The sequence below is a fragment of the Dermacentor andersoni genome, chromosome 11 (genome assembly GCF_023375885.2).
Source record: "Dermacentor andersoni chromosome 11, qqDerAnde1_hic_scaffold, whole genome shotgun sequence".
Taxonomy (NCBI): Eukaryota; Metazoa; Arthropoda; class Arachnida; order Ixodida; family Ixodidae; genus Dermacentor; species Dermacentor andersoni.
In genome coordinates, this window is record NC_092824.1 from 20,597,341 (window position 1) to 20,885,698 (window position 288,358).

General features: G+C 48.2%; 1 protein-coding gene across 5 annotated transcripts; it reads right to left on the reverse strand.

Moving 5' to 3' along the window:
• Positions 1 to 46,310: 46,310 nt before the first annotated feature.
• fne (found in neurons) lies at positions 46,311 to 234,848 on the reverse strand. 5 transcript variants are annotated; one of them, XM_050167352.2, is made up of 6 exons: positions 234,138 to 234,848; positions 133,820 to 134,050; positions 90,796 to 90,819; positions 87,960 to 88,063; positions 68,575 to 68,960; positions 46,311 to 64,037 (listed from the first exon to the last, which is right to left on the reverse strand). In XM_050167352.2, the coding sequence occupies exons 1-6, from the start codon at positions 234,193 to 234,195 to the stop codon at positions 63,713 to 63,715; spliced, it is 1,128 nt and encodes a 375-aa protein (XP_050023309.1). In that variant the 5' UTR covers positions 234,196 to 234,848; the 3' UTR covers positions 46,311 to 63,712. The 5 variants fall into 5 exon arrangements, with proteins under 5 accessions (XP_050023309.1, XP_050023311.1, XP_054920712.1 ...); XM_050167354.3 differs by lacking the exon at positions 234,138 to 234,848 and adding an exon at positions 184,650 to 186,589; XM_055064737.1 differs by lacking the exon at positions 234,138 to 234,848 and adding an exon at positions 139,620 to 139,796 and having other exon boundaries at positions 90,796 to 90,816.
• Positions 234,849 to 288,358: the final 53,510 nt, after the last annotated feature.

Genomic DNA, 288,358 nt, shown 5'->3' on the forward strand with positions numbered 1-288,358 from the left:
CACGGAGATTCTATAGAAAAAAGAATGTATCGGTGTTTTCTTTAAGTTTTAGGGTGGTTCCTTTACTAAAAGGCCCTAAACAAGATGCTCCTTCGGATAGTTTTCACCGAATTGACACATAAGAAAGGCCGATAATAACGGATAATAATTTATCCGGATGTTTGGGACGTGTGAGACAAAATTAAGTTAATCGTAACATTGGAAAGTTTTGTCGTCATTAGGTCTGAAAACTACTTTGGTCGCTCATTGCCCGATCACATGGGACTCCTCTTCATATTCCTGTAATATTTATGTTACACGTCCGTCGGGCGTGTAAATATCCGGCAGCTTCAAATACTGAGCCACGTTATGACGTGCTCCACCAGAAAGCGAGAGAGCATCGCTATTTCACGCTTCTTTTTCTCTCTCTCTCTCTCTTTCTCTCTCTCTCTTCTGAATCACATCTTTCCTCTTCAATGCAGCGTATGCATTACGCCTTGGAACTTGGCCTGAAACCTGGCAATAGAAGAAACAGGCGCACGATAAATTAGCGGCGTATTGACACTCGCGAGCTTCCGCTCCCCCTTACGATTCACGCCAAGGTCCTCGCTCACGAGAACGAAAGAGAAAAAAGGAAAGAGAACAGACTAAACTAAATGGCCGATACGCCTTGAGTACGCCACTGCGGGGATCCCTCTACGCAGGGGCAACGTTGAAAGGAACGAGCGTGGAGAAATAGTACATACCCGACCACATCAGACTAGCCTCCCTTCCCACCCTCTCCGCTCAGAACTCCAACCAAGCCCGGAGCCGTGACGAAGCACGTGAAACAAAGCTCCGGCTTCAGGGGGCGCCTCGCACGTGCTAATTAGAGCAAGCGTGGGTTCACCCGCTCCCTACATTTTCTCCTCGCTTGCCTGCGGGGGGTACCGTATGTTCGCGTTGCCTCATCAGGCTCTCCCTCGGCTGGCGGGCACGCACGCCGTCGCAGGCACAAGCACATATACATGTACTAGGACTAGCTTGGAGAACGTAGTGGTTTCTACGCACACACACGCGCACAAACGCGGTGTGCGGGCTTGCGCAGAGGAGGAGGCGGCGAATACAAGCGCGAAACGCTTGAGGGGGATGGCGAGGTGGTGAGAGAAATGGTGTTGGCTCCGAGGTGGCCGCTACAAAACTGGATTAGGGGCCGCGCTCGAGACCGTAATTAGATTCGCAAATAATTAATTTACTGGCGCCTTACCGAGCTGTTTTCGGGGCGTCCGGTAGCAACTGGTACCTTCCATTTGACTCCGTTCTGCAGTTTCTTTGTATTTCTTCTTCTCGTTTTGCATCGGAACGTTCTAGTTCTTCTCTGTCATCAACCACATTTTTTTCTGTTTACGTACTTACGCGTCTACGTTCGGGGTAGGTAGCAGAAAAAGAAGAAGCCAGTGTTCGTGAGCACATTAGAAAACAGCAGAATTGCAGAACTGACACGACGAGTAACTCCAGGAGCTTTGCCTGGCAATTTCAATATTGAAAGCGAATGACTCAAATAAACCACAATCAGCTCCCGTTAATTCCGGAAGCCGGCCCGTCAGCATAAAGGATTCTATTCGGTATATTCGGCTCGTCAGGCAGCAGCAAACAAGGCAGCACCGCCGAGGCACAGCAAGGTCGACCAACTGGCGCCGATCCACGTGATGGGGACGTGACTTTGTAGACTGCCAACAATTTCCCAACGATATAGAAGGTGTCCCAGCTATCATGCACCAAGAGTTAAAAATGTGTGGATCCCACGTAGCTGGACAGAACCAAGGTAATATTGTTTGCCGTCGCTTGGAAATACTAATTAGCAATCACATGATTAGTCTTAAATAATTAATCAACTACTCGAATATATTATATAGATGAAATGCGTTAATGGCAAAACTGTAGAGCAACATAAAAGACTGCCCGTACAGCTTTCTGTTCCTCAAGACGAGCTGCATAAGCTTGTTCGCCCGAGGATGAAAGCAGCCCGCGAGGACATGCAAAACAGCCTCACGACTGGCCGGTCGAGGCACTTTGCGTGTATTGCGCGCATTTGCGGGTATTCTACCATCATGATCTCCTCTATATCGAATTCCCACAAAAACAAAAAAAGGGAAGTAGTAGTTCTCCTCCGCTATCCTGCATGGAAGCAATGGCGTACAGGAACAGAAAGGCCAACGGATAGAAAAGAAAACAAAATAAACTGCGTACGCGACTCATTGGTATATGGGTATATAGCAACGGTAGAAGGCACCGCTTTCAAGTCTATCGTGTAAACCCACGGACTTCAGAACGTAGCAAGTGCCAGATATCTACGTAGTTCCCGTAGTTCTTCTGCAAGAACTTGCCCGGGACATCAGATAGCGGACGATTATTCAGTCTAGTAAAGACTGTAGCTGCATGGCGCGTTGTTATGCGAGCCTGGATAACATGTTCGCGCCAGCGGACACAGACGAAGTGTAGCCGTAGACACAACGATGCGCTAACTTCAACAGCTTATTGGCGGACAATTCATATATGTGTGCACCATGCGCAACTGCGCCACTTCCTGACCCAGTTCTCATAGCGCTCCTACCAAAAAGGGATGTCTCTTTGTGAAGCAGGTCGACAGACGCAGCACTAACTCAAGTTTCGCCATTCCGCCTCATTACTTGTGCTTCTATAACTTCACCCACGTGCTAATACTTGTGTAAGGCAAGAATAACGCAATCATTAGACAAATGTGCAGAGCCGCACTCTTTACGTTGAACAGAAACATGACCGTCACGACAATTCCTTACGTTAAACTTATGCTTTCTTAAGCGATCACTTAGGCACCGTCCCTTCTGTTCTATGTATTCCCTACCGCATGATAATTACAGTTTATGCACAACTGCCTCCACACAATCAACGAGACTGCTTCAATGCGCCGCCTAACAACCAGGCACAGTTTAGCGGCAAGGGCTTGTTTACCAACACACTTTTCTCAGTTTATCAGATGCTGCATAGGAAAGCACACTGTCTTAAGAGGATTGCTAATCGGCTAAAAGCAAGAGTACTTTTTCAGCGGGAGAAACGTGACGAGGGAGGGGGGGATCCATGCGCATTGTAACGTTCAGCTATACGTTGTGCTTAGCTGGGCACAATTTTAAGCGCCCGTCCTTTATAGTTGCTTTTGCGATTGGGAGTCTGGCAGCGTGACAGAGATAAAATAGCGAGACGGCAGCTATCAGCGAGTTCTGGAGATCTCACCCAGAAGTTGACTTTTTCGGTGATTCTAACTGCTCTTTTCACGCTCTATCACTCCTACGACAGCGCGAACTCTTCGAAACTAAGAGCAGGTCAGTATGCCTAAGCTGGAAATTTGCGCCTCAGTGCAGAACCGTGAAACACGTGCAGATATAATACTTTGTAATACGACATGAATGCACGGTCGACGGAATAGCCAAACCAGCTCTCGCTGCGATGGTAAAGCCGCCTTGCTACCGAAATCATACACGCTGGTCTTCGAGGGCACAGAAAGGCGTCGCGAGCAGCAAGCTGCGGCGCCAATTAGTGCGGCGTGACATGGCGCCGTTGAGGCACGACATGCTCATTCAGCAAAATGAATCGGTGATTAGGCCTGTCTTCTACAGAATCTACCTTTCAACTTGGCGATTACGCTGATGCGCCCTTGCGCGTCGAAAGCGGCAGGTGCGAGCTGTGTGCTCGTTCACGGCGAAGTTCACTGGCCACCGATAAAGTGTCGCCTTCCGTTCGTGTACGCAATGTGTGTGTGTGTGTTTTTTCGGTTCTATCCAGCAGTAGCGAGAAAATTTGGCAGCTACAACTCCAGATGCGCGCTAAGTAGTGCAAAGCATCGCATCCTGGCAGTAGAAGGACCTTCACGAACATCGGTAATTTTGTGAAGCGATGTGTACTCCGCAGGTTACGAACGTCAAATATTCGACGTGGAATTATTACAGGCAATGATTACGCATAATTTCACAATTTGAAATATTCGACGGATTTACTCATTGTCCATCGGTTCACAGATTGTTGCTTAAACCGTTTTTTTCACCGGTGACGTGACATCGCTGGCTTTCAGTGGTATGGCCACCCCTCATCGCGAGCAAGCCTAATGCGCGTCATTGCTGTTGTCAATGCGTATTCTTGTGGATACGCATTGCGCTATGCCTAGATGCGCTATGCCTAGAATCGCGCATCGGGCGTGTCAGGCGATAAGTGATTGGACATTGTTTCATCTTCGCTCTACTTGGTCTCAGTTGAGCGCCAAGGTTGAGCGCAACCTCGGCGTTTGGTAACAGCTTTGCGATCCCAATGACAGTGCTTGGCCATTGTTTCAGGTGATGTGCTGGACTACAATGTCTTCAGGATCGGCCCACGAAAACGGTCAGATATCCAGCAGGAAAAACCGGTCTATACTCGACAAAAATATTGTGCATTTAAAGAAATTCACCGACAATTACGATGCTCCCTGATTCGAAATTTGAGCGCAGAGCTATACGTGTTTCCATTTCGCGTGTTAATATTTTGTATTACCATTATATGGGCACACAGTTTCGAGGATATGATAGGAATAATTTTATTAAAATACCGGCAACCGACGGTTTAAAGTGTCGTGACGTTGGCCAAGCGTCGACCCGGGGTTATGCCCTACTCTGCACTACCCTAGTTCGGCCCGTTTGTGGTGGGTCATGAGGCTTGTGCCTTTCGAGCGCACCCCGGGCCTGCTGGGCGACCCATAGTTGAGTGTCCTTGTCTATAGACTGCACTGCACTTTCAAATTCGGGTGGGTATGTCCTGGAGGTAGCTTCGGTCGGGAACTTGGCACAGTCCCACATGATGTGCCATTGGTCCGCCGGACCCACTGCACAAACACCGCACACACCACTCGGATAGAGTTCTGAGTGAAGCCCGTGTAGCACTGCCGGGGCGATAAGTGACCCGGTCTCCATCAGCCTTAGGATGACGGCCTCCTCCCGACTGAGTGCCGGGTCCCCGGGGAGGCGGCATTGTCCGTCGAGCTAAGCGGTAACACTTGGTAACTTCGCCATAGCTGGTCACTCGGTCCTTGGTTTCGAACAACCACACGGAACGGTCACTCTCAGGGGGCGCGAAATGTAAGCGCTCGCGCCGCCGTATGGGCCGTCTCGTTGTGGTTCAGTGAGGATGCAAACTCGTCGGCGTGCGCCGGGCACCACTTGATACGGATGGCGCTGCCGCGGTCTTGGAGCTGGAGCTTGCCGATGATGGCGGCCACCGGCGCACATACTCGCCCCTTGGCCAAGTTACGCACGGCGTTCCTTGAGTCGCTGAGTACGGTGCGACACTCGGCGTCGGAGATCACTAGAATGACGGCAACCTCCTCGGCGTCTGTGGCGTCCGTGTACCGCACGCTCGCTGCCGTTGTCGTGGTGCCGGTTTACATAAAGAAGAGAACGCTGTGAGTAGCGTAGCTGGAACGGACAATCTGTCTCGCGCGGCACATAGCAAACGGATTGAAGAGCGGCGCCACTCCCTCGTCGCATCGGGCGCCGCGGAAAAAGGCAGCGTGTGGGCGACGCGTGGGCGTGATCCACAGCAGCCGCGGCATATAGACTTCCACTCATGCAGCGCTTTATTTCCACACAGGCGACGCGCACTGCTCTGGCGCCATATCGTAGCCGTCGCCGCTGCACAACCCGTCTTTTGCTGCACTACGCTAGTCTTCTAACGCTTTCGTTCCACCAATGATGAGAGCGGCCCTTCGTCACGCGGAAACCGGGCTACCAGTGTCAGCGGCAACAACACCCAAGATGACGTCACACCGAGCCTTACTCTTAGCCTCTCGCCATTGCCTTTTACAGGAGCAGTGATCCCTGTCACAAGCGCTGGCACCGCGGAATGAACTCAGCCGCTGACGCCGCCGACGAGCGTAACCATGAGGTGACCCACCTCACGGCACCGTCTCCCCCTAGCTCGGAGGGGGGAATAAGATCGCCCACGCGGCTGGGAATGCCGTGGCTGCTGGCAACTCAGCGCATGCGCAGGTCGTTTCTACTCCACTCCTCCTTCACTTTCCTCCTCACGCTCTCTTCTTTGATATCTCGCCGCTCTCCGCGTTCGCTTTCATCTTTCGCTGTGCTCGTTCGCTCGGTTACGAGGTACGACGCCGAAGCAAGCCGATGCTAACCCAGGAAGAGGCCCCAAAAATCTGCACTTTAAAAAAAAGCGAACATTCAGGTGAATGTGACTTGGAGTCACCTATAATGTAAAGCTATTCCAATCTGTTTTTATTCCAACCTGCTGACATCAGACTTGCGTAACCGCCGTAGCAGGGACCGGACAGAGACCCGCAGTGTTGGCTGAAAAGTGCAATCAAATGCTCTCCTCGTTTACAGGAGGTCCCATTTGTTGGCTTTAAAAGTGAATAAAATTGCCTACATGGAGCGATTTTCTTATCTAGTTTGCGGACAAGACACGAGGAGCAAGCTCAAGTGGAGATTGTTTCAATCAGGCCGAGCCAGCGCAGTGAAAACAGATAATCATATGAGGGGGGTGGTGCCGGCGTCTACGACTGGTCCGCTTACCCTCGCTTAGCTTGCGGTGGCTCGTCAAAATTCGCGGTGGCGTGCAATGGACGGCTACGAGTGCCGTTAAAACGTATTCTTAACAAAGAAGAGTGGGCAGAGTGATGTCATATACGTGCCAAAAGGGATCGATAACGTTAGTGCTATTCAAAACGTTTTATTATGCGCAAATAAATACATTCTCTCCGACAAATGCGAATTGCATGTGCCTGAACAATCAGTGGGCAGCCATATTTTATTAAATATGTGATAATAAATAAATTAATTAATTATTTGTGCCTGAAATGCCCCTTGTGCGAGGTTTCATATAAGGGGTGGGTATTACAATTCTGCCAAGTGTTCGATAAATGACTTGAAGTTGCTAAGATTGGAGTGGTGCGCAGCGTCGGCGGGCAGATGATTCCAGTCGTTCACTGCTCAAATGAAAAATGAGTTGAGATGCGCAGTAGTGCACGCAGGTGGTGGGTATACAGTTTTAGAATGACGGTTGCGGAGCGAAAGGCGGAGAGCAGGTATGATAATTGAGCGTGCAAGAGGGCAGTGGTAAAACTTATGGCAGAGGGACAGGCGCGCCATTTTTCTTCGTGACTCAAGTCTAGGAAGATCATCTATGTTTTAGTTCAGTAACGCTCGAATAGTGAGAATTATTTGAAAAAATCAATCTAATAGCGCGGTTTGAAGAGCTTTCTGTAGGCTAACCTGATGCTGTCCCAAACTGCGCATGCGTATTAGAACTTGGAATACGAACGTTTGGTACGTTAGCAGTTTTACGTTAGAAGGCAGGAACTTAAGGCTACGCCGGACGTAGCCAAAGACGCGGTTAGCAACGTTTGTTATACTTGCTATATGATGCGACCAGCTGAGATCGTGAGATACTGTGACTCCTAGGTACTTGTACGTTGACGCTGAAGATAATTCAGCGCCTAAATTATGCGATTTCACGCGCCGAAACCACTTTCTGATTATGAAGCATGCCGTAGTGGGGAACTCCGGAAATTTCGACCACCTGGGATTCTTTAACGTGCACCTAAATCTAAGTACACTGGTGTTTTCGCATTTCGCCCCCATCGACATGCAGCCGCTGTGGCCGGGATGCAATCCCGCGACCTCGTGCTTAGCAGCCCACCACCATAGCCACTAACCAACCATAGCGGGTAATTCGCAGCCTAAAACGACCCACTTATATGCTTCGTAATGAACGAGAATAAAGGGGGTAAACCGAGGGGCCCAATTTTTTATTGATCATATCATAAGAAGCCAACAAGACAACAAAGACACCAAGGAGAACATACGGGACATTACGTGTACTTAATAATTGAATTAAAGAAATGATAAATTTATGGCAATGAAAGTGGATGAAATAATAACTTGCCGCAGGTGGGGAACGATCTCACGTCTTCGCATTACGCGTGCTATGCTCTAACCAATTGAACTACCGCGCCACCGTCTCCCGATTTACTTTCTTGGGCGGCTATTTAATATATCACTACTAGAACTAACCTTGGGAGCATTAGCCACCGCCACCACTCAGAAACCTTGGCGTCGGATGTGGAATAAGTACAATTAATTTCCCTTATATTCTCCTTAGTGTCCTTGTTTGTTGGCTTCTTATTATATGGTTCGTAGGAAGCTCAGCAGTGGAAGGAGATCTGCGAAGTTTTCTTGACATTTAAAGAAATTAACCAAGTTTTACACCACTTTTCAACCATTTGTAAATCAGTTTGAAGGGAAATCTTATCATGGAAAGTATGGATACAACGGTAGATGAAACAATCGTCTTCGAAAAGGTGAATACAGGAGGAGATGTTAATAGGTAGGTCAGTGATATAAATAATAACCACTAATGGAGCCTCCGGCAATTCAGAAAAAAATTCCGTTTTGTTCGGCATATCAACACATCTCTAACGCGTACACGTCGCTTTGGCGCGTTGAACTCTCGCGGTTTTGGGAAGTCGCTGACAAGCGAAGGTGCCGCGATCCAAAATCTTTTGGCCAATAGCCCGGGGCGCTAAATGGTTGCGCACTGGAGTGCTGTGCCGAGGTAACGGTTCCAAACCATCCATAGGAAACACTTGCGTCACTGAGTATGTAACGATCCGTACATACGTGCCGCTCTTCAACGAACCTCTTTCACGCCTACGTGGGTTACTGTAGACGCGGGACTGGTTGGGCACCGCTGTTCGAAGAAACTCATTGACGCCTACTGGGTATGTGCCACTCGTGTGAACCCCTTTGATGCCAACTGGTGTTCCTTGGTGTCTGTCATCAGGTATGTGTCGCACTTTGATGAACGTCTTTGACGCCAACTTGGGTAACTGGGGCATGTGCCGCTGGAAACGTGCCGCTCTACAGTGACGCAATAAGATTCTTTAAATTTATCCAATGCTCAGCGCAATCGAACGCACGTCACAAGGGCTTCTCGTGGACAGCAACCCGACGCACAAGCAGGTCGCCCCACAAATGCACTGGGTGTGTTCCACTCAATGAACGCCTTCACGTGCCCACAAAGAAGCGCGAGAAAGGGAGCCCCAGTTGCCGCACGAAGCGTTTCTCATCGTTCGTATGCACCCGAACGCCATTCATTTCGGAGGCCAAGCAAGGGCTTTTTTTTTAATTAGGAGGCTCTTTACGTGCCAAAACATCTTTCTGATTATGAGTGACCCCGTAGTCGGGGACTCCGGAAATTTCGACCACCTGGGCTTCCTTAACGTGCACCTAAATATAAGTACCACGGGTGTTTTCGCATTTCGCCCTCATCGCAATGCGGCCGCCGTGGCCGGGATTCGATCCCGCGACCTCGTGCTCAGCAGCCCAACACCATAGCCACTGAGCAACCTCGGCGCGTCACGCAAGGGCTTTGTGACGGCACGGATAGGCGGGGCCGATTGTTCTTAGGGAAGCGCAAGAGAGGAGTCTCTCTGCAGTACGCGCCTCTGCATAACTCGTTTCGACGGTGGCCCTATGTTTCATGTTGATTCGATGCTAACGAATTACCGTCCACATGTCATCGTGAGATGGACTCTGTCGCAATTTGAACATTTTGCACTTCATAGCACTAACTAGGGAATCGCCCCAAGGTTCATCCTACCGTATTGACTTTCTTTCTTTGTCTCCAGCAGGTCGCAACAAAAGATTGCAACTTTCAGAATTCACACGCGCAGCACAAGGCTAAGCACCTAAGTTGAACCATTTTTGACAGTTTCTTAAAATTCGTAACTGAAGAGGATATGCTCACCGCTTCTTTAATCGCTGTGAATGACCACAACACACAGCTATAGAAAGAAATCTTTTCCCATCTAAATGTTGCGATTCCATTATACAAAGCACACCGCTGGCCTTTCCGGAAGCCAGGAAAGAGCTTTATGAATGACGCGATGTACATCTTCGTTTAGAATATATCTTGAACTTTGCTTATAAAGGATGCGTGTACACAGAGCAATTATGTATGTTATTTTGTCATTTTTTCCTTTAGAATTATTTCCTGGCACTTGAGAGGTTGCCCTTGTGGTAGCGCTGTTAGGGCATGTTTTACTATGCCATCTGAAAGATAAGCTATGGAAGGTTGACTCATTCTACGCTGCGCATATTTCATCTCCATTAGAGGCTTTAGATTGATCCGAGCCACACGTATATGCCCGATGCGCAAATGATTGGTCAATCCGGGCAATTGTTCCATGTAACTTCACATAGGCATGATGGCATGATGTACATAGTTGACGCTAAGTAAAAAAAAAAGAGCTTTTTTACGTACCAGAAGCACGATCTGATTATCAGGCACGCCGTAGTGGGGGACTCAAAAAATTTGTACCATCTAGTGTTCTTTCGCGTGCACCTAAATCTAAGCACACGGGTGTTTTCTCATTTCACCTCCACCGAAATGCGGCGGCCGTGGCCGGGATTCAATCCCGCGACTTCGTGCTCAGCAGCCCAGCACCACAGCCACTGTGCAACCACGGTGGGTTTGCCGCTAAATAGTGCGCGGTTAATTGGAGCAGGGCCACGTCAGCAACCGTCAGTGAAGCGAAGCGTAGTAAATGTTTGCGGCCAAACAGTTGAGAATGGAGAAGATCAACTACGTACGAAAGGCAGAATACAGCAATACGCACAGGCTTCAAGAATCCCTCACCACAGAGCTTTGCCACACTTTGCACAGAAGTCTGGTGTAATGCACTGTTTCCTGGCAACTTCTGTAATGATGAGTAGATGGCAGTTGTAGCCGTAGCCAGGGGTCCAGCTTATGTAGTCGGCAATTGAAAGCACTTGGGAAACTCCAAAAAGCTTGCGTCTTTTTGCGTGCAAGCCGACGGAGTTCCCTGGCAGCGTGAGCCGTCACCAAAGGCATTCGACGCGTCTGGGTGTAGCATTTTCGTGCGGTGAAGCAAACTTTCTCTTCCACTTATGGCTGGGAGTGGCGTTAGCGAACACTTACTCCTATCGCGTGGGAATGGCCGATAGCCCGACGTGCAACTCCTGTAGGTGCGAGGAAACCATCGAGCGCCTTTGTGTGTCTGTCCTCGTTACGATGGCCAACGCCTGTATCTCCGGACAACATTTAACCGATTGGACTCGCGAGCGTTCTCTTAGTCAACGATACTCGGACCGTGGTGACAAAAAGCGATTCGTCACTAGTACAGTACTTGAAGTGCACAGGTTTGGAAGAGCGTTTACAGAGCCCCTGTGTTTCATTCCATTTGCACTCATTGCTCACTTTCTTCCTCTTTTCTTCTGTCTGTTCCCGCTTTTCCTTACCCCAAGTGAACAGTAGCAAACCGGGCGGTAGTCTGGTTGGCCTCCCGGTCTTACCATTTCTTGCTTTTTCTGTTTCGTTCTGTAATGAGGATGGCATCATTTCTCTCTCTTGGCAATGAGGACGGGATGATAGGTCACTTGTTACTGTTAAGCTTACGTTTCGCTATCATAAGAAAAAATGGTTTTGGGTATTTTCCTTTCGCAGAGTTGGTTTAGACAATGTAAGTCCTCTTATCCTTTCTTGTGAAGGCTCCATTTGTAAATTTAGCCAAAGGGATTCTCGTGCCACCTTTCATGATTTGATTAACGATTCCAAGCATTTGCTCGCTGAAATTTATTTATTTCATTTTCATTTTCTTATTAATTTATGCTATCCCGGTTCATTTCCATCTCGTACTTGCAGCTTGTAATTAATCCATCTTAACATAATGTGCGCGAAAAGGACGCGGACGATCAAGGAAACGACAAACACAGGCGCTGTCTTTGTCCCTCAGTTTTTAGTTGAGCGGGACAATGCCAACTCGCCAAGCTCTCAGTCTTGGTGAAGTGCAATTCACGCTTTTTTCTAGTCTTCATTCTTGAGTAACGCTAACACTTACCACGTGAAAAGAAATTTTTACGCACATTTCGCTATGTGAAGCGCGTTCCTGGCAAATCCACTTTAATTTTGGGAGCCAGGCTACGAAATTATGAACAACAGGGTCAGGAGAATGCGGCTGCATGCACACGCACATGAGCTGAGAAATAAGCATAGACATTTCGACGCCTACATTGACGGCATCGCACATCAATGTGTTTGGTTGAGCGTACCCTCACATTTCAATCTGGAATCAGTGAGTGGTCAAGAATGTATCGACAAATGCTCCTCAAAAAGAAAAAAATATAATAACTGGCATTACCTTCCTGCAAATCGCGGCCGCTCGTTGCTTTACTCAAATCGCCTGCACGTTTGCCTTCGTTTACCTTCCGGTATACGCAATCGTCGCAAAGCGCTAGTGCCCGCATGAATCGCTATTTGCCACTGCATGAAATGGCCTCTTTGTCTCTCTTTCTTCACGCCTGTGTCTACAGCAGGGATGCATAACATGGAGCCCGGGAGCGGTGTTTCGCCAGACCTTGGTGGAGTTGGTACGTTTGACGCTTGCTGGTACTACAATCACAGCATTTGAAAGGATGAAAGAAAATTTGTAGGATGAAAGAAATTACAACCTTCAAGCCAAGCGTCATGCACGGCATTAAATGTTAGTGGTGTGTAGCGCATTAGGAAAGAAAAAAGAAAACGACTAAGGGGTGGGAGCGAAGAATTTCTCACTGCGACAAAAAAAAGCAAAGGTGAGTGACTTCCGAACACATTGATCAGGTTACTAATGCCGACGTCGTAATAGATGTGCACCGCACATTATCTCGAAGCGCGCAGTTTACCAATGTTTATCAATGCGCCTGCGAACCTTTCCTGTTGTTTTGGTGCTTCAGCAATTCTGTTTTTCGATAAGAAATATTGACTTTTACGACAGCACATCGGGAGTAAGTGTTAATCAGTATATACCATGTGTAATGAAGAAATTAACTTATTCACATTTAGCAGCGTTGGCACCAGCGGCAGAGTTCAATCATTTTTTGTTACTAGACCAATGCAAATCACTTGCCACACTTAAGCGACGTATTTCAAGGAGCTGGTAATGAAGTGAACAAGGCTTGACACCCTCCTAGCTAGTCTCACAATGTTGGCGGCTTCCGCATATGGCCGGACATGACTTTTTCTCGTCCCTTTTAAGCTTGAAGGCGGCAGCGTGTTCTGCCTATCTCGGAGAGAAGACTCAAATAAATGGCGTCTTTTTCAACAATTTGTAGCGCGACAAATGTATCTTCATTTGAACGTTAACATTCATGCACGTGGACAAACAACCACAGCATACAATGTTCAGAACACGTGGCGAAACTTTGACAGGATTCTTAGAGCTTTTCGATTCATTAGAATATGCGAGAAACCATCGTCTCGAAGCCATTTCTCGGCGAAAACTGCAATTACACAACACAGCTAGAACTAATTGGCCTTGAGTGTTCGCAGGGTCTAAAAGCCGTGCGCCCTGAGCCGCTCCTTCTTCGGATTTATAGAGAAACTTGCTGATAGCACACAGCAATACAAAGCGATGCCGTTAAACTGGCGTATTTCTACCGAATCACTTAATTCAGCTCATGCAATTTCTCGACGACATTTTTGAACAAGAACTACCTGCGACCTTTTCGACGACTTGTAATTCCAAGACCTGCTGAGGACGACAACGAGTGTTATGACACCGAACACAGCTCTCGGCGGCCGAATTCGCAGACAGTTGCTTGCTTGCTATGAAAAGGTGCAATTTTTCTCACTGAAGTCCGGCCCGTGTGGCTCTCAGACAATTCACTTATGGCTGCAATTAGGGGTGGGAAGGGGGTGAGGATGAGTTGTCCACTCCTCGTCTAAACCATGCTGGCCCGTGAGCACCCACGGTATCTTAAGAAGAGAGCCTCACCAACATACGTGAGCATTTGTGCGTGCGTGTGTGCGTCATGTGTGCGCATGCGTGGGTGCGTGTGGTGTTGGCTTTATTTATTACAAATTATCTTGTAATTATTTTTTTATTTTGAATTTCCTTGATTATAAAGCTTGCTTTATTGGCTTGTTCCACCTATTCAGTGGTTCCCTCTTTCCAGTCCAGCAATTTGACTCATGTCTGCCTTACATTCGAAGCAGGGTTTGGGTACGGGCTAATGGTATTCCATTGCAAACGTGACTAAGAGCACATACACAGAGAAGAGGAAAGAAAGAACGACGAAGGCAACCGCTGTCTTCGTACCTCCTGCTGCGCAGCGTGTACCAGTTGCTTAAATTTCCAAAGTGTTAGTGGAAGTGCGTCCAATTTCTTCTCTGTGATTTAGCGATCTGCGTTATTTGCTTAACATCCATTTCTAAGAGTTCTGCTGCTATTGGTTCACCTTTTGCATTAGTATGTCTAACAAATTTTGAGGTTAAACGTTTATGATCGTTACCCAGGCTATCTTTTCCATGTTCACCTGTTGCCGTTTTTCTTTTTTTTTTTCTAGTCCTTCGCAGACCGCTTTTGAGACTAAGGCGTGGTCAATACATGACTGCCGGTTTCTGCAATGCCACGGTACCTGTCCATTACACTTATTCTCGCTATTAACTACTATATGGTTTCGTTCACTGCGCAGGTTCAGGACTTGAAAACCGTTGTAATCAGTATATTCATATTACTACTTCCCATCGGTATTCCCATCTATACATTCACATCTCCTACTAATATCACCTGGCTCGATTTCTTGAACTCATTATTATCGCTTCTACTGCAACCAGCAAATTCTTTTTTTTTTTTTAGAGCGGAGCTCTTAGGTGCCAGTTCCAGCGGCATGAATCGGCGTTGTCCATCGTAACCAAGCAAATGAGCACTGCGCAACATGAAAGCGAACGCCGAGCGCAACATGAGATAAAAGAGGCGATGGCGGAGACAGGGAGGGAGGAGGAAATAGAAAAGTAGAAGGCAGGGAGGTTAACCAGAATAACGCCCGGTTGGCTACCCTACACCGGGGGAATGGGAAAGGGGAAAAGAAAGCTCACAGGGAGAGAGAGCAGGGAAGGAAAGAAGGAAATTGCGGCGAGTTCGCTGACGTGTGTGGTCTTACAAAAATCGCGTTAATAGTCAAAGACGGTCGCACAAACGCGTCGTCCTTAAGAAACACAAAAGCGCCTTCACCGCTGTATGGGCCGACGGGCGATGGGGGCGGTGTTCTAGCAGCACCTGCACAGAAAGCGGCCGATTGTCCAGTTTTTGGAAAGCTTTGGCAAGTTCTTGTCTCTCTGAGGCATATCTTGGACAGTGGCACAGCAGGTGGTCGATGTTTTCTTCGGTGCCACAGACTTCGCATGCTGCACTGTCAGTCACTCCAATTAATGTAGAGTATGCTTTTGTGAAGGCCACTCCTAACCAAAGGCGGCAGAGAGCAGCGTTATCGGCGGAATCATTGCCACTGATTCCACAGTGACCAGGTACCCATTGAAAAACGACCTCGTGACCTTTTTGTTGGACATCATGGTAAAGTTTCACGACTTGGTATGTCAATTGGTCATGACATCCATGTCGGAGAACTGACTGCGTGCACTGTAATGCCGGTTTTGAATCGCAGAACACAGCCCATTTTCTAGGTCTTTCAGAATCAATTAATTCCAGTGCTCGACGCAGGGCCGTTAGTTCTGTCGCCGTTGAGGTCGTGACATGCGATGTCTTGAACCGCAGTGTAATTCCTCGCGTTCGTATAACCACGGCACCAGAAGAACTGCACGACGTAGTCGATCCATCGGTATAGACGTGCACGTGGTTGCTGTACGTTTCATGCAGAAGTAAGCTCAGCAGTTTTAGAGCAGGGGCCGGTAGATCTGTCTTCTTCTGTAGTCCCGGAATCATTAGATGTGCTTGTGGACGGCTCAAACACCACGGAGGAAACGCTGGCTTGGCCGCAGGTGCGTACCCTGAAGTAAACGACGCACGATGTGCACTGACAGTACCGCTAAATGTCGAGCAGGGCCTTGAAGCAGTGAGGCTCGCCAAGTGGTAGGAAGGGGTCCTAGCATAATGCCTGAGATGCATACGCATTGTCTCAACGGTAATGTGCGTCGTGATTGGGTAATCCTGCGCAAGGGCAATGGTTTCAGCCGTTGATGCACTGCGTGGTAAGCCAAGACATATCTTGAGGGCTTGGGCTTGAATACTCTGAATCGTACGCAGGTAAGTCTTGCAGGTGTTGGATATTGCAGGCAGGCTGTATCGCAGGAATCCAACGAACAACGCTATGTACAGCTGTAACATAGCTTGTATAGATACTCCCCAACTTTTTCCTGCAAGGAACCTGAACAGGTGACAGATAGCAGTCAGCCGCTTTTTCACGTAATTGACGTGCGGAGTCCAAGACAGGTCTCTGTCAATTACGACTCCCAAGAATCTATGATTTCTGCTGTATGGTATGGGTTGTCCGTTAATAGATACGCCGTTACCAGACATTGGCTTCCTCGTGAATGCCACCATTGCGCACTTTTCGCATGAAATTTCAAGTCCTTGCTCACGAAGGTAGCAAGTTGTCATTGTGGCTGCCTTCTGAAGCCGAGCGCGAAGCTGAAGTCGTGTCACAGCTGATGCCCAAATGCAGATGTCGTCCGCATAGATGGAAAGTCGTACCGTGCTTGGCAGGTTGTAAACTAATCTACTGAGGGTGAGATTGAAAAGAGTCGGGCTAAGCACTCCTCCTTGAGGGACTCCTCGGCTACCGTAATGCTCGGATGTTGGGCCATTTTCTGTGTGCACGTAGAATGGTCTCCTACGTAAGTAGTTGCACACCCACATATCTTACCACCAAGTCCGACGGCTTCTAACGTGCTAAGGATGGCTTCATGGGTGACATTATCATAAGCTCCTTTAACGTCAAGAAACAGAGCAGCAGATAGTCGCTTGCAGGCCTTTTGGTGTTGCACAAAGGTTATCAAGTCAACTGCACTGTCTGTTGACGAATGGCCCCGTGTAAATCCGGCCATAGAATCTGGATAAATTTCATAGTACTGTTAAATAGACGTGTTAAATCATTATTTCCATTGTTTTTCCGACACAGCTGGCAAGTGCGATCGGATGGTATGAGGAAATGTCCAAAGGCGACCTGCCAGCTTTGAGAAGTGGAATGAGGCGAGTTGACTTCCACTCTTGCGGAACTGTACCCGTCTGCCAGGAGTCGTTGTACAGGAGCAAGAGTGCCTTCCGAGCTTGGTCTCCTAGGTTACACAGGGCACGGTATGTAATGCCGTCAGGTCCTGGCACTGAAGAACGCCTGCACAAAGCCAGCGCAGCGTCTAGTTCTTCCATAGAAAAAGGGCATTCCATGCGGGGATCACGTGAGAACAGTGGGTGGTCGAGCGTTCCCGTACCCGTTCCATCGGAATTTGCCTCGACAGCAATCTTTCTGCAGAAATATTCAGCGACGTCAATATCTCTACATTGTAGATAAAGTGCCAGAGATTTAAACGGGTGGTGCTGACCAAAGGTTGTGCGAAGGCCACGAACAGTCCTCCATATAAGCGACAAAGGTTTTCGCGGATCCAGGGACTCGCAAAAGGATGCCCATTGTCGCGAAGCCAGCTTCTTCATGTGACGCTGTATTTTCTTTTGTGTTCGTCTAGCCAATCTCAAGTCATGATTGGACTTCGTGCGTCTGTATCTTCGCTCCGCACGACGGCGAATTGCTCGAAGTTTTGCTAGTTCGATGTCGAAATCGGTGCGGGAAGAACTCCTCGAAAGCAAATGCGTGGTCGTTTGTATGGCATCCTTTATCGCGCCCTGTAGGTTACAGGAGGTGCCGTCACGACAACAGTCTTCCATTATTATTTTGTATTTAGGCCAATTGGTGCACTGGACGGTTCTGGAGGACTTGGAGCTAGTCAAACCTTCGATCTTCAAATAGGTTGGGATGTGGTCGCTACCCCGTGTTTCTAAATCCGAAAACCAGTGCACTCTTCTCGAAAGCGAACGTGACACGAAGGTTAAGTCCAAGCAGCTGCTATACGCTGATCCACGCAGATAAGTAGGGCTTCCATCATTTGACAAGCAAAATTCGCGTTCAGAGGCAAAGGACACCAACATTCTGCCTCTAGAGTTAACTTTGGAGCTTCCCCATAGGTAATGGTGGGCGTTAAAGTCACCAGTGAGCACCCACGGCTGTGGAGTCGATGTTAAAATTCCCCGTAGGCGCTCACAATCTAGACGGCTTGCTGGAGATAAATAGGCTCCAAGAATTGTGAACGTGAGCTTTTTCTTGTTCACTGTTGAGCAAACGTATTGATTTGCTTCGTCAGGAGGCACTGGGTGATGTACATAGGTCAAGTCACGGCGTATAAACACAACAACCTTGCTGCACTCTCCGTGGGTAGGGGACATAAAGCACTCATGCACGGACAGTCTGATGGGAGCTGACAGGTTGGACTCGCAAATCACGATAATGGGAAACTGGTGCGTAAAGACAAACTGTCTAAAGTCGGACATGCGTGACCTAAGCCCTCTGGCGTTCCACTGAAAGACAGATGCATTCTTGACTTCCTCTTGAAACGACGGCATCTCTCGGGCCCTAGTTTTACCCTAGAGCCGCAAGCACCGGACTCAAAGTGTCCAGCACCTGCAGTGCACTCTGTGCCGACGGAGTTTTCATGCTGCTCAGTAGAATGTGCATGGCGTCCATAAGTGACTTCAGCATCATTATGACTTGGCGATCCTCAGTCGTCGGCCCATCCGCGGTGCGTGAGGTCAATGAGGGCGGCGCAATTTGATGTGACTCCGAGGCAGGTTGTGCTCGTGGAAGTGTAGGCCACTCTTCAGGAGGTAAGAGTGTTGACCCAGTCTTCGTTTTCGCACTGTCGGTCTTTGTGGAAGTTGGCGTTGATACGGCAGCCGCTTTGCCGGAAGATGATGTATATCTTTCAGTAGACGTAACTCTTCGTGCTGCTCTTCGATGCCGATGTCGTCGTCGCCTGAGAGTAGCAGCAGCCTCTCTGTGTGTTGAGTGGTCCCGTACCATACGTTTCAGTACTGCTCGCTCGTTCCTCACCCGCGGGCAATCATTCGATTAGGCCTCATGAGTACCATGGCAGTTAGGGCACTTTAACACAGTTGCGCGGCAGGCATCTGCTGAATGAGATTCGGCGCAACGTGGGCACACGAGGTTATTACGACAGACACCTTTTACGTGCCCCATCTTGCAGCATTTGTAGCATTGCAGGGGCTTCGGTACGTATGGGCGGACTGGATGGCGGAGGTGGCCAACTTTGACGTGTGAGGGAAGGCTGTCTCAATCAAACCACAGCTTCAGGCAACGGGTGTTGCCAAGTCTTGTGATGTGCGTGATGAGAGTGCCTTCTGTAGTTGGCTTTATTAATATCGGTAAGTCGTCGGTTGGTATAGAAATATCGACATCATAAATGACGCCGATAGTGCCACTGCAGCCAGTAGGTATCATGGATCGCACTTGCACTTTGTCGATCTCCGTTACGTGCCGCAGGCTTTGCAGTGCACTACGGTGTAGAACATCTACTGCAAGGACATTCTTCCGTGCGTTTATTCTCACCTCCTTTATCTCGTTTGGCGCGATTCCCTCAAGAAACGAAGAAAGGACTTGCCTGTTTAGGAGTCGCAGATTTGACACTGGGTCCACAGGCATGAAGAGCATAGTGTACGGCCAGTGCTGTGGTGTTGTCTTCACGGCGCGAATAGGAAAGCAGAGGAGGTGGCTACAGTGAAAGCGGAGGACGAGAGTATGGTGAAAAGGTGAGGAGAAAGGCAGAGTGCCACGCAACACTGCGAGATGCCGCCGTAGCATTTGCAGTCTGATTGTATGCGCGACGCGAATCGTGTAGTGTTTTGTCGAATCCGAGCGGGCACCGGCGAATTACCCAGGAACCTTCGACGAGTCATGTAAAAAAAGCCGACGCGCATGACCCGTGGATCACATTTCGATTATTGCCGACTCTGCTCGTCACTATCGTTGTGCTTAAATGTTTTTGTTTTCCATCGCTTCGCTCCATTTGCAACCTCCCGCACGAGACAGATTGTCCGCGCCAGCCAATAGATGGCGAATTGAAAACACGTATAGAGCGGCGCTCAAATTTTGCATTACGGAGTAGTGTAATCGTCCGTGACTTTTTTATCTCTGCTATCCCTAGCTGTTCATAGCTAAGCTATTCCAAGCCACGTCATTTTTCTTTCCCATGAGCCGCTAATGAATAAATGTTCCCTACATGTAGCTTTTATTCTTTGCCACTTCATACTCCGCCTAATTAGCATGCCTACGCGTCCGCCTTTACTTGACCCAGTCATTCTGTTGCACCTTTCCCATACAAAATTTTCAATAACGGGCGGCTGCTACAAATATTGTAGATGCGTGCAGGTCAAGGCGTACACGCCTTGACCTGCACTTTATCATTGCTTCGTCAGTGAGCTAGCTTTAAATTTCCAGCCATATTTTCCTGCTTTTGACCACCATGCATGTTTATGTAAGAAGTTTGATTTCCTTATTTATTTATTTATTCATTCTACCTTAAACGTTCCTAAACGGGATATTACATGAGGGACGCGCAGATATTGAAAAAACGGCGTGTCAGGTTAGGTAGTGTGACTTGAAAGATGTTCTTCAATGGAAGCTTTGAAACTAGAAATGTCAGGAATGAGGGCGATGTCACAAAGAAGGGTATTTCATCCACGGGCTGTGTAGAAAAAAAGCAACATAGATATGTAGTTGAATGGGCGCGTAGTAGATACACAGCGTTGGGATCCGTGTTGATACATATTCTTTAAGGGAATTTTCTTAAATTCTTGTATTTTAATTGTTTTCCTTGGTGGTGTGTCTCTATAATAAATACCTAATCTACCTTGCTGACTGCCTGAGGCCCGCCTAGAAAATCTGCCGCCCGTGCTGCCAATCGACGTGCTATTGCTGTTGCTACACCATTGCTCAAATGTATCCTCTCACGCACAAAAGCGCCTTTGTGGCCTTCTCGGCGCACTTCTCGATAGATGACAATGCCTGGAAAAGTCCTTGCCGTCCAAATAAATGTCCATGTTGAATGCAAGCACTGCCTTTTCAAGTCCATACCCATGGGTTTCAACCTCTGGCACTGCGCACATTGCGATTTCCACTTCCCTTAAAACATTCAGCAGATCGCTAAAGCCTTTGGCTATTTGCTTCGCGATCCCTTCGCCCGTCCGTGCAGTACGTCGAGCACTGCACCCATTATCACCGCTAGGTGCCCCTCCTCCGTCTTGTCCCATATTTGCCGCTTGACATTCGCAATGACTTCCGTAACCGGTTTCTGGGATGCGCCTAATCTGGAGTGGCTCGCCTGCGCCTACTCCCTCTGTTATCACCGGGTCTACTTTAAGCATATTTCAATCCCCAGCAAAGACAACTCGACACTTTTCCTCCTCCTCGCCGCCTAAAGCTGTACCTGAGGCTGTGATGCCCTTCCCCGCTGTCTCGTCCTCACCCTTCGTTTTGATATCGTCTTCCGAGGCTGGCACGTCAGTGGTAGCCCAGAGCTTCGTGTCCGCCACTGCTTTCAGTCTTGGCGGTTCCGGATTCCTTACTTGCTCTGGCTTCGGAGCCAGCTGCGTTTGCGGTGCTAGCGTCGAAGCGCTGACCCTTGCTTTGCGGTATGGCGGCCCCCAAATTCAATTCTACGTTGACTAGCTTATTGTCGCTTTACCAACTATATACGCACCCGAGCCGAAATTTTCCCTTCGCCGTCGCCGTGAGGTTCCGTATATATTTAGGTATATGTAAGCTGTATGCCATGCCATGCTATATGGCATGCGGTATATGCAGGTTAAATTGCCATACTGCTCTATCACTAAAGTCGTTCACACCAGGTCTATGCTCTTGACAAAGTTATTCCTCACAATTTTGAGGATGGCACCAAACATAATAATGACAGCACATGATTTTCTCTTAAATCGTCTCAGGCTATTAAGTTATAGATGTGCCAACAATATCAGAGCTGAAATTTGAAGGTCATGTAACTGCACTGGGGCGGCAAACTACACAATCTATCCGGGCTCGGCCTCCAAAAGAGGTTTGAAACGTACTCGATGCGGAAAAGCACCCTAGCACAACACCTCGTTTTTACTTAGTCAGCTTACGCTTACTTCAATTCAAACGGCCACTACTGCTACGAGTCTTACACTTTGTGTAATTGTTCTAACACGTTGCTATCGCATTCCTTGCCTTGCCCTTATAGGGAAGCTGTGATATTTTTCTACCACATTCCTCCGCTTCTGCCAGCTCTTGAGTTCTTTTTATAGACTCCTAACACTCTTAGCTGGCTTATCCGTCTCCTGCTCTAGGTGGACTCGTCGCGACCCTAGCCCACACATCCTACAGATGTGTGGTTAAGGTGCTGCCCTATTTGCATCGCGTAGTGATTCGGTCCGCGTTGCTTCCAGCGCGTATGAACGCTCGCACTCAAAGCAACGCACGTCTGGGTTCCTCCTACCATAGCGTTTCATACAATACTTACTAGCGGGAACTGTGGTGCTAGTGTCTACGGGAGCTGCAAACATAACGGTTCTACCAGCAGGGGAATTATGCGATGTACATAGATGTGCCTAAACTTCGTCCTTTTGGCTTCAAACGGCATTGCGACTTTGTAAACTCGTTATTTGCGACAATGTACTTCGTAATAAATAATTAAATAAACATCACTAAATTTATCCGACGGCAGGATCCGAACACAGGAACTCTAGCAAAGAAGCCTGATATTGAAACATCTAAGCCATGGACGAATGTATAGACAAGTGCATGAAAGGCTATTATGAATTTATCGCGGGCATGCCAGTACCTTGACACGCTTGGCGCGTTTCAATTTGGCCACCTGGACAAGCTCAATCGTTGCCATTATTAGCAATTGCGCGTATTCCTGGTGTTTTCTGCACTTCAAAGAGTATAGCTCGCGCTGAAATTTACGACAATATGATTTCTATAGCGCAATATACAAAGCCACAAGAACGCCTGAATTCACAAACACGACGATCAGACAAACCCATGTACTTTCCATCATTCCAACGACAAAACAACGACTGCAGCGCCAGAGTTCCCTCTAGTATATTGTAGGAAACTCTATACCTCCTACTACCGGCCATTATCTTCTACTAAGAAGGCGTCACCTTCCACTCCAACTTCCTACTATATTCGAACTGCCTCTTCTCCTCCCTCTTCTCTATAGTTCCATCTACGTCTTCTCTGGACCCGCGCTTAGTAGAAAGGAAAGTGCTGCAGTTTCTGTAATGTTTTTGAGGGATGTCACAGATCATTATAGCTGTCAAGAGGCTAATGTGGTATCGCCCTGGGAGCTCTAGAGGGCGTTGTGCGAATTGGATGCGGTGGGTTCTTAACGAGTTTCTCGCATCGCTTTCCTTTCTGATTCGCACGTGTCAAGCATACACACGCTCTAAACCACCCCCCGACGCGGTGTACCAGACAGCAACAGCCACAGCAGCGGCAGCAGCAGCAGTGGAAAGTCGAAGGTAGGGGCACAGAAAGCTTCGTATTAAAATCGTTCGTAGAATTGTGCGGCTGCGCATGCTCCCAATACAAATTTTAGCAGAGCAGTGTTACACCACAACAGTAGCAGACCCTGTATCACTTTTTGGCAGCCTCCAAGTGTTCTCCAGGTAGAAAGACATGCGCAGGTACGTTCAACTACAAGCTGGCAAGGGTGGACAGGTTGGGTCAGTTGGTATTGCATAGTGTTTTCATCAATTAACGAATCTCATAAAGAGTGAGGTAAACGACGAACACAATGAGGCAGAAGATTAGCACCCGTATACGTCTCTTGTTTTGTCATGTTCGTCATTTTGCTTCACTCTTTGGGATGAATTCAGGAAAATGTTAACTACAGGCTATAAAGAAAAGCCACACGGCTCCAGCAACACCATCATCCTTTCCCAGGGAAAGAAAGTCTCATAGCTGTAATACCAGATTGAGGACATACAGGAAAACTTATTATTTCATATGTGAGCGCGAAGTATTATAAAAATATGTAAGCTCGAAGTATTATAAAAAGAACGCCGATATATGGTACTTTCAACGCCTGTTCAAACCAATATAAAGCTTTTATATTGCAATATCCTTCATCTTTCAACATATTGTGGTGAGGCGTTAAATAGATTAAAAGCGTTATAGCACGATTTATAAAGAGCCTAATTTAGAGGGATGGCCACGATGGCTTAACGCACGCTACGTCCCGGTGATTGTCGGCTTCTTCATTAGTCCAAGGAGGTGGCTTGTAACATTGAACTTCCCCGATGGGCGGAGCTCCGACAAGGTGCTGCGCAGATAATTACATAAGGAGGAGGCGGTAGAAAAGTACGGTTCATACCTGTGCACATGCTCGACGTCACAAGATGGCAGGGTAAAGAACTGTCCAGTGATGCGATATGATATTTAAGGTCACTAAGTGGCCGTAAAGCCTTCTAAAGTCCGTTGCAACGCGACAAAAGCGTTTCAGAAAGGCCTACACGACGAGATGGAATCCAGAGAAGTGCAAGATATCCTGAAGAAAAGCAAAGATGTCGGTGGCTGCGGTCATAGCGGTCCTTTTGAAATAATTGCGAGTCGGACGGTCACTCATGAGCGATGCGACATGCCAGATGTGCTCGAGCGCCAGCATCACGGGCAAGCGCTACTACCTGCTCTGGTACAACATATATGTTGTACAAGAGCAGGTAGTAGCTTGTGGAAAAGCAGTGATGTGTGGCGGCCAAACAGTAGGTAAAATGGCGAAAAACCGGCGGTGCCGTTGCTGGATGAGTTGTACACCCACGAGGTGTATAAGAAAGCGCTATCCCACTCATGACGATCGTCAGAAACTTACATAGCCAGCATATCGGCTAAGGTGCAGTGCAGTTTCTCGATGCGCCCGTTGGTCTTCGAGTGGTATGCAGTAGTGATCTCGTGCTGCACAGAGCAATAACGAAGGAAGACATCGACAACGTTGCCCAACAAGTAGCGGCCTCGATCAGTGAGCAATTGCAAATGGTTATGATGATGGAGGGTAACGTCATGAAGCAAGAAATCGACGACGTCATTGGCGCAATTAGTTGGCAAAGCTCGCGTAATAGATACCGCGTGGCGTAGTTGGTCGCAACGGGGACCCACTTGTTACTGAGGTAGACGTAGGGAACGGGCCAAGGAAATCAATACCGATGCGGTAGAATGGCTCGTTGGGAATGTCAATGGGCTGCAGGAGGCCTGCAGGCAACGCCGAGAGTCATTTACGTCGCTGACAATGGGCACACGCAGCTACGTAGCGTCGAACAGATCTCTACAGACCAGGCCAGAAATACCGGTGCCGCACACGGTCGTAGGTGCGCAATATTCCAAGATGGCCAGCGGTTGAGGCATCGTAGAGTTCTTGGAGAACAATATGCCGAGGTTCATTGAGGAGAACATGCATAAGCTCTTAGCCGTCAGGTGTGGTACCAAGACGGTAAAGAATATCGTTGTGAAGCTCAAACAAATGGAGCGATGGGCCCGGCAGACGATAATGGAGGTGGCCGATTATAGACCATAGCGTGTCGTCGCTTTTCTCTTCAGCGCGAATGTTGGCAAGATCTGAAGTAGCCATGACAAGGTCATCGGTATCACGCTCGGTGTCGTCGGGAGGGTCGACAGGGTAGCGTGATACAGTCATCAACTTAACACAGAAAATTGGGCTAGCTGGTGTTGATGCATTTGCTGAGACATAGCTACTAGCGCTAACAAGAGTAATAGTAAATAGTTGGGACAGGACAGAGCGCTAGCACTGTGTCCTGTCCTAACATTTTTCTTAGTTTTGTTGGCGCTAGTAACTATGTCTCAGCAAATGAAACAGTCATCATCTTGGTGCATCCGGCCAAACTTGTATAGAGCGTCAAGGGTGTACCGTTGTGGCCGTAATGCCCCGCGAACAAGCCTTTCTGTAGGATCCTTCAATGAGGAGAGCCAGCAAAGTACGTGGTCGTCTGGGATGACCGAAAACGAGCGACCATACCTTGGCGTGCAATTATGACACAGCCCAGACTAAAGCGAGGCATTCGCGAGAGTTATCGAGAGATTCCGCTCCGACGAAGAGAAATGGCGGCTGGCGTATAGGTAAAGACACGTTCCCCGTCGTTCTCGCGTTGAGCAAGGACAGCACATATGTTGACTTGACGTTATTTGACTTGCAGTGCCGACTTTGTACTTACTCGCTCCTGCCTGGATCCCCAAGAGGCAGTTGGCAGTATAATAAATAAATAAATAAATAAATAAATAAATAAATAAATAAATAAATAAATAAATAAATAAATAAATAAATAAATAAATGTGGAAACTAGCATCAGCGTGAACTTTTGTAAGGGCTGACGGGTCAAAATGCGCCAGAATGGACGTTGATGTAATTAAACTCACCAGGGAGGTGAGTGCGGGAGGGAGTGCGGAAAGAAAAGAGACGTCTTTCTTGAGTAGGTCAGTAAGTGGCCGGGCAATGTTGGCAAAATTCCTGACAAAGCGGTGGCAGTAATAGCATAGGCCGACAAAGCTCCTGACATCTCTGGCTGACCGAACAACAGGAAAGTCATGGACGGCACACACCTTGTCAGGGTCAGGATGGACACCACTAGTGCTAACAAGGTGACCGAGAACGGTAATGTGACTTCTAGCGAAACGACACTTGGAGGAGTTTAACTGCAGGCGAGCGCAGCGAACCGCATCGAGAATGGCTGACAGGTGGGTCAGGTTGTTCGCGAAAGCAGGTGATAAGATTATCACATCATCTAGATAGCAAAGCAGACCACTTTAGGCCCTTGGAGAGAACCTATTATAGGCTCGAAGGTTGCGCGTTCATTACACAATCGAACAGGCATAACATTGAGCAGGTAAGGTCCATCTGGTGGGGACTCGCGGTCCATGGCATCAATTAACGGTAATTTGTCAGTATCCGAAGCACAAGTCGATGGAAGAAAAGTACGTGTTTCCGTAGAAGCAGTCCAAGGCTTTATCGATGCGGGGCATCGGGTATACGTCATTGCGCGTGTTGTTGTTCGAGTGTCGGTAGCCAACACAAAAGCGCCAGTTGCCGTCTTCTTTTTGTATAGATCCACAGGGGGTGTCCAGAGATTGGAAGAAGGTTTGATAAGGCCTTTTGTGAGCCGTTTGTCAACTTGGCCTTGGATCAAACGACGCTCGGCACAGGGAGGCACAATAGGGATGGTGGCAGATAGGGCTCGCTTCCCCCGTTTCATTTCGATGCTGGACAACAGACGTTTGACTGAGAGAGCAATTGCCAAAGTCGAAAATGTCATGGTACGACTCCAGGAGACTGTGAAGGTCGGCAGCTTGAGCACGCGAAAGGTCAGCGAGGACGATTGCTACAAAATCATCGAGTAGCGAACTAGTTGTGGTGCAAATCAAAGATGAACTGGAGGCACTGGTGGGATGCAACGAACAAATATCGCAGCCGTCGGCCGCAGTGGTGGCGATGAGCGACATACCTGCAGGAATTAGTTTAGGAAAGAATCAAAAGTTTAAAATGGGAATAGAGATGCGATCTCCGGTTGCAGTCACGAGTAACTTAGGCACGGCGATGTTTTTAGCCAGCAGAACGTCTGTTATCGAGGATAGCACGTCATTGCCATCAGCCACGGCAAGGCTGGAGATTGTGGAGATATTGACACGTGTACTTATCTTCATCGGGCGACCACGTTTCGATGCCTAACAAATCTTATCGCACAGCGCGGGACGCGCTTACATGTATCCGAAGTTTCTGGAAAATTATCGGTGCTTCTATCCGCAGTCTGTTGTCGCCCAACCTTGTGTTATCTGATTTATTCGCCTAACGCGAATGCTGTAGAACTTTGTGGAAGGCACGCGGGTCCTAACGATTAGTCTGGAACATTCGACGATTCTGTATAAAAGCCGACGCGCTTGACCCGCTGATCAGATTTTCGACGATCGCCGAGCGTGTTCGCCGCTATCGTTGTGCTATAAGTGTAGCCTGTTTTGTGGGCACAGGTTCGCCCAATAAAAGTTTGTTTTGTCGTTCACAGTATTGCTACTGTGTTATTCAACGTCACCACCACGTGACATCTGGTGGAGGTGCTTTTCGTTCATGTACCGGACGCCCCCGACAAGCCGTGATCCAAGCCCGGACCGCAAAGAGAACACCAACGTAGTCCCGGAGCATCGAGAAAGCCGCCGTCTTCAACAGCTGCCCCCGGAGCACGGACTTCTACCTGAGAAAACCAAGAAGATTGTGGACAAGGCAACCCCAATGGCAGCCCCAGCGTCCCCCATCGTGCTGCAGCAGCCCAGGGAACCTCCGACGTTCCGCGGATCAACATTCGAGGACCCGGAAACCTGGCTCGAAACGTATGAGAGGGTCGCTAAGTTTAACAGTTGGGACAGCGACGACAAGCTGCGGCATGTCTATTTCGCATTGGAAGACGCCGCCAGGACGTGGTTCGAGAATCGGGAAGCCACCTTAACGACGTGGGACCTTTTCCGAAGCGGCTTCTTGCACACGTTTACAAGCGTCGTGCGAAAAGAGCGAGCCCAAGCTCTACTAGAAACCAGAGTGCAGCTGCCAAACGAGACGATCGCGATCTTCACGGAGGAGATGGCCCGTCTTTTCCGGCACGCCGACCCGGAAATGTCGGAGGAGAAAAAAGTTCGCTTCCTGATGCGCGGCGTCAAGCAAGACCTTTTCGCCGGACTTATTCGTAACCCACCGAAGACTGTGGCTGAGTTTTCTGCAGAGGCATCGACGATCGAGAAAACTCTGGAGATGCGCACCCGGCAATATAACCGCCAGGGGCACACGCCGCAGTATGCCATCCAAGGACTGGGTCCGGACGACCTTCAAGAGACCATCAGGGCCATTGTGCGCGAAGAACTGCGCAAGGTCCTGCCTTCGTCGCAGCCTCAAGTAGCTTCGATCGCTGACATCGTGAAAGATGAGGTTCAGCGATCGCTTGGGGTTCCTGAGGTGCAACCTCAATTACCGCAGCCCCAGCCAGAAACGATGACCTACGCCGCCGTCGCACGCCGTCAAGGTCCCCCTCCGCGACCACGCCAGGGCCCTGCAACGACGCCATTGCGTCGTCCGCCGCCGCCAGCACGCCCACCCGTCGCCCAGCGCACCTACGCGAGGAAGACGGACATTTGGCGAGCCCCCGACCACCGTCCGCTCTGCTATCACTGCGGAGAAGCCGGCCATGTGTATCGCCGATGCCCATACCGGGAGATGGGACTGCGAGGTTTCGCCGTCAATGCTCCGCGCCCGCAGCGAGGTGAACGCCCTCGCGATATCGCCGACTACCTCGCCGCTACTCAGTGGAGCTCTCGACGACCGTCGCGTTCGCCATCACCAGGCCGCTACCTGTCGCCGCAGCGCCGACCATACACTGGCCCATCCCGGGGCCGGTCAGCGAGCCCGTATCCGGAAAACTAAAAGCAGCAACCGATGGAGGTGCGGTTGCTGTTCGTCGAACTGACGAAGATCCTCCGCCGCCAACGAAGACGACGAAGAAACCATCTCGACGACCTAATGACGACACGCCGCCGTCCCGACGAAGTCAGGAAGCCAAGACTACACCGACGAAAGACGACTTGACGACGCGACGTTCCAGCTTCAGTTCCACACGACGCAGCCTTGATCCGACGCCGAGACCTAACTGTAACGCAAGACAAAGGACCACCGACCTCGACGTGCTTCTCGACGGCCACGCAGTCACCGCCTTAGTAGACACAGGAGCCGATTACTCCGTCATGAGTGGACCCATCGCCGCCCAGTTGAGGAAAGTTAAGACTGCATGGGAAGGCCCTCAAATTCGCACCGCTGGAGGACACCTGATTACGCCGACTGGGATCTGCACGGCAAGAATTACCGTTCATGACCGGACTTACCCTGCCACCTTCGTTGTCCTCCAACAGTGTTCACGAGACGTCATTCTCGGCATGGACTTCCTGAATCAACATGGCGCAGTCATCGACCTGAAGTCGAAGTCGATAACCCTGTCACAAGATCAATCGATACCGCCGGAGAGCTGTCGTAGTCACCACACCTTGAGTGTGCTCGAAGATCAAGTGAGCATCCCGCCGCGCGCCAGCATTATTATTTCCGTCGGCACTGAAACACCCGCTGACATAGAAGGCGTCATCGAGGGCGACCAACATCTACTGCTCGACCGTGAAATTTGCGTCGCAAGAGGGATCGCTCGACTCCACGGCGGGCAAGTGGAAGTTATGCTAACCAACTTCAGCCAAGAGTTCAAGCACATCAACAAGGGCACGACAATCGCATACATCGAGGAAATTGTGGAAACCAGCAATGCCTTTGTCCTCTCGGATTCAGCCGCATCTACCCCGATGAGCATTGTCCCCGAACCAGACTTCGACGTGAATCCAAGTCTTCCTATGAGTAAGCAGCAACAGATCAGAAGTCTTCTCCGACGATACAAAGACTGCTTTTCGACGTCATCGAGGATTCGACAAACACCAGTTGCAAAGCATCGCATAATAACCGAAGAGAGCGCTCGACCACTCCGCCAGAGCCCTTACCGAGTTTCGACGCGAGAACGTGAAGCTATTAGGCAACAAGTCGACGAAATGCTGCGCGACGACATCATCCAGCCGTCGAAAAGCCCGTGGGCCTCTCCTGTAGTCCTGGTAAAGAAAAAGGACGGAACCCTACGCTTCTGCGTCGATTATCGTCGACTGAACAAGATCACGAAGAAGGATGTGTACCCCCTTCCACGGATAGACGACGCATTGGATCAGCTCTGCAACGCTAAATACTTCTCGTCGATGGACTTCAAGTCTGGCTACTGGCAAATAGAAGTCGACGAGAGAGATCGCGAAAAGACTGCCTTCATCACGCCAGACGGCCTCTACGAGTTCAAGGTCATGCCATTCGGACTGTGCTCGGCGCCTGCAACGTTTCAGCGCGTCATGGACACCGTGTTAGCCGGACTGAAGTGGCAGACGTGCCTTGTTTACCTGGATGACGTCGTTGTCTTCGCCGGAAATTTCGACGATCACCTTAGGCGGCTTGCAACAGTGTTAGAAGCCATCAAGTCATCAGGGCTCACTCTGAAGCCGGAAAAGTGCCGCTTCGCTTACGATGAGCTTTTGTTCCTAGGCCACGTGATCAGCAAATCAGGAGTACGCCCCGACCCACAGAAGACAGCTGCCATCGAAAAGTTCCCGCAGCCAACCGACAAGAAGGCAGTGCGCAGATTCCTTGGCATGTGTGCCTACTATAGGCGCTTTGTCAAGGACTTCTCACGCATCGCGGAGCCGCTAACACATCTAACCAAATGTGATGTCGCGTTCAAGTGGGAAACGCCGCAGGCCAAGGCATTTCAAGAACTCAAACGACGCATGCAGTCGCCGCCGGTACTTGCACACTTCGACGAGGACGCCGATACCGAAATCCACACTGACGCCAGTAGCCTAGGCCTCGGTGCCGTCCTAGTCCAGAGGAAAGAAGGACTTGAAAGGGTGATATCGTATGCTAGCCGGTCGCTGTCAAAAGCGGAAAGCAACTATTCTACGACTGAAAAGGAATGCCTCGCCATCATTTGGGCTATAGCTAAATTCCGCCCTTACCTCTATGGCAGGCCATTCAAAGTCGTCAGTGACCATCATGCATTGTGTTGGCTAGCTAACTTAAAGGACCCTTCAGGACGGCTGGCGCGGTGGAGCCTCAGACTACAAGAATATGACGTCACGGTAATATACAAGTCCGGAAGAAAACACTCCGACGCCGACTGCCTATCGCGCGCCCCCATCGATCCCCCGCCGCAAGACGACGAGGACGACGACGCCTTCCTTGGGATAATAAGCGTGGAAGACTTCACTAAACAGCAACGAGCAGACCCGGAGCTAAAAGGCCTCGTCGAGTATTTGGAAGGAAACACCGACGTTGTCCCTAGGGCATTTAGGCGCGGGTTGTCGTCGTTCACGCTACAAAACAACCTGCTCGTGAAGAAGAACTTCTCACCAGTCCGCGCCAGCTACCTTCTTGTTGTACCGTCAGCGCTGCGTCCAGAAATACTGCACGCCCTACACGACGATCCAACCGCTGGGCATCTCGGATTCTCCCGGACGCTGTCGAGAATACAGGAAAGGTATTACTGGCCGCGTCTGACCGCCGACGTCGCCCGTTACGTCAAGACATGCCGAGACTGTCAACGACGCAAGACACCACCGACAAGGCCAGCAGGATTACTACAGCCGATCGAACCTCCTCGCCGGCCATTCCAGCAGATTGGGATGGATTTGTTGGGGCCGTTTCCGATATCAACATCCGGGAATAAGTGGATCGTAGTGGCGACGGACTATCTCACCCGCTTTGCTGAAACTAAAGCTCTACCGAAAGGCAGCGCAGCCGAAGTGGCGAAATTTTTCGTCGAGAACATCCTGCTGCGACATGGTGCCCCAGAAGTCCTCATCACCGACAGAGGAACGGCTTTTACAGCAGAGCTCACCCAAGCCATTCTGCAATACAGCCAGACAAGCCACAGGAGGACAACTGCCTACCATCCGCAGACGAATGGTCTCACAGAGCGCCTGAACAAGACCCTCGCCGACATGCTAGCAATGTACGTCGACGTCGAACACAAGACGTGGGACGCGATCCTGCCGTACGTAACCTTTGCGTACAACACGGCGGTGCAAGAAACAACACAGATCACGCCGTTTAAGCTGGTTTACGGCAGGAATCCGACGACGACGCTTGACGCCATGCTGCCGCACGTAACTGACGAAGAGAATGTTGACGTCGCTAGCTACCTCCAGCGCGCCGAAGAAGCCCGACAGCTCGCCCGCCTGCGAATCAAGAGCCAGCAGAGGACCGACAGCCGACACTACAACCTCCGACGACGCTTCGTCGAGTACCAGCCTGGCGACCGTGTTTGGGTTTGGACCCCTATACGCCGACGAGGACTGAGCGAGAAGCTCTTGCGTCGCTATTTCGGACCGTACAAGATCATCCGACGTATTGGCGCACTGGACTATGAGGTCGTGCCAGACGGCATTTCGCTGTCACAGCGGCGCCGCTCACGACCTGAAATTGTCCACGTTGTGCGACTCAAGCCGTACCACCAGCGTTGACGAACTTTGGGACTTCGCGTAACTGCCCTTTGGTCTTGATTTCTTTTCGTTGTTTTGTTACTTATGTTTGATAAGTGTCATTTTGTGTTTCGCTCTCTTACATTTGTAGCATCGGGACGATGCTTTTTAAGAGGGGGGTATTGACACGTGTACTTATCTTTATCGGGCGACCACGTTTCGATGCCTAACAAATCTTATCGCACAGCGCGGGACGCGCTTACATGTATCCGAAGTTTCTGGAAAATTATCGGTGCTTCTATCCGCAGTCTGTTGTCGCCCAACCTTGTGTTATCTGATTTATTCGCCTAACGCGAATGCTGTAGAACTTTGTGGAAGGCACGCGGGTCCTAACGATTAGTCTGGAACATTCGACGATTCTGTATAAAAGCCGACGCGCTTGACCCGCTGATCAGATTTTCGACGATCGCCGAGCGTGTTCGCCGCTATCGTTGTGCTATAAGTGTAGCCTGTTTTGTGGGCACAGGTTCGCCCAATAAAAGTTTGTTTTGTCGTTCACAGTATTGCTACTGTGTTATTCAACGTCACCACCACGTGACAATATATGCGGCGGCTTGCTGAGGGAGGAGGGGGGCTGAGGGTGGAGTAGCATGCGTGCGTACTCGATAACGTACTCGAGAGAGCTGAGACGGGACGAAGACGGTGTTGGAACATCGACTAGGTGACGTAATTCGCGCTGCAGGAGGCCAGTCGCACAGTCCATTAGAGTAGAATAAGTTGTTGGAAAGTTCATAGCAAGTATAACATCCTAAGGACATTCGTCATGAACGGCAAACAAACAGAAGTTGGGTGAGCGGAGATGGTGAGGCGGGCGGTGCACATGATAAGGACGGCGGGAGTTCCTCGACAGGCCACTCTTACAACGTGAGACAGAGCAGGTGTGAGCACGTTCTTTAGACGAAGGCGAATACTAGAGCTCATGACAAGAATATGAGCCCTGGTGTCGACAACTGCACAGATGGTCACGCCATGAACGTCTGCGTCCAGCGCTTCGAGTCGGCAGAGTAACCACCGGGTTTGAGGGCGGAGTCGTTGATTCAGCGTTACCTACGAGCGCTCCATCGTCTAGTTTTGCGCAGCCAAGGAGCCATGGTTGCCCGGCAACGCCACGCGGCAAGGTTGTGGGGAGCGCGAGGACGGAGGGCGGAAAGATCGCGAACGCGACTGATGACTTCTCGATTACGGCGAGCCGCTGGACCATGTTATGGCAGCGTTAGGATGATATGTGCGTTTCGCAGACAGTGACTCAAAATGGCTGGGCTTAAGGCGGCGAGCATGGGCAAAGGATGGAGTACATCGCGGGGACTACCAACGATTGTTACAGTAGCGAGCGACGTGACCGAAGCGGCGGCCGTTAAACCAGATAGGCCGATCCTCTTTAGTTCTACAATCAGAGCGGTTCGGAGATCGTGGAGGGAACCGTGGGTAACGAGGAAACGATGTCGAGGCCCCAGAAGCGGACCTAGGACTGAAAACAGCGCAAGAACTGTGAAACCTGAGATTCGCGAGTTCGCTTCGCACGAAGACTTCGACGAGTGAAACCGCTGGTGTGTTTGAATCACCAGCGTTATAGCTGGAAAAGAGCCTAGCTGGAGCCGCCGCTTCGATTTCACGGCGGACAATCCTGGTCAATTCGGCCGAAGGCCGCGAATAGTGAGATGGGGCCATTTTTCACACGAAGCTGTAACGGTGGTGCTGGGAAGCAGGGCGAATGGTCGTTCAATGCGGCAGCGCTTGACCTGCTCGAAGCGCTGGCACTCCTCTATCACGTTGTCAACGGTAGCACAATTTCCCCACATAAGCAGATTGAATGCATGGTGCGCTCTCCCCTTCAGGACGTGGGCAACTTTGCCGGACTCTCGCATGTCGCTGTAAGCTTTACGGCAAAGCGCCAGTAAATCCTGTATGTACGACAGTTATGAAGACTTCGTGGATCTTTGGGCTCGAGTTGACAGCTGTTTCTTCGCAGCGATTTTTTGACTCGAGGCCTTACAAAACAGGCCGTGGAGCTTTTCCTTAAATGTATTCCGGCTTCCAAATTTGTCCTCATGATTGTCATACCACAACTTATCCATTCCAATTAGATAAAAGACCACATTGGTCAGCATAATTAATTGTCAGGTCCCAGTGTGTATGATCGCTCACTCTCCCTTATTGTACCTGCTGTGGTTGCTCAGTGGCTATGGTGTTGGGCTGCTAAGCACAAGGTCGCGGGATCGAATCCCGGCTACGGCGCCTGCATTTCGATGGGGGCGAAATGCGAAAACACGCGTGTACTTAGATTCAGGTGCACGTTAAAGAACCCGAGGCGGTCGAAATTTCCGGAGTCCTCCACTAGGGCGTGCCTCATAATCAGAAAGTAGTTTTGGCACGTAAAACCCCGTAATTTAATTTTTTTGTCTTATTGCGTCAGCCACATCTCAACGTCAATGTCATCGATGCCGTTGAACGTTCCAGTGTCTCGAGGGTAGACTAACACAATCGTGGTTTGTGGTGCAGAAGCAGATTCCAGCTCGTCTGTCATTGTGGTAGCACAGCAGCGCCAACCGCTTCGGAGCTTCGTATTCTGAGGAGAATACCCCGCACCCCCAACAACGTGTGACGGGGCGTCAAATAGATGAAGAGTAAAGCACGATTTATAAACCGACTATGTAAAGAGATGGCCAAGATGACTGAACAAGCGCAACGTTCCGGTGATGAACGTCTTCTCCTTCAGTCAAAGGAGGTGGTTCGTAACAACATGAAAGACATCAGGGCTGAAGTGATGTGCGAAAGACTTGTACCGTGGATATCAAGTCACCTACCGCAAAAGTAAGACTATAGATTCTTAAAACAATTCTTAGTGGACAATAAGTTAGATCACCAATTGGAATAAGCAGACATGTAGATTTATGCGTGAAGTGACGTACTTGTATGCTGTACTGTGGACTTGTTCATTCAGCTGCGTGTTTGCACCTATCCTCCATTCACTAAGGGAAGAAATCTTGTGCCAGTGAATTGGGACAGCAATGAGCCTATATTTATTGGTTCGTGACATGGACAGACGATAAACAAACTCTGCGTTGAGGCGCTGAATTTATTATTAATCTTATTGTCATTCTTATTTATTTATTTATTTATTTATTTATTTATTTATTTATTTCGCACACAAGTGGAGAACCCGAGGTATTTTCTATCTCATACTCTCCAAAGCAACCCATGTACAGCCAAACATAATAGACAGAGAATAGTTTCTCGCATGTGCCAGTGCCAATGTGCCTCTTAGTTTCTTCTTTCGTTGTACATAAAGTGAGTTGCCTATAACATATGCATACGTCTTTTTCGCCCAGTTCAAGAACACACGGTGGAGAATTTACATGGTATAATTTAATACCTGGCCTACTTTCTAGAAGCAACACGAAGTCGAATACGAAGATACAATTTCTACTCATCGCGGAAAGTTCGCACAGAATGATGAGCTTTGACAAGAGGCAACGAACAAATGTTTTCGCTTTGTAATCAAAGAAACCAGCAACTGACCTTTCCTGGGAAAGCTTCCGTGGCATGCTTGTAACCGCCATGACTGATGAGTGTCGTAAAATGTGCCGTTCGTCCTGTTGGCGCGCGCATTTGGTCCACAGAAGCAGCCCGGGACCGAAAACACAACCAGCTTTTAACGAACGTTGGAGGTTTTCACCTGACCATGCGCTTAACGAGATGTTCCAGGTGATGACGGTGACACAATGAACGACGCATTCATACACAGTACACATGCACACAACGTGCACAAACACAGAGCGTAACGAGTAACTAAAATGTCTGGTCGAGGCCTGTGTCTCTAAAGCCTTGCCTCTGAAGCATGCGCGTAAAGCATCGGATGAACTGGAAAGACAATGACTTGGCTTAGGGTTTGTAAGTAGTCTGCTCTTAGCGAGAGACGAAACATTTTTGCTGTGTTTTGTATTTAGTGCGCCCTGCATGCGTGTTTTATTTTCGGTTCCTGCGGGTCCGTTCTGTTGCTTCTGGTGCACTCCATCTATTATCGTTTCTTTACTTCAGTCACTGTGGCTTTTCATCTTGTTCTTTCTTTCCTCTTTACTTGTTTACTATCTACAATTTATATTTCTATCTCGTGTTGCCCCAAGCCTAGGCAAGCGTTGTGCCCCCTCAATGGAAATTGTCAGCTCACTTCTTCACTACTTTCCTCGCTGTACACTGTGTGCTCGTATGTGGATTTTCATATAAAATATAATAATAATGTTTATTACTTTTATTATTATGTTATAAAAATCGGCAGGGACACTAAAGACTACTTGCGTGTGGGAATGAGCAAGCATTATAGCCCCGTTGGTGAAATTTTCCTAATTTACACACTCATGACATGGTGCCACCGCCTCCCCATTGAGTGCACCGTCACGTGCCCAATGACGCACGCACTAGGTCACAAATTTAGTCAGCCAGAACCGTGGAGCGGCCGTGGCGGCGGGGAAGCGTGCTCGTCTGGCACCCCGGAGACCTGGGTTCATTTCTCACCCAGACAGAAATGTATCAAGTTTTCTTCTCAAATCCACAAATTTACTTTGTCTACAGGGTCGTCCCTGAGAAATTTGACGCCATTCCGACCACCCTATAGAGCGCAGCGCTTTGGGCCTGATTTCGCGTTGAGCATAGGCGTGCCTCCACGTCCCTCGTAAACGAACGAACGAGCACAGCCAGCGAAAGATGAAAGAGCGAACTTGGAGCGTATCGGGGGATAAAAAGTGGAAATAGCGAAGAGAGCGCGAGGAGGAAAGAGGAGGCTACAGGGAATGCATGAGGCGGAGGAGGAGAGTATGGCGAAAGGGCGAGGAGGAAAGCAGAGTGCCGCACGAGAATACGAGATGCCGCCATAGTATTTGTAATCTGATTGTATACGCCACGGTAATTATGTAGTAGTTTCTGGAAGCCACACGGGCAACAACGATGTCAACGATTACACTAGATTGTTCGACGAGTCTGTATAAAAGCCGACGCACTTGACCCGCAGATCAGATTTTTTTACAATCGCCGACTATGCACACCACCATCACTGTGCTTGAGTGTTACTTGTTTTGAAGGGACGAGTACGCCGAATAAAGAGCTAAATTGTTAACTCACAGTTTCGACACTGTGTCGTTCTTCACATAGAGTTTCCTACAATATACTAGAGGGAACTCTGGCGCTGCAGTCCTTGGCCCACCATGGGGAAGATTGGAAGTACAGATTTGTCCGCTCTTCGTGCTTGTGGAGTGAGACGTACTTGTGATTTTATTATGCTTTATATGCCTTCATTGTCGTACATTTCTGAGCAAGCTATACTATTCGAAGTGCACAAGACGCTGCGTACACAAACAATCGCAACGGTTGAGCTTGTCGAGGTTGCCAAATTGAAAAGCGTCGAGGGTCTCAAGGCCCTGGCATTCCCACGATAAATTCATATGGGCGTTTCACATAGGTTGTCCATGCATGCGTCCGTGGCGTATTGGTTTTAATATCAGACTTCTGTGCTGGAGGTCATGTGGACGGACAATTTTAATATTGTTTTTTTAATTCTTTATTACGCAGTACATTGTTGAAAATGAAGAACTTGACCAAGCGACGAAGGCGCTTGAAACAAGAAGGACGAAGTTTAGGCAAATCCATGTACTTCCCATAATTCCCATGCTAGGTCAACCGCTCCCATTGCAGCTCCCGTACACATAGCGTCAGGGTTCCCTCTCAAGTAATTAGTGCATGAAACTCTATGGTTCTTCACTGTCACTACAACGCGACCATTTAATCATAATACGAAATAGTGTCAGCCAGTCTTTTCTGAACAATGAACGACGCAAACGGTGGAAGTGTTTCGCCGGCCGCAGCTGCTAAACGAGGTGCCCGAGCAGAGGCTCGGCGTGACCGCCGAGAGTCTCTTTCAGACTCAAATTATTTGCCCCGTTATGTCGCTAATCCAAACACCTTAGCAGCTGTGGTCGAAATTTGCCGCAGAGAGTATCATAATCGTCGGCGAAATTTTTTGACGTGCTTTTAGTTTTTCTGCCGTCCGCCATTTTTGGCACCATCTTTCGGTCACGCCGCCGACGCCACCACCGCAATTTCCTGTAATGGCGCATATAATGCTCTCGCATTATTACAATAATAATATTAATGTAATAACAATATTACAAAATTATTAACTTGCTAAGTTTCCCAGCGCCCGACGACGGGACCAGAATAAATCGACGCTCACAGCGCCGAAGTAAGAACGTGAGCTTTTCAACGCGAGGCTTCCTTTCTGAAGTTTCGCTCACTTGGGTGACAACGCCTGCTGCTGCTGCTGCCTTGCCTAATGGTTCACACTCATGACAGCACTGACATAACGTACTGGCTTACATGTAGCCCCGTCTGTACTACCATACCCATGTACCTATTGGAGGCTAAGTTGTATAGGCATTTGCGCAGCGAAGCAACAGTCGGTAACTAAATATCCTCACCGCAACAAACTAACCACTTCAAGCGCATCAGCCATTTATAAAAGCGGAGCTTTTTTTATGCCTTCTTTCCGTCCACCGCGACTACGGTGTTGGGCGGCTGAGCTCGAGGTCGTGCGTTTGACGCCAATCGCGGCAGCCACACTTCGACGAGTGTGAAACGCAATAAAAAGGGGGAAGAAACACTCGTGAAGTAACATTTAGACGCACGTTAAGGAACCCCAGGTGGCCAAAATTAATTGGTAGTCCCCCAATACGGCGTGCCTCATATTCGGATCACTGTTTGGCAGATTTTGGCAAACGCAGATTAGATCTAAACTCGAGCATGTGTCTGCTGCCTGGGATCCGGGCTTACGTAGCCTTGCAGATACAATAGAATCTGTTCAGAATCGTTCAGCTCGCTTTATTTTATCAAACTATTCCCGTACTGTCAATGTTTCATTGATGAAATCTAATCTTGGGCTTCCTAGCTTGCTCTTAAGAAGAAAATATCACGTCGTTGCCTCTTTCATAAAATCTTTTTCTTGAACCAGTCATTGAAACGTGAACCATCGTATTTGTCATCCCGCAGGGATCATCAGTATAAGGTCGCCATTCCTTTTTGCCATCCTAACACCTTTCCAGCACCACGGCAAGCATTGAAGATGCACAGTTATTCAAGGCCGCCGTCGTTGAGCACGTCTAAGAATAACCTGCACTGCTATTTGTTAATTCCGTTTCCTGTTGTACAATAGTGTTGCTTACGGTATTGTCAGTGAAGGCCTCTGTTATGGATCTCTGTTAGAATAACCTGCTCAGTTTGCTATTTTATTTCATGTATAACAATGTTGCTTCCTTTATTACAATTGTAGGAACACAGTTTACCTACCCCCTATCTAATACCTTTTGGGCACTGAGGGTATTCCAAGAAATAAATAAATAATTTCCAGAACAAACCATCTTTTTTTGGTGAAAACTGGCGGAATGTGAACTGCAATGTGTACTGCAGCTTTCATGTTCCTGACCTAAATAAAAGTGTTGCGTATAATTACTGAACTTTATTTTCGTTATTTTCCTGTGTCATACGAGGCTTGTGGTTGGCTTCACCGACATCCTTACTCAAGTGGCCAAGACACTTTGTTTATAATTGACGAAATCATTGGGCGCATTAAGGGTATTGCGTAGGCAATGTTCAAAGTGTGTGAGTTGTGCACGGCGTCTGCTATAAATTACATATTCAAGTGCTTCTGAACGTTAAGAGTCTGTTTTACGAGGGGCGCAATGTATCACCCGCTGGCATGGCGCAACTGCCAACGCCACCGCCGTCAAATTTAACGAGCGTTGGGGGAAAGCTGTGGCAAATGTCTGTGCGAAGATGCATGCATGTGTAGTAAGTACAAGCTTTGCGAACATTTCATTAGTAAGTGTTCGAAATGGTCACACGGCTGTTTTCAGAGACCTCTACTAATGTCGCGAGAGGGGTCTGCGTTATATAAAGTTGATATTTGATCAAATGGAGGGCATCTAAAGTGCGGTGTGTTGCGAAATTTTAAGATTTCTGACTTAATTAAGAGCGTTACAAATAAATATTGAACACTCGCCTTTTCTCAGGGGGGGGGGGGGGGGTGCGCCGTATAGAGAAGGGGATTTCGCCCAATGTCCTAGGTGAACTAAAGAAGCAAATCATATTGACCGCAAAAAAGACGGGGACAGAGGAAGAAAACACATAAACAGCACGGGCGGTAATTTAGTTCCAGAGTTCTTCTGGAACTAAAGAAGGTCCCTTGTCGTTTTTTTTTTATTATTTTTGTTGAAGTAAGGGCTAGGTAATGCGTGATGTCGAGGCAAAGTTCAATGTGGGCGGGCTATTAGTGGCCTTTGCAATGAAGCACTTAGACAAGCGCTGCGGAGCATTGTAGGTGTGTTTTACGAACACTGCAGAATTTGTCCCGCTGCTTGGCAGAAGTATGAATACAACGAAGATAAAATTTAGCCAATAAGAGGTGAATGTTCTGGCGATGTAAAAAGTGTAAAGATGAGTAACTTAGCAAAATTTTCTTAACAAGCGATCGACATCGTTATATGCGGCCAAGCTTTCGAATGGTCGTAAGAGTTTTAATGTATTCAATTTATTCTACAGCAATTGAAATTTTTATTGCAGCTACTCGAAATAAACATCGCTGGAAATTGGGTTGTCGTTCTGCGAGGTCGCAGAAGTACGATGTCTTTTTTTTTCCTATTTATTCTGGCTCAGTAGCTCGACGTTTGTCGGTGAATCATCACTGTCTCCATGGCCCAACCCCATCCCTGCACCATGGGTCGATGCACGTCCCTCGGGAAACGAATTTCTCCCGATGCCAAGTTGCCATATTTGTCTTTCTCTCACGCCTGACGAGAAGCCACCATTTCTGCAGGAAGCGTTCCGGTGCATAGTTGCGAAACCTAGCGAGGTAAAAAAATCCGCTGGCAATGCTAACACGACGAAAACCTGGCGCCGCCACGGCGCCGAAGATTCCCCGTGTCTGCCGCATAATTGGTTAAAAGCTACAAGTTGGCTTCAAGGAACTTGAAAGCGCACACTTACGTGATGTCCCGGACTAACGAGTGCTCTCTGGGTGCTTGCAGCCGCATTTTGCATAACTGCCTTCGAATACCTTCAGATGACTGGCGTCGCCACACTATCCAGACAGGAATAAAAAGCCAGACGATCGTTTGGTTTCGTAAGCGGGACATGTTGGGGTTTATGCATTAATATTACACTGCTTATATCAAAAGCTCAGTGGACGTCGTTTGCTCAAAACACAAAATGCCCTTGTGACACTCGACTAAAAACTTTATACAAACACATAATTTAGTTTAAGAATATTCGCACTTGGTGAAACAGCTAGTAAGGCATTCAGGCATTCAAGGGATACTTGCGTCATACTTCTGTCTCTCGTCCCTTCTCGTGCGCTAAAAACGTAAAAGTTAAAATACACTAAAAGTTGATAAATAAACATTACTAATACGTTAGTTAAGGGGAAAATAAAAAATAGCCTGAGTAACTCTATGGCAGTGCTAATATTATGCATTTGGTTCAACTCGCGTCCGTTCATTTTAAAACATTGGCTCAAGTTTTGTCGGAAAACCCGTGTAGAAAGAAAGCGCTGGCGTGGGCTCCATATCCAATGCGCACGCGCTACTTCGTCTACGCTGCCGCCGCGCGAATCACGAGTTCCCGTGTTCACGCTTTCTTTCTGAACAATGAGCGACGCAACCGGTGGAAATCCCTTCTTTGCCGCTGCTTCGAAAAGAACTGCCCGAGCAGAAGCTCAGTGCCGATGCCGCTGGCTGTCGTTCAGAATGAATCAAGTTCTGGTACTCACCTGATTGCTTTCTTGCTTCCGTCTTCACTAGCTCTTGCTGTTTCAGATAGCTCTCTCCCACTCCCTTGCATAAATTCGGCGCATTCTAATGAAGCTTCAGTTGGTAGTCCGCCCTTGTGCTTGTCAGTTGCTTCGTCCACGTTTAACCTTCGCGCTGTACACCTCACCATTCCGGATAACCAACTTGCCGAATCAGCCACCCTGCTAAGTTACATTGGCGGCGTTTATTTGGGACGTCATTACCAATGATATCATTTCGTTTGCTTCTTATTGTGATTGTAAACACTTACTGCGCCACCGTGCTCACCAGCAGCTATTCGCGGCACATATGTGCGTGACGTTGTGGGATGAATCCGCTCATTGAAGATAACTGAAGTAATCTGCAGGGCATTCTGGTTCACAGAAACTAAGCCACTTCTGACTACGGAACAAAAGCCTTCTGCAGAAATATATTCGCACAAAAACTGCGATTATTTTCCTTCAACTTGTTGACTGATAAAGGGAAAATCAGACATCCACCCATTCGTAGCAATTGCTACAAAGGAAAGGAAGGAAGGTCGGGTGGATGTCTGGTTTTCCCTTTATCAATTACTTCTCTCCACCTTGCGGGTTTCCGCAGAACTACTACGTCAAACTTGTTGACTGTTTCTACCACTACTGGTCCCAATGCTGTCGAATAAAAATTTACTTTGGCGGCATTATTTTTTTCTCTCTTAACGATTACGAAAGAAGTACAGGTGCCGAACAGATCAATAGTTTTCCATCGTTCAAATTAATTTCCTCAATTTTACAGAATGTGGGCCCCGTGTGCGAAATTTCCATATAGGAAAGCCAGGTATGACGGCATCACTGATTTGATGTCTGTCATATTTAAAGCACCTTTGCTCCCACTTTAAATGTGTGCTGGTTCTAAAACATTGTCAAGAAGAATGAAACAGCCTAACCTGCTATATGATGAGACATTGATACCGTCAGCAAGAACCCAGACCTTTTCCTGGCCCGCAGTATTATTAAAACCCTTAAACATACCATTGAAAGTTGCACCACAAGTCTAATCACAAGTTCTTCATGTTGTTTACAACACATTTAAAAAAAACATTGTTTTCATCAGTGCTATTGCGTGTGATGCAATATCTTAACATGCACAAAATGGGTTACTGCATATGTCATGAATATATACGATTGCAATAAAATTAGGCAGATTGGCACGCGCCGTTGCTTTACTTTTTGGCGTTGCTCGTTATCGGGTGACTATGAGCGTTACCAAGTTGTCGCTCGGCTGCTGACGCAGCTACAGTATCGGAAATTTCTCGAACGTTAGCGTGAATTCCATTGTACTTGCACGTTTGATAAATTAAGTTGAATATATTTGCTTCGCCCCTGTATTATGTTCATGACGCTTTCCTATGATAGGATCACCCAGGATCGTCAAGCTGATCAACCCATTTTGTGTGTATACGAGACTGTGCCATACATCTGCTCCGCATTGGGCATGTTGTTACTCTATCTTCGGAAACATTTTTAGCGTCAGCAGACGAAGACGGAAGGAAGATGTTGACAACGCAATGCGCTATACGTATGCGTTTTTTTTTTGTGTAAATATGTCTCGCATGTATCTTTTACTAGAATAATTCACTTTCGGTAGTATTTAGCCGAGATACAGTTAGTGTCTAGGTGTGGAGATGTGAAAGGTTACCCTGAAGATTGAAATTGTCAAAGCAAATGCTTGATCTTTTATAGGAATGTTGCTGTATTAGCAGCAGGAGCTCAGCCAAGCTGCGACAGGGCAGCTCTTGCATTCATGTCTTACGCATAAAGCGAAAACAGGGATCGATTGATTGATTGCTGGAGTGTTTGAATAATTAATACGAAAGCACAGTAAGGCGTGTATGATAAGATTGTGTGCGTCATGGTTTCGTAGTTTCGTACTACATTCTCGATGGTACTCAAGCACCAGTGATTACTCCCGAATGTACGGCGAGTCGCGTATGAACAGATGACGCATTCGACCGGTGAGTTCCATTCCACGATAATACGACTGTGCTCGCTGCTATCGCTGTTGAGTGCTAATCGTCCTCAAATAAAGAGAGTAATCAAAAATTTTATTTCTAACTCACACATTTGGCAGTATTTTCATCGTTTGCTTCAACACCGTGAATCATTCTAAAAAAATATACCATTACTCAGATTTGGGCAGCTGCCATTACCTCCGACGAGAATTTCAAAGATGGATGTCCAGAGATTCCATGTCCTGGCAAAAAGAGCAGTTTCTTCTCTTGACTGATATATGCGAACGTGCCGCCAGTCGGTCTGAAGCGGTTTGAAGTTATTGTACCACAACTTCTGAAATTTCACGCGAACCTCTCTCTAGTGATTTACGTGCATTCCGCACTTGCTTTTGGTGCTTGAGGCATCCATTTGTTTTACCATACTTTTGTTGCGATTTCAAAACAAATACCTCCATCTATACTTGACGACACACAAACTTCATTTTAATATTTGTCGTTACAGAACGCACAAATCACCTTCTCGGATCAGCTTTGGCTCTAGGCCAAGGTTATAAACTATCTCCAAGTGATGAATGTGCTTAATGAGCGTAGTAGAGATTGAAACGAGCGTTTCACGCTTTCGCGCCGCTGCAATGGCCTTAAATCCCAACACTAAAAAATTCGCCACACTTCAGCGCAGTTTCAGGAGTAAATAAGCGAAACGTCCGATGCCAAATCAAAGTTCCTTCGAAAGTGAAATATGTAGGGAACGTTTTTTGTACAACTCGCATGTTTAGCTAATTAAAAATACCATCCTCAGATACCTAAACCTCTTTCTGCTACACAGATGTAATAAAGCTTCGCATTCATAACACCGAAAGGCACTATCACTGAGTGCAACACTGCACATCTCCATAAAGATAGCCATTTTTTGCAAGCACCAAAATTACGTGATCAAGGCTTATATAGGTATAAGAGCGTGTGTATGATTTCTACAAAGTTTCACTTGGCAGTAAGCAATTGTGCGCACTTTACTTTTCATTACCGATGTTCTTTTTCTATTTGTTTCGTTTTTTCATCCGCCATTTAGAAATATGAATCGAAACCAACTGGTGCAATTGTTTACTGTATGGTAGAGGGTTCGAGAACTTTCGCGCAATTTGCTGTCTATATTTTAAATTATGTCTTCTCTGATCACATGTACCCTCTCACACTACTTTTGTGCAGTGCAACGCCACACATACCACAACATGACTGAACGCTTGGCATTTAAAGCAAATTTACGGATTTTAGCGTCTGAAAACCACGTGCGGGATAAAAAAGACGTTACAGTGGTGCGTTTGCGATGGTGACTGCGCTCGGCGTTTGGAATAAAAAAAATACAGGCATTGTCGTACTCCCGCTTCAAGGTCGTTCGATTCGTCGCCAGAAAGTGCGTCAGGGTCGTAACGCACCGACGGCGAATAAAATGAGACAGAGCAATCGCGATGAGCACTCTTTTTCCAAGAGATTGGAAATTTATTAACATGGAAAAGTACAAATATTGCAGTACAGTCAGAACTATATGCCGGGAATAACATCTTTTTTTTTATATCGATTATGTAGATAATCTCTGTTTAGAGCTCTTGGTTTAGTTAGCACTTTATTATTTCATTGCAGTTTCGTATCAATTTTGAATGTCGGAATCACAATATCACGACGCCATTCTTAAACGCGAATCTCTGTCGCCGGTTAACAAAATTTCCCACAGAGTGCGTTATGTTGCAAATTTTCTTTGTTGTTGTTGTTGTTCCAATGACTGTGCGACGCCGGTTGCGTTGCAAACGTGTTGGGAACGCTCCTTTCCTTGAACGCCGCGCTACGCCAACGTCATGAAAATTTATTGCATCGCCAGCTTCACCCTATCACGTCTGACAGAGCGGTCGTCCCGCTTTTCGAGTGGCGATAAGGTGGTGCGAGATTCACAATATTCGCAGAACTCCGAAATGTTCCGAATCGCAGAGGCCCGCCCTTTTTTTTCCTTCTAGATTTCATGAATTTCCAAAGTCGGACCAACAAAACAGCCAATGTCGTTCGCCGACATTTTCGAATATAATGAAACAAGGACACGAGCCCGTTCCCAGCACGTGAAGAAAAGAAAAAAAGAAAAGTCGGGTGAAACACCGGTTCCACTGTATAATTTTTGGCCTACACATTTTTATTTTTTCCTATAAAAGCTGCTTACAGGAGAGTTTTTATAGACGAGTATTTTTTTAACACTCGCATGCATATCGGCACTTTCAATACACAACCAATGTTTCCAGTCAGTGTGTACTTGTGTTTTCTCTTTTGTTTTTCTTTTCTCGCTTCACGTCGTAAAAGCGACATAAAAGGCGAATGAAAAGTCCATTCCGACAAGACGACACCACTAAGTGAAAGAGTCAGAGACAGCAAACAACGAACACAGCGTTACGATTTCCAGAAATATATAGGTATACCACGAAATAAGAGACGACCATAAAACCCAGTCGCATACAAGTAGGCTTCCTCTCTCGGTATGTTTTTTTATTTTATATAGAAACAGTAAAGACGACAGTAATCACAAATATTAAGTTAGCTTCCCCTATTTTAGATCAGCACTTCACGTTTAACGATTTCGTTCCGTTCCTGATTTTTTTTCTTCGTCGGACTGTGTAAACAACTCCCACAGCACATCTCGTGTCGAGTGTTTAAACGTTGCTTCTGGTTGCGTTTAATCTTTTTTTTTTCTTCCCTATTCCCTTGATTCAGAGCACCGCTACTGGCCGCCATCTTGGCTCCAGAGTGTTACCAACGCCTCACGCTGTTTGCCGTTTGTACTTGCCGACCGCCAGAGTGCGACAGAAATGTAAAACAGAAAGATCCGGCCGCCCATTTCCGGCCGTCGTCAACGTACCCGGGCCGTTGCACACTTCTCAAAGAGGGGAAAGGGTAGGGCCAACAAACGAACGCGAAATTTACCTCTCCACCGCCGGGTGGCGCTCCAAGCGGTGTGTTCGTACGTCCCGCGATACCTAAGTTGAGCGCGCAGTGTTGGGTGACCCACTCACTATAGTCTCTAGAGTCAATCTGCCACTACCTACCACTTTATTTATCCCAGAAATGCGGTTTTTTCTGCTCGTCAGATTCGTTCATAGGACGTGAGTTTGGCGAATGACTTTGAGGGATACGCGACGTTCTAAAGGCCACATACGGTTCATTGCAAAATTTGATCAATTTTATTTGCCCATGTTACCGCACGTTAAGTAAGATCTGCAGTCAAACTGGTTGCGCGCTTTAACTTCCAAAAATACTTCAATTCGCAAATGAATCGCCAAATTTTTGGATTCCAGTTTTATTTGTCTGAGGTTATCTGCCGTAACCCAGCGCACCTTACGCAAACATTTTCACAACCCTCTCTCCACGAAATGCCGTCGCCGCAGCTGGGATCGAACTCTCGACTTCCAGGCTGTGCAGACGAACGCTATCGTGGCTGAATCACTGTGGCACATAGTCAAAAAAGTGTTCAGGCATAGGAACATTTTGGCTAGTTGGTTTTATAAACGTACTGCAACAACATCGTTCAAGCGAGGAGGACGACAGTAAGTGAGCAAAAATGAAGTGGCCATATGGACACTGCAGGACTGCACGTTGTCTTGTCGGCTGGCCTTGTTTCCACATATTGGCTCGCTACTGGTGTCATCGAGCTTGCGTATTAATGCGTCGCTTTCAAATCTAAATATTCAGTTGAAAGTTAGCGCATCCTCCTCTTACTCATAGTCCGCGTCGCTTAAGCGCTATGGTTCAAGACGCAGTGGTCACCCTTGTGGGAAAGAGGATGCGAAGCAACGTGAAGTAAGGGATCGGACAGGCGCGAGCGTCACTCGCAACTAAGTTTTGCCCTGTGCTGTTCATTACCTCGTACCGTTTTGCGCCCTAATTCACCACAAAGAGTGTGAACCAACGAGCCCAGCAGCAAGTAGTGATAAGTGTTCACCCTGTAGCCAGAGACGCGGTGCCAAAACACGCTACACGCTCTGCCCCATTTCGCAGTGCCCCGTCGACCAGTCACCGAACAGACGACAGGCACGGGGCCCGGCGAATGCGGTGGGGAATGTCTGTGCAAGCCACTCGGCCAGGCTCGGTCGGTGACGACGAACGGAATGCGGCGTCGGGCGAAAAGCGGACAAATCGGACGCAGCTCCGGCGGCCATATTTTGTTTGTTTGTGTCTCTTCACACCTAAGTTGGTGGCTCCCTGCGGAGAGATCTAGCGCACAAGTACGGGGAGGAATGTGGCAAACGTCAAACCGCACGACGAATTGGTGACATCAACCGCAGTAACCAAAATCTGCTAGGCCTAGGCGAGTGCTTGCGCATGCGCCACCGCGGGGCCCGAATCGCTCGCCGAACGTGGACGGTCGGAACGAGGAACGAAAGCAACAAGTGCACACGGCGCACGACGCTGCTGCCAAAAATATGTGCCTCTAAACTTTCATGTTGGAAGGCCTTTGCTGAAATGAAGAGGCTACTTTCTCGTGCTGTTGCATTCCCCGAACCACGTATGCCTTCAACGTGTAGGCCACGCCACTGATATGCGGCAGAGGCCGTCCGGTTATTTACAAAGTGGCATCACTTTCACCAATTTCCGTTAGGGGTCAGTACGTCCACCCCTAGACACGTTATCTTCGCTGTTTGCGAGTGTCTCAAGGCTTCAAAGTATGGGCCGCACATTTGCCTAGAGTGAAAAGGTACGTTGATTTCTGCGTGCCTACAGCTTTTCTCTGCAATAACTTTGTTGTACGGGGGTAGTGTGTATAATTTAATAGTGATACAGCACAGATTTGCACAATGGCTAGTAGGCCTATAAGTCTTACAGCTCGTGCGCGCATGCGCAATGCACTCTCTGGCCTGCGCTCTGAGTGCTTGGAATCATGACGAAAGCACAACGAAGATTGTAACCGAGCCTAAAAACGTGGCCAATTGCATTTAGTTTACAGCAATTCGTTTCTTTTTTTCACACTTTCCTTCGTGGGTTAAGCTTAAGGCTCGCGAGCCCCGGCTTCAGAAACCGTAGGTCTTCCTTTTTTTCCTACTCCTTGGCAGGAAACAAAGTCTACACAAACGTTTCTTCCGCTGGAAGTCACGCCCCACCAGGAAGTGGCAACCCACGTCGGCAATGAAGAAATGGGAAACCCAGCAATCCAACTAACTACTACTAAACATTGAATAAACAGTATTACAAGCAAAAAGTCTCAGAGGCATTGATCGTCAACCTTAACGTAAAAGTATAAAAGGTAGAAAAATAAGATAATCGCGGTGCCGTACGAAAAAAATTCAGATAACGAGACCTGCAGATCGTGACCACACGGGTAACAACCCTACCTTGCCGTCATCATAGTCAATGATCTAACCAAACTTTTACGTTGCGGTAATGTAGAACATACGGACTTACCTAGGTCACTGTGGCAAAGTAAATTTCAAAACGTAACATAAATAAATGTCGGCTGCAAAGTAGAAAAACATAATCTTGGATAGAAATGGTAGGAAAAATTACATCGCATAGTCGTCACAAGAAAGCTCTTTCTTATCGGAGAAACCGAGAAATGGGTCCGAAAAAACAGCGTAAGAACACCAAAGCCGTAAAATAATGTAACGTGTGACGAAGACGAAACAATGCCTCATTGTGGTTAGCGTAACTTCAACGAACACAGAGTCTTACGAGAGTATACCATCGTTTAAATAAGCATAGTGGACATCGAAAAGATAGTAGAGATTACTTTCGACACACGACTAAAAAGCATACATATAATTCTAGATGCGAAGTTTATGAGACGCTAGCGGCTTTGCACAAAGGTCAAAAGCCTGGAGGAAAGGGAAGCAGGGATAAAGATATAGAGCAAAAAGTTTTGAGAGTGGTAGGAGGGAGGTTGGGGCTGACGCAGAAAGAAGATGGCAAACTTGTGCTCGAAGAAACCTTAAAATAGTTCGAGACCCTCTTTTTCTATATAATTTTACGTTCAGCGCAACATAAAATATTATTTTGCCATGTTTTCATTTTCTTTTTTCGTAGAGAGCATTTCAGTTTGTCACTAAAACACCCATAATCTCCTCGCCCCCCAAAAAAGGAAAGAAGGAGTCATCGCCTTCGAACCACGAATTGCGGTTTGCAGAACTTTCAGTTCCTCAAGCACGCGGCATTTGCCTGCAAGTCCGAGAACGAGAGAAGATGTTCATGCATCGAAAACTGCGCAGGATCAGTTACTCGCAACCACGGGAAACCATGCGACGGATTTAACGCGGAGAACTGCAAAGTTGGCTTGTGCATAAATCTCTTTTTGTTGTTGTTGCGTTGGGATAATGAAACCATTAGATTATCGGCCGTGCTCACAGACCTTAATCGCTAGCGCTCATTCGAGGATGGGCTGAACAAGCGCTTTACGAAACCTTAGCCACTGCGTAGCTGGAGCCCTCAAATGCGAAATTCACCCCGCGCCTGACGTTACACGAAAATAACGCCTGCCTTTTAAATTCCTCGCGTCAACATTTCCGATGCAGCCGATGATAAAACCATCGCTTCTCCGCTCAGCCAATGTGCAAAAATGCAAAAAGGCACTTGCGGCAGTGCTTGCACTCGGAACGCAATCAGTGTACGGCTTCCCCACGTGTCGTGATTCCAGAAGGCGATGCGGAAACCGGAAAGGTTCGGAATAAAAGAACGGCACTACGCAAGCAGACGTCGAAATAGACAGACGAACAGGCAAACCTGACCAGTATACGGTGAGCGGAGAAGTAACTCTATAAGGGGCTTAATTATACGTAACACCTGGTGAAGTCGTGCGCGCGCGAAAGAGACCCAGACGACCATGACACCGCACCGGCCGGTCGCTGGATCTGCGCAACCGGAAGCGACCTCGCACGTCACCTTGAGCATGCGGAGCACTTCCGGGCAGCAGCGCACACGACTTCACGCAGACGGACAAAGCTTCGCCACTAAAATATTCATATACTGCACGACGGGGCACAAGGGGACGGGGGAGTTCCGTAAAACGGACAAAGAGGACGCCGGTTGCGAACGGTGTACGGGGCCATTGAATACAAAAAGACACCTACGCTTAATATAATAGTCGCTTAGCGTACGCACTGTCACAATGAGAGGAAATAGGTGGAAAAAGGGCGGCTTCAGCAGCGTGGAGAACTTCCTCTTCTCTTACGAGTGTGTATGTTGTGTGTAAATAGACTTAACTTGTCCACACAGTTTTACACGCGGTACGCAATAAAAACCACCGGCCTGAACGCCTTCGTCTCTCTTGCCCCCTCAGGTATATATAAACTTTGTGTATGCGTGTATATGTATATATATATATTTATATATCTATATATATCTGTCGGTGTATGTCGACCCCAACTGCAACACTTTCTTACATTCCGGCGTGTCATTCTTCTTACGCGGGCACTAGGAGAATCCGCTGAGCTTCCGCGAGGCGGTCTCCGCCCCCCTTTGTGTTTCACCTTCAAGCTTGGCTCAGGACTTGCCGTTAAACCATGCTCGGCCTCTCTCGATCTGCGTGCTTTCCAGGTAAAGAAACAAAGGTAATACGAAACTTGTCCCGAGATTGCGAAAATGGCGGTCGTGCAGTGCTCCCTCTGGAGGTACCATGAAGTGTTCGTGTCTGCGAGCTAACGCAACGCGGGAGAGTCGCGACGGACTGCAAGCAAAGAGCGACGCAAAAATAGAGTACGATCTTGCCTACGACGCCTCAGTGATGACGCAGAAAGCAGCAACTGGGACAAGAGCGACAGCTGCCTACGCCGAGTGTGCAAGTGTGTTTGGATGTTGTGACTGCGCTTTGTTGATACGACGAAGCCCTCCCCGAGTAAAAAGGATGAGATGCGCGTTCCCGCTCGTTCTTAAGTCTTTCGCCGACAAGAGCTTCCTGAATTGAGCGCCATCGTTCTTGACGTAAACGCTTACGTCAGCGATATCCGTTCCCAGAGGTCTAGCTTGTATAAACCAGTGTCCCGCGCCGATTACCTCACTGCTCGTAGCACTTCCCGCTTCCAAGAAGATGGGTTTTGTGTTTCAGAATGGAAGGGCAGAACGACCCGACGTGACGTGAGCACAGGCACCAGTGACGTCATTCCTCCGAGGAACTTAGTCTGTATAACCCTTCAAGGGTACGTTTCGTAGGTGGCATACGCCACCCAGGTGGCCATCTGCGTCGCACGTCATTTCATGTGTGTCGCGTGCCCGATGCCTCCACGCTTGCTGCCGAAATCAAGAAAGCGGCCCCGCAGAAAACACACGTTCAGGCATGTTCGCAACGCAGCACGAAGATGTCTAAGGACCTCCAAGTTACGAATATGCAACGAGTTCTCGAGACTTTTGTCACCACACATGAAAGAGCTGCAATGCGAAGAAACTCAATGCTCACTGAACCTCACTGAAAAAAGCCTGTGTTTTCCTTTTAATGTCGTCATAGAGATATTCACACGAGACACGGCGGACAGGTTGCAAGGGATATAGAAACGTATTTCTCGTCTTTTTATTTGTACAGCGCGTTCAGTAACGCGTGAGCGTGGTAGCAAGTGCTGCAGATGTACTCCCGCCTGGAGCCGTCCCTGCATTCACCCAAACAAGAATAGGGCTGCTAGGGCACGAAGCCTTCGGGACCGAGTGAGCAAAAAACACATCTTTTTTTTTTTTCCTTCTCGCGCACCCGACCGCGGTGCCGCGTAGTGTTTGGTTTAGGAAACTGCGCTTGTATAGACTCTCATCCTCGTTCTAGTGACTGTCATTTTTCAAGTGGCGCCGCCTCGTAGCACGGCGTAAAAAAAAAGCACCCGCCAACACCGAACGCGGAATTCTTTAGTATACACATATACTATTGCACATGCCTTGCGTGTAGCGCGTTCGTGTTTTATCCCCACAAATCACGTCACCGCGTGCTCTGGGTAGCAAAATACCGTGACACCCCGTTCCATCCCCGAGGCCGATTTTGCCACGCTACGAACGGAGGAAGAGTTCTTCGAGCAGACGGCACTGTTGGCGCACGCGGCATTGCCGCACCGAACGCCTAGAGAATGGGCACCGTCGTCTGCTCGCCCGTCGCGCAGACGACACATTTGTCAAATGTGTCGTTCCAAGGGCATGGGAAACAGGGGTCGGAGCGGCAAAGAACGTTTCGTTGTTCATAAATACTATTTGTATATATTACACTTTTTCGAAGATATATATCAGTATTTACGCGGGGTAAGATTGCCCTTTCGTGTATCTCGTCCGTGCTAGATTTATAAAAAACTTGCCGTGCCGAACAGTTCCGTCACAGTCGGTGTGTAGGGGGCAGTGTTTTGCCGCGACCTGTTTTGTCTAACGTGATCACTGTGTCAGGCCGGAAAGAACTTTCCAGAGGCTTCGCCATCTTGAAACCTAGTGACTTTGGAATGTCTGTGAAGTACAGAGAGAACCGTCGTACAAGGCGGATCTGGAATGATGGATGCTGCCTGGCAAGCGGAAGCAAAATTATCGTTGCATGCTAAAAACGCTGCATGCTGAGAAACACAGCCAATGCAGAGCCGTTGCAGACGACCAGCTGCATTTTGTGTAGTGCGGTTACATTTCTTGTCTTTTTGCTAGCACTTCCTGATAGGGTACGAACTTTGGCGAGATATTTCAATTCTGTCAGCAAAAAATACGGTCTGAATATTTTCGTGCTCGCACTTAAGGAGTGCCTTGCTTCTTTAACATTATAAAAACTTGACTGTGTTAGCTATTGCACCTTCATTTATTCCAGAGTACTCGACAATTTAACAAATATGTTCCTGTATAAGGCTGGGGAATGTCATCAGATAACATGTATACCTGAGTGCTCAGCGTAGTACGCTCACATTTATTATAACGGGAATGTCCAACTGATATACCTACGGAATACCAGCTTTTTTAAGCTCGCTTATCGCCTAGAATGACAAAGTATTAAATGCCAGAGAATTCTCTAGAGGAATGTGTCTAACTTAGGTAGACCGCTGAACTTGGACTGTATGGTGAAACTTCGGGCGCAAAAAAAAAAAAAAAAGAAAAGGAAAACTGCAGCTCCCATATCAGTGAGAAGCCAGGACAAGTCAGGTTACCATTCACTGTACTACCTAAGCCTCAAACGTCTGTGCTAAGAGACACGGCACCTCTCTTAATAAATACACCGAGGTGCCATCGGCAACAGCACTTCACCAACAGAAATTTCACAATAAATACCCTATGTACAATAACATCCAAACCGCACTAAGAGATCATGTCGCGATCACAGACGACAAATCAATAAAACACCAATATCCAGAGGGCGGAAATATTGAAAGCAAAATAGTCTTGCTTGCATACACTCCTTTCAGTCGTATAGCTGCACTCGAAGGACTTCGAAGCGACGCTTACACATTCATTCTTTTTTTTTTTTGTAGCAGGGCTGGGTGATGCCTCCATTAATCATTCCATTGGAAAAACCAGTGGTTTCAATGCTATTAGCTGTTAGGCCAGCTTAAGCCGCAAAAGTGACGTCATCCGAATGACGCAGGTATTCTTGAAACAGCCAAAACACTTATTCCTAAACTTAGTCTAAACCCGTCTGCTACCCCATCCAATAAAAACACATGCCGCTGCAGCCCAATATTCAGTGTTACATACGCCAAAACTGCATCAAGATCTGATCATGCGCATCAATTCTAGCTGAGCTAGAAAAGCGACATATACACAAGAGACCAAGTACAGGTCATGTAATCCGCTGTATTACGGAGCCTAATGTTTCATGCCACGTGCATTCAAAGCAATTTCTTCGCCCTACTGCACGTTTAGTAGATCAATGCAAGCAATTGATTATTCGAACAATCGAGACAACAAACGGGGGCAATTACAGCGGGCAAATATGTCAGACTGACACCCAGCCCTGCTAGACAACGATGATAAAACTACACTATTAGAAAATAAACGCCTGGCCGCTGTGATTGACGAGTTTCAATGCACAGAGACGTAGATTGGCGAGAGAGAGTGAGAGAAAGAGCAGTGTAGAGGAACCAGGGCATTTTTACCCGGATTTTAAGCTCCTGGGTGCAGAGTTCTATCGCGATTCTCTGAGGAGAGCTTAGCAGCAGTTACAACACAAGCCACCACTGCGGTGGTCAGAACATCGTATTGTAATTTAGCAGCACGTGTTTGTGTCTACAGTTTCTTCTTGACCTTAACTGTACTCGCAAGTTCTTATTTTGCAATGCTAATTTGTCATTCAGCAAGAGCCATTTCCTATTGTTCCGACGGCGGAGGTTAGGCCATTTTCAGAAGACTGCAAAAATAATTGGCGGGGATGACAAAAACAATTCCGAGCGGTCAGTGTTGCTGCCTAGTAGATATTTTAGTGGCACACGTAATGTGCATGGCCGTAGTGCAACTATTCGCTGAAAACTACGCGATAAAATAAGCAACAGTGGCGTAGTTGTCAAATTTACGAGCTTCACAGATCAGAAATATTAGGGCGCCAATCAGCAAAACGGTCCACAAGAAATAGGAGTGTCTCTTGCCAAAGGTATTCCGCTATACCACAGAAAATCATGTCCTACCAACGATTTGCAAGTAGTTTTAAAGACTGGAGCATCAAGTTATCTCCTAGCGGTCGCAGTATGGAATTAATCCCAGTTCTTTTCACGGATTCTTCTCAACTGTCGAATTCGGGGCATTCCTTGCTGTGTTTGGTTCACGTAAATTATCGGCCACTCTAACTACCCCAACGAAAGAAGAAAAACGCTGTTAGAACTTGTATCTGTCCATAGTTACGAATCACGTTGCAGCAACCTTGGTGCAGGCAACGTGCTGGGCACGATAATGACTTAAGTGGTTTCACTGACGTGACTGCATTGACTCACAGCGCTATAAGCGTCCCAAGAACAATTCAGTGGCGTAGCACCTTTGAATTCCTGTTGGCGCTTAGGCGCGACATGCTACTTTAGCACCTGCGGAGAAGCAGCGCTATCACGCCTTCTAAACAATTACGATTTTCTAACGACTGCAACAGCCGATAAACTTGAGTACAGCCAGCAGAGGCACTACTTTCTCTGTGCCAAATCTTCTCTAGGGTTCGTATAACTAAGGACATAACGGGTTTTACATGTGGATTATTCCACTTGAAAACCCAGGAACTTTCTTGGGCACCTAAGAACCGCGTTATGAAGAATATTTCGCGTAAACTTGATCCCAAACACCATTTTTCAGCATTCTCACACAGCTAGCCCTTGAAGAGACGCGAAGAGACGCAAATGCCGCTCTAAACAAGTCCGCCAAATTTATCTTCATTCGAGCACCAAGCTGGGCGACGTATCACCTTCAAAGTTCTCGAGGTGATGTGGTAAACAGAAAATAGGTACAAACACAAAATATGAAAGAAAACAAAAAGTAAAACAAACGCATGCAAACAAACTCAAAGAAACAAAAGAAAACCATTAGTCAGTTTAAAAAATGGGACACACTTTTAATACATATTCTTGATCTTTCTGACAGACAATATGCGAACATTGAAAGCGGAATGGCAGACAGTATTGTATTGTTGCATTGGACAAAGTAGTACATTTTCATAAAGAACTGTTTTCATGCTTCAAACGGGTGCATGTGGAAACTCAGGGTCAGAACATAGGCAAACGCAAGGCCAAAAGCAAATGAACAAATCAAAACAAACCCAAACCAAGGATTTGACGAAACAAGCGTTCTTGTTCGCAATGAGGTCAGTCTTTGACAGCAAAACAAGCAGGCAGGGATAATGTGCAACTCAAGCAAATGATGAAACAAAGTAAGGTTTCTTGACCAAACTTTCAGAGAAAACAGCAAAAGATGAAACTCACAATGTGCTTGTAACGTAAAAAGACACACGAACTTCTTCACACACAAAGCAATGTGAAATTAAGCAAAATAAAAATAAATGTATGCACGTGAGACGCGACTAGCTTGGTGCCAACTTAAATATATGAATGTACATATAGCTTGAATCTAAACAAGCAGTACAATCAAATGAAAGGAAAAAAAGACAAATACGACCAAACTTCGCGTACACAGTGAATTGTATACATTGTTTCTCGTCATGTGAACGAGTACGTTTGCTTCTTCTCAACCAACGTGTCAATGGCAACGTTGAACTCAATGTCGAGTTGAGTTTCTAAAACTTGGCAGATTTTCATTGCGCTGCCGAGAATGTAAAAAAGTAGTTTCGAGTAAATGCGATCTCGGACACCGCAGCCACAGCCACAGGAAGCAGTCAAGATTTCTCTGTGAAACCGAGCTACTGCATTATCGCCTCCTTCCTCTCTGTGACTCGGTTCTGATCTGTAGTGCTCGATCCGGATGCTAGAAACACGACCGTCTGAAGATCATGAGTAAAAGTGCGTTTTAAAATGTGATTAATTGGAAGATAATTTCACTCATCTTAAATGCCTGAAATATGCACAAAAAGAAAATGCGATGCGGCCAAGGAGGCGCACACACTTTTGTTCCGAGGAGCCCCTGACATGGAAACCCCCCCTTTTTTTCCGTATCATTTAAATTGTGAAACATTAAATCAGTATTCGTTTGTTTTTTCTCTGCATGCGTGTGCTTGATAGTTTCCGTGCAACTTTTTTTTTGCGTTATGGTCATGCGCTCTCATTTTGGAGCACTTTCCTAGTTTTTCCATTGGTCCGTGCAAGTCGGTGACGTCAATCGGGTGTCGCGTCTGTGAATGAATGCCCCCTCAACTTCTTTCTTTCACTCACTCTCGCGCTGCATAGGTTCAAGACTGGGATGGACTCAGCCAAGAGGACAGATTGTTCTTCCCCTTCCTTCCCCACCCCTTAAAGAAACACGCCCCGAAATGATACAGAATATGTGCACACCTATACAGTGACGCAAGCGAGTAAATGAAAAGCATCTCGACACTCACTCAAGATGTTATCACACCGGGTAATATTTAAGTCGCAAAGCCGCGACCAACTCTTACAGCACATAACACACGACACAAAGCATAACTGCGCACTTTCAAAGCAGCAAGAGAGTTCTAAACGACGAACAGGGGGTAACGCACACATTTCTCCATAAACGCTATTAAAACCATCACAGGGTGGCATGCACATTGTCAAGGGTGCTGAATATCTAATAAATAACCAGACACACAAATATTTTTGCAATCTCGTGCGCTGGAACATCAAGTGTCGCACAAAATATGTTCAGGAACAATCATACAGATGCGAAACATGAATATTCAGCACAATTTTTTCTACATCTTTAACAGGAGTGACATTCGAACATCATTTCGCAAGGTGTGTTGGTGCGTATTACCGTACATTGTGCTGATGCATTAGGCGGTGTTTAATTACAACAGACTGCGATGTCCAAGCTACATAAGATGGATCGACAACGTTCGGGACCGTATTCATTTGCGTTAAGAACATCGACCGGCTTCGAAGAGGAAAAACCCCGCTTGGCGATTGTGGGTGACAATTACAAAAACTGACCTTGCGAGACAGACTCGCCCTTCCAAAGCGGAGCTATGAAACACACGTGATAGAGGAGAAGTGCTTTGCACACGAACAATTAGACGTACAACGTTCTGACCAAAGTGTACAAAGATTCGAACACACGTGCGAGTGACAAAGACCTGAGATCAGCACTGTACGCTTCTTGCGGGCCATTTTCACATGACAAATCGATGGATGCATGACTTTTTTTTTTCTGTCTTGGTGAGTCAGCGAGAGGACTAGAGTTTCACTCAATACGGCGGCGGCGACAGCTGCCTGCGGCCCTTCGACAACGAAGATAAGATAAAGTACTATGTCACAATTTGTGCGAGTGCTTGCGCTAGTTTGGTCAAATGGTTTACGAGGTATAACAAAGCGTTTGTTTAAACCGGCACTCCATCGCAGTCATGGCCTAATCCTACACTGCCCCAAGTTTTTTGTAAGCTACTGCAAAATATTCCCCTGCATCAAATAACAAATATCGTTTCACTACTTAAACTAATAACTCTCAGGACTCGTCTTCCAGTAGCAAGTCTTTTTATACGAAACGTAAATTTTTAAGTGTGTGAGCGACAGGTGTATAGAACAATCGATACTAGATCTAAGCTGGCTAGTTCTCCAATTACACCTTGTGTATTATGCACACCACCCCTAGTTTCATGACAATACAGTTCGCGCGGTAATTTAGCTATCCTCATCCGATAGATAGCGGCGCAAGCGACTCGCACAAATCTCAAAAAGTGGTGCGCATCGCAAGGAGCATCCTCAGCGATATTGAACAGCGAATTGAAGGCATATTCTTATGAGCCCTTTGGTTACGGCAAGAGGTAGTGATTACGGTGATCACGCATGTTGTGATTTTCTTTTCTTTTACAAATCTCTCTTATATGGGCGCTATCGCCAAACTTTCCTTCCGACGGATATGGCGAGCAAGCATTATCTTTAGAAACAAAACAATCGTCTAGCTTAATTTATGGTTCACTGTGTATCCGGTAGCTCCTCGCGATAAACACGTTCTGCGTTGCTCTGCATAGCAACGTGACGGAAGACAGTGACGTAGCGTACACGAAATGGCTTGTGCGCTGCAGATAACACTGGACAAGTGACACACTATACCTACAGATAACCGGGCAGCCTCGTCTCCGAAGCTTCGTGCGATAGAAAAGTGTGCGATAAGTTAGTGCGCAAAAAAAGAAATTTACAATTGGAAAGAAATGACGATCCACGGGCAACATATACTTTTTTTCCACTTACAAGTTCCACGCACACTCTACAATGTGTACAACATAGTACAACGCCAAATGCACACTACGTATAATTACACTTTCACAGGCAACCCTTCACTGTCCTAACCTCAAACTGAGTTGAAGCGTTTCGTGCAAGAATATGTTACAGGAAGAGTTGGCAGAGAAAATTAATGCCTACTGCTTAAGTACGAACGCCTAAGAGCTCAATATGAACAAAGAATAAATATTGGATATAATGAATAAATGACTTAGTTTACTACCAAAATAAATCAACGCGTCTTAAAAACTTCCAGAGCCATAATTTACAACCCCGCTCGGTACATATTTTTCAATACTACCGCAGAACCTATCCATTGAATTATCGCTCAAGTTACGATGCAGAGAAAGCCAATAAGAATAAAAATATCCATATCAATTTGTATCAAACTTTCAATTTACGCGTTTAAAAAAATGTATTTGCTCAAAACTTGAACGTTTTCCACACGTTGTTCACGTTTCCCTAATAAAAAAAAAAAAAGGCTCCGCATTTCAGTCCACACGCCGACAGGTCATGCGACTGACCTATTAAGTACTTTGGCCGCAGGAGGACTAGTGGACGAGCAAAGCTCTGTAGCAGACGGCGTTTTCACTTGCTTTGCAGAGGACCCCGCAAGCCGACGACATTGCTCCATGCGCGCCAGACGACTGGTTCTCAACGTCCCAACGGAGAGGACGAAATGCTTTAATAAATAAATGTTTTGTTTTTCATAAATAGTTCAATAAATAGATAAATAGACACATTAAGTACACTACACAATGACTGACTAGTCTCTTCTTTTCCGGTGCAAGTAGTCGCAATTTAACCAACTTAGGCGAAGCTGCTAACTGCTCAGCAGAGAGAACTGTTCTGTTCAGCTTTGTGTCGTTCTTTCTTTTTTTCTTCAAATTCAGGAAAGCTGGGACTACATGCGTTTGCAGCAAATAATAAATTAGAAGTTCCACTTTTTTCAGTACCTACCGGCACTATCGTTTGTATGTTAATTACTGTGCGCTTAACCGCAAGCAAGCTAATTATTTCTCGCATCGTCCGTCTGTGCCTCGTTACCAACATTGTCCACAACTAAGTTGTCGAATGTAGGTTTCCTATACTTCTGCACAATATCCCCCCAGAAAAACCAAGCCATCTCCGAGAAACGAGAGATGTCCATCCCTCACTTTCTTTCTCTACAAAGCCTTATGACACTCGTAAAATAAGAAGTTTCACATATGCCAAGGCAACGAGTAAAAAATCGCTCGAACAGCCTAAGAGCTTGCGCAGGCGAAAAATGAAGGTGTCACGGATGCATTTCTCGTGTCATTTTTTTTCTCGTTTTGCAACTCTGTTATTACGACTTGGGCTGCCGTCGATACAACGGCGCAGTAGTGTAGCATCATAGGCTAGCGACTCCGCACGTCGTTTCTGTTTGGGGGTGTGTTTGTGTGTCACGCACGAACACGGGCACCTACGTTTTCGCGTTAAGCACGCCTTTCCTTTCTCCCCAACCTAAGAACCACCTTCAATAACCAGTGACCGGAGGGAAACGCTAAATGATAAATCAGCCTGGAAACTTGAAGTTATGCAAAACACCTTAAAGCTTTCCTTAAAAGGTTCAGGTTAACATGATGTGCAGCGTCCCTTTCAAGTACGCAAACACAATGGCGATTGACATCCAACGAAGCACTTACAGCAGATTGCCTTTCCTGCACTTTTTTCCTTTTTTTTTTTCATTCTGACGTGGAAATCCAAAGTGCATCCCCATTCCGACATTCCCAAAATTCCTGCTCAGCGATGCACTTTAGAAAACCTTCGCAAAATCAGGAGTCAATGGCGATCGTGCGCGTGTGCAATGACGTAATTTCACGCAGCTTCTCTCATGTAGCAGCGACCTGACCTATCGACAAGCAATGTAAGATCACGAAGTTGGTCCTAATTCTACGACCGGATTATCAAGAGTCCGAGAAATGAACTCAATTAAAGGCGTCAACATAGCACGATGCCATCTCTTCGAAGCGATTTGCGCGCGAACTTACTAAACACGCGGTCTCTATCCATCTGGAAGTTGAGAGAGTCAGCAGAAGCACGGGGGAATTCTTTTCCCTTCTCTTCGACAAACAATCGGCGTATCGCGTTCGTAGGGCCCTAGCGTTCTGGTATTTCAGCTCCAGTTTCCCGTTTCTTGCTTCCCGTCTCCCAGCGTCAAACGTCATCAGCGCTTTTTAAAGAGTCATTCGGTGAAGGGCTGACGAGAAGGGTTCTCCGGTCTCAGTGTCGGTCTGTGCCGCTGTCTGGGTGAGCGAAATGTGTCGTGTGTGTGTGTGTGTCCAAGGTATGTAGTTTCCACCTGTGTATTCTGTACCAGATTCACTGAATGGATGCTTTCCGGGTTCCTAAAGAACATCGTACTCGTCCGTATTCCGCTGTTTTGTTTAGACTAAGGTTGGGGGAGGGGAGATAGGTAATAAAAGGGGGAGTGGGTAAATCTTGTGTCTGCGTGACCATCCGGTACAACATTGTGGCCCGTAAGGCCGTCAGGGCTGAAGGGTGTTTGTGAAAGCCAATGATTTCGCGAGCGATTCGAACCCTCGTACGGTCTTTCCGAGGACAAACCCAAATGGAGCGCTCAGTCTGCTTACCGATAAAAGCTTCATTGGTGAATTTCCTTTTCCGGCATAAAATGTTGCTCCTTAATTCAAAAAATCAATCACGAAGTGAATTGTTGAGAAGCATGGCGCAGCAAAATGACTAATCTTTTTTTTTCCAGTATGGAAGTCGGGAAACTTGCGTCCATTACTTTGTCCTCGCTCAGCCAATGCCAAATGACGACAGCAGCGCAAAAAGAAATTGACACGCTTTCGCACGATCACTCGTGCTTGGGCTTCAGTGCACATGCGATTACTTAACACTTATTCCATCTTTAGACCCTAATCATAACAGCGTATGCGTCCTTCAGAAGAACCTCACGGTTGCCTACCCAGATATCAATCTGTCTTCAGCAAGACGCACACATGCACCGGATGGTGGAGGAAACAGAAAAGTGTGTGTGTGTGCGCGCAAGTGTATGTGTGTGTGTGTGTGTGTAAGTGTGTGTGTCTGCACGTGTGTGTAGACGAGCGTTTAAGACTTGCACTTGTTGGTCTTGAAGGAGACCTGGAGCACGCGGTTGCCGAGCGTGTAGCCGTTCAGGCTCTGGATGGCGACCAGCGCCTCGTCGTAGTTGGTCATGGTGACAAAGCCGAAGCCCTTGCACTTGTTGGTCTGGAGGTCTCGGATGACCTTGACGCTCTGCACGGCCCCAAACGGGCCGAACAGCTGCCACAGCAGGTTCTCCTCCGTGTCCGGCGCCAGATTGTACACGAAGATGCACCAGCCGGAGCCGTTCATGGCCGAGCCGGCCAGCAGCGGGTTGGCCAGCAGGTCACCCGCCAGCGGAGAGTACCGGCTGCGGAACGAAGGAGAGAAAGAGGTCCTCGGGGTCATCCCCGAAACAGGTCCCTCCCTCGAGGAGGCACTCTCGTGCACGATTAAGCGACTAAAAGTAGAAAATGCGCGCTATACATCGGAAGAAAGTCGTTGACGAAAAGAGACGACGATTCGGCCACCAGCACGGGAGCCGGCTTTCACACATACAGAGCTCTTCAAGCTATTCGCTCAAGTGAGCCTCAACATGTGGACATTTGCCACATTTTATCCCGACCAGACGGCGCTTTTGTTGAAACTCCCGCTTTTTAATTAAGCAACATTAACAAATTACACGACTAGATTAAAGATGCACATCCGAGCCCGACGTTTCCTTTTGCCAACAGCAGGGCGAGCAGGACAAATTCCGTCGTGCGTGCTGCAATAAGGCAGGGAAAGGTTGTCACGTGGGACTTGGCGCGGATAACGTGGAGATCGGGAGCGCATGCGTGTTCTCCGTGGCTACGTCGTGTCGAAGCCCACTACTGCCTGCCGCTTGGGGGTCGCCCCCTTCGGACACTGCTGGTTGGGCGGAAAAGACAACGCAAGGGAGCCACGGGCGGCACACGGTCTACAGCAGAACCCTTGCCATAAAAGAAAAAGTAGGTGGGACGCACTGCACAAGAACACTGGTACAACAAGGAATAAATGTTCGTCATGCACAAAAAAAAAAAGATAATGCCACTGTCACAGCACTTACTGTCAGTCGTATTTGAGCGCCAGGCAACTGGCTCCTTTCACCGATGGAGATGCTTTGTTGTACGCATGCCTGCTTAACCTCGAAGAGCTATAACGCTAAATGGTCGCTGAAAATGCTCCTGCGCAAGCTACGTCATCAGCGCTACCGAAAACCTTGCTGTCATGCTTGCGGCACAAATTTAATTGGGAAACCTCTGCATTTCGGGTTTCAAAGCGCATTAAAAACGAATGTGCCACAATTTTGCACCAGCTTGCAGCCAATTTTTTGAAGAATGATGCGATCATTGTCCCGAGCTAGTACACTAGACCGTTTATTGCTCTCCTCACTGGTAATAAGCAAACAACGTTGCATGTAGCTGGAAATGATCAAAACTTGGCGTGACAACACAGAGCTGCAACTCCGGTGGCCAAGGATTTCCATGTCGTAATGAGAAGCGAAGTCGCATTTAGGGTGTGCGAAACAAGCCTGATGTCCTCGTCGCGGTGCCCAATGCTGAAACCGTGGTAACGCATTTCTCCACCTCTAAGCTTTTGACAAATAGCTTACAAAATGCGCACCCTTGGTACACCATCGTAATGCACGTGCAGAGGCTTCGGCAAATACAGGCATCCTTGCTTTCTTTCGGCATGATGTACAAAGAAATATTTTACAAAGTATTTCTTGCAGTGCAGCGCCTACATCGAAAACTGGTGAACGCCGTTAGTGCTTCCTGTGACAAAGCGCCTAATGTTAATTAAATTATCGGGCTTAACGACAGAAAACTACGGCGCGGATTATGAGTATTATCTGGAGGGCAACGAAATACTATAAACCACTAGGTTTTCTTTTTTCCTATATACTTTCTATCGCAAACGATAAACGTACGTGAGCGATCTTCCATTGAGCCCCGTCGTAACGAGGCTACCGCGTCTGGGGAACGAACCCGTCACGTCTCACTTCGCAGCACGGCGCCGCACCTAGAGAACCACCGTGGAGGGCCGGCAAGGTACGTTAGATGGGGCACTTTGCACTTTGGCAGCGCAGAGACACTGCCACATTGCCTGTAACGCACGCTTAGCAGAAGCTGCGTAAATACGTTGGCATATTGAGAGTAACGAACAGGCCCAAAGCCCCAATTAGGAGCCTCCGATTGCGCCCGAACTGCACCTGCTCCAAAACAAAAAAAAATGGCTCGATGCTTCTCTGTAGAATCCAGCGGCTAGCCCGCCCGTCAAGCAATCGCCATTCCCTCGTCACTCGCCTAAATGCAAAGAGGCCGCCAGTGCTTATGAGGCCATCAACTTCCGCTTCCTTCGCGCGAAAATTGGCGACTGCACCCGCGTGGCCACTCGCGCAAGAGCCAGTTTTCCATCCCGAAATTCCCCGACCCCAATCCCTATACGGTTCAGTGGTTTCCCCGAGAGCCGCTCAGAACGCGGATGCGACTTTCCAAGTACGCGACTACGACACCACAGCACAGCCCTTCCCCATAAACTACGCTCGCAGCCCACAACACCAAAAACAAACTTCCCAAACAAGAATCAAAACAAGCACCACCGACGAGTACTACCCCATCGCGACCAACGCGCGGTGACCCAATCCACCTGACTGTAGCCTCTCCTCGCCGACCCCGGGAGGCTTAGCGCATGCAGAGAGCCACCGCGACAGCGTGTAGACGACCCTCGCCGCCCAAAGGCGGGAGGCGAGCGCGCAGAAATGACCCGACTAAAGACCCGAGGCTGCTCGCGTCGACGAAGCGCGAAGACGTAATGCGGGCCACTGGCGAGCGAGGTTGGTGCGCGCCCCCGCAGGGCCGGCACAGCTCGGGAGAGCGCCGCCAGGATGAGCGGCGGTGCTTTGCTCGTCGCTCTCGTTTACGACGCCGATATTAACCTTGATGAGCGTCACAGCGAGATAGAGAGAGAGAGAGCGGCGAAGGGATCACTGCGAAGGATGTGCCGCTGCTCATCGTCCTTCCGCTGTCGCGAGGAAGCCATCAGGCGAAATTTGCAGCGAGTGGTTCAGCACCCGCGCGTCTCATCGAATACATTAGGCCCACTGAAGGCTCACTCGCAACACACACCGGAAGCGCGTTGTGTATGCTGTGCGCAGAATGCCAGAAGGAACGGCAGATTTGCGATTTAAGTTAGAAGTTTTCCTGGTTCGTACGTTGATACACAGCTACGGGGGAATTAATCGCAACTGTTATACAGCAAATAGCAGAGGGTGGTGCAACAACCGAGTTTTGTAGGGTTCGCTATCCGAACAGAGATTAGGTATACCATTTCACATGGGGGCAAAGCGAGTGCCACCAGCGTAATGAAATAAAACGCCCTGCAGTGTCCAACCGCTGTTGCAAAACGCGCTGACTGGTTAATTCGATAAATTTCCACGTATTAGGTGAATAATTCGCCACAACCTCGTCGCGCACCTTATGGCTAACGAAAGCCGCGTTTGCAACGAGACTGCTACGTGCGACAGGCCCAGCGAGTTTCCCGTGCGTGTGCATCGGCAGTCGCAAGGCGAATACGGGACAACTACTCCCGAAATGGTAGCGACAGCCCCAGAAAAGCCGGGATAACGCAGGCCAACTCTACACGCGACTCGGAAATCGCGATCGGGGCCTCAATTATGGAGGCCGAAGAAAATTGTCGGGGAGGAGGGAAAAGTGAGAACGCGAAGACGACGGTGCATTCCCCTCCTTCCTGCCTCCCCCCCCCCCACCTCGGGATTCGCAGCGAAATGGGACCATGGCCCGAGCTAGGCCTGCGCCCACCGCAATTAGCGTCATTAGAAGGCAATCAAACGCGGACCCTTCCCCTCCCGCCAGGCCGCCCTCCGATGGGCGCTCGCGATCTTCCGTTTTCGCGCATAGAGCTTTTCCCGATGCCGCTGTCCCGACAGCCCGGCCTATTACTTCCCTGCGGGATGTAGCGCCCTAAAGACGACGCCACGTTCCGTTCAAATTAGCACCTCGATATCGCTTCGACAGGACTGCGGACTCTTCACGAGATGCCCTCTGCGTCGTAGCTTGCTGATTAACGTTCCGGGTGTCTGGATTTTGACTTTGCTGCGAGTCCTCGAATCTGTCTTTGCTGCATGCAAAGTTTAAACCGCTGCTCAGTTTGCATACCTTTTCCGGAATACACATGCCCTTTAATAACGATATTTTACCCATGGACGCCAGCCACAAGCAGCAGTAAACTACGATCAGCGGAGACTTACTTATAGAGAGCGATTACTTCAGCGACTTTGTTGCCGATTTCACCTGGTTCGGCAACTACATAAAAAAGTTGCGCAAAGCAAGTACGGCTCTGGCATAAGGCGCTGCCGAAAGAGGGTGGCACAAGTAAAGTCCAATTTCGTTTGCTTTTTGCGCGCATTATTTTCTTGCAACTCAGCGTCAATCGCCCCATTTTTCGACACCATTCGCAAACGGAACTTATGTTTCGTAAAACATGGCGCCATTAGCATTCGTTGAATCGTAGAGCGAGCTTCAACTAGGGAGCTCTACGAAACATGTGGGAGAGTTGACAGTATGCCTATTCTACGCGGTTGGAAGATCGCTGCTTCGAGAGATGACCACGACGGTACCCGGTGTCAAGAGGGAAGCAAACGCTACTCTTTCAGCTCTAGTCCACTTTGTTCTCCAGGAGGTTTTAAAATGCTATAGCGCTCGATGCCACAAGTGCGCTAATGGCTCGTTCAAATCTGAATCGCTTGCCATTGGCGCCAGGATTCCGCTACACTGCGAGCAGCTGTCGCCTTTGCAACACGTTGGAGCAGCTACCAAGCGGGCGAACGCCGCCCTGCGAACCGACTGTGCGCATGCGCGCCTCACCTGAAGCGGTTAGCCGGGTGGTGTATGGGCCCCGGGAAGCGTCGCTGCGGCGACAGGTAGGCGGCCAGCGGCGCGATCGCCTTGGCGTTGTTGCTCGGGTTGTTGGCGAACTTGACGGTGATGGGCTCCGTGGCGCCCCCGTCGGCCGGCACGCTGTTGTGCAGGTGCTTGATGGCGCGCTCGGCCTCCACGCGCTGGTCGAAGCGCACGAAGCCGACGCCCTTGGACAGACCGGTGATGTTGTCGCAGAGGATGCGCGAAGTGATGATGCGGCCATAGGGAGAGAAGAGCCCTTCCAAATCCTGCTGAGTCATGGACTTGGGCAGTCCGCTGACGTACAGGTTGGCACCCTTAATAGCCTCACTACTAGGGCGGGCATACGACACCTGCGCGCAGAGACAATGAAAGAAAGAGAGAGAGAGAGAGAGAGAAAGTCATTATACACCTGTCTACTGTTATTCTGAAACGCTTTAATTATGCCGGGACAGAACACTTGGGTCCAAAACGCTCCATATCTCATGTGGTTCAATAGACTGTACAAAAAAAGAAGGTTATACCATATCATTGCACCACCTATGGAGTACCGCTGTTCAGCGGAGCACGTTCATTATCTAAAATCAAACGAATGATATATTGGACTGCCCGATGCGAAAAACGCACAGGCCGCCTGCTGTGAACTCACAGGTACATAAATGAATCGACGGGCATCCATTTCCAAGATTTCTCGACTGTGCCTTTTATTTTCAATTTTTTTGGGGGGCAGATCTGTCCACTGCAGTTTCAGACGGAATTTTAATTATCCACCTAGACTTTTCTGCTGATTCGTCGGTGGCAGAACGAGAGAATGCGTTGTCACTCACGGTGGAAAATTTGAACAAGACACGCGCCACGAAGGAAACGGGAAAAGCAAAAAATTATGAACCGCGCCTGTCCCACTCTTTCGTTTTCCTATTTGCGTTGCTTTTGTGCGCTCTGTTGCCCGAGATTTGATAGCGAGTTTCAACGCGGTGAAGTTAAATCTGGTGAAGAGGCATTCACGCGTGAGGTCCCCGGCGAAGTTAAGAGTGGTTCTATTAATAACGTTACACGCCGACATGCGCCGGAGAGTGGGGAGGAAAAAAAAATAAAGCATCATTTCTCGCGTTATCCAGGTCGGACGGCTAAAGTTATTTTGAAGCACCGGCAGACACCAAGAAAGCTAGCCGTTCTCGAGAAGCGCCGTCATTATGCTCGCCATCTCTCGCACGCACGAAAAACAGGACGCGTGAAAAAAAGAATGAAAGAAAGAAAAAAATACGCAGGCGAACACCGAGAGTACCTCGACGCGGCAAAAGAATCTCATTAGTCCGCCGCTGCTTACCCCGAGATGGCAGAGAACGGGAGAATAACATGCCCACGTGAATAACAACCGTACAGAAAAAAAAGAAAGGAAGTAGATCCGGTGTAACCCGACTCATACCGACGACAGAAAAATCCACACAGGTTGTCGGGCACGAGAAGATTGCTGGCACCGGAAGGCGCCTATGCCGCGAGCGGTCCATTTTTTTTTTCTTCAACATAAAAATAACTGAAAAAGAAAGAGTTAAAAACAAAACTAGTTTCACGAGAACTGGCGACGAAGTGATGAGAAGGTACAAAACTGGATTACTCGGAAAAAAAACGTGACATTAAGAAAGCAAAGGAGCAAACACAAGCGAAAAGGAAGCACAACGATGACGTAACGACGACGAAGGCGAAGTGAACTCGGGCGACGGCGAAACGGGTTCAAATTTTTAATCTTCCTCCGAAAACTAGAGAGGGGCGTGGGGGTGAAGAGAAGAAAAAAAAGACAAACAAAGTGTCGCGTTAAGCTCTAGCGAGCAAACGAAGCGGGAGAAGTAAGAGAACGTGGCCACGCAAGCGCGTTAGCGAAACAAGCTCTGTAATGACATCGGGCTACATATTGGCTTTGCAGTTATTAGCCGAGCGCGGCCACATCCGGCAGTTTTTTTTTTTCTTTCCTTTTCTTTTTTTCATGGAACACGCTGGCGGTAAACTTTATTAGGCTTCAGAGGTATTAAATTCCCGTATTCGCTTTTCGCTTAGGAACCACGTGAACTGAGATAACCGAATTGATTTTCCCCTTCCCGCAGGGGCCATTTCGTGTTATTTCTGTGAAAACACTGCCCAAACATTACAGTGCACACGACAAGGACACTCGAAGAAAGAAACAAGTACGCTACTGCGCTCTAGTTCGAACAGATTTATTGCAGAAAGTAACGGCCTTCTTAAAGCGCCCTAGCTCTCCCGCAACTCACTCTCCTAGTGACCAAGCACACCATCCCGCCTGCGCTTGCAAGAACGCAATTTCCTTAAGCGGTAAATTAGCCGACGCGAGAGTGCCACATAACCATTCTGCCTTTCTGATGATGTCCGCTGAAGTTATTTCGCGAGCCGCCTAGTTTTATGGCGCGCGTGTGCAAAGCAATCTGCCAAGAAAGGCGCGCAAACTACGTGTCACTTACTGCGTCCCTGTCGCACGCGCATTTTCCTTTTCTGTCTTCTGAGACACATTTGGCAAAATTATTCGAAGCCGTAGCAGCGTCAGGCGAGGCGGCCTCGACACAGCAGCGTGCGACGTAAGACGGTTCCACGTTGCATTGTCCCTCTCCTGTTCATGTTTCCTGGAGCTTGCATCGCATCATGTCAAACGAACAAGTCCGACGCAGTAGTCAGGGCAGAGAGCTGAACTAGTTGGTGAGTAGTTTCCCATATTCACATAAGAGAACGGAGGAAAACAAACAATCTGATCGAGACGTGGCAGGTCCTGAGCAACCACAGTTGATGTTCAGCGCCCAGCATGTCTCCTTCACGTCGTACGCTTCCGTTTTTACAGTATTGTAAAGAAGCGAAGCCCAACGCACTGATTAGCAGCCTTCGCTCGATTATCTGTTTTTGTTCTTTTCTATCACTATAATAAAGGCTTTGAACCCCTATGCTCTGTTTTACTACCTTCACGGTGCTTTCCCGCCAACACTAATTAATGCTCCCTGAATCCGCCTGCACCTCGCCGGTCACCCCAAAAATATATTCACTGTTCCATGTCAGTTATAGGTACGTTCGTATTCCCAAAATAACGAAAATTAATAGCTCAAAAGCGAATCGAAAGTGCGTGCGTGCGCCTATCACCCAAGTATGCGTATCCCTTTTCCTTTCTGTCTACCACGACTGCCGAACTGAAATGTTTTCCACCATAGCGCCACGGTCCACGCCCCTCGAACCATTTAAAGAAAGCTCCGCTCCTCCGCAAGATGTTCCTCGTGAAAAGCACGAAACGCCGAAACAGCTACGACGTTCTCCTTTGACCGCCGCAGCCGCGCCAGGGACAAGGCGGCGGTCCGCGAAAAGTCCCTAAAGGGATTATGAGAACACCCAATCTGCGCCCGCGGGAGAACGAAGCCCGCAGCGGCGACAACATCGTGCGCCGTGCGACGACATCCACGCCGTGCGCCTCCGCCATCAAGCAGCGACGACGATGCCGCTACGAAACAATGCTCCCGCTCACACCCGAAACACATACACAAGAACGGGCACCGTGCAGGCAGGGTAGCAACGACGAAGGCCGGGAGACCCAGGGCGCACAACGAGGCGAGGCATCAACGCAGCGTCCCCAGGGAACAACCGCGAAGAAGACATTAGAGGGCGGAGGAAAAGGGAGGCAAACGGGAGGTGAAAGGGTGGGAGCGAGGGTGAGAGGCCGAGAAACAATCGGGCGAAGCCGGCCCGGGCAGCCTGCGCGCGAACCCACGAGACGGCCGCCCAGGCCATCTCCTCTCAGCCCGTTAAAAACTACCCGGCGACGGTGCCGCAACGTTCCTTTTCTCCCCATTTTTTTTTTCTTCCCCGGGGAGGAAGTTCACTTCTGCCACGGACCGGAAGGAAGGAAGGAAGGAAGCAGCGACACGGCGAGCTGGAACAAGAGGAGGTTATCCTCTTTTTCTGGCCTCCCATCTTTCTTTTTTCTTTTAGGGACACGCACGACCATCATCTATACGGTGCCCGGCTAACGTTCCCCATTGTTCCGCTCAAAAGCAACGGGGAAAAGGGGGAAAAAGCCCACTCGGCTGGAAGGAATGGGGTACCGCGACGAAAACGGTTCGAGAACTCGCTTCGCATTTTATATACAGTGCAGAGGCCGAAAGTGTGCGCCGAGTGTGCTTGTGGAGGGAGAAGGGCAGACGAGGGAATGGAAGGCGAGAAATCGAAAAAGTGCGAAACCATGCCACGCCGCTTGGCAAGATTTTTTTTTTCTTTATTGGTAGCTCGGATGTTCTCGGACAGTCCTCGAAAGCGATGGCTCATGATGGTCCGCCTCAACGGGTCCTGGGCATTTTTCTTTAAGCTGTACTCGCCGAAAGCAACCGTAACCCGACTCCACGTCAACAAAGGCTGACGCCGTCGGAGCCTTACTCTGCAACCTCAGCGCTCCTGCTTTGCCCGTATATCTCGACCAGACGAAACTAGTGCGCGTTTAATGACTATGCTATTGTTTTGAAAGCATTCAAAACATCGCCTACAAAACAGACAAAAAAAAAGGTTACAAAGAAAACGTGGAAGGGCTGCGCGTCTCTCCTCTCTTCTGTCCCCTGGTTTGGTTCACAGAGTTCCGAATGCTTTCAAAATGAAATTTAACCAACTTGCTTCTCTTGACATGCCGCTTTTGCACGTTTCCACTCTCACTGAGAATGAATACCACTTTGTCTGATACCGGCGCTCTAAACAAAAGACCCAGACGCGGAACGAACTGAGCCTTCTTTCCGTTAAGCAAACAAATGCTAAAGGGCCAGGTTCGAGAAACTCGAGGAACATCAGTACTTCAAGTTTCCCAAAGACACTGTGAGCTTTTATATATGTAAAAAGACGCTGCTTGCGGTGTACCTCTACTGCCTGATGAACTTTTCTTTAAAAAGAAACGACCATAGAAATGTTCTTTTTATCTGGAATCCCAATTATCTTACATATAACTGAATTCTGGAATATCACGGTAAAAAACACGATTTGATTAGCGTTCGTCTGTTCATCTATTCCCATGTTTGTTTTTCCCTTTTTCGCGCTTCAAGTCAAGTACCAATTCTCACAAACACGCCAAAATTTCATCTATTTACAGTTTATACTTCTGTGCATACATGCCACATTATACTAGTCCCACAACAATAACCTCTATTTGTCTTGCTTGCATTTCCTTTCTTGAAAACCATGCGCTCGCTCTTTTCATGCGAAGAACACTACGCTATTTTTTTTTTGTCACACTTAGTACAGGTTCGTGTGGACGAGTGTAATGCCGAGCAGAGGCCATGACTTCGTGTGCTGCACTTGGCTGGCGGGGCTGTAGCCAATCAGAGCAGACTGCGCGTCGTCTTCTGCATCAGCAGACGAAAAGCGCCTGGCTCCGCACTTTGCCCGACTTTGCACTTACTAGCTGCGCATGTGCCCTTGCCTGAAACTAAACGTCAATGTACGCGTTTGCTTTCGTAAACAAACCTAGACAAACTGAAGCGAGATACATCGCCAATCCGTATAATACAGCGCGGAGTCTCAACCAGTACGCACCATCCGTGAGTAAGATAACTGTCTTTTTAGAAGATTAACTCACCTTCCTCTGTGATACATGGCCACGCCAGCACTTCGCTACCGTCGTTGCAGCGAACATTCACTATCGTCGCTATATCAGCGCCGACAGTCCCTGACAAAATGGCGTCACGTGTTTGCAACGCCGGCCTGCTTTTTTGTCCTCTGCTGCCAACACTCATCGAAACCACAGTGCAGAAAGTGTAGCTTTCATGCTACACTACGGCTCGAAAAAAAGGCTTCGTGTAGGTGGGCGGAGCTACACTTTCCTACAGCAAGAAAAAGGAAGCGACTTCCTGCACTAGCTACACTCTTGTAGCCAGTGTAGGTAAAAAAAAAAAAAAAAGCCCTACTACGTCACTGATAACGCGCTTGCCGTTCGTGGCCTGCAAGTACGGGGTACACAACGTCAAAGAAAGGAAATGCGTCCACGATAGACGACGGTTATTGTTGTGGGACAACGATACGGCCCGAAAGCGCGTAAATAATTTTTAATGTGCAAGCCCCTCAGAAATTTCCTAATCCAATCAGACTAACCCATCCCGCAAAAGGCTATCTTCTTGTCGGACAATATCGCGACACCATTAACAGAACACCCAATGAACTTGAGCTGTTCACGCAATCTACTGCTCTTCAGAGGCCATTGACTATAGACATCGTAACATTTTCAATTCTCTCTATATATGAGCACAACTACACACGAGACAGCACTGGTCGCGACCGGCGGACGCCATGTGTTAAAAAAAACGGAGGCCGACCACCCGGCAACTGCCAGCTTTCTTTTTCCGCCAGCGGTCGCATCAGGCAATCACAGCAGCCAGCACCTCAACGCAGTGTTTCTGCATCTCCCTATTTCGACTGACGACCAACGTCCTGCCTAGTTCCGCTTCCGATGATCTCCTTCCGGTCTCTTATCTTTCTCAGTTTCCCAGTTTCCTCGCCGCTAACGATACAATCTAAGCTTGCCGCTCGTTCTGGACATTGGTTTTTCCTTCCTGTGCATCGCTGCAATCCTTACGCCTTTTTCATATTTTTGTCTTACCTTCCAGCCTCATCTGTCCTGACAGAGAAACGATTCTCGCACGAATGATACCGACCTTCACAAACGCAGTGGTGGCAGACTCGTTGCTGAAAACAGCTGCGAGGGAGCACAAATGTCGCTGTCGACTTGATGTGCCAGGCATTGACTGAGTATCGTATAGGTATATGTATCATATATAGGTATATGTATCGTATATATCATTATAGGTAGACCAATATCGCTTTATGGACTGGACGCGCAATGCGTAACGCCCGCGAAGTTCCTCCTACGTTACGTCGTCTTCTCTTGGTGCTTGTCTAGGACAGTGTGTCCGAACATGAAAGTCGAGGAAAAACTTTGCAGCCTATGGGCCTCTATGCGACGCTTCTCTGCAGACACTGCCAAAGCAGCGTGCACTGAGCTTATGAAAGCTCTGATTCATAACGACTTCCTTGCTAAATCTTACAACATCGGAAAATTTTAGTTTTCCTTTGATTTCCGAAAAAGACATTTGTTAAGAATTTTGTCCTCTTCTTTTTTTCTCGACATCGCTGAGCAATATAGGTATTGGCGAAGCCTTCTCTAATACCTACACACTGGGCATGTGTGCCATATATGGAGAAAGAAAACAACCATCGCAGCATCGATGTTCCGACTTGTTCGACGAACAAAAGCTTTTATGCGTAGCATATTGCAATCACTCAGTTCAGCCCTTGGGCGCGGCCGCGCAGCCACCATTGGGGGTATGAGCCATCATAGTGGCTCATACCCCTACACTAGAGTTTTATGCGTTGCATATTGCAATCACTCAGTTCAGCCCTTGGGCGCGGCCGGGCAGCCACCATTGACCTTTAGCGCAACCACGTGACGTGACGTCACGACAGCCGGAGGAAAAGCTGGGCCCCAACTCGCGCGGTCGCGCGCGGCCGCGGCCACCACCTGACTCCCGCTCCTCGCGCTAGGGGCGCTGCGCCGGCGCGTGACGTCACGGACCGCGCCATATGCAACGCGCGCAATATGCAACGCATTCTTGGCTTAATTATGCTAAGCCTGGCCATTTTTTTCAAAATTAACTATAATGAGAAAAGTGGCGGGACCGTGCTGACATGTGCACGGGAGATTGCTAACAATTGGTGTCTTTAAGATGGCATCATAGTTCATTCACTACTTAATAGCGTTATAGTTAATGCTCGTTCTTTCTAATGTTGTTTATATTTTATTTATTTTTTACGCAACGGCACTAGCAATATTGGATGTTGTTGTATTAAGATAAAAGAAAATAAAGAAAAAAAAAGTTTTATAAATAACACAGGAAAAAATCAGAACTCTTGGGTGACCAAGGATGCTGTACGTGGTCACTATGTCTATAAATAAATTGCATCGTTATGTTTCCTGCGATATCTCTGGCGCTAGACTGAGTAACGTATAATGCAAGGTGCAATAAAAGGGAACCACGACTGTCTGACAATGTTAAAGAAGCCTAAACCAATCAGCTATGAACACGCCTTCAACCAAGCCACTTCCCATAAGACTCCGCAACATAATCCAACTGTCCCATACACCAATATTCCCATTAGAGAGCCATAATACACATCGACGGTCAAGCGTTCGAACAGAACTCAGGCATACATGCAATTCACATGCGGTCGTTTGCGCCCTAAAGGAAACTGGCTCAGACGATGGCGCCAGTTTTGTCCCTGTAGGCAGTACTTTGAGAAATCCTCTGACGGAAGACACTCTCCGGCGCAGGGACTGCCGGCCTAAGTCACCAGAGTATCCAAAGTGATTTACGCATACTTGTTGATCACACCAACCACTTCAGCACCGACAGAAAAGAAACGCGGCGCACAGGAATAGCTAATTTCATGGGAATGCTGGAGTGTTGTTACACATATTCTTTGCAAAAGGTTTCGAAAGAGACCTGCGCGCGTGACAAGACTACCCGTGGAACCGTACACTGATATCGAAACGAGAGGTGTGAACACGGCTCCAAAATTTACAAAAAAGAAAGGAAATTAACAGCTTTCGGTCAAACCACTACCCTGACTATGGAAGAACTAACTTTTGTACCCATACCGACTCGTTAGCCGCTAAAGAAGAGGACCGCAGTGAATCGCGTAGCAAATGAAGAGCACGGCCTTCCAGACACAAGCAAGCCTCTATATAACAGCGATAACCACCCGACGGGCCACACCAAAACGCGCCACTTGGTGCAGGATTGCACTTGTATTTATAACCTTTCGCTCCCTCATTCGCGAAACTTTTGACCAACCCCTTCGAACGTTTTTTTCCCTTGGGAAAGACGACGACATATATCATCAACTTCACATCCAAGCCTCGAGCGAAACGCTTCTCGAACCGTCCACACGCTCGCACTCCTCGAGCGGCCCAATAAAGAAACCATACCGGGCTCTCGAGCTTCCCGCTCACGTTGAGGCGAGCGCAGTGTGCAAGGGGCCCTTTCATACACCGAGCTTCGGCCCAGCGGGGAAAACCGATAAGAAGCATCTTCCATCAATAGCGCGGCCTCGCCGACGCGACGACGGCAGCTCGCCCCCGTGGAGAGCTACGCCCGCGGGGTCCCGCGAGGCCGGCATTGTGTCGCACCCGGAATCATCCGTTATCTTTGGCCAAGGAGCCCGCCCGAGCGCCGAATGAATGAAGGAACGCTCCGTTTCGCCCGGTTTCGCTTCGTCCGAGGCGACACTCCGGCAACCGTTTCCCCCGCCCGCTGATGCTTGCTGCTCGACCAATTATGCGCCCAGTCCTCCCTGCCTAGGACACTGGAAAGGCGAAACCCTAGGAAAATACAAGAAACAACGAAGTGCGCTCCGAAAAGTGACAGTGCTAGTTATAATTATATTTTCCATTGTTTCTAACAGAGCTGCTTTAAGGCATAGAATAAACTAAAGAAAATATAAATGCAAATGCAATCCTGCAATACGCAGCGACTCCTGCACAGATTTTATTACAGCCATCTTGACTCCACTTGATGAAGTCAGCATGCCGGTCACTCAGGAGGCGAGACCGTCTGAGCAAGGGCTCCCGGATATGTAAAGTGCCTGGGCAAGTCCGCAGCAGGTGGCGCACATCCGTGTCTTCTGACAAGGTCGTACGGTTGGGGTAGGTGGCGCCAATCAAGGTTCGGACAAGTCTGCAGCTTAATGAGCCTCACGCTGATTCAGACACGCCGCATCTTGTATAGTGCGCACGATTTGATATCGACTGTCTCCTCTTTCACTTCCACCTCCCAAGATGCAGGGTAGCCTACTGAAGAGAGCCAACGTCCCTGGCCACTGCTTCCAGCTCTCTCTGTATACGGATCACTGCCGAGTTATATCAGCCAACTGGCACCACACAATCACTTGGTCTGAACGATATAGCGAGCATCACCAGCTGGTGGCTTAACAGGACGGTACACGGCATGATTGCTGACATTAAGGCGACGCCTATAGCGAATGCACCACGCAAGTCGCGACTTTTAAGGCTACCGTTCGCTAACAGCCCACCGCACTACATGCGTATGAATACTTCTTTCAGCCCGAAGGAGTTGCTGTCCGCTTAATGAATCCATTGTACGGCGGTATATACAGCATGAGTGACCCATGTCATAACGCTATATTTCAGTACTGCGCACTGCTGCAGCGAACTTATAATACAGTTGATACAGATCAGTACTCCTTTTAGAGCGCAGCTTTTAGGCGCCCTTTCCTGCGTTGAGCGTCGGCGTGCCTCGGCATCGCACGTAAGCGAGCGAACAAGCACAGCAAAGGATGAAAGAGCGAACACGGAGTGCAGCGGGTGATGAAAGACGGCGATAGCGAAGACAGCGCGAAAAGGACGCGGGAGGAGGAGGGCACAGCGGAATCACGAGGCGGAAAGCGGACGAAGGGGATATGGCGAAAACGTGATAAGAAGAGCATAGTACCGCGCAAGACGGGCACTGCGGCGACGATGGCTACGAGATGGCGCCAGAGTAGCGCGCGTCGTCTGTATGGAAACAAAGCGCTGCATGAGCGGATGTCTCTCTGCTGCGACTGCTGTGAATCGTTCCCATGCGTCACCCACGAGCCCCCTCTCGCGATCTCGTGATTGGCGACGCAGTTGCGCCACACATCGCTCCGTCTGCAAGTGCCGCACGAAACAGACTGTCCGCGCAAGCCAATATATGGCGAAATGAAAGGACGCATACATGGGCGCTAAAATTTCGCATTAGGGAGTATCGTAATCGTTGGTTATTTTTCTGCCTACCTCCTCATCCAGTTCACCGCTTAGCAGTGTACAGGGTGTTTCACTTGAGCCAACGTTTAAAAATATGCAAAAGCTATGTAGCTGGACAGAGCGGAGGTCATGTCTGCCATCGCATGGATACGCTAAGAATAGTTTTTGAACTCAGCCTAACTACATAATTAGTCTTAATTATTATTCAACTTCACAAATATAGTTAGACAAAAAGTGTCAATGACTAAATTGCAGAGCAACATAAGAAACGTACCTCCGACACAACTTTCAGCAGCAAGTAGTGAGCAAGAGAAAGCTGTAAGGGGAGTTTTTCATGTTGCTCTACAATTTTGCCACGGACACTCTTAATCTAATTATAATAATTGAGAAATGTGTTAAGTAATTAACACTAACTATCTAATTAGGTGAAATGCAAACATTCTGAGTATGTCCAAGCGACGGCAAACAACATTACCTTGGTTCAGTCCAGCTACGTGGCATTTGCATGTTTTTGAAGTTTGGCGTATTGTTAAAGTTACGTGAAACACCCTATAGTGACGAAGAGAGTCCCACTTTTTGTAAGGCTGGCAGTCCAAGCCCAGTCTACGCAAAATTTGATAACCTGCTATTTCTATTTTTCAACAAGGACAACAACAGCGTTGAAATATGTCAGCAGTTACAAACACCGATGGTTGTTTTTGTGCATTCGGTGTAATTCTCTAATAACGACGTCGATAAAGTATTTCTAAGAGCATGCCAGATCCCGCTATCACCAGAATACAAGAAAAGCTCTGTGGGGGCAAGTCAAGAGCTGAAAAGTGTTTAGTAATTTAGCGGTACAGTCAAATCAAGACGTCAAAAGATCTCTTCACGAGCAAGCAAGCTGTATGTGCTTCCTTAACCTTTACTGCAAATTATCGCGCGCCTATAATGAAAGTCCGTGTACTAAAATTTGCACCTCCAGAACAAATACTAGTAATACGAGTAATGTGCGGTGCACTAGCTCTGTTATAGGTAAGACCTGTAGAAATGTTAACCAAGCTGATCGCTGCACCACAGAATGAATTTTGTCGCCTAGATAAACGATGCAATAACTTACTAGGATCAAACATCATTGCAGCTTTGATGCCAGAGGAAGCGAAGAGACAAGTGACGCGACGTCGGAGCGTTCCGAATGCGCGACACTCATCAACATCGGCCCACGGATTCGCCGGTCTGGTGTTATTGAACTGGTGCGCCCTAATGGATCAACCTGACGCATGAGCGCAGGACATAGAGGGGGAAGGGCAACTAAAACCGCATAAGGAGACGACACAACCGAATGCGAGCAATCAGTCTCAGCCCACCGACGTTGAGTGCGTAGTTTCGCTGCACAAGGACCACAAGCAGTTACAGGCTAGGGAGCAACGGTACGAAAGGAGAAACAACGAAAACGGGTAAGGACGAGTTAAGGGCAGAGAGAAGCGATCAGGGAAAAGCAAGAAGGTTAAATAGGCTAGCACCGATTGGTTACCCTTTACTAGAGTAAGGGAGACGAGGAGAAAGAGGGAAAGGTGTTCACGGGGCGCACGTACAGACGCGCCGAAGCGTTCGTTCGTCAGTCCGTCGCAAGCGGAGCATCCTTCAACACCGGGATTAGGGCGGAGTTGGGGAGAGAGCCGGGGAGGGGAGGCGTGGCGCACACAAGGCGCCACGTGCTCGAACCTCGAACGGACGGGACGACCGGAGCTCACGAGGCGGCGCGATGACACGAGGCAGAGCGGCGGCGTTGCGTACGTGTAGCTTCAGAAACGACGACGACGTCAGGAACCGAAATGAGGCGGGAAGGAGAGGATTCTCTCTTTCCCACACCGAAAAAAAAGTAAAGAACGGACACAGATAGCGGGACGGGAAGCAGGGGGACAAAGAGGAAGAAACGGCAGCAGCACCCCACGGGAGAAACGCCGTAGGAAGAACAAGCGAAAGCCAGAAAAGATAACTGTATGTGAGGTGCTGAAGAGAAAGAGGGATGCCAAGTGTGGGGAGGAGGGGAAAATAGAAAGAGCCCCCACACGGAAAGGAGCGCGGAGGAGAGAGAGAAAGGTTTCCATGGAGACGCATCGATTAGAGAATGAACGACCCTGGGCCCGAACGCCAGGCGCGCCCGCGCTGTCGGCAAAGCAAGGAAGAAATGCGCGGCTCGTCGCGCGTCTTTTCGATGTTCCCGGCGACGGCGGGTCTCGGTGTCTGGGCTCGCTTTCACATTTCTTTTTTCCCCGTCGCCCATAGGATCCCGCCGCTCTCCCTCGTAACCCTTCCGTGCCTATTATAACTGCATTGTGCCTTCACTCAATTTCGTCGACTTCACAGACTTTTCATTTACTTCCTTGCTTTCGCTAGACTATTCCCTTCCGCCCTTTTTTTTAAGTCGGGCGATGACGATCCCTTTTGGTCCTGCGAGGAAACATACAATCGTTTCCTTTTCTTCCTGGCGACATATACTAATAAGATACTCAACTATTTATTTCGCTGTCGACCTTTGCCTTTCTACTCTCTAAGATGCATGTGCACGAAGGAATGTGAAAAAGTGGCGGCAAAATTCGCTCTGCAGCACAAAAGAATAATGGGACCGTCCTCTATGGCGCAGCTGACATGTATATTCTTGATCTGAGCGAGGTCTTCGCATAAAGGCAAATTTGGAGAATGGTCTACCCGGGCTGCCAAAGGAGCACGACGATGCTTGACTAAAAAATGTGTCGTCAAATGTTCTCGGGATCCCTGAAGCTGGTCGGGGAAGCAGAAGTATAAATTTCCTTTTTCAATATACTGTGCAGTCGATACAGTGTTTCCTATTCCAATTGTCCCAAATATATTGTGTCGTATCTTGCTGGTGACTTTTTCATTAAGATTCCCTTTTATATAAAATGTTATTCTCCGTCGCACAACACGCCCTGCGTCTAGCCGGTTCTTATTTTTCTTTCTTTTTATTGTTGTCGCACATTGCACAGCAAAGTAGCCTCGTTTAATCACACTGCAGGCGCGCAGCGAATAGTACTGTACATTCTGGCTCCTATGCTGGCACCAGCGATTACTCTGCTTTGTACCTGTGACACAAGTGAATAGCAGACGGGCTTGACCCCTCAGTTAGGTTCAATGACCGACCATTTCGCTCGTCGTTGTGGTTGTGACTTGAATGTTGCAAGTTTTTCCCGGCACCAGTTCACCCGATAGACTTATACTGTTAACTAGCCGTTTTGTCACTTTTTGATTCTTCACAGTCACTAAAAAGTGACACTTTAACTTCCCAGCGGAACAGGATTTCGCAGGCAGTGTCGGCAACACGCTTTGAGGGCGTTTGCCTCTTATTTGTTCATGCAAAAATGCTTTTTCACGCAAACTGAACCTTTATAACACCGTCACGCTACAACTAAAAGACGGAGGCTTCTGTCCGATCTTCATACATTGTGAGTCCTCCTGGAAATATTGCGTTTTGCTCTCCCATAACTAACTTAACACTAAAACGAAACAATGGGCTTAGGCAGGCCACGTAATGCGTGGGGCAGATAACTGATGGCCCACCAGAGTTACAGGATGGGTGCCACGGGTAGGGAAGCGCAGTCGAGGACGGCAGAAAACTTGGCGGGGAATGAAATTAGGAAATGTGATGCAGGCAAAACATAAAATCAGCTGACGCAAGGCAGGTGTGAGTGGAGGTCACTGGGAGGGGCATTCATCTTGCAATGTATGTACAGAGGCTGATGATGAAATAACGCGTAGCAGAAAAGAACTATCTGTACCTGACGGGGGAAGAATCTAAATAAATAGATAAATACGCTGCCGACGTCAGTGCGGCAACTCTATTACCTTTGAGCGTACCCTCGCGCCGTTATTTGGTAGCTCGCTCTTAGTTTCGCGGTTCGGTAGTAAAAGAGCAGTGAAAGGAAGAAATATAATATCCCCAACACAACCAGAGCAAATGTAAGTCTTCCTGAAGATCTCTATAGACTGTCCTAATTCGTTGGATTATGTTTCGGCCCTTCTTTTTTTTTTCTGGTCGCTCTATCTGATACGATGCTTGAACTAACTCCTGCAGTAATGCACACGTGGTGGGGTCAGCTTGAACCACAGCAAAACTGCAAATGGTCGAAGTGCGCTAATGGACAGCCGGTTAGAGTACTGAGAGTTACCCAGCATAAGCAATAACAACAACAGCGCCAACCAAGGATCCAGAATGCCGGGTACAAATGGTGCCTTAATGGAGACTGAAATGATTCTAAGGGACCAGACAACACAATGCTGGCGCCCCTACGCGAGCGAACGACAAACAAACTAAAAAGCTGCTTTTCTGTTCCACTCAGTCCACCATTCACAAAAGATAGAAAGATGGAACGCATCTAAGAAATATGGCTCCACATAAAGTAGAGGCACGCAGTACATAAACCGTAGTTTCCTATACAAGAATTGATAGAGGCAGCTCGAACACTGCAGTCATTGAGATAGCATGAATACGCACAATTTTCTCATCTGCGTGCTCGTGGCTCCAAACGTTCTAAAGTATTTATTACGCTTTAGTTTTTCTAAATTTCCGAGCAATCAGTTTGCGATGTTAAAAAATGCAGGGAAATAACTATCTACACCCACGCGTAATCATTGCTAATTGTGGCATTTATAGCGATACATTTAGTTGAAAGTCAATAGTTCGCAAAGTCGTTTCAAGCCAGAGGTAGCAAGTTTAGACAAATCATGTACTGCCCATCATTTCTGTGCTGACTTCCATAGTTGCCATATTTTCCACGTGGTGCCATTTGCTAACATAGTTGACCATAGTTGCCATTTGCTGCCAAAATGCCTTATGCAGCAAAATGCTGCCATAGTTGTCATTGGCTGCCTCACGCCATCTTATGCTGTTATATGCTGCCGTAGTTGCCATAGCTGCCTTACGCTGCCGTACTTGCCATTTCCTGCAACATTTTCCATATACTGACACAGTTGCCGAAGCTGCCATGTGCTTTCATAACTGCCATACGTTGGCATGTGCCATTTGGTGCCATAGTTGTGAGAGAATTGAATTTGGGATTTTACGTGCCAAAACCCCTTTCTGATTATGAGGCACGCCGTAGTAGATGACTCCGGAAATTTCGATCACTTGGGGTTTTTTAACGTGCACCTAAATCTAAGTACACGGGTGTCTTCGCACTTCGCCCCCATCGAAATGCGGCCGCCGTGGCCGGGATTCGATCCCGCGACCTCGTGCTCAGCAGCCAAACACCATGGCCACTGAGCAAGCACGGCGGGTAGTTGTGAGAGCTACCATGGGCTTTGATAACTGCCATATGTTGACATCTGCCACTTGGTTCCCGAGATGCCATAGCTACTTTTATGCTATCATGCCCTGCCATAGCTGCCACTTGCCGCCATAGTTGCCACAGCTTCCTTATGATTTCATATGCTGCAGTGGTTGCCATATGCTGCCATATCTGCTTTATGCCTACATAGTTGACTATAGCTGCCATAGCGGCTCGACGGGGTAATTGACAGGGGACGTCTCGCGCACGACGCGCTAGGAACCGTGGTACTTGGCGACGAGTTTAGAGGAAAGACCGGGAGTGGTCCAAGGTATTTCGAGCCACTGAAAGATTCCGTCTCATATGCGCAGGTGGGTGGGTCGCTATCGCGACGGAACTTTTTCTGTCATTTGCCTTCAGGCGTGAAAGAGCGAGCGAGCGAGCGAGCTGACGGCATTCCTCGGCGTAACTGGAAGCCTCAGATACTCGCTCCTGTATCACTCGCCACGGACTTCGAGTCAATGACGGCGGAGGGCTTGGAACGGCATTAAGTAGAGACAGCTACCGAGCGACTTCGGCACGAATGAACTCCTTGATCTCGTAGAGCAGGAGGCCGTGGTCGGGCACTGCGTTAAACTCGAAATTGAGGCATCCTGGGTGGAAGAACACCGGTTCAGGAGACGTTGACAGCGGACTTCGTCATAACTCCGACAAAGGTCAGCGACTTCTACGAGGGTTTGAGGGTTTTTTTGATAGGAGCATATGAAAGGCGTTGTCTTCAATGCCATTCAACATATCACGAATATTATCGGATTTGGTCATTGCTGCATTGACGCAGTTACAAAGGTCGATGACGTCTTCTGTGTATTTGCTTAAGTTCTCATCGCGCTGTTGGGAACGGCATGTTAGCGCCCTTCAGCAGGAAGCTTTCGCACCGCGGGGTAACCGAAATCTTTCGTGAATCATGCCTTGAAGTCGGCTCTGGTGCAAAGGTCAGATTTGTGGTTGCGGGAGACCACACATTCGCGACGACCGTGAGGGAGAAGACCGTGATGTTCAATTTATGAGTATCGCCTCATTTGTTGTGGCCACACGCGTTCGTAGGATGAGAGCCAATCTTAGATTCGTTTTCGTCAAAGCCGTTGGAAATTGCTGGATGCCGTTGACGCAGTGACCCTCAACATTCTAAGGTGGGCGAGTCCGGAGGTGGTGTCTGGCTTGCATCGTCAGGAATGATGGCCGGCAATTTCCGAGCGGGGATTTCCAGGGTTGGAGAAATGCCTTCACGAAATATGAAAAGCTGTTGAAATGCACATTCAAAATGTTAAACAGGCAAGCCTCTTAGTCGATCTTTGCAAGAGACATTGACGATGCCCCTGTCTTCCTCGCTACGGCTATAAGCTACCATCCCTCCTGTCTCTACGGCACTTCACCATTGACCGACCGTGAAAAGACGAGTTCGTTTATTTAATATATGTCGCGACATCCCACAGAAAGCACCGTGGCGTAAAATTTACGTACACCAGAACTACTAGATGGCGCTATTTATCTTTCCGGTCTTACTAAAACAGCCAATCAGGGTGCGCCGAATGCCGAAGGCGCAGCCAAGGCGATACTATCACTGAAAGTGATCGTCGCAGAATACGTCCCCAAGATCGTACTGCATCCGTTCCGCTCTGAAATGTAGATTGTGCCTTTGTGCCTCCTCGACGACGACCACGTGGCCACACGTCGCCTGCAGCTGCCACCGGAACTTAGCTACTATAGCTTCGCTGCAAAAGCAGCGATGGACGTGGTGTGCAATATTCCCGTTAACGGACGTACAGACAAAAATCCGTACGAGCAGGGAAGCTGCAGCCCAGAAAGGGAACGCAAAGCTCATGATTCCCAAATTGGGAATACCAGGCAATGGGGGAACACGAAACTTGAATAAGATGGGCAGAAGTACCAGAGAGGGAACTTTAAGGATTAAGCAGAGGGAATAGGGAAGAACGCATACGGGGAGACGGTCTGATCCCATCAAGTGAGCCGCGGTGACAAACGGCCGGCCGCTGGCTTAAGCCACGGGCTCGCCCGCAGCCAAGCGCCAGTGTAATGGCGCGGGGAAAAGAATGGAGCTTCTCAAGGATGGAAGGCAAGGACGGACTGCCGTCACAAAAAGGAACAGGGAATTGGGCAAGAGAGAAAGCGATAAAGGAAAGAAAGGCGCCCGTTCCCTCAACGGCGAATGTGTCGCACTCGAACCTAGGTCGTCGGCGCGTGCGCGCTTTTGTCCCGACTGGGCGGCCCATTAGGTATTAAGCTGGGCGTTTTCCGACTGTCCGTTGTTCCGTACACTTCGCGCGCGAAATGACCCAAGGATTGCCGTCCACACATACACAGGCCAACGGCGGCGGGCGACTCCTCAAGAACGGCACTCGGCGAGCACTTGCGCAAGGGCTCCAAAGCTCGCCGACTGCGCTATTACCCCAGCTATTCGGCGCTTCGGCTCCTATCGCCTCGCGCCACTCACGAGCAGACTGCGAGAAGAAAAGGCGGTCACTGCGAATTTCGCAATGAAACCGCAGATTTTCGCAGCTCTCAAGGCGCGTCCACGCGGTTCATTTTTCCGACGCTTCTATTTTAGTTGCCCTTGTTGCAGTTCCGCCGCTTCGAAGAGGCTATCCGAGTTTTACACTCGTTTTTTCAGAACGTTCCTGTGCGAAATAGTCCAGCTGAAATGAATGGCAGCGCCACCAGTCGGCAGGAATGATAACTCCGCTGCAATGGCCAAATTTTGGTGATGATCATCATGATGATGGTGATGATGATATTCTAGCCATTTACGCATGCTTTCATATCATTTATTCATTTTTTCCCTCGGGGCTTTGCACTATTACGGAGGGGAGCCGGCGCCAGTGCGCCAGTGCCCTTTTTTTAAACCAAAATAGCAGTGCTTCCGGTCTCCAACTACCCTGCGACGGGATGTATGTTCGGATTGGTCACGTTTTCTCCGGCTCTAAACTCGAACGGGCTACGCATCGCTGCACTCAAAGAAATCGGTAGGAACCAAGTGATTGTAGCATTACGAAACATTCAGTAGGTTAGAAGCTTTCTTTTCAGCTCACTTTCTTTTCTCGGTGGGACCATTTAGGCGGGCCGCACTGCTTTCTAACCTACGGCCTGCACACAAAATGCGCGATGCTTGCGTAGAACGAATGTCAGGTTGGGCGCAACAGATACAAAAAGCAAAATGGCTCATACAGACACGAATCCTTCCAGCGCCAGCTCACCTTTATGGTCTTGTTCTGTAATCGCAGTCCGTTCAGCGTGTTGATTGCTTTCTCGGCGTCCTCCGGACGGACGTAGTTCACGAAGCCATAGCCGAGGCTTTGACCTGTGAATGCAAAGAGCGCACAACGTAAGTCCGACGAAAACATATGAGACCCAGAGTCGCAAGATGTCAACAGCACACGCTAGAACCAGTGCTGAAGATTTGGAAACGAGATACAATCACATTCAAAGCGAAACTGGTACAGTGTGGAGCTGCGACTCTTTGCAAGGAACTGACACGTACGGTTACGATTTCCTCGAATTCATGTGACACCAGACTTCACAATTTCTGATCAGCCGCTTCTTGCGGCTTTAAAACATGTACACGACATTCGGATGGTGACAGACGAATGCGAACTTGAGGAATCCAAGGCTTCCTATGCGGCCGAGTAGTCAGACAGGTGAGTCATGGTATATAGACCACAGGTGTCATAAAAGACTCTAGCCACACAAACGCGACTGAGTGGACTCGGGATAGTTCAGGTGTCGCTTGTGCGCGTACCACGGACATACAGCGCAGATCAGTGTTAAGGGAAACACATCAATGCGCGTCGCTCATTTTCCTGGTGCAATCGCTACACAACATATGCCGCGCAGTCGGACGATCTTACACTTGCCAGAGGGCGAAATTCGCACATGCTGCGAGCTGATGAGTTTTCTTGAACATCGGACTACACTGTACGTGATCTCGCTTGTTAGCGCCGCTTCAAGTGCAAGGTGACAAATTGTCACAAGAAAGACGCAAATAAGCTTGGCGATGCTTTTGTGTATGCGGCAACAACGCACAGTAACGCAGTACCGGAAGTACTCCGTGAATGGCGGTTGTTGTCTCCAGGACTTCCGTGCACAGAATGACCATTCTTTATTTTTCTTGCGCAGATAGACATATGACAGAAAATAGGCTTCAGACAACGTGGCATAGACGATTGCAATCACGAAATATAACTTCTTAACGTAAGTAAAACACCTGCTGAGCGCCAGTACTTGGGGCAGATATGACAATAGCCTTTACACAAGAAGCCTCACAAACCCGCGCGCACATTACGTACAGCAGAAAAATATATATATATCATAATGAGGTTCTCGAGATGCAGCCTATGGAAGTGCGAAAGAAAGCCCGAACATGGCTGTGAAAACGAGGAAGTGCATATGTGTCCTCAATTGTCGGTACCTGGGTGCACAGCCTTCCCCTATTTCAGTCTAGCAAGTTTATTTTTGGGCGTTGAGACGGGCGCAACATCGTCAAGCGCACGCTGCAAGTTTCCACGGTCACTTGACGAAGAAGGCACGAGGGAAATTCGAATTCAACGCGCCACCCTTTTTCGCCCTAGATTACCATGACAGCAGCAGCTAAAGATTTGCATTGAAGCAAGAAATTGCACCCAGACAGCCAACAAAGCATATTACATTTACAATTCAGAAATATAGCAAAATATAAACAAGGATTACAAAATGGAACAATTTCGTAGAGAAGCTTCTTTTGGGGCTGCAACGCGCAAAAAAAAGAAAATGAAAAAATAAGCGGATCTCCGATAAAAGCAGGCACTGACAATGTATCACCTAACTCAGTACATCAGCGGTTTTTGGCATTTCCATTAGGTCGCGTAGTCTGACGTAAGAATGCACTGATGACATGCAGGACAACGACCTCAAGTCCGGCCATCTTGGCATCTAACACATATTTTAGTGCGGCATACCACACGGGCTGCATCCCCTGAAACTGTACACCTAAAGGACCTGACATTCAGCGCTTGAGCGCTTTCACTGCTACCACCTTGGCAACCTAAACAAAAATTAGAGACAGCACCTCTCAACAGTAACGCGTGCACCAGGCGGTGCTTAAACCACCTTCCTTTCCTTTTCTTTTTCTTTTTACATCGAAGCCAGTTAATGCGACTAGAAGCTCTCGAAAACATTACATTGCATTGCAGGTTGCTTCAATCTCCATCATACTTTCAACTTTCGTTTGCGGCAAACACCGCCCAAAATCGTATGCTCGCGGATGTACACACGTCATCACACGGTTGAGTGTCGGGTTTCACAGGGCTTACTCAATAAAGCCTAGCGGTAAAGGAAGCTTTGCGCGCGCCAGTGAAATATACTGGCATCTATTAATCGCAACCTCTGCAGCTGCAACGAACGCAGCCACAACGTCAGCCGATGGACGTGTCCTAAACGAAAGCAAACAAAATTGACAGATTCCTGCGCAACTCACTTCCACGCGTTCGTTTGGAATGGACAGGCCACCTTTTTTAATGCGCAGGTATTCACGGGAGATATATTTCCCGGATGCCTAAGGAACAACTTAAAATTAAATCATTAGATTTAAAGTTTTAAAAATGAACAGTGCGTAACAAAATTATCGGAGACACCGTAGCGAAAAAAAAAAAGAGATGCCGGCTTATGTTCGACCAGCATGGTTTCCTCAACATGCGCCCAAGGATAGCCGCACTGTTTTTCCTTTCTTTTCCTACGACGGGGTGTGGCTGGCGGGGGTGGGCAGTCAAACTCGCAACCCCGAGCGCTCAGCTTAAAAACGCCGCGGGCACGGAGTTACCGCTGGAGCTAGTACCATGAAACAATACAAAATCGGAGGCTTATGCGGCTAAAACACATCGCAGAGAAAGCTATCACAAAAATACGCTGTCCAGAACGGCCTGAAAGAAAAATAGCAGCAGCAGCAAACACAGCAAAGGTTGGCGCTGTAACGAAACACAAATCAAAACAAGAAGCTGTACGATTTAAAGCTAAAAACCGAGAAAGCAAATGCTAAAAACAAAAGAAGGGACTACATACGGATCGGTGGTGAGGTGCCTTCTTCTAGAGAAACCGGAACCAAGGCAGAAGCGAATCACCGAATCGGGACGGGTTTTGGGAATCGACGGGGGATCCGGGTTCGTTGGGCGGGTTGGGAGGGGAAGGGCCAGTCGCCGTGCACGGCGGTAGCGTCCAGTTACGTCAAAGCGGTGTTGGTGAAGTGGGAGAAGAAGGGGGAGATTAAACGAGGCGGAAAAGTGAAGGCGGGCAAAGGGACGCAGGTGCGTTTTTGCCGCGGTGCGGAAGCATTAAGAAGCGTGCGAGACACAGCCCCCGTTATTTGGTGCGAACGGTGGCGAAGTGGGGTTTGTCCGAAGGAAAGATCGTGCCATGGTGGTAGGGGAAGGTTTTGAAGTCAAGCAGGCATGACGTACGAGAATGGTGCGTGAAAGAGGAAAATAATTACAATTAGAATATTCGAAAGTTTTTTTTCACGAAGCAGCGCGAAGTGTGTTAATACGGCATGCGGGTTAAGATGGAAGTGATAAAAAAGGAGGGGAAGGGAAGACAAATGGGGACGGCGTTCCCGAAAACAAATAGGATTATTTAGCGTTATAGCGTTTCGGAATGGGGAGAAAGGAGTTGGGGAATGGGAGAAAAAAAGAAGAAAATAGAACGAATTAGAAAGCAAAAAAACACTCACCAAAACTTAATATACACTTCAGCAATGCACACAACATAAAAGAAAGAAAGAAAAAGAATAAGATTTTTAATAACACAGTAAACACAAATCACAAACACCAGCACTGATTCTTTCTTGCATAAATTAACCCTTCTGCAGATATGGTTCGAGACGCTCATTAGGGAACCACGCATTTAATCGAGCGCATAACCTCATCCATAGACATGAAGGGCTGCGGGAATATTAAGCGTCAGGGCGGCTCTGAAAATGAATTATTAATAAACCCCGCCCGCAATTCGCAGCGCTATCGCTGAGTATGTGCCCCCGTCACAGTGAAGAAATAGCCTCTCGGGACATCACATAGGGTTAGCATAAATTAAAACGAGTTTTAATACACGACACTAGACAATTGCATAAGTTATGATGACACTAAATCTTAAGCTGCCCTCCGGCCAGGCCATGTGTTTTAACAACTATAAATAAAGTCTTCTCTTAATTCATTATTAAGCAAAACACAGGCTGGCAAGGCCGCTCGGAGCTTATTACCGCTGTTCGTAAAGACGCTTATGAAACATCCAGTTCCCACATACCCGTAAAAGATTATACTGAAGTACGCACTGCTAAAAGACAGAAAACAACATATTTGCAAATGACAAAAGCGGGAACTTAAAGCAAAACGCAAACCTCCACAAGCGACTTCTTTTAGAGACAAATACGAGAGTTCACACTGTCCAGAATACAGTTCAGTTTTGCTCTTTCAAATACTTTTATGGGGCAAATGAAATTTTCGCTGCCACGGTGCATCAGAATAAAAGAAGAGGCTATCACAGTGTCCCGGGAATAAATTCCCCGAGCGAGCTCGTGCTTACGTCATGCGATGTGTGCATGACCTCACAGCAGCGGTTTCTTTATTACGGAGATATAATTTGCAAATATATATATGGCTCAACTTATTGCGCAGTAGTGACCCTCTGTTGAACAAATGAAATCGGTACCTAGAACAGTGGTATATGTTAAAGCACCGTGCGTGTCGCGTAAGACTAAACCATGATGACTGCGAATATCACTGCCGTAAGCACTACATCTCAGTAAAATGACTGAATGATTGGTGCTGTTAAACACTTTCTCATTTTCCTCTACATTTATTAGAAAACTCCCGCTTTATGTCTGCTTACTTCTGCGTTACTCTTATTCTGAAGAAGTGGCTGATTAAGCTCGAGTTACGCAATTTTTTTTATTCAGCAAATGACAACAAATCGACATCAATCAAATAAAGACAGACCCCAATCGAAAATTCGGCACACTTTCTTGCCATGTCATGAAAGCCACATTTGCGGCGATAAAAAACGCACCTCAAGCTAGACGTTCCTTTGTGTGTAAACGCACGCATTTCCGCAAAACGAAAGGTTTTTTTCTCGCTTTCATTTCGTTCAGAAAGGAAACGAACTTGTTGCGAGGATCAACCGCAGCGCGACGGGCACCACAATGGCGGCGTTTCGCTGACTCGCCCCAATTAGGGGGCGGTACTGGGGGGGGGGGCACAGTCATCGCTAGGGATCAGGCGGCAGGCCGAGCGAAGTCGCACCTGTGACGGCTCGCTGAGTAAGCGCGGGGCGACAGTCGCCACACAACTCGCAACAAGCCGGAGGCAGCGTAATATAATTACCGCCGCCTCGTCGTCGGAAAACTCGGCGTTGCCAGCGGCGGAGAAGCAGGAGGAAAAGGCAACTGTCGGCCGTTCGCAAAAGCTGCACTCAGCTATACAACCAGTGTACTCGTATTGCTAGTTATTGTGATTCTGCTTTCTTTGGTTAAATGATGTTGCAGCTTGTGTTTCTCGAGGAGTGCAATGTGCGTTTTAGAGTATTTCCGCTCACATCTAAGTGACCAATTTTAAGAGTCCTACCGAACTGTCAAGTATAATTGTAACTGTGTGTATACAGGCTTTCCGAGCTATCAAGAACTGAGCTATAAAAAAAGGAAGGGTCATCACACGCGTATCTGACAGTGAGGTATGGCGTAGTTTGGTCACTCAAGACTAATTTTGACCCCCCGGCGACCTTTACGGAGCACCTAATTCACGGCACTCGAAGGCTCTTGCATTCAGCTCCTATCGGAATGCAGCCACGCCGGCAAAAATCGCACCCACGACCTCTAGCAGAACAGCGCCACGCCTTAGCCATTGGGGTACCGCGGAGGATAGCAGCCATCGAGTGCACAGATTGCGCCTTTATTGTTTCTTTTTTTCAGGAGTGCAGCAGGCGTGCTAACTCTCAAGATGTGGCTTCCTTTGGCACACAACACCTCCAGCGCTCCCGAACGAGTGACTAATCTAAGTTTACTTCGAAGCGCAGTCACATAGTGTTAATCATAATCGTTCGTAGCACACAGCCGTAATGCACAGGAAATTGAGTGGTGCCCTCCACTGAGGCTGTTCCCTGTGCCATTTATACCTATACTAGAACAAGCGTCACCGCACAAAGAGCAGCGCCGAGGCGAAATGGCTCCCCGTATGCTTGACATTTCCCTCGTGAGCCTGAAACCATTTAGGGATCGAAGTCATATCGGGAGAACGCTTTGCTAAGGACGACGCTCATCGCGGCAGTCATCGCAAAGTCGAACGGCTTCGAATTAAGCGAAGCCACATCTCTCAGCGTCAGGGCTGGAACAGCCTCGTTGCTCGAAGAAATCGAGCGATGCGGCGTCCCGTGCTCATAAGAGCGTCTCTCCCTGTCTTCCCCACAATTGTCGGCCCCGACAGCTTTCGGGACGGCACGTCTCTCACGCGGCATACAGGGGGACGGAGTGGCTCGCGCTGGCCGTTTCGAGCGGCGAGGCAGTTTTTTAATTAAGGCTCCAAAGTGCAAGCCGAGACGAGGAGCCACCGTGCCGGACCGTAATGAGACCGTGCCCACGAGCGTAGGCGAAAAAAAAAAAACTGTCAGGAATTCCACCGACCAAGCTTCCGCATAATGGCGCGCGTTGCGCAAACCTGCTGACCCGGCCCGTTTCCTCGCGGGTGCCAGCAGCCGCGGACACTTTATCTGCCGCACAGCGGCGGGGTTTTCGTTGGGCGGCGGGCCCGCGCCCGGGTTGCCGCCAAATGGAGACAAATTGCTTCGCTAATAACGGAGCCGGGCGGCTACAGCGAGGCCCCCGAAGCACAGGGACTGCAGAGGAGCGGCCTCACGTGCGCGACCGGTGCAGATTGCGCTGTATACTTCCATTCAGACATACAAACCTTAGTTGCCCCAAGTCAGAACAAAAACAAGCGGACGCGTGAATCCGAAGCGCTGACAAACGGCGAGAAAAAAGGGACCAGGATTACGCGGTAGCGGCGCTTCGGTTGCGGTGTCGCAAAGCGATAGTCCAACAACACTTTGAAAAAACTTGCAACACGTTATCACAGACCTTGTCCCCCCACAAACAATAATCGTGATCTTGCGGTAACCCGCTAAGGTTGCTCAGTGGCTACGGCGTTGTGCTATTGAGCACGAAGACGCGGGCTCTAAACCTGGCCGCAGCTGCCGCATACTTTCTGGGGAGATACGCGGGAACGCCCGTGCACCGTGCATTGGGCGCACGTTAAAGGGACCCTGGACCAATTTTTATCGCTGCGGAGAAAGGCATTTGAAGAGAAAATGTGCTACGTCAGAAACACTTAGCCACAAAAAGTAGTTCAATGCGTTCAGCAGAAGGAGAGTTATTGGCAATCAAATACGGCCTCCGCTGTGCTCCCGTTGCTGCTTCAATGCCTTGCACTGCGAAGGCCACGGCGCACTGCAGCGTGGCCACAACGCTCCGCCTTCTAAATGTCACCGTGGCGAGAAGTTCACATTTCATTTCGGATGGCCATGACATCTGCCTTCGGTGCCTACGACGCGCTAAACATAAGCGAGACGCGGTTGCCCGCGTCGAACGGCAGTGCGCTAAGCCAGCGGACTCGTGGCGGCACAGCGCGGCGGCCGCGGTATCCAACATGTAACCGACCGCAGCTCGACGTCAGTTATCGGCGAATAGCAGACGTCTAAGGGAATGACGAAACACTGCGTCAGATCATAAAATACGGTGTCTAAAAGAGAGTGAGGAAAGGGAATTCTGTTGAAAAGAGAGCGCTTCCAGAGAAAGGTGACTTCGCGATCCGCATGCGAGCTCCACGCACCGCGCACGACAACAAAACTTGGCCGAGATGTTAACAGTGGCGCATGCTACCCGCGGAATATGTTATTTGAGCACGCCCGAAGGCGGTTCGCGGACTCTTTAAGGATCCCCACGTGGTCAACATTAATACGGAGCCCACTATAGTGCGTTGTCCCTCATAACCCACCGCGCGATTGCGGGACGTTGGTATCTACAATTTTATCTTACTCGCATTTCTGGAAGCACCGAACGCACCGCTTTCGGTGCTTTCTGGTCACGAACGCATGCGCCTACCAGCCTGACATGCCTGGCATCGCGTTACCAGTGAGGAAAGCAGCAAACGCAGAGTGTTAAATAAAGAAAGTGAACGAAAGAGTGCTGAGGAGGAGTAGGAGAAAATATTGCAAAATTTATTTTAAGAAGCATTAAAACACAAGTAGGTGTATTTCTGCATGTGCGGGGAGGCGCCCTCAGTCCGGGGCTCCTGCGGCTCTTGCTGTCTCCCGGGCCCGGCGAACCATTTCCTTGCCGATCACGAGGGCCCGAGATAGTCAGCACGGCCTCCCACTGCTCGGGAGGCCGTGCTGACTAAGTTCTTGCTTCACATCGCGCACGTTCACACATCAATAATTCGGGTGTATAAGTAGCGAAGCACGCTTGGGCACAACACTTCTTTGCAAGAACTGCCTGCGATAGACGCATGAAAAAAAATTGAGGTGGGCACGTATAAATCAAGCGTATTATTTAAACAGCGTGGAAATGCTGTACAGATTTGCTCGATACGCTATATATATGAGCTACGACCGCATCATAGCCACGCGAGGGATCTATCGAGATTGAATTTCCGGCGATGCGTGCTTACGATTGCGCGATGTTGGAAGAAGCCGTTTCGGGAATCGGAAAAGCATTATTAATTTCGCCGTCGTAAAAGGGGACCGCTGGTTTGCGAAGACTTACGCTGCGGTCATCCCGGAAGCCATAGGAAGAGCCAAAATGCGAGGGAATAAAAACGGGCAAGAAGTCAATTGGTAATGTAAAGAAAGAAAGAAAGAAAGAAGACAGACAGAACGACAGAACGACAGACAGACGGTAGAATGCTCTTTATTTCTAATATTAAACGAAGAAGATGGTGTTAGCAAAAAGCTAAATTCCAAGTACACACCGTCGTCTTCCTGTATGAACGTCACAGGTGCGGTTGCTTTCGAGTTGCACCCTTTCTGACGGGAGATTCGTTCTCACTAGAAAATAAATATGTCGGGTATTACGACCCGAAACCACCGCATCATGATGAGGCAAGCCGTAGTGGGGGACCACCTGGGGTTCGTTACCATCGCCTAAATCGAAGTACACGTGCGTTCTTGCATTGCGCGCCTATTTTAACGCGACCGCCGCGGCCAGGATCACATCCGCGACTTCGAGATACGCAGGCGCAAAGCCGTGGCAACTAGGCTTATGCTTTTTTTTTTCTTCTTTTTTGGTTTCTTGGTTCATTATGATGACTACACTGCCTTGTTGAACGAAAAAAAAAAAATGTCTTGCAAGTGCTTTTATTTTTATGTATGCTGTACCTGAATGTACACTTGCTTTTCTTGTAAGCCTCCCCCCCCCCCCTATGTAATACCCTCCTTCGAGGGCCTTTAGGGGTATTGTAAATAAATAAATAAATACTACAATGGGTGTGCTTAATAGAAACCGCCATTCTTCCTCGACTGGCTTTGGTTGAAATGCTATCTCGACTTGGCTCGTGACGGCTGTTCCTGTTAATGCAGTTGGTAAGTTGGCGTACTTTACGTATGCTGAAGTCCATGCTGAACCATGTGGTTCACTATTATAAAACGTCAGTTCGCAATTATCGCCTGAAAAACTTGTAATGCGATTACCCGTTAACCCGTCGACAGTGCCATCAGTTCCAAATTGCACTATTTTTCTTTCCCTGTGTAGCAGCTAGCCACCTTGCTTGTGGCACTTGCTGTTCATGAATTGACTCGTGGGTACGTCTGGCGAATTAGGCCTCGTTATAGTCAGTCGATGTAAATACGTTAGTAATGGTCAGAATAGACTCATTAGAGGCATCTGAAGGACGCCTTTGGAACGGCCGTAATGAGCGATCCCAATCATTGCATTCATGCAGATTTCCTTTTCATCAAGCAGCTTTCAAGTTAAACTCAACAGGGGCTTTTCTGCGAAAGCGCGCGAGAGAAAACACGGGTACGCGCCACATGTTCAAGGCAACAACAAGACAGAGAAAAACTGACGCCTGGACCAGCAACCAAGACGCATCAATCGCCGTGCAAACGAGCCTGCCTGAATGCCGACACTATGCGAGCGAATGAACCGGTGAAATGAAACTTACGAAACATCAAAGCGCTGACGAGCGCCGACCGCATCGGTACGACGTACACACAAACAGATTGCATAAAGGACGCACTTCGCGCGGCTCTCTTGACCGAGATGGTGCCCAGTATTTCCACACGTCTCTGTTCACGCTTTCTCCAGACGCGTTCTCCCTTTCCTTTTTATCGAAGCGTTTCCTTTGGCACGGCCCGCCTTTCCCGGCGTTTCTGCCGACGCAGCGAAGACTGAAGAGCTGGTGGCTCTATATTGCGCTCACGGCTGGCGTCTCGTTAACCCCATCGACAGATTTCCTGGCGAGTGCGACGAGGAAAAGAAAAACGGGCTCGAGGGGCTCGAAGCTCGAACATAGCAGCTGCGCTTCATCAGGGCTCGGCAGACGCTGCGCAAAGCAGATTCGACAGAGCGCGCGGAAAATGCAGAGGGCAAGAAAAAAGAGTGATCGTTGCCGGGCTCTCTTGTTAGGAGTTCGGTGGAAGTTTCTTGCCTTCGCTTGCGAGCGTCTTTGGTCCTACGTTGAATCTGCTGCCCGGCAGAGAACAAGGCCTAGCTGCTGCGGTATAACGCAACCTCCGGAAGGTTGTGTCTGCTTCTTGACACATCGACCTAACGCTTCGTATTTGACTGCCACAACGAGAACGCGCGCCACGAGACAATAACTCCCGAAGCCTTCGATTGAGTCGGGAAACTACGTGCACTGGTAGAGAGCAAATCAGTCAACGGAAGTTCGCAAGGTGGGAAAATTTTCATCGATCGAGAAAAAATGACATCTCTGCCGAGAGCATCGTTAAGCTACAAAGAAAGTACGCTTCCCAGTCAAACAAGGTCATTATTTTAAAGGGACCAAACGCTGTAAAAGAAACACTGTCACATGGAATACTTCTTGCATGTATAGTTATAAATTCAAAGGCACACGATTTCATTACTGTCGTGCATTGTTTACCTTCAATATTCGCCTTCATTTGAAGAAACGAATGCAAACGCAATCTTTGGACTGCTCCACTCTTATAAACCGGCCACAGAAAGATTGCGTCACACTACCATGCAATTACACTTAATTGACGTTCTGATCAATTGTTTCCAGTTCGTGTTTAAATTTGTACCGATGGTACAACGTTTAAGGCAAGTTCACGCGGCCCTCAGGGCCACGTTTCGCGATTACAGTGGTGGAACAGCCATTACGCCTTTTAGCGCAGAGCCTTGCGCAGGCAAAAAGACGATATGGCGCGGCCGCAAGCGCTTTTGGCGCAGGGTCCAATGCACGTGTGTTTTCCATATACCAGGCAAAGTTTAACTGATATAGTCAATATATTGTGTAGACGGGTTTGTGCGAGCCTCACTCTGCAAGCGCAGTCACGAAAGGACGCGACGCTCCCTACTCGGATGCCAGGAACTATCGGCCCAACAAGCCCTAGTTCGGCGGACCTACGTAGCGGTCAAGACCAACGGGGTCCCGGAATGAGAGACTCCGCCCAGTATTGCAAGGGGCACGACCAACTAGAGGTCTCTCCCCGAGCACCTCTCTGTATATATATATATATATATATATATATATATATATATATAGCCCAATAAATGCTTTTCACCACCACCACCTCCACACCGCGACGCAAAAGGCGCAGGATGGCGCAAAGGCCCGTTCTCGGCGCACTTTGGCGCAATTGCCGCAGCTGTTTTACCAATGCGCTTAGTTTGATACGATTTAGCGAACGGCGGCTAGTGATTCAACGCTGAACGAGATTGTAGGCAACAAATTGCTGCCGTCTCTGGAACATGGACGGTGCGCTCTCTAGTTGTGCGTTAGGGGGGCATCCGGAGTTCAGGCGGATGACGGTGGCGTTGAAAGAGAATGCGGGCAACTTAATGCTCACAGAAAAAAAAAAAACTATACAAAAGTAATGAACAAAATGTTATCAGCGCCCTGTAAAGGCTCACAGCAACGACTTGCGGAGTTAATAAATGTAACGGCAAAATCAGCGCATCGGATAACGAAAATCGGCGGCTGCAAAACTTTTTAGAGCGAATAGACCCGTAAGCGCTCATGCAAGACTCGGGGCCCGCAGTGCGGTACGTGCCAGAGGCGTCATCTGGTATTGCGCTAAGATAATTTCAGATGCACGAAACAACAAGGGCTCGTAATCACTTTATCTGCAGCGCTGACGTGTTGAAAAAAAACGGTAGTTCCATCACGAAGCTTCCAACAGCTACCGAGCAGCAGCAGACACCCACGTAAAGCTATGCGTACCGTCACCTGTCTATAAGGAGCACACAAATCGGACGAATTCTCGTAGAACGCTTCCCCGCGCTCAAGCAGTGGAAAATGGACTGCTAGCGAAAGAACCAAGAACAATCAAGGTGGAAACTGCGTTGACACTACTGCGACGGAGAAACGCAAGGCACGAGCAACTGACGATCTTAGAAGAACGAGTGGAACCGATAGCAACACCGTACCGATCTTCCATTCTCCTAAGAAGAAATTAAGTTTGAGGGCTTCCGAGCCAACACCACTATCTGATTGTGAGGCATGCCCTAGCGCGTTCCCCAAATTAATACTGACCACCTTGAGTTCATCAGCGCGCACCCAATGCACTGCACACGGGCGTGTTTGCATTTCGCCCACATAGAAACACGTAGAAAAATGTTGACGAAAAGTGCGTGCGCCATTTATTAAGACAGACCAGTCGCCCAGGTGCACAACATTATAAAAGAAGCTTTCACACTCTGGGGCTGCTTTCCGGATAGTAATCGTCAATTGTGTTGAATACACGGCACTCGCTACCTTCCTGTCAAGAGTACTATGTCACGCTGACAACGCGCATGCCTTTCGTGACCAGCATATGTACGAACGCTGGAGAGAAACATCATAACTTCAGGCGGACAAGGAATCGGGTTCGCTCAAAACATTTTTCTCTACGGGAACAAATTCCCCACCCTCTTATTAGCCGAGGAAACAAAGGGAACGAGAAACTTGCTGTTTTTAGAAGAAATTTCGAGAGCAAAGCTTGACCGCGATGACGCCAATGCAACTTGGCGCGTTTCGCAGCAGCCCACTAAAGCCCTGTCTTTGTGTGTTTTCAACCGAGGTGTTATCATTGTTTGTCCATAACCTGGTTGATCTGTACATGATGATATATCTGTGCAGCCGCGAGCAAACTAAGAAAAACACGGCTTCACGCGCAACCGGCACGAATACTTATGTTAAGATAACGACGTTAGCTGTCCTCCACTTCTCATTCCTTCCTGGCTTACCCAACCTGGGCTGCCCGTTAAGCCGAAATATATTATCATAAACCGGTAACCATGCAGATCTAGCGTAAATAGTTCACGGCAATGATTGGAATTTAGGTAAGACGTCAAAAATAGAAGATGAGATGCCATGCATTTTGTCGCCGTTTTAAATGAGGACGGGCTTTGTTGCAGCAACATGCGAATTGCGTATAGGTACAGCGAAACAGACAACAGATTTCTTTTATGGGCAATTTCACTGTACTGCATGGCAAGAGGGTATATTGCGTTCACCGTGTTAACGAATGTAATAAACGGCAGGCGCCGACAAGGTGCTCAAATACCTCATCTATTTCATTTTAATTCCCAAGCTAACAGCATTCCCACGGAAACAGACACGCAAAGGAGTTTCAATGAACATATATTGCGCCTCCTTCGTGGTGTTACCATAAACGCAAATGCACCGCGATGAAATCCAGTCGCACAGGCAGCAATGAAGAATTAAGCAGTAAGCTTTGTTGACGAAAAATGCGCAAGCAGGCACAGAGCAGTCAGGGGCGGGCGCCTATATCAAAAGACCAACTGACCCAGCAGCCCCTAAACGAATATCGACGTTAATATAACCGCAAGCATGACGGAAAAAATCATATAAACCGTGCCACGAGCTATTGTTTCAGCTCGAAAGAAAAATGAAGAGAAAGCAAACTAGGGAATAAATAACTGGAACCAGAAGGCACTGTAAATATATATTATACGACATGCGCTCCTTAAAGAAGTCTAAGGCCAATGCGCAGCCATCTTGGCCAGAAAAGCAAGACCTCAAGTCAAATACTCAATCCCTCCAGCAAAGGGGCACATTTCGCTAAGCGATGAGCAATTCTATTCATGCCAAACCTCTCTGTCGACCAACAACGCCGCTCGAGAAACCGAAACAAGTTTTCGCCGCGTTCCCCCATTCGCACGCTGGCACGGCATCAATATATTTACAATTCTAACATCCTCGGCTTTTCCTTGAGCCCAACCTATTCGAGCGAAACTCCTCCAACAAACGCGCTGCCCGATCTCTCTCAGCGAGACGCCAACGCTTCGAAAACCCGCACATCCCTAAGAATGATCGAATCGGCGACTTTCGAAACGGCACGCAGACGGTAAGTCCCTGCGCACCGAGCGCAGTTGTGGGAAGTAAACACAACGTGAGAGAGCATCTCGTCTCCGCGGTGCCGCGAAAGCAACCGGCACGCAGGGAGCACCAACAGCAGCCTTGGTACATCGCCCAGTCTGCACATTCAGCCAGCGTAGCTACACAGGCGCGCAGTCGAGGAAGGACTGGCGCGTGGCGGAGACAGCTGCGGACACCAAGAGGGAGACATAAGGAAGCAGCATCCAAAGAAGAACGGGGAGGTGGCGGCAAGACTTCGGGAAGACGGCGAGGAAGGTCGGCGGGGAAGAACTCGCGCAGCAAAACTCGATTGAAGGATTGCAGCCAGCGAGCCGGTAGAAGTTCCCGCGAGCGACTCGGCAAAGGCCCTTCTATTTACCCTCTCCTGTTCTCGCCTCAGGTGGAGAACTAGAGAGAGAGATGGAGGAGTAGCACTAGAAGCAGCAGTAAAACTGCGTTGGGCATTCATTTTTAATGGTGGAGACAGGAGCGCGGAGCAGCCCGGGCACGAGAGCCCGATGATTAACGCGTATACCTCAACGGCCGTAGTAACCCCCCGCATCCGAGGAACGCTCCTTCTTCGTGGGTCCGCCTAGCGTGCCGTCGTTTATGGATGAGGACACAAATCCTCCAAGAGGCGAGCCAGCGTCGGAGGCTTCCGCCAAAGTGGCTTTAGCCGCTCCCTATCCGCCGACTTCATCTTGCTCATCTCTCTTCGCCCTTCTCGCGACAGTGAAAGCGACAAAACAAAAGTTTGCCGAGCCACCGTTGGCGACGACCGATATTGATGCGAACGTCACTTTCAGGGAGGAAAGTCGGTGAAAGCTATAATTCTACCGGCTTACAACACTGTCAGGTGTTTCACCCGAGGAGCAGCCACGTCGCCTGGCATGCGTACAGCAGAAAGTTCATATTTAAAACGGCACCGCCACGAATGGCAAGGCTAAACATAAGAAATCGGCGGTAAGGGTACCGCGCTTGAGATATCAGTGACAGTGCACCTCCGTCTATATTGTGTAGCTTCTGAACGTCGCACACAGATTAATGTAGTTTTCGGCAATGGTGTACATATACTGGCAGGACTTGTAACCACACCACGCCATGGATAATACTACCGCGTCTTTTATTATTCACATAGAAATACAGCCCTACCGTATAGCAGGATATCGCTAAAGTATTGCGGAAATGTTGATCACCCCCACCGAAGAGTCAATAATTGAACGAGGGGATGATTTATTGACAAATATGTCGTCGCGTGAGCGATGCCGGCACAAAAATGACTGTCGCCGGCAGTAATAGTTGACATAGCGAAATGTTCAACGCGTTGTTCGTAGAGAAACCAGCAACGGGAGCATCCTCCTCGTAAACGCAAGATCAATGCACAATAGACGCAAATAGCCGGCGTCTACCTCAAAGCAGCGCCGAAAAGCCACGCTTATAATAATAGGAAGCTTTCGAATTTGCGTACCTGAAGCGCCACGTCCTGGTTGAGTTCGTTTGTACCCCTTTTGCTCTCTTTGGTATGCCTTCGTGGTATACATTATAACTTCCTAATTTGTGTGTGTGTCTGTGGTTGTGCGTGTGTTTAGAGTGAGTGAGTGAGTGAGTGAGTGAGTGAGTGAGTGAGTGAGTGAGTGAGTGAGTGAGTGAGCGAGTGAGCGAGTGAGCGAGTGAGTGAGCGAGCGAGTGAGTGAGCAAGTGAGTGATTGAGCGAGTGAGCGAGAGAGTGAGTGAGCGAGTGAGCGAGAGAGTGAGTGAGCGAGTGAGCAAGTGAGTGATTGAGCGAGTGAGCGAGAGAGTGAGTGGACGAGTGAGCGAGAGAGTGAGTGAGTGAGTTAGTGAATGAGCAAGCGAGCAAGTGACCGAGCAAGTGAGCGAGCGAGTGAGCAAGTGAGTGATTGAGCGAGTGAGCGAGAGAGTGAGTGAGCGAGTGAGCGAGAAAGTGAGTGAGTGAGCAAGCAAGCGAGTGATTGAGTGAGTGAGTGAGTGAGTGAGTGAGTGAGTGAGTGAGTGAGTGAGTGAGTGAGTGAGTGAGTGAGTGAGCGAGCGAGTGAGTGAGCGAGCGAGCGAGCGATTGATTGAGGGAGTGAGTGAGTGAGGGAGGGAGCGAGCGTGTGAGTGAGTGAGCGAGCGAGTGAGTGAACGAGTGTGCCAGTGAGCTTGTGCACGCACATCTGTGACCCGCTCAGCATCGGAACCAAATGCGAGCGTCCGCGCGAAGGAAACGTGTTCCAGTCTGTGCACGGTTCAGGGTGGAAGACAGCGCGGCAGCAACACAAGTCGCGGCAAACTTCCGCCAAGTCTCTGTTTTTGCCCCTGCGCTGAAAAGGCAGACCTCGCGCAGAAGTTCCCGAAAACAGCGTCTCGCCCAAAACGGTGCCGGCAATTCGATCTTTTTCCACTCGAAGAACTTTGTGCATGGCGAGCGCATCGCTTCGCGACGAACAACAATAATACAGGAAAGCAACGCCGGGTACTTCCCAGTGACAGCAAGAACCTGCAGCGCCGCGAGCAGTTTTACGATGTGCCCTCGCAAGAAGAGAAAAAAGAAAGAAATAAGGAAGAGGACCAAAGCAGCGCCAACAAAACAATGCACCCAACCTGTAGGCAACGAAAATTCGAGGCCGCACTCGTTGCTGCCCCCCCTCCCCCCTTGTTCCCGCCCCGAGCGTAGAGATCTCGAGCAGACGCCTGGCGGCAAACAGACCAGCCTAGTTTGCATATTCCTTTGCCAGAAATAAAGTAAAGAGCAGTCCGAGGCCCGGAGCCTTTTGCTATTCGCGAAGACCACGCACACTGGGCCCGCCTTCGCCATAGTTTGAGGAGACGATTGCTTTTCTCTTTGTTCCATTCTTTCTTCTTTTTCATCTTCACGCACTCTTTTCCTGAGACCGACATATCGCTGCTTGCAGGGCGGCGTAAAAATGCGGAAGAAATTGCGCTCCGCGCCAGGCTTGCACCGAGAATATCTTGAGAAGGCGAACGGCTGCCGCCATATCTTTGTCGTGGCCTGTTTCTTCTACGTCTTAACTTGATCTTTCTTGCCATTTTGCTTCCTCGCTTTAAGATGCGAGAACAGTGATACCGTGGCTAAGAAGAAAAAAGCGAGAAAAAAAGTTTGCACCATCTGTTTACCACTGCACACAGCCACAAGCCAGGGAACGTTTTGAATTTCAGCTTACGCATATAGGCGGCTGAATTAATGTCCTCGCAACGAAGTGCGGACCTTGTTCGAGCCTCGCTTCTAGCGACCCTTGTGATTACGTGCTTAAACGAAATCGCACTAAACGAGAGAGACTAAAAATATGTAAACGACGGTTCTTGTGTTTAAAACAGAAAATACAGCAAACAAATTTACCTCTAGCGGCTATGAAAACGAAAATTTTCTTAATGGTAACTTCAACAAAATGGAGATTCACAGAAGTAAGGGGCCGCGTACTTACCTTTATTAGGTGTCGTGTAATCTATATGCTACTGCACGTTAGGACTATATCCTATACTATTATCACTATAATTACTTATACAACTATACCTCATAAATGCGTTAGTCGTGGCCCGCGTCTGCCCTTAATTTTTATGCTCCAGACGAATAGCATCAAATCTCGCCCACAAACTTTAAATGACGAGTCGTTTCAACGGGGGTAAGTCGACACCTTAAAATTCATTTGAGAGGTTTTCACAAGCACGCGTACCTTGAATGAGGTATTTGTCTCAATAAGCAAGTAAACACGTGTTGTTGTTGATTTCTTTTTCTTGTAATTTACATTAGCGAGTACGCAGATCCTCAGTACACATTGTTCCCTACTTTTACGCCTGGTTTACCCTCGTTTAACGCCACAAAGGCGAACGTAAAATTTTTGATACGATAAGCTTTACATCTCATAATTCCTGCTATAAAATGTATATTTATGAGCGGTAAATCTAACGCATATCGCATGCTACGTTTCTGATACGCAGTAGCAATGGTTCGCTACTGAATATCTCAAGAAATCAGTACATCTTTATTTATTACAGAATTCACCTCAAGTAAGATTTCAGTGCTTTTTTTGTCCGACATTTGGTATAGATTGTGCAGGTTTTTCTTTTTGTCAGACACTTTTCTTTGGTCATGTCCACTTCCTGCACTCAGCCCCCCCCCCCCCCCCCCCTTCCCAAGAACTGACCCCAACAACCCTATTCTCGCTGGTATCAAGGAAGGGAGCGCCGCCCAGAAAAGCAGACCCGGCAAATCCGATTTTAGGACTCGCCGCTCGCTCCGTCTCCTCGACTGAACCTGCCGAGCGACGCGAGGATTACGTATCCGATTTTCGTGTCACACTCCCATCTCTCGAATCCTCCCGCGTGCCTCGACATTTCGTTTTTCTGCTCTCTTTCTGCCACCCACGCGCCCTCCCCACCCCCACACTTTTTTTTTCTTACGGTTTTTTTCTCCGAGAACGAGGCTACAGCACAACAGAGATAAGCGAGCAGACGGCAACAGCAGCAAAACGGCCGTCTGCTAAACTGCCCGGCTGACATCGGCAGCACGTCCTTCGTTTTACCATCTCTGGACCAGCGTTGATACAAACAATATGCCAGAAAAATGACAGAAATAAACGTTAGTAGAGAGTAAGATAAAGTTATGAATAGAGAGCGAACGGTTGCATCGAACACTGTAGTTGAGATGGAGATGCAGTAATGTCGCTGGGCCTGACACGTAATGCGTAGGGCGGATAACCGGTGGTCAACTAGCGTTACAGAACAGGTGCAACGAGGAGGCAAGCGCAGGAGAGGACGACAGAGATATAGGCTGCGTGACGAAATGTTGAAATTTGAAGGAATATGACGCAGATAGCTGGCACAAGCCAGGGGTAGTTAGACATGGCTAGGACAGGCCTTCGTTCTGGCCTGTCGCACAATCGAAAACACTTTCGAGGAAGAACAGACTATTTGTGGCGACGATTCGTTCGCAACAGTGGCGGACATCACAAAATTGTGGTGTTTTTAACACGCCTTCTGTAGTTCACTTCACAGTTCTATTCGGCGTGCGTGTCGCAGCTGTGGAATTAAAGCCAGGTTACTGCTCTAGGCACGCCCAAATCAAAAACTTTTGAGGCTAGCCAAAGTTTCGAGGTATTGAGTTCGCAATCTCGCGCTTGAATTAAGCGAAGTCCCAGTTATATTTTTTTAATTCCTTCCAGTCAAGCTATGCGAAACGTAGACATACATTACGGTACAAATATTATGGGGTCGAGGTCTCAAAACTTGTGATGGATTATAAGCTTTTCCGAATTCTGATGTAAATAACACCTTCCAGCTTCAATTCGCGCGCTATTAAAACATGTACCCCAAGCTTTCTTTCTTTAACTTAGTTAAAAAAAATAAGGAATAAGACACCACGTTGAGAACTAGACAACTTATCAAGCCCGCCACTGCTATAAATGTTGTTGAAGGGAAAAGGCATTTTGGCCTTGTTTAGGTATATTTCATTTTTGCAAGTAACCTTCGTTGAACCACACTTAAATAAGACGATAGATTTCTGTTTTCCGGTTCAGAACATGTTTCCGACAGACACGCACAAAGGGAGGAAAGACAAACACTCCTGTCTGTTCTTTTTAATTTTCCTCAGATTCTAGTCTATCAGTTAGCGCTCAATGTTTTTAACGTTATCAAAATAAAATAAATCAAAGCGCGCTGACGCCACATATCGGAAAAAGTGTGGCGTCAGTTGGATGGATTATGCTCTTCTGCCATTTCCGACAGCATTGGTGACGACGCTCCCCAGTCACTGCGCCAGTAAAGTGCGCACTGTGCATCGCTTACTTGCATGCGGCGAAGCGCGCATACCAGGCGAACACTACCTGCGTTTAATTATATGTTTGGACCTGCAAGGCTCCAGTATCACTTCATACTGTTTTGCGGGAGCCGAGATATCTGCGACCAAGTAGATCACTCTCCTCATAGAACACTTTTGATGTCCCGCGGAAAACAGTAATTTGACGGAAGTTTACCAGCTCACGCGTTCTATATGCTTGCACCTAGGAAAATACGCATTATTAATCAGCCGAGGTCATGCGTGCTGCACAGTATCCCGCAGCACAACCATCAGCATCTATGCGATAGATTAGACCTTAGGCTGCCACATAAATGCGCTACATCACGCTGCCATGCAAGGCGTTTAAACTTCCGGTGTCGAAGCTCGCAACCTGACCTGCTTACCACTATTCCTCTGTAGTGAATATTTTTCAATCTATTTCCGTGTCATGTGTTGCAAAATATCGACAGTGATTTCTGAAGAGACGTGTGCTCGCCTGTACGAATAGCAAATGGAGCAGCGCTCCAAACGAGGTTCGTTGTCGACAATACGTTCAAAACAATTTTACGAGTTTCCTAAACCCAGCTTTTGATAACTTCCCCTAAGCCCTCGTTTGAAGCATGATGAAACTTCAATTGATAAAGTTATCCTAAAGACATTTTATTCTACTGTGCCCTTCCGTTTTGTAACCATGTTCCTGTTGACGTCTAAACATACGATTTTATTGTCCTTTTACGTTCATGTGCCTTCCCAGCTATTTCGTCGCTGTTCAGGCAAGCTAGACGGGGAGAATCTAGTGCCTCCTAACCTTCGTTATCCGTATGCGTATGAGCACTCACGCCATAACAATGACGCCAACGTGGAGAGCACAGCTGGCGGCGACGTTTTATGACGGCGTTTACAACCGGATCTAACAGAAGTATAGGCGCAATGACAGACTGTGTTATTAATGTCTGGCGTAATTACGTTAGCACCTACATGATCAATCATGTCACGTCAACCTTACCCCTTGGATGAGAACTTTCAACGAAAAACTATCGTTTAACCCTAAAAAAGTAAAAGAAAAAGATTCAAAAGCACAATTTACGCCCTTAAAGGCTCATCTTGTTTCTAGAGACCAACCATCATCAATTTTGCGTACCCTTCCTTTGTTTAATACTCTGCGCTCTTAGGTTTCGCGTAAGGAACACTATGCCAGGACGATAGGCGCTCGCCCTTCACGATGTCAAAATACCGGTAGTGCAGCGTTAAACGAAAGGGACGCGAGATGACCACTGCTGTTGGTACACAGGAAGAGGCCCGAACGGTGAACGTTGCGCTTGAACGTAGCTTCGCAAGGTGCAGCCACGATCTCTGCTGTTGGTCCACTCTACCCGTCCACAGCATTCCGAAAAGAGGTAGTTGCGCCGTTTTAGGAAGAAAGCCTAGAAATTAACGATCCTCCCTCATTCGGGCCATAGCCTCTCAGACACAAGGACTCGCCTATCCTGCCCGTTCTCGAGCGCGCGCGGTGCTTCCCCAATGTGGCGAACGCACACCATCCCTGTTCCCTACACTTTCCCGCACACCCCGTTTCTTCTCTCTGCCCTAGATCACCGCGCGCGCCTCATTACCCGGCTCCTCTCCCCAGAATTCTAAACGTGGGAACGACCGATAGCAGTAGAGGGAGCGAAAATGCAGCGTCAACTTCGCGGTGAAACAGCGCACTCAGGCAGGGCGGGGGGGCGGGGGGGGGGGGGGTGCATGCAAATCTCGACTTTCCGAGAGGACGGCGCAGGGGGGGTCCACGCCTCTCGCGAACCGCGCAAGCGCAACGACGGTGCTCCGCCATCAAGGTATACAAGCGCCCTGCACAGTCGCCTTTATACTTGAGAAGATCCTCGCTCAGTCGGTGTTTACCAAAGGACACGTTTGGCACCGGAAGGCGCAACACAGACAACGTCGAAAGCGGAAACATAGCGCCCGTGTCGTCGTTTTGTTGCATGCCTGCTTTTGTTGCATGCCTGCTCGTAGCAGTAAACGTGTCCTTCAGTAAACAACGCCGCACTTACCCCGAACACGCCTTTTTGATTACCCCGCCTACGGCGCAGCAGATTTCTGCTTGGAACACGCCGACTGTAGACAACAGCTTAATGCACCTTCCTTCCGAGGCACTTGCTGTTGCTTCTCGCGGGCCGTGTTTGTTAACCTAACGGCGCTACAGATGTGTCCTCATTGTTCGGGCATTGCCTCACGGCGGCTGTACGCGCAGTAGCGAGCGCAAGCGACCGAGCCGTAAGCGCGCCTTCATTTCTCTATCCACTGCTCGTAGCTGTTCCCACTGTCGCCGTCTTCCTTTCATTATAACCGGTGGTACAGCGAGGGGGTCTCCGTTTTTATATTGTCAAACTTTTACTGCACCCTACTTAACGAATGTCGTGGTCGACTGCCCACTCCTCCGACCCTGGAGCACGCTTTCGTGAAAAAGACAGCGATCTTCTCGGCTGTCCTTAGAAAAGCTCTAGCGAGACCGCGGGCAAGAGGAGGTGAGGGAGGCGAGAGAAATATGTCCGTGAATTCGCTAAGGCGATGCGCGCTGTCCTCCGCGATCCGTATCCGTGCTCGGGTACGCACGCACGCGTGCACAGACACGCGCGCGTTACACTTTCAACCCGGGGCGCGTGCCACGGGATCCGGCGAGCGTTCTGGCATGCGAAGCGCCGCATTTGCATTATTCATACGCGGAAAACTGCCGCCAAGGCAGCGGTGCCACCCCGCCGTTCAGACCGCGACGGTTCTTTCAGCGCGGTTCAAAACGCGCGACACGGCGGGGGCAGGGTTGAGAGGCCCTTTGTTGCCGCCAGACGGCGAGCGCAGATTGTCACCCGAATGTGGGCGGCGGTTTTCCGCTGGCGATAGAGGACACCGCGCCACAGAAGGCTAGAGACGGGGCATTGAGAAATCGCCGAGAGATGCGATTTCGGAATGCGAACTTCATTGTTATGCATATTTTCAACTCCCAACTACAGGCACCGAATCAATCGTCGCAGGCGCCATGCTCCTCATTATTCAGTTCAAATACCCTTCGAGCTAAAATTTTACAGGAAATATTACTTTAAAGCAGAGATGCGCAAGAAACATGCACTTGCTTTACGCTTTCGCAACTTCCATCAGAAAATGCGAGCTTTCTAGAAAGCCACACTGACAAGCTCAGTTTTCAAATAACCGTACCTCACTCTTGCGCAAGCTCAAGCAGTGCGAGAGTAAGATGGCATACACGCGCGTCCCCATCGCCGCACACGCAAAACGACTCGATTTACACGGATGCACTCTACTAACAGGTAACAATTTACAAGACTCAGAGTGTTGCTTAAGATAGCAAATTAAAGGCGCGCCGCTATCACTCTCTTATTTTTTAGGTCATTTTAGTTAGCAGAAAGAAGTTAAATGATAGTGGGGGTGCTACGCTGAATGCACTGAGAGTAAGCCATACAACTACATGAAACGCTACTTGCTGCAGTAAGAATGAATTCCCGCCTGGTGTCGTGGCTAACGCGCTATAGTAAAATAGTAAATTTAACACAACTTACGATAATCGACCAGGCGTCAGTCACCCGTTTATTCCGGACGCAAAGTTCAGACGAAGAACGTCGTGACGGGACCGAAACTGCATGCACCGCACTGCTTTTGCCGATCACCTGACTCATGTACAATGCAAATGAAGTACGTTGCCAAACAATAATTGCGGCACAGAGTAGGCACGAGGCTCAAGAAAACACAGGAATCCGGCCATATTACTGCACCGCTAGCATCAAGGCTTGTAATCTACCATGCTCACATTTCTTTCTTTCTTTTTTCCTCAGCTCAGACAAATTTGAATCCCATTTCTGCTTTATTACGAATCAAGCTGTTCCTAGGACAACCTCAGCGACCTTGTCACAACACGCCTCAGCGATCACCTCACACGGCGACCGGAACATCGGCATTCCAGGATAACAACGCGCCACTCAATGTTGGACAGATGAATCGACCCAGGTTGTTTGCTGCAGTTAGAGCAATTGTCATAGCTCTACCTCAGGCGAACAACCTTCCAGAGGTAACGGCACTGTTGTCTATGGAGGCATTAATGAGTCAGGTCTCCACATCAGTGCTACCGGATGGTAATCCCGAATAGTCGTTACGAAACTGTCGTAATATTTCAGTGGAACGCTAATAACATTCGATCTAAATCTGATGATTTTCGGAAGTTAGTTGCACAGTACAACTTCCCTGTACTGAGCATACAAGAATCTGGAGTACGTGATTGCTTTCGTCTTGCTAATTACGTATGTATAGATCCTCAGGTCCAGCTGGAATCAGTAGAGCAATGCTCTGCGTTCGAAAAGATTTGCCCTCTCAGCTCGTTCAATCAAGCAGTTCCCAGTTTCCTTAGTATGTAGCCTGCAACGTATACCTTGCTAAAATGTGCGTAACAGTCGTAAGCATATACCTGCAACCATCAAGGCGTATCACGATTGATACATTGGTAAATACATTTAGCATCACCAGATCAAAGATTATCATATGTTGGGACTTTAACACGCGCAACGTAACATGGGTGAGCAGTCACTGTGATGCCCGTGGGAATATCGTTCAAATGCGCCGCGGACAAAATGCAACCTCTCAGTATTGAACGATGGATCTGCAACATTTAGACGAGGATAACGCTATGCCAGTTGCACAGACGTAACACTGCGTTCTGATGATCTTGCTAGCGATGCTGGGTGGACCACAGACGCAGAAACACGCGGAAGCAATCACTTCCTAATTCTTAAATCACATCCACAATTGAAAAGTACCGCGAAACGAAAATACGCGAATAAACTTCCAGCTCGTTCCTTAACATTTGTCCTGTCGAGTGGATTGTGAAGCTGACGTAGAGAAACTCGCATCAGTGATACAAGAAACAATGAAAATGTGTACGAAACAAGTGCCCACTCCTGATGAGCACACATCATTCGATGGAGAATATGAACATTTGAGAGCTGTAACAGGAAGAGCAGAAAGGGCTAATCGCCGGAGTGCAAATGTAGAAGCGTATAGAAATTCGCAGAAAATCCACTCAGTCATGCGCAGACGACTACAAAAATTAGAGGGGAAAATGGCGTGAATATTGCGATACGTTGTCTCCAATAACACCTCTTGCACGAGTATGGATGATTACTCATGCATTAAGCGGCCCTGTTGTTCAAACACAAGCATTTCGCTCTCTCGCAATAGTCAAGAATACTTCAGAATTATTGACTGCTGAGGCATTCTGCAAAGCGTTAACTAGAACAAGCGTATCTATTACTTATGCTGAGTTTCAATGTTCAGCTAAAATGGCAAAACAAAAAAGTTCCTGGGTGTTTCCAGTCACAGAATGCACAATTACACTATGAATTCTCTATGATTGAGCTAAAATGTGCGCTTGCATCTCGTAAGACAAAGACTGCTGCAGGTCCAGATTCTATTATGTATTATTAGTATGTTGCAAGACATAAGACCTAATGGTCGACAGGCACTTTTGGCGTTACTCAATGACTCGTGGATAAAGAAGTGTGTCCCTGTCTCTAGGAAAACAGCACGTGCGATACCTATATTGAAGTCTGGTAAAGCTCCCCTTTCCCTTAAGTCTTTTCATCCTGTGTGCCTGACGAGCCGTTTATGCAAGGTCATGGAGAAAATGGTTGACACTAGGCTACAATGGTGGCGTGGGCAAACAGAAGCAGTTCCCGATCGCGTGACAGGATTTTGAAGGCGGCAATACTCCACGGATGCAATTTTGGATATTGTTACCCATGTTGAACGTGAACGAGCTAGAAGAAATGTCACAATAGCGGTCTTTTGTTAGACATTAAACAAGCCTTGGGCACAGTCAGCCATGCTCAAGGGCACTACGGGGGATATTGAACTTCTTGAATGGCAGATCAATATTTATTCAAAGAAGCGAAGGAAAGAAGTTCCTCTCAATCTTATTCAAAGTGTCCCATAACACACTGTCTTAAGTCCGTTTCTCTTCAATTGTGCGATGTCAGATTTACCGTGGAGATTTATACCTGCCCTACACTACTCAATATATGCGGATCATGTTTGTATATTGGCCTCTGGTTTAAGTAGCAGGCTTGTTCAGTCAACTCTGCAGGAAGGCCTAAACATTGTAGACAAATTCTTAAAGGAAAGAGGTATGCAAAAGCCTTACAGTACACCGTTCACCAGAGGATATCTAAAGGATTTTCAGCTCTGCCTCGAGGGACATTAGGCATTGTGAAACAACAAAAATTTCTGGGGATTATACTAGACAGCCAACTTTCTTGGAGTTCTCACATTAAAGCCCTCGAAGAACGAATAAACTTAATAACAAATGTTCTTCGCCATGTAGCAGGCACTACGTGAGTATGGTAGGTTTCATTCCTACTAAAAGTACATAAACCACATATCAAGCAAAATATATCATTCTTTCTCTGTTTTGCATGGAATCTCCCGTTCATATAAAGAGAGAGAACGGTTATAGGTGGAAGCCTTAGAGCACGCTTAAGCGCACCTCGAGCAGCCTCAAGTTCCTTAGTTATTGCATAGGCACGTCATCCTCCATTTCCTATTATGAGGACGGTTTAAACCTATCGACACTACTTTCGCGTTTCAGCGCAGCAAAATGCACCCACAAGCAATTGCAATACTTGGGAGAGGCAGGTCGAACATCAATACGGCAATTCAAGTGCACAAAAATCTACCATATCACAAATTTTGGTTCTCATATCTCCTAAACTCTACGACGAATCGTCGCACCAAAAATCGAACTTTCGGTTTCGAACATCGCAAACGACATAAGTTTACGCTAGCAGCACAACAACTAGCGTTAAAGCAGACATACTTGCGATACCCTGGCTATATTCAAGTGTATACAGAGGGTTCTTGCTTAACGAATTCTTCTGCAGCTGCCTTTATCATTTCAGAATGTAACCAAATACAGACGATTGAACAATCTTGCACGCGATAATCAAAAACAGCACAGCTTCTATGCATTATTGTCTTTGCTGCAATACATAAATTCAATGCAAAAAGGGGAACAATGGGGCATCCTTTGCGACTCGGAAGCAGCTTTGTCTTCACTTCATTGCGGCACCAGCAATCGCAACGCATGGCGTTAGTTTACGAGACACTAAAGGAACGCTCATAAGGAAAGCTTTTAAGCGGGGCATAGGCTTGTCCGAAAGCACCAGTGCAGTGAGATTAATGCAGCTGGGCATGCATAACACCTTAAGAGAATTGATTGAACCTCAGCAGATAGCCCAGTTGGAAAGACTAGCCAGCAGCCGGACTGCAAGTATACTCGACAAATTACGAATAAGTTACCGTAAGCAGCAAGAACCCAAGGTTGCCTTGGCCAGAGAGATCAGGAGCAGGATTAAAATCCCAAGTTTACCGAAACAAATGCACCCGGAACTCCATCAGAACAGGAGAACGAGCAACGCTAAAGCTCTACTCAAACAATATGGCAATGACTAGGAAGCAGTACTCGTGGACGCCGTGGAATATTCAAATCACCAAGCGTTGACAGGACCAGCACTTAATACAAAGCAAGAACGTCTACACACATTCTCTATCAAAACCACGGTACCTGAGGTTGCGGAGGAGGCTGCCATGGCTCTGGCTATCGTTTCTCCCAAATATAGATACATTGTTAGCAACTCTCAATCAGCTGTACGAAATTACGCCAGCGGACGGATATGAGTTGAAGCTGCCAGAATTACATATAGTAAAGCCAAACTCATATCATCTGAGGAATTTCGTGATAAGGAAATCATCTGGTTCCCAGCCCATACAGAGTGCGAATGCACTGGCACCCCCAACCTTAACGAGTCCGCCCATCGTGTTGCGCGATGACTCATTAACTGCGCCCGATTATGGTGGTAGGGGAGGGAAACCGGTTCAGGGAAACCGGTTCGGGAAAACCGGTTCGAGGAAACCGGTTCGAGGAACTCCATCGCGGCGACTGCGCTCAGTGAGCGTTCGCTGTACGTATTCGGTGAAGAGATAGTGTCTCTATACAACTCTGTGCTTTCTCTTTGCCCAAGAATATAATTTTGACACTAAGAATGCCCAGAAGGGCTCCCGCGTGGTGTTTCTATTTAGCGCTGACAACCAAACCTATGAGGAGCGCGTCGCGTTGACCCTCATACTTGCAAGCGGGACGCTTCCCACAGATGGCGACTCCGTAAGCCCTCGCCGCCTATACTCTGGGAGTGTGAAATAGTTCAGAGGAGAATGGCAGTTCCGCCGGATGAACTAGGGACGCGGTAGAGGGCCGCACTGACTAGCTGAGATCTGCAGGACCAACTTTGGAGCATCCAGCAAACCGGGGAAGCTACCAAGAGACAGGGCCTTTCTGCTGCCCCAGGCTCGTTCTTGACCCAGGCCATCAATTTGCAGGATATTCAATACAGTTGTCATATACACTAAACGAACTCGCAAAAGCAAGTGAAGGGAATTGCACAATAATGTTCCAATGGATATTTGGCCGCTGCAATATCCCTGGAAAGGTTGTAGCAGACAAGGCAGCTGGAGAAGCGCATGAATAAAAGCCCGCATGGTCTCCCTATAGCGCAAGGCCAATTGCGGTACATACTCAGACATATCTCAGCCCGTGGTTACAGACCTACACGGTTTGATCAGAACTCGAAACCTTCAGATTTATTTCACAATGACCCACCGGTTCAATTTAAAATCCCGCCCACATTAGATGCAACCAGAGCCTTCGAAATGCTCATTCACCGTCTGCAGCTCGGTACTGCGCACACAAAGCACTTTTTTCATAAAAGTTCGAGAGCTGATAGACCGGAATGCACTTGCAGCCACACGGAAGGGGATGTACAGCATCTTCTAGCAGAATGTCCGCCACACAACACACACAGGCAACGCTGTCACGTGATTTAGTGACATTAGACGGGAGTCTCTCCAACCTCAGCTCGTTGGCCAACATACTCATTGCAAAGACGAGCGTCACTCGTCCTTCACAGATTTATAGATGCCAGGAATAATTTCAAACTACTACGTAGTGTTTAAACGCGACAAGCTCATTCTATGGGATTTTTTACCCAGGTTTTGGTCAATTGAATGCCTGGATTCATGTACCTTCCTTTGAATCTAATCCCTGTTTTCTTATGTGCACTGATTTTAGTGTAGCTACGTCAGCGTACTTAGTGTTTACTTTTGTGCACTTATGTGACAGGAATTTGTGTTGGTGTGCTTCTGAGTTGACTTTCAGTTTTAGTGTGGCATTAGTAACCTCATGTGAGTGGACGTTGCGTTTTGATCAGTGGAGTTGGCCTTCAGTCTTAGTGTCGAGTTATGTACTGATGTGACTCGACTCTGTGTTACGATTTGGAGTTGACTATTCGTTTAAATGAGTTTAAGTTTATATATATATATATATATATATATATATATATATATATATATATATATATATGCGCGAAAAGGAGTAGCCGGCGCCAACTAAAGACAACACTTCCTAAGTACCATATAATAGTAAAAAAACAAACTGTTCATCCTAAATACTGTTGTGAGTTGCAGCTTTCCAAGCTTCATAAAAGAAGGTGTCCTTCCCAGCAGAGCCCATTCATCATACTGCCGCGAACAGTAACTTACTGTAAGCAAAAAAAAAGCACGTTACCGACTCTAGTACATTTATCGCTCGCGCAATCCCCCCGTTCTATCCATATGACCCCTGGGCAAGAAAAAAATTAAGAAAAATATCGGACACGTCATCAACAGAAGCACGAAGAACACATGGAACCTACAACGTGAGCAGAACGGAACAGCAGGTGCCCCGCAAAATCGAACCATGCCCGCGGGGAGAGGCCCCCCGCCATGTTTAGCGAAATAGGGCGCAGAGAAAAGAATCAGGAAGGAGAAAAAAAGTAAATAAACTTAAGCGCAAGAGGCAAACGCGCCTCTCGACAATTTCTTCGCCGTCAACGTCACTCGACACACGCTCTGCGCACGCATCAGGCTGCCGCCAAGTTTTGTTGACAGAAGGCGAAGGGAAAAGAAAGAAGGAAAGAGGGAGCTTTCCCGCAGTGCCCCGAGGGCAGCCTGACACCGCTCCCTACGTGGGAAGGGTGCTGCGGGAAAGCGGGATAGAATAGGAAAGAGGCAGGACCGACTGATGCAGCACCTCATGGGGGGGGGGACGTTGGGGAAAGAGGGACTAGGAAGGACTAGGATAACCCGAAGGCACGGCGAAAAGCGACGAGAAACGATGCAGAGGTGCAGCGAAACAATTGATAGGGAAAAAAAAACATACGGGACGGCGAGCAGGCAATGAATCCCCACCACGAGGTGGTGTGCGATAGCCGAAAAGAAAATACAAATGCTCGCCGAGGCCTAAAAGGAACCAGAGGAAACTGGAAGTAACGAAACACAAAAGGGTAAAAGAGCGGAAGTGGGGGTGTTGCGCGAGACGCCACCCACTGAGCTCATCTCCAGAAGCTTCAGCGCATCCGACAGCCTTATTTTGGTTGTTCACTACTCACTCCACCCCGAGGATGCCAGATCCATGTTAAAGCGGTGAAGGGCATCGAGGTGCGCTGGGAAGAACTACACATAACAGCGAAAGAAAGGAACACATTTGCTTCTATGCTGTATAAGGTACTGCGTTTTACAGTGTGGGGGACGTGCGGAAGGAGGGCTACCCTATCCGCCTGCTCTTTTTCCCTCAAGGAAAGGAGGTGTGATCCGGCGTGACAGCTCAGCGTCTCGGGCTTTATGCAACGTGCGATATCGAGAGATCTTTATTGTGTGACACATGGGGTCGTACTCACGAAAGTTACCTTACGTAAGAGAGAAGGGAGAAATTTCATTGACACTAAAGCCGGACGCTTGGCCAGTGAAGCGTCTTTCTCGGCCTCCTACGCCCCACTGTCTTGCGTAGGAGTTCCCTGATTGGATTATTTCGGTATACTGCCACTGAGGATAGAGATGGTGCCACAACAGGAAGATCACCGAGGTTGTCGTCTATAGCAGATGGCACTTGTATACGATATAGGTTTTCCAAATACAGGACGCTGGTCCGGCGCCGCTTACCATGGTTAGCGTTGGCTTGGTTCCATGAACTTTTCGCGGCACAGATTTAGCACAGAGGCTTAAGTACTGAAGAAAAGGCGATGATGGCCGGTGCTGATGTTATGACCACCTGGGCAACTCATCATGCTTGAAAATGGGACAATACGTCGGGTATTCAGAAATGCATCTTAACTTGAACAAGCCCATGCTTCAGTATATATGAACGTGCCCAGAAACCCCATTGCGTTTACTTCAGCGCGTTCACAATAGACGTCATTTAGATCAAGTCACGTATAGACTTCAACTTAAGATTAATTTTTGGATACGCGGATCGCAGCACCGTCCGCACAATCTCACAACTTCACTCACTCACTCACTCAGCTCGACTCACTCGTTAACTCACTCCGTGTACTCAGCTCACCCATCACCCACTTCGCTCTGCCAGACCAACCACGCGGTGCGCACCGGTCACACTCCGACCGTCACCTCCACGAAATCCCGAATTCCGCTCTCTTTCAGGATCGCCTTGTCCGTGCCCGCGAATCACCATTCCTAGCCTAAAGCGCATTTCGAGGCTATATGGGACACGGAATAAGCAATGCCAGCAGCACCAGACACAGAGCGAGAACCTCGGGATCCAAGCTGAGGATGGAAGATCGGGGGCGCGAAAAGCGCTCGATCAGATCGTTGCGCAAGTTGGTCGTAAACAACCGCGTAGGGGGAGATAGCGCGGCTGGCGAAGAAAGACCACCCGCCAGATGGAGCAGGGAGGGAGTTAGTAGGAGGGAAACGCCGTGTGCCAGGTCGGGAGTGGGATCGCGCGCGACCGAGAAAGGAAACGTAAAACAACATGGCCCTGCGCGCCAGGTCGGGCGTATATGAAACGAACGCCGGAAGGCAAGAAGAAGCACCAGAAGCCGTCGCTCTAGCGTGGGAGGCAAGCGAACGCCGGGGCCAGCGCAGTATACCGCATATACTCGAGTAAGCGCCGCAATCTTCGTAAGAGCCGCAAACACATGTTGCACTAAACAAAATAAAACAGAAAACGATAGGAATACTGTCAAGGATCGTTGGGATCTTCAATATTGCGTAATTTGTCAAATTTTTCCCGACTTCTTGTAAATCAAGAGAGAGAGAGAGAGAGAGAGAGAGAGGAAAGGGGAAAGGCAGGGAGGTTAAATCAAAATTTCACTGGCAGTCAATGGCACGGGAGCTTAGGGCAAAAACAAAACGTGGTGGCTTACAGCTTGCCAATTTGCTATGTCAGGCCGTAAAATTCAACAAATACTACATGGTCATCTGCAACTCAGTGGCGATGCACTGTACAATTTAATGGAATCACATGTGTCAGGATATTTCGGCCATCCGAACAAACTGACACGACTCAAAGCCAGCAAAACGACGGCACCAATTGTCGATTGCGCAGCTACGCCATAACCAGTGTATGTACTAATCTCCGTTGTTGAGAGCAATCGTGGTGAAGATTGATTTTTTTTTTTTATGTACAAAGAATCCTAATACTTCAAGATTTCCCATTTCTTTCCCTGAGAGCAGACACCCTCTTATCTGCATATGGATTCCCAGATCGGCCATCGCTGCGGAAAGCTTCGAAGTCCGGAGCATATCTATCGCCTTGAGTTGGCACGAAAGACGACCGCATCCACGAGTGTACTGCTGAATTGAGTCGGAGAAGGGGCAACAGCGTCGAGAACCAGACGGACACCAGGTGCTAGGCGGATGCATGAAAAATAAAGGCGCTACCAAAAAAGCGGCGCTCGCTCGTTTCGTATAAAGATATTGAGGCGATCACACGTGGCCGGAAAAACAAAAACTGCTCCAATATCGCCCGCCTCCGTGTAAGGGCCGCAGCTCGTCAAGATTGCGAATAAAATAAAACGCCACCCTTACGCTAGCGGATGCGGTATAAACGTGAGAGCGCAAAATATAGATAGGGGGAACGCGGTGGGCGGCCAGTTCGGACCGGAAGGGAAGCGCGAAAGAAATGAAAGATTGGACACAAAAAGAAGGGAGCGGCCTCGAATGGGGGCTACACCTATATACCGGCGCTGTGAAGAGAGCGAGGATAGCCAGGCCCGCTGGGGCGGCGAAATCGATTGGGGCCTCCTCCCGAAATACGTGAGACACTGCGATACAGTTACGCGAGAAGGATAAAGAAGCAGAAGAAAACAAAAGTGGGAGAAGTGGGTTGAAGGGGAGTGGGGAAAGAAGTTCAAACGCACACGTGCGTGCTTGCTTGCGTGCGTGCGTGCGTGCGTGCGTGCGTGCGTGCGTGTGAGCGTGCGTGCGTGTGAGCGTGCGTGCGTGCGTGCGTGCGTGTGAGCGAGCCAGCGAGCCAGCTACTGCGTGCCAGCCGGCCGAGTTGCTATATACCGCCTCCCACCCGAACTACGCCATAGTGACGCCGATGCCTCAACGACGACAAAGCTGCCACACTTTTCATGCGCGGCGATTCGCCGCCCTATCTCGAAAACTTTTCGTGTATTAAACGTTTCGATTTTTTTTTTTTACCAAGTCAAACGCTTTGAAAAGCGAAGCCGCAAACAACGCACGAACGAGGGAAAAGTTTGCGAAACACGAGAGAGAAAAAAATGGGAAAAGAACAATAGAGGAAACGCTCGACTACAACAATCACGAAGTGCAATCAAAACTCCGCAGACGCAAAACGCGCAGTAGAAGTCTTCCCGCATGCCGCGGTTTCTGTCACTGCTCTATGTACCTCAGGGAAGCAATAGAGCATAGTTTGGATTCATTAATTCGTAGAGTTTGTTTATTCGTTCCAGACATCCCAAACCCACACTGGGGCTACGAGGCACGTTGTAGTGGTGGGCTCCAGATTAATTTTGAACATCCGGGGTTGCATTAGGTTAGGTCGGGCGTTAAGACTAGAAAATTTGCGGCAACAGGTTACACTCCCAGACAATTTTCCTACTAGGTTCCTTGGTACATGGTCATTTGTAACAAAGTCAATGCACGACATCAAAACTGAAATCTGCGCTAATCTGTACAGATTGATCGCGATGCCATAGGTGCCAAGCCGAATACGGCAACTAATAAATAAATCCCAACTCGCCACAAGCTAGAGATTAAAATGCGTCAATACAATACAATTTTGTAAGATGATTATCGGGAATAAAATGAATCGCTAATACGCCAGGATAATGCTAAATGGCAAAAAAAAAAGGAAGACAGACATTCTGCTCACGCAAGATAGGCGTAATCAGAGATGGCTACGGAAGACGCCTTCGGCCTACAGCAGACATGAGTTACTGCTTACCATTTGTACACATTCGCAAGAAAAAATAGTGGAGCCTCACCTGGTTTCCTAAAAGATGTTCGTCGTCAGCCTATTAGGTGTTCTTTGCCATAAGGAGCTGGGATTAAACATTACTGCACTACTACCTTTTGGAGCCTTGGCACTTGAATATTACCACATGCATATTTGTTCCCTGCATTTGATTTCTCTTTTCTGTTCAAGCGAAATAAAACGACCATGCTGATTAGTTGTAGATTCACTCTGCTGCTCTGTTCAATATCCATGTCGCTGAAATCAATTATTTAATTTTTTCATTAGTGCGGTCTCACATCACACCATTATTATTTTTTTCATCATTTTGTTTCAGGTAGTCTGACTGCTTACTTATGAGCTATTGTTTCTTTCCGGGCTTTTGTGTTTTTTCGTTCCTCCTCTTGGAATAAGTATTTCGATTACGGTACGTCTCGCCGCCCGATTATTGACCTATCCCTTCAAACGGTACGCGCAAGAAATGATGATGACAATCATAACCATTCCTGTTCTGCTACCACTCGTCACACCAATGTTTCCATCTTGCTCCGAATTTCTCTGTCTTGTTAGCAAGGTAACAAGTGCTCCACCAATGCATCTGCTTTGTTATACCCAAATCAAATGGTACTTTTGATTGTCACGTAAACATACGCAATAACGCAGAATTCGATATGATATGCACATATACCTCCCCCCCCCTCCACCCACCCTCCCCTCATTCATACGCCGCCTAATTTTGCGCGTAGAAAATTGGCTTCACACACGCACTGTGAATTTTGAGGCAGTCGAGGCGCTTGCTGTTGCCAGGGTGGCGAACCCGCGAACGTTGGAGCACGAGGTAGCTGGTTCTCGTGCCTAAATGCGGCAGTCACGTTTAGACGGGGGCGAAATGCAGTAACGCTCGCATATTTAGGCTTAAGTTCCCGTGAATAATTCCAGGCATTCAAAATTGATCCGTAGCCCGCCAGCAGAGAATCTCTCGAAGCCCTATAGCGTTTCTTTAAAACGCTAAACCAGAAGAATCAAACCCCGCCCCTTATACTCATCAATCCCCATTCCGAGGGATGAACCCTCGCTTATGCTTGAACGCGCCATACATAAATAAAATAATTATGAGGTTTTACGTGCCAAAACTCGATATTTGGGCACGCCGTAGGACTGTTGAAGTTTAGACCACCTCGGGTTCTTTAACGTGCCATGGAGCGCGTAAATAATAAATTGTGATTGATTAATTGATTGATTCATTGATTGATTGATTGATTGATTGATTGATTCGATTTGATTTAAATCAGACATGTTGGCTAGCATTCGATCGCAGGACTATTGCCCAAAAATAAGTTGCTCACCGATTAAAGGATCGCAACACGATCTGATATGAAAACGTTATGGTAATAAATCAGCTCTCGCAAACGAGCTTACTTCATGTAGGACAAACGGCAAGTCTTAACGAAAAGGGCTGGAGCAAAACGACCCGTTCGGTAATTTCTGTGAATGCACACACGTCAGTCAATCGAATCATTCCTATAATACAAATACAGAAAAAACTTGGTATGTTAATACTCGACACGCTCTTTGCACTCTTCGTGCTTTTCACTGTACACAATATTAATTATCGCATTATCGTACACGTCAGCTTCTTTCACGTGCTCTGTCCAGGACCAACTGAGCAAAAGCGCCTGTCCCCCCCCCCCCCCCCGCCTTTGTCTTAAAAGTGGCGGTGGAGGTGATACACAGCCCATATTGGTGTCTGATGTTCAACAAATGACAGTCCTCGAAAGCGATCCCCGTATGTGGCCCCCCGTGTGCTCCTCTCTGCCGTCTGATAAGCTCCTGCAAATACGCCGTGTTCAAATCAAACAACGCGCCCGCCGGCGAACCAGCCGCGACAAGCAAGCTGCAGACCCCGCTCGTCTGCACGCGGCAGGAGCGGCATCTTGCTTCCGCGGGGCCAGCGGACGCGTCACGACACATCGATCCCTGCGCCGTCATCGCCGTTGTCGCCGGCAATCGACCCAGCAACGACGGGCCGGACACCGCGCAGGCACACCGGCGGCAGTCGCGTACGTCGCACTGTACGCCGTACTCCTTCCTCTCTCACGCGTGGGAGCGACAAACAAAAAAAGCAAACAACAGAAACAAAAAACACACACACATTTTTCGTGCCGACGAGAATTACCGGGAGTGGGGGGGGGGGGGGGGAGAAGGGGTCGTAGAGGGGCGTGAGGCCTGGGAAATTGGCAACACAGTCTGACACTAGAGGTCTTTGTGAATGATGCGAGTTTTTCGCGTTGTCCTGTTTTTCACTATGCCCGCTCCGTCCACCGCAACATCAAAAAGGTGCTGATGGTTTGCCTGAGGGGGATCCTGGATAGGGCGGCCCTGACGCGCAATTTAACCCGCGAGTGGAAGGGCTACAACAAGGTCGCCGCCACCTAGCTGCCCCGACAGTACGACCATGGCGCAAGACTGAGATAAGTACGATCTTCACGGCCTAGTCGCATTAACGCGAATGCCTGACAGCCGGCAATGAGCGGCGGAAAGGATAAGTGCCTTGCCAGTACATATTTCCCTTTTTTTTTTAAACTTTCTTGCGGTATGGCATGTTTATTTCCTCGTTTTTTGCCGTTCTGGTCTTAGCGATGCCGTAGATCATGCGCCTATAACAGCCACCCCAGCTCGGCACGCTAATTACCTACTTAAATCCTGACATCCGCCGACCCCCCCCCCCCCCCTCCAGACCTCATCGTAACGAAATTACCATTTCCCTCCCTAATCAGCCTCCCTAACCCGGAAAACTCAACCTTCTACCACAGCCAAAACGCGGCACAGTCTCTCGGGAAAGAAAACGAAAGAAGCGCGCACGCGCGAATTTGGCCCTATATTTTCGATTACGGTACCAGCAGGGTCTGCACCACTACGCTCCCGCACAAAAATGGCACACCGCTTCCGCGTTACCACGGCACCGCTTCCGCACAAACTGCCTTACTCGATGCGCTCACCGTTTGCCAACCGCCCAATCGATAGAGCGGCAGCACGGACTTCCACAGCGCCCCCCCCCTTCCCCCCACCCCCCCCCCACCTCCACACCCACCCCCGTTGCCAGTTCGTTTTGCTCCGTATCGCCATGACTACAGGCACAGCAAACCACGAACGACAAACGCTATACCCGCCACGGAAATGCGGCCACTCCATCATTACCAAGAAAAAGAGAGGGGGGCACGAGTAAGAAGAGAGGAGGAGGAAGCCAGTGCCTCTCCTCCACCACCGGCGAGTCCTCAAAGTGTAATCGCTAGACTCCAGACAGTGGTAAATTTGCTTCAGTTGCACTCTTACCGAAACAGACGCACCAGCTACACTTCACCGCTCGACACGTGGGCACTGCTTCCAGTTTAGCGACCTTGCCGCTAGATTTAGGGACTTGTCTGTTTAGCGACAAATGTTTCTTTTTCGGAACCGGCTAAAAATTGGTACCATTTTAGCGACTTCGAAGTTAGGAAAGCTTATTCCAAAGAAAGTGGCTTTCTAAGAAGCGTCTCATTATTCGAGAGCTGCAAGTTAGCATGCCCAAATTGCCTTGTCGGCATGTGGGCTCTGTGACACTGGTGAGGCAACTGTAGTCTTCACATCCGCGGTGCTCACGACGTATTTGTGCATCAGAGCACGGTGGTTTTAACCAGCTTGGAATTGTGCTGACAAAAGACATTATTTCTTTATTTCTCACAGAACCGACTTTAATGAGATTTAATGCTGCAAGTTCGGCAATTTCACTTGAAATGTTCAATCAGTGAACATTCGCTACTGTACCAGAGAAATATTTGCAAATATTTGCAATAAAATGTATGGCGACATTTAGAACGCAGCAGATGCATATTCAGACATATATAACACATCTAATATCCTCCTGCGGTCTACCATCTCTCTAAATACCGCTACATTGACTTCTTCGGCAAAGAAGCACACCACAGAGTCAAGGTGCCCGCCTGCCTTTCATCGGCTTCTCTCTTTCTTGGGGCAGCCTACGAAGACTTAGTTCTGTTGCAGAGCGACACTAGGTTGCAGCGATTCCAAGAAAGACAGCGCAGCGCATTTGTGCACCAATCAGAAAGGGGTGAAATAGGCACCTGGGGCGTTCCAGGCACAATAGGTGACGTCTTAATTCTGACTGCCATGACGTGTTTCGGGCTCCGCAATCATTTCCGGTGCACCATGATCGTCAACAGCTTATTTTTATGTCCACTGCCCCCGAACGAAGGGCCTCTCCCAGCGATCTCCTATTACCCCTGCCTTGCGCTAGCTGATTCCAACTTGCGCGTGCGAATTTCCTAACTTCATTACCTCACCTAATTTTTTGCCGCACTCGACAAAGCTTCCGCTCCCTTGGTACATATTCGGTAACACTAATGGCTCTACGCATTACGTGGCCTGCCCAGCTCCTATTTCTCTCTCTCCCTCTCTCTATCTCTCTCTCTCTCTCTCTCTCTTAATGCCAACTTCCGGCGCATGCAATCCGCTTAAGCATAGCCTTCAACGTTTGTGTAGGTAATTCAAAAGGAATCGTCCCTGGGATGTGGATTTGGACACCACCAATTTACAGCGAGTTCGAAAACGTTTCGTAACCATTTCTTCGGAGTTTAAGCGGTTTCGCGGCACATGGGTTCCGAGGTAATACACTGGAACGGTGTGCTCGAGTAATAAAAACATAGGACATGCGCCGCTGATGTACGCGTGAGAGCGTTACAAATAGCAGCGCCTTCACCTACGATTGCTGCGGCGAGTGTTTCCTTTTTAACGAAAGTGGACCCACCTCGTTCTGATACGCAGTACCAGAGAACCGCCGGCATGGCCATGAGTTGTGCTTGCTAACACTTCCAAGCTGCCTATCCAGTACACGTACACAAATACGCAAGAAAGGGGGACGAGAAGAACGACACCGCCACGGTGGGTGAATGGTGCAGCGCCGGGCGTCATAATGCGGTAAGAGCATGTGAGTTCGGCTCCAGACTGCGGCAAAATTTTTTTCGTTCGCTATCGTTTCCCTTTTGGTCATCATTTCTACATTTACGAATACCAATCAGAAAGTCATCGGCGCTATTCTTTAATAGCGAAAATAAGGTAGATACAGGCAACTGCAATTATACGCAGTGTTCTTGGTACATCGTATTATTTTCCACATAGTCTCCACACCGGTTCATTCATCTGTCTCATCGCAGCACTATATTGGAGATGCCCCTGTGCCACGTTGTCGTCAGGCACTGACGCCCGCGGCCTCCCCGAACGCTCATTGTCAAGCAAGTCTTCACGGCCTTTTGTGAACTCAAAACTGTACCATCTCACACTTGCCAAAGCGAGACACCTTTCCATCTGCCTTCAGGATTTCGATGGGAGTTCGTCCATTGCTCCACAGAGAACCAATCACGATTCGTTGCTCGTACACCGTGGACGTACGAAGCACAACCGCCATCTTCAACAACTGACAGCAGCGCCGTGCCGCGGACCTAGCGGAAGATAATGCCGGGCCAGTCCAGGAAAGGTCCACCGCTTGGAATGGATATGTTGACTTCGCATTTACAGCCATAATTTGGCTAAGAATAAGAGGAGCAACGACTTATTGAGTCACCCTCGTAGATCTGGAACAGAACGGCTATAATTGCCACTCAGCTTTTCTCAAGTTCACTGTCTTTTGGCTCCGTGTGGTAGTAACTAAAGATGCCACTCGGTTGCCTTCCAATCTTCTGTTCGCAATACCAACAAGCAAGCAAGCGCGATCCAGGTAGTCGCGGCACATGAACAATTTGACGCGTCCTCAACCCTCGACAGAACACGTAATCGAAAATCGGCTAGGCATCCTTGCCCAGCATTCATCGCAAAACGGGTCGTTTACACCTTCAGCTATCTCAAGGAACCAGAAGCCGCGAGTAAACACGGTCCCTTAGAACACAGCGGAGAAATGCGAACCACCGCATCATGGCTTGTGAACAACACCCCGAGACAAGAGGATACTGCAAAAACGGGCCTACCCAAACGCGTTGTCACACATACGTACACACGATTATACATGAATGAAAGAGAAAAAAGCAGACCGAGGGGCTCGATCTTTGTTAATCGCGACCGTATACAGTCAACTCGAAATAAAGGAAAGCATCGACGTCACCTCGAACACCCTGTGTAAAACGCCATCAGTAGTTGTCTACCTGTCTTGCTCTCTGACTCTAATCTCCCTCTATGTATCCTTGTTAATCTATCACTTTACCTCCCGCATACAAGATATTAGATTATCTCTTCACCTGAACCGACACCACGGAGACCCAGAGCAGACCTCACAACTCTCCGCGTGCATTCTGGGGCTTGCGGCTGACACAACGGCCCCTCTGGGCTTCCATGCAGGCCCAGCAGGACGCAAGGCGAGCGACATTCCATAGAACGCGGCACTTTAGGTGACCCAGCGCCTCACGTTCTACGGTGACTGACCGCGTCAGCACACGCCATGTCCGCCAAAGGAGCAGGGCCCAAAGAAGCATGACTCGATTAATGTGGCCAACTGGGCGTGTTGGTACATATTTGAAAAAGCGGCAGCGCAAAACAAGCCACGGACGCATACAAGACGCTATCAGCACTCGTCCTTCGTCCTTGTCTCCGTCTGCACCTTCTTGCGCTGCCGTCTTTTCAAGCCTAACTCCCTCTTTTTAGTGCGAAAGCATTATATGATTCACGAAACGGAAAATCTGGCGGCGTCCCTAGAGATGGTACAAAAAATCATGGGAGGCGCGCACCACCTTGACGCTGGGCTGCTTGAATCACCACCAGATGGCGCTCACCTTCGCGCATCTATGGCCCCTCTGGCCTTCCACGCAGGAGCGAGGAGAAAGTTAATATCAACATATAATGGTTTCCAGCAAGTACGGACGACTTGGTAAGTACGGACGAGTTCCAGTAAGTACGGACGACTTCCAGCGAGTACGGACGACTTCCAGCAAGTACGGACGTACTTGCTGGAAACCATTATACGTTCACCATGCACCAACTAGCCCAGCAAACTACTCTATTAATATCAACAAGGGACTGAGGCAGGGGTGCCCTTTATCCCCGCTGTTGTTTATGATGTACATGGTAAGGATGGAGAGGGCGCTAAAAGGAAGTAATATCGGGTTTATACTCTCATACAAACAGGGAGGTACAGTAGTAGAGCAGCAGCTTGCAAGTTTATCTTATGCGGACGACATTGTATTGCTAGCTAACAAGCAAAGTGATTTGCAAAATCTGGCTAACATCCGTGGGCAGGAAGGAAACAATTTAGGTTTGAAATTTAGTGTTAGAAAATCAGGCGTTATGGTATTTAATTAACTTATCGGGTTTAACGTGCCAAAACCACTTTCTGATTATGAGGCACGCCGTAGTGGAGGACTCCGGAAATTTCGACCACCTGGGGATCTTTAACGTGCACCTAAATTTAAGTACACGGGTGTTTTCGCATTTCGCCCCCATCGAAATGCGGCCGCCGTGGCCGGGATTCGATCCCGCGACCTCGTGCTCAGCAGCCCAACACCATAGCCACTGAGAAACCACGGCGGGTGCGTTATGGTATTCAATGAAAACAGTGAATAGACAGTGGAGATACAGGGCCACGAAATACCTCGGGCAACAGAATATAAATACCTTGGTGTATGGGCAAACGAGGGCAATAGATATATGGAAATACAGGAAAAAAACAATAACAGTGAAGGGGAAGAGAAATGCAGCCATAATGAAGCACAAAGCCCTATGGGGATACATAAGGTATACGAGGTCCTCCGAGGTATGTGGAAAGGTGTAATGGTTCCAGGACTTACATTTGGAAATGCGGTTGTTTGCTTTAAATCAGGGGTACAATCAGGACTCGATGGGAACCAAAGGTCAGTTTGTCGCCTCGCCCTGGGCGCTCACGGGAAGACTACAAATGAAGCTGTGCAGGGTGATATGGGCTGGACCAGTTTTGAAGTGAGGGAAGCTCGCAGTAAAATTGAGTATAATGAACGGCTGAGGAATACGGAAGAAAGTAAATGGGCTGGGAGAGAGTTCAGGTATCTGTACAGGAGAAACATTGATTCACAGTGGAGGAAAAGAACTAGGAAGCTTACCAGCAAGTATGCGGCCTGTAGGGAGGGCAATACAGCAACAAAGAAGGTCAAGCGGAAAGCCAGAGAGGCTGAAATAATCTCATGGGTGGCGGCAATGGAAAAGAAACCTTACATGAGTAACTACTTAAGAGGTAAAAACGAAATCAGGAAAGGAACAATTTATGATAACTCAAAGGGAAGCTCATTACTTTTCGAAGCGAGATCGGGATGCCTTAGAACACGCGCATATAAAGCGAGATATAAGGAAGAAAAAGCATGTGCTTGGTGCGGTAATGCTAGGGAGACCATGGAGCATGTTTTATTAGAATGTGAAGACCCAGCGGTCGATTTAGGCACCACTGGCCTCCTTGAATCCCTTGGGTTCAGCGAGAGCAGTGGAAAAGTAAACATGTCCGGAGTAGGGATTATTAAGAGGCGATTGGAGGATTGGTGGAAGTAGAGAAACGACAAAAAAAGGAGACGTACAAAAGCACAGTTCGCAATAGGGGATCAGAAAATTTGGTTGTGGGTGTTCGTAGTGTTTTTTTTTTTTCTTTTTTCATTGCTTAACCTAGGTAGGACATTAGACAGTATAATAGCAGGAGCTTGGTGGCGCAACCCACCACCCCGTTCTAAAGGGGATGCTCATAACATCCATCCATCCATCTATACATCCATCCATCCATGTAATTGTCGGCGCCGGCCCCGCGGGGGATAGAAAAAACGACCTAGGAAGCTCGCCTTCAGGCATAGCCTTTGCCACAAGCGCTTTCTCGTAAAGATTTCGTTTGCATAAGCTGCAGTCGCCGACAAGCGGCAACTCTATGGACAGTTCATACAAAGCGCCACGCGTCGTGGCACTGCCAGTCGGTGCGGTAATTTCGGTGAGCTCTATCGTGCGCTCCTATGAAGGAATCTTTGATATCGACTTCTCAGTCAGTAGCTGCGCCCGGCTTTTTTTTACTTCCACGCAAGTGCGCCAACGAGCCCGAGGCGTCATCGGAGAGACGTTGAAATGCTGTCGCATTGATCCACGCAGGGATAGTTAAGTGTCCTTGATTTGTCCTATTAACACAGGTTCCTTTTAACAAAGAATGAATCTATCTGTCAGATATCCATCTTTTTTTGATCCCGATGTATATACCATGTACCTTTATCTCTCCATAGATAGCTTTATCTCCAAAACTTTATTTCCATATGCACCGCTATGTGTTGCTCCCCCTGTATCTATGCATCGCTTCCTATCTCTCTGTCTCTATCTGTCGTTATATACAGCCTCCTCTATCTGCCGCTCTCTACCTCCCTCCGGCTACCTCGCAAGACGGCTCGGTCAACCACGGCCGAACTTTTGGCATGACGTCAGCAGATACTGAAGATGAAGGTGCCCGCTCGAGAACTGACAAGAAAAAAAAAAAAGGGACGCCGCGTCAGAGAGGTTGCAAGTGGCGCTCTCTACCGCGCCGCCATCACGCGCACCGCCGTGCGACAGGACAGTGTTTCCAATTTCCGTACGGAGACGACGACGACGAGGGGACGGGGCCGCCGCCCATCGAGGAGCTGTCGCGATGCGCGAGGAAAAAAAACAGAATGGGAGCACTGGGGCGTTCTATGGCCGGAGGAATATGCTCGGCGCTGCTGCGCGCGCACGAGTCACCAGCGCGCAGCCGCGGCGAGCATATTTCGTCTTCCCGTCGGCTCTTATTGCGCCGTCGCCGCCGCCGACGGCACGAAAGGAACGCCCGCGAGATGCCGCGGAACAAACATATATATATATATATATATATATATATATATATATATATATATATATATATATATATATATATATACAGAGAGAGAGAGAGAGAGAGAGAGAGAGAGAGAGAGTCCGAGCATGCGGAGATTGAAAAATGGCGAAGGAAATAAGGAGCCATTCCGTTCGAGAGAGTACTTTCGAGCGCGACGCAGTCGCCGAGCCCACTGCCAGGAAATGGGATTCGGATGACCAACGAACGCGAACGGTGGAGCGCAGACGGCTATACGGACGAGAACGCCGGGCGACTTTTAGGGTACACTGCATCGCGCAAGATTTGGTAGCTGTAGCGCATGGCTGAGGCCCGCCTGCGTGGGTGGAACGCATTCCGGGAGTTACAGATGCGAAAAACAGTATACGGCCGGCGCCACCTCCTAATGCTGCGGTAAGGCAAAACGCGTCGGTTGCATTCTGGTCGCCTACTGGGGTAAATGTACCGCTAGCGACGTGGTAATCACCAAGAGATTCTATATTTACTGTCGTTTCATTTTTTTTTTTTTTGACACAACGCGTGTCTTCAAAACACGTGTCTACATTTTGTCTTTCTTTTCTCTCGTTATTTAGGGTATGCCATTCTTTCAGTGACACAGCTATGGGTATACACGTGCGCCTATAGTCGCAGCCAACTACGTTTCATAGGCTGCCTATGTTCCGGAAAGTTGTGCTTAGGAATCGCAAAAAAAAGAAGAAGGTGTGCTTGCAGCTCGAAAGATAGTATGCAACTCTAACCTCGTATCACTCGAGTCATCAACTTCGTATGACCCTGCAGCCACTTCGCCTGTACCCATGTAGTGCGTAACAGTAAGCGCCGGACAATCGGTGTTGAGTAACGAGCGACCGCCCGCCGCCTGTTTAGTCTCAAAAGCTACTTAACAAGGACCGTGGGTTGAGGGCGTAGCTTACAGGCTTCATAACGTTTACGTCATGTCATTATAGGACATCGTTAACCAGCTTACAGGGCTGAAATCAAGCACTGAACTAACGACTACGTTCAGGCCCTCTCGAACGGTGAAACAACAAAAAAGCTGCTTCCACTAAAAGCCAGAAAATATTTCGCAGTTCACTTCGGTCGAGTCAGCTTAAAGGTCAACTGCAACGAAATTTTGGAGCACGCAAGAACTTTTGAGAACTAGCGCGGCGCTTGGGCATGACTTCCTCCGACATGGACTGGTGACCACGGCACGCTGACACACTCTGAGGTCATGCTCTGGTATTTTCTCCTTAAGCGTTAGCTACCACATTCCCGCATCGCCTGTTAAGGGTCCTAGTTAAAGTGAATTAATAAAAACTTACGCATATTACCAACCCTGCCGATCTGTCAAAATAGCTACTCATCTATACAGCACTTTAGAGGGAGCCAAATTTCGTTGCAGCTGGCCCTCTAAGTCGACCCCCCGAAGTTATCGTCACCAGAAAGAGCAAAAATAAATGTCGGGGCTGGGGAAGAAGGCGACTTACCGGTGACTTTGTCCCGGATGAGCTTGCAGGACTCGACCTCTCCGATGGAGGAGAAGAGCGATCGGATCTCCTCCTGCGTCATGGTCTGCGGCAGGTAGTTGACGATCAAGTTGGTCTTGGAGTCCTCGGCCGAGCCCTGCTGTTGCTGCTGCGCCGACGAGCCGTGCAGCGTCCCATTCTGCTGCGAAGACTGCACCGACGGACCGGTGTCCATGCCATTCATTTGGGAAGCTGCAAGTGGAAGCAGAGAGAGAGAGAGACCACAGTCAGGAAAAGGTCGAGTCGACATGTCAAGCACTAGAAACTGATCATCATCGTCGGCTGTCGAGTAGTACCATGTCTCAAATAAAGTTGACCTAACCCGATACCAAAACATTTCCAAGCATCATCACTCCTCGATTCAAACACGTTGGCGGGCCAGTTGGTTCGCATCCATGATAGAGCGTGTAAGCGCGACTACGTCCTCGTTCTACGTCCTCATTCAGCCGCGCTTATACACACTATCTTGGATCGTCACTCTCACCTATTCCTCTACAGCTCTCGAGTACACTTCAATTCTCTTGGAACGTTGCACAAGTCAGTGATAACACTTCAATTATTGTTTCTGCGCAGTGCATTACTGGTCCCGGTCCAGCTCGTCGAGATAATGTCAGCCGAGCACAATGTCACCTGTGATATCCCAAACCGGACTGCATGCTCGTTATTTTATCGCTGGACGTCCACATTGAGGTTCCTTGTACCACCGCTCGCTTCGTGATCCATAGCTGACTTTCCAACGCGTAAGCGCACAGTTGCGGGCCGATATGTCGAAGCTGGCAGAACATCGTCCTAAGGCTCTACAAAGACCACGTGTCGCACAGGTTTAGTGGACTTGTGATTACGTCCAAGCTTGTGGTCATCTGTCCGTAACTACGCACTTTGGATGGGACAGGTACCATACTAAGGTTTTTTGTCAATTGCGTGATTTTTCGCTCATATTTCTTGCACGATGCTCCACCTCAGTTTTCGTTTCTTATCTACATAGGCCTTTACGCTGCCATGTACGTGTGAAACTGCACGCCTGTAGAGTTCTTTTCTTTTTTCGAGTTAATGCCGCTGTGGCTTATGTACTCATGCCGTATACTGCTGTCGTAGAAGAAACCCGATGGCAGCTTTTTAATACCAGAGACATATTTTCCTGAATGTATAATATACTAGGAGTCGTGCAGTAGCAATAACTCAGCTTCTTTGAAGAACGAAATCACATCAGCATTGACGGAACCGCAACAAGATGGCGTTCGCAAAACAAAAGAAAAAGAAAAGAAAATAGGCGCCGCCGTGCGGCTCTTACCAGTGACCGCAATCACAGACCACCCTGCACAAAATAGCCCCTCGTATAGCAAGGCTCGCAATTCGGCAGATCGAACAGAGCCAGGGGCAGTAACCGCGGATAAGACGCGGGACGAACAAGACCACCGCATAAAAAAAAAAGCCACGCGCACTGCTCATTCACTCAGGGTATACCACCACTGCCGCGAGCCTATGTAACTGCAACCGCGGAGAAACGAACACCAAAACCGCAAGACGGCAGTCTGTTCCATTCACCGCGATGTATATTTGACGGCGCTTCCGCGCCGCGATGCTGTTGCCTCTGCTGCCACTGCGCCTTCATTCCCCCAAACAGCCCCGGAGAGAGAGGCCGCGGTAACAGCGGAAAAAAGAAGGGAAACGGGGATAAGCGAAGGACCGGCTCCAGCCGCGTCAACAAAAGAAAAGGCAAAGCGAACAGAGAGGATAGTTGCACCCCCCTCGTCGACCCGGGCGCGTGCGGCGGCCAAGGTCTGGGCTCGGACGCCGGCGGATTACCGCCGCCATCATCATTACCGCCGCAGGCGCAGCCATCGCCGAGCTCTCGCTCGAATGGCCGGTGTGGCCACGCGGCCGGCCTGCTTTACGAATGTCGGCGTCGCGCGAGGGCAGACAAGACTTTCTATATATATACACACCCGTCGGGATTGCCGAAGGCGCCAACCGTTCCTTATACGACGAAAGAAGGCATTGCCAGCCGGTGGCAGCGTTCGGCTAATCCTGTAACCGAGGCGCACGCGACGGCGCCACACTGTAAACGCCCGTTTTTCAGGACGCGGCGATTTCGCGTACCGCGGTTTTCTCGGCTGCGATTTCCGCGAGTGCGAAATTCTCAATGCCGCCTTGCAAGCAACGATCGAGGCGGCTGCGATTTCTGCGTTTGCGAGCACCGAAGTGGAAGACTCAATTATTTTTCCCATCAATCCGGCTGGGTGAAAGCAGCCATTTTTTCTTCGCTTTTGTAGTTTGACCGGAGCACATACACCTCTTTTAGAATACATGTGCGTTCGATTAGCGATGATTTTCAATAGCCGGGGTACAGAAGCAGCAGCAAACATGGAACAGCAGAGGCCGACAAGCGCAGTGACTTTACCGCTGGCATTACACTTGCCGATTTTGCTTGCGTCAGGAACAGGTCTAATGGCATCTTCGGCTGGTCGTTACTGAGCGCTGTAGAGCACTCTCGCGAGCGGCGTTGTCTTCGGCTGGTTTAAAGGCGGTGCGCGTCCAGCGTTCGGCTGAACCTTCTCGATCTTTCGCCTCCATCTTCGAGCGCTCTGAGGCGCTCCGAGCCCTGTCGTCGGAGCACTCGTCGAGATTGAAGCGTTTGCCGCAACGTCTTCACAACGCAGCGTCGCTGCTGTTGGCGAAAGTCCGCCGTAACCTTGGCAACCTAGGCCACTACATGCTCGCGTCTCGACGAACGCTCGTCCCACCGGAGCTTTGGATAGGCGAAACATCGGACGTCCGCAGTAGTCACGTGGTTTCGCATCTGCCAATTCCTCCTCCGAGAGCGAGTCGCACGTTCGGCTTGCGAGCTTGTCCTCAACCTCCGAGTTCGGGGAACGCTGGATCTGCCCGACTCTGCTTAGGGGGATGGAGGCGACCAGATAAAGATACCACAAATACTTTTGCTCGGACCAAGTACGCATTGGGTGCCCTTTCACCATCAGGCTTCCAAGGTATTTCCCAAAGTGAAGAGCGAAACTCCGTTAAGATATTGTTTGTAGTTACTCAATATCCCTGCTGAGGATCATCCCCAGCATTCCCACTGCGAGTTTGGGGAACCTCAACCGCAAGCATTGAAAAGAATATGCAAAGCTATGTTATGTGGCGTCTTGCTCTGCCACAAGAAGGCGCCACAGATAAGACTACATTAATTTTTTAGGAAGCAATTTCCGTAATATTCCGCCGCCTGTACACTTTTAGAAGTTTGTTTTTTTCTTCGTACACTATGACACCGCATTGGTAAAGCCATATAACGAGCACAGGTTCGCCAACTTTACGTAACATTCGGTAAGAATTGGCCGGTATGTCATTGTTAGGCGAGAATATGATGTACGCTGTACCAAGTGAAGTACTGTACAACGTAATATGGCTCTGTGCCACGTGACGGAAGTCGATCTGACAACGGGTGTTCAAGATGATCCAATGGCTGCTTATACAAAAGCATTCGAAAACTCAATGCAGAAACTCGCCGATGCCTCCTTGTCAGACCGTCCTCGGCGCTATGGTTGCGTGGCGCCCTCTATGTATCGTGCGCTGACTCCGATGAGTGCTAGCACGAGGCAGCGGCTTCGAAATTGCGCGCGCCGACGCAAGATCGACATAGCTTTCGCAAGTGAGAAGTGGATAGAGACGAAGGAGAAAAAACAACACGTGCAACCATAAAAATTTATGTTCCTTGACTAATTTGTACATAAGGACCCCTCATCTCGAAAGCAGTTCTAACCTTCACTGTCACTTCCGTGTCTTCTGAAGTGGGGGGAACACAACTTCTTTTGACTAGCCTTCTGCGCCGCAGGTGGCTTCACTGAAGGAATCCAGACGACTGCAGCGAAGCCAAACTGAAGGTCTATGCGCAGGAGAAACGCATTTGCGGGGCTGCATTTTATAATCGCGTTTTTCTTTGTTTTTTTTACTCCCTTTTGTTATCAGCTTTGGTGCCTTTTTTCAGTGGCCTAGCCCTACGAAGCTCCGTCGCTATCACCTTGAGTGGACAATCGGCGTGCCGAACGGTACGAAAGAAACGGAACTCGATATACAGAATCCCTACAACACAATCCTTCGAGAGGTCATCACGCTTGAATCTTTTTTCCTTTTGTTTTTCGTTTCCCTTTTTCTTTGTCGCGCAGCAGCCATTCAACCGTGATTCTACACCGTTGCTGATACAAACAGCCCTCGCTCACAGCTTTGGTACGGCGCCGCTCTGACCATTACAAACCGAGAAGCCACCAGAGTGGGTGCTTATATCTTACTATAACAGCGCGGAGCTTGCAGCAAAAAAAGCACAAAGGATATTAGACGCGCAAGACGAGCGCTTTAACGCAGAAAGTGGGACACAGGCCGAGCGGGCCCTCATTGTCATTTAGGCAAGGAAAGGCAAGCGATGCTAGTAAAACGCGCGTCGAATCTGTCTGTGCGTACTCATGCGCAGACAGCGCGACTCCACGAGGCGTCGAAAGCTCCCGAAACATTCGCGCGGTCACGTAGCGGTCCACTTGCCGCGATACATAAAAAGAATACACCACCAATTAAGTGAACTATTGCTGGGCATGGCGATACCGACGGTGCGTCTCATACGTCGTGTGGAGGTTCGCGAAACTTGTACCAGCTGCGTTCGCAGCAAGACATATCGCGGTGTCCTTTCTTGTGACATCGTTCCTCAGTTAAGTAAGAAAATACTGAAAAAAGTATACTTAAATATAATCAAGATTATTACAGTGCTGTTAACAGGTTTATTTATTTATTTATTTATTTATTTATTTATTTATTTCCACGAAGACTTGCCTCAAGGCATATTGGTTCGTGTGCAATAATTCTGTGCTGTGAGACCTGTGTTCTGTATTAATTGGAACAGCGTTTTGTGGCATTCGAAACGGAAATAGGCAATGAAAATACCCAAAAGCGAAGTGACCTAAAAGAACGTATTATTATATCGCTGTTTACATAACACGTTGCTTTAGATCCCTTTATTCTCCGTCGTTTTATTTTTGCAATTTTTTTCCTGAGCAGGCACTCGCGGCAGTCTCACGCACTGTCTCACGCGAGAGGGCGAGAGCACGAGAGTTGACTGCGAAACACGTGGAATGGAACATTTTGAAGACCGAAGAATTTGCGAAGCTTCTACAGCGTCGCACGTGAAGTACGAAAGAGTATAGGGGAAAACACTAAGCCAAATAGGAAGCGTGATCAGAACATTGAGTAGCCATTGTCGCTCGCTTCGAACTTGATTTCTACGTTACATGCGAAACACCTGGATGCTTAGTATTACCTTTAACCATATCGCAAGGTTTCACACTTCGGGCGATACCGCGGTACGACAGGCGCCTGCGAAGACCCATTTTAAGTTCATATCGGCACGCGCTTATACACAACGGTAAACTGCTGACGGTCACTAAATCCGTGGACGAAATTTTTCAGCAAGCATTTCTCTACGGGCAAGACGACAATCGTTCTACAAACGGACGAGAAACATCAGATACTATGAAAGCAGCCAACAAACAAGCGTCCTCACAAATTAATATTCCCGATATGTCCATAGTGACAGCCGCGAGCATCTGGTCCCTCTATCGTTCCTTTCATACGATACCAACACAAGCCACGGCAGAAGTATGGTTATGAAGGCGACGCAACCGCCGCGGCGGCGTCTCCGGTGCAAAGGAGCGCCGTTTCTTACTCTACTGAAATTAAACAGAGACAGTTTCGCCAACGAGTCGCCACTCGTACTCACGTTGGGCAACATTCCACGCTAAAGTTCGCGTAGGCATTTTCGACGCCAGCGAAGGAAGAAAACGGGGAGTTCGGTTCGCCTCCGACGACGACGACGACGACAGCTTCGCGCGCGGAGCCGACGCGTACATTTGCAGCAGGAACATGGCGTCTCCAAGTCATCCGCGCCGTCCGCGACGAAGAACGCGTCTGCTGCTGTCGTCTGTCCGCGCGCTCGCAACGGCCTGAAGAGAAACTGATTCGGCCGCTGCCGCATTCTCGAAGTCAGTTTCATCGCAAAAACAGCTCTAATAACAACACACATGTCTAAGTATAGACTCATTCATTCGCGATGCTTTTATACGGCGAGTACAATGGATGCTTTGTAGGTCCGGTAGTACTGGTTAGCCGGCAGCAACGTTACTAGACGCGGTATCTAGTAAGGTGAAAGTGCGGTGCAGAAATGAGGCAACGTACCGCACTGAGACGCTGGTTAGCGCCCTGGAAAAAAAAGGAAGGATCGCCTTTCGGGGTTCGTTTATGCTGCGTGCAGGCGGTATTACAACCAAGGGTAAATATTATGGCAAGTGACCAAATATCGAACGCTACTTTCATTGTCAAGTTTCTGCTCGCGAACAAGCTTTACCCACAGCGAGAAAGCAGGTGTCAGCTCGCCTGCTTCTTCGCACACACAATGAGCTGCTGCACCCGACCAATGTGCAGATTCCATCGCTTCGTGTCGATGCTTTAGCGTCCTCTTGAGGAAAATTGTAGACCATAGTGAAAAATTCCAGATCCAGCTTTCTTTTGCTGAATACGTGCAACATAAATGTTTGTAGCGAAAGCATTGTATGCCCCACTACATGAAAGTTTGTCGTAGTTGGAGGCGTGACTAATGATGGTACCATAAATGGCCGACTTCGCGAAGAGTAAGAACACGTGACAATATGCTCGGATTAACGCCAAGTTTTTCCCGGAGGTTCCTGTAAACAAATTAATTTAGTGGCTACGAAAATAACACTTGACAAATGTCGGTGTGGTTCGGTATTGGACCTTCCCGGACGCCACGGCGGCTCCAGGGTTCTCGTCGACTATTTGCCCAGTTCGTGCGTCATTGCACACGTGAGAGCGCAGCCAATGGGGAGGAGGTGGCGCCACGTCATGAGTGCACAAAATGAGTATAAAATGTGTGTATAAAATTAGTGTAAGAAATAAGCGTATAACAACAGTAATCATTAAAATAAAAAAGCAGTAAGGTCGAACTGAACGGCTCTGAGTGGTCCTTCAAAAAACCATTCGCGAGCAAGCGGGCGCGTTGGGACGCTCGGCGCGTTTTGATTTTGCCTCACCGAGACGAAGTTAGAACGCAGGCGAGAGTTTGCGAAGACAACGAACGCACGGAGAAAAACATTTTTCCGGAGGTTCTAGAATGCTTCCGCATTCTTGCGCGTAAGCAGTCTTGAGCGTCTCTGCAAGACAAAAAGTGTCATTGTATCATTGACACTTTTGCTCTTGATATTTGAGCAGCGTAATAATTATTAATAACTAACTATATAATTAGGCGAAATACAATAAGTGGTCCGACTTGCTGGACACGACCGGAAACATCATCTTGGTCCTGTTGAAGCTGCGAGGCGCTCGCACATTTTTTTAAATTGTTGCACAAATTACGCGGAACACCTACTAAGCTGCTGGAACACCAACTATTCGTTAACATTATTCGTTAATGTTATTAGGCACGTAAGTGCTGGAAGCGCATGCAGGCTTCGGACCCACCGTGATCTCGACGAGACTACACATACGCGCTGATGTATTCTTTTTTTTTTCTTTTTCTTTTTTTGCCTAGGCATGTTCTTTTATACCATGCGATGTGCTGTGGTCAGTGTCTCGTGAATCGTTGCTCGCGCCGCAAAGTGCAAGGACACGAATGCCAGGAGTGCGGTTGGAAGGTCCGCAGAATTGTCATCGCAGTAACTGCACTCCTGCTGCAACATCGTCTGCCCACTCCTGGTGCACGCCTGCGTGTCCTTCTGCTGCAGAAACGCTCCCAGCGTTCACCGTCTCTGCGTGAGCTCTCACTGAACTCGCCAGGCTTCTAGAGAGTGACGTCACAAAGACGCGGCGCACGCCTCTGCCGTCAAATTGCGAGCAGGCAAAAAAAAAATTTTAAAATTCTCGGAGAACTTCAGTGGCTTCGATTGTTGAAGCCCTGTGCCATTGTCGAACCTAACAGAGGAGTAATCGATTGAGCCGATGAAAAACGGCGCTAAGAACCTGGTCATTCTGCACGAATCACTCGCGCACAAACTGCCTGGTCTCATACTGAGTGTTCACGCTTCCTCAAACGGCTTGGAATCGGATAACCTGCAAAATTTGGTCAGCAAAACAAGTCTGGCGTGCAGCTTTCCACGCATACCCAGTAACTGTTTGCGAAGAGCAACGGTGATCCACTGCCTTGTCCCTTCTTTCCCTCTGTTGTTCTTTAATTATATTTCTATTATTTTACTGTTATTTCATTTGCGTGAGGACCCTAAGACTCGCGCAACAAAATCCGATTTAACAAAATCTGGCACTTATCTAACAGCTTTGTGCGTTGAAAACCCCGAAGTTACAAAATCAAGCGTCTCGTTCGAGTTCAACTACTAACGCAATATGTGCGTAAATTATTCGGAATATACAGGACACGCCTGGTCGCTGTTCACGTGAAAGAAGACACTGACCTGCTAGGCTTCCCCTATCTCACGAAGGGTCTGATGACCCGTTCCATGGACTAGCTATCTATGAAAGAATAAATATGCTTACGTAGACAAAACTAAGATCGTCACGAACTTTTCTTCTGAAGAATTTATTCTTTTGCATGAACAGCTGGCAGTACTGCTCTCTGAGAAACTTGCATATGAGTATTCATCCGTTGTTACCCACTCTAGCGACGGCTCCTGCTGGAGCCGGCAGTATATTTGTAAAATAAATGTCTAAGCAAGCTCTCCAAGCATTTTTCACTCAACCAAGCTCTCGACTGAAAGAAAAAAAATTCCAGGGTCGCATCGACTTCGATAAATCAAGGTTTAACTGTACTCCTCTAAACACCTAACTTGTGCAGGTATACAGGAGAGGGGATAACAAGGTTTCACCGCACTCCCGTTACCTTATCATCACTTTAGCTCGCGCTATGTGAGGCAATCGCCTCTTCGGCGGGGAGCTGCGCATTCGCTTTGAATCCGCAAAACGGTCCCAAACTGGAATTTGCGTGGTCGTAGAGGCAGCACACCAGAAAAGTTGGGGAGCGAACGAAAGCATTCGTCGCCGGCCCCGATCACGTGCACGTGCGCACGTAGGAGGCGCAAGAGCGCGGATTCTCAACTTCCGCGTTCCGCGCCCTCCGGTTCACGCGACACGTGCTCATCCTTCATTGAGGGAGAGGGAGAAAATGAACCAGAAAGTGCGCACCGAACAAGAAGGAAACAAAAAACAGACGCTAACATACGCGCCCATGGGGCAGAAAGCTTCGAAGACACCACGAGCAGGTCGCGGGGTTGAGTATTTGCAGAAGGATCGCCGAGCGCGCAAGAAAAAGCGAGGAAGGGTTCCCTTGGGAGTCGTGGTCGGCGCTGGGTAAATAAGCAGACGAAAATTGCGAGAGAGCGCCAAAGCAGATGACGGGAGCGGTGGAGCAGACGACGCTTGGCCGCCGGCTCCCTGGAGGCAGAACCCTTCAACTCTGCGGCAGTCGCGAAATGTCCCACGTTTAAAAACCTCTGTGCAATGGAGCGAATGCTACAAGGGCGGAGCTCCTGCACGCGTGTTACTACGTCAAGTAGCGTTACGGTGCTTTCGTCCTTCAGGAGCTGATACTCGGAATCAGCGTAGCTTCCCTGTGCGATGGTTTCGCATTTGGCCGAAACGCGGAAGAGAAAAGGGGGCAAAAGTTCTAATTTGACACCGAGTGACGTATTTGACATTCGCGTTTTCAATTCCCCATACCAAGATAACGCGAACAAGACTTTGCAAGCATACCGTGAGAGCGTCTAACAATTGCGTGTGTTTTGTACACATGGGCTCTTTTTTTTCTTTTTTTTTTTTTTTTTTTTTTTGCCGCAGGAAGTTGTCCGCGACTATTACTGGCGCATAGCATGGAGGTCTGTCCATACATGCGGACTCTCCGAACAACAAAGCTAATTATAATATTCCAGTTTCTCCGGTGCAACGATATTAAGCATACGCACGAATTGTGAGCGAAGCCAACTGATTGTGGCTAAGCAGAATTTTCTTATCTGGCTAGTTGGGTGATACCTAAAGCTCGCCTTCGTGTTAACGGTACAAGATTACTTTTTGCAGTCAGATTAACTGTATTTAAAATCAGCATAATTTATTTCTTTTACATAAAGCTCAATAGAGTGAGCAAAGCTTTTTAAATCGCCGAAGCTTTCTTTGGCTCTTTGTCGACTTCGCGATCGTTCTTTGTCCTTCTAGCCACCTGCTGAAGTTTCTCATTGGATGAGACACGTGGAAAGGAATATAGGGCGTGAGGACGGAGTCGCGTAGCGAAGTGAGTGAAGTGTTTAAAACATAGCTTTAGGTGCCCTCTTCGACTGTGGTTTTGTTCCTTAGCACATCCTGTAATTGTGATCGGCATACGCATTAAATATTCTACCCAAACTTTTTATTTATTTATTTATTTATTTATTTATTTATTAGTCTTTCAAAGATCATATACAAGATACAAACGCCTTTAGAGGCAGACGCCAGAGGCTGGTAGTGGGTCCGTTAGGTAATTACTAGTCAGAAGCGGGCAACCTCAACAGGGATGCAATGCCAACAAGGACACAAACATTAGCAACAAAGTTCTGCAATAACAACTCTAAATAATAATGAAAAAGAAGAGCACAATAACCAAGCGCAACAAAGAAAGAAGTATTCTAATAAAGAGTGGCAAACAGAAAAAGAAATAGTAATGTCATGATAATAAAGCTAAGCTCATGTAGAAGTCCTTTATTAAAAACTTAAGACTGCAGGAAATTTTCACACACAGCCTGTTACGTATCAACACCACAAAGGGGTTAATTAGACGTTTGCCACGAGGCAAACCACCAACCATCAATCAGCGCCTGTCCAGACGTCAACGCACCGTTGACACCGATTGCTGACGGGTCCACAAAAGTCCACTACCACTGCTTGACGGCCTGAACTAATGATGAAAAGGCCAGCACCAAATGCTACCGAAGAACGAAGACAACCTTGGATTCGCAGGTTGCTATCCTGTCACATATTCCCTACCATCGGGCTTCGGATGCGGGTAATCGAGTAATCCCATCTCGAGCATGTTATCTTTAATGTCCGGTTTTGAAAAACAGCAAAGGAATGAAGTTATACCTGTCGTGAGTTCAACCCCATGATTCAATGCACTACGCTAAGTGATAGTATGTGAATGCGAAATACTAGATACGTAACACACTGGGACAAAATACGTTAAAACCTGAGAGAATATACGCTTCACTCTCGAATGCACACCATTGCCTTAGTGTATGTAAAACTTACATGCCTGGTTACATCATCATTTCAATAGAAATCGGTTGACACAGGAGAGGGGTAATTCGAGATCGCAGGGAGAGACCTTCGTCCTGGAGTGGACATAATATAGGCTGATGATGATGAGGATAACCCAGCTTTGTATACAGCTGCAGCAAAGATAAATTCCAAAAGAAAACCGCGAAAAGCGACTATCAAGCGGCCCTTTCCGCATCTCTCTTATTTCCGTAATCGCCTCCTTCTTTTTGTGGTGTGTGTGTGTTTCTGCATGCTCGGTAGCCTTCATTATTTTTGCGAGAAATGCATTTCGAGCCAACTGGCAAAAGATGCCTCTAGAGGACAACAAATACCCAAGTATTTCACATTCGCTACTGAAAAAAAAAAAAAACAACAACATGGCAGCAAAAATAAACGTCCCGCAGCCCTGACGGCCCAAGGCCAGGTTCACGGCACGCCGAAAAACTGCCGGCCACAGAAAAGTGAAAAAGAAAATGCGATAAAAACAAAAAATGTATTTTCAAATCTTTTTGCGATAGCTTACACTGAAGCACGCGCCCGGATCGCTTCCTCGCTACACTGGACCGCAGTTCTTGTTACTTCTGTTGCAGGGGGCGCACGCAATATCGCTAACAGTAAACAACAAAAGAAAAAAGAACAAAAATGGATGGTTGGAGTTTTTTACAGAGCAAAGCATACACAAGCCTTGGCACGGCTCGAGCCAGACGGGTTTGCGAAACCTAACATGAAAGTAGGTCAGTTGGAGCTGTTGCCCTCCCTTTCTTTCTTCTCTTTCTTTTTAGCCCGCAATAACAAAAAAAAAATATTTAGAAAAATGCTCGTAAAACGCTGAACAAGCGAACGTGAACGACGAGCGCGCAACACGTATACCGCGGGAACTACGCCAGAGGGCAGACCTGTAGCAAGAAAACGAAATAAACAAAAAAAAAAAAAAACATTCGTCGGCGACCAACTCGTGCGGCAACGCCCGACTAACCGCTGAGTACGGAGTCCAAAAAGAAAGCTTGGAGGCGCGGAAACGAAAACAAAAAAAAAATATCGACGTCAACTTCAACGCATGACGTCTAAGTGTAGGCGGAGCAGATGACAGGGACGCACGTAACTTCTGAAACATCGACAGCCATGACAATAAAAGTCGAACAAAAAACGTAGCAAAAAGAGATAGGAGAAAAAGAAACACGAGGCATCTCCCCCTCTCTCTAAAAAAAATTAAAAAAGAAAAGAAACCTAAAACATGACCACAAGATGTTTTACGGAGGGGTTGGGTGGGGGCAGCGCCAGGAAACGAACATAGTAAAACTATTTTTCTGTTTTTTCTTGAATGTTTTACCTGTTATTTCGCGAAATTTTCTTCTCTTACGGTCTTCTTTCCCTGTCCCTTCCTTGTTTTGCCTACATTTCTAGGTGTGCGACTACCGATTCTTTCTTTATTGGCTTCTTTGCATTCCGCGCAACTTCCCTCGTTTCTTTCTTTTCTTCATGGTATTTACATCTTTCCTAGCTACATTTCTAGGTCCGCTATTTTTCTTTTTTGTACTCCTTCGCTTCCTCGGTGGCAGCCTCGGCACACGCCGGGGCTTCGTTGGCCGAAAGGGCTCCCGAAATAGCGCCCTACACGCCGCGGCTGGCGGAGCGTGCCGAACGCCAGCGAAACCGACCAAGCGCGGAGACGAACGGAGTTCTTTCGCGGCTCGATGAGGAGAAGACGGCCCTCGAACTTCTCCCCCCACCACTCTCTGCCTCCCCCTTCCTCGCTTTTTCCATTCTCTTCGACCAATCATCCCACCTCGGCGGTCGCGATCGTGCGAACGACTACACAGCGATGCTCTCGGGCTTCCCGAAAGACACAGCACGCCGTCATGGAGCACTGGACATCGCACCGGCGGAGACCGTATACGCACTCACAATATCTGATCCCGGGTAGTCGCACAAAATTTCTTACTGCCCATGATAATTATATTAGAATTCTTAGCCTATTTTAACCGCCACCACCACCACCACTACACACCTATCTATCTATCTATCTATCTATCTATCTATCTATCTATCTATCTATCTATCTATCTATCTATCTATCTATCTATCTATCTATCTATCTATCTATCTATCTATCTATCTATCTATCTTTGCATGTATGTATGTATGTATGTATGTATGTATGTATGTATGTATGTATGTATGTATGTATGCGTCTGTTTGTATGTGTGTGCGTCCGTCTGCCTGTCCGTCCTTTTTAAGCCGCAGTTCCATATTAAAGAGCCCCCTAAAACGCCTCCGGTGCTGAAGGATTGAAACCCGCGTAACACGGTTTTTCTCAAGCACAGCGGTCCGACGCCCTAGCGCTGCGAGACGAAATTGGGCGGGAGGCGAGGGATTAATTCTCAGCGCAAGCACGCAGCGACGCGCCGCCAATGCGATCTCGGAGGCCACGCAAAGTGAGGGGTACTTGGCGGGCGCACCGTTAGATGGCGCGCATGCAGTGTGTCCAGAAGCATGGCGGCAAAAGCTAAGCATGGTGGCAACTGTCATCACCCAGTTTCAGAGGGGACGGTCCTACGTTCCATCTATCCATCCATCCAGAAAGAAAGAAACAAAGCGCCAGTGAGGAGGGCGTCTCCAGCACACAGATCATGCACGAGTCGTTTTCGGCGGTGGCAATATATACGACGTGTCGCTGCATTGCCTCGGCGCTAATTGTTTTTCACGTCAACATCGTTAGATGTGCTTCTGCGGCATTTTTATTTAATTTTTTGCTTACGTGGACGTTCTCAAGCTCGAAACCTTATAAAAGAACATACTGGAGAGCCCCCGAGAATTATATCCAGTTTAGTAAAATGCCTTCTATACCAGCCAGTTTTGTTTCACTATTTTCCAGGAGGTGTTTTCACAGCAAGCTCCCGTATGCGAGCGCAACAACGCCACGTTCTAGCGCTTGCTTCGCCCCTCCGCGTGCTCTGCCGTGCTGCTACATCGCGTCACACAACAAGTACCAGCGTCATGACGTCCCTCCGAACACGCTGCGCAGTTTTGCGGGACGTTAGTTGCCGAAATCCCGCGTTTATCTTACGACCTTGTTGACGCGAACGTGAACCAGCTGGAACACAAAAGTGCCATTTTATCCAACGCAGCAGCTGCCGATTGCGAAACACAAACGACACAAAAGAGACTCTCGGTTTAGTTAAAGCAAAACTGCTTGCATAGCCAGAATTAACGGCGCTCTTTTCATAGGAGGAACACGGAACACTATTTAAATCGGCGCACGCTCACATCCGCATTCGTTGATCGAGGTACTTCAAAGCAAGGACATTCCGTGACAGCGCACTTTAAAGCACGCAGTTCGGTCCTCTGCAATGCAAACCGAAAGAGATCACAGGCAGACGAGGCAAAGTTAAATCTACAGGGACGACTGTGAATAAGAGAAATAAAAGCCAGCACCACGCGCTCCGGTGATCAGGCGCCGCAGAGCGGCCGGAAAGCAGCGGTGCTTTTAATCGCCTGCCGCGGGGAATTCCCTTTCAATGCAGCAGGCGGGGCCGCGAGCTCAAACAGACGCGACAGATGCGAAGCGTGCGAAATGGGGAGACTCGACGGGAGGAGGGAAAAAGAAAAGAAAGAAGGAACGTCGACAAAGCAAGCGCGAATCCAGACAGGTTCCCGCCCGATGAGCACGCGCCTATAACTGTCCGCTCATAGCGCCATGCATTGCGTGGCTCTTCGTAAATGCTCACTTGTTTTTTTTTTTTTTTTTTTTTATTCGTTCCATTTTCCCTCCATAATCTCCTCGCGTTTTCCGGACACAAAACCGTTGACCCTCCGCAGCGTGCGCTATCCGTCGGCGAGCAGCAGCCTCGTTGTGAGAGCGCCCGGAGTAATCGTCGGACGAACGAACCTGATAAACTAAAGAAAGAGCTAGAAAGAAAAAGGAAAACATGAAATGGCGGTTGATAGCGAGAACTATATCGCCCCAGAAAAAGTAACCAAAGAAAAACGGCGACACCCGTTGAGATAACAGGCGCGAGAATGTTTACACAAGGTGGTCAGCATGCGCGAGTGGGCATGGCGAGATAAGGTCCAGAGCAAGCTTATCGGCTGAGAGCGACAATGGGCGCACGCAACGGCTTCAGATAACGAAAAAAAGAAAAAAAATCCCGGAAGCTCGCCGCCGTTGACGTCATTTCGAATGGCCAGGAAACAAATTTACATAGTAGAAACGGTTATATACTTTTACACGAAGAGTTACTGGCCATCCCAAGTGCATTCCTGTAAACCTGTGAACTCTTCCATTGCTAAATCTAGAAAATATTGAACAAGAACAGAGGGGAAAGCACGCGTTTAACGTTTGCCCTGAGCCCACATATTTTTTTTTTTTTTTTGAGATACCAAGAGACGCACTTTAGCGACGCTGATTTATTTGCCTACAGGACATTTTACGCAAGCAGCAGCAAAGTTCGAAGAGCCCAACTGTCAAGGAATTAAGTGCGAATTTTTCAACCACCTTACGCGTGCCGAATTCGTCTGCTCCAGGAAATGGATTGAATAAACTTGTTAAAAGTAGGTATATCCTCTGGTGTCCTTTCACCGAAGTTTTCATGCGTGCAGTCGGAGACCGACGAGGGAACCTTTTCGGCTAAAAAAACTCATTTTCTGTGTAACATGACAGAACAGGAGCAAGATGCTATAACGAGCCCAATTCCTATACTTTACCATGTCAGTAAAACTAGACTGCGTGACATTGAAGAGTTTAGAGTGATATAGTATTACTTTAAAACACTATTCACGGTCATTTCACGGAATTTTGAGGGGATAATTAGTAGAAGAAAAGGAAAACGAAGGCCGAAGTTGAACTTCTTGAACTTCGCAACGAAACACCAGCTCCGATACGTCAGCGTGACGTAACGAATTTCAAGGTTTCTTTTCGTGCTTTCGCCTTCGTGGCTGCTTAATGCTCTCAACTTTTCCTAAGCTAATTTCTCGTCTCCTTTAGTCAATTTTTAATGATAAGTATAACCTGGGCCCGAGCACACGCCACCAAGGTCCCTGACGTCATGGGCTAGCTGGTGCCAGAACTCCTTGACAGCGTCGTCCGCTGTCAAGGAGTCCGCTGTTCTTGCGTCCATTTCTGGCTTCACGAAGCTCGCTTTTAGAGTAAGCACAGTTTCTTGATATCGTAGAAATGTAATATACTCATACAGCTCAATTCGTTATTCGCTTTAGTGTCTCTGTGAAAGATATATGCTGTCACTACGAGTTCATTCGGTCTGGGGAGGTTAATGAAGATCTCCGAAGCACCCCGCCCCACGCGTCAGACAAGCAGAGTGCACAGTACGCGAATGCGGGCGCCCAAGAGCCAATCCGAAACGGCGGGTCACGGGACACCGCACCGAAGAGCGGGAAGCCGGCGCAAGTAGCGGCCCTGTCATCTCGCGTTCCCTTTGTCCGACGGGGCAAAAAAACTCAATCATCAAAGGAGTACCAGCCGCTGCCGTACTTGGCGCCGCCGTCGAGTGTAACTGGACGGGCAAGGCGAGACGCGGATGCCGGCGGATAACGTCGGTAGGGCAGGAGGGACGCGACTCCTGCCTCCTTTTGCCAGTCCGCCGAAAAGGAGAACCTGACCAGCGACGCCTAACTACGTTACTGCAAGTTGAAGGACACTGAATGATTGAAAGAGCAGCGACCGAAACCCGAGAGCTAAGCTGCAAGGGGGAAAGAGAGAGATCATGCGGGCAGCCGGCCAGTAATCAGAAGCTACGGAAAAAAACAAGCGAGAAAGACACAAAGGAAGTGCGCGTGTACGCGTACGTGTGTACGTGTCTATCAGATTGTGTGTGTGTGAATAGAGCGGGGGAGGGGGAGCTGGAGGGAAATGGAAGGGAAGTGAGAGGGAAATCGAAGCCATAGTGTGCAAACGAGCCCGCGCCGTCCGCTCAGAACTCGGACTCAAGGTCCAGTTTTAGGATCCCACGCGAAGCGACTGCCAGTGCGAAACGCGCGCGCTTTGAAGAGGAGGGAACGTCAGCTAAACGGAAAGGAGCCCCAACGCCCAAACAAAGGGGGAGGGAGACGAGAAAAAGGAGGAGGGGGAGAACGCGCTGCCACGCGGCGCGGTGATGAGCAGAGGCAGAGAGAAGTCGAGGCGGGCGGTAAGAGAGGATGGAGCAAACATAGGCCCGGTGTACGAGGAGGAGGGCGGTGTATACGGGGGTAGTTAAGACACACCGCGAGGGGACGTTGCGAGTGAAAGTGAAAAGCGCGGGGGGAAAGAGAGGGGATGGGGTTCTTGCCGCACGCGCCTCGCGCGAGCCACCCCTGAGCAGGCAGCAGCAGCCCCCCCTCTAATTGTGTTTTCTGCTTTTTGCAAGGGGAGGGGGCATACGAGGCGGCAAGCCGGGTGGCTAGGAGGTGGGGCGCATGGCCGCGACCAGCTGTCGTTTGTGTGAGCGTGAGTGCCAGCCGGACCAGCGGGAAAGCCTTGGCGTGCAAGCTTGCACACACACACACGCGCGTTAGCTCTCTTCTCACCCACCTTTCACTCGTTCTCGTCGATGGGGCTTTGTTGCTGCGTGCGCGCGTACCGTTAGGTAAAGCAGAAGAAAAGTCTGCGAGATCCCCCTCCTCATAAACCGCTCCACGTAACCCCCGTTACTCTTCGTAGATACGGATCCGGTAGGACGCAATACCGTTTTTTTCCCCCGCGTACGTCCCCAGAAACCCACCTCGGCACGACGAAAGGTATCGACTCGCTTCACCAGCATCGGAGAATAGCGCCGGTGACATGCGCGGCAAACAGTGTCTAGCAGAACGGGATCGCAAATGGCCCTTTGGCACAACGTAAACACCACCGTTTACTTTGTGCCTGTCCGTGTGTTTCTTTTAGCACGACAGACGCCTGACGCGGTGAACTGGCCGAAACCGTAAAGGGAACAGGAGTAACGGCGTGTTGAACGTACGACGGCTCTCAGCTGAGCTTGTTCGCACATGCCTTCCGCAAATCCGGCGCACACTTTTTTGGAAAAGGCGAAATGAGGATAACACCTTGCTGAGAACCAGCTGAATTTTAACCATGATATTTCAAACGTATCATACATGCTTACATCAGACTTACATCAGACTTGGACGCCTCGTAATACTAAGGCTCGGGCAGCTTAACGCAAAGCGTGTTTTTTATGTGCCTGGATCACATTTCAGGCCAGTTTGTCAAACAAGGCAATTATTATTTACTATACTTATTTGGTTACAACTCGAATAATATTTCACTGCTATCATCTTGCAGAATTATACTATCCATGACCACAAATAACGGTCAACAAGTTCTTCCAACATCTTAGTGTCGAGTTGTGTTCCAGTATTACACGGTTAATCACGCTCATAACCATATACGAAGCCTCATAAAGAAAGAAAAAAAAACAGATTCTGATACATGCATATATCGTCATTAATATGTATCGTGCTGTATCTGCAGACGCGTCTAGCTTCTGATATTCTTTTTCCGTATTTTTTAGAGCGAGGCAGGGGGCGCTGAAACCATTCTCACCGTTTTCTTCGATGGCGAAGGCTCCTATCTCTCGCGCAACTTTATCACAATTATCTTGTGTGACACTACTCTCAATCCACTGAAAAATGCATATTATATATATATATATATATATATATATATATATATATATATATATATATATATATATATATATATATATATATACATATATATATATATATGTTCCTGTGTTCGCATAGAGTGGCGATCCACATTCATGAGCGCATGCGGCGTCCAAAACAGCGCGCACCACTTTTTGCCGCCGTCCGACTATATTCGGCTGCAGCCACGTGGCCTTCGTGTGTACGATGCAGCCAGACTAAACAAAGTCGAAGAATGTTTATAATCAGTGAACGGGCTAAGGCAGTTACTTAATATTAACTCAGTCTGGTTATCGATCGACGCACCCTCGTCGTGGGCAATTTCTATAAGCACTGACAAAAGTCGAGCAAAATACTTCATCGCAGTACGTCAGGCGCGACTCCGCAGCACATAGTGTAGCCCAGTGGCTACGCCTATGCGCAGTCGAACTCGAAGTAATGGCATCGATTCCCGCACACGGCGGCGGCATTCAAATGAGCCGGATTGATTTTCAAAGAAAGAAAGAATTGCTCGTGCAATTAGATTCATTACGGACACGTTAGCGGCACAGTAAACGCAAGCACTAAATCAGTAATGAACTAATACATCATTAATTGACGAAATACATTCATTTGTCGGTTTAGTCGCACGCGAAACAATATAAAGCGAGAACAGGGCGGTAAAGAGCGTCTTTGGCGGCCTGTTATGAATTCATATTGTTTCGCGTCATATTTTATTACGCCATAGCATGTAAGAGCTACCTAGAACAGCAAGAACTGTTCCAACGTTACCTTCCCGGCAGTATTGATTACAAGACCGAGACAGAAAATTGAGGCCAAGCTTGCATTCTTAGAATTACGCTCCGAAACTTGACAGCCGCTAGCACAGTTTGACTTCGCCGATTTCAATGCATCTTCCCATATATAGGATTCAGTAACGTATCCACAAACTCGCCTAGCTTTGTATTTCGTACCTTCGGCATACAATATAGTCCAGTTTCACCGACCTACAATTAACTCGGTCGAATTACGCACCGCCAATTCGCACGGCGTTCAAGTGAGCTCGTTCGAATACCGCAAAGCGCAGACGTCACATGCGCCTCATTCTCGCGTATTTTCTGGCCCCACCAAGCCTCCTCCCGTCACGGCAAGAGTGGCTTCTCTCTCATTGTCGCACGAGGGGAATTTACTGATACAGGGCGGGCAGGTGACCACCAAGTGGACATGTACATTTCAGCAGCTGCTGAAGAGCTCGGTGGCAGCGCTGGGGCATACCAGTCAAAAGCAGGCGCCACCCCCCCCCCCCCCCCCCCCCTCAGCCAGTCTCCTCCTCAGTGGTGCAGCTTCGGCCAGTTGGCGGCGGCCGAAACGGACCGTCCACTGGGTGGACACTTACTGTATACCCCGCCCCCCGGATCTTTAGCTCCACTCATCAATTTGCGGTGCCCTGAAAATGCCATAAAGGCATTCAAAATTTTTCGCGGGACCTCGCCACGCCGTCCCTCATAACGCATTGTGTTGTTTCGGTACTGGAAAACAAAACAAAATAAAAGCATTCATTTCTGTCGCCTTTTGATATAGGATGCTCTCCAAGGTAAAATCTTCCGCGTATACTTATTTTTTAATTTTTTTTTTTATTGCGGGATCGGTGCAGCTTAATGCATGGAGCGTAATGGTGCAATGGATTCCACGTAACAGCATTATTTCGCGTGCGACCTCATAACCTGCTCCCTAGTCACAGAATATCGTCATCGAAGTTTTCTATGCGTACTACTGAGCAGTATTTATGAGCTTGGAAACCGCATTATTTAGATAAGCCGCTAAAGCAGGCAGACGACCCGCCGTGGTTGCTCTGTGGCTACGGTGTTGGGCTGCTGAGCACGAGGTCGCTGGATCGAATCCCGGCCACGGCGGCCACATTTCGATGGGGGCGAAATGCGAAAACACCCGTGGTACTTAGATTTAGGTGCACGTTAAAGAACCCCAGGTGGTCGAAATTTCCGGAGTCCTCCACTACGGCGTGCCTCATGATCAGAAAGTGGTTTTGGCACGTAAAATCCCATAATTTCTTTTTAAAGCAGGCAGACGGTTGTGTAAATAATAATTTCTTCCAAAAGCTCCCTTCTTTCTTAGAGAAGGGGCTTATTATCTATGCCAGGCTAACCAGTAGATGATGCTTCGCTCCCATCAGTAGACGACGACACTCCCAAACTGCTGTAAACAGAACAAAATACCACCTTGGAAATTTGTACAAAGGCACACCGAAACAACGCGTGCGAGCGATCCGCGCCAAACTTCTACTACAGGAGCAGCGCGGCAGGACTACGAAAAGACGCTGGCACGAGCCTACAATTCACTAAAAAAAAAAAATCGCGATGTATACCAGCAACCAGAAGCGTGAACAACTAACGTATGACCACCGAGCAAGCGCCACGCGAACGCGCGGCGGGGGACCCGATCCAACATGGCGCGTGACACGCTCCGGCGAGCTCAGCGCTGCTGGGATTTCCCTCGGGGATAGAGAGAGGGGGGAGGCGGGAGTGACGCTTTCCCGTATAGCACACAAAGACCGGTACAATACGCGCGGGCGCTTTTTACGAAGGACAAGGCGGGAAGGGAGCTGCCGCTCGTAACGAACGGGAAAGCGGGAAAAAACCAGATAGCGGGTGAGCTGACGTCACCGACAGGTGACGTCACCTCCTCCCTCCCGACGTAGCCAAGCGCCCCTGGGTTAAGCCTTCACTCAGGCGGCCCCTTCGCCTAACGCGGCGAATGGCCCCCGACGAGCGCCTTATATGGTCTCATCGTAATTCAACTCGCGTGCATTGGCGGTGTTTGCTTTAGAAACCAAGAGGTCGTACAGGGAGACATGTAAGGCGCCGTCCACGCGGGGGCTCGACCAAGCTTGCGCACGTTCAGTCTGCTTTATTATTTGCCTTTTTTTTTTCGGTTTCTTTATTAATGGACACGCTACCTTACGGAACGGCAACGCGAATTCCAAGAGGAGAGGAACTGGAAGAAGTTGCGTGAGGCTAGACCACAAAGAAAAGCACGGAGGAAGGTCGTCGTCTGGCAGGGAATTGGATTGGATCGGCTTGTTCACGTTGTAGTGGCGCGGGGAAGGGGCGAGGGAAGTGCAGCTGAACGCAGAGGGGGTGAGAAGGGAGCATCGCCGCGAAGCGGGAGACAGCGCAGGGACGGAAGAAGGGATTCGAGGGCAGCGAACCGCATCGAATCGAAGAGGGGTGGCGTCTGCCGGAGCGGCGAGTTTTTAGAAGCAGACGACGTTACTGCGGGTGCGGAGGCGGGAACTCTTCTAAGTGCGGAGGGGAAATGAGAAAAAGTAACCTTCTATAACGCCGGTTTCCAGGTCGATCGAGTAAAACACATCGCTGGAAACGGGCTCCTTCGAGCAATGCAGAAGGTATACGCAACGAACATGCAGCACGCAAAGACAAAAACGATGTTACGAGGCCCTGGGGCAGTGAAGCAGACGATCAGAGAGGGGGCGCCAGGCGGGGATCACAAAACGGATAACACAAAGAAGCGCGCCTCCCGCTTTTGGAGAGCGAAACCTCGGGTGTCTGCTGGGAAGGGGAATGGAGCGGGATGGGGGGGGATACGGGAGGGGATAAAGGGATAACGGAATAATAACGGTACATGGCGCGCGCGCGCGAGCTGCCTTCGTGAGAAACGCGACGTGCGCGGGCAGCTGCTAGCGCTTAGCAGACGGCAGGGTGGGTAGCAGAAGACAATGAGTACCAGCACGCGGCGCGACATAGAAAACAAAAGAGCTAGAGAGGGCCTACGAAAGTTTCGTTCAGTGGTTAAAAAAATGAAAATATACACATTGTGAGATTCGCACTGAATAAACGTAGAGAGGGAGAAAAAATATAAAAAAGCACCCTCACGCCGGTATAGTAGGCGCTGTTTTCACGCGCAGTATGGCGGACGGCTACGCTCACACGCTTCAGCAGACGACGTTGCGGCGCGTGTAGCAGACGAAGCGCTCAAGCACGTAACATACGAAGCCTTGCGTGCGAATGTGGACGACGCACGGTCGGTCGGTCGGTAGGTCGGTTAGTTGCCCGGCATGGCTGCCCAGCCAACGGTACTTTGAGAAAAATAAAAAAGGCAGAACAGCTGCCCGAGTCCGGTGTCCGAGATCGTCCAACCGTGCCCGGCGTAACGCACAGCGCGTGCCAACCGTATGCAAGGGGGCCGACGAGATTTCGTTATATATCTTTTTTTTTTCTTTTTCCAAGGGGCCGTTCGCTTAGGCGCAGCGACTCAAGGCAATTTGTTCGGCGGCTGGTAAAGGTGCTTGCGGTGACCAGATTGGTCGGCTCAGGCCGCTCGTTAGGCGCTCGCAAGTCAGCCAGACGCGAACAGGAAACATTACGAGCCCGAGGGCAATTAAAAAATAAAGTGCGCCGTGAACAAGGAAAGAAGATTAAAGTGGAAGCTCTCTCCAATTAGCAGAGAAGCGCGCGGTCGGTCGCCTGCTGTCGCTGAAGTTATGCGCCATTGGATCAGCCACTTCGTTACGGCGAGAATTAGGGCCGTAAGTTTGCGCAGTGATTAATTAGACCTGCCCTGGAGCGAGCCACCTCTGATTTTGTGTGACGTGGGGCAACACGCATAGAACTCTGCATATATTACAATAAGGGTGGCGCATATGTATAATACCATCGCGAAACCACGATGTATCCTCGTCACTAATGCTTCTACATAGAAGACAGTGGACGGGGGGGGGGGGGGGGGGGGGACAGAGGAAGTAATTACTTCACGGTGCAACTGTATCAGGAAAAAGGCCGAGAAGCTCGCGCATGCACGCACATAAAAAAATATTGAGATGACGTCAATAAGACTTCACCTCTGTATTTCGAATTAGGTACTTCCCATGTAAAGGTTAACAACGCAGCTGGAAAGTTAACACCGAGATAAACTTGCAGATTCCTTTGTTCGAGAAAAAGATACATGGAGACACGGAAAAGTAAACCTCTGTAGCTTCATGGCTCGCCACTTTGCTTGGCAATTAGCTAAACGAGGACAAAAAATAAGATAAAGAATAGACGCTGAAAGAAATTAATAAATCAAGATAACGCAAATATAACTTGTTCAGTACGCTTCCTTCAGGAACGTGCACTCTGCCCTGACATCGCTTTTTGTTTTTTGTCATTGAACTCTCATCGAAGCGCGGCCAGCAAATGGTCGCAGGAAGTGGCGCGGTGAGTATTTGACGGCAGAGTCAAAATCAGCGCGTGAGAGGATTGCCACGCATGCAGCGCGAACTTCGTGAAGGAACGCGCTCTCAAAAAAAAAAAAAAAGAAAAGGAAAGAAACCGGGAGGTATCCGCGACGCACAAATCGGAACGTTCATTCAGACAACGCTACCAGGCCTGCACGCATCTCTTGCTCTACCTTCTTTCTTGCGCCTAGCCGCGGGCTGCAGGGCAGTGAGCTAGACGCCGGGGAATCCCAAACTCGCGCGCCAGTTTCGCGGCCGGGGCCGATGCCTATTTCGAGAGGCCGGGCGACCGGCCGGCCAGCTGGCTCGATGCCTTCACGGTCGGGCCCACCGGGTGTAACAATGTCGCGCCACCGAGCAGCGGCTGTCAGTCAGCGTCAAGTGACGCGGCCGCGGGGTGTTCTGCGCTCGCGGTCTTCGCTGAGCGTCCTCATACCGTGCCAAGTGCAACTCGGTGTTCTCTCGCCAGCTCGGTACCCAACCACTTAGCTCCTGTCTGTCATCCATTCACTCAGTCAACCTCACTCACCTACAGACCGACAGATTGACCGACAGACCAAATTTAATGAATGAATGAATGAATGTTAAGGCAACTGACCATCTGAGTGAGCTTCGCGTCCCAACGCAACTCTGGTTGAGTGGTCCGCATTTTGGATACAATGCGGATCCTTAACATCCACCTTGACATACAGCATGTAGCCGGCCGAGCATCGCAATATAAATGTCAAAGAACAAGAAGTATACGAAAGACAGCGCTGCTTTCACGCCCTATAGTCCGCTTCATTTCTGACGAAAAAAAAAAAACTGATTGATTGATTGATTTGTTCATAGAACTAATTTATTGATTACTTTGCGTCCCAATATGACTACAGCCCTATGAAAAGAAACCGTAGCGCATATACGAGAGGCCGTCATTTTGGCCACCTGTCGTTTTTAACCTTGCAATCTGGAGAACGGTACGTACGGCCGTTTTTGCATCCCTACTCCCCCTCCCCCCCCATCTGAAGGCGCTCGCCGCAAATGGGAATCGAACCCAGGACTGCGTCGTCGTGAAGCCGGAGTCGAAGCAACCGCAGCTACTAATGCTCCATGGGGGGGGGGGGGGGGGGGGCGCAAGTGTGCAAAAAGCCAAGCAAACCAACAAAGTACTACGACTATTCCAAATAGACTGCATCATTTCATTTCAAAACCTGAGCACGAACAGCGCCGAGGAAGAAGAGACAGACAACACTTTTTCTTTTTTTTTTCATCCCGTTCATTTGCGCTATTTCCGTTGAAGTTGACAGTGAAGCGTTTGGTTTCAAATAGCGCCGTCTGCTACACGGGGCGGCGTGCTAAGAAGAGAAAGAAGTACAGGCGCGTACGGTGCCACGCGGGCACGCGAAGTATGCGCCCGAGCTGACGCATTGTCTGCGTCTGAGAGCTCGACCTTCCCAGACGACCGAGCCTGCTCTGCCTTTGCACAAGTCGAGAACTAACCATCCCAAAACGCGTGCAATTCCGCCGTTCATTTGACGAGTACCTTTGGGCAAGCCGCAGCGAACGTGTGCGCCCGCGCAGGTCCGGCGCAAGTGATGTGTAAATTAAATATGAGCTCCATTCGCGTCGCAGCGAGATTGCCAGCTGGGTGGTACAAGCACGCCAAACGCACAAAATTCACACGAAAAAAAAAAAAGAAAGCTAGACTCGGCTCTCCTCGAACCAACACCGTGCCACTCTGGCTCACCTCCCCGTCCGCCCCTTTTATCAGCCACGCCACGAAAGTCGGGACAATGGGGAGCGAAGAGCTGGGAAGAGCTTTGTGTACGTCGGGGCGGATACAGACAGGCACACCGCTGCGTTGACGACGCCGGAAAAAAAAAAAAAGGAAGAAAACCAGAAGGAAAGCAGGAAAGTGCGGGACCGGGGAGACAAAACGCGCCGACGTAAAAAATTAATGACGAGGAACGGAACACAGAGAGGAAGAGGAGGGGAGGGGGGGTTCATTTACAGAGCGAAGGGCTGGCTTCCTTTTGTTCTCGGCAGTCCACGCGTGCAGCGCTTCATGAGCTTCCAGCGCCGCCGATCGATGATAAATCGATTTCTCACCCTTATCGAACGGCACAAGCCGGTGAACAGGAAAGCGACGAGGCAGCGACAGATAGAAAATGCAAAAGATAATAAAGAAAAACGAAAACAAAGAGAGGGAGACGATGCCAATGCAGATGAAGGCGGGTTAGAACTGGTAAGGTTTCCCTATTAGTCGACTGCATGCATATGGATCACGGTACAGGTTGCAAAGGTGACCGTATAACGCGATCACTGCCGTGTCCCCCCACCCCCTTTTTTTTTTCTTTTGCCTGCTCGCATAAAGCGGGGATCAAGATGGAAATCGTAAGCCACTCTCGATATCACTGCAGTGAACTTTGTAAGGCAGCGATAACAGAGTGCGCATACCATGGAGTGCTAGACCTGTTTGTAAACACAGTAAGCGAATAAATTTCGAAAAGGGCCCCGAGAAAGTCTTGCATGGATATGGGTTAACACTCGTATGATCGAACGAACGGAATTTTACTTGTTTATGAAGCGATGAGATGTCGAAAAATAGGCCATTGAAAGGTCCGCTATTTCTATCTTGTCAAATGAGCTACAGTGGCACAGAAATGTTAAAGGAAGAAAAATGAAGTAGATACAAAGAAAGTGCGCGAAGGCGGAAAGGAAAAATAGGTGCGGTATCACAGAGCGGCAGTTGGGGAAAAGACTGGACGGAGGTGACTGCAAGAAATTCACACTTAGATATCCCGGTTTGGTCAACAAACTTCTTTTTTAAAGTGATTTACACCACGAAATAATACTCATTCAGAGTTGTTAGAAGTTGACCTGTCTACTGAGATGTTGGCGTCTGCTACGTGAATCGACCAACAACGTGACATAAATAAATTTTATTGAAATAAAGCATCATTTGAGTTTCCATTTGGAGAGAGAAGTTAAAAGACAATCCCAGCGAGTCCAAGTATATATCGGCGAACAGCAACTCACGAACACAAACTACAGACACGCCTTTAGCAGCGAATACCGTACAGCCGCTTTCCGCAGCGTTCAATCTATGGCAAGCAATTAGTGTAATTCGAGTAATTAAACATGCACATATTCTGTTTACGAACGCAATCCACTGCTTGAGCAGGTCTCCAACAGACCAGGTTTAGAAGTGTAACCCACACGCGCGAACTCCGCCCTCGACGACTCGCGGCAACGCTGCAAGAACGTTCTCTGCTCAGAAAATGGACGTTGCACGCAAAGCAATCTGTAGTGGGATTACTGCACAGGTAGAACAAGGAAACCGGGCACACGTCTGGTCAATATTCGGCTCGCGTTGTCCAACGTCAGGGCAATGCTGGCCGAACGTCCGGCACTGCTTGATGTGCCGCTCGGGTGGATGGTTATACTGTAGTAGGCAGGAGGCACGCATTGCCACGAATACGAAACAATACAAGAACAAAATCACAAGGATATAGCGACAAAAACCACCGCAGCAACGCCAATCTCCATAACGAAATCAGAACTATGCAGTGTCTACGCGTACGTGTCTGGGCGTGCCTGTCTGTGTGTGGTTTCTTTTTGTGTGTGTGGGTACGTGCGCATGCTGTCTGTGTTTTTGACTATAGCCCAGGCAGTACGAAACATCGGCTGACCCACCCGTCTTCAACCATCCCACCCAAATCTCCGCCCCGACGCCATCACGATCGGCCAAGCGTAAACAGCGAACGCCAACTACCAATCGGCAACAGTCCGCATAACTAAATTCAGATGGCAGTAAGAAATAGTACGAAACTAACAAAAAAAAGGAGAAACTTACACAAAGCCCACCCCTCACCACGCTCCAGGGGTCAAACGTAACACAATCGATACATCCACGACAAAAACAGAGAGAAACGGACATACTACTCCCGAACAAGAACCACCCCATCCTGCGGTATTTTCCATCACGCGCGTGCGCTGCCTCCTCAAAAACACAGCGCTCAAACACCGCAGGAGTAACCTAGACCAGTGAGGACATCCGCAGGGGCCGAGTCACGGGAGGGCCACGGGGTGTTGCGGTTGGCGCCGCTCGTGGGACGATCGAAAGGCAAACGCCTACGTACCCTGCACGTGCTGTACACTGTCCGTAGCCCCGATCTGCATCTATGTGTTTGTTGGCCCGCCCTATTTATCAAATCGCAATTATCGTTCACAGCATTACGTCCTCATACTATAAGAACTTTTTTTTTTTTTTTGCTTTGGCAAGTGTCACGCCTTCAGCTAGGTTCGTAAAACCGATGGCACTGCCACTTCCATCAAGCAGCCGCACAGTAGTACCAAATGGTTCGATGTTGCGGTCACAAACTTAGATATTCCACCGACACTGTAAGACTACACGTTAACAAGTTCTTATAATTTTCAGCTCTACAGCCAGTACTTTCTATCCCAAGTTCGTATATCAGAACAGCAGGCTGACAGCAAGTTTATCCCTAGGGTTATAGAGCATGTCACAGCTATAGGAGAATCACAAATAGGAATGATACAAAGAAAGAAGGTTAACCAGGACTGAGCCCGACTGGCTACCCGGATATGGGGAAAGGACGCATCAGGGAAGAACAGCTAAAGGTGGAAGTTGGTGTGAAATGGAGTCGCCGACGCATTTGAAGTATCAGCGCTGGGTCACGGGCGGTCGCTCGGGGCGGCTGCCGCAGCAAAGTTGCCCGGTGTCGCAGCTAATTCATCAGAAGCTATACGTTTCCGAGGATGAGAAGCGAAGAAGTTGTGTACGGCGACAAAAGCGTTTCAACGTATTGAACGCGATGGGTAGCCGCGGCCAAGCTGGGCAGCCGACAGCCATGCAGCGTCAAGCAAAGCACAACAGTTTCAATGGCGATAACAATGCGGAGGGACACGGAAAAACCAACTTTTGAGCTTTGAACTGCTGATACACAAACACGCACACACGTACACAAATTGTGAGCGCTGCTCGCAAAAGCAGCCCTGACGGATGCAGCAGCCAAACGATTTCCTTGTATAAACCATTAAACAGTTTACTTGTACAAACCATCATTATAACGGTGTGGTTGGACGATCGCAGCGACATAGTTCTCTGCAGTAATTTTCGTAGGAAACTGTGGTTGCACTCAGCGTTGTTTCCATCTATTTCCGCCACATTGCAGTGGCGCACCAGTCGCCGCGGGCACCCCGCAGAAGCACGCCTGTCAATTCGGCAGCTGCCCTCGGGGCTTCGTTCGTTACAATTTCGCCCCTGTCCTGTTCGGCTGCCCGCAATCTGCTATGGGGCTCAGATGCCGCACCGGTTGGACAATAGGCGTCGCCATAGCAACGAGTCAACACTGCCGTAGCGACCCGCGACAGCTTCCGCGGTATCAGTCCCGAGCGACGCTCATTCCCTGCGGGGTTCCTTTGCTCGAGGTTTATTATTATACGGGATCGCCAAAGTTAAACTCTCAGTAATATTAATAGCAATGCCTACGTCAGCTACGCAAATGCTGCTTGCACAGGAGGTTTATCGGCATTAACGGACACGCTTTTCTGGAAAATTACGCTTAGCAAGTAGATAATGAAGCTTTGAAATTATTTTTAATGTTGCGATTACGGTATAGGTTGATATCATAAACTTGAAGACAATTGTATTTGAAGACAAGTCTGTTTATCTGAAACTTCCCGAGTGTACTTCTTCCGAGTGATTCATCATGAAATTTAACGTTCAGCATTTAAACTTCTCATTGAGAGGCGTCAAGGTTGAATTTTTTTATATAATGTACTTACTAAACCTACTTCTCATCAGGTCCCCAAGAGCGCAAAAACTACATACCAAATCCATCAACCGCATATATTTTTATTAAAATTACCAATAGTTGAACACTGAAGACCTTTATATATGTGTGTGTAGGAGAGTTGGGCATCATGAGTGGCTGTGGCTACTCTTCACTTGGCCAAACAGTAGATATCGAAGTTATGCCGGCTCAAAGAAATAAAGAATAATAAAATCAAATGTAAATAAAGGTCTGATCGCACTCACGTATTATTTTCAGACCGTTAAAGCAAACACGTTTTACGTCACCCCAACCACAAGGCACGGTAAGGCGAAACCATTTGTAAAGGCAGAAACGGAACAAAAAAAAAGTTGACGCATACTAACTGCTATTCACATTAATTTCGAGTCACAACTGCGGACCAGCAGTACGCACTTTAAAAGCTAACGTGCGCGCGAAGCTCAGCACATGAGTGCTTTCAAAACTCCCGCGTACTGGAACGCGACAACCCCTTTCGGGAATCGAACCGGCAACCTCCTTCTCAGCAACAGAATGCTCGAGCGATTGAGCAACCGCAATTGACTGTCAGACGAAAATCATGACAATAGCTTAACCGAGTATCTTAATTATTCTTAAAGAAGTATTCTACGCTAAGGCTGCTTCGCCATTGCGCCTATTCAGAACAATTAAATACGTATTTTAAAGCCCCAATTTTTCAATGTTACATTTCGCAATATTAGCTCCGACTTTTGAAAAAAAAAATCAAAAGATAAAGCGATGTTGCCCCTCTTTCCGCCCATCGCCAAATGAGCTAACAAAAATTCACCGGCGACTATGACACTCCGTACTGCGAAATTACAGCGCAGCTGTATACGTGTTTTCATTTCGCGATATATTGGCTGGCGCGGACAATCTGTCTCGTGCGGCACGTTGCAAACGGAGCGAAGTGTGGCGCGACTGCCTTGCTAATCGGGAGATCGCGAGAGGCAGCGCGTGGGTGTCGCGTGGGCACGATGCACAGCAGCCGCCGCAGACAGACCTCCGCTCACGTAGCGCTTTGTTTCCATATGTCTGACGCGCGCAACTCCGGCGCCACCTCGTAGACATGGTCGCCACAGAGCCCGTTTTTCAATGCACTACGCTTTTCTTCTCATGCTTCCGCCCATAGAATTTCTCACTATATTACCTATAGGGAAATCTGGCGCTGCTGCGCTGTGGTATGCATGGGAATGCCGGTATATTGTGACTTCGGATTGGCATCGTTCTCGGAGAGCCAGGCAAGCAGCGTACCGTCTGTCGCAATGATTCATTTTGTACTAAAACAGCACATAAAAAGCTGTTTTAGCTCTATTATTACACAAAACAAGTTTTGTTTAACTATGAAAACTTGTTATTGCATGTAGAATTATATGATACGTAAGAAGTATCAGCGGGCCGCTGAAGTTGGAGCACAGACGACAAGATTCGCGCTCGCTTTGAAACATTTGTCGTCTGTTGGTTTTCTTCGCTTGGTCATGCACTGTAGGCGAGTAAAGATGTAATATGCATGAATGGAAACATTTTATGAAGATTTTACTTTAAGAACGCGTTATTTGTGTAGCCATATCCACGTTTTAGACGAAGCCTCTTACAACACCAGCCAACACAAGCCTCGCAGACACATGTACCGTCATTCCCATGATGACACGGCGCGCCTTAAACTTCCATAGACGGTGGCGCCAGATTTCCCTCTAGGTGTTATAGTGAGAAACTCTATGATCCCGCCATTCCCTCCTCAGCTTTCCGCCTCACGGTTCCACTGCACGCTCTTTCTCCGCTTTCCTCGGCGCGCTCTTTTCTCTATCGCAGTCGTTCATCACCCCATGCCTTCGCTCTTTCCTCTTTCGCTGTGCTCGTTCGGTCGGTTACGAGGGACGCTGAGGCACGCCGACACCCAACGCCGGTACGGACGCCTAAAGGCCGCCCCATATTCGACGTTTTTACTTGCGTTTTCTGGTGTTGCGTCTTTCGGCGCCATCGCATGAACGCCGCCAGAGAGAGCGTCCAGCCACACGAGCGGGACGCGGACCAGCGCTGATTGGTCAGCGCTCATCGAGCCGCTTCCGGCGGCGAAATCTGGTGTCTCTTCAGCGCACCACCCTCAGCGTTGACGCCGAGCGACGCCGGCTTACGAAACGCTAGAAAACACCGCGAAAACGCTGAATGTGGGGCGACCTATATAGCTACGTTCTAATAACACCGGTCACGACGACACTGGTCCCTTACGGCGTCTGCTTTGTGACAAAGGCCGGCCTTCGAGATGCATTTCCCTTACTCTACAAGAGCTGCAAATGGGTATCCTGCGCCCCACCACATTATTTGCATACCTTGGAAAAGTGATATATTTACTGTGCTGGTAGTAAAGATATTTAAACTACTTCCCCCTTACTTTCACGTCGCGGTCTGTCGAGGATCGTATGTGGACAAAGCCCGGTGCTCCGGCGACGACACTTTCTTTATTTAGATGCCGCACAAATAATAGTTGCAGGTGTTAATAATAATAGTTGCAGGTGCACTCCATAGCGTTAAGTGCGCGAACATGCGACGATATTTTAGTCAGCGGAAAGCTTTCTGAAGTAAACCGCACGTTAATGTACATATACGTTTGTTATGACGTACGTACGGGTTACGGACTGGATTTCAAGGAAAGGGAAGCGTAGCAGGGGGCGGCAGAAAGTTAGGTGGGCGGATGAGATTAAGAAGTTTGCAGGGACAACATGGCCACAATTAGTACATGACCAGGGTAGTTGGAGAAGTATGGGAGAGGCCTTTGCCCTCCAGTGGGCGTAACCAAGCTGATGATGATGACGTACGGATAAGGCAATCATTTCAAACCAACCAGCCTGCCAATACATATACGCGCGTACAATGTTTCCAGACGCAACCGGGAAGAAAGAAATCATATGGGAAGTCCAGAGCAGGTGATCGAACGTCCTTGTTTCCCCTTCACGCGTCCTGACGCTCCCCTGCTATTTGCAACCCGCGGGTCGGGGTCGCTCCCTAGCACGCGAAACGACCGCCTTGCCACAAGAATGGAGGGTCGTCCACCCGCAGCGCGAACACGATCGCTGAGAGAGCACGGCGCGCGCAATTGCTCCCGCATCGATTCGGCCACGCGGCAGCGGTGCCGCACTCTTGCCGTTGTAGGGAACTCCCAGCGCAGCGGGAGGGCGTCCACATGACGAGATGGGAGAAGCGGGGTATACACGAATAATGATAGGTGCAGCGACAGACTATTTAGTGGTGGCGAATGAAGATACCAGGAAACGGCCTCGGGACCAATCGAGCGGGCTGAGTGTAAATAATAGTGACTGGTTTAACCACCTGTCGGCACTAAATGCATATAGCCCGCGAAGCAAGTAAGGTAGCACCGCACGCATTTTACGAGATTGTATTGCGCTAAGGCAGCACTACAGCGAAGGAGACAAGTTTGAACTCGAAACTATATTCCAAGGTCACAGGAAGGTTATGCTGGAATCACAACGCGCGGAAACGGAATAACACACGGATATAGAAAAAGAAACGTAAAAAAGAAAGCTTACAACAGTCGCGAAGTATTAATAAATGAATATAATTAATCTCCCCCCCCCCCATTTTCCTAGATGACCTCTGCCATCATCATCCCTTTTTTCTCTTTCCAGTATCCCGGGATGCCTATTCTGGACTTTCTGAAATTCCGCCATGCTGTGGAATTCGTCATCTTGTCAGCATTTATTGACCTAAGGGAATGCCACGGCAACCCTGATTAGCCTAAAATGCCTCAATGACAGAATTTGACAACAACGATTAATTTTAATATGTCCAGAACAACAAGCCCGTCGCAGAGCCACAGGCTAAAGGAGTCAACAATAGGCTGATCTTTCTGCTATTTCTTACAACTTCTTTACCAGATCTTAAAGCTCTGCCATTTACTCCTGCACTCTAAGAAAAGTTTACACCCTTTGGAGTGTATATTTGCCACGCAAGAATAATCGTCATCTGTCTTGCCCGCATTTCCTTGCTTGAAAACGCTGCGCTCGTTACTTTCCTGTCGGGAATGCTATGTCCTGCTGATAACGCGCATGCCGTTCGTTACTGGAAAGTACCGAGCTCGCCGCGTTAAAGAAAGGCAATGCGGACAAGACAGATGACGATTATTGTTCTGTGGCCAATATACACCCCAAAGGGTGCAACTGTTCTTAGAGTATGTCCCTGCTACTTGCTCTGCTGGCCGCCGCTCAAGTGTGTCGACCGTTACGCTAGCGCCAGTCATAGTGCGGTCAGCCGAAAATTTTCCTTCATCTTTTTCATTATTACTATTATAAAACCACGTGTTATTCGCTACCGCCAACAGTGACGCAGCTCTAGTGAGTGCCATTACTGTAATAACAGTGTTGCCTAAACAGCAAACCGAGGAGACAGTCAAGTGGTGTTACTAATGGCAGCAAAATTTGGAAGATCACGATCGAGGTTGTTCGACGAGAGACGAAATTTTAGGAATATGAGTATACTACAAGCTGTATCGCTAAAAGGAGGCTCGGAATGCATTTGCAAGTGGTCAAAAAAGGGAAGGAAGGTTAAGCGCGCCACAGCTATGCGAAGGTGCTTGAGCAGTGCACAGAGGCAGTTCACATCGAATGCTGGACACCCTCCGCGATGCTGGACAGCCGTGTTCAAAGGCCGAGGAATGAGCAGCAGCGTTGTCAGGCGAAGAATACGGAAGAAAGGAGCGAACCAAAAGTGGAAGCACCTTACCGAATGCGAAATGAAATCACACTAGGCGCACATTTCGAGTTCACGCAGTGCACCCGGATTACCCACAACGTGAAACATTACGATATTCGCGATAACCAGCCTCCCGACATTATCCCTGAGGAGACTCATTGCGCTTTTACTTGTAGACGTGAAGCCCCTGCGGGCCTATGTGCGCAGGAACCACAGTTGAAACGCCTCACCATGCAGACCTTTAGTAATCCGTATACAGGGCGTCCCAGCTAACTTTAGCCAGAGTTTAGAAATATGCCAATGCACTCCGAGACGACGCGACCAAATGAAAGTTGTTGATTATTGTATGGTGAAGCCACAAAATTCTTTGTATTGTGCTTAATAGCATAATTAGTCAAGATCAGTTAACCTACTTTTGAAGCAACGAGGTTATAGGCAAGAAATCGCAATTAAAAAGTTGCAGAGCACTTCGTAGAACGTCCGATTAAGCAGTTTCTAACTTTATATCTGTTAGGTATTAGTTTTCTTCCGCTTACTGCAGATGCCAGCGAAATAAAATAAGAAGCACACCGTACAGTGCCTGCTTGCGCGTCGTAATTGCACTGTGCCCAAGCGTTTCGCGCACAAACGAACATAGCATTTAGCCGGGTGTGCTGCCGCTGCGCCTGCTTATCGCTATCACGAACCGCCGCGAGGGAAGCACGCGTCGATGGCGTAAATCGCGCAGCCAAGGCCTGCGTCGGTGGCCTGTCGCCTTTTATGCGGCAGCACACCTGGCTAAATGCTATGTTTGTACGCGGAGCGTTTGGCAGCGCTGCAATCACGGCGCGCAAGCGGACATGTAGAGTGGCATTTTTTTTTTTTTAAATTTCGCGGACGTCTGCAGTAGGCGGAAGAACACTAATACCTAACAGATGTCAAGTTAGAAACTGCTTAACCGGACGTTTTTCAAAGCGCTCTACAACTAGCTAATTGGAATATTTCACCTAACATCGTTGCTTCAGAAGTTGTTTAAGTAAGCTTGACTAATTATGCAATTAAGCAGAATAAAAATTTATTTGACTTGCTGCATACAATAGTCAGCAACATACATTTATTTGGTCGCGTCGTCTTACAGTGCACTAGCATATTTTTAATCTCTCGCTAAATTTAGCTGGGACACCCTGAGGATCAGTCCCAGACTGATCCCTCAGGACCTAAATAAAGTTATTCATACCATACCATACCCTGTATATATTGTAGTACACATCTGGGATGACGAGTTTCCGATGACTGACGTAACTCCCCCTAACCCATCCATTCCATTTCACCCTAATCTACAACCCCCGATGCCCATTCTTTAAGGTTTTGTTAAACAGTCCACGTAAGTTTATGCGATCCTATGACAAAAACGACATTGAACCATGGGTAACAAGCAGATATTGGTTGGGAAATAACGGCCTGTTCACAAGCATCACTTCCGGGTTTTCGTGTTTAGTGCGTTTCTGCGCTGGTTGCCTTCCATGGATGCCCTGCAGCCCAAATCCGTATAGCCACTGAAGCAACCACGTTAAGCCACCGGTGTAAGAGAAAAGCACCGGGCCGCACCCACTTACCAACTTTGCGAATGGCTGCACACAGCACGTTGGCAGTAGCGTCGAAGTCGTCCTCGTCGACTGGCGGAGTCGACTGCGAGACCACGCAGGAAGCGCCACAGCGCGCGAAGGGGTCGTCCAGATGCCGCAAGGACACGTGACACGCCGTAGACATTGTCAAAGGCTCCGATTCTAGAGACGCGGCGACACGGGGCGGTTCGTCCTCTCGACGCCGTCGTGGGTTCGACTCGACAGAGAATCGAGGCAGCTCGGGCCGTGGTCGCTTCGAACAAGCACCGGCACGACTACCCGTTCCGCAAGCGCACGTCGAAGCACTAATCGGCGGCACCCCGAGAACACTAGCCATCGGCTGAGGTGCGGCCGATTGCAACGAAACGTTGCCGCTCTCGTGATCGAATCTTGGGGACATGCAAATGTGAGGGAGAATGCGAACGGCTACCACAAAGTGCGGCGAACGCGGGTACAACGTGAAAGAAAGCTGCTCAGTGCCAGGGCCGTAACAGCTTTGCCCACCACAGACCATCCTGAACGAGCCGAACTATGTTAAACAATAACTTTAAACGAGAGTGCTGTATACAAGCAGCTAATCTTTGCAGTAAATAAGGGCCTGTGAGTGAAGGACCTCACCAATTTATCGTGGCATTTTCAGCAGCAACAACCTTGAAGGAACGCTAACGTTCTCAAAGCGATAACATCCGTTCGCCACTTTAGCCTTACCAACCCGACGCTGAAGCGAAGAGCTGTGGCGGCGAGATCCCACAGCGGTGAAACGGAAAAAATCGCAGATCTTAAGTTCCTGTATAAGTTCGCGATCTACGGACAACTTGTTCGATCTGGGAAGGTCACGTAACGGCTAAAGTTAGTCGTTCACTTTTCTTGCCCTATACTGCACCCAGACCACACTGCCGAAGCTAAATCTAATGTCGAATGACCCGAACGAGACACCGCACGTCCCAGTACACCGCACGAAAAGAAAAGCTTGTGCGAGCCGTCGCCAACGCCAAAGAAAAAAAAAAGTCCACCAAACGACGTTAGCACCCCACAACAGGAGCAGAATCCACTTGACACAAGAGCTCACGCGTCCTTTAGCACCGCTCAAAGATGCGGCGAGTGCGAGACGCAAGACAGTTCGTCTCAACGCATACGTGACGCACGCCGACGGCCTACCGATGACGCGAAACCTGATGCCCCCGCCATTCACGAAAACCAGATCACAGAGTGACAGCGACTTCGAGGCGAGCGAGAGGTCGAGCAGTTGAGACGGCGCCGAAGACTGGCGGCGCGAAACAGGAACAACAGCGGAAAACAGTACGGCGAACGCAGTCCGGACACCGACGCACTCACTGCGCGCACTTCGCACGGCTACTACGAGGCACTTCAACATCACTCGCGCGGCCAGTCCCGTTGTCAGGTCGGGGAAGACGAAGCGCACATCGGGACGTCCGTAGCATTTAGCACCGATTTAAGAAAAACGGACGCTAATGCAGAAAACGCGGGAATGAGTTGATCCCCAATGCGCTCACGGCGACGTGACTCGGTGACCTGATTACATGAACAGAGCACTGCTACACAGACATGAAGCACATGAAGGGGTGCGTAAGGCCAACGCCGAGTGTGGCATGGGAGCACAGGGTTTGTAGATGAAGCGGCCGTCCACGATGACGGGGGCGCCAAAGAAAGCGGACGCGCTTAAAACCGCGCCTTGCGCTTTTTCGAGGCAGTTGCAGTTTCCGAATCGACGGGCGCTTTTCAGACGCGAAGCTTTTTATCCGCGAACCCTACCGGAATGTACTACTGCTGCAGCTGCTGCCGATGTGTTCCAGCGTGCAATATATATAGCCCAATGTGCACAACCCCTACAAAAGTGTCGGTTCCTTACTGCTTCCTGCAGAATTCCGAATCACTCGCGGCTAATCGTACGCGCCTGGCTACTTGTCACACGACTGCGGAGCCATGCCCGCTTGTCCTACGCGTCTGGAGAGCGGAGACGCGCGGGCTCAGGCAGCGGTTGACAATGAGCGTCATTTCGAGCGTACGCGACGGAAGTGGCAGCCTGTGTCGTCGTCACGTCGCCGGCATATAAACTTTTGGCGCGGGTTTCGAAACAGGTCGTGATGGTTTCGGAATCGTGCGTACACGTAACCCGGGAGCCACCGCTGGTTCTGCGTCGATCAAAGACGACGGACTACATCAATAACGAACTGCTGTTCGCCTGCGTACAGGGTTCGGCCTCCTCTTTGGCCGGTGAAGCACCGGCACCACAAGAATAAGCACGGCACGAGGTGTTTGTGGGCCGAGGAGGGCGAGAAATGTGATTCCCAACGCTGCCGTAGCGGGGAAGTGCTCAAAATTTTATACGAGTTTTGTACACGGGGCGCTTTCGCTAGCGATCGAGCCCGATCGAGATTAGGTTTTTAGATGGCGATTGCCTCTTTTACGCAAGAATAAGCTTTCCTCCATCTCAAGCGTTTCCCACCGCAGGTGATCTAGCAGCACTCCGGTACGCCCAAAGCGTTTAGTGGCACAAGTAACGCGGGGCTGCTCGCCCTCCTTTTCTCACACGCTTGCGGACCCTTAGACGCGTACGCTGGCGTATACGCTTAGCGAGACGCGTATCCCGTGCTCCGTGCGGGATTGGGCCTTTACACAGGCGAACAGTGCCCACATATCCATGTGCATAAAAGCTCTACACTCTTAAACAAATGCACACACCAAAGGTGATATATTTGCCACACAGCAATAATCGCCATCTGTCATGCTTGCGTTTCCTTTCTTGAGAACGCTGCGCTCGCTAATTTCCTGTCGAGAATGCTCTGTCATGCTTATAACGCGCAAGCCGTTCGTTACTTGGAAGTTATTTTCTGCGAAAGCTGTGTAGTCAAGGTGGCTTAAAGTGGCATGTTGTGTGTTTTTCAATGTAATAAAGAAGGGCATGCAGTATAACAGGATATCTTCTATGGAAGTGCCGATAAGTACCGAAACGCTTCACTGGTTTTTGCGTCCCTATTGCGAACGCCTACTGCTTCCGTTTCGGCAATGACAGTGCGTCGAGGCACTGTCGACGCCGAAACTTAAGCAGTAGACGTTCGCTATAGTGACGCCCAACCACAGAGGACACTGTCAAGTGGCGTCGCATCCAGGTAGACTAGATAGTGCAGTCGAAAGCGCGATAAATGGCCGAAATGTGGTTCTGGCGCAGCAAAACTAAGCGGGAAGAAGGGATAGGAGAAGGGCGTAGTTCTTGGTGCTCCAGAACCACATTTAAAGCATGAACCAACTAGCGCAACACCGCATTCTGCCGCAATAAACGGTCAAAGAAGTCCAATCGCTGACGCATCACATTAAAGTCAATTCCAACGTTTAATGCAATGCGACGAGCAAGAAGGTGCTGCGTCAGGCCTTGACAACGGCATAGGTAGAAGCTGAACTTGTTCGTGGGCGGAATGATCTGCTTCGTTGGCCTTTTTCGTTCCCAATAATTCCGCAATCACCTCGAACCCACGCAGATTTGATCGCGTGCCTGGTTTGATTGGAGCATTGGTGAGATTCTCTGTTTACTAATGCCACCTCTTTATAAGGACCGCGAAGTGTGTATCGCTTAGCTGCATAGTTACGAGGGCCGGTCTTAAATCGCTGCATATGGCCCACCGGTGGGTATTGATGCTAGTCGCAATAAAGGTGCGTAGGAACATAGCCAATGACTAGTGGGCATTTCAAGAACACGAAATCACCAGTGACGCTATGACACATTGTCATTGCCCATTGGCTTGGCCCTATATATCCGCCAATCCCCGCAACATAACGACAAACGTTCACAGCTGCCGGAGCTTCCTACGACGGAACCTCAACTCATTTCACGAGAAATTCACGCGCAGGTATCCGTCACGCGATACTGACGTTCGGCACTTGCGGTTTTCGTGCTCTTCAAGCTCCAGCTGGAACAAAATCCTACGGACATGTAACGTTTGGCAGCGGTTAGATTACAGCACGGAACGCCAGCGCATTTCGCCATCGTCTCGGTTGGAGCGACAATGCACCGCACGAACGCATCACTGCGACAACTTTTTGCTGCTCGTTAGTTTAGCCTGAACACAGCCATGCCAGCGGTACAGCTGCGCTACTTTCTTTAGCTCAGCTGCCTCCTGGTCTGCGTCACAGGTACACTGTCTAACACGCTCTGGTTGTCTGCGTCCGCGTCCACAGTTGCCTCGCGCTGCATTTTACACTGCAACGCGAGTGAAATGGACTGCAAAAGCCGAGGTACGAAAGTGCCAACTACCAACTTTGTTGGCCAACAAATGTCATCACACACCATTATTTAAGTGGCGATAATACCCGTCGTGGTGGGAAAGTGGCTTTGGCGCTGTGCTGCCAAGCCCGATGGCGACGGATCAAATCACGGCTGTGGCGGCCTTTGGACAGGCGCGAAATGCAAAAAGAAAAGATAAAAAAAAGTGAGGGTGCGGGCTGGCGTACAATGCATGCGGTGCACGTTTAAAGAACCCCGGGTGGTCTAAATTAACCCGGAGTTCCCCACTGCAGTGTGCCTCATAATCGGGTATTGGTTCTGGCACGTAAAACCCAAGAATATAATTTTTTTTAGACGGGAATAATGTTCACATGATGACACCGTGAGACAATAAACCATCGAAAGCATAAAGCAGAAAAATAAGATAGCTATGGAATCGGGCGTCACTTAACTCGGTCCCGCTATACAATATGCATATCAGAGCCCACTCAGTCGGCGACAGGCAAACGGCGTACGTTGCTGGAGCAGTCTTTTCCTTTCTCCGGAAATTCATGTTATACTCTGACCTGCAATGTTCACGTGGCTTCTAATGTCACCTAGTGATCGCAACACATAAACACGTTCTTGCCGTAAAGAAACTTTAGATAGTTTACAGTTTAGTAGTGCGGTTTGTGTCGTTCTGTCCTATTTTTTCAGTGCAGAACCCAGCTCATTCAAACTACGCACGTACACCAACTAGGCTCCATTTATTCAAATATACCAACGTGAGGACGCGAATTCGACTCCCCCCCCCCCCCCCCCCCCGGCCTCATCCGGGTAGAGACAAGACGCGAAGACACTCGTTTACATTGACTATAATGAGCACTGTTAAATGACGAGACGGGTAGTAACGACTTGCACACAGTTGGGACGGCAAGCCTCATAGCTCACGCTTTCTATTTGGACGCCAAAGAGGAGCTGTCGTTACTATTACTGGGGGCAGCCATGCTTAGAGCAGCAAACCTAGCCGCCATAGCTCCTCCCACGCATGGCGTAATGGTGTCTCATTTGCATTGTGTCTCATTTGCATTGCGTATCATTTGAATTTCGTACGACATTTTTTGTGCACAGAGTTGTTCGCTCACGGTGTTCGGAATTACTGGTCCCATATCAGGCATCGAGCGCAACACCCTTCGACGGCGCTAAGGCGTACGCGGACGCCATCTGGGAGGTAAAATACTATAAGAAACGGCCTCCCAGATTTTCCATCTTTGCTCCTACCGGCCGTGGAGAGCGTGCAGATGTCGCCGGCCTCTCCAGCCTAATCACGCGCCATACGCTACCGACCCCGCAACGAGCTCACACCGGTCTCGCGTAGATCCGCGCGCACACATTACGGCCGGCCGCGTTTTATCGGCGGACCAGAAACCGTTACGGGTCAGGCTTTCGGGCAACGGTCCTCACTGTGTACAGGATCGGCGCAACGGACGCGTAATGCAAAGCTGTGCAAACACCACAATTTCCTACAAAATATTACTACAGGAAACTCGGGCTCCGATCATCCAGCTACGTACAAAGGGAATAGCTACGTACCAAGGGAATAGCACATGAATTCGCCAAATCTGTGTGCTTCAGGTGTTCCTGGGACGTATTATGGTATACTGCCATTTATTTTTCTACGGCATTGTTTAAATGGTTGCTCTAGACGCTAAACAGTCAAATAATTGGTCGGTCAGCGCCCATCTAATTCTGAAGAGATAGGTAAAAATATAAAAACAAGAAAAACAACTTCCTAGAGACAGAATTGAAGTAAAAAACAATGAAGGCTACTTTGCTATCAAATCATGATGGCGGCCCAGCTGTAGAGCTTTAAACTTGCTGGGCAGATCGTCTCCTCGCGGCAAAACGTAGTCACGCTTTCTTATGCACTCGATGTAAGCTACGTTCTGTTTCTCACAGCTTCACAAACGCAAAGTGTAGAAATGCAGCTATAATATGTTTCGCTTAGTTTCTCTCCGATCGATGGCAGGTGGCGTCTCGTCGCAATCAACAGCTGCCAACAGCTTCACGGCGACTGCAGTGGACTTCCCGAATTCGATATATCCAATGCCCAATCCGTTCTGGTTGAATTATTTCACACGAGTATTGGTCAGTAAGTTTCGCATGTCCGGTATAATGAATATAAAATTTATTTATATGCAGGTTCAACTGTACATCTTTATAATCGTCGTCATGTTCATATATGTCATCCTGCTAACTGAGTGGAAGATGAAATGTACGTTACGGAGTCAATTTCTTTCCAGAGGCCTACCCTGCAGATGTCCCTAAAGCTTACTAGAAGCAACAGTGTGTATTTGCGACAGCATTACTATAGCGATAGAGGTTAAAATATTCACGCACATCAAATATTGTGACCATACATTCAAAAATAGTTATTAGATTTAAACCGAATACACCGGGAAGATTCGGACTCATATAAAACGGCGGCTATCCATATAGCGCGCTTGGACGTAACATGCTACGCGGGAGAGAAGTTGCATTCGCGTCGCCATTCCTCTTGTTTCGGTTTTCAGGTTTTCTCGCTTTTTTATTTTCAAGTTGTTGAAGTTCGACCCGACAGTTGTAGTCAAGTTCTCAGAGCGCGCATCGACAAATTGCTGAGGTTAAAAAATAAGAAAGATAAAAGCAAATCAGTGCCATAAAACACGTGGTTGTGGACAGCCACACCCCATTTGTTTTTTCTTTAATTCTTTCCTCGCCGCTTCAACGGGCACCAGAGCCGCACGTCTATTAGGCCCGCTCGGCATAGCGTTCAGAAGGTCACATTTAGAGCGTTCACCTCGTGCCCTACCGCGCTGGCGAACCCACCTGGCAGGCAAACGTGCTATCCCGTAGCAAAGTAAAACGAAATAAAAACGCGAGAAAGGGCAAAACCTCAGACCTAAATAAGGAAAAAAAGAAATATGACCGTGACATTAACAAAACGGGTGGGGCCCTTTGCGTGCGGTGCTGTACGCAGCACATAGTGGGCTCTCACGAGAGCGCCCCTCCCAACCGCGCCATCTGTCGCTAGCTGGAGAAAAAAAAAAAAAAAAGCAGTGCGGAAACGGGGCGAGGTTAAAAAAAAAGAAAAATCACGAAAGCGGCCAAGCACGTTGCGTTGATTGGGCTTCTTTGCACGCACCGCAGACATGCAGAGAAGACCCCTTTGTGCATGGTCGGAGCGTGCTTTGGTCGTTTGGCCCAAAAAGCACCGGGCGGGAAACAAGAAACTGGTTCATCTAGCCACGAACGAAAAAAGAAAGGCTAAATGAGAATTTGGTCACGTAGGCCGCGTAGATTGAAAGAGCAACTCGCCTAACTTTCCCTAACTTGGAACCGGATTTTTTTTTAAATTTTATTTTAACCCGTTGACCGTAGCGTTTTTCCACTCGTGGTCAGTGTACAGAACATTATACAGAACACTGTAGCACGTGAAATACACTTTTGCTTAAGAATCAGCGCTTGCCCTGTGTGCTCCTCCATGTTCCTTTGTTGGCATGCGCTGTATGACGAATGTAGTTACAGTGATGAAACCAGCCTTAACAAACATTCTTAGACGGTGTGATCACCACGTGATGATATGAGCTTTATGGTACCACATAGCATACACGCGTTTCACAAACACGTTCGTGCTTTAACGCTGTTCAAACTAACCGGAAACAGGGGCGCAGCACCATTGCCTCTCAGTCTATTACGAGATCTGGCTTTCGTAGAGCTGTAGTACTGCACTAACTGAGGCAAAAGAAAGTAAATATAATAAGAAAAGATCATTAGAGCTTCAGCGGGCACCAAGAGAAAGAGCTCATAATGAGAAGGCAGCCAGGTTAACCAGACTTACCCAAATTGGCTTCCGGGCACCTAATTTGCCACTCTCGAGCATTATCCGCAAAAGAAATAAAAAGCCCCTTTATCCGAATATAGTTCGACATCAAGAAATACACTAACTTGTTCACCTTTCATTCGATATCTCGCAAAAAAACAATTGTCTTAGAAGCTAATTGCTTCGGTGATTGATGGATTACTGAAGTGGAACTCTTTACAGCATATCAAAAGCGCTGTTAAATATAGGCTTTCCTTGCCTAAAGTACGCTCCTCAGGTACCAAGCTCAAAGTAATATACGTGAAACGTCGGGCATTGCGAGGTTAAAACGCGTTCGCTTTCACAGTGTGGGAGGCTGTATGTCTATTTGCGTGCTCAATAGAGTGAGACTGCCTTGCAGCACATTGATTTACTTCCCCAGGGCACTTAGTCCTCGACAAATTCCTCGAAGACTTTCCGATTTCATCAGCCCCGGCCGCCACTTGTATCGACGTTCGAAGCCTCGCGGATCACGTGATGCTAGCGCGCACGCTCCCAAACGGGCATCCGAAGCAACCGTTGCATAACACCGAGCCTCAAGCCGACTGTTTCGTTCAGAAGTTCCGAACCCGAAATAGCAAGAAGATACGTTACAGAAAAAAAGAAAAAAAAAAAAGACGCTCGGGCGATGACGTCAGCTGCGACCAAACCGCTCTTCAGTGGGCCTCGAAACGGCGAAAAAAAGAGGTTCGGTGGAGCGACTTTTTGCTCGAGAAAGATACGGGGTGGGGGTGGCCCGCAAGATGTTTGGCTTAGCCGCTGAGGGCGTTGGATAAACATTTTCGCGCCGGAGATAGCGCACGCAGCGGCGGGGTGGTTGGTTCGGCCCCCACTTCAACCATTCCTCCTTCGTGCGTTTTCTAAAGTTATTCTTCTTCAGACAAGCATCGCCCACTGACAGCAAGAAATATTAATAATAACAGTAAAACTTAATAGCAATAATAGCTGATAAGAAAAGACCTCGAAGTAATAGTAAGACACAGACGCCAAATGCGTCAAAAGACGTCTTCCGGACACGAGGCCACTGCCAAATGTCTTCTACCCGTCGAAAAAAAAAGACGAATGCGATTAAATTTCTTTCCTATTCAATTCTCAATTCAATAATCGATTTTGATAGATGCCCTTACATCATGAAAGCATATAAACAACATACAGAACAGATGGCGCTCGAAATGTTAGACAAATTCGTTGTTCATAGCACACTCTTTTTTGTTTTCGTTTTTACGATTCGAGAGAGGAACAATTTGGACGCTAGCGTCGTGGATCTACCCACAGATGGGTTCTCATTTTTTCAGAATATACGCTTTAGTTGTATCCGTAAGTGCTGAACTGCGCGCGCTTTTTGTACGCGTTAATTTATGCCGCTGCTTCACTGCCACTACAATAATGCTTATGTTCACGATCTAGGACTTACGCGACAGAGTATAAAATAAATAAATGGCATGCCTTCAGAAATCTCTTGAATGGATCATTGCAAAATGTTGTCCTCCACGTGACAGCAGTGCAATCCTATTAAGGGAATCCCCGTGCGGGTTTCTTGCAATGTTTCACAGCTGAAGAAGAAATCATCCTGGATCGGGTGTCGACTACCAGACCAACACCTTTATGGGGCGGCCACTCTGCTATCTGAGCTAACCAGGATATATATAGCACAGAGAAGCGCGAGGTCAAATTAATCAATAAATCGAAGCTCAAAGACACAGCGTATTGTTTATGGGCGTCGCTTCGTAGCACAGTGCAACACTTGGTTTGGTGACATTTCCTCCTCCCTCCTACCCTTAAATATGAAAGAAGAGAACATCATGAAAAAGAACTGAACTCTTCCTGAGGGCAACTCGGCACTTGTGTTCTTCAAGAAAAAAAATAACTCCACAAAACATACCCGCCGCAGGGGAATGAAGTGGTAGACACTGGCAGTGATTAGATTTAAAGGAGACCGCGACACCAGCGAAGACGTCTCGTCTGAAGCACTGCCCCCACCCCCTCCTCCTTCCCATCATCCCGCCAACAGCGCGTCATTGTTTTGTCAGCTCAAGTATCGCCACACCGAAGATTAAAGTGGATAGCACCGACGTCGCTATAAAGGGACCAAGGTAGCAACGCAAAATTATATAACATCGGGGTCTCGCAAAACCTATATAAAAGAAAAGAGAAAATAACTTCCAGAAACGCGACATCAAAAGCTGGAAAAGTCACACACGTGTCAGGCGAAGCTCCTAACGCGGAACACAGCACTTGTTGAAGAAACGCGTCGTAGGAAATGCGAGTAAAGCACAAGAAATAAAAATAAGGCGAGAAAGAGAGGTGGTAAATGTATCAGGGGCCGCCATAGAAACGCGTCGGCCCCTTGAAGAAGCGCGATGCGGCAGCGGCTGTGAGGCACGGCCGGCTTTATTTTTCTTTCCGAACATATGGGCTCACCCATTTCTTTTTTATTTTCCTTCATCGCAGATCGCTAGGTAGCGCGCGCAAACGCAGTAAAGCTTTAGGTGAGCATGTTAGAACATTGCATTTGTTGTTTGCATAAAACCACGCTGCGGAAATAAAGGCGAACATTAAAATACCACCAGAAAAATGCATATTGCACGGTTTGATCCGGTGAATTAATAATTTACGTGGAAAGTCTAATGAACTGCCAAACATAACTGTAAAAGAATGAAACCAGCTAATATTAGGACAGCTTGCAATTTAATCAGTGTGCCTTTGTGTAGCTGTAGCTTCGTGTCCTAAATTAAAAATTTGTTAGATACGTCACCTGTTTTCAAAGATACAAGTGGCTGAGTACGAAATGATTCCGATCACCTCGATTTCAATGAGCTAGGAACAACGAAATGTGAGCGAAACAAGATGGTGACATTTGGGAATTAAACCTGCCTTTACAAGGAGAGAGACATAGTCCTCTGGCCAATAAGCCGAACGAATTACGATTCCCGATACTTGGCATGAGAAAATATTTTCCTCGGTTCGTTATATTTAGGGCTTATGACACAGCCAAGATATGCGAATGTTACTTAAGAAATATGATTCAGACAGCTTTAGGGAGCGTTTTAGAAAAGAGCCAAAACCCCGAGTATGAGCTTTTAGGACAGCATAAATGAGTATTAGCTGGCAGACGGTAGAATAATGGCAATGGGGCGAAGGCTCGAATCTCAAAGGGAGTCTATGTACTCCCTTCAGGGCCCAATTAACTTTCTTCATTGAATATTTATACCCCCCTATTTCTTCTTTCTCCAGAATATTCAAAAGCACTCAGCTGTAGAGGAGACTAAGAATTTTCAATACTTCGATGAGTTTGGTCCAATTTACAGGATGTAGACTCAATGAGAGATCTCCGTACGGGACCGCCAGATATCAGAAAATTAACAATTTTCGGCCTAGCATACTCGAGAAAAACCTATACAAACACTTTAAGAATTCACCTGTTATTAAATATTGAGTTAAAAGAAATAAAGAACTCTACCCGCTACCCGATGGCACGCTTAGATCAAAAACAACCTTCCAACTCCATCTATTCAAAGACTCTGCATATACTACCCCAACTCCCGGCATAGGTTCAATGAGAAGAGTTCACACTGCATCCTACAGGGTTAAAACAACCTTTCCATCAGTACTTTTGCTACTGATGCGCTATCTTGGGGTTTACAATTGCGTGCAGCACCTGAAGGGGATGCAGAGGTTGACGAACTGCGAATCAAATTGGCTCCTCTATCCGACTCTATAGAGCTTGTCGTATTTTTTTTCGACGCTCGCGTTAGCACTTCATCATGATCCGTCCGGCAGCAGCGCCAGCAACGAGTCACCGTTACCGCCGAATTTCGGCGCTTCGCAGTGGAGCCATTCAACGACACCTTTTCGTACATTCTCCCGACCGAGGTGAAGGAAAATCAAAACCCGCGTCTAAAGCGGCTCCGTCACAAAGGAAACCCTCCTCTCCTTCGCACCGCCGACTGCTGCGAATCAGAAACGCCGACTTCTAACGGTACCTGGCGCTGTTGCCAGCACTGCCAGCTAAACATGTAAATGCTAGAGAATGGCTCCCACACCGTAGAAAGTAAAACACGCGACCAGAAACCGTGCGCACGGCCTGCCAAAAACGAAACAAGCGTCATTCAAGCAGCCGCACAACCTTTGGGAAACCTGTTGTATCTTTTTCTTTTTTTCCTTTAGATTTTCTCGATCTTCTGGGGAAAGCACAATGGCACCGGCACACTTCTTAACGCGATCAAGCGAGCGGAAATGTAAAAACAGAGACAAGTAAAGCACGAGAAAACACAACGAAAATGTGCGGAGAGTCCACGAGGGGGAGCTGGCGGCGACGTTGGGGGTTCGCGTCGAACAAAGAAGCGCGGGGTAGAGACGATGGCTTTAGTTGTAAGTTGCGAAGAAAGGATATAAAAAGGGAGGCGGGTTTGCGGAAGGGGAGGAGAGGTTGTGGGGATGGGGTGGGGGGAGAATGAAAGGATCTCGCGAATTCATCATCGGCGCGAGACCGCGGGGAGCGCGTAACGTTCGCCGAAGAGTACACGCGCCGTGCTGTGTACTTTCCATAAAATGAAGCTGGTTTGAGCCGCTGGCCGACAGCGGATCCGCACTGGCCCGGGTACGACCTAGGCACGCGTTCGCGGCTGAAAAGGCAGCCGACTGAAACACATACGCACAAACGCAAGGGCGGCTGAAACTGCGTCCCAGCCACATCGCAAGCGCTCTGGACTCGGGAGCGCTGAGGGATGACAAATAGCCGCCGGAACGCTTTAGCATCGCGTACATGGCGCTTGCGCTGCGCTGCTAGCTTTTGAGAAGGCGCACACAGAGCGAATAACGCCTGAAAAGAAAAAAAAGCAAGGTTGTGTGCTCAGTGCAGAGTACTGACGCGGTGGCGTGGTAGACGATAGACAGGAACAGATGACGAAACAAAGCAGGCGGGCAAAAAAACCGACGAAGGAGGTAGAAGCAGACGAAAAAGCGAACGCTTTCGCGCTATAGCAGACGATAGGAAAATATAGGGAGAACGACGCGAAAAAGGAAGAAAGAAAAGAGGACTCGACGAGGCCGATCTAGCGCTAAAACGGAAAGCAAGCGAGAGAAGAGACCGGAGGGAGGAAGTAGGAAAGAAGAGGGAAAAAAAAAAAAGAGCAGAGTGAGGAAATGGCGAGTGGCCGGCCGGCCTTCCCGTCGTTCCTGGCGCGCCGCGAAAGCGGGAGGGCAACGAGTGCGCGCGCTTCCTCCCGCTACAGCGACGCCGTGCGGAGAAGCCATCTTGGAGCCGGCGCTCCACCGCGAGAAAAAACGTGGTCGCGGAGCCGTGTTTTCGAGGCATGCCGGCGACAACCACCGATGTTGGCAGCGGGAACGGGATATTTCGAAGCGTTCGGCTCCAGTTTTGCGCACGATGACAAGCGATAGGAAATAAAGCGGCGGCCAGCTGTTGTCGACTGCGGACCATGCGGGTGACACGCGTGGCGCGCGGGGGAAGGGAGACCTCGGGATTCTCGGGAACAAAGGAACGCGTCCCACGCTGACTCAGCATCGACGCGGTTCGACGGGGCGCGTGGCGGGGTGCGATACTGTCGCGCTATGCCGTGTATCGTTGAATCACTGGCGAACTATTATTACACTCTCGAAAGGACGACAGTTATAGCGGCAGTCACTGCTTATACCTTTTCTAGGCAGCTTTGAAGCGAGGCCAGCACCGGCAATGGATAGCTATTTACAGCGGTCTCTTTTAGTAAGGCTGGCGCTGTTTAATATTGACTAGATGACGCAGAACTCTTGGTAGCGTAGCAACTCCTCGTATCCAGTGTTTCGCACTCACCGAATTGCTTCCTCGTAATTGTTAACGCACTTAAGTGAAGGTTGCGGCGAAACAAATGGTGACAACTGTACATAGCGATGAACCAGTCGCAAGGATGTCAACTGCTGCTACAAAGAAATAAGGCGTCGGCAACACCTCACTAGTTGCGGCTTTTTGGTCACAGAAAAGTGCATAAAGGGGATAGGGCATACCTGACACCATGGTGTTGGCGTATGCAGTTTGTCATGCTACTTCCAAAGAGTTTTTCGGGAAATATTTCGTGCTGGAAATAGGCGCGGTGGAAAATAAAAGACAACTGAACACTGCATCGTCGAGAAGACAGCGTGGCACAAGATCGAACGACACGTCGCGGTGAATGATAGCGGGTTGGGAGCATGACATCAACGCAAGCGCATTTTAGGGAACGCAACGCGATAGTTCGGCGCAGGATGGAAACGCGTCTACCTCGTTTTTATATTACGCACATGCGAACAGGACAAGCAATGCGGCAGGCATTATTTAGCTGTCTTTACAACGAGGCTTGCAAAAAGTAAAACACGAAATGCTTGATAGAAGTCGCGGCGGAACAAGAACTGACTACTCACCTTGGTTCAAAAGACCGCTCTCCGAAGAGTTAACCCAAGCGAAACTCGTCGTGGTGATGAGGTGTTTGGAGTAGCCAATACCGAGGGGAGGACAGTTGTTGAGCGCGGATTATCTTCTGAGTCGGCGATCACCAGTTGGAGGAAAAGGAACGAAGGTTCGGCCACGTGAACACGAAGCTGGTCTCACGGAGAATCCCTGTCGAGGCCGGTGGTTCGCGAGAGTAGACCTTTGTCGTCTGCTGAGCGAGCAAACAAGGGCTTTGTTATTTTTCTTTTCTGTCACCTCCGGTTGTCTGTGCGGGTGGGGCAGCGACCACGCGGCGTGGAACTTGTGCGTTCTCTTGTGCAACAAAAGCGATTTGACGGAGGCTGGACCTCTGCGCTGCGTACTTCGCTCTCTTCAAACTCTTTCGCGCTAGCGACGTACTCGTGGGGGAGGCCTTCTGCACACTCGTAACAAAGCAGACGACGCGACGACGGCCACGCGTCCAATCACCACGCAGTAGCAAGCAGACGACAAACACGTCCTGCGTGGAAGACGGCGACGACGAAGCAGACGATTCTCTTGGCGCTGTATAGCAGACGACGCTGAAAAAGCACACCGTAATAGCACACAAGGAGGTTAGGACTTTGGATGGGGAACTTGTAGGTCGGGTGAAGTTTTCTCTCTCCTGCTCTCTCTTGCTGTTCTTTTTTTTTCTGTTTGTGACGAAGAAAACTAATCAGGCAAGTTGGAGGGGCGCTCTTCTTCCTTTTTTTTTTCAGTTGATACTTCTTCTTCTTCTCCCGGAGCTGATGTTGGTGGAAAACTTGGCGCCGAAAAGGCAGGCAACTCAGACACGCGGGATGAACGCAAAAGCCGATATAGAAGAGAGACACAGATCGAGAGAGAGAGAGAGACAGATAGACTGAGAAAAAACGGAGCTAAAAAACAGAAGAAAAAACGAAACCGGTGTACCCCGACGTGTCTACTGCAGAACACAACACAACCGACGTTCCGTCGACCGTACCAACTAAATGACGGAACCCGGGAGCCGGGCGCCGGATAAAAGGGGAGCCGCTCCACTCACTGGCACAGAGGTAGCGCTCCGCGACCGCGTCAGTAAACGCGTTCTCAGGTAGAATAAGTTGTGTCATAATATTTTGTCGGCACTGTTAAGGATGGGGAATAGCGTAAAAACGTCGTCATCGAGCTAAGACTGCGCTCGTTCGCAGACTTTCAAAGCCGAGCATGGGAGAACTATTTTCAGGAGCGCACTCCCGCAAGCGATGGGCGAGGGTCCGCGCGCACCGCGGCTCCCGGCGCAACCCTCCTCCTCTCTAACGCGTCCCTCTTTCATTTTCTTTCTATCGCGCCCTTCCTCTTTCTCTTCTCGCATCTCTCGTGCGGCACCTCCTCCGCTTCCTCACTTTCCTTTTTTTTTTTTCTGTGCATTCATCCTGCGCTGTGTTCTTCCTTGCGCCGCGCTCTCGGAGTTCTTTTCATCGGCGTCGTTTCATCGCCCTCGTCGTCTGCTACTTCTGAAGCGGACGGCAGAAGAGTGCGCGTGCTGTGGGAGTGGTTTTCTCCGGCAGACACTGACTCGAGCGAGAACGCTTGTTCACCCGTACCGACTGGCTATGGCTGAGCGTCGTCGTCTTATGCTGTGTTTCGAAAGCTCTCTATAGCTCCTCGAGAAACTGGCAGAGGAACATTTCGGTATACTTAGGAAAGCTATTTCATTTTTTTTTTTTTCGTGGCGCTTAGGCTACCACTCATTGCAGCGCGTGGGAGTCTCTTATTTACGCGGCTGCCAACTTAGCGTACTTTATATATCACAACACCGCAACCGCGCAAATATGTTTTGAAACCATATATCTAAATTTAAAATTTTCCTTTCGGCCACAATAATCTCTATTCATCAACACTTAGTACGTTTTATTTTATCTTATCTTCTCAATAAAATAAAATGCAATAAATGTGGTTTTGATAGTACTTCACTATCCACTTTCATGTTATCGGTAGTTCTGGAAACCATATAATCTGGCATACTACTGCCTGTATTTGCGGCGTATCTCATCGCTACCATAGTCATAATCGAAATCACCACTATTGTCCTCGACTTCATCGGTACACGTTTAATATACACAAGGAAAATGTTTGCAGACATTTGCAATCGCTCAACTATTTCTGCTTTGTATTTATTCAAATAAAAGAACACCTGTGGTACTTCTAATACAAGTGCTTAAAATGTGTGTGTTAGTATGTATTCTTGGCAGGGATACAGACGTACGACATCAAATGACAGCCATGAAATGTTCACAAAATTATCCATCGTACCAAAAACAAGAACAACCAGACATAAAAGGCATGCCATTGCCCGATGTTGCCTTTGGCTGTCTAATTTCAGCGTGTTTTGTATATTTGTTTTATTATTTCAATCAGTTTTTCTCTAAATCTCTTCCGGAAAATGTAGCACAATATTAAAAAATTATGGGGTATACGTGCCAAAATTACAGTTTGTTTATGATGCGCGCCGTAGTGGGCGACTTCGGAAATTTGGACGACCTGGGGTTCTTTAACGGTAGCCCAATGTTGCCTGATCAGACAGGTTATATGAAAAACTGAACATTCGCGATATTCAGTACATGTCTAACAAATTTGAACTAATTATCTTTTCAGTTGTTTGCTTTAGCACCGGTGATTACATTGCGAAATTAAATCCTAACATTGGTGAAGTCACGTCAGCTTAGGAGGCCTCTCGAGACTAGCTCTACATTCCTAGATATCAGCCCTCAATACGCGTTACCGGATGGAAAGAAGTTTACGTCAAGAGTATCCCACAAACGTTCCGTTTTGCAGGTCGATCGAGGTAATATTAACTACAAGGCACACTAATTCTTCATGAAAATGTTAGTCGCAGTATGTGGAAAGCTCCGATAGCCTAATTTCAGCTATGGAGATTACTTCACCACTTCACAGCTTGAGCATGTCTAGTAAAGAAAATAATGGCGTTTTTGATGAATATTTTTATTTGCTAGTTGCACATTTCAATTTATTATGCAGATAACATGTCCCTCGTCAATAAATCCACAAGAAATGTGAAAGCAGTTCCGAATCCCCATGGCCGGGAAAAACTTGCGGGAGCATAGAAGCCAAACAACAAAGGCAGTACGGCGCAAGAGAACATATACAAGAACAATTAGTCGCAGACCAGGGGCGCGATCGGAGATATTCTGTTCGATACGCGTTCTGTTCAGTTGCTGCAACGTCACAAAGTTGCAGTATGCAAAATTTGTGACAGCGGGGCGGAGAGAGCAGCCAATCAGAAGCGGTGACCTCCCCGGAAGTTTACTTCCGTCGTTTGTCGCCTGCTTGCAAACGGTATACTACAAAACCAAATGTTTCTCGTCTTCCAAATGAATTAAATCTTTATCTAAAAAAATGTATTTTTTCTTCTCAAACCCAAACACGTTTTCAAATAGTAGTGCGTGTGACTATTGCAATTTATAACCATTAGGTTCATTGCGTCGTCCCTAGGTGGTGTCGCGCACAGCGAGAAGAAAAAAGAAAAAGAAAACGACGGGAGGAGTGGCGCACTTTTCAAGGGGCAGCGACAACATTCCAGTGGCTCGCTGGCACCAATGATGTTGTCGATTTATCTGTACAACCAACGAATTATTTGTTTCGAGAAACAAAAACGACGCCGGAATTCACTTTCTGCCATTTCTTCAAACGCGTTTCGCACCGCCACCCGCTCTCCTCCTTCCTCTAGAAACGCCAGCGCAACAACCTAAGTTCCCAACGGAAGCGCCATTTTCTCGAATTAAACTATGGATTGGATTCAAACGTGCTATTCCGCAGCCGAAAAGGCCGCCTGTTGGATCCAATCCAATCCACCAGACGCGCCATACGAAGCCGTATGATCGCTCCAAACTTCTCAACTCCCGTCGCGTTCGGACGAAATGCTCGGTGGGCGGATGATTGACAGGAGCGTGTCGTCATTTTGACGTCACCAAAAACGGGGCGGCGCCCCGCGGCTGGCGACGTCGGCGCGAAGTAGGCCAATCGCGCGCGCCGGTAACCGAACGAACGCGCCGAACAACCATCTCCGATCGCACCCCAGGGCTCGCTCCTCGAACTACTCGAACACCACTGCATTTCGTGGAGAAGCGCCGCATTGTGTGCGCAGAACGCCAGCTTTAACTGCTAAATAATGCACACCCACAGGCGCGCACGTACACAAATGCACGCAGAAGCGCACAAGCTGCTGACACACACTGTAAAATCAAACACGAACGATGCACTGCGGTAGTTGTACTGAGTTACTGTGATAGCAAATACTTATTTGAAACGTTGCCCGGTGCTACGCACTGCTGCAGAAATCTGTTGTAATGGCTGCATGGTTCTCGATTTACCCCATTGTTGTGCAAATCTCTTTTAAACAGTTCAATTACGTTGCAGTTTGTTCGGGCAGTCTTGGCAATTTATTTATTGTTTTTTTGCGTGCTAGACAATAAACGCCATATATCCACCAGATTTTTCCCTTTACCTTGTAGTAGGAGCTGTATAAAGATATAAGCAACTTGCTTTGCGCCAAGGCTTCCAGCTAATTAGTTCATTTCAGAAAACTGAACGTGTCGATTCACGTCATTAGGGGATTTGGTGAGGAGGTAGACCCATCGCAACGTGCAGACAACAAGGTTTTAATAAAAAAAAGAGAAATATGACGTGTGGCCTGCGTTTGCACAACACAGGCCACAACTTTATGACCATGCACTTTTCATGTTTACGCATTAGAGCGTTTGCAAGCTAACCTGAAACGCGAATGCGAAATCACTCGCATCGTATGCGTTGGAATAGAAGGCGATTGTCATGCATCTAAATTGGTGTGAAACGTAGGAGTGGGTGTCTTAAGACTAAGAACATTGCTCGATGCTTGCTGTCGAATACACTTAGAGGTACAGTTTTGTTATTTTCTTTTCGCGCCAATCTAGGGTGTTCGGATAATTCAATTCTCGATTTACACATTTGTAGTATCACACGTCTTACTTTCTTATTATCTATGACAACATAAATTAATTGCCTACGCACTTTCTGTATTCTATCTCTTATATAGAGGGCACGGCAGCTCGAACAAATAAACATTTAGGTAGCACAATGCACTACTATATCAGCACTAAGTTGTCTGTGTTCCACGTCAACCTTACGTTTCGCTTCGATAGCCGTGCAGGGTGCCATTTGATTCTTAAAACTCGTAGAACAGTGTTAGAATTTTTCTTGAGCAGTACTTCTACGGAGGAGCTTGACAATATTCGAGCCAACAGTTCTCTAGCTCTGACGCAGTAATGTAGTCTTTACTTTCATTTTCTGAGGCATTACGTGCAAAGATCACTATCTGATTAGGGGCCACGCTGTAGTGGATGACTCCGGATTGATTGCGACGTCCTCGAGCTCGTCAATGCACCTAAATCTAAGTGTACACGAGCGTTCTTGCATTTCGCCTTCATCGTGTGTGCTGATGTTTTGTTTACACACACACACACACATATATATATATATATATATATATATATATATATATATATATATATATATATATATATATATATACACAGGTTGTCCCAGCTAATTTGGACCAAGATTTTTAAAATACCCCAGAGCTCTAGAGAAATCGTACCGACTGCATAGTAGCCGTAGTCGTATGCACTTACGGCTAGTATTTATTTCATCACGATGTATATATAATTTCTTTTAATTAGTGACATTTTTATTTATTGCTTGAATAGCAAACATATAGGGAGAGAGCAAATGATAAAGGAAAGGTAGGGAGGTTAACCAGGACTGAGCCCGGTTGGCTACCCTACACTGGGGAAAGGGAAAAGGGGACGGAAAGGTTAAAAGAAGAAGAGAAAGTCTACTGGGTATATGGTTCGGTCACTCAGTTTGGATCACAGACGCTGACTCAATCCAGTTGCCTTCAAATATCGCAGCAGAGCTTTTGAGCAAACATATCAATTACGAAGTTGTAGGGCACCTCAAATAAACTCCGAATCAAGCATTTGTTTAGTGCTCAGCTTTGACTCGTTGGTTTTTCCGAGAAAAAACAAAAGCACGCGAAACATCCAAAATAAATAGATACGCGCTCGCGCGCCCCTTGATCAAGCGCTCCCAAGCGAATAGCCACGGATACACGGCTTTACCAGCGGCGGCAGCTCGATACATGGCTTCGCGCTATGTGATGGTCGCGGCATTAAGAGAACACGCCGCTGACGCATAGATAAGCGTAGCGGGGCCTGGTACGATGCGGCGATAAGAAAATGCAGCCGCATATCTTTCAATGGTTGCTTGTAGGGGCTTGAGTAGCCGCGTACGAGTGCGCACCTATTTCGTATTTCGCGGGCCTTTCTTTTTTCTTGGAAAAAACAGCCAGGACCACTTCAGCACGAAATGAATGCTTGATTCGGAGGTTATTTAAGGTGCTCTACAACTTTGTCATTGATATGTTTGCGAGTCAAGCCATAATTAAAAACTTAATTCATCAAAGTAATTAATTGTTTAATATTGCGTGATGAAAGAAAATACTGGCTTAAGTACATATGCAGTCGGCACGATTTCTCTAGAACTATATATATATATATATATATATATATATATATATATATATATATATATATATATATATATATATATATATATATATATTTAAAGTCAACGCCACTTATGTACCCCTATGTGGATGAATGCGAAAACGTTGGGACCTGTCCCCGATGACGACTAGGTTTACGAATGTTATGGTCTTGCTTTCATGTTGCCGTGTATCACTTCTCGCGTACATGCGTGGACGTCCAAAGGAGACGGGCGCAGCTACTGACTGAGAAGTCGAAGTCGAAGGTTCGACTACCGGAGCGCACGAGAGAACTCACTTAAATCCCCACGCCAACTGGCATCGCCGCGACAGGCGGCGCTATAGATCCACGCTATTTGAGTCAAACATTCAAAATACGCAAATGCCACGTAGCTGGAGAGAACCAAGGTAATATTGTTTGCCATCGCTTGGAGATACTCGGATCACTTTTCTTTCATTCCACCTAATTAGGTACTTAGTTAATAAAAGGCACTTGTAAAATATAGTTAGATCGAAAGTGTCAGTGAGAAAATTGTAGAGCAACATGATAAACTCTCGATACAACTCCCGAGACAACACCGCTGACTACCAGTCCCCGGTAACTCTGTTGCACATTTGCCTTCTCGTGCGTTCTTCAAAGTTAGATTGCCGAGAAAGGCATCCGTTCTGAGTTGCATGTCACCATGTTGTCGTCCTACTTGAAAGCTTCAGTAGTTCCAAAAGGCTTACAGCTAAGACTGAACCCGGCCACCTCCGAACTTTCCACTTTTAGCAAAACAAAGTGGCAACAGACATTAAATAATGCCTCGTTGGAGTTACTGCGTGTAGTTGTTTATCACTACGAATTGTGTATGTTACGTCTTCATAAGGAAGAAAAGCACCTCGCTATGCAGTTGGGGATGCCTGAATCTGAATGCTTGACATCCTTTAAACATACTAAGAACAACTTATCCGCGCTCAAACGCAAGAAGTTTTTCGCGGCGGCGTAGGGCCTTCTGAATGTATTGCCAATACAAATAATCTTCTCGTTGAAGCATCACTTATAAGTAAACCCACTGAACGGGGCAACAATGTTGTAAACCTTTCCACGGTTACTCTTTCCTATGCTCATATAACTGCCTTATCGAAAGGTCTTACTTTTTGCACCACCTCAGGTGGATTCATTGAATTCCAGCTTTAGAGGACCTACACAACTTTGCTCGAAACATGCGCCTCAAAGAGTGCTTTCATAACCGTGAAAGTGCTTGCGAGACTAGACTACTTGTGCCCAGCACACACCAACACTGGACACCACAGCCGCAACGCGATAAGAATCTAAATATGTACACAAATGCTGTACAATGTGATATCCTTGAGGCATACAAGACCCGAGTTCCTTACCGACCGAATCTGTCAATGGGAGAAAAAACAGCGCTAGAACAATTAGGCAATAACCATGAAATTGTTATTAAACCTGCAGATAAGGCAGGAGCAGTTGTTCTCCTTTATAAGCAGGATTATATAGCGGAAGCTACCACACAACTCTCAAATGCCACTTTCACTTTCTATGAAGCACTACCGAATGACCCAACCGATAACTTTAAGGGCATTTTGAAGGATACGCTTATGGCACTACTAAAGGAGAAAAAGATAGATGAAAAAACCGCTCGGTCACTTGTACGGGTCAGTCCTGTAGCTGGTAGATTTTACTTGCTCCCGACGACTCACAAACATGGTAACCCGGGCCGCCCGATTATTTCCGGCGTAAACACTACAACTGAGAACCTATCGCGCTACGTAGACTCTCTTATTAACCAGATTCCCGGAACATTTCCATCATTTGTAAAAGATACCAATAACTTTCTTCAAGATGTATTAAATCTTGCCATTCCGCATAACGAAATCCTTGTAACACTCGACGTCGCCTCTCTTTATACTAACATACCGCATGCTGATGGAATTGCAGCAGTCTTTAAGACTTCTGAAGATTCTTATTTCGAGAAACCTGTCGATAATGAAACTCTGAGATCGTTGTTAAAGCTCATTCCTGAGCTCAATAACTTTGAATTTAATAATTGTCATTACGTTCAGATTAGTGGTACGCAAACGGGAACTCGAGTAGGCCCGAATTACACTAATATCTTCATGGGTGTTCTGGAAAATGACTTCTTGTCCAGTAATACCCTGTAACCTTTGCTTTATAAGCGCTTAATTCACGATATCCTCTTAAATTGGGCTCACGGGGAGGCTATAGCCTGTTAAAGTTCATAGAAGGGTTCAAACACTTACCCCCGTCAATCAAATTTTTGCACAATTACTCGTCAACTTCGGTCAACTTTCTGGACGTCACAGTTACGCTATCGCAAGGTAAATTATTGACAAAACTTTATCACAAACCTACTGATCAAAACCAGCTTCTACATTTCCGCAGCAGCCATGTGCGACATTTCAAAACCGGTACCCCTAGTCAGCGATTGTGTTCGGATCGCGAAGATTCCATTTCTAATTGCGAACTCAACAGCGCTCTCGTTAAACGGCAGTATCCGTCAAAGTTAATTGATGGCGCCATATGCCGAGCAGATGAATTAAACGGAGCCGATATCCTTAGCGAAAACCGGTTACCCGGAGAACGTAACAGCACCACTCTTGTACTAACATTCTTGGCATCAGCGCCAAAAGTATTTTCTTTATTGAAACGCCCCCACAATAGCCTTTCACAAAATGAACATCTTCTCGATATTTTTCCTGAACCGCCTCGCGTTGTGTACCGACGGTGTAAGAACCTCCGCGATATGTTAACATGCTCAAAATTATGAGTACAACAAGGCGTTTGGCTGCACCCCATGCAACAAAGCACGTTGCAAGGTGTACGTGCATATGCAAACCACATAGAGAGAGTGATTAGTACGTCCTCAGACTTTACCCTAAAACTTCGCCGATCTTTTATTTGCGATACCTCGAATCTTGTGTACATGCTTGAGCGCACAGTCTGCAGAAAACAGTATATTGGCCAAACATAAACCTCGCTTTGAATACGGTTTAACAACCACAGATAGCATGCTAATACGCTTCATAACCTACCATTAAGGCATATTCGCTTACCAGGGCGTTCTTTCAAGAAGCTCAGGGCCACTATACTTGAATCAGGCTTTCATTCACATCATGATCGCGAAGTCCGCGAGTGTTACCTAATGTATAAGTTTCACACCGTGTCATCTGGCATTAACGAAAGCACAGGCACACTAAACAGCGTGCCTACTAAGCATCCTTGGCATTAGCCTTGACTCCTTATGTATGCCATGAGACGCAGCTTTCTTTTACGCGAGCGATTCTACCCGAATATTTGCGGCCAACTTGGTCGCCCGACCTCGGCGAATCGCTGGTGTGAACGAGGCCTCGGAGTTTACGTGAAGCCGACGACCGGATTCCAGCTCGACAAGGCGTTGCTGGACGCGCCTCCGTCGGTTTTATGTAAACGATACTACCGCTATACATACACACAATAGGTGGCGAAGTCAACGAAGTCAATGAAGCCATACTTCCCACCAGTGAGTGGCAGGATGGAAGCGGGAGTGTTTTCCCCCCAAAATATTATAAATAATCGCATACCTCAGGAGGAGGGCGAAAGGCATAATGCCTGGCAAGGCCCATCGCCCTGCAAACAGTCACTGCATTTCGCGGTATTCCACCGCGGTAGCTCAGGGGCTGTGGAATTCTGCTGCTGAACACGAGGTCTCGGGATCGACTCCCGGTCGCAGCGGCTGAATTTCGGTGGAGGAAACATGCAACAACGACCGCAGGCCTAAACATAGGGGACCTCAAAGAAACACCGACGGTCAAAATTATTTGGACCCCTCCACTTTGGGCTGCTTTAGAACATTAAAGCCTATCAATCGATCATTTCGGAACGCTACTTCACGAGAATGCGCGCATAGTTGGAGGCGATTATTATCTTGAGCACTTTGAAAAAACACAGATTCGCCATCGCTATCCAGCAGCACCTACATCGCGTACATTTATAATTTCCTGTTATACATCAATTACAGGGTAACACTAGGTGTTCTTTCTAATTGAAGTCCAGTCGTAAGACGATTTTGCTGATGTGTTCGTTAATGTTAGGAAAATGTACTACCTGAAACTGAATGGTTCGTGCTCTAGAACGTGTTCTTATCTGCCTTGATCTAAGAACGACGTGCCTCGACTCATAATTAGCTCGCGGACGTGCCCTAGGGGTTGAAAACATCTCGCTTTTATTATTATCTGCTTCGTACGCCTCTGTTGCACACCGGTAGGCTATTTCTTGCTCTACGTTCACTGTACTCGCTGCGCTGAAATGCGCTGGCCGTACTTCCCGAACGCGGTACATATGAAGAGGCAGCGAAACAGGGCGGCCGCGATAATAAGGGCGCCGCCTTATCTCTCACACGCCTCGACTGACGCGCACAGGGTCACACGCGGCGCGAGAGAGCTTACAACACGACACCACCATACTCGTAAAACATGGACGTCCGCGAGGACGACAACGAAGCGACGACAGTTCTGTTAATTTCCCGCCTCGTCGGCCCAATTAGTACGCTCCGCCGCGGTGCAGCTTCTCGCCAGGACTCCTCGGGCGACGCCGTCATTCTTTCCTTTCTGTGCTCTCTGCTCTCTCTCTCTCTCTCTCTCTCTCTGTCTCTTTCTCGTTTTTGACAGTTCGAAAATTACGATTATCCGGGGCCCCCCGCGCCAACGGAACCCGGCACCCGAGCGTTACAACGAAATTTCGCCGACGACACGCCGCTGCCTCGCGCAAGGGGACTGCGCGGAGTGAAAGGGAATTCAAGACTCTTGCGCACAGTACGGCTGACATCTCGCGCTTGGGGCGCGCTTCGACTACGAAAGTCGGGAGGTTGAAACGAAGTAAAATAAGAGGTAGAAACGCGCAAGGAGAAATTGCTGCGTCGACAGGGACGAACGAATCGAAATCAGCGCCGCGCAAGTAGTTACAATCACAAAAAAGAAAAGAAGAAAATGGAAACACAAAAACCATAGCGGAATGTTGGGGCAGGAGACAGCGCATACTGAGGGGCCTTAATGAGAACGCGATAATGAAGTTTTTCTTCTTTTTTGTCTTTCTCCTCGCGTGCCGTCCACGCGCAGCGTCCATTTGTAAACGTCCGAAAGCCGTTCCGACACAGGGTGTCCTGTCTCGAACGCGCGCGGCCACCTAGGAACAATTTCCCTCGCGAAGCGAGCGCCCGCAGAAACAGCTAGAACAGCGGAGAGGGCTGTGGGCGAACAAAGGGTGAGAGGGTGCACGCGGTTAGCGTTTGCATAGGCGCCAGCTGTCACTGCGGTGTCGTTCGGGCTTCCGACGGGCTTTCCTCGTGGCTCGGCTCGTGGCCATTGCGACAGACGGTTGTAGATATTGAACTGCTTTCAAACGGAACGACGACGGTGGGACGGAAGAAAATGAAGAGCTTTTTTGTTTTTTCCTTCTTCGGGAATTGATGCGGCTGGGGGGGAGGGGGGTTATAACACTTGTCGGAGGGCGCCAATTTAAAATTGAGGTCTATAACATGAACAAAGTCACCGACTTGTATCCGTGTTTACAAGATGCTCGAAATTAGGCATTTTTTACTGCTTTGCTCGTATTTTGTCACGAAGATGTTGCGCTTCTTCAGAATGCTAAAGGCAAGGAACAGAAATAAACCACTGCAACAGTTGCTTGCATACCCATGTAATATGAAAACATGTATAGTGTATATCTATTTAAGGCGTGCGATGGCGTGGAGCGTACCAGCTTATTAGAAAGCATGCTCCCCGTCTGTCAAAATTGGTGGGCACGAAAGGCTGAGAGGGTCACTAAAAATACGCCCGGTTCGTCACACAACTCTGGGCGACGGTGATGAAGAGCAGAAAGGAAAGCATAGAAAAAGGACAGGAACAATGCAGTACCGCATTGTGCATTCACTACACCGATATGCGCGAAATGGTAGTTAAGCGGGCTTGCTCGTACGACGACATATTACGAAAAATCAAAGCAAGAACGCACAAGAAATTTCGTTTCGTTCTCTCTGTAATTACAGTTGCGATTCAAGCATAAGCAAAATAAGATCTAATGTAAGCTTGCTCAATCTCACATCTCGCCATAAAATTTTTCGTTGAGGAACTTTTTACGATATCTTTCATTACCAGCGCCGGCGATGTATTAATCTCTTCTGATTATATTTCGCAGCCACTAGACGGTTCTCGCAAAGTTGGCGCTCCACATGCATAGCTAATGCTTTTTGGCTGTCCTTACTATCACGCACAGCTGAAAGAGTGGAACCACGTTCCCGCCCCGTTAGCAATCTTCAAGGTCATGACCAATTTATGAAATGTTTAGCTAAGACTGTATAACGAGAGACTCTTGTATTTGTATTGTTTATAACCCCACTCTCTGTATAACCCCACTCTCTTTAATGCCTATGTTATACTGAAGGTATTCAATGAATGAATGAATGAATAAATGACGGATGACACAGCGCCCTTGTCGTCCGCGGCCCTTAATTTTTTGTCGCAGGTACTGCTCTTCTTGCTCTATTACGCGGCATGTGGTCACAGAGCCCCATAGACTACAAAGCACATGTACTATAAGTTGGAGATTACCCCAAGGTTGATATATAGGTGGCGGACCTTCCACAGAGGGCATCGGTTTGTACGCAGACAAATAAAGAAACACAGCCTCTTCTTGCTCATGATGACCACCATCAATAAGATAAGGTCATCATCATTAATATCATCATCATCGTCATCATTACAAATTTTCTGTTCACTTCAAAGCGAAACCTACGCGAAACGATCTATAGGTACGCCTCCCTTGCATCAACTGCCTGCGTCTTACGCCTGAACATTTTATAACCTCATTAAACGGCCCAATCATCTGCCATTAAAACCGTTCTTTGTGCTATCTGGCGCGACATCGCAAGTACCAGTAGCGCGAGCAGAAGAGGACGAAGTAAGCCCTCAGCCCTCTCTCACTCCTTGCTGTGCCTTCGTCTCCTCACGCTGTACAGTCTGAAGCAAACATGTACAGAGTGGTCAGTCAGCCGCTTCGACCACCGTGTTGGACACAAGAAAAAAGGCCAACACACTGACACCACAATAAAACCACGCATGGTCACGTCGCAGAATAGATCCATGCCCATGTAGGACCCATATGACCGAAACCTAGCAGCTACCACAAGCCAGCAGCGGCGGACGCTGGCGCATAAAGGGGCATACTCATTACATGGTACGCCAGATTCCATTCTTTCCATGTATATCAACTACAATATAGCCCGAATCTTCTCCACTCCAAACCGCTGTGCTTCCGGTCGCTTAACGTTACGCCTGCTCATCTTTGCTGCCATCGCTGGTGGCGTGGTCCTTATCATGTTCTCGTGTACCGCTCAGTTTCGAATTATACAATATTCAAACCTTCGCCCCATTAGGTTAGTGCTTGTAGAACGCAACAAATGTACGCTCCACAATTATGGCCATCTGAGACGCTTTGCAGCGTGAATCTCTGAGTTCCTGAAGGCAGACTTCTTTGGCAACGAAGATGGCGTTGAAACCAACATCTTTAGGCGGATTTGATATGTTCCACGTTCGCTTCCGTTTCTATTTGCTTATTAGCGCAAATAAGTGTTGTCATGAAATAGTCATTACCAGTCTGTTTACGTCCAAGTCAGAATGAAGTATATAACCAAGATTGCTAGATTCGTGTAGGAGGAAGCAGCCAATTTCAGCGTCAGTTTAACCGATTCCCGTTCTGGCGTAAATGTATGTGTTCCGTTACCGGTTCTCTTTCCCCGCGTGGTTTCTAGTGATGGAGCAGCCATTGTATTTTTTTCTGTAAGCCTTGGCAGAGGCAAGAAGCTGATTTGGCACAACGACAAAAACTCTGGCTCCTTGTGTCAGTGTTACTTAAATAACAAATACAGCGGATCCGGCTTCATGTGAATAAATCTAATAATAAAAATTTCATGAACGAAAATAGCTGCATTATTTTCACGGAGTGGTTTTCCCTGTCCGTTTATTGCGTTATATAGTAGCTCCTTACAATTCTCACTGCCAGTAGGCCTTGGGAATACGGCGTGCTCCAAGCGAGAAAAAAAAATAGACATTTGGATACTAGGACATCGAAATGAGACCTAGGGTGATTGAACCACAGTCACAGTGAAAGTGCTTCGCAGGTTTTACTTCCACGTTCAAAATCCCTCTTGCATAACTGTACCGTGGAACGTATGCAACATGTCTAAATCGCAACATAGGGATCTGCGTTTCCTCTGCTGCATGGTCGCAAAAAAGGTAAGCGTTAATATTCAAAATATGCGTCAGTAGTTGAGCACGCATATTACAAGGTATTTCTGAAGCAGCACTGTCAACAACTATGCTGAACGACGTGTCAACAGTCGTCGCCCTTGGCTACTTTTTAACTTCGACATCCACCTTGAGCGAGGCTGATGCCACGCTGGTACGAGGAATGCTGAACTGCCGCACAAGTGGTGCAATCAGCATGATCGCATAGTCTCATGCAGTACACGGGAACCTCCACCTGAGACGTATGCCTCAAAAGCGTGAAGACAGCAAATGGAGGACCGACGACATCAGCTTTATCCGCGGCTATGGTCACCCCGTTTACTTAGGCGTTATGCGCGATAGCGTTGCTTTAAGCCCTGGTTTCAATTTTCTTGCGAGACAGAGTTGACAGTACGCTGCTTTACATTATGCTTCCTTTGGAACATGCTTGGTGCAATACTTCGCAAACATACCGCCATGGAGCCGGACGGGAGAAAGGGTTGCTCTTGGCGCACTTTGGCGCACCACCCGGAATTGCACTTCAATTAGTGTAACTAGTGCACTTCTTGGCCGAGGCAGCTCCGACGTGACAGTCAGGCGACAACAGCTAAGAAGCTTGGAGGAAGATTCAAACGGACCACCTTTAGTGTAAGAGTCCAATGCTCTACCTCTGTTCTATTTCGCGCCACCAGACAACTTCTTTTTGCGTGAGTGGACGGGCATCCTTGAGCGGCCTTGATACATGGTGAGTCGAGAGTGACCGACTTTCTAAGTAGTTGTAATAAAGGTGCTTTGTCGTTTTCACGTTTGAGGACACCGTGTACAGTCGCGGCCACAGCTAGCGGGAACACGGAAGCTCATGGCAACGCCACCGCTGGCGCCTCGCGAAACCTTACGGCGCAGGCGTATTCACAGCGATGGCCTAAGCACCTGACACGTTGTCTGCTACGGTTCCTCCCATAGGCTACCTTAGCCGCGCACGCGTTGGTGTTTATAAGTCGTATGCAATAGCGGCTGTGAGCAATCATGCAACAACGACGAAAGCCAAACGCATGCAGGATGATTTTTCATGGTGCTTGCAAGCGCTGCATGCGTGCATACAAATTTCATAATTTGAATAATACTTCCATGGGGTTTTCGTGTGGTAAGGATAACTCCAAACCTTTTTTATTCATTTGTAAAAGATAATGCTGGTTTTCAAACTCTGTAATTTTGAATTTATTCGAAACTAAATGAAAGTTATCGCTTTCCGAGGACTATGGCTGGCAACGTGATCCGCTTGGGTGACAATCGGATGAGCCATAGGACTATGCAAACAGCTGTCGGGAAAACAGCTGCGTCGCTATTCTTGGACGATCACGTTAGTGGATATTTTCATTTCAGTGTTGTGTTGCGTTACTCGGCATTAGAGGCGTCCGCCTTTACGCCGACATTGTTTCTGGCGCCGTACCAAGCTCGCTATCTTCAGACACTACGAAGTGCGCCATCAGCCCTATTTACTTCGAGGAGTGCAGTGCCGAGTGTGGATGAATCTCCAAAGTCCCCTAGAATGAGTGCTTCAGAATACCGGCCCTGTAGGGCGACTCATCTAGCATGTGTGGTTTGATCCCATGATGCAATTAGCGTTGGGTTCCATTGCTTTGAACGACAATCCCGCCATAATACAGCGCGGCAGGTAACGTAAATTTCAGAAGTGACGCACACAGCTTGCGTATTCCAGGGGAGGTATTCTGTAAGAGCCCACCGAGTGGGCATGTCCATTTCGTTTGCTATTGAAGTTCTGATTGGTTGGGCTGCGCCGCGTCCGCAGCACAAAGTGCCACAGCCACTCAGCACTTGAGCAGCAGACGAAATGGACATGTCCACTAGGTGGACCCATGCAGAATACCTCCCCTGGATAACAAGAGCAACTAGTGTCTAATAATTGGTCGAATCACCATCCGGAATAGCCGCGCAGCGCTCGTCCTCTGGCACCGTAGCAATTGCGCAGCGACTTGCTACAAGGAAACGAAGTGGCACAAAAACGAGCCAGTTCTTTATAAAGGGTCACCGAGAAGAGGACCGTATCAAAAGTTGGGATCATTATAATTGCTACAGTGTGTCTTTCAGTATTTGTCATACGCCCACTGAAATTCCGAAGGGTTGGTGCGCTCTATAACTGTTTTTTTTTTCTATTTTCGGTAATGTAGTTGCGCGTTTTATCGCCTTCGCATTCTAAAGAATGCAGCCGCATACGCGAACTCGATTTTAGGCTTCATTTAAATAAAGGAACGGAGTGCCGATTTAATTGATCGGGGGGATGCTTAACGAGATCTGAATTGCGCGACTGCTGCACGAGAGCACTTGCCCTCCAAACCTAGAAAAATGCGGCAGTGTTATGATCGACATGTTGGATGTGAGAGACATTCAAGTGGGCGTTCCCAGGTCAACATAATTGTCCTCTTCTCGGAAACGTCGTGAACCCTTCTATTCCCCGAGCTGACACAAAGGGACGGACGAAGGAAGGAAAGCCCGCAGGGTAGGGTCGGCGGCACAACCCACTTCCACAGGCTCCCCACGAAAACGTCGACAACCAAAGGACCGCCAGGGGTCATTTAAGGCCGTCCCGGCCCCCGTGTTAATCAGAACCGCTCGAGATTCGGATGAGAGTCACCAACTTGCACCAATGAAGTGAATACAATCTTTTCAGCTTTTCTCATCATCACGATGCCCGGCTTCGTCGTCGCTTCTTGATTCTTGCGGTGAAGACACACGAAATCGAGAGATCGTATCAGCAGCCAGGAATTGAGATGAACTATATTTAACTGCATCTGAATTGCATAATTTCATTCCAAGGTCCTCTACAGACTACACTGAGCGAAAATCAGTCATAGGATGACCCTTTTGGCACTTTCTTGCAAGTACTCGTAATTATGAAGCAATTAAATGTTGATTAAGCGTACAGTAATGCAGGTCGCGTGTTTGCATAACAAGAAGTAAATCCTTTGCTCAAAGCACGTGAGCAATTATTGTCTTTAGGTATAAAGAGGATGGGAAACGCCCCACCTTCAGCGCTGCTGACAAAAACCAAAACAGCCAAAATGACACTGGGCATATTATAGTGATTTCAGTAAAGGGGACGAGCGCAGGAACACAAGGAAGATAGAAACGAAATGAAGTGGCAGTGAGTAAGTAGAGCTAGAAGGAATTTTATGCGCAAAATAAAACGCGGCCAAAAGATAGGGGATGGCAAACAAATGCGCTCGTTCATATTTTGCCTTAGTCCGAACCTCTTCTACGGATGTACCATTTAGCCCAACAAAAAGATTTACCAAGTACATGGTTCAGTGTAGGCGCACCTCAATGTCTGTAGTTTTGTTTGCTTGCTAGATTAGTATACTGCACCAAACCGGCACAAAATCACTTAAACAAATATGCATAACATGCTGAAGGGAATCTATGGTAGCTTTCAGTGCACAACTACACAATGAGCAGTTCGAGCTTGCCCTGAGCAGTACCTTATGTTAAGACCTTATGTTAGGATGTTAAGCTTGGAACGAACTTCTATTTCTCTACTTAAATATATGTATAATGCAAAAAGGGTCGCACCGTAGACCCGGTAGACCAATTAGAATTAAATTTGCGTCATTTGAGACAGAAGGGTAAATTATTGCAACTTGAAGAAGCAGAGATTTGACGTAGGGCCTGCAATTCTTCACTAAAGTTACCGGAAACTGGTAAGTTAAGAAGTCTGCAAATCTGTGGCTTTGCCCCAAATATAGATATCGCAGTTAAGCTGCTTCCGTGGTACATTTCAAGTAGACATTTGCGATACATGAATGGGCAGCTTGTGTGAAATTACAATGCATACGAGGGTTCTGCAAAAGTCCTACTCACAAATTTGCGGCATACATAAAGCGGTGTTTCTTCTTCTTTAGATGCCTTATTACGTAGTTAAAATTGAGGCCTCAGCATGCCTCGGCAAATGGTGATGTCCGCTGTGGCAGCCTCCTGCTTGTCGCAGTGAATGAGCTGAAAGCCGAAGCAATTGCTGAAGCCCGCTGGTCACTTTATTTAAAATAGAGCAGGTAAGTACGCCGATGTGACACAAGCGCAAGTTCCTTCATGGCGTTGGGTATGTGGTATGTAACTGCCAGAGTTACGCTAGCATCTAATTACGAAGAACGATGCTTGATAAGGACAGATTTTCATCATATCGGATGGGGCAACAGCAGGTATTGAGAGAGCGAATGCATTAGGCGTGATTATATTCACTCGTCACCCATTGAAGCTGAAGACTACCTGCTTGAGTGTACTTCTATGTGTCCGTATGCGGTACAGCTAGCACACGTCGTATATCATTAACCTTGAACAACCCATTAGTGCTTTAGCACCATATGTTAGTATGTTTGCCCAGAAACTGTTACGACAATCAGCATCCGATGAATTGCGCTCAATTGTCATTAATTAATTCTTGTTCTTACAATTATAAATAATAATAGAAGAACTGCTGATTACGAATGATTAATCCAATTACTATGACAGGTTTTTTCGCGCATTTCGCTTAAACACCATCTAATATCTTTATATTGACGCTAGCAAGCATCGACGTAACAGAGTTGATACCTTTGGTTTTCACCGAGCTCTTTGGCATTATTTCCCACTGGTCAAGACACAAAGAAAAAGCAATCTTGGAAATGGGAATGTGTTAGGTGTACGTGCTCCTCTCAGAAATATCTTCTTAGGGCATAGCGAAAGGGCACACAAGTCGAATCTTTCACATCAGCCTTTTCTGTCGCGTGGAGGACATTTCCTCGGAAGTTTCTTCAGGGCCCGATAAGAAGACTGGAGCAGTTGTCTATGTATAGGCATACAGAAAGCGCAGGGGCGTCAATCGTTATAATGATGCCTGACTAGAAGTTATAACCCTTTCATTCTGTCTTTCACACGAGGGAAACCGCCAACAGCTGCCCGTATACGGAAGTCAATCCACGCTGCCTTTACTTTCTTCCTCGCCGAACTCGGGACCTCGGAGAGTGGAAGACTATACGCTCTATATAAGTTTCGTCGAAGGTGAAAAGAACGAGGAACTTTGGTGATTGCCTATAGAAGATGATAAAGAGGAGGCTTATATGTAAACAAAGAAAGTGTACTCTCCGCGATAAACGAGCCGAGCGGAATCGATAGCGAGCTCGGCATCGAATAGCTCCGCCTTCGCCATCGACGCTGTTGCCGCTCTTCGGTCGCTGGTTTCACGCTCTCTCCCGCGTTCGAGACCGAGTCTCAGCGACGCTTCAAGGCCGAAACTGCCAGAAGAGCCATCGAGAGCAACGCCGCTCTTTAAAGTAATAGAAAGAAGGGGAAAGAAGGGGAAAGGAAGGAAAACACGAGAAATGCAGGAACAGGACAAGGACGGGGCCCACACACACCGTTGGCGCTACATAATGCCTCGCTTCCCCCCTTTGATTCACATTCGTCTCTCGGTCCATGTCTCTAGTTGGGCTCGCAGGCGCCCTTACCTTCTTCCTTTTTATTTTTACACAATACCAACTTCACGAGAACGCACGGCTGACGTCGTCCTACTAGCCTTCGTCTTTCAAAGCTGTCCAGCAAAGAAGAAAAGGAAAAGCGAGAAAACAACAACAGCAAAGAAGTAAGGAACTCGCAGTAAGGAGGGGGATTTAGGCTTGGAGATCGACATCGTCGTGCCGACCGGCTTCTGCCGCCCGTCTCCGGTCATTTATTTCCTCCCTCGGGTTTTTTTTTTTTTAGTTCCCCCACACTTCCGTTTCCTCTGGCCAGTGAGTTCGTGGTGGTCGGCATTTCACCGACATTTGCGCTACACCACGTAGGTGCTCGGCACAAGCGAGGGCAGAGGGGAGGGAGGGGGGAGAGAGAGAAACGGGACCGAGGATCAGGACGACTGCTGTCCCGCAGAACCAAGGCGGAGGGACCAAGCGGGCGTAACGGCCAAGAAGGGGTGGGCGAAGGAGAGTGTTTCGAAACAAGCGACGGATGGGCCAAGGAGAAGATGGCACACAGTGAAGGAGTCCGTCTCCGCTTCGGAGGAGGAGAAAAACAGTGAGAGATGAACGCGAGGAGGAGAGGGAGGGAAAGGAGGCGGGAGCCGTGACGCCCAATCCGCCGATATTTCACGCGCCGGGACAATATCTCTCGCGTCACGCCGGGACACGCTCCTTTCGCCCTCCGCCCGAAGTTAAGCCTCGCCCGACCTCCCCTTCTCCACCCGGTTTTCCTCGTCCTGCTCTTCGTGCTCCTTTTTTACGCATCTCCCCGGCCAAGGACGACCGAGAAGAATAGGCCCGTGGGCAGCGGCACCGACGAGACGGGCGATCCATTGCAGGCGCCGCCGCCGGAGGTGTGTAATGCGGAGGAGCAGTATCATCACAGTTGCGCCCGCATTCAGTGCTCAAGCTATATAGGCCTGAACTAGCCGCCATTCTGAGCTGGTTTGCGCGCTGAAATTTAACCCCAGAAAGCTCGAAGACTTTTCCAAATCGAAGAAAATTAAGAACGCTTGTCAGTATGTATTTCTGGCCATGAAGATTATATTCGCATGAAGAAAATGCTAAAAAGATTATTGAGTACAGTAATCTCGCAATTAGTAATTGATTACCTCAACTATCTACAACTGAAAGCTCCATCCAACAAGTTAAAAATGCCGCTGTGGACTCTGCATTAGTTTTCTTTCCTGAACTCAAGCGAGAATTTTGAGGCACGAGATTCCACGCATCAAGAAGGGTGCGTTGGCCTTTGTAGAGTTAAGCTCGTCAATGCGCTTCTTAAATGCATCCGTCCTGAAGCAGGATTTTCTTCTGCGACATCGTTTTGAGACGTCTTTAGAAGACGTTTTCGCCTTTAATTACATATTCGTGATATCATCAGGATTCTTTACTTACTTTTTCCCTATGTTTTGCTATTTCTTTCATCTTCTCTTTGCTTTCCTGATTTTATTTACTTTATTTTATTTACAGATACTGCAGCCTTGGTGCGGCTATTGCAGGAGTGGGCAGTGAGGGAGTGAAGAGAAAAATAGAAAGAGAGAAAACAAAATACAGGCACAAAAAATATGAATATCTAATAAATGCAATGGTTTTCAAAAATCCTTGCATAGGTAAAGAGCGGATGCTTCCAGGTAGTGAATACCAGATTTCAATGGCCAGTTGAAAGAAGCTGCGCTAGAACATCTCTGTTCGGCAAAAGAAAGGGATGAGGTTGAGATTATGAGAACTCATAGTGACAGAAGGTGGACTAAAGTTCAAATAATTATTTTGTGTAACAAGGCGCTCAGAATGAACCAGCGTGTGTAAAAATTTCATGCATTCTAAGCGGCGGCGAGATGAAAGAACTGTAAGACCTGTAGCTGTATAATGGGAAGAAGGGGGAAAATCACGGCTATAGTTGCGAAAAACGAAGCGCACTTATTTCTTTTCGACTGATTCAAATTTTTTAATATCGGATTTCTTATGAGGATTCCATGTGATGCAGCCATAATAAAGAATGGGGCGGATAAGTGTTTTATACGTCAGCAGTTTGGTGTCCTTTGGAACCTTACGCAATGAAAGATGGAGGTAACCGAGACGTCTAAAAGCTTTGTTACATATGATATCAATGTGTTTCGACCATGACGTGTCATGAGCGAGATGAAGACCAATATATTTAAATTCGGTTACCTTTTTTAAATCCTGACGATGGAAAGCGTACGTGAAAAGTGATAGAGATGGGCGTCCGGAAAAGGATATGGAAACAGTTTTAGAGAAATTAATGTTCATTTGCCATTCCTTGCACCTCCTACAAAATTTTGCAAAGGAGCCATTAAGTAAATCATGATCCACTGGTGTGTTAACATTGTGATAGAGGACGCAATCATCAGCGTAAAGACGAATATTAACGGACACGCAAAGCGGCAAGTCATTAATATATAATAAGAAAAGAAGTGGGCCTAAAACGGAACCTTGTGGAACGCCGGATGAAACACTGGCAGGAGAGGAAATAGAGCCGTTAAAGTGCACAGACTGAGAACGCTGGGTTCGGAAGCTATGTATCCAACCAACCAGATAAGGGTTATTTAGAATGGAGTTAAGCTTGTAGAGGAGTTTTGGGTGTGGGATGGCGTCAAAAGCTTTCGATAAGTCAACAAAGATGCCGTCAACCTGTCCGCCTAAATCTAATGACTGAATAATATCGTGCGTGAATTCTATTAGTTGGGTAGTAGTGCTGTATCCACGACGGAAACCGTGGTGGTAATCAGATAGCGCATTGTGGCTTTCAAGAAATTCCGTGATGTGTTTAAAAATTATATATTCGAGTAACTTGCATGAATGGGCAGTTAAGAAGACGGCTATGTAGTTCTGCAGAAGTTGAGCGTTACCGGATTTGTATATCGGAAATACCTTAGCAAGCTTCCAGGATTGGGGAACAGGGGCGGTGGATAATGATTTGCGGAAGATGACGGAGAGGTATCTGCTTTTCCAAAGTGAGTATCGAACGAGGAAGGAACGAGGAAGGGTTCAGACGCCGAGGCGACAATTCATTTTGACCACGTTTTCAACAAAACAATGCGTTATAAACGCAACCTTTCGCAACAATTGTGCTTGTGCACAGAAGCTTATTTTCTCGTTGTGTGTATAGAAATCTATGATTGCGTGATAATTTATGAAGATAAATTATAATAAAAATTGCGTTATAACTCATTTCGCGATGACTGTAGGCGGTATTGCGAATGACAATCGAGTAGTGTATCGACAGACCATATTCCTGAAGTCACAGTAATTTACCAAGTGTAGTGGTAATTATCAGAAACTCGTTTCTGTTATATGCCACATACTCCGACATCGTGCCATTTTACTATGACACTCGCTTGCCAAGGTTGACAATGAGCGGATGCGAGACGACGACTGTACGACGCCGAAGCACTGACGATGGAATTGCGAACAAGAAACGCTATTAATGGAATTATAAAGGCGTATAACGACGACGGCATGATGACAATGAGATGTAAATACCTAAATTGCAAGTATGCCATAACGACAACGTGACAATGGCGCCCTGAAGACAATGATATGACGACTTATGACTACGGTGGTGTGACGAGCACGGTATGACACCAAACGGATGAACAAGAGGGAACGACAACGGTACCAAGACCAAGACCGCATGAGACCAGACGTTATGAGAACGAATGCGTAATAGCGTCTGCATGACAACGACGGAATGACAACCACGGCATAGTCACAATTGAATGACAACAGCATGATTACGATAATATGACGAAGAAGGAATGAGGTCGATGAATCGACGAAGGTGGTATGACGACGACGGAATTACGACAATTGAACGACGATACTGAAATTATGACAATGGTGAAACAACAGTGTGACAACAGCATAATGGCAACGATGTGACGATGATGGCATGACGACATTCGGATGTCGAAGTTGCAATGATGACGATAAAACGACCAGTGACAGTGACGACTCAATGTTGACAATGCTGTAACGATTATTGCATGACAATGGCAAGAGGACAAAGGGATGACGGCGAGTTTATGATAATGGTTTGACGATGGACTATCACAACACCTGTACGACGAAGATGGTGTGACGAACATGGATCAATGTTTATTTCATCTTGAGTACACTTTCAAGAAAGGTGCAGGGGCAAAAGGCGCACAGCGCCTGACAGGGGCCCCTGTACCGACAATATACGCTTTTATTATACATTATTTAGTGGTAGTTCATTGGCAGTGAGCGGACACACATAACGTTACATATTTTAACACATTGTACACCAGTTTACACAAACTGAGAACAGAAATTGACAAAATTATTGGGTTACAGTTTGTTTACTAATATAGACTGTGAAATAAGAAAAAAATGTTCCCCTTTTCCCCCTCTTCCCCTTTCCTCTCCCGGTCCACAGGCAATAAAGTACAGGTTATACAGGTAAATTACCGTAGTACACCAAAGTGCAGCATATAACCATGAGCATGTATGTATCCACGCAAAACAGAAAAAAAGGAAAAAAGCGGGTTATTATAAACTTATGTTGCAACAATCACTCTCTCAAACACTGTGTTAGTAACAATTCCTTCACATGGTTTTTTAAGGTGTTTCTAGTCATACTGAAATCAATGTTATCTTCTAGCTTACTTAGGATTGTTACTACTTGGTACCTGGTTGTTTGTTTACCATACTTGGTCCTTGTGTTTAGGGTCCGTTTTCTTTTTAGTCTCATATCGTAATGAGCTTCGTTAATGTTTTCGTGTATATATAGTGCATTTTTATATATATACTGCGGTAGTTTAACATCATAAACGTCGTTAGCTTTAAGCATTCGGTATTTAAAAAATAATGGTAATGTGCTTAGTTCATGTCATGGTCCCTGGTAGTTTTCGTAAATGCGCAATATTTTCTTTTGTAGAATAATGAGCCTGTTGTAGTTTGTTTTTGTTGTGGTACCCCATACCAATATGCCGTACGATAATCTGGAGTAGAACAGGGAAGTATATAAGTTTTGTTTCAGCCAAATAGGTATTAAGTGTGCAATTTTATACAAGCATCAAACAGATCGGGAGAGTTCGGTAGCTAAATTATTAATGTGTACACGGTCGTCCACTTCCAATTTGAACACGGCTCCGGGCGGCCGGCGAGGCCGGCGCTCCGCGGAGCGCCGCTCGTGGGCGCCGGGGTAACTAACGCGCCGGCGCACTGGCAGCCACACGCGTGGCCGCAGCCGCGTCGTCTGCTACAGCGCGCCTGCACTAGTGTGTGCTGGCGGCTGAGGCCACTCCTGTGGCTGCCAGTGCGCCGGCGCGTTAGTTACCCCGGCGCCCACGAGCGGCGCTCCGCGGAGCGCCGGCCTCGCCGGCCGCCCGGAGCCGTGTTCAAATTGGAAGTGGACGACCGTGTACATTCCATGAAAGGTGCTCTTGGAACTAAACACCAAGAAACTTTTGCTCCTTAACCCTGGTTATCTGTTGCCCTACAAAAGTTAAAACTATTTCTCTACTTAGTGGTTTGTTAAGTGCACGAAATATTATGTACTTTGTTTTCGCAGTGTTAAGCTGCAGCCTATTTTCCCGGAGCCAGGCCGCGAGGGACGCAAGGTAGGTGTGGGCCCTTCTTTCTAAATCTGTTAGATCTGTGGAATTAAGAAAGATATTAGTATCATCGGCATACATAATAAGTTCAGGAGAGTTGGGTATAGTTACAGTGTCATTAATGTAAACAAGAAATAAAAACGGTCCTAATATTGACCCCTGTGGAACTCCTTGTGTTAACATTAGCTGTGATGATGTGGTGTCTTTTATTTGCACGATTTGATAGCGGTCACGTAAGTAGTCTTTAACGAGCTCTAGTACAACTCCCCGCACACCATATCTAGACAGTTTATGCAGTAGGATATCGTATATTATTGAGTCAAATGTTTTCTTTAGGTCGAGAAATAAACCAAGTGTTAACTTTTTACTGTCAATGTTTGTAAGTATGCTATCTTTAATATAGCGCAACGCTTCTTCAGTTGATCTATATTTTTGAAATCCATATTGGCTACTAGACAAGATTTTGTGTTTGTCAAAAAAAGAAATCAGCCTTTGGTTAACCACACTTTCAAACATTTTGGACAAAATGGGGAGCACGGATATCGGTCGGTAATTTGATAAATTATTTCTGTCACCTCCTTTAAATATAGCGCTTACTCGTGCTATTTTAACTTTATGTGGGAAAACACCGGTTGTTAGCATGAGATTAATAATGTGAGAAATTGTCCCCGAAACAAAGTGAGAAATTTGTTTTAATTCTTTAGAGCCAATTTCGTCAATTCCAGGGGCGACGTTACTTTTCAGCAGCCTTATGGACGCTTCCACTTCGGTAGGAGATGTTGGTTGCATGAATAGTGTTTGTTCTAACATGGGTATAGCTGTAATATTAGTCTCACAATAAGTGGCATTAGGCTCTTTATAACATCCTGCATTTATGAAATTGGCATTCATTGAGTTAGCCAGATCCTCACCACAAGTAGTTCTACCATTTATAGTAATTTCCTTTATATCACCAAACTGTTTTTTTTTTCAATTTGTTAATGCATTTACCATTTCCCACACCTTCTTAGGGTTGTCATAAATGTTCTCAAATTTTGCTGTGTAGTAATTATTTTTGCATTTCTTAAATCATTGTTCAGAGAATTTCGGAATTTTTTGTATCTACAAAACACTTCAGGATCCCGGCAGCTGAGGAATTCGTGATATAATTTAGTCTTATCCTTTATACGTTGATATAGATTTTTGTTTATCCAAGGTTTTCTGTATTTTTTATTTCTACACACCACGATTTTCTTGAGTGGAAATGCTTTGTCAAAACAGCTATAGACCATGCGAAAAAAACATATCATATGCAATGTCGACATCGCTATGCTCTAATATAACGCTCCAGTCATGCCCTTGAACTAAGTTAACGAATGCCTCGCGTGAGCTCTCATTGAAGTTTCGTAGAAATGATACCTGCTCATCAGCCTCATTTTTATATCGAGTAGTTAGTAGAAAGAGTGGCAGATGGTCGCTAATATCGGAAGAAAAAACACCCGGTTTTATATAATCTGCGCTGAGGTTTGTTATACAGACATCCAATAATGTAGCACTGTGTGTTGTGATTGTAGTGGGTATGTTTATATAATTTTGACAGGCATACGTTGACAACAGGGTCGTAAATTCTCTAGAGTACGGGTCTGAGGATTTCAGGTCAATATTTATGTCGCCAATGATGACAAATGTGCCCCTATTGAAAGCATTGTCACATAACAGCGTCTCAAAAAAATGAAGAAAGTTTTCTTTTTTTTCCCTAGCGGTGGCCTATAGACAACTACTGTTAGTATCTTGCCAACGAGTAAGGCTAAACATTCCACATCGTCATTCATGAAGGATAGGTGAGACAGCTTCTCACGTGTAAGTGTGTCCTTAAAATATATAGGGAGGCCCCCTCCCTTCCTTACGCTACGGCACAAATGCTCAGATTGGTACCCAGGTAGACACGGTACTTCATTTCCGTGAATCCAAGTCTCTGAGAACATTATCACGTCAAATGATAAAGTAAAGGAGCCTAGAAAGCGGGTAATGTCATCAACTTTATTGCTGATGCTCCTGCTATTGATATGCAGAAAGCAAAATTTATTTTTGGAGAGAGAGAATTTAGAATTAAAAGCATCCAGAATAGTATGAAACGAGCGGTGCGGCTGACACAAACCACATGCGAGTACGAATTGAGTGGTCTGGTGCATCCGCATAACATCATCTTCCCCCGCGCACGTCACTGAAGGGGCCGCTCCCATTGGTCTACGGCGTTCCCGGCTCGCTTGCGGCCGCGGAAAGCAGCTTAAAATCGGTCCAGGACCGAGCCCAACTGCGGCACGAAAATGCTGCTGCAAGGCAGCTTTCGCGGCTTGCCTCGGGCCGCGCGCATTTTCCGCTAGTGTGTAAGGGTCTTTAGTCGCCTACGCCTCCGCCAATGCCAACACTTGCCGAGGTAACGGGCGCCTAAGAGCTTCGCTCCAACAATTGGGCGGCTCATCCACCTTTAGAGACTACTGACGACTTTAATGCTATTTGCAATCTATGCTATAGTTGGTGAGGTTAAGTTTACACGTTCTTGTCTTATATAGAGATTATTATGAAAGGCGGAACATACCGGGAGACACCTATGCAGTGAGCAAAGTTGGCGCAATGGTTGATGTAGAACCTGGTTTCCCAAGCCACTGCTCTATTTCATCACAGACTACCTACTGAACCAAGCTGGCAGGAAAAAGGTTAGGCATAAATAGAGACACACACACAAATACAGAAAACAGGGTGAAGTTGGCAAAGGAGGGTAATGGTAATAAAAGCTCAAGCATGGGTGCATCAATCTCGCCAAACAGAGTGCTGACATGGAAGTGTTCACGGGTAATGTATAAATTTGAGCAGTGATGGAACGCCGCCACTAGAGATGCTTAGGGAGACCTCCGAAGAAGCGGAATAACAAAAGATACTGGCAGTGCTATGCGGCTAACAACATTAGGCATCACCCTGAAGTAAAAACGCCCGCACAATCGCTGTGAAAGCTCCGCGTTGTCATGGTTTCGAAACAGGCGTAGGACCCGCGCAATTCGTTTGTTCAAAGTTTTCATTCCGCCGCCTTCCCACATTGGAAGCGGTGAGAGATGAAACCTCCGAAGCAGACGTATGCAGATGCAGCCAAAGTCGGCTGAATAGGAAGAGCTTCTAGGCTTCGGGAGTTGCCCCCGGACATAGCCCGCTAGATTTAGTGGACAAAGACAACGACGGTAAGTGCGATAATGCTGCAGCTCGCAGATTTTCAACGCCTTATTCGGGTATGTAATCACGATTTTACAAGTTTATCTTAACTTATGCGAAAACTTATAAGTATGTGTCGTGAGGCATCACCCACCTTTTCTTTTGTTCTGAAGACTTAAATAGAGGCCCTCCGTATACTGAAAGAACCTAAGAGCACGCATTTTGTTCCGGCGTAGCTGGCTGGCGAGGGACGTGACCTTTTTCTTGAGGCCTAGGCTCGCTGTCAAAAATAAATGAAGAAATAATGGGGCGTTACGTGCCCAAACCACCATTTGATTATCAGGCAGGTCGTAGTGGGGGACTCCGGAAATTCAGACGACCTGGCGTTCTTTAACGTGCACCTAAATCTAAGTACCAGATGTGTTTTCGCATTTCACCCACATCGAAATGCGGCCGCCGTTGCCGGGATTGGGCTCGCGGTTAGAACGCTCTTAAGCCGCCGTAGCCGGCCAAGTACAAGAGGAAGCTTCGTGGGCTGCTGTAGAAATACGTGTGATCGGAGTAATTGTGGTGCTTGCCAACCACTGCACCAAATTGACGGCGGTCAGTGCGTAGTCGAAGTTGGCCTTGACTTAAAGCATCACCTTGATGTAATACGCAAATCAGGTATAAAATAGTACCCAAATAGAGTATGAGAACATCAGTTAAACTCAGCGAACTCGGGGCACGTGTACTGCACGGTGGCATTCGGCAAACACTAGTGTAACGTAAGAAAAAGAAAAGATGCAATAAATGACGATGGGCCAGCAAGATCGTCCCCTCTGAAAGTAGAGGAGCCGATATGGGCCGGTACAGGGACGGCAGAGGTCAAGTGCCATCACTCGTGGAACCAATAATGCGGTACCCCGTAACTCTTGCCGTACTCGTTGCGCTCGCAAAGCGCGTGAGTAACGGACGAGAAGTCAGTCTCGCCAGCAATAAGCACGAAAAGAGACTGCAGCGTGGAATCGTCGTGGGTATGGCTTTGTTGGTGCGGCTTTCAATATGAAGGGGAAGTAGGAGGTCGAAGTTACGAGGACGTAAGCATTTTCCTCGAATTGCAGGGTAGCACACACATATGCACGCACACAGAGAGCGAGATGGACGGACGGACGGACGGACGCAGAGACAGAGGGACAGACAGACAGACAGACAGACAGACAGACAGACAGACAGACAGACAGACAGACAGACAGACAGACAGACAGACAGAGACAGAGGGACAGACAGACAGAGACAGAGGGACAGACAGACAGAGACAGAGGGACAGACAGACAGAGACAGAGGGACAGACAGACAGAGACAGAGGGACAGACAGACAGAGACAGAGGGACAGACAGACAGACAGACAGAGGGACAGACAGACAGACAGACAGACAGACAGACAGAGGGACAGACAGACAGACAGAGGGACAGACAGACAGAGACAGAGGGACAGACAGACAGAGACAGAGGGACAGACAGACAGACAGAGGGACAGACAGACAGAGACAGAGGGACAGACAGACAGACAGAGGGACAGACAGACAGACAGACAGACAGACAGACAGACAGACAGACAGACAGACAGACAGACAGACAGACAGACAGAGGGACTGACAGACAGACAGAGGGACAGACAGAGGGACAGACAGAGGGACAGACAGAGGGACAGACAGAGGGACAGACAGAGGGACAGACAGACAGACAGAGGGACAGACAGACAGACAGACAGACAGACCGACAGACAGACAGACAGACAGACAGACAGACAGACAGACAGACAGACAGACAGACAGACAGACAGACAGACAGACAGACAGACAGACAGACAGACAGACAGACAGACAACTTGCATGCTTTACGACGTTGACAAGAAAGAGGATATTCATGGACAAAAAAGATATTTCACTTCCCGAACGGTAAAGCCACAGCTTATGAGGGGAAATACTGACATATTGGAAAGAGAAGCATAACTCTCCTGACCTTCCTTCTGAGAAGACGAGATAACAAAACGCGATCGTTCCTGGTCGTAGGTCACCGTTATTGCCCCGTTCCAGACCAACACGACTAGTGCCGGTATGGCAAAGGACAGCGCACGGGTCATATATCACGCGAGTGTGCTCGTCTCTCCCCAGACGGTCAAGGCCCCGTGCACGGGAGCGTACGTACTGCGCCTATATTACAATCGGGTCACGGCGACCGGAACACATTACCTAACGTCCGCTAGACATCCGTCGCATGCCAAAAGCGTTCTTGGAGGCACCACCCTTTCGGAAAGCCCAGACAGCGATGTGTGGTATATAGGTAGTTGCTTGCAGTGCGAGTGGATCTTAAACGCAGAGAAAACGCTCTTGATGTGGACGATCCTCATACACAGAGGAATATTGGAATAGGACACAGAAGCCATGATTGAAAAAGCGAAATGTCAGTTATGTACGAGCTTCACGTCTTCTACAGGAGCTCTGCTCAACTTCAATTGAGGCGTCCTGATGGTTTACGCTTCCAGTGGCGAAGACTTCGGTGTATTTGACTTTTTTTTTTGTTGTGTAGTCTCGATAAAGATTATGTTAACCTCATGTTACGCCGTCTTCCATTTTTGATTACTGCTTCTTAATTCGCTTTCCTTGATTGTAGTTTTTTTAGCCCCACTGTTTCAGGGTCATCATGTGTATGGTACAAGAGCTGGGGCTAGAGCATGGACACGCACCTTTCAGCTCCACGGCCTCCAGATCAGGGTTTTGAAAACAGAACGCAAGAAACGACCATCTCGAGCATGAACAATCTGCGAAATTGACATATATTCACTCGACACGACCTATCATGAACTGGTCAATCGGAAACATAGCTGTACTCTGTACCATGGACCCTGCATCATTTAAAATACCATTACTTACCCCACAAGATCAGTTAGCACAGCATCCACGTGTAAACACTTGGAAGCGAACTAGCCCTCGACGAGAGATGGATGAGAACATCGATGCATTTGTCTGCATTTTATGCAGCCTGTGGTTTGATCATTTGTATTATACGGGGCTTCCGGAATATTTAGACATCACCTGTTGCAAATAACTGTTGTGGGGAACGCGAGCGCGGCTGAAAATCAACTGGTAGAACCGGGTGATGCGTCCCTGACAAACGAGCAACAACTGACTATTTTTGTGTTCATCCAGCCTCTACGGCTCGGTTGCGCACACTCACACCACTTCCCTGTCCCGACACTCCGCGACAAGATTTTTATAGAGTGAAAAAGGGGAAAGGGTGTCTGGCTGCTGCTGTGCGACCGTGAGGCCGCCACATAACAATTCTAGTCCATGCGCTGAATTATTCAGCGAGGCGGACGTAACTTGCCCATGAAGTTTAAACACGTACTCAACTAATTAAGAAAGCCACGAATTACCTTCTTAATTGAATATTTCAAGGCACATTTTGCAACCTACCAATTGTAGACGTTCAGGTTGCGAGGAATATTTACGTAGAATGAATTTACAGTGACAAGTTTGGAGATTTGCGCCATCGAACATGCCGTAAAATAGACTTGTTTCACTCACTCACTGCACATTTACTCGAACGCTCGTCTATTTCATCCCACACTTAGGGAAATATCTTGTAACTAGTGTCATCCTGGAGATTCCAATGGAAGCTTCTTACAAACTGACCGGCAGCAACTCGTAAAGTGCAGTACGTGCCGTGAGATAAATGATTAAGAAGTTAATTTGTGAGCGTTTGCCAATTAGCTGAACACGTGTTTAGATCTGTCGCGTAAGTTATGTCCGCCTCGTTGCATAATCGCGCTCAAGGACAAGAATTTTGCTGTAACAGAGGATATTTAAATATTACAGAAAACTTAAAAAGTCACGGGCCTGCGCGGTACACGCCGCACAGTCACAGCGAAAGCTCGAGGAGCAGCTCCATAGGAGCTCCATTTTCGCCACCACCCACTACAGGGTCATCGCGACGAAATCTCTTCGCGTCATTTTCACGAGAAAGATACGAACTGTCCGCCCGGCGTCCACGGCAAGCTGTGGCTTGCGCTGCGGCTTGTCCTGCTGTCTGCACAGCGGTCGGCTTAGCTCGACGTTGCCTGGTTGCAGGCACGCACACAGCTCTACGATTCGCTTCTTCAGCAGCGGTTGGTAGGTTGCGAGGAGGTGCCATGAATAGTGCACCGAACAGCAAACACAGGTATCCAGACTACGTGGCGCACATGTCACATATCTTCACCCGTGGCAGGGCCCGTTACTGTTGATGACGATAATAATGATGGTTTATTGGCATCCCCTTCGAAGTGGGGTTGTGACAAATAGCCACCTAGCCTGCTTAAGTTAACAAGGTCCAGATACGCGCAGCATGCAACTGCTATATACAACTGCTACATGTCGGGACACCTGGTGGAATATAACGGAACTGCACTGCTAAGTTTGTACGTATCGACGCTACGTATAGCGCGTGTCACATCCCCCGTCGATTGGCACGGGACGATGCTTATGTCGATGTTGATTTAATGGCATTCCCTTTAAAACGGGACGGCGAAAAACAGTCACCTACCCTGCTTGAATTATACAGGCATGCCATTCATGTTTTTCATTACATCAATATTTATACATCTCCATAATTATCTCTTTCTTCAAGATTTACCCTATCTACCTTGTCCGCCATCTGTGCAACTGTTACGTGAAGTGCCTCCTGGTGTAATAATACTCAAGTGCAATGCAAAGTGCGCATGTATAAGCGCTACGCGGAACGCATCTCACATCGTAAGGCAAGTGGCATGATACGATGATAATGATAATGATGATTTATTGGCATCCTCTTTGAAACACGGCGTTGACAGTCACCTTGCCAGCTTGATTTAATCCGGTACATATTTTCTAGCATTCTCGTATACATTTCCCTAAACTTGTTTTTCCCCCTATCTGTGCATCTGCTGCATGGCATTCTACCTGGTGTAATAATATGCAACTGGAACGCAACATGGCACGCATCGACGCTACGCGGCGCGCATGTGACTTCGCGTGTCTTCTGGCGAGCTAGGACACGTTTATAGGGCATTTCCCCACGTAATGCTAGCAAGCGCTGGTGTGGCTGAGTGGTAGAGTAGCTATGACCACGCAGAGGGCCCGAGCTGAATCCCGGCGGGAACTGGGTAGTTTTTTTCTCATTCCCGGCGATAGCTGCTACGGACACCGGACACCGACGACGGCGGCGGACACCATCGCCAACCGAAACGACCATTGGAATGAGCCCATAACAGCTTACGCTGTAAAAGGATGACCCAGTATGTTGCTGGGGCCACTAGGTATGCACTGCAGGTCGTGTGTCTTTGAGCACGTGCCACTGCGGTCACTGGGTATGTGCCAGTAGGTATGTGCCATTCAGTGAACTGGATAGGCGCATTCAGTGAACCATTCTGACGCCAGAAACGAGCTCAATGACAAGTATTATGATATCTAGCACAGGCAATTTTTACAAATTCCGGAAAACTTGAAAATGATCACCCCGTAACTTACTTAGATAACGTGCAGCCTATTACATTTCCAGATTGGGTGCTGAGGAAATTATTAAGAGTGCTTACGGTGCGTCAACTTACCACACGTGCTCTCTCTAATACTGCTAATCCACTGATAATGAGCGTGTGGTTTCCATGTATTTTAACGTCTGAGTAAGAATATATTTTGGTTCACACGGCCCTGCTTTGTTTACTGTTTCGCCTATGGGAGATAGCCCAATTCAGCTTGTTGAGCTGAGCTAATTATAGACGCGGTAATTATTTCTACGAAATATTAAATTGCAAGCTAGATTAAAAATTTTGCGCGTCTCGAAAGTAATGCGACAGAAAAAATTACTTGCAAAAAGAAAATATTACGCTATGAAACTTACGAATTGCTATGGTCAGCTCTCAAACTATAGTCGTTGAGAGCTAATTTTGAGGATGACAGCAGTTTCAAGAAATGTTGTTAAAAGATGCCACAAAATACACTGGTGTTCATTAATATTCTTCCTCAATGGAATAAAAAGGCGTTCTGTTAGAAAATTAGACGCGTTTATTAAATATTTCCCCTGAACGAATTCCCTGCGGCCTGAGAGCAACGGAACCTCTCACAGCTATTACTCCTTCTCTACATAGGCGGCACGTAGGGACGCACACTTCTGCCATCGCTTTACGCAACTTTACCTCAATTCTACAAGTGGACAGGTCCCTCAAAGATCGACGTTGCGATGTTGGAAATCTGTCTCATTATCTGGGGTATACTTGCACTTCAAAAATGACTTCCCTGTTGGAAAGGGAGTGGCGGTAGAATTTGAAACCCGCAGCAGCGCGCTTCCATCTGGGCAACATGTGATTTGTGACCTGGGGCACTGTCTTGCAGAAGGCGCACAACCTTGGTGAGCTTGCCACGTCTCTGGGTCTTGTGGGCCTCCAACAATTTTCGCCGTAGTGAAGAATAGCGTGCCTAAGTAATCATGGTAACTTTTGCTAGGATATCTGTGAAGACTACACCGTGCTGGTTCAAAAAGGTTGACTCGCCATCCCGGCCCAGCGAACGTGAATGAACGTGAAGCTGTTGAAAACAACCCCTACAACTTCTGAGGAGGTATGCAATCGTTTATGACTTCAGAGTAATGGTAAGAATGAGGGTAGTGGTAATTTTGACAGCATGCCGCCGTTGGTCGCGTTGCCGTGTCTTTATTCCTTTGCCACTCCCCAGACACGAACACAACGAGGGAGCAATGGGAGGCACTGCTGTCCAGCTCGGCCCTCGACGACCAGCTCAAGCTGATTAAGAGAGCTGAGAAGATGGCAAGAGCCAGCGGAGCCCTGGACTAAGGGCCCCGACCATTAGCGGTTTTTCTGATTATTCTTTTATTAAAGTTTATCTATCTATCTATCTATCTGTCTATCTGTCTGTCTATCTGTCTGTCTGTCTATCTGTCTGTCTGTCTGTCTGTCTGTCTGTCTGCCTGTCTGTCTGTCTGTCTGTCTGTCTGTCTGTCTGTCTGTCTGTCTGTCTGTCTGTCTGTCTGTCTGTCTGTCTATCTATCTATCTATCTATCTATCTATCTCGTTTTCACGATATTCCTCGGAAGTCTTGCTGCCTACCCATAGCGGTGCTGCAACGACATGAAATCAGTTGCTAGGCTGATACTTTTACATAAGAAAGGCTAGGGACGTCACGCCCCCACGTCGCAAGCTGCAGTCGCTGCGGCAGCTTGCTCAACAGTAATTTTTACTTGGAAACATATGCAGGGAGCGCTACGTGCTTCGCATTGTTATCAGGAGCGCCTTATGAGCTATGTGGTTCGGACGCTTGTTTTGTGCTTGTTCTTTATTGTAACTAATGCTGTTCTACATGACGTATGCGTGTTTCCAAGAATATATGTACTTTTGGTTTCACTTTGTTGAGTGCCTGAAGCCTGCTTGACCTCCGTCGCGGGTTGACGCGGTATTGCACAACCTCCGGGATCGGCCCACATTTTTTCCCACCGGCATGGACACAAAAAAGGCCCTCGAACGAGAGCTTCGCTATAAACGATTGTAAGCATAACCTTGCCTACCGATGGTTGGGCATATGCCTTCTTTGGAGTTGATTAGCCCGGATGCTTGCATAGATTACGTTATTCTCCAAATCACATTGATGAACCCAGCTTCTCGTAGGATCAATCTCTCGAAAATATCCTCATGATTTTCATTGCACATCGTCAAAAAGGTCAGAGGATTTGATCCGTTCCTGCTTCTGGAAAAGTGTGAGCAGCCGGCGAACCCAGTCAGCGGATGCGTTGCGGATTATGAAGATGTTCTTGAATTGTATTTTCATTCTACTCCACACTAATCTAGACATCATGGGCTATGCCTCCCATGGTTACGTAGTGATTTTCTAAATAATATGGCAGGCTCCGCAGATGGACATTGTATTGATCGAATAAGGAGTGGGAATGTCCTACAACTGGAGCGGTTTCCGCCAGGCTCACAACGTTTGAATTTACGATGCCAGTTCTTGACTACACCATATGATTAGAAATGCGCCCTATAAACCTCTTTCTGTTCATTGAATGCGTCCCTTGACGTATGGTCTCTAATGTGAAGGAAAGTCGTGGCTTCTGTGTATTTCACTGGGTTCATTATCCCACCTCGCACTACTCTAGTGCCTCAAACGAAATGCCGTTATTAGTTAAGGGTCGCGAATTGGCACGGAACGACTATAGACGCACATATCATTACATGTGCATATCAGTATCATGCGAGAAATATAAGTAGGTCTGGGGAAGTCATTACTAAACGCGCCTTGTTGGTCGAACAATAGTGCATGTTTGACAGTGCTTCTCTGAAAACTGGCACGAGTTTCATAATTTGATGCCAATGAACAGACCTTGAGGGCTGATCGACGTAATTTCATAGATTTGAGCATGTGCCTTCAAGCAATTAGAAAATTTATTAGCAATATTCTGCTAATTAGCCAGTTCCGTAGTTCAGGTGATGTCCCCCTCTTCGAGCAACTCAGCCGAATGATTAGAGTAATGCTGTTTACAACGGCCAGTCTTAAAACTTGTTATCACTGATAAGAGACGGCATACTGAGCACACCTAATGCGCTGGCATAAGTTTTGACTTACGCATATAATTTTTATTCAATTACACAGGAATTCTAGGCGCGCGTGCGCCGTTCCCGCCGCCGTGTTGTCCCATGTACGACGACGCATGCGCGGTCTACGTACTTATTTAAGCACGTCTTTGCAACAAGATGACCTGTGTAATGTAGCATTTCACGTTTCTCGGCCGAATTCCTACTTTCCAAATGCATTGGTATCGTGTCCACAGCGATAACCACTACAACGGAATTTGCTTGGACACCATAGAAATTCATTTCCCGGCCGACCTCTCTACATTTTCCACTCATTAAACTACTTCTTCCTTCATTTCATGTCAAGCAGGCGTCCAGTTTCAACCGCAAGGCGTGTCAGTGGCCTTGTAGCGACGAAAGAACTCCGAAAATGTAGAATGCATTTAAACGGGAAATGACCTTGCGCGTCCACGCGAACTGTCACCGATCCCGCCGCCCCGTGCCCCTATAGGGTCGCTCAAACGCCGTGTGGTCAACGCTCACGTATATAATACACAAATTGTAAGGGTGTACAACAAATGACGGCTAGTTTGTACCTTCACAACGAACACACGTGCACCCTTAATCTAACTCCATATGGTTTTTACATGAAGTAGAACATACTTGGGAAAATGTCGCTTACTATATGTGGAACCACTGTCGAACCAATGCCCCTGAGCTCTACATAAGCAGGATTCCAACTTTACAAGCATTAGAGGATAAAATTTATTTTTAACTCGACAGCGTTAATGGTCTCGTGTCACATAAAATGCGGTGCCGGCGTCCTGCGCCGGCGTTCCCGCAGACAAAATTTCCACTTATATTGAGGTACATGTATATACCATGCCTTGATATATGACATGTGGTATCTTCGGGTTATGTAGCCACGCCATTCTATAACTAAAGTTGCTCATGCCTTCTAGTACATGCTCGACAAGGCTATTCATCAGAATTTTGAAAATGACAACCCACAAACAAATGTGATAAAACAAAACACCGCCAGTGCATGTAATTTATCTTAAATCTTCTCAACAATAACAGAAACCTGAAAATGATGTAATTTTTACGGCCTGGCTGTGCACTACTTCCGGTATCGACTTATGCAAGATACCGCGTTTCCACCAGAAAGCTTGCCTTCGTGCATAGCGTTCGCCGCCTGCGTTTTCAGGAAAGCAGTAGGTTTACATAAGCTGCAGTTGCCGGCAAGCGTGAGAAGCCGTCAGAGATCTTGAATGCTATCGCGTTCCACTCTTCAAGGCGAAGCTTAAGCGTCCTCCATTTTTTGCTTTTTTTGAACGGAGCTTTAGACAAGATTTAAGTAATTAATAGGCTTTACCAAATATTCTAGAATGTCCATGCTTATTCAGAAAGACGCTATGATTAGCTACATCAAATGCCTTTGAGAAGTCTAGGCAAATTGGAGTACCATATTTTCAGTTCCAAGCTTCACAGAATATATACCATTTGTTGAAGAAGCTCTAGCTTAGTAGACCTGCGTTTGCGGAATCCGTACTGTGATGAGTTTACAATTTTATGAGAATCACTGAAAGCAACTATCCGTCGTAAAATATACTTTTCATAGCCTTTGCAAAATATCAGTAGGATACAGATTGCAGTTCGCCATTATTTCTTGTTCTCTTCCTAAACGCAACCGCAAGCTTCACAATCTGCATGCAAAGCTTGCGGGAAAGGTTGTCCTAGAGACTATAATAAAAATATTCGTTACATAGTTATGATGCAAGTTTATTAATGACGAGATTTACAGGCTCAATGCACATGCTTACCGCATCAGTTGCTTTACTGTTATAAGCGTCATAAAATCCGGACACCACTTCGCATATAAATAATAAATAAAACAACTTGGTCACATTAATTTCTGGCCATGAGTAATGGTAGCAAGAAATGAGTGAAGTGATAATTGAATAAACAATAATAAGTAAGGTATTTATGAATTAATTCTTGATTTGCTGAAATTTGCACAATTGAAAGTCACCACAGCATACCAAAAACAATGGTTTGGGCTGTACATTGGGTTATGAGCGCATAAATCACAGTTTTTAGGCATCAAGTTCAGCGCATGAAAATTGTACGTTCGGCTCTTTGGGTTAATGGGATTGACAACCAAATTTCATGGTCCCCATTTATTCAGTGCAGTGGAAAGCTTACCGGTCAGAGTGTTTAACCATGAAGTGCTAACGCGGAAAACGCCGTGGGACATTTTCTTTGTCAATTTAAACTTCTTATTCCTACCTTAATCGCGAACAGCTTGCTGGATTCTTATACCTATAGATCACGGCCATTTCATTTCCACCAGTGTCTCACAACACACTCCGGCCAGATGTCAGCCCCTTTAAGAGTGACAAATTTCGTGATAACTTCAGGTTACCCGCCGTGGTTGCTTAGTGGCTATGGTGTTCGGCTGCTAAGCACGAGGTCGCGGGATCGAATAGCGGCCACGGTGGCCGCATTTCAATGGGGGCGAAATGCGAAAACACCCGTGTACTTAGACTTAGGTGCACGTTGAAGAACCCCAGGTGGTCGAAATTTCCGGAGTCCCCCACTACGGCGTGACTCATAATGAGAAAGTGGTTTTCGCACGGAAAACCCCATTTTTAGATAGGTTCAAGTTAGTGAAAGCTAAAGTAGGCCAAAAGGAGGATCTAGGAATTCCTAAGGTTCCACCTGTAGAACAGCCCAAAACAACGGCAACAACAAACAATATAAACTAATAAAATAGTCGAAAGCAGATGCAGTCAAAATACGACGTCACGTAGTGAATGTGCGGCAAATTAGCGCGGATTAGCGTCAGTCGTCTTTGCACCTTTTTTCTTACTTAACCCTCGCAGACCGTGTAACTAACCTTTCCGGGAATTTTCGGGCTGTACGTTACCAATTCAACACGCTTGTCCACTTTACCGCCCTTCGAACGCTCTTATATTGGCGCTATAATTGCTGCCCTGTTCAACAAACTTATCAGAAAAGCCGCGGCTGTGTTTCGTTTTTAGTTCTATTTAGCTGGCCACCCCGCCCCTCCCCATCCCTCAGCATACTGTCACATAAACCAGAACGAACAATAACAGCGACCAATTAGTGAGACGGGGCACAACCTTACTTAAAAGGCTGCCGGTCCTGTTGACCGGGATTTAACTTTCACAACCAACACTGCGACTACAATAGGCGCCGCAAAGAGGAGAGTACGGATTATATATTGATGACTTACTATTTTTATTTAATAATAATAACGTTTATTTCCTACTTCATAAATAATTTCCCAGTTCTTTAACGTGCACCTGAATATCAGTAGAAACGGAGTTTATTTTCATGCGATTAATATTGTAGGCCTATTCTGCCCGCTTTGACCTGTTGCTGCCTGCTATCTAGCCGTTGAAACGTCCTGCTCGCTCGGTAAAAAAAAAAGAAAGAAAGAGAAAGAATGAAAGTAAATCAAACGAAAAAATAAAGTTACATGTCTGACTCGTAAAATTAACACGAGCTCTTGTAAATAACAGTTAAAGTTAAAGATTTGTGGCGGAGGAAGACACTATGCAATCGTGGCGTAGTTCATTCCACATCGCTTTTACGCCGAACCACAATTCTACAGGGCCACAGGGACAAAAGTGGCTGCGGTTGGAAGCCCGCCTACAGTGAAACTTTCTTTGCGGCGTCCGAAGATGCATACGCTCTGGTTTTTGCTGGCGATGTGGAACATCGATGTGTTATTGCGATTAACATTCTTAGTCGACGTCCCCTACTATACGCAGATTAAAAAGCTCAATTCGCAAGTTTTACGCGTCAAAACCACTATAAAATTATGAGTCACACGGTAATGAATCGCTCCGGAAAACTTTTCAACACCTGGAGTCTTTGGACGTGCAAACGCTGCGCGGTACGCGGGTGTTTTTATTTTGCTCCTAATCTGTCCCCAAACTAAACACAGATGCCGTGCTCGGGAATTGAAGCTGCCACCACGTGCTAAGCAAAGTAACTCCGCATACTCTGAGCCACGGCTGCGGATGAACATACATACTGTATACATGCATACTGTAAATGAAGGTGTCTTCAGCAATACTGTGTGTCGCTACATTGGAAGAATGCTCATCGCATTAACGCACGACAGCCATTGTCAGAAGGGCTCCGCTGGACGGGCTTGTTATTGCGTCACCATCAGGAGTGTGAAGAAAAAAGTGGGTGTGTGGGGGAAGCCGGTCACGTGGTAGAGGTATAAATTATAGAGAGTGCCACTGAGAGGGGTCTGCTCCGGGCCACCAACAGTTGCACTTCGCTTTTCAAATAGACAGGATGCCTTTCGGGTGATCTCACGAACAGCTTCAGAAGAACTTGAGTTTGGCCCAGCTGGTGTTTACTGCATATCATGTTGACCGCTAATAAAGACGAGGACAGGGGAAGAGAACACAAAACGACGACACGGGCAGTAACGAAATTACAAAAGCTTCGCAATGTGGTGAAGGCGGTTTAAGTCATGAATTCTGGACCTCGGAAAAGGGGGACAAAATGTTGACGCATTTATGTAGCATTTACAACTAGACCGCCATTGGTATTTTTGCTTCCCCCCCCCCCCCCCCTCATCGAAATGCGGCTAACCGTTCTCGGCAATCGCGCCCGCCACTTCAAGCTCAGCAGCACAAACGGCATTGCCACGGAACAATTGCTGCTGCTCTGCCGGTCCCGAACAAGACAGCTCTGTGTTCATTTGAAAAGTTCTTATTGCTTCATGGTGCTCGAGAAAAGAGTGGCTTACGTATGCGGCTAACACAAAATAATTGCTAGCTGGGTCAGGCAGGGGTTCCTTTACGATAAATGTCGCCAGCGGAAATGACACTGCGACAGTGAAAGGTGACGTAAACAAACGCTAACTCACAATTCAAGTATACGCTCTTGCGGGCTGGATGGCTTATACGATACTGTCTGTCTTACCCACATTTCTGTTTTTCATTTGAGTTCATTTCCTGCAAGACCCCGTAGTAGGAGCATTACATTGCGCAGTATTGGTGCCTGTTCGCAACTGAAATTTGTTCTTGAAGAACCGCGGCTATGTAACGCAGGAAACCACGCGTGCATGTTGTCAACAGGAATCAAAGAAAAAACAAACCAGAAAAAAAGTAAATTGTAAAAACGAAAGTAAGGACACGACAGGGATTACATTATCAGCAGTCCACATACATAACTTATTTTTCGAGGAAGGCCAGTGAAAGTTCACTAATACATTTGTGGTGCTCCCTTTTTATATGGCATGCTTCAAAGACAAGGTACGTGCACTCTTGACTCCGTGACGATATGCGACCTTGCGAAGTTTGTGACGCAGATTGAATTTTACATCGCCGCAGAGCTAAGAGCACACGCCTTGTCATGAAAGTATACCACATAAGAAAGGGCGAGCGTGCCTGCATTAGTGAGCCTCGACTTGCCTTTCATGGAAATGAAGTTATGAATCTTGCCTGCCGATAATTTGACCTGAGAGTCGTTTTGTCTTGTTTCTATTTGTTGCATTTCCTGCTTTGTTTCTAGGTCGCAACGCGTATGCGTGATCTCCTGTTCTACCATAGCAACTCTAACGAAATAAACTTTAGTTGCCAGTCAGCGCTTGTTTGCCATGTTCCACGGCTTCTTGTCATTCGCACTGCCCTCTTTCCGTTAATTCATTGGTAGATAAGGCAGCAAGAAAAAGAGAATGATCAAGATTGGTGGTGACCGACGCTTTCTGGGCGTTTCATTTAGGGCTGTATTGTGCAATCGTGATTGGGAGTTAAGTACTGCTGGGCAATTTCGCTCCGGCACCTCGAGATTGTGGTCTATTTCACCACCATAAGCAAAGCGGCGACAATATCAGACCGGGTGTTGGTCAAGAATTAGGGAAGTAAATTTCATGAAAGGCATATAAGCGGGCGAGTCTCCTTTTTGGTGGCAAGTTTGGCAAATCAAATCCAGTTTTAGTCGCTGATATTGCTTGCAGTGGGAGAATAGCTTCATATAAGAAAACACGAATGTATGCAGAACCACGCGCTATACCTATAGTACCAAATTTGTTGATAAAGGAGATTTTGTTGCTTCTTCATGCTTCGCAATGGCGCTGTTCATTTCATATGCGCTAGCGCATGCAAAGTTGTTTCGGACAAGGTAGTAAGCCAGAATGACGGGGAAGTTGCGGGGATGTGTTTTTTTTGTTGAAATTAAAAAAAAAAGAAGAAAGAATGCCAACTCCTCCAGCCGAAAGCACGAGTATAGCGTAAGACACGTCGCCGTACTCGTTTCGGCGTCCGCCCTTATTTAACGTTCTTCGCTCCGGGCCTTGAAGCCCCGAAGAACTTTTCCAACTCGTGCCATATGCACGCCGCCCTAGCGCTTCAATTTGCTCGCGGAACGAAGAAGCCCGCCATGAATCATGCGGGCGGCCGAGATTGCTGCTCGCTCGCGCGTGCGCGGAAGCACTGTAGGTACTCTACGTACACAAGCGCTCGACCGCGCGCCCACACGCTGCGTTTCCGAGAATTGGGCGCAGCGTTGTTCAGGGTGCATGGAGAACATGTGCTCGCGTGGCGTGCGCGCTGCCTTCGGCACCGGTGCACGCAATTGTCGTCCTCGTTGCTATTATCATAACGAGCCCCTATTTACCCCTACTGCAGGATGAAGTCCTCGCCCAGCGATCTCCACCGACTCTCGCTTCGCGCCCCCTGACACCGCCTGCGAATTTCCAGATTTCGTCCCACCACCGATAGTCCTCTGCCGCCTTCCACAGCGTTTTCTTTTTTCCATCAAACCCGTTTTGTGATTTTAACCGACCAGCCGTTATGTGCCCTACGCTTTAAATTTGCTGCCCAGCTAGATAGCTATCGAACGTTCGGGTTGAGATTGAAACTGTAATATTCGACAAACACGTATTGCTATTTAGCGGCGCTGCATTCGGTAGCCGCACCGCCGAAGGCGAAGAGGAGCGGCTGGCGCACTGACGAGTAAAACGCCGAGGGATTAGGCCGGCATGCACTGCCGTCGCGCCACAGCAAACGCATCATCGGACGGGACCAGGGCGCCTCAATATACGTGCGCGGCCATGCAACTTCGGCCACTGCAGTGTCCGGTTGACAGAGCTGTCATCTTCTTTAATTTCACCATTCGACTATCGCCTGTATATATTATGTACGTCGTGTTCGAATAGATAATTTTTGGAACCCAATCGACCATGCATAGTCATGAAAAACGGCCGTCCAATGTAGAATCAAATATAGGATATTGTCAATTTAAAAAAAAAGAAGAAAGGAAATCAGGAGGGTAGGTTCGTATGATAACAAAAAAATCATGTCTACGGCATGTGAGATATGTAATGTCGCTAACAACCGGATGTCAGGTCATCTGAAAAGTCTGAAGGTGGGAAACAAAGCTAAATGAGAGATATGGTAGACCTTGACAATGATAGCAATGATAAGAACTACCCTCGTTGCACGAAGCGAAACCGTATTTCGCGTGAGCGTACTTTCTGCCGTCATTGGACAGTCGGGCGTCGGCAGCAGCTCTGCGTGCGCAGGAAACCCGCGGAGGATACAGTGCGCATGCGCAGTAGACAGGAAAACACGCGATCTCTTGCACGCGCCCGCAGCTTTCCAAAAGCTGCCTAGCGACCGTCGCGGGCTCTGCGGGATTTCCGGGACGTTCTTGCCTGTCCACGAGAGCGCATTTTCTCAATATGGCTCTTGCCGAAGATATGACTCCGGCTTGTGGTTGGACTTCGCGGCGGCTGATATTGGGTACACAGTAGCAGGAGCTGGGATATGGCGGCGATGAGTAGCACACTACCGGCTCCTGCGCGTGCAAGTCGGCGGTTCCCTTCTCAGCTTTTTGCGTACGGCCAACTATCCCGCGCTTCGCCACGTAAAACCAATTTTGACTACATGCGGTTTACCTTGCTCCGTGTGCACACCAAAGGAACGCTTTTTTTTCTTTGTTATTATTATTTCCATTTGCGGCCGCCGTGGCCCGCATACGAGAACGATCTAGCCGCTGGGCTACCGCGCGGCGTCATCCCTAAGTTTCAGAGTGGCTTAGGAGTAACGCCGCAGCGAACGGTTGCAGATTAACTTAGACCACGTGGGGTTCTATGGCGCGTGCTCAAAGCGCCGTGCACAGGAGAGAGTTTTTGCATTCCGCCCTCGTCGGTCGCTGGAAAACGAGAGAGCTTAACGTTGATGCTTAACGAGCACAACAGTGGTTTTCCGAATCTGTGCATGGAAAAAGCTGGGCTCCGGCGTTTTTTAGGCCACGATTGTTTGATTGGGGGTAGCGATACTGCGGCGAGCGGTTGAGAGACACGATGTACTCGAATCGATGAGCAGTCATGCCTTTGTTAGAGGGGCGTCCGCGAAGCCTCGATGGCGGTGGACGCGCGACTTATTCAAAGCAACTCGCTCTCGAAAGGGTGAGTGCTGGAGCTCGCGAGAACATGGTGGCGTGGCGCACTATGTTAACATACGCATACACGCTGTGGTAGGCCGGTGGCTATGGCGCTGTGCTGCCGAGCTCAACGTAGCCAGTGTGATTCCGGTCGCTACGGCCGTATCTTTATGGGGGAGAAAAATGCAAAAACCCACGTGCACTTGCATTTCAATTTAGGCTAGGGAAACCGAGGTGGTGGAAATTAGTCCGTAGTCTCCCACTACAGCGTGACTCATCGCATTGTCGCTCCGGGACGTAAAATCCACACACACATAGAGACCGCAGTTCTGCGTACTACATTTGTACCTAGCGCGTCGCTTAAGGCACCACGACAAAAGACATCACAAGTACTTATAGATGATGCCACGCCGTTGTTGAGTGGAGGCTCGCAAGGCTACTACCATACGCGGACGGTGGAAGACAAGAGTCATCGCTGCATACCGTAGCGGTGCACGCAATTACGAGAAGCCGGAGTAAACTGGCATCCCGGCCGACTGCCTCCGGGAACAGATCGGCGCCGCGTTATCGCGCGCCGAGCAGACGGCGCGCCGCTGCGCTCCGCGACGGTGACGAAGCGATTCGCGCGTCGCCGCGAGAAAATGGCGGCGCGCTCGAACAAGCTCGCTCCCTGGCTGGCGTGAAGTACGACTCTGGCAACTGCGCGGACGCATGCACGCTTCCGCAAACAAGGTTCTTCGGCGATGCGCGACTGCTGCAGGCGCGGGCGACGCGGGCGAAGATTCCGCTCGCTGCTGGAGTGACCGCTGCGTCGTTCGTGCATTATGCTTGCCGCGCGGGTTGCGTGCTTGCACCAAACACGAATTCGGCGAAGAGTGCGCCTACAGGGGACGTAAATGGGACGCCCCCCCCCCCCCCCCCCCCCCGGTAGAATACTCTACTTTGCTTGGCAGCGAAATAGCAAACGCGCTGCAAAGCAAGCGGGGTGCCTCGGACGCTATGCGTTTGTTCGCCCTGACGCGAAGGGAGAGACCAGACCGGCACCGTATCAGTATGCTGCTCAACCCCGTACGTGAAACCCGTGCATATGCAGCGAACGCTGATAGCACGAGGTCGCGGATCTGAGTCTCGGCCGTTGCTGTCTCGTTCCGTTGGGAACGGAGTGATAAAACGCTCGTGGACCGAGCTTTGCGTTCATGCGAACAAATCTCGGGCGCCTAAAAGATATATGCCGAGCCGTTAACCCACTGAAAGATACACGGGCGTTTTTGCAATTCGGCCCCATTGAAATGCGGCCGCCACGGCGGTGATTTCGTCCTGCGACATCGAACGTACCAGCGCAATGCTGATGACTCTACGCAGCCACAGCAGTTATTTGGTGACGCTAAAATAAACCAACCAATCAAACAATGCATGCAACACGGTTCGTCAAGTTGTTTCTAAGCAGCCTTTTCCCAACTCCCTCTTCCTCCCTTGGATATAAATTAACGTTTGACCATTTCATTTTACCCAACTGAAGCAAGCAGACGTTGCCTAATCGTGTTTCGTTCAACACATCGCCACATTACATTTGCAGACAGCTACGCAAGCACCAGTTACGCAAAGCAGGAAACAACTATACTGGTTGTAAGGCAAGCAAAACTTCCGAAATAAATAACGGTCTGGTTCTCGCGCACTTGTGAATGGCATCAGCACCGACTCGCACAGTTCGCTAATTCGTTAAAGTTCACGTTGCCTAAGCAACCGCGGCGCTCGAAGTGCTCGCTGGAAAATGTCACAAATCACAAACTGAAAATGAGATGGCTTCAGCCTGTGGGCGAGACTCGGTCGCTAATGTCCAGCGATTCATATTTTCGTTTCATTTATCCTCGTGCCCGACTGGCGTAATTAGCTTTCGCATACAGCTCCTAAAATAAAGACGACCCACGCATATTTCTCGCTTTCGTCAAAGTCGCCTGCAAGGAAAAGTAATTATCTTTTGTTTGTGGGAAGAATGAGTGCGGTCCCTCATATGTAGCAACGACAGGGGAATAAGGCACCGAACGAAAATGGGACAAACAGTTTCAAATCTCGATCTAAGGACCGTTTACCGAGTTGTAGGTAATCTCGTTCTGCCTTGGACAGACTTAGAGTACGTTGGCGAACTCGAAAGTAGGTTATCATAAGAGGATTCACTGTCATAATTCACAGAACAACTCTCGGGCAAGCGGAAATAATGCGAACGCAATACAATAGCCATGTACTGTACTCAAGCGTGAGGCGGGTTGCAGTACTTAAATATCATAATTCCCACGCATAAAAAAATACGAAACACAAATGCCCATAACATTTCGCAACAATGATTCTGTTTTCGAAGATAAAGGCATACAGGATACCTCAATAACGATGATAATAAAAATGCTGACTAAGCTCACTGTTTTTGAATATTAAGAGGATTGCATGCGCCGACACGCGCAGATTATGCAAACACGCCTTTTATCGTATTCTCCACATGAAGCTTTAAGATTTTCGCTTTTTTTTGGTAAAAAAAAAAAGCAATGCCTACAAAAGCGGAGTCTAATGGTAGAAAAATATACGGACAAAATTTACTCACATGTCTGCGTATTCATTAAATATATTAGAGGTGCGAGGCACAATATGCTACTTGAACGCCGAAATAAGGAAAAGAAGAGCGCGGGAAAAAGTTGCCATTCACAAGGATAAACTGTCTTAATGCAACCATTTCATTTTGAAGACAGAGATTTGGAAGGCATTCAGCGTTGGAGGCAGGGAACGGAAAAATAAATAAGAAAATACCGGGAAATATCTTTAGAGCAGTAACTACCGAAGCGCAAAATGAAAAGTGCAGCACCCTAGCAGCGTCTGCCGAAAGAAAAAAATATAAATGTAGAAGCGTTTATGTGTAGATAGTCCAGCGATAATCAAAATGTGTGTCACATGACCGACTATGCGCTATCCCCGCTTATACATATGTCATATATCAGTAACATAGGTCGCATCGCTATTAAATACCGCAATGCAAAGCAGTCCATCCACAATGTCCGTCTGTCCGCGCCAACAAGTTCGTCGTCATTGCGACCGAATCGTTTCCGTGCTCTCCACACGGCTTCCCCAGAACGACCACAGTGAGACTTTGTGCTGTACGAGAGCCTTCTTCGTGGTAACCAAGTTTAATCCAAGCGTTTTCACTAAACTCTGAAGCACCGAGTAGCGTTGCAGTCGTCAGGTCTCTAAGTATTAAGAGCGCCCAATACCTGAGATAGGCGATAAAAGAAAGCAGTAAAGGGACTCACCGTCGTCAATGTAGAAGATGCACCCGTCCTCCCCAGACTGTCGCAGACACGATGACATGGCGACGGAGCAGAAGACACAGGCTTGTCAGACGTCGTGAAGGCCGCACGTCGTTCCGGAAGCTTTGCCGGCGGCGTTCAGGCGGTAAGCCGCTTGCGGTAGGAAACGGTAGGCTTAGCGCCAAATAATGGCTGGAGTCCCGATAAGTGCGGCTGGAGGCTAATGTCCTGGCGTCAATTAGTGTTGAACACGCACGCGATAATGAGATTAGCTACGCTGACGGGTTTTAAAAAGGGGGGTTTTAGGTGGTAGTATGCGCGGAGGGTGAGACGAATTAAAAAGCCACAACTAATAACCGGCTTTCGCCTAAAAGATAGCACGCGCGTTCTAAAGGGATGCGGAAAAAAAAAAAAGAGCGCGGCGCTTAAAACTACGCACGCTCCGGTGGCTAGGACGGCGAGATTCTGCCACGAGGCACGGAAATTACGCCGTTACCCAGAAAACTTTGCGCATCGAACCGAGATTGCGACGATAAGCGACCTGTACGAGGCTGGTTTCTTCCCACAGACAAGCTTCACATTTTCGAGACAGGAATAAAATAAAAAAACAGGACACAAAAGCGGTCATGAACTTCCAGACAAAAGCGGCTTGCCAAAAAATTGTTGCGGTTGTTTCCGGCGGGCCTGACTACCGCACGGGCGTGAGACACCGTCTGTTCACCGTCGTCTGCTGCTGAAATCTGCCTCGTCACAGCGGCGGCGGCTGAAGCCAGGCGATAACGCGACGGGTAGCAATGGCGACCAAGGTGGCGGAAGCGAAGTGAAGCTTGAAGGATAGGTGACTGGTGATTTTTGTAAGGTGCAGAAGGAAGAGTAACCTCATATCTTAATTTATTAATTGTCGTAATACGTATGTTGTTGCGGCCACTCGAGCATTTTGTTTGCAGCCATTAGTCGCTAGCATCTTTTTAATGCGTAAGAATTCTTTGGCGAGTAATCAAGCAAAATCTGTCCGTCAGGTGAAACATGTGATTCTTTGTTCTCCACGAAAATGCGTAGTTCGCGAAGACATTTAATCGTTGTAACCGTGTAAATTTTGATAATCAGTTTGATAAGCAATAAGGAAGAACTGAAGCCAAATACAAATAAAGAATCTGATCTGAGCGAATACCCATATGATCAGATTTAATCAGATCCGTAGGGATACGTATGACTCCACAGAAAATGTACGGGGAGGCCTAAGTAGGGGTGGGCCAACTAGAACTTTCCGGTCGGGCCAACTTGAAATTTGGCATTCGCCCATCTAAAAAGAATTGGAGTGGGCCAACTTGAAGTTTGTAGGTGGGCCAATTGAAATTCTGGAGTATGGTTACGCATACCCGAAAACTCCGGGGTAGTTTCGTTGTATTTTTGTTTTCTTTCATTTTTATCGCTTGGCTGACAAATATTATTCGTAAATTATTCAGTTAATAGCACGGACAGGATAAAGAAATTGCTCGATGAATGTTTTGAATGTTGGGCAGTTTGGGGACTACAACTGGAACATCTAGAAGCCGAACAGAAGAGATCAATTCATCGATTTTTTTGTTCGTCGGATTGAAAATTGGTTCATCTGGCTGATTGACTGACTAGCTGACTTACTGACTCGTTGAATATTTGTCTTATTAACTGACTCACTGAAGGAATGATTATAACTGAATTATTGACTTTTGAGTCACGAAGCTCGCGATTAGAGACACAACGGAGTTCAGATCAGTTTTCACCCCGTTTGGTACCTTAGGGGCGGCGACACATAAGTAAACGAACGTTTGTGCATTACGCTTCCTTCAGTTTGTTTGGTGTGCCATCGCCAAATAGACACGTGACATATATCTCAGCCGCCACTAGCATTCGCCGCTAAGCCTCTGAGAAGGAGGGGTTAAGAAAGGCAGAAAGCAGGGGTTGTTAACCAGGGCATGTATTCTGGAAGAGTCCACCTAGTGGACATGTCCATTTCGTCTGCTGTAGAAATTCTGATTGGCTGGGCTGCGCGTCCGCAGAAACCAGGCGCCACAGCCAATCAGCACTTCAGCAACAGAGGAAATGGACATGTTCACTATGTCTTACAGAGCACCTCCCCAGAAGAGCGTCTGGCTGGCTACCCTAAGCTGGGGGGAGGGAACGGGAAGGTGGAACGAAGCGGTGATCAAGAAAGGGGTGAGTTCACTCAAGCGCGCGGGGGGTGCCAGTATGCCAAACGCGTTCTCACACGCCAGTCTCCCTCAAGGAACACAAAAGTATTCGCATCCTTGTTGGCCGACCACCGATGGCAATGGTGTTCGAGCACCATTGCATAGAACATAGAACAGCATCAGCATAGAACAGTTTACATCCTTTTGAGTGCCCCTTCTGATAACGCACGTGCCGTTCGTTACTGGAAAGTTCCGGGCTCGCAGCGTTAAAGAAAGGAAACGCATCAAGGCAGATGACGATTATCGTTGTGTGGCAGAAGGGGCAAGCCAAAGGGTGTAAACTGTTCTTAGAGTGTAGTGCTCCAAGCTGCGCAGTCATAGTCACCTAGGTACAAGAGCGGGTCAGCTCCGTTTTCTCTGCTAAAAGTTAACACACGTGAAAAGCGTAAATATTCTCTTTACACAACCGCTGAACTAATATCAATGACATTTAATGCACTGAAGAGAGCAAGGCAAAATCTAGCATTTGCAGGAAGCAGAAGTTTGACCTGAAATTCGCAATTATTGCAAACGATTGCCAAACTCGAATAACATTGATAGAATCTTGAAGCACAACGTTTACGTATTCGTAGCTAAGCTCAGAAAACACATATTGCAATTCTGTGAACTGAATTTGTTTGGGTAGCTGAAGCGGGTCAATGCCACATGACCCGCCGTGGTGGCTTAACTGGTGTACCGTTGCGCTGCCATGCACGAGATCGCGGGATAGAATCAGGGACGCGGCGGCCGCATTTCGATGGGGCCGAAATGGCAAAAAATGCCCTTGTACCGTGCAGTGAGTGAACGTTAAAGAACCCGAGGTTTCTGCATGTCGGGTCAGGCGATCGATCGCTCCTATGACACAATTGTTTTCCAGCAGCCATACATGGAAGAAGACCACATAAATCAATCCCGGCACGGTCAAAGGGACGGACTGGGCATGGAAGTGGCGGCAACCGAGTGGCTGGATGAGGGGCCAGTTTGCGATGTTGGCAGTCGGGGCATGAGTGGAAGTATTTGCTGACGTAATCATACATGCCCAACCAGTAAAATCGAAGTCGAAGTCACGTGTAGGTCTTCGACACACTGCCATGGCCACACTGCAGGCCGGTGTAAAATGAAGCGCAGATATCACTACCGAGTTTACGCAGGACTACTAGAAGCCACTTGCCGACATCATTGGTAATTGGTAATTGGTAACATTGGTAATTTCGGCACTGGAGAAATCGATCTTGAACAGCGAAACGTGATTCTTGACGGCGGAGCACTCTAGACAACCGGTGGTCCGAACCGATTCTTTAGAAGGTTCAGAACAACGGCTATCCATGTGTCATTTTGCTGCTCTGAAGCCAAGTAGGTGATGTGCAAACGTAACAGAGCGGTCGTGAGGGGCCAAACGCCATCGACGTCGAGTGAAATTGACGAAACGTCACAAAGCGTTGGCGTCAGAATGTTTGTGCCCGGAGCGGTAGACAGCATTCACGTTGTATTCCTGTCGGCGTAGGGCCCATCGCGCCAAGCGGCCAGATGCGTCTCTGAGGGTCGGCAACCAGCAAAGCGCGTGGTGATATGTGACGACGTCAAAAGGTCGATCGTAAAGGTAAGGCTGAAATTTAGCAAGAGCCCTTACAGTGGCTAAGCATTCCTTTTCAGTCAGTCAGTTCGCTTCAGTTTTGCTGAGAGTTCGGCTGGCGTAGGCAACGACGTAATAGCCAAACTCAGGTTGTTGTTAAGCTAGCGCTTCACCCAGACCGATGCCGCTGGTGTCAGTGTGAATTTCCGTAGGAGCATCAGGATAGAAGTGACGTAAAATTGGTGGTGAGGTAAGTAGACGATGTAAGGTGGTAAATGCGACGTGACACCCTTCTGACCAGCTGGCAAAGTCATTGGTGCCGGCAATTGCAGCTGTGTCATAGGTGCAATGATAGCGAAATTTCACACAAAACGGCGAAAATAAGAGCACAGCCCTATGAAGCTGCTCAGTCCCTCAAGTGTCGTTGACTTGGGAAATTCGGCCATGGCGGGGAGCTTAGCGGATCAGGAAATTCGCCATGCTGGGAAACAGCATGACTCGATATGGTTATTTGTTTTGCACCTAAAAAAATACGTCTTTAAGTTCAGCTACAGGGCAGCTTGCGTAAGGCAGGTCAAAACTTGTCTCAAGCGTTGAAGATGTCCCGAAGTCGGGTGGCACAACGTCGCCCAAGTAGCAGAGACATGTCTGCCACTTGAGGCCCCGTAAATAGTCTTCATCTTCCATTCAAATGTGGGCAGTGCATTAAAAAACCGGAACGGCATGACTTTAAACTCACACAAGCCGTCGGGTGTGAAAAATGCGGTCTTACAGCGGTCAGCCTCGGCCATGGCAACTGACATTATGCAGAGCGAAGATCTAAGGTACAAAAAATAAAATCGGCTCCTTGTAGGCAAATCAAGCGCGTCGTCTATACGCGGTAAAAGATAGACAACCTTTCGCGTGATCTCATTGGAACGACGGTAATCGACGCGAAATCGGATGACATCATCTTTCTTCTTATCAAGAACGATTCGGATACCAATGGACTGCTTGATGGCTGAGTAACGCCTCGAGTGAGCATGTCGATCACCTGCTCATCAATAAACCGCCTATCTGTGGCACAAACCCGGTAAGGTCGCTGTCTTGAAGGAACATGAGAGCCAGTTTCGATGGTGTAGGAGAGACAGCACTCCCTCGATCCAAAAGAGAACTGTGGCAATCAAATGAAGAGATAAATTGAGGAAGAACGCGTAGAAGCTAGTCGCACTGCGTCAGAGTAAGGTTGCGGTTGATGGATGTGGCGCAGGAGTGCTTTGAGGAAACACGCATGGATGTGGCACCAGCATGAAAATCAAGCATAGCGAATGGCAGATTTAGGCAACAGGTGAAGACGTCAGACGGCATAAAAAGCACACTACCGTCACATAGGGAGTCGCAAGACAAGGGGACCATTACAGACGACCGCGGAGGTATGTCGATGTTTTCTGCGACATGTTTGGTTGGAGGCTGCTCTTCAAATGGCGCGTCACAAAGAGGAAGGAGGGAAACCTCGGTGCTGGCGCAGTCAATGATGGCATGATGGCTTAAAAGAAAATGTCATCCCAAGGATCCTGATAGCTCGCTGTCTTGCGTCCTAGGTGCGCATAGTGAAAGACATGTAAGCGACGTCATCACTTTCCGAAGTCTGCGGGAGAGTTGGGCATGCATTACCGAAAGTGCGGATCCTGTGTCTACAAGTGCTGATGTCTGTATTCATTCCACGGTCCCATCAATCACGTTACGAGGGGAAATTGGAAGCCTTGAAGATTTAGCAGGCCATGCAGTTCTTGCATCCCTCACTGCGGTGACTAGTTTTCCTGGGGACGAGTGCTACGCCGACGCCTCAAGGGCGACATGGAGAAACGGCGAGGGCAAAGCGATCGGCGACTGGCGAAATCGGGTTAGTCCGATTGGCTCATAGAATTATAGATGGATCCCGTGAAGTACGTAGTTAAAATTCTCTTGGTGGGTAGGTGACAGTCGGTTGCCAGAAGCGAGCAGTAGGTGGCATCCGGCGCCGGCAAGAATGAGCACCGTGGGCAGCAATTCCGCAGGAGTAAGAAATTGGCCGCTTGTCTTGTGTGCGCAACCGGGCATACTGTGACAATAATCAGGCGGAAGGCGGTGATGTTGTGGTGGGTGCATGAAACACAGCACAGGTCGTCGTTGCGGGCGTCGCGACGACCTGCGCATAGCTGACTATCGCACCCACAGGAGTGTTATGAAAGGCAGGGGGAATGCACTCAGATACTTGATCCTGGATGACGTGCCGCAGCGTGTGCGCCAACGAAGATCAGGGCGTCTCATGTCTCTCAGGTACCAGTGACAGTTGGCGGGTCACCTCTTCGCGAACAAACTGTTGAATCGGCACTATCATCGAAGAGTCATCGACTGCAACAGTGAAGCCAGACGGAGCGCCTACCAGTGAATTTCGTGGTGCGAGACGCTGCTTGCGAAACTCATCATAGCTCTGGCAGACGGTCACTACTTCGGACACGCTGCTGGGATAATATTCCAACAGCATCTGAAAGGCATCGTCGTCAACCCCCTATATAGTTTGTCTGATCTTGTCGCTTTATGCCATTCTCACGTCGACACGCTTGCAGAGATCCCTGACGTACTCGATGTAAGTAGTTAGTTTATCACCGCTATACTGCGCTCATTCTTGTAAACGTTGCTTGGAGGGAAGCTTGCGTACTGCAGGCCGCCCAAGAACCTTCGTGAAGTGAGTCTTGAACGCCACAAAAGTTGATATGACAGCTTCGTAGTTACGGTACCAGAAAGTTCGCAACGTCGCTCACACAGCATATCGTGTTGTACAGTTGCATTGCATCGTCCCACTTGTTGTGGCTGCTCACCCTTTCATAGGAGGCGAGCCAGTCCTACACGTCGTGGTCTCAGATCCCGCTGCAAATGGCACTGTAGAGCTGACGCAATGCAGCCGAGCAGGCCACTGCGGAAATCAAGGTCATTGGACGCGGTGACGGGCCTTCCGCCATGATGGGATTGGATGGTAGAGTCCTGCTTCAAAGTTCGAAGTGTCAAGGCGTACTCAGCACCCCCATCATACGTGACGAGGTTTCTTGGACTGGTGAAGCGGCAACCACAGCGGCACAGCGGCTGCAGCGTTACTTTAGCTAGATAGGCGAACTGGCCGCGTGAAACGCGGTGGCGACAGCGCTTTCTAGCGTGCCGATCTTTTTCTGGCTCCGAGACAAGCGATGGAGAAAGGACTTTCCAGGGCCATTCTTGATCCTCACATGGCATATGATAATACACAGCGTACGTAATACTGTAGCAATGTTTACGAGGGTGTCAGAGAGGTTTCGCTCACTTACGTATGAGTAATTTATTACTAGGTATACTATAAAACGCATAAAATTTGTTATGATTTAGATGCCCCAATTACTGCAGTTTGCCGAGTATCGAGATCACTTATCATTGCTGAGTTGCATAGTTGTAGCTATGACCAGATAACGCCAACAGACAATGAAGCGAAGAAAAGCATCGGGGAAAATAACTGTAGGTCAAATTGGAATAGTAGAAGAAGATGAATAAATCGGAAAAGAAAGTGGACGAAAAGATAAGTTGTCGCCGGTGGAAGCCAAACCCACAACCTCCGCATTACGCATGCTTTGCACCGCCAATTTTGCTACGGCGATGGTTACCAATTCGTCCATTAACGAGGGTACATATGTTTACTCGATCTAGCCGTATTATTGCTTGCACGTGCCACTCAGAACCATGGTAAGCGGATGTGGAACATACTTTCTTTGCCCGATGGCGTAACGTAACACGTAATCTTAGGAGTGCATGCAGGCACGTGTCTAATCAACTACTCGCGAGCTACCTAATGGCGTCAAGGCTGCCAGATTGGAGACGCTCGCAATGAATAAACGATAGAAGAAGGCGAGCCTGGGGGTTCGATTTTGTTAATTATGGCCACATCAAGCCAAAAGACAATGATGCCAGTGTTAAGCATCGGGGAAATTAACTGTGGTTAAAATTGGAATGGAGAAAACAATGAAGAATAGGGAAAAGAAAGTGGACGAAAAGATAACTTGTCGCCGGCGGGAGTCGAACCCACAAGCTCCGCATTATACGTGGTTTCAGCATTCACAGGCAGCACAATTAGTAGTGCGACGCACCCTTATTGACGATGTTTGGTGTTCGGCTCTCACCGGCGGGAAGTTATCTTTTCGTCCACATAATTAACAAAATCGAACAGGGGTTCGATTTTGTTAATCTCCTTCTTCTTCTTCTATCGTTTATTCATTGCGAGCGTCTATTGCGAACGAAAGAATATTGCTGCCTTGATGTCATTAGCTAGCATACGAGGGTTTATTAGCCGTGTGCCTGCTCTCCTAAGGTGACGTGTTACGTGACGCCACCGGGCAAAAAAGAATGTTCCAGATAGGACCGACCTGGCTCTGAGTGGCGCTGGGTAATGCTCCTATAGGGCTAGATCTAGTAGACACAAACCATCATCATCATCACCATCATAATTTATTAACCCTCATAGAACCGTTTCGTTTTATTACATAAGGGGGGGGGCAATAACAGAAATATGGAGTGGCCATGATACTCAAGTTACCGGACGAATTGATAGCCGTCGCCGTACCACAATTGTAGTGCAACGCACGCCTAATGCGGAGGATGTGGGTTCGGCTCTCACCGGTGACAAGTTATCTTTTCGCCCTTTCTCCCTTTAGTTTTTCTTCATTATTTTCTACATTCCATTTCAACCTATGTTAATTTCCTGATGCTTTCCCTGGCTTCATTGCCTGTTGGCTTTACGTGGTCATGAGTAACAAAATCGAGCCCCTCGGTTCCCCTTCGTCTCAAAGTTGTAGTTATACTCCATTCCATACATAGCAGTCAACGCTGTGGAGGCTAGAGAGACTGTATGCAGTGGCTTACTTCGCACTTCGATAAAGTTCGCCGTGTTTTGACCACCGTTGTGCGCAGATATTTTTTTAAATACGACCAGTATCGAACGAAACAACTTTAAATTCTTAGAAACAGACACACTGTGGTATACGGCAGTTAATGGGTTGTTTTAGATCATTTTTATTTTGTCGTTCGCTTTGGGCTCTTTTTATTTGCAACCCGTCGCGAGGACCCTCACGTGCATGTTCGCGCGAGCGAACGTTCGCGTTCGAGCGAACGTTCGAGCGAACAAGCGAACAGAGACTGCAGTACGCGCGGAGTGATAACTTTTCTTGACCAAACTTCTTGCGCAGTTTCCACAGCGTTGAGTGCTGTGTATGTAACGGAGTATAGATGCTTTAATGGTTTTTTCGAGAACGTAGAGCTTTTTTTTGCCAACCTTTGTAAAAAAATATGGATACCCTAATTTATTGCTGCACTGCCTGCATTCGCTGTGTTCTTTAACGTCTCTTTCAGGTGCAAAATATTTCAATTTCGGTGCAATAGGGGCCAAGTGAAATGATTTATTTGTACCGGTGTATTTAGACAGCGATTCGTTGTGCAAACTTTTTTCATAAACGGAGGAGGGCGTGTCAAGGGGAAGCTTCCAGAAATTTCTCGTTCCATCCAAACGTACGTTTACTCAAGAATAATAATTTGTTGCGGTAGGTGGTCTGGCATATCTGATGAGTAAAATTAGCGCAACAAGAAGACAACGCACATGAAGTCTTTGTCTTCGCTATATGTGTGCATTGTGGATTTGTCGTGCTAATTAGCCTCGTCAGCAATACGTTTTCTTGAAGCACAACAGGCCCGCGGGCTGTAAAGGTGGAAGGCATTTATATGTAATATTCAGTACGTAAAACTCCTATTTGTTCGCCATTCCTTTTCACGCTGCTCAAAAGTTTCATTGCTTCCGTAGGACCTTGTGATTGATAGGTATCTTGTATATTCCATTGTTTTTACGTAGTCGTTTGGTTTCTCTGCCTAACCATTGCTGAAGCATCACGTTTACTCATGGATCACACAATAAATTTGAGGTGTACTGCATTTTCTTATTATTTTTTCGGCCATTTTCATGTTTAACCCACTCATTTCCGTAATGAATTTGGACTTCAAGCTCTTCCAAATAAATAAATAAATAAATACATAAATAAATAAATAAGAATAAATAAAGTAAGGTCTAAACTAGAGTATTCATCAATTTGGGATCTCTCTACAGCACAGCTAACATACTTACTTGAAGCTATTCAGAGCCGCTCTGCACGTTTCATTGCATGCAATTATTCCCACAGTGCCAGTGTTTCCGCCATCAAATCTGGCCTTCATCTGCCAGACTTATCATCAAGAAGAAAAATCGCCCGGTTATCACTCTTTCATAATATATGCTATACTAAACGAGAATTAAAAAAAATGACCTTTTTATATCCCCCCATATATTTAATGTCAAATCGGCCACAACGTCAAGATACAAGTACCAAGTTGCCGCACAAACCTTTTCTTCAATTCATTTCTGCCCAAGACAGCATCCGAATGGAACCGCCTCCCTGCCTCGGTCGGCAGCAATCCGGTTCCTTCGTCCTTTCAAGCTGCTATATCTAACATTGTATAATGATTCACCACTCCTCTCTGTAACGCCATCAGGCATTGAGAGTATATTAAATAAATAAATGTTGGTAGTCGTCATTTCTTGTTTGATTACGCAGAACGGTGCTGCGTTCACTCTAGGATGCCGGATGCATCCCGTGATGGAAGCGCACACGTCGGCTGCAGGTGCACAAAGGGAACGTTTGCTTCTCTATAATGCTTCAAGCCGTCTCCGCTACAGGCGTGTTTTTCGCTTGCATAACATAGCTCTTGCCGCTAGATGCGCCCCTAAATATACATCTGCCTTTATTTTCAGTGAAAACGTGCGTTTCTTATGCCGAAAATCGATATCTGTACGGGCACATTACGGATCTGTCACACCGCCTCTTATATGCTTCTTTTCCCATTGGGCGAGGCTCTGTCGAGTGCATCTCTTGTGACGCTGGCAAGTGTATCACAGCTCTGTGGTTCCGCCTTGGTTGTCGATGCTTCGTATCAACTGCAATGGACCTAGTTGCATCGGCCTGACCAGTAACCTTCGCGGTGCATTGGAACTCTGGCAGCGCGACTTCGTGTTCGTGTGACATAGGCGACAGCGATGTGTTCTGCGTGGACTGTTGAGTTCCCGTTTTGCCTGTGGCGATAGCGACAGTCCTCCTCCGTCCAAGTTTTTCGGCCAGTAGAGTGGACGCAAAGCTTTTGAGGCAATAGTGGCAAGGCGCTGCGCAGCTTTCATCCCATCAAGAGCTCAGCTAGACTGAGAACGCCGTTGAGGGATGTCATGCGGCAGCGACACACACACACACAGAGAGAGAGAGATACAGGTCATTGGCTTGATGGTTACACGGACTGCTGGTGACATGTTTGAATAGTGTGAAGCAAACGGTGTAAGTTTTCCTGCAATGAACTCGGGACTGTTGTCCGTAATCAGCGCCTCGGAAATTCTCAGCAGTGCGAAGATCTCTTTTACTACACCGATGAGTGATTTTGAACGTGTCGATCCCGAAAGCGAAGCAAGTTCTGGAGATCTGGACCTACAGTTCACGAGTGTAGTGCAGTCTTTGCCGTCTTGCTGGAATAAGTCCGCAGGAACTTTTTGGGCATGAGTATTCACGTGTCTTGGAGGAGAACATTGGCCCTCTAGGAGGCACCCCGTGCACGGCACATATATAGAATTTGGCCCTTCAGCAATTGCGGTGTTTAGTACGGGCAACGAAACTGCTTATGGAACTCGGGTTCGGCATCACACAATTATTTATTGTCCCTTGTGCATTCCGTACATCGCCTCTAACGGTTTTTGGAACAATCAGACAACCACCTTCAGCAGAAGATCGTAGCATGTGGTGATCATTCCTTGATCTCTACAGGAGAGGTGAATGTACTACAGAATTTAGTGCTTGTATGGCCATCTTGTTTAACAATATTGCATACGAGCGGTGCATTATGAACCTAGCATTTGATCAGGAAACTGTCCGAAGAAGGCAGTGCACTCTGACCTTCAATGACAAGTGCAGAAAGGTCTTCAACCGAGGGTCCTTGTGTGCCCATCGACGTAACGACGTTCAGAAAACGAACCACGCTTAACGCTTCGATAGCTGGTATAGTCCCAAGAGCCAAGTCTTCAGGCTTTTGACGACTAAATCATCTGGATCGAATGTTTATTTTTCGAGGCATTCTGTGTTTGAAACTTGCCTAGTAAGTCTAGGTCTCTGCCACGGCCCTTCAAGCAATTTGCTTCGCTCGAGGTGTTCGGACTTCACGGGAATGCTTTCGTCGACAACTGAGACGTGAGCTCCTGAGTGTATCTTGGCACGCAATTGGGACAGCTGTAAATTGTGACATTGGTGAACAGAACTTGCCGAGGGATAACTTCGAGGGAACCAGGAGGGAATTCTGTACTTTTCTCTTTCACCTCATCGACATGGCCACTAAATTTGTCTTGACAAAACTTTGCAGAATGGTCATTCTTCTTGCACTTCGCGCAGACCCGTCTCCTCGCGGGATATCTGATCTTTATGTGGCCTTTGTAGTCGCAATACTTGCAGTATGGCCACGTAGTCTTCCCCAAAATTGTCGAGGGAATTTATAACGGTTTCCTCGTTAGGAAGCTCTTAGAAATTTTCTGGTCTCAAGATTTGAACTCAACCTGCTGTTTTCTTATGTGTTGGGCTTTGCTTTGGGCACTGCAGTAACCAGCGTGAGGTTTGTACTCATCTGTAGCGATTCGAACTGAGCGGAGTCTGTCAAGCTTCTTAACAACGCAATCACAGGTCAAGTACTGTGTTTACACTCGGAAGTGACAATAAGCAGCCAGAATAGTACTACGTGCTACTAGAAGACGATCATGTTGACCCATGGATTTAGTGGGGCGTACCCATAAGCGGCCACTGCTGATCTGATGACGAGATGCCTAGCTTGTTGTTGGCTGGCTTCTATGTTGGCCAGTGCTTGCCATCCTTGTATATAGAATCTGTAACCAGTTTCGCTATGGGCTTTCACGGAACGTTTATTTGGCGGAGTTGCGGGGTGGTTATTCTGACAACGGAACATCGCAGAAGACGCCACCGCGAATCTACCGCTATGCCTCCAGGTGGTGACACGTCACCACTGGCTACGCCTGCGATCACAACCCAGTTGATCGCCCTCGCACAGCCCCGTTATCGCGGGACCGAACCACATTGACTTGGATGAGTGGCTCAGCATGTACTGGCGAGTCAGCAAACAGAATGGCTGAGATCTAACTACAGTGCTGGGGAACGTCTTATTTTACTGGCAAGTGTCGCGTCCGTTTTGGAACATACGACGACGATCTCCCCAGCTGGGACACGTTCATGCAGCAACTCTGTGACGTTTTCGACAACCAGTTTTGTCGACCGCTTGCCGTCAAGGAACAAGTAGTGGTACTTACCCTGCACTCTAAAAAAAGTTGCACCCTTAAGGTTTATATTTGTCACAGAACAATAATCGTCATCTGTCTTGTGTGCATTTGCTTTCTTTAAAGGGGTGGAGACATGAAAATTTCCGCTCATGCGTTCTTCAATTCAAGCGTTGCGTAATGCTTCAGGAAGCACGATACACACCTCGGGATTCCTATATACCCGATAAATAATTTAATAATAGCATATTTATATCGAGTGATGTCGGTATCGGTTTCTGGGCTCCGCGTGATGCTATGACGTCGTAGGAGAGGAAACGCAACACGACTTGGTCACGTGGGTCATAAAAAATAGTGACGTAAAACTATGCTGTGTCGTCTGCTCGCGCATATGCATGCTCTGCCAGCAGAGGTGAACAACTGGCGACTCGTGCATGTCGAGATTAGTATAATTATTGCGAAGAGCGACAACAACGGTTAGAAAATATTGCGGCTTGCGAGGGTCGGTAATTCATTCCGAAGCACCGTCAGCTTTAGCTTTGAAGTGAATCGGAAAAGGCCTAGCCACGATATCGGCGCCGCCGAATGATCAGCGGTGGTGAGGCTGCCTTCGGTGCCAGAGTGACCACTCCTCGGTCGCTTATTGACAACTTCGCCGTACGGTTGCAGCAGAAATGGTTCCCGGGCCCATCCTCTCTACGGCGAGAAAGTCTAGCCGTTCGCGAGCAAAACCGCCGTCGCACGGCGGCCCGCGAACGGCAAACGGCGCGCGACGAGTTGGCGTGCCCGTAACGTGGACGGGCCTTTACACGTTGAGAAACGCTATGCGAACGAGAGACCGCTCCGAGCTGCCGAACTATGCGATTCGCAAATGCTACGTCGACTGTTCTCCGGCTACAGCTCTCTGCATGTTTCTGTTCCAGGCGGCAAGGTTAGCTCGGTTACAGTGTTCTAGAAGCCTGTAGCATAGACCTCAGACTCTGGCCAGGCGGCCCTGCGAAAAAACCCGTCACCAGCGCCCCCATCGCAGCCTTGGCGCGAAGTGAGTAGTGCAAGGAGAGCTGCCCGCAAGCGAAGGTGCATAGGCCGCAATGGACCCTTCTCTTTCGTTTGTGTCGAGGTACGGTTTCCTAAAAATCAAGGACCTGGAAAGCTTCTTCCGCCCATCCACGCTTCGGAATGGAAGCTCAGCAGGGTGAAGTGCGTGTACAATATAAAATAAAGTCTGTGGTGTTATTTCGGTGTGCTGCAACTCGCAAATACAGAGAGCATCAGGTTTGTCTACAGGGAGATAAGCATGAAAATCTAAGCATTTCAAATTGGTTCATACTGAATATGTCCTAAGCACAAGACTTAAGTATCTCCCATATCTTTATGTATTTTATCATAACGTTCTGTCTCGCAATTATTTACAGAGTAAATCCTTTCATAGCCTTTTCCAGGGCAGCAAACAGAAAACGTTTTCCAAGGCAGCAAACAGCGTGCGATCATAACGAAAGTAAGCTTCCTACAGTGCCTATGCGCTGCATCTTTCTTCCTCGCAAGAGCTACAGCATCGCTCAGTACCTTAATTTGAACTTTTCGCAGACGCTTCGAGCAACACGCGCCACAAATAAATGTAAATAAACGCGATGTTTTTTTTCTATACACACGTGTGTTACTTCGCAATTACTCATCCAGTGCTCCTACAGCAACTTTACTGCTCACATTTGACAAACGCAGTCGAGCAGGCTCAGCACATTGCGAAGCGTGCTTGTATCGGCGCAGTACATACGAAATACCGAAAGTAGAAATGAGCTCGCGATACAACGATGCTCTAGAACATGATTTTGAATTCATAAACGAACCAAAATGTTTGGTTAAGCTGACTTGCCAAATCTCTCCATTCGACTTGTTGAGTCAAGCGGAGGCGGACGCCTGTTAAAAAGCGAGATATCGATGGCACATAAGCAGTATGGTTCGCAACGTTGCTTTTTATGTTACCAACGAAGTGGCGGCTGCAGGTTCTTGAGTTTACGCTTGATTACCACGGTCCTCCGTCAGGGCGACGCAACACAATTACAGAAGAACAAAATTGTCGCACTTTCTCATGCGAGCCGCTGTGCTGTGGGGAATGCAAGTAATCCGATTACCTAACAGGTTGAACGGCCCGTATCCAGCGCTCTCGCCTTTCCCCTTGACAGAATCGCGATGGAATCGGTAAAACTGAACGTTGTTATTCAGTCCTTCACGTTCAGGGCAATTTACAACACAACAGCAGCGTCGATTGCGGCGTTTCTTCGTAGCGCCAGGAGCTATCGCTGTTGCCGTCGTTTCCGCCATCGGTCTGAAGAGTGAGCCAGCAAGCGCTTTATGGCAGTTCGGCGGCGCGTCCGACTAGCGCAGAAATTCATAGCTCTCTGTCTGGGTGTTAAATGCACAAAACACTCGCAATATGGACCAAAATCTAGTTAAATAGTTGTTTCGCAGTCGCTAAATGCATAGGCAACTTAGCAAGGGAGTATTGCTTCGCACTACTCTATTACTGCATCTTCGCACTGGCAGGTGGGGCTACGCGTCTTGCAAAACTCCAGAGTCTGGCGTTCATAGAGAAAGGATTTTTAGAACGACAGAAAGCTGACCTGGTTGGTAAGGATTCATAACGCAAAGAAGGGGTAAGGCGTTCAAACACGGACACAAGAGGAGAAAAGTGGACACGGATGCCGCATATCCTAGTCCCTTTCGGAGCCGACCGGCTAGTGTTACACTCAACGTGTAAAATGCCCGTCCACGTTACCGGCAAGGCAACTCGCTGCACGCCGCTTGCCGTTCGCGGGCCGCCGTGCGGCGTTCGTGTTGTCCACTTCTCTCCTCTTGTGTCCGTGTCTGCACGCCTTACCCCTTCCTTGCATTAAGAAAGGATTTATATATGCATGTAGCTCGGTCATAGTGGAGGCTATCTATGCTCGGTTCAGCAGGCTCCGTAATCGGCATTTCATCGCTACTGGTCATACGTCACGTTCTTGTGCTAGTGTGCTGTGACGTCAATATTTTCGTTCCTCCGCTGTGACGTCATAACAGCCGCGCTAGCGATAGGTCTCGACCATGAGAAAGAGCTTTTAGGGACTTTTTGGAGCTGAAATAAAATTATTTTGAAATGTTTGCAGCGTCCAATACCTCGTTGTGGGTCTCCTCGCATACAGAAGCAGCCTACAACAGGCTTTTTATATCCTCAAAATTTGGTGTCTCAACCCCGTTAAGGCTGCGAGCCCTGCACATCCCAGTAACGAACGGCACGCGCGTTATCAGCATGACGTAGCAGTCCCGACAGGAAAATAGCGGGCACGGCATTTCAAGAAAGGAAACGCACGCAAAGCAGATGATTATTGTGTGGCAGATATACACCCCAAAGGGTGTACCTTTGTCTTAGAGTGCAAAGGAAGAAGTCAACTGAGCCTTACACTAAAAAAAAAAAAGCATTACACCCTTTGGGGTATATATGTGCCACACAACAATAGTAATCTGCCTTGCTTGCGTTTCCTTTCTTGAAAACACCGCGCCCGCTACATTCCTGTCGGCAATGTTACTTCATGCTGATAACGCACATGCCGTTCGTTACTGGGAAGTACCGGGCTTGCAGCGTTAAAGAAAATGCGGACAACACGACGTTTATTGTTGTGTGGCAAGATACGACTCAAAGGGTGTAATTCTGCTTACACTCTTAGGCAAAGTTACACCCTTTGGTGTGCCCCTTCTGCCACACAACAAACGTTATCTGCCTTGGTGCGTTTCCTTTCTTGAAAACACGGCGCCCGCTACTTGCCTGTCGGGAATGCTATCATGCTGATAACGCGCATGCCGTTCGTTACTGGAAAGTACCGGGCTCGCAGCGCTAAAGAAAGGAAACGCATCAAGGCAGATGACGATTACTGTTGTGTGGCAGAAGGGACACTCCAAAAGGTGTAACTTTGCCTAAGAGTGTATGACTGTACAGTCTACACTCTTAGGCAAAGTTACACCCTTTGGAGTGCCCCTTCTGCCACAGCAATAATCGTTATGTGCCTTGATTCGTTTCCTTTTTTGAAAACGCCGCGCCCGCGACTTTCCTGTCGGGAATGCTATCATGCTGATAACTCGCATGCCGTTCGTTACTGGAAAGTACCGGGCGCGCAGCGTTAAAGAAAGGAAACGCATCATGGCAGATGACGATTATTGCTGTGTGGCAGAAGGGGCACTCCAAAGGGTGTAACATTGCCTAAGAGTGTAAGAAAAGTTTACACCCTTTGAGTCGTATTTGCCACACAACGATAATCGTCATTTGTCTTGTCTGCATTTCCTTTCTTTAACGCTGCGAGCCAGTTACTTCCAAGACGCGAACGGCATGCGCGTTATCAGCATGACAAATCATTATTGATAGGAAAGTAGTGGGCGCGGTGTTTTCAAGAAAGGAAACTCAAGCAAGGCAGATGGCGATTCTTGTTGTGTGGAAAGATAAGAGACAAAGGGTGTAATTTTGCTTAGGAGTGTACTTGTACATATAGGACGTGCTGGCCTTGTTACTACATGGTGAAGTGACTAGCGCAAGAGTGGGCCAGGGCCACTAAATAGGCGACAAGGGCAAGCACTTGTACTCGTCGCCCTTTCAGTGTCCCGTATGCACTCTTGCACTAGTGACTTCAGCATGGAATTCCAACTAGCCGCACACACTACTTGTGTCTGCAAGCTGACCAGAAGATGTCTGAGGCTGACAAGATAGGCCATATTTTGAAGGGTATTGTGGACGACGCGTGCAATCTGCTTATCTTCACCAACGTGATCACCGCAGACCATGTGATTATATACCGCCATCGTCTAGAGCAAGCGAAATGCCAGCGCATCTCGCCTCAGTTCGAGTGCCTACCGAATACCGCCGCAATATCTCCCTGCAAGGCAACTCCTTGCCATCCATGCACATTAGGCGACGTGACGCGCATGTTATGCCCAGAAATCGAGGCCGGCTATCATGCTTCTTATACACCCACGTCATCCGACACATCGACGCCAGCTGTTTGCTTGATCCAGGCCGTTATTCACCAGTAATTTCCAAACATTGGCTCCTGCTCTACTGTCTGCGCCATGAGCACTCCTGAAATGCTCTAGCCTCCGCGGACAGGCCTCGTCGCGAACCGTACGCCCTTCATCGTTCCAGAAAATTGTCGGAATGGAGAACAGCCGATGATAAGCCCATCTGATTCCGATGTAGCCTAGCTGAACACATTGCTGGCTATTGCCACAGCCAGTGGCGCTCTAAATCCCCTAGCCTATTTCCCGCTTACTATGGTCCCTTCCGTGCTGCAAGCCGCTATCCTCTCCGCACCGAATCGTCAGCACCCAAAGCTCCTAAGAAAGTCACCCGCTCCCTTACGCCCATTCGTCTCCGCCGCATCGTCGTCTATCTCGTTCACGGACTCGCCGCCACTGTCCTTCGCTGTCATTTAGCCGTAGCTTTTTGCCGGGAAAAAAGACTGCGCAGCTTGTGGAGGTGAAGCTGCGCACTCTGTGGAGGTATGCACTGGAACATTCTTGAAGTCCATGTCAACGGCCTCCCCGTCAGAGCTTTGGCCTCCTGGTAACTGAAGAATGTTTGATTACTGATGATTTGAACACCCATCAACCTCATCATTCTGAGTGTTCCAGCAGCACTTCAACTGGCTGGCTCGCCCACATGTGCTCATGTCAATTAGGGAATTCAGTCTTAGCTGTGATGCGTGCCCCAGAACAGTAGAGGCTCACTGTGCATGATGTGGGAAAGCAAGTGCGGCACAGGTTCTGGAGTGTCAGCAGGTTGCCATAGGAGACAAGAATGTAGTCTATGTGTTCCGTACACCCCTCATTCATATCACACCTGAAAAAAAAAAAAAAAACACCCCTTAGTGTAAATTTTTATACAGGCACTCTCATACAAATTCACACCCTCAATCAGTCAAAAGTTGGCGCTGACAGTTAATACATTTTTCGCTTTTAGCAGCAATAATTACCCTTTATTGCCTTCATTATTATGAAGTGCACTTAAAGCTGCACCTGTGCGTCAAATAATTGCAAACAGAGCATTGAAATGATCCGAAATCTATATGCACAAACGCAAGACTGCTCCCCCAATTTGCTCCATCTTCTCTGTCGCTTTGCGACTGTTTCACTGAAATCACGGAAGCTTTTTTCACCTCTGTGCAATTATTTACTGCAGGCCGGGGCCTCACGAGCACAGCTGTAGGTCTCGCTTTTGTTACCATCCATAACATGCATCCTTGAATCATTTATAACCTGTCACACTGTTTTTCAATAAACAAGTAAACATCACTTAACCAGAAACACGTTTAGACCACTAATTTCATTTGCACCTTCGTATTTGAACTTTTACACACCAATATGCACAGTAGTATGCAATGTTTGCCTACTCATCAAATGTCACCTCTGGAGTGCAAGTCAATTCTTCGGGCTCGTACGTTGCGTCATGCATGTAGGGGTATTGTAATACTGGGGACACATTAATAAAGGAAATGTAGCTGATGTCCTTTGTTCGTCTGCGTCTACAGCGCTTGACTAGTTTCCTGACACAAGTGGTACGCCGTCTCTTGATCTGATTTGATGTCATCGGCGTAGGTGTGTTCCGCACATTCACGTGAAGTGCCTTGCATTTCATTTCCTTCACAGTTGTGTTCACTTGAACAGCCGGAGAGCAGAGAAACACCATGCGAAGGTCTCAATAAAAGAGAACCAGGACAACTGCTTTAAAGAAAATGTCACTCTGTCATGCAGTTCCTGAAAGGTTAGGAAAATGGCAGAAATTCTGACTAAATTTGAATAGCACGAAGCACCAGCAAACATGCTAAAGTAGACAAGTTTCTACTCCCCTATCCTATATATTGTGGTGGTGCTACCAAACAAACAAGGAAATTTGCTGCTTGTTCAGACTTTATACCACATAACTTTAGTAAATTTCGCTAAAAGTTAGGTAACAGTTCGGGTGTGCTTACCAAAGCTAGTGCCCAGTGATTTAGCTTGCACTCCTTTCGCATTCCCGGCGCTGCGAAAACGGCTTGTTTTCGCGGGGATCTGCAGGAAATCTGTCTGCGCCTCCGCGTCTTTCGCCCCAGAGAGAAGCGTCTGAAATGTGGCGAAAGTTTACGAAGCTGCGTGTTGCGCCTGATGTGCGTGCAACTGCAACCACCGCCGTAAACCCCGCACGCATACCCCCGCGTTGCTATCGGTGAAAGTGCCAGCAGTGCTATTTTCGGCGATCAGGTCAGTAACATTAGCCTGTAAGTAAAGGCAGCTGCATATAGGTAATTGCAAGGGCGGCGAACACTGGCTGAGTTTTAGTATTTCAAGTTAAATAGCATGCGGCGCCAAGAAGAGACACGACCCATTATGAAACATACGTCCTGCCGCAGCGGCGATTGCTCGTCATGGGATAAAGGTGATGTCAACGGAATAAGGCTGCGACCCAGTCTCGCTTGGAAAGACACTTCGATTGACTGTCTTAGGAGAGAAATGTACTCGTAATCCGCGTTGCTTTCAATGGAGGTTCCAGCAGTGTCATTTTCCTTGACAATGTCACAAACGTTAGCCTATAAATAAGGGCAGCTGGCTATCAGTAACGTAAAGGGCTGCGCACAGTTGCTGAGTTTTAGTACTGAAAGGAAAATGACATGCTCGTCAAGAAGACGCCCTACTCACCATAAAATTTTTGTCCTGCAGCAACGATGTTTGTTTTTCATGAGATGAAAGCAATATAAACGGAACAGCGTTGCGACAAAGTCGCATTTGAAAAGGCACGTACATTGACTGCCTCAGAAGTGAATTATGCTCGTAATATTCAGGTGGGAAATGCATCGTGCATCGAACACACATGCCGTCTGATCGGCACCTTTCCTACCCGCTGTAGCATGGGAAATGCACTGACCCTGAGAGAACGTAGAGGATCGCCCCGCGGGACCGCATAGTAGTGCACGTTGTTGTCGGAGCTTTCAGTATACTTGTTCAGACGACGCGGAACATTTGGGCACGCCGTGACATCGCACCGACCCAGCATTTTGCCGCTGGGAACTGGGAACTAAAGCTGACAAGAGATTTCGTGACACAGCACCGACAGCACAGCACGCCGCAAAATGAAAACTTCGCCATTCACCAAGCGAAAGTGCAAGCGCGGTTAGGGCGGCCTTCCAAACCAGTACTTGTCGACACTACTGTAGAGTGAGCATGACGGCCATAATGTGCAGTAATTCAATAACTATAGCCTACGGCATGTTTTATTTGCGGCCAAAGTTTATCTAATTTACTTTTCACCGGTAACATGTAGGAGAAGTTGAATACTTAAAATGGAGGCTCGGACTTCATTTTATGAGAGGTACCACCACGCACGACAGGTTACGTAACTCCAGTTTCCCGATTTCTTCGTTTTCTGGCTTATAAATAATCTGCTCTCGCTAAGAATAATGAGCTTCTTATTACAAAAGCCTAATCTTTCAATGTAGCTCAACTTAATACTTCTCTCTAGTGCCCCTTTAACTAATATGCTTTCCAAGTACGTCTCGGCTGAACACGGTCATTGGGACCTTGCACAGCCATACGTGACGTTCGCACATAATTCCTCCCACCTCGACACTGCTGGGTACTCTCCATTTTACCTTTTGTTCGGACGTGAGCCAACTTTACCGTTGGACACGTTTATTCCTCCCCCTGCAACTTCGACTACAATATATGCAAGCGACGCCATCGTGCGGGCTCATTACGCGTGGCAGATGGCCCGTAGTAGACTTGCTGCTTCCCGAGACAATGAGAAGCGCCTTTACGTCCAGTGACACCGCGACGAACGGTTTGCTCCTGATGACCTCGTGCTACTTTCGTCTCCCTCGTGTGAGCCTTTCTGAATAGCTCCTTCGCTGCACGGGCGCATACCGCGCCATTCGACAAGTAACTGACGTCACGTACGATATTCTGTGCACCAGTCGCCCAACATCTCTTCAGTTCTCCGCAGACGTCGCCCAAGCTTAGACACTCAAGCGTTACCACCCTTCCTTCGGTATGGGTCATTAGTGGCACCGGGTCGGCGCTTCTGCCACCAGGGGGCCATGCTACGTTAAACTAGAAGACGATGATGTTGACCTGTAGATTTAGCGGGGCGTACCCATAAGCGGTGACTGCTGATGTGATGACGATGACGTGCCTGGCTTGATGTTGGCTGGCTTCCATCTTGGTCAGTGCTTGATACCCCTGTAAATACACCCTGTAAATAGTTTAGCTACTGTGCTTTTATATACCAATATGAGGTGCTGTTAGAAAGTCATCAATTGTTCTACCAGGTTCCCCGTTCCTCTTGTTCGAACAGTGCTCTCATAAACAAGGTTTTTCAAGTGGAGAAAAAGTGCACAGAACATCGATTCTATAGGCGCGTAGTTGCGGTATTTCTCCTCTGACAAGTCGAACGTTTTTATGATCTCTGATGCTTTTCCTCCCACGCAGTACAAAAGTGTCTTCACTTGAGGTTCTTTACTCCCTCCCGACTTCTTCCCGAAGAGAAAAGGCAGTTCTCGAAATCTTTCAGTGAGGGGAGCCCCACGCTCGCATTGGAGAAATCAAAGTGTGGCGGCTGCTGGACCACACACGACAGGAGCCTCTGGGCGAATGGCAGAAATGTTGGCTTCGCGTTCGTTTATCGGATTCCCATTGTACGCGGTTTCTAGACATCATGTAGAATTCCAGGAGGCATCCGAGGAAGAAAGCGTCAACGTCGCTGGCGAGTCCACGAAGAGAATGCTTACTTTTCTGTAATGCTGTGGGTCGTTTCGGCTTCAGGTGGGTTCTTCGCTAGCAAAACATCGTTGCTGCTGCTGATTATGATTTATTGGCATCCGCTTTGAAGCGGGGCGTTGACAAATTGTCACCTAGCCTGCTTGATTTCATCAGGTATGCTATACATGTTTATCATTCTATCATTTTTGTATACGTCTCTTTAATTTATTTTGTTTCCTCAAAACTTCGCCTAAAGAACTGTGATATAAAGTTTGTAAACAGGGTGCCTCAGAAGGGCTGGCCAGCCTTTCTGAGGCACCTTATCCCTGTTTACACACTTTATACCACACTGTGCTAATCCATCTATCAGCCCCTATTTTGATTTCGGTCTACCTAAAGAAGGGTGATTAGCTGCGCTTCTTGGAGCATACTTAGTTTTGGGTGAACTGGGCGACGACGGCACAAGGAAGGAAACAAACACGAGAGCACACCATCAACTTATGATTTACTTGAAAATAGACAGGGAATATGTACTGACGCGATGTACACGTTAGTCGAGGGATGGGTCTATATCTGTTAACCAAGGAAGTCAAGCTCCTTGTCTGTCACATCGGTTGACGGGATGCGGACGCATGCTCTGTGTATATTCAAATAAAACCTATGTACGTAGTCTGCACTTGTGTTTGTTTCCTTCCTTGTGCCGTCAAGCTAAGTTTACATAAAATTCTCTAACTTGTACCACTACCTACGCCGGTGCAGGATTCTGTCGCATCAATCTCTTCCCTGCCTTTTTCTCACCAATACTCTAAACTACTCTTTATTATCTCGACTGCAGACTGGCAGAGGCTTCCGTCCTTCGCATTCCATGAGGATGGGTTGAGGGGTTTCCAGATTTTTTCAGCAGCATATACATGCCTAATTTAATTGCGAATATTTGCTGCGGTATGCTTTTGTCATCTGCCAACCATTGCGAGCCTGAAATAGCAAGGCACGTCCCTTCGTGTAACCGTACAAATTTTCTTTTATAATTTTTTTCTTCCTGTAAATCTCTATGGTCTTTTTTCACTTCCATCCTTTGCATACAATTCGATGTTTCTGTATCTCTCAATTTCGTTCTGATTCCTCGTGGTTGTCTAAATACGCTGTAATTTCCCTGTACTTGGCTGCTAACTTTCTTGACCTCTTCCTCCATTCTGTGTCCACGCTTCTTAGGTACAGATAGTTGTGCACTTTAGCCACCCATGTCTTTTGATCCATGTTTCTGAGTCTTTCTCCAAAACTAATTTTACTCTGCACTTCTCTTCCCTAAAACGAGGCCCAGCCCGTGTCCCTATGCGCACTGACCGCTAGGTCCGCCACTAAGTGTACACTGAGTGCAACTACGTCAGTCCACCTTCACAGCTATAGAGGTTGTCTATTCGGCGTAGATTTGTGGTCGCCTTTTTCGCAGGCACCATTTTGGTCAAGCGGCCGAACGGTAGTGGGAGATATATACCAGCTGGCGGCAGTCGCTAACGCGGCGACCACGATGCTATGCTAAAGTGCGTTATGCCTGTAAGTCCAAGACTGGTCCTCTCAACGACGAGCACTTGCTCAAAGCGCCTACTCGGCATGTCATCGTAACTGGGCTGCTGTTGTTTGCTATCGAAGTAGGTGCTGACGTCAGAAAGACCAATGTTGCCAGGAAAAAATAATTCAACATTTCCAGGACTTGAATCTGGAGCAAGCACTGGCAGATACAGAACGAAAGCGACTTGTGTCTACCCTTGATGGGTTCCAGTGAGCGTGCATGACAATATTTAAGATTAATTTTCAGTGAATCAGCGTAAGCTTCTGCCGCAGGTTTGGCACAAATCATCAGAGTGCCACAACATATAAATATTTTCTTCATATCCGTCAATCATGAAAAAGAAATTGCCGTAGTGCCTCAGAACAGTGAACCAACCGGCACCAATTATTAGGGTATACGCCTCATAAACTTCCGCCATGCATATTAGAAGCAGCAGAAGCGTTATGGAAAGCCCTGCTTACGAAAGGCATCCTGTGAGCCCGATTACATAGTGAAAGAAGCAAGTACCAGAAGAAAGACAGAAAGTAGGGCGGAAGGACAGAAAGAAACCAAATTGATTACTCACGGGCACCTAAGAAACATGAACGAAGAAATAAAATTGAGGAGAGCTCGTGCATAGCTGCGCGCTTCGATTAAAAATTTTACATCTGAATGAGTTCGAAATTTAATGTCGCAGTGAATGAAAGGCTCAAAAAAGTTATTTAACTTCCATCAAGGAATCGAAACGGCGATTCAATCAACGAGGGTCTTGGAATGAGCGTTTCCTTCGCGTTGGTTTTTTTCTTCATCTTTGAACGCTTACGACGGCAATGTCTCTATAAAAACGGCTATATTTCAGAGTCAGCCCTTCAAAACCACATCTCCCGTGAACCTGATGAGAAAAAAGCTCCCTCACTAAGCCTGGGTATCCTATTTGAAAATGAATGAAAAATCTCTAAACGTATATTAGGGGAAGAATAAAAAACCAGGAAAAGGATGCAATAATACAATAAAGGCCCCACGTTCTCCAGATTCCGCGGATTTATCGCCGGTTCTGCGGGCATTCCGGCATAGATTGCTTCTTTTGTGTAGCCCTCCTCCACGGGGCTCAAGCGGAAGAAATGATGAGTGCTGTTCTTCGCGTTCCATTCGTGTGCACAATGTGAACGACATAGAAGAATTCTTGTTTTGCTATTAGATATTTTAATATTTGACGTAGCACGTCGTGAGACATACGTATATCGAACGAACTGGCAGCCCTAGACACCTACTTTCATGAAGCACTATATTTTTCAAAGCGAGCACAGTGTCTATGATTTGGCTATTTTGTGTGGCCATCCTATGATTGCTGTGCCATTTTATAATATGGGGTCTTGATACTTTGTCAGGCATTCACTTGCCTTTATGTCAAACTCTACAGCCGCAATTTTTTATAGCTTGTCCAAATAAACTTCTTTTTGACCTCCATTACACACCTCCGGGGTGCTATCTCGTTCTCGCTGCGTAGTTTTCTAGAAGGCTTGTGGATGCTCCTAACATAGAGCTTAACAGAGAAAGTTGAGAAAAAGCTTACGACCGCGTAAAGAGGGTGGAACGAAAAAAAATTTGCAGTGGCTTAGCGCGGCTATGTCAGGATATACGCAGCGAATGCTAAGGCATAGCATGCTTAGCCTTGGTTAATCTTTATTGCAAGTCCAGGTTATTCTGGCTGTCTAGCTATGTTGCGGCGTTTAGCCAGTCGTTCGGCGCGCTGTTGCTCTTTTTCCTGGGCGATTCGTTTCCTCTTCATCTCGTTCCGATGTCGATTCCAGGCCTCCTCCTACTTATCAGAATTGTCGCCGTCCATACTGCCGCCTCAACTGTGGTTGGGGCGCATGCGAGCTCTCCTTTTCAATCCTCCGACATGTTATCAGGCATGCGACGCAACTGGCAAAGCCAGCGGAGGCGAGCGCAGCGATGAAGAACGCGGTGTGACGTCATACCAAAGGGTGGCGACGGCAAGGCGTGGCGCTTCGCAGCGGCGGAACACCTGTGGCTCGGTGCTTCTAGTGGCGCATGCGCAGTAGTGAATAGGGAACGAGATAGAGAAATATCCGTGGCGAGGAGCGCGTTGTGACGTCATGTGCCTCCTCAGGCACCGCACGGCAAAGTAACAAGTTCGCGGCCAGTAAAGCTTTCGCTTTAAAATGCTAGGCGTAACGTTAAGACACAGGAAGAGAGCGGCGTGGATCAGAGAGCAAACGGGGATATCCGATATTGCAGTTGGCATTAGGGCAAAATAAAAATGGAGCTGAGCATAATATGTAACGCGCACGGTAGAGAACTGGTGGACCATAAAGAGTGACAGAAAGGGTGCCAAGGGAAGGGAAGCTCAAGTTCGAATAAGCTAACGAAAGAGAGAGGTAATTGGATATCGCTGGGAGAAACATTCGTCCTGCAGTGGACGTAATATTAGCCTGACGATGATTATTATTCTTAATAGCACACGTATTACTCAATAACATTACATCTTTCATGTACACGGCAGTAAAAAACACATGGGCTCCTCTAATCACCTCCTGTGTCGCGCCAGTCGATTTGATGCTATATTACCCACCGTGGTTGCCTTAGTGGCTATGGTGTTGGGCTGCTAAGCATGAGGTCGCGGGATTGAATCGCGGTGACGGCGGCCGCATATTGATGGGGGCGAAATGCGAAAACAATCATGTACTTAGATTTAGGTGCGCATGAAATAAACCCTGGTGGTTAAAGTTATTCCGCAGTCCGCCACTATGGCGTGCCTCATAATCAAATTGTGGTTGTAGCAAGTAAAACGGCATATTTAATTTTAATGTTATTTTAAGTGATCCCATGGTTACAATTTTCGTGAAGAGTCACGAAATAGAAACGATAGGTGCGTTTGAACTGATAGAAAGTTTCACATTTTCATCTTGGGTAATTTTATGTTACTAGGCTGATTAGTACAAGAGAAAAATTGAGCTTTAAGTTGCTTTCTCTCGATATCGCGCCACAGCCTGTATGTGAGTGTGACGTCATGGATTTCAGTGCAGCTTTTTCGTATTTGGGCTTCGGGGCTCAAGCGAACGTTCTCGAAATTTGCTAAGTTTATTTCCTTCTTTTCCTTAGAATACAATGTAGCCCATCTTTACAGGGAAGGATGGAACGCTTAGGAGAAGCTTTGGTGAGCTCCGCGGTGTTGGAGAAAGTGTGGCGAAAGACACGTGGCTTTTTAGCAAAGGGTTAGACTAGTGTTTCAAACAGCGTCAACATAGGAACTACGCCTCGGTCGCCAAGTCAAGCGAGCAAACGTGCGCGGTGTTTCGGATAGTTCGAATGGGAAACTTTATGATCGTTCGCAGCCGTTAGCGGGTCTGCGCTTTCCCCTCTCGCGCGGCGCTGGCACGTGCGACGTTGGCAGCGTTCGCCGCGCGTTCGCAAAACCTGTCCTCTAACGCTGTGTCCTCAAATCATTTTAACGTAAGCTTGGTTGTACGGCACGCCAGCGCGGCGGCGGTGGTGGTGAATAGCATTTATTGGGCTATATATACAGAAGTGCTCGCGAAGAGACGTCTTATGGGTCGCTCCCCTTGCAATACTGGGCGGAGTCTCTCATTCCGGGACCCCGTTGGTGTTGGTCGCTGCGCAAGTCAGCTGAACTGAGGCTTGTTGGGCCAATAGTTCCTGGCAGCTGAGTTGGGCCGCCTCCCAGTCCTCTCGGGAAGGGGAAAGGGTGATGGGGGGAGAGAAGAATTTTGCCTGCCGGCCCAAATTATGTTGACGGTGTCGGCCACCTCCCCACAGAATGAACAGCGGCCGTCAAAACAAGGATCAAAGTGCTTGAGAACCGCCGGGCACAGCAGGGTGTTTGTAAGGAGCCTAAGGAGAGTTCGCTCGCCAGCTTTACCCAGTCCCTTCATAGGAACCGGGTAACGGCGGTGTTCGGCACGATAGTGCTCAGTAATGTATTTAAAAAAGAGAAGAGGGCTGTGATCTGGGTCAAGGTCCTCCCAAGTGATGCCTGGTGCCCGGTAAGTGAGTGCGCGGGCTCCCTCATGGGCGGATTCGTTACCTGGCATGCCTTGGTGGCCGGGGACCCATATGATTGAGCGATGAGTTGGATCGTAGTTACGAATACTACGGCGAAGAATTTTGTCAGCGAGAGGAGCGATCCATCCGAATGGAAAGTTACGACAGGCTCCACGGCAGTCTGTGAGGATGAATTTAGAGTCGGGATGGGAGGCTGCGAGGGTGATCGCCACCTCCTCCGCATGCGTTGAGCTGGGTGCTTTGAACGAGAGGCTGCCCACTTGTCTTTCCTCGTGTATGATTGGCAGCCGTGTGCCATCCCCCCTGGAGTGGTCTGGGCCTGCAATATCGACGTAGAAGACGTATTTTTTAGAGCCATAGTGGCGGTGCAGGGCATCTGCCCGCGCCTGGTGCCGGCCATGATCATGGTCCTCGTTGTTCATCTTAGTTGGAGGGGGTCGAACCTAGAGGGCGCGTCTCCACAGTTCGGGCAGTCGAACCCTCTCCATCGAATGCTGGTCATGTTTAATATGTAACCGGTCTAAGAGGCGGCGACCGGACACGGTCTGGGGGAGGCGCGTGTATTGGTTAACGAGATGTGCCCCGCGAAGCTCCGGACAGGTGTTCACCACCCCCGACGCGAGAAGACGCGCGTTGGAAGTGGAGATCGGGAAGTCGAGGGCTCTCTTGAGAATTTTGCGCAGTACAACCTCAAAGCAATCTTCATGTTTCCGTAAGCGTAGGTATGGGGTCGAGTACAGTACTCGACTAGTAACGAAGGCATGTGCGAGCCGCACCGCATCCTTACTTCGCAACCCTACTCGCTTGCTAGAAACGCGGCGAACCATCCGGTCCACCTGGTCGCTGACCTTGCGGAGTTTGGCAAGAGTTGTGTCTGCCTTGCGATGTTGATTAATGAAGAGACCGAGTATTCGAATCTCCTCCACTTCTCGATTGGGGCCACTGGCGAGAAAAAGCTGAACTGAGATTTTGCATTTCGGGGAAGGTCCAATATGCACAAATTGAGACTTGGACGGGGAGCATTGGAGACTGCAGTACGTGGCATAGTGGTCTACTATGCTCGCCGCTGCTTTCAAGCATTCCTGGCGGTTTAGCAAAGGGTTTGGGTGGAGGCTAGCACAACGGAAACAAATAGATAAACGAGAATCACGAAGACCGTCACATATCAATTTGGGGGAGTGTTCACATCCGGCATCAAAAAAAAAAGAAAAAAAAAGAAAGGGACTGCAGTGCTTCTTCTATTTTGTTTCATTCCTCCAAGGCCTTTAAAGATGGAAACGTTTACTACGCCCAAGCAGACGCTGTCATAATACATAACATCAGGGGGTGTTGGTGCGCAAACTTCAAGCGGTAAGACAGGCTTTTTTTGTATTCTACAACGGTCACATAAAAATACAGGCCAAATCTTATGTTTTCTGTTTAGCGTCATTTTAGCGTCATCACACCACCGAATCCTGTGTTGTCATCGACTGCGTCAAAGGCCCCTTGGAATCTGTTTCGTGGTTCTCATCTACGGCCAGTTATCTGATCAACGCATTCAACAATCTGGCTAATTCCAAGTCATCCTCTTATTCTTTGAGAATGTACATAAGCGACAGGAATGAGCCCTAGTCCATAGCGCGCTATTCGTGTAAATAATCACAGCTCCGAATTCTCGTTCGATCGCACGCTGCGCAGTGCCTAGTTGCTTCTCAAGTTTGTTGCAGAAGAATTTCTGCTATGACCAGTTTGTATGTTACCCTATCGCAATGCACCAAAATAACCGTATGCTGGCAATGTAGGCATTCCATACTTGCAAATAGATCGCGAAATTACACAACGCGACAGAAAAGACAGGACGTAGACAGTGCTCAGACACATTCGCGCAGTCTGCGCTTACTGCAGTGACCTATGTATTCAAGAACACTAACCGGAGCGGCGGCAGCGTCGTTCCATCCCAATAGGTGGCGTGATGGCGTCATTCTTGCGCGCTAGTCGATTCACGGGACTGGAGCAGCGATGGCGATGATGATGAGGGAATGGTGACGAATGTTGTGGCAACAGATTGGTTTCCACGTAGAAAAAAAAGAAATTTCCATTGTGAAGAGTTTGTGCATGATAAATCAGCTGAACGGGGGCGCCACGGTTAGAAACGCGCACCGGATTTCACCGCGCGAGATAAGTCGGTCTGCTGAGGTTGAAGCGCGGCGACCGATTGCCGTAATTTTCACAGCCTTCGGAATGCAATTTCTCTCGCGAGATAAAGGCTCGCAGGTGTTACTAGCCACAACGGGACTCCGCGTGTAATTTCAACACAGTGGCATACCGTGGTCGGCCTACGTATAGGCCACCACGTGACAGGAAATGTTTGGAAGAAGAGTGCTTGCCCATGTGGGCATAGATGTGAAAGAAGATGACACTGAGAAAGGTTGACAAGGAATGGCCGATCCCCTAGAATGGGTTGTGCCATTTCTCTTAGTAACACGAACAACAAGAATTAACATACCGTCAATGTTTCGACAAGAGGACTGCAAATGTGCCAATTGATAAAGAAAATCCTTCCTTGTGCAAGAAGGGGCAACTCGCGGGGGACAAGGAGTGTCGTGAATGCCTCGAGACCAAAAAAAGTCACAGTGGGAGCGCCGACAGTATCAAAGCAATGAACAAAAGCGGCTGAAGTCTATGGCGGAAAACCGTCAGAGTCGCCTCAGATAGTGACCGGGCTACCGCAGAATCCTCTACGGGGGCCAACACCAGCGACTACGGTAGCAGTAGCAGTGGCAAGAGCCGCTCTCGCTCCTTTCCGAGACTCCCCGGCAGGATGCACGGCTGTTGGCCTAGATCCAAGATCCGATCCAAGTTCTGGCCCAGGTCGAGGTCGGGACCGAGAGGACTCTCACCTCACAGATACCCGGAGGGCATCAGCAGCAACTGCAGAAACGATACACAGGTGAGTGGGTCATACACGGTCTCCGGCACTGCTTCATCTACTATCGGCGGGTCCACCTTAGATTAGAAAATGATGCATCATAGAGAACTATTAGAGCATGTTACCCGCGAGAATACTAAGCCAAGGGAGAGAATTCAGAAATTGGGATGAGGCAATGCCAAACTTCAGCAAAGTAGGATGCGTGAGCATAGCCACAGCACTACCCCCAGTAGGGCACTGGGCGCGTCCTACCACCCGTTAACACACAAGTGCCGTAGCACCACCACACACGAGAAAAGCCGAGGAAGAGCCGGAAGGAAAAAGTGCCCTCTCGACGCACTTGGAGAAGAAATGAGAGGGCGTGGTCGCGATGCTTACTAAGATGTTGCAAGAGCAGTTCGTGAGGTAGCATATAGAGCTCGTGGATGTACGGCAAAGAATAGACGACATGGAAGCCCAACTAAGAATACTAGAAAACGTCCCAAGGGATGCGAGGGTTACGGGAGTAGGCCCAGTAAAGACGACAACCTGATCGTATGACTGACCCACGATGACGGAAACCAACAAAGCGATCGGGGAGGTCCAAGCAATTCAACGTGGCTTGGAGTGACAAATCGGCAATCTCGCAATGAAACAGACGCGGGTATCGCCGGAAACGGTGAAACCTGCAGCAGTTCGTGAATAGCTAGGAGGCCCCAGATGTCATCGCCCTGCAAGAAACAGGAGGACAGGCTACATTATCGGGTACAAATTGTATGGTGCTTCCGACGAGAAGGCATCCGTTACAGCACTCGTACAGAGAAAGGTCGTGGTCATAGAATATCACAATGGCGTGACCTGCGTCGACCACGTCCTGAGAGATGTTATTATCCCCACGCGCAAAGGAGAAGCAAGTCTCTCTCTCTCTCTCTCTCTCTCTCTCTATATATATATATATATATATATATATATACATACATATATATATATATATATATATTGTAAGGAAGATGACGAACATGCGCGCAGTCAGCAGCATCGGCAGCATCAAGCGCGCAGCAGAAGCTCGAGCTCGGGGACTGTGCTCGGTGCATCGTAGAACCGGCGGTCGCTGCGAACCCCAATAAACCTCCTTTATACGTGGTGGAGCCGTGCGGGGTAACGTTCCACTCTACCATCCTGGAACTCCGTTCTCGGACGCTACCCTCCGCCATGCCGGACGCCGACCAGCAGACTCTTCCATCGCCACCCGTCCCTTGCGCTGGCACCGTTCGCCAGCGGGAGCCTCCCATCTTCAGCGGAACCGACGACAACGACGTTGAAGAGTGGCTGTCGTCCTACGAACGGGTGAGCGTTATCAACAAATGGAATGACTCGGACAAGCTGGCTTACGTCTCATTCTACCTCGCGGGCGTGGCCAGTCTCTGGTTCAGAAATCATGAAAGGGATATCCAAACGTGGTCGGCGCTCAAGACGTCCATTACAGAAGTATTTGACCGACCCGTCGTCAGGAAACTCCGAGCCGAGCAGCGTTTGCGTACACGCGCACAGGACACGGGTGAGACATTCACCAGCTATATAGAAGACGTTCTCGATTTGTGCAGGCACGTGAACGCTGCCATGACGGAAGCGGAAAAGATCAAGCACGTCATGAAGGGAATCGACGATGACGCGTTCCAAATGCTTCTGGCCAAGGACCCGCGCACTGTTGGCGACGTCATCAGCTTGTGCCAGAGCTATGATGAATTGCGTAAGCAGCGAGCTCTGACAAGGCGACATCCCACACCAAATGCGGCATTACTCTGCAGCCTTACCACCGGCCCAGAACAAGCCTCCCTGATAACGCAAATCAAGGATTTCGTCCGCGAAGAAGTCGCACGACAGCTATCTCTGGTGTCCGTCACTCAGGAGTCTGCCAGCACTTTGCCGTCTAATATCCGTAACGTGATCCATGAAGAGGTCGCGGAAGCGCTGCCGGCTGTTCACCAGCAGGATGTTGTGACTACACCAGTCACTTATGCTACGGTTGCTGCAATGGCACCTCGCAGTGTGCCCGTGCGTCGCTTCCAGCAGCCTGTGCACCACCCTCCCCTCCCGTCCCCCGGACCACCACTGCCGTCGCTAACCCGTGGCGTACGCCGGACAATCGCCCTATATGCTTCGCATGTAGGTATCCCGGTCATTTCGCAAGGTTCTGCCGCCGCCGATCGCAGGCGTTCGACGACGATCGCCGAGCGCCCTATGTGCCGCCTGATGCAAATGCACCTTACGAACCCTTCGGCCCATCACCAGCTTGCTCCCCGACTGATCGCCGTCCTCGCTTCGAACGCCTCCGGTCACCCTCCCCACTTTGTCGATCGCTTTCCCCTATGCGTCGACGACCCGTCTCTAACGAAGAGGGAAACTAGACGACGCAGTTCCTGAGGCAAGAACTGCGCAAGTGTCGACATGCCGAAATCCTCCTCCTTTACCTGCCAATGTCATTGATGTGTTTATCGAAGATGTCACTACAGTCGCCTTAGTCGATACCGGTACCGCTATTTCAGTTATGGATGCCAGGTCTTGCCGTTCGCTTCGCAAAGTGACGACGTCTCTGTCTGGATTGTCGCTCCGAACGGCGAGTGCTCAACCCATTCGCCCTACCGCTGCTTGTACTGCCCGTGTGATCATACAGGATGTTTTGTACACGATTGAATTCATAGTTCTTTCATCGTGCTCCCACGCCGTTATTCTAGGATGGGATTTTCTCTCCCGCCACAATGCCATCATCAATTGCGCTTGGGCTGAGATTGAACTTTTCCACCTTTGTGACGTGGCCTCGGCTGATGCTCATCCTGCCGCTAAAATTGTCGTGACAGAAGACACCTGTATCCCCCCGTGCTCGTCAGCATTCGTACCAGTCTTCTGTAGTACCATATCCGATGGGACGGTCTTCTTCATGCCCTCTCATCACTTTGTTATCCGAAAAGCGCTTCCTTTGCCCTTTGCAGCTCTTGACCTTGCCGCCGGTGTGAGCACGATGCCCATTTACAATCATCTTTCATCGCCGCTATCACTGCTGCGCCGCGAATGCCTTGGTTACGTCGAGTCGGTCGATTCCACACGAATTGTCTCCGTCCTCGACGAAGTGTCTTCTACTGCTGCCCATGAACTGAGTGCACTCTCCGTACCAGACTCAACATCGACTGGTGTGTTCAGCCTATTCATCGACGAAGATCTGACGCCTTCGCAGCGATCTCAACTTGTCGCAATCCTTCAGCACTTCCGCCTTTCTTTCGACGTTGCGCAAACCTGCCTTGGCCATGCATCGACAGTCAAGCATTAAATCGACACTGGCACTCACTCACCCCTGCGACAAAGACCATATCGCGTGTCCGCTACGGAACGTCGCGTCATTGCAGACCAGGTCGATGACATGCTCCGTCGAGGCGTCATTCAACCTTCCCAAAGCCCATGGGCCTCTCCCGTGGTCCTCGTCACAAAGAAAGACGGTTCCATCCGCTTCTGTGCTGACTTCCGACGGTTGAACAAGATCACGCTGAAGGACGTCTACCCATTACCACGCATCGATGATGCTCTGGACTGTTTGCAGGGAGCCGAGTTCTTTTCTTCGCTGGATTTGCGGTCAGGCTACTGGCAGGTTCCGATGGCAGAGGCCGATCGCCCGAAAACTGCCTTTGTTACACCAGACGGCTTATATGAATTCACTGTCATGCCTTTCGGACTTTGCAACGCGCCTGCTACGTTCGAAAGAATGATGGATAATGTGCTACGTGGCCTCAAATGGAAAATATGTCTTTGCTACCTTGACGACATTGTAGTGTTCGCCCCTGATTTCCCAACCCACCTGCTCCGCCTCCAGCACGTACTCACTTGCTTGACAAACGCCGGGTTGCAACTTAACTTGAAGAAGTGTCGATTTGCTGTTCGTCAGCTAACAATTTTAGGCCATGTCGTCTCAAAGGAGGGCATTCGCCCGGATCCCGAGAAGCTACGTGCTGTTACTGCGTTCCCAAAACCTGCTACTATGAAAGAGCTACGCAGTTTTATCAGCCTCTGCTCTTACTTCCGGCGATTCGTTTGAAACTTTGCGTCAATTATATCGCCTCTCACGCAGTTCCTTGGTGGCGCCCGAGATATCTCATCATGGTCTCCAGAGTGTGACGACGCCTTCACAACCTTGCGCCATCTTCTCACGACGCCACCCATTCTTCGCCATGTTCACCCACAAGCGCCAACCGAAATCCATACCGATGCAAGCGTTGTAGGCCTTGGCGCTGTGTTGGCACAGCGTCAACCTGGCCACCCAGAATACATCGTCGCATACGCGAGTCGCACGTTAACCAAGGCGGAGACCAATTACAGCGTTACCGAAAAGGAGTGTTTGGCCATTGTGCGGGCGCTAGGCAAGTTTCGCCCATATTTATACGGCCGATCTTTTGACGTAGTCACCGACCACCACGCACTATGTTGGCTGTCGACGCTCAAAGATCCATCGGGCCGCCTTGCCCGCTGGGCATTGCGAATCCAAGAATACGACATCCGCGTGGTGTACCGTTCCGGGCGAAAGCACTCCGACGCTGACGCGCTATCCCAATCACCGCTTCCCCCGAAGGCCAGTCACGACTCCCCCTGCGAGTGCACATTATCCTCTCTGGATGTTGACACTATCGCTGCTGCACAGCGTAATGATCCCTGGACTGCATCTCTGCTCGACCTTCTCTCGGATACGTCGAAAGTTCCAGCGTCACGCACGCTTCGGCGCCAAGTGCCTCATTTTGCGATTCGCGACCAGCTACTATATCGACGCAACTATGCCCCAGAGGGACGCACCTGGTTACTCGTCATTCCGCGAATCTTGCGATCAGAGCTCTGCTCCTCGTTCCACGTCGACCCTCAGTGTGGCCATGCGGGAGTCTTCAAGACCTACGAAAGACTTCGACACCGCTATTACTGGCACGGAATGTATAATTTCGTTCGAAAGTTCGTCCGCTCTTGTCATGAGTGCCAACGCCGGAAAGCGCCACCACACAACTCCGCCGGTGAACTCCAGCCTTTAGAATGCCCATTCCGACACTTTGCTCGCGTGGGCATAGATCTCTACGGGACACTTCAGTTGACTCCTGCCGGCAACAGGTGGATAATCGTTGCGGTAGACCACTTAACCCGTTATTCGGAGACTGCTGCTCTACCAAATGCTACAGCGCAGGAGGTCGCCAATTTCTTACTTCGCCGATTTCTCCTTCGTCATGGAGGTCCACGTGAACTTTTAAGCGATAGAGACCACGCCTTCTTATCTGAAGTCATCGAACAACTGCTTGCTGAATGCGCTATTGTTCATCGTAACTGCACTGCTTATCACCCACAGACTAACGGTACCACGGAACGCTTTAATCGAACATGCTCGCCATGTATGTCTCACCTGATCACTCTAATTGGGACCTAGTTCTTCCGTTTGTCACCTACGCCTACAACACCGCGACTCAGGCCAGTACCGGATTCTAACCCTTTTACCTTCTTTAGGGCCGTCATCCTTCGCACACCATCGACACCATTCTGCCCTACCGGCGGGACCCATCCGAATGCCTGCCGATCTCAGAAGCCACCAGACAAGCAGAGGAATGTCGGCAGCTTGCCCGCCGATTCACCTCGGACGACCAGCACCGCCAAAAAGCCGTTCACGATGCCCAGAACTCGACTCCCACTTTTCTCCCGGGCGCTCTCGTCTGGTTGTTAGTGCCACACCGCACGCCTGGGCTCGCTTCAAAGCTCCTTCCGAAGTACGACGGTCCATACCGCGTTCTCGAGAGAACATCAACCGTTAATTACCTGGTTGAGCCGCTAACGCCGCCGTCCGACATGCGATGTCGTAACCGCGAAGTCGTTCACGTTCAGCGTCTCAAGCCGTATCACAATTCTACCGTCCTTCCAGAAAACTAAGTCGCCAGGAGGGCTCCTTTATTTCCGCGGGGCCATTGTAAGGAATATATATATATATATATATATATATATATATATATATATATATATATATATATATATATATATATATATATATTTATATATTTATATATATATATATATATATTAAAAATTAAATTATGGGGTTTTACGTGCCAAAACCGCTTTCTGATTATGAGGCACGCCGTAGTGGAGGACTCCGGAAATTTCGACCATCTGGGGTTCTTTAACGCGCACCTGAATTTTAGTACAAGGGTGGTTTCGCATTTCGCCGCCATTGGAATACGGCCGCCGTGGCCGGGATTCGATCCCGCGACCTCGTACTCAGAAACCCAACACCATAGCCACTGAGCAACTACGGCGAGTTATATATATATATATATATATATATATATATATATATATATATATATATATGTGTGTGTGTGTGTGTGTGTGTGTGTGTGTGTGTGTGTAGTGGTAGCACTCGACAGAGGTTGATATTTTATCCGCTGCTTCGGAAAGCTCGAAATATAGCACGAATGCAGGCACTAGTCGTCGAAGGGGATTTTAATGCACCTCATGCGGGCTGGCGATATCGCATGGAGACCGTCGAAGGGCGCAACCTGTGTTTAAGCGCCTAACAGGAGGGTCTTGCCCTCGTAACGGACCCCCAGGCTTCAACCACAATGGGTAACAGCCTCAGCACGGATAGCACACCTGACCTAACATTTCCCAAGAAGACATCCGTTCCAAAACGGATAACTGCGCAAGAAAACCTAGTTAGCAGCCGTTCCAAAACGGATAACTGCGCAAGAAAACCTAGTTAATAGTCACTTCATCGTAGAGACAATCGTGCACGCAGACCTACCTTGAAAGTAAGGCAAGAAAATAACGATGGTCAAATCGGACTCTTTCCGCCAAATCCGAAAGGAGGAGGCCGACGAAGTCATAAATGATTAGAAAGCTGGACGCAAAAAATTCACGACCGCATTAAAGAGCGTACAGAACTCTCCCGGAGGCAGCAGGGTTAGAGGAGGCAGAGAGCAAACTACTAGACATGCGGGACGCAAAAAACAGCATGCAGGAGCGTCGGAGATAGCAAAAGCTTAACTGAACCATACGGCGCAAAAGCGAGCTGCTGAATGAGGAGATAGAAGACCATGCGAGTAGACTAGCCCGGCAGAATTGGGAGACCAAATGCAACAACATGGAGGGACAAATAGGGCTAGCTATAAAATAAAAAAAACGTGGAACCTTCGACGCTAACTTCTAGACCCGCGGAATAGCGAGACCACGCAGACACATAATCTGAAAAAAAAAATAACATGCTCAAGCACTGAGACAGAACTGGACGAAGACCTCAGGCACGGAGCGAGCAAGACAAACGCGATACGTAGGTAGTACAACCAAGGAACAACAACACCCATATACTGGCAAGGAAAACCCGGGCGTAGACAGCCCCATAATTGAGGAGGAGGTCCGAGCTAAGCTTATTCGGTTCCATACGAAATCCGCACCGAGACCTTGCTTAATCAGCTACGAGATCCTGGGAAATCTGGATGATGATTCTATCACGGCTCTCACCAGTTATCTGAACGAATGCTGGGAGGAGGGCAGCATCCAACGTCAGTGGAAAACAGCCCAACTGGTAATGATGCGAAAGCGAGGCAAAAAGCTACAACCCGTAAACCTCAGGCCCATTTCATTAAGGTAGTGCGCGGGAACGCTCAGGAAGCATTTGGTCTTCACGAGACTAATTAACTGCGTGGACGACAACCACAAGCAACGACTACAGGGAGGGGAGGGCTCCGGGGTTCGAGCCCCCCCCTTCCCTGGCGATACCCAAGGCTACCCCTTCCCCCGCCCCCCCCCGAACCTATAGTACCATTACCACAGTTTTGTCACCCGCATGGTGTGAGGTTTCTTTTGCTTTTTCTCGACATTTTTACCTGAAATTTTATTGTGGCTCATAGCTTACTGCATAATTTTTGTTGCGGACGGGCAATGCATTTAATCCATAATTTCGCTTCATTTCTGCAAATCCTGACAATAGGAGGACACGCGCATTTGAAGCACCAGCGGCGGCTGCCTCACCCGTATTTTCTGACTTCAACATTGTTTTAAATGTTCGCTGTAAACACCATGTACATATACAATATATTTAAACATGTACAGAGAAGGAACTTCATTATATATTTCTATGAGAAGGAGGTAGCCATTTAATAATCATTTCTGAAGGTACGGATAGCTTATGCCTAAAGAATAGATAGATCTGTTGCTGTAAGTTTACTTCGCTTCGAATTCCTTTGCGTGATTTTTTGACCCTGAAAAAGAAGCATGCAGACTTGAGTGGCCCCTCTGGCAGAGCAGCTTTCATCAACCGCGTGCGAAATGCACCTGAATGAGATGTGTGTTAGTATTGCATCTCTTTTCAGTAAGCAATGCTAACGACTCATGAAAAGAAGTGTTTTAACAGTTTACTACATTTATTAGGGATGGAAACATCGTCAATTGCGCGCAGAGCTCATAATTATACTCATAATGCAAAGGAGGGGTAAGGCTTGCAGGCACGGACACAAGAGAAGTGGACAACACGAACACTCACTTCGTTCTCACTTCTCTTGTGTCCGTGTCTGCACGCCTTACCCCTTCTATGCATTATGAACCCTTGTCAACTATATTATCTTTCTGTCTTTCTAAGCTGCGTAAATATGTACAGGGTGTCCCAATTAACTATTATGCACTTATACTTAAATAAAGAGCGATTGCGTTACTCGAAGAAAACCTTGTGCATATTGTTTCCAGGATAATGGAGCAGCCGCCTGTTATTTTTTCGCTACTGAGATATAATTGGGTAATTGTAATTATTGATCTAAGTTGAGGCGTACTGTCCTAATTAACGAGGCACTTATAGGCACAACCAAGGAGCGTATAAATACTAAATTATGCCGACTGATAAATAAAGCTTGCGAAATATGAAGATAACACATGACAGCACTCCCAACTGCATCTATATATCTATCTATATATATATATATATATATATATATATATATATATATATATATATATATATATATATATATATATATATATATATATATATATATAGTTGAATAAACGAAGGAGCACACTTACGAAAATTCCATTTTTAATCTTGTAACGTTTCGGCCGTGCCACGGCCGAAACGTTACAACATTAAATATGAAATTTTCGTAAGTGTGCTCCTTCGTTTATTCAACTACCTATGCACCGGACCTACAGAACTTTTCCTTGAAATATATATATATATATATATATATATTTTACGCCCACGAAAGGCGTTACTTTGAAGCCGGGTAGCGTTAGATGCGATGGCCTTGATCAGCTGAGCGCCTGTCGAGATTCAGCTAGCCAGCCACCTGTCGTCTTCTTCGTTCACCACTCTTCAGTGCCCCCGCATACTGTTTGTTGAGGCGTGAACTTACTATGCACGTAAGAGCGTCACATTTCCCTCCGCGCAGACGAAGCCCACCGGGCAAGTCAAAGAGGCTGTCTAGAAATAAAGGTCTTTAAACGGGCGACATGCGAAAGTTCAGTCTTTGCTCAGCGTCGACCATATTATGTGAGACGTGCTATGCGGTAGGTTAATTCGCTGATACGCTCAGTAATAACATAGGGTCCAACATAGTGGGCCAGTAGTTTTCCACATAATCCATGTTTCCTGGTTGATTTCCAGACGAACATTAAGTCACCAGGGTCATATATCACGCGTCGGCGTCGGCGGTCGCAGCGTGCCTTCGAACGGTCTTGTGAAACAAGAGTGCGGAAAGAAGAAAGTCGTCGGGCTTCTTCAGCAAGACAGACTGTCTCTGATATACAAAGATTATCGTGGCGCGATAACGGGAAGATAGTGCCTAGTGTATAACGAGGCGGGCGAGCATAAAGAAGAAAGAAGGGACTGTAGCCCGTAACTTCATGCTTTGAGGCGTTAAATGCGTACGTAATGAAAGGCAGCACGCTGTCCCAGTTGTTATGATCTGACGCGACATACATGGACAGCATGTTAGTAAGAGTTCTGTATGTGCGTTCCGTAAGGTCATTTGTTTGGGGATGATACGGGGTGGAATGTCGAAACCTTGAAGCACATAGACGAAGCATCTCTTCGACCACGTCTGCAGTGAACTGCCGCCCACGATCGCGGATGATGGCTCTGGGAAGTCCATGTCGGAGAATGACAAAACGCAGCAGAAAAATACACACTGCGGTTGCAGTAGCCGATGGTATTGCAGCTGTCTCACAGTAGCGTGTCAAGTGATCGGCACACACGATAATCCAGCGATTCCCGTCGGATGAACGTCGGAAAGGACCGAGGATGTCGATGCGAACTTGCTCAAAGGGAGTGCTGGGGGGTGGCACTGGATGGAGTTGACCAGGAGGAGCACTCGTCGGATGCTTGTAACGTTGACACTCGCTGCAGCTGGACACATACTGGGCGGTCGTCTGGCGCATTTTAGGCCAGTAGAACCTTCCTTGAAGGCGGTAGAGAGTTCGCTAAGAACCCAAATGACCAGATGTTGGATCGTCATGCATAGCGCGCAAGACGGAGATACGGAGACTCTCCGGGACCACCAGAAGATATCGTGGGCCTGTAGCAGAATAGTTCTTTTGTAAAGAACCCCACCATCAACGCAGAAACGAGTGGATGGTGCTGATTGCCTTGCAGTAATGAGCAGTGGTTCTAAAGTTCTGTCTTTTTGTTGCTCGACCTTGAAGGTATTTATATCAGGAAATCCCGGCGCCAGTGATGCGATATAGCAGTCGAAGTTGTCCGCGTCGCAGTCCGTCGTTGGAAGCGGCATGCGCGAGAGGCAGTCAGCGTCGGCGTGTCGGCGGCCGCGTTTATAAGAAATGTAAAGTTATATTCCTGTAAACGAAGTGTCCAACGCGCAACCTGGCCCGAAGGATCACGGAGATTAACCAGCCAGCCGAGAGAATGATGGTCTGTCACCACAGTGAAGGGGCGCCCGTAGAGGTACGACCGGAAGCGCTGTACTGCGAAAATAACTGCAAGGCATTCTCGCTCTGTAACGGTGTAGTTACGCTCGGACTTACTTAAAGAACGACTCGCATAGGCGACGACGTGTTCTTTGGTGTCGACGCGTTGGATAAGGACGGCGCCGATGCCAATACCGCTAGCGTCCGTATGAACTTCTGTGGGAGCCGCATGGTTGAAGTGTCGGAGAATGGGATGGGACGTCAGACGAGATTTCAGCTCACGAAAACTAGCTTCACATTCAGGAGTCCATTCAAAGGGAACGCCCTTCTGGAGGAGGCATGTCAGCGGATATGCGATGTTGGGAAATCCACGAATAAACCGGCGGAAGTACGAGCAAAGCCCTAGGAAACTTCGTAGCTCTTTTACATGGCGAGGTTGCTTGAAGGCTTCCACCGCAGCAGTCTTTGCTGGATCAAGTCGTATACCGTCCTTATCCACTAGGTTTCTCAGAACGAGTGTTTGGCGCTTTCCAAAATGACACTTCGAGTTGAGCACCAAACCTGCTTTGTCCAAGCAGTCTAGCACAAGATCGGGACGTGCGTTGTGCTCACTGAACGTGCGCCCGAAAATCACTACATCGTCTAGATAGCACATGCATACTTCCCACTTCAAACCACGCAGGATGTTGTCCATGAAGCGCTCGAAAGTTGCAGGCGCATTACAGAGCCCAAACGGCATCACATTAAATTCAAAAAGTCCATCTGGGCTTACAAATGCCGTTTTCTCCTTGTTTGCCTTGTGCATAGAAATCTGCCAGTACCCCGACCTCAAGTCAAAAGATGAAAAGTATGACGCTGATGAGAGGCAGTCGATAGCATCATCAATACGCGGAAGAGGATATACGTCCTTTTTAGTGATGGTGTTGAGGCGGCGGTAGTCAACACAAAATCGCCATGTACCACCTTTCTTTCTAACCAGAATCACTGGCGCTGCCCACGGACTACAGGATTTTTGAATTACAATCTTATGTAGCATTTCGTGGACTTGGTCATTGATCACCTTGCATTCCGATGGTGAGACTCTGTATGGCTTCTGTCGCAAAGGTAGGGCAGATCCCGTAGTCTATGCGATGGTGTATACGAGGAGGAGGAAACAATGGTGGCCCCTCTTGCTGGAAAATGTCAAACAGTCGGGCATGTTTTAGCAGAATATTCGCCACTTCGTGACGCTGCTTAGTGCTGAGTGACTTTTTTACCATAGTCAGAAATGGCGAGTGCGCCGCAGGGCAGGCATTAACGAAATGGCGCTCATCCGCAGAATCAAGGGCCTCTGTAAGAATGGCGAGCGATAGCACTTGATCTTCATGGTAGGCGGCAAGTTTCAGACCCTGTGGTAGTATTGCAGGTTCACTCGAACAGTTTTGGGCCCATAAGTTAGTGCGTCCCTAAACAACTGACAGCGTGCAATACGGTATCAGTACATTCCTCTTGATGCAGCGTCAAACGTTCTGTCGGTGGTAGGGAAACAGGCAACTGAAACACACGTTGCGTATAACGGAGGCACAACTGTGTCCCAGGATGCACAAAGCACACTTTCACGATACGGTGGGCCTTCCATAAACGCAGCAGAAAAGCTCGTACCTACACTGATTTCACCCGTTTTGCAGTCGAAGGTGGCACCACACAGTTTCAAAAAATCAAGGCCCAGGATTACGTCATGCGTAGAATGAGGTAGGACAGCTGGCGAACTCCGCGTTAAATATTTGACCACCCAAGGTAACGTCTACATTACACACGCCCACAGGATACAACAACTCCCCACTCACTCCACGACACGTATCGGCATGGTCCCAGCGAAACATCACTTTTCGTCCTAGGAGGCTTTTGAACGCACGACTCATCACTGAAATGGTTGCTCCCGTGTCTACTAAGGCCATGGATGAAACCCCGTCAATTAATACACACACCTTATTCTTAAACATACAAATGGTTGGAGGTATCTCTGTCGACATCGCAGATTGTCCATCGACCTCACCTCCAACGGCTGCGCTGGCTAGTTTTCCGAAGGTGGCGACGGGTATCGAAGCCGCGCAGAGGGCGATCGGCTTACACGAGGAGCCGGTGGTGGTGTCAAGCTGCGATCGGATGCTGGAGAACGGTTCCGCAGCGGCTCCGGGTGCTGGTGAGGCAAGCTTCCTAAGTGTGTGTGCGAGGGCGAATATGTTTCGCCCAGAGGAGCTCGGTACCGCCTAGACATCGTCGATCGGTCGAACCTCGGTGGTTGGCGGCGATTGCAGTACCTGGCAATGTGACCCAAGTCGCCACAGCTATAACACACAGGTAAACGACGATCGATGAACTGCCCTTCAAGCGCTCAGCCGTGGCGGGTCGTGTAGCAGAGCGAAGCGGCTGAGCCTGCTGCTCAGGAGGAACGGTTGGTCTGCGTGCAAACCTGCTGGGGCGAGGGTGTTCTGCAGGTCGGTGTTCGGGCGTAAATGTGCCCTCACGCGGCCATGGAGCTCGTCTGTGGTTGACGTCTGTGACGCATACCGCCGGTTGCCAGGAAGCGCAGGGTGCTGCAGGCGCCATGTGTTGCGGGTAATAAGCATCAGGTTGTCGTATGATGTCACGCGCAAGTTCCTGTTGCCGAAGCAGTTCTTCACGCACGATCTGCCCTATAATAGACGAAAGATCGGCGGAAGGGCTCTCATCGACGCTGGCAATGGTTGTCACATTCGCCAGGCATCCAAATTTTGGCACAATGCGACATGTTTTCAACGTTTGAAACGTACGGCAATGACGCACGACATCTGAGACGGAATCAACGTGTTCCCGGCTTATGAGGAAATTGTATACAACTTCTGCAATTCCTTTGAGGAGATGTCCGACACAGTTTTCCTCAGACATCTGCGAATTTACGATTTTGCACAGCGTGAGGATTTCCTCTATGTATATAGTGCATGTTTCTCCAGGAGCTTGAGCTCTTTGAACTAGTGTTCTCTCGGCGCGTTTCTGTTTGGCGTAGGAGTCGCCAAAACACTTCTTAATTTCCTCAACGAAGCACTCCCACGTTGTTAGCGAGTCTTCGTGGTTTTCATACCACATGAGCGCTGCCTCACTCAGAAAGAGTACGACATATTCAAGCTCAGTGACAGAATCCCAACGGTTGTAGTGGCTCACCGTTGCGTAGCGCGTCAGCCACTCGTCGACGTCTTCGCCCACTTTTCCCGCGAACGAGCGTGGTTCCATGTACTGCTGCAAAGGTACAACTGGCACTAACCTTTGAGCAGGTGAAATTAGAGCTGGCATTTGTCCACCTCCGTCCTGAGCCATAGGAAAAGTCGTTGGCAACAGACCGGCAAAACGACGGCTCCGGCGAAGTTCTAGATATTGCGACTCCGTGGTACGTTGTGTCGTATCCCGCACCTCCACCACGCTGTTACGCCCACAATAGGCGTTACATTGAAGCCAGGTAGCGTTAGATGCGATGGCCTTGATCAGCTGAGCGCCTGTCGAGATTCAGCTAGCCAGCCTCCCGTCGTCATCTTCGTTTACCACTCTCCGGTGCCCTCGCATACTGTTTGTCGAGGCGTGAACTTACTATGCAAGTAGGAGCGTCAATATATATATATATATATATATATATATATATATATATATTGTGGCCATTTATAAGCTATTTATAAGTTATCATCCTCATGTGGGGTCCATATGGGGTTCTTCTTCGTCGTCGCTTGTGGGGCTGGCTCTCGAGTGTGATCCGTGCTGTGGGCGTGGTCGGTTCGCCGCCTCTTCGACTCGGAATAAACGTCGTGATAACTGCTGCGTCGCAAATGGTGGAGTGTGCTCTTCGGTCCTCCGTCCTCTGACTCCCCGCTCAACCTCCTGGAGCTTCGATGGGGTCGGCGATTGTGCCAGCTGTCCGCCAGCATGTCGCAGGACGAGCCAACAGGCACTTCTACTTCCACCATCTCGGCCTCGGCTACTCCAGCCTCTCCGTATTGGGTTGTCAGTGGGCATCAGGGTGATCCCCATCTGTTTGCTGGACTTCGCGGTGAAAACGTCGAGGATTGGCTGGACGACTACGACCGAGTGAGTTCGTCTAACCATTGGGACCATGCGTCCAAGCTACGTCACGTTGGCTTTTATCTGACAGGAGGAGCGAAGACTTGGTTTTTCAACCATGAGGTTGATTTCACGAACTGGGGTGCTTTCAAACAGCAGCTCCGCCAAATCTTCGGCACACCGGCCGTTCGTTCGGCCCGCGCAATAAAGACGCTCGACACTCGCAAGCGACAACTCGGGGAATCTTATACGTCGTATATCAAGGATGTGCTTGCTCTTTGTGGACGCGTGAACACGGCCATGACCGAATCAGACAAGGTTCGCCACGTCCTCAAAGGCATCGTAACTATTGCTTTAAATGCTTTACCCATCAATAACCCCGCTACCGTCACGGATATCGTTGCTACTTGCCAGCGCCTTGACGAACTCGAATCAGTACGGTTGCAGCCAGACACCACTGCAAACACTACCGCCGACGACCCTACGTTACGAGCAATGATACGGGCAATAATTCGAGAAGAGCTACAGTATGTCTTAGCCGCAGGGCCTATGCATTTTCATGCCTCGGATACCAATTTGCGAGACGTTGTCAAGCAGGAATTGGCGTCCATGGCTGGTGCAGCATGCACGGACCCTCCCACCCCTAGGGCCCCACCAACGTACGCACAAGTAGCCACAGTTACTCCAGTCATCGTTCCACTGAAGCCTCCAAAATTTACACCGGCCCACATAGATTCCATGACTACCAGCTCACCTGCCCAGACCAACTATCTGCAGTGGCGTCCTCCTCGTCCCATCTGCTACTACTGCGGCTATCGTGGCCGCGTAGCACGTTTTTGCCGCAAACGCCAGCAAGACGAGCGTCGCGGATATGGCGTATACCAACGGGATGACATTTCGCCCGGTGCTACTTTCCAAAGTCTAGGGAGCTTCTATGACCAACGCCGTCCTTATGGTCCACCGCGCGGCCGCTCTCCATCGCCTACTGTAGCATCCGGGACAGCTCAGACGTACCGTCTTGCGAGACGCCACTCGCCGTCCCCCTATCGCCGCTCTACGTCCCCACTTAGACCTGCTTCTCAATTCGCCGAGCGTAGTCCGGAAAACTGAATTATGCAGCTTTTGGAGGAAAAGCTGCATCGAATGCCAGGGCAGAAATTACTCCATCGTGTCAGTGCAATATGATATTGGTCGTAGTAGAAGGTGCACAAGTAGAAGCTTTGATTGACACTGGTGCTAGTGTTTCAGTTATTCACCGTGAATTGTGTTCGCGACTTCGGAAAGTTACGACCCCCTATGATGGACCTACGCTACTCGCTGCTCAAGGGGCCGCCATTCGACCTATCGCCATGTGCACTGCTCGTATTTCCATCGATGGACTTCTGCATTACGTACAATTTGCAGTGCTAAGTTCGTGTGCCCAGCAGCTCCTATTCGGATGGGATTGTCTTTCTACGGCCTCCACCTCCATCTGCTGTGGGCAACGTGTTCTCCACATGACCGACACGACCTATTCACTTCATGCAGATGACGCACCACTTCACTTGCTTGCTGCAGAAGATACCGTGCTACCTCCTCGCCATCAAATCATTGTTACTATCACGTCTGATGTCACTGACTGCGGCGACGTGCTCGTATTACCATCTGCACGCTGTCTCGCAAGAGGGATAGCCTTTGCATCAGGGCTGGTTCGGTTTGATCATGGCTCTGCACTTCTCTACGCTACAAACCCGACATCCGAAAAGATTCTCATCCCTAAAGGCACTACATTGGCTTGCGCCTCTGAAAAGGAGTCTATCTCTGTTGTTTCCATTAAACCAGCTTCCCCTGAAGTTCCTTGTACCGGACGGGCCGCATCTCCTTCATCTCTTGCAGCTGCCATCATTTCCGACCTGACAACTTCGCAGTCACAATAATTGCTTGCTTTGCTCCAAAAACATGAAGCTTTGTTTGACGCGCATTCAGCTTCGTTGGGAAAGTATTCGATTACAACGCATCGGATAGAGACGGATGGTACATCCATCGTGCTCCGTACACCATATCACGTATCGCTAGCCCAGAAGAAAGTCATTGACGAGAACGTCACCGACATGCTCCAACGGAACATAATACGCCCCTCTGCTAGTCCTTGGTCTCTCGCCGTTGTTTTGGTTCGGACAATTAACAAGATCAAACCGAACAATTAACAACAGACCGAACAATTAACAAGATCACAGGCAAGGATGTATAACCTACACCACGAATAGACGATGTCTTGGATTCCCTGCAGAGTGCCGAGTACTTCTCCAGCTTCGATCTGCGTTCCGGCTACTGGCAGACACCTATGCACGAGGACGATCTGCGTTCCGGCTACTGGCAGATACCTATGCATGAGGACGATAAAGAGAAAACAGCGTTTTCAACACCAGATGGGCTCTACGAGTTTATCGTCATGCCATTCACCCTCTGCAATACGCCCTCAACGTTCGAGTGCATGATTGACTGATTGACACCGTTCTTGGTGGCCTGAGGATGAAGACTTGCTTGTGCTATCTGGACGATATTGTTGTTTTCTCGTCAACCTTCTCTCAGCACCTGCTACGTCTGGATGAAGTTCTCACGTGCCTTGCCAACGCTGGACTTTAGCTAAACACCAAGAAATGATGTTTTACGAGCAAGACGATCAAGGTACTAGGTCACATTGTGAGCAAAGATGGCATTCGTCCTGATCCTGACAAGGTTTCGGCAGTTCGGCACTTCGCTCGTCCCGAAAAGACCAAATATTTGCGTAGTTTCCTAGGCCTTGCTTCCTATTTTCGCCGATTCACACGAGGCTTCGCCGCAATAGGGTCACCTCTGAACAAATTACTGGGTTCTAATGTTCCCTTTGTGTGGTCTCCCGAATGTGAGTCTGCGTTCGGCCATCTGAAGCGCGCTCTCACATCTGAACCAGTACTACGCCATTTTGATGAAGCTGCTCCTACCCTCCTGCATGCGGATGCTAGTTGTCACAGCATTGGTGGTATTCTACAGCGAGACGACATTTTAGGTGAGAGGGTCGTCGCGTACGCAAGTCGCGTTCTGAAAAACGCTGAAAAGAATTACACCATCATGGAGGAGGAATGCCTAGCTATCCTTTGGTCTGTGCCGAAGTTTCGACCTTATCTTCACGGCCGCGATTTTACGATGGTTACAGAGCATCATGCATTATGCTCGCTTTCAACGCTGAAGAACTTGTCTGGACGACTACGTCGGTGGATTCTTCGTCTGCAAGGACACGATCTTAGCTACATGTGCGGGAAAAAACACCAAGATGCAGACGCGCTTTCTCGCTGTCCGCTTCCTACGACACCATGCAATGGACCTCCAACTACCACACGTGACAAGCTTTCGCACGATCCCTCTTCACATGCTTTCTTGTTGGCCACTGTCGACGAGATGCCTCCACACGACAACAATTTCTTCCAACCTGATCAACTCAATTGCCGACTCTTATTGTCGGCGCATCATATACCAACTTCAAGGAGCTTGCACCCGCCTAACGACCGCCTTCGCCGACAGCTGACGCAATTTAAGATTGACAACCACGTCCTGAACCGTCAAGTCTATCACCCTGACGGTCAACGCTTGGGTTCCTGTCCAGCCACGCTCTCTACGTGCTAATGTCCTGCAGGCTTATCACGACGACATGACTGCTGGTCACTTTGGTTTCCCGAAAACCTATGACCGCATCAAAGGTAGCGTCTACTGGCCTGGATTGTCTACCAGTGTGGCGAGGTATGTCGCTTCCTGCGCCCTATGTCAGCGTCGAAAGCTGCCTACATCAGCTCCAAGCGGACAACTGCAACTGGTTCCTTGTCCGTCGCAACCATTTGAAGTCGTTGGCATTGACCTGTATGGTCCTCTTCCTGTGATCCTCACCGGTAAACGATGGATTGTGACAGCCGTTGATCACTTGACACGATAAAGCCGAAACAACTTGTGTGAGTTCTGCCTGAGCCTCTGAAATTGCTGCATTCGTACTTCAATCCTTCATACTGCGCCACGTTGCTCCTCGTGTCCTCCTGAGCAACCGTAGAAAAGCATTCATCTCTCAACTAGTAGGCGAAGTACTCAGAGCCTCCGGAACCACCCACCAGGCTACCTCCAGTTACCATCCGCAAACCAACGGCCTCACAGAGCGATTTCATAGCAAGACATGCCAGCCATGTACATCGAACCGGATCACAGAAACAGGGACGCAATTGTGCCATTCGTGACTTTTGCGTACAATACCGCCGTTCACCGCACGACCGGTCACTCGCCATTCTACCTTGTCTATGGTTGTTCACCCTGTTCCTGTCTTGACGTCTCTTTCTTCGCGCAAACTGTCAATCAATGTCCATCCTCCTGTGAAGAATATGTGTCCCGCATTCTGCGTTGTCGCCAGCTCGCCCGCATCAGCACCGAAGCAAGGCAACAGGACCGGAAGCAGCATTACAACGCCTCTCATTGCGTCGTGTGCTTCCGCCCTGGCGAGGAAGTACTACTCCGGACACCAGTTCATACTCCTGGCTTGTGTGACAAGTTTCAGCTTCGGTTCATCGGCCCCTACAAAGTCTTGGAGCAGACTTCTCCGGTTAACTATCGCGTTGTACCAGTTATTGTTCCAAATGCGCGCCGCTGCTGCGCCGCTGAGGTTGTCCACGTTTCCCGTATACGGCCTTTCATGAGGAGTTCGCCACCCCTTTGAATTGCGGCCAGGATGGCCGCTTTCGCGCGAGGGGACATTAGTGTGCCCATTTATAAGCTATTCTTTGTTATCTGTAGATCATCATCATCATCATGTGGGGTTCTTCTTTATCATCGTTTGTGGGGCTGGCTCTCGAGTGTGATACGTGCTGTGGGCGTGGTCGGTTCGTCGCATCTTCGACTCCGAATAAAGGTCCTGATAACTGCTGTGTCACTACATATATATATATATATATATATATATATATATATATATGAGGTTCGGAAAGCTGGTCGTCCCCTCCCCTCCCCTGTAAAGTAGAAACCTTCCGCCTATGACGATAATCGTCTGTACCCGCATACTGGGATCGGTTTCATGCCAGAAGTGTCCACAGAAGACATTGTGCTCGAACTTTAACACCAAATAAGGCACATGAGACATGAGATCTCAGACTGCGGATACCAAACCTATCTGTAGACTAGATCTCACGAAGACTTTTGACAACATCGGATATAAAGCTATATTAGAGAACGTAGAAAGGTTAGGAGGTTAACGAGCCGTCAAGGACTTCCTCCCGGACAGCATGTGCTGCATGCTGATGACATCACGCTGTAGGTAGCAGGTAGCAGCGACGGTCATAAAGAAGAAACTGTTCAAGCAGCCGTGCATAAGGCTAAAAAGTACGTGACCGATAGAGGGCTGCTTTGTTTACCGCAGAAATCAGAGTCGCTTCTCTGCCGCCCGAAGCGTAGGGGCTGCAAGAGGCCCACGTAAAACGAAACGTGACATTTGACGCAGACAGCGACCGAATATCCGGGGTCCATCGAATCAGAGTCCTAGGGCTTAGCGTACCGGCAAATGGGTGTAACGCGGAAACCATCCCAATGCTATAAATCAGGGTCCAACAAATAATGACGCTAATCTCGAGGATAGCCTAACGTCACTCCGGCATGAAAGAGGCCAACTCGGTACGCCTAGTACATACCTTCGTTATCAGCCGCACAGCGTACTTAATCCCCTTGCTAAAGCTCGGGGTCTCGGGGAAGATCAAAACGGAAGGCATCATTAGACGGGCATACAAACAAGCTATAGGATTTGCTATACGCATGGCGAACGACAATCTCCTGGCCCTTGGTATCCACAAGACCTTCGACGAACTCAAAGAAATCCAAAAGATAGCACAGTGCGAGACTCGCACACTGCGCTACCAGCAGACGCATACTGATCAAAGTCGACATAAACCAAACATCACAGTACGGCACAAAGGTGAGCATTCCCCACGACCTACGGGCACATCTTAAGACCCCCCCCCCCCCCCCCCCCCTACCAAAAATATGCATCCGCAAAACCACAATGAAACGCGGGAAGAACGTCTTATGGCTGTAGCAGAAAGATTCCAATACTCTCAGGACGCTGCCTACGACGACACAGCAGAGTACATAGCCCACTACAACATGTCCGTCGTGACAGTAAATGCGGATGGTGACCCCACAGAAAGAGGCTCGATTCGAACCGACAACGCCGAAGTAGCAGACGAATCGACCATTGCATCAGCAATGGCTTCCATACAAGCCAAATGCGTAATCAGTGACTACCGAACCGCAGTGCACTACTTCACGAGGTGGCAAATCTTGTTACAAGCACAACGGATCGTGGTTAACTTTCGCGACCATCAGGCAGTCAAAATCATCTGGGCTCCCACGCACTCCTCCCTCTCGGCAGCGAGGTTGCTCACGCCACGGGTAGAGAACTTACCGCGGCGCCTCCGCCGGCTCTAAAGGGGACTACGTGGTTGACGACAGGGAAATCCCGACTTATTACAGATTACACAGGGCCCGGTATTCTTCCGCGCACCATGCACTTACTAAGCAACGAGCGGTGACCTGGCGCTTCCTTCAAAGCAATACGTACGCGAACCCGGTTGTTTACAGCCGTTACTACCCAGGCCAGTATTCGGAGAAATGTAAATTATGCAAGGAACGGGTGGACCTGCCACACATTCTATGGGGTTGCCCTGAAGTGAAGTGACAGGGCTGGATTGTTCATGACGAGCAGTGGGAGACCATGCTGCTGAGCACGGGCCCGGAAAACCAGCACTGGACCGTCCAGCAGGCCGAGGACGCCGACAGGGCTCAAAGAGCTACTGGCTGCCGTTTAGGCTTGGTCTTGTACTCCTAAACAGCTGGACACTAAATGAAGTTATTTCTGGCACTCTTCATTTGCGAGAAATCTCTTGAAGAAGTATAAGAAAATGCTTGTCGCGTCGCCTTAGCTAAAATGACTTTACAACACCACTGATTTCGCGGCTACAGAGCTTCCTGAAAAAGCAAGTTTTTGCACTTCTAAAAGAATACGTTTAGCGACTAATGTCTCGATGTCCTTGGGCCAGTAAGCCAAGTGGAGTAAGATAACCAAAAAATGGCGATGTACAGGGGTATAGTTTTGGAGTTTTGAACACCCTCTAGTATAAGTTTTGAAGTAGGTGGCGAGGTTCCGTTCTGGCGTCGCTATCATACCCACGTCCTCACTTCCTGTGAAGGAAAACTACACATTACTCCTCGGTAATGTATATCTGCATATTATATCTACAGTGTCGATAAGCTGAAGAATAGGGAACACCGCCGCGGTTCTTGTCTATTCCTTGAGAGAGAGAAAGGGAACTCTTCAGTGAAATGCATAGGCTGCTGTCGGTGGCTGACACAACCGCCTAGCGCTACTCTGCGTTGGGAAATTATCGGGGACCGAAAAGCCCCAGGAGCACGAGAAAGCCGTCATCTAAAAGGGAAATTACAGCCAGACGATATATAATCACGGGGTACAGGAGCATACCAAATATCACAGTGCTTAGGTAAATATGCTAAAACGTCTGAATTTTGCCAATCTCTTGAGAGAAGAAAAAAAAAAAGTTAAGTTTGACGCTGCTTTTAACGTTGTGTATTGACAGTTTCTGTTCCCTTTCTTTGTATAGTAGTACTTTTCGTACCTTCGATAAGGCATGCGCGCACTTAGCGTAAATGTCTGCTTAAGCAATGCTACGTTAGAATCTGGTTTGCGTTCATTTGGTTATTTTTTTTGGAGTGCTTGTGTTAAAACTAATGTTATTTTGTATCCGTAGTATAAATATCGTGTAATATTTATTTATTTATTTATTTCTATACCT

Excerpts from the sequence above, each read along its gene's own strand:
- fne (XM_050167350.2), bottom strand. The coding sequence starts at position 139,764 with ATGTTCCTGCTGCAAATGTACGCGTCGGCTCCGCGCGCGAAGCTGTCG. Across the intron at positions 90,820-133,819 it reads CATCCGGGACAAAGTCACCG|AAGAAGGCACCTCACCACCG; the intron begins GTAAGTCGCCTT and ends CGGTTTCTCTAG. Across the intron at positions 68,961-87,959 it reads TACAGAACAAGACCATAAAG|GTGTCGTATGCCCGCCCTAG; the intron begins GTGAGCTGGCGC and ends CTCTGCGCGCAG.